General features: G+C 42.2%; 7 protein-coding genes across 18 annotated transcripts; 5 read left to right on the plus strand and 2 right to left on the minus strand.

Moving 5' to 3' along the window:
* Nucleotides 1-3,628: 3,628 nt before the first annotated feature.
* FRRS1L (ferric chelate reductase 1 like) lies at nucleotides 3,629-22,736 on the plus strand. Its single transcript, XM_036330089.1, has 5 exons — nucleotides 3,629-3,990; nucleotides 11,729-11,813; nucleotides 14,340-14,478; nucleotides 17,869-18,115; nucleotides 21,360-22,736. The coding sequence occupies exons 1-5, from the start codon at nucleotides 3,753-3,755 to the stop codon at nucleotides 21,530-21,532; spliced, it is 882 nt and encodes a 293-aa protein (XP_036185982.1). The 5' UTR covers nucleotides 3,629-3,752; the 3' UTR covers nucleotides 21,533-22,736.
* A 10,423-nt stretch (nucleotides 22,737-33,159) lies between these two features.
* TMEM245 (transmembrane protein 245) lies at nucleotides 33,160-102,671 on the plus strand. 5 transcript variants are annotated; one of them, XM_036330084.1, is made up of 19 exons: nucleotides 33,160-33,794; nucleotides 42,077-42,194; nucleotides 44,002-44,103; nucleotides 49,552-49,668; nucleotides 52,687-52,902; nucleotides 54,230-54,399; nucleotides 57,251-57,274; nucleotides 62,396-62,500; nucleotides 64,427-64,509; nucleotides 67,502-67,592; nucleotides 70,364-70,462; nucleotides 71,436-71,567; nucleotides 72,573-72,608; nucleotides 74,354-74,476; nucleotides 74,606-74,751; nucleotides 81,273-81,373; nucleotides 82,734-82,908; nucleotides 85,884-86,078; nucleotides 97,811-102,671. In XM_036330084.1, the coding sequence occupies exons 1-19, from the start codon at nucleotides 33,204-33,206 to the stop codon at nucleotides 97,854-97,856; spliced, it is 2,670 nt and encodes an 889-aa protein (XP_036185977.1). In that variant the 5' UTR covers nucleotides 33,160-33,203; the 3' UTR covers nucleotides 97,857-102,671. The 5 variants fall into 5 exon arrangements, with proteins under 5 accessions (XP_036185977.1, XP_036185979.1, XP_036185978.1 ...); XM_036330086.1 differs by lacking the exon at nucleotides 72,573-72,608; XM_036330085.1 differs by lacking the exon at nucleotides 57,251-57,274.
* Nucleotides 102,672-104,243: 1,572 nt separating this feature from the next.
* On the plus strand, nucleotides 104,244-158,745 carry CTNNAL1 (catenin alpha like 1). 3 transcript variants are annotated; one of them, XM_036330097.1, is made up of 20 exons: nucleotides 104,245-104,480; nucleotides 105,548-105,778; nucleotides 116,555-116,744; nucleotides 121,134-121,321; nucleotides 123,066-123,185; nucleotides 125,305-125,394; nucleotides 126,445-126,615; nucleotides 130,566-130,766; nucleotides 132,887-132,973; nucleotides 135,538-135,696; nucleotides 137,909-138,001; nucleotides 140,893-141,043; nucleotides 147,331-147,368; nucleotides 150,111-150,161; nucleotides 150,261-150,415; nucleotides 153,799-153,847; nucleotides 156,632-156,688; nucleotides 156,829-156,942; nucleotides 157,574-157,657; nucleotides 157,793-158,745. In XM_036330097.1, the coding sequence occupies exons 2-20, from the start codon at nucleotides 105,731-105,733 to the stop codon at nucleotides 157,856-157,858; spliced, it is 2,112 nt and encodes a 703-aa protein (XP_036185990.1). In that variant the 5' UTR covers nucleotides 104,245-104,480; nucleotides 105,548-105,730; the 3' UTR covers nucleotides 157,859-158,745. The 3 variants fall into 3 exon arrangements, with proteins under 3 accessions (XP_036185991.1, XP_036185990.1, XP_036185989.1); XM_036330096.1 differs by lacking the exon at nucleotides 105,548-105,778; XM_036330098.1 differs by lacking the exons at nucleotides 105,548-105,778; nucleotides 156,632-156,688; nucleotides 156,829-156,942; nucleotides 157,574-157,657; nucleotides 157,793-158,745 and adding an exon at nucleotides 154,190-154,470 and having other exon boundaries at nucleotides 104,244-104,480.
* Nucleotides 158,746-159,548: 803 nt separating this feature from the next.
* On the minus strand, nucleotides 159,549-166,221 carry ABITRAM (actin binding transcription modulator). Its single transcript, XM_036330100.1, has 6 exons — nucleotides 165,890-166,221; nucleotides 164,166-164,217; nucleotides 163,468-163,597; nucleotides 160,830-160,906; nucleotides 160,680-160,749; nucleotides 159,549-160,585 (listed from the first exon to the last, which is right to left on the minus strand). Exons 1-6 carry the CDS (start codon nucleotides 166,071-166,073, stop codon nucleotides 160,448-160,450), a joined length of 651 nt encoding a protein of 216 aa, XP_036185993.1. The 5' UTR covers nucleotides 166,074-166,221; the 3' UTR covers nucleotides 159,549-160,447.
* A 3-nt stretch (nucleotides 166,222-166,224) lies between these two features.
* ELP1 (elongator acetyltransferase complex subunit 1) lies at nucleotides 166,225-225,461 on the plus strand. 6 transcript variants are annotated; one of them, XM_036330090.1, is made up of 37 exons: nucleotides 166,232-166,483; nucleotides 169,780-169,942; nucleotides 176,701-176,853; nucleotides 178,421-178,502; nucleotides 179,204-179,284; nucleotides 181,615-181,700; nucleotides 182,952-183,048; nucleotides 183,888-183,978; nucleotides 185,227-185,350; nucleotides 186,540-186,633; nucleotides 189,407-189,637; nucleotides 190,508-190,678; nucleotides 193,970-194,069; nucleotides 195,698-195,880; nucleotides 198,283-198,389; nucleotides 198,941-199,044; nucleotides 200,168-200,221; nucleotides 200,311-200,416; nucleotides 201,234-201,349; nucleotides 201,709-201,782; nucleotides 202,510-202,588; nucleotides 202,681-202,760; nucleotides 203,902-204,039; nucleotides 204,145-204,230; nucleotides 204,516-204,664; nucleotides 207,657-207,780; nucleotides 208,693-208,790; nucleotides 209,916-210,117; nucleotides 212,257-212,318; nucleotides 213,539-213,601; nucleotides 213,981-214,041; nucleotides 215,394-215,507; nucleotides 216,084-216,195; nucleotides 217,783-217,910; nucleotides 218,328-218,479; nucleotides 220,374-220,449; nucleotides 223,914-225,461. In XM_036330090.1, exons 2-37 carry the CDS (start codon nucleotides 169,793-169,795, stop codon nucleotides 223,979-223,981), a joined length of 3,996 nt encoding a protein of 1,331 aa, XP_036185983.1. In that variant the 5' UTR covers nucleotides 166,232-166,483; nucleotides 169,780-169,792; the 3' UTR covers nucleotides 223,982-225,461. The 6 variants fall into 6 exon arrangements, 5 of the variants coding, with proteins under 5 accessions (XP_036185983.1, XP_036185986.1, XP_036185984.1 ...); XM_036330091.1 differs by lacking the exons at nucleotides 166,232-166,483; nucleotides 169,780-169,942; nucleotides 178,421-178,502 and having other exon boundaries at nucleotides 176,726-176,853; XM_036330093.1 differs by lacking the exons at nucleotides 166,232-166,483; nucleotides 169,780-169,942; nucleotides 178,421-178,502; nucleotides 181,615-181,700 and having other exon boundaries at nucleotides 176,720-176,853.
* A 2,345-nt stretch (nucleotides 225,462-227,806) lies between these two features.
* Nucleotides 227,807-229,129, minus strand: ACTL7A (actin like 7A). The gene has a single exon (XM_036330099.1). The coding sequence runs from the start codon at nucleotides 229,127-229,129 to the stop codon at nucleotides 227,807-227,809; it is 1,323 nt and encodes a 440-aa protein (XP_036185992.1).
* A 1,982-nt stretch (nucleotides 229,130-231,111) lies between these two features.
* On the plus strand, nucleotides 231,112-235,378 carry ACTL7B (actin like 7B). The gene has a single exon (XM_036330101.1). The coding sequence runs from the start codon at nucleotides 233,059-233,061 to the stop codon at nucleotides 234,298-234,300; it is 1,242 nt and encodes a 413-aa protein (XP_036185994.1). The 5' UTR covers nucleotides 231,112-233,058; the 3' UTR covers nucleotides 234,301-235,378.
* Nucleotides 235,379-288,358: the final 52,980 nt, after the last annotated feature.

The following is a 288,358-nucleotide window of genomic DNA, read 5'->3' on the forward strand; positions in this document are numbered from 1 at the left end:
TTCTACTGTGTATGAAAACCCAGTACCTTTGGCAGCTCAACTCTAATCAGTAAAATCAAGAGGATTCCATTGTTTCAGCAGTTGTCCTGGTTATTTGCCTACGTAAATGTACGACGGGTGCTTGGCATTGGGAGCTGAGCAGAAGACATTGGCTTGAGTGGATTTACAGGGGTAAAAGTGAATTGGTACAGTCACTTCATCTGTTTTAAATACTTAAAACCAAAACAATGGTATCATATGGTCATACAACACACATGTTATGTCCAGGGTGGGCAATCAGCACACACATGTTATGTCCAGGGTGGGCAATCAGCAACACACACATTATATCCAGGGTGGGGAAGTCAGCTTGCTGACATAATCACTCCCGGCCTCCAGAGTGTTGGCCACTGACTCCTGATGGGCATGGGGGTGAGTGCCAGGGGCCTGGGAAGCTGGCGACCCACAGGGTATGTGGACTGTAGACTGTGTAGGAGCATCTTTCTTAGGTTTGAAGAATTTTAAAACTAGGTCTTGGAGCATTCAAAAGATCCCACCTGAATGCACCCCAAATTTCATATTCCCCAAATAGCACAGGAATATTCTAATATCTTTACCTTTCTTTCACCATCTCAAAGATCACTATTTTTTTTAAAAAAATTCGACATTCCATTACCATTTTAAAGTGTACAAATTCAGTGGTTTTTAGTATATTTGCAACGTTGTGCCAACATCACCACTAAATCCAGAACATTTCCATCATTCCAAAAAAGAAACTCCATGTCTAGAGTCACAACCTGTCTCCCATCCCCTAGCAACCACTGATTTACTCTCAGTTCCTAATTTCTGCCTAAGGATTTGCCTATTCTGTACACTTCGTATACATGGAATCACACAATATGTGGTCCCTTGTGTCTGGCTTCTTTCACTGACCACAATGTTTTCAAGGTTTATCTGTGTAGTAGCATGCATCAGTACTTCATTCCTTTTCATGGCTGAGTAATATTCCATTGTATGAATATTACACCTTTGTTTATCCATTTATCAGTTGACAGACATTTGGGTTGCCACCACTTTTTGGCTATTATGAATAATACAAACATTTGTGTACAAGTTTTTGGGTGAACATATGTTTTCCATTCTCTTGGGTGTATAGCTGAGATTGGAAAAGTTTGGTCACGTGGCAACTTTTGTTTAACTTTGGAGAAGCTGCCGGGATCACAGTTTTTACTCCTTAAGCCATCAAAAATGGAAAAATCACATTTATTACTAGACAGAGCATGGGCACATCCATTACAGGTCAGATACTGAGATGCAGCACTGATTTGGGGAATTTTTATAACGGGGAAAAAAAGTTGTTTTAGTGAAGTGGCTTTGACGAGAAGAGAAAATAAAAATAAAGGTGGTTTCTTCTAAAAGTGAAATTAAGCTCAGGTTCATCTCTAGGTCCTTGTGTGAGTAGCTGGCTCTTGCTCAGCCAGTGGTCTCAGAATATTCAGGGAAAGTTTCCTCCCAGAAAATGTGAACAAAAGAGAATAAAAGGGGAATAAAACAGCAATAGATAGCAAGCTCAGGTTCCCAAACCAGAGAATCAACACTGAAATCAGAAATGTGTTTGTTTTTGGTTTGTTGTGGGTCTTTTTCTAAATGTTGATCAATTTAAAACTGATTATACCTTCCCTGGTGAACAGGAGAAGAAAAGAAAGGAATTTCAATTTTTAAGAAGTAGGGTTTTGGTGTTCTGTGTTTTGTTTTTTTGTTTTGTTTTTTTAGCATTACATGTTTATAGATTTTTCAATTGATTGCCTTTTTTGTAGTTTAGAATTTTATACATTACAAAGCTGTTTTTTGGGACGAAGTCTCTTTGTTTTGATTGTTAAATAGTTGTAGTTCATCTTACCTTTTTCAAGCAATAAATCTGACTTCTTGCAACAGCTGGTCTATTGGGAGACCTCGAGAAGCCGAAGGGTTTCATGAATTATACCTGATTCACCCGTCAGGATAAGCAGGTTTAAGCTCTAACTGAACATCCCCCGACAATGTCAGCTGATACCCAAGAGCAAACACTTGACCTCTGAGTCTCACAGCACTTTTCACTATTTCCACACCAGCACTATCTCCCATCTCCCCTGCAGTCACTAGTTTCTTTTTGAATGTTTGTATTTTGCAATCTTATGTGTTCATTCATGCCACTGGTAGCCTGGAACCCTGTTCATTCTTACCTATTTTATCTGATTTAAACCCCCTCGTCATCATGGAGGTCACTATCACCACTCCACACAAGCGGACATCTGGGCCTGCATTTGGAACCTCTCTGTGCTTTTCTGTCTCCATCATTATTTTATTTGTTTATGCAAGAAAATATAACAGAAAAAAAAAGAAAAAGCAGGCAAAAATGCTGACTCTGCAGTACCATCATAAAAAGAACTGTGTCAGTGTTTTCTAACGGAAGACAGCTTGGTTTGAATATGTTATCACTCCAAAACCACCATTAGAGGTGAACTCCGGGAACTGGCACGCAGTTAAGTGCTTGGTGTGAATACAGGGATGGCTGAGTAAACAACCAAAGGGAATTGCAAGCGGCAGGAACGGATTTGAGAGAGCTGAGCATTCAGCGTGGCCATCAGGCCTGGTACAAAGCTTGCTGCGGGGGAACCAGAGTACACCGGCTGCCTCGCTTTGAAGGGGTCGGGTTATGCAAAGTCCCCAGCAGCCTCTGAGGGTTACACACTCCAAATGTCTGGAGGGGAAGCAGGTGCATCCAGCCCAAGGAGCTGGCTCTGGTGTCCCCTGGCTCTGAGCACCTAACTCAGTTCACCTAGAGTGGGGATCTTGCTATTTCAACTTCCTCCTGTGATGATGCCAAGACATCATGGGTACAGGCAGTGCTTTATAAAGGGTGTCCCAAAATGCACGCAAGATTTGAATTTTGTGGGAGCATTAACAACAACAACAAAAAACAAAAGCCTAATTTTACTTGGTTTATTGCATCAGATTCTAATATCTGTTGCCCTTTGATTTCAATCCCTTCAATTTGATAAGCATTACCAAGTACCAATTATGGCCCAGGAGCAGGGACAATGAAGACCAATGAAGACCACGGCTTTGCATATGTGCCAGCATACCCGATGTGCTATTCCATACATAACCCTATACTGTATACTTTATGGATCAATAAAAAATTGACAATTTTTAATTATAAACCTGTGTTTTCTATCAAAATCACTTCTTGCGTGAATTTTTGGGACACCCTTCATAAACCAAAAGGTGTCTGAACAAGGTGGGGGAGGCAGCAGTTCTGCCCAGGTGTGTCCCAGGTAAACCTTCTTAAACCTGGGCGAGCACTCGGGGTCTCTGGGGGACGCCGGTGAAATGCAGACCCTGACTCCCGAGCCTGCAGCGCGGCGCGGTTAGTGACGCTCACAAACTGGGGATGCTGAGCTGCTGAGCTGAGGACTGCGGTCTAAAGAGCAGGTGCAGAGGGGCCACCTCTGCGTCCGCGGGAGACACGCGCAGGGCGGGGAGGAGCAGCGGGGAGGCCGGGAGGAAGGACGGGGGAGCGAGAGGAGAGGCTGGGAGGGAAACGGGGGGCGGCGGCCCCGGCGAGGATGCGCAGACCGAGGCGGCTCCGCGGCTGCGCGGGCTGCGGGCGGGGGACGGGCCGGCGCGGGCTGGCGGCGGCGGAGGCGGCGGAGGCGGCGAGGTCCCGGCCCCGCGCCCGCGGCGCCCCCGCAGCGGCCAGGGCGGCCCGGCTGAGGGCTCGGTGCGCAGCGATGGCGCGGCCGCCGGGGCCGAGCCGGGGGGTCTGGGCGCCGCTGTTCTGGCTGCTGCTGGCGGGGCCCGCCGCCTGTGCCGCCAGCCCCGGGGACGACGGCGCGGGGCCGGGCGGCCGGGGACCCCGAGGCCGCGTGCGGGGCGACGCGGGCGCCGACGAAGCGGTGCGGCGCCACGACTCCTCCTACGGCACCTTCGCCGGGGAGTTCTACGACCTGCGCTACCTGTCGGAGGAAGGTGAGGCTGGGAGGTGCGGGGTGGCGGAGGGGAGACCCGGCTGGGGGACGGGGGCGGGGGCGGGAGCGAGGGTGGGGAGTTGGAAAGGACGCGAATGGAGGCAGCTTTGGCGCAGCCGAGGCGAGGCCGGGCAGAGAGCGCAGGGCTCAGACCCCATCCGCCTGGTGAAGGGGCCCGCAGAGCTGTCCGCTTTCCAGGTGGGGAGACTGAGGCCGGGCGAGGGAGGGTGCCAGCCGAGTCCTGCGAAGCTGCGGACAGGTGGGCTGCCCCGGTGTTCAGCACCTGGCCTCCACCCTCTCGGTCAGGGGTCGGGAGTGTGTGGGGGGGGGGGGGGGAAGGGAGGAAGTTGGGGGGAGGGGGCTGCCATCTGGCCTGGGCTGTGTGAGATTGGAGCAGCCGGTGGAAAGCAGAAATCCAGACTTAAAAGAGATGCTGCCTTATTTCCTCCCCGCGAGTATTGACCTAGATTTGCAAAGGCAAGCGCCCTGACCTCTCAGTGTTCTGTACCCAGCGCACCCCCACCCCCCATCACCACTCCCCGTCAGCGCTGGGTCACTGCCCCTTCCCCGCCTCCATCCCACTCCTTTTCTACCCGGCCTGCTAGGGTCCCCTGGTGTGAGCCACCATTGTGGGGCCTGCTGGGCCCAGAGACTGTGGTTTGTCAGCCATAGACCTCCCCGCGGGGATGCTTCAGTGAGCACAAAGCCACTGATTCTGCTCAGAAGGAAGGGAAGCTGGCCTCTTTTTCCCTGCCATTTGGAAAGTAGTCATTTTCATTTTCTTCTGCTAAAAGGAATAGTAAAATTTTATATATATATATGTGTATGTGTGTGTATATATATATATATATATATATATATATATATATATATATATATGCTATATCTGTTGCTGAGGATTAGGTTTAGCTGCCTACACCAAATAGAGATGAGTAGCTTAAATAAGATAGAAGTTTCTCTGTCATATACAGAAATCTGGAAGTAGGCAGTCCAGAACCGGTCATCAGAGACCCTGGGTCCTGGTGGTCTGCTTCTTCACAATTCCTAGCGTGTGACTTCATGGGCCGAAATGGCTGCATGATCTCCAGCCATTACATTCACTCTCCAGGCGGTAGGAAAGAGGAAGTGGGAAGAAGATCACTGACTGTAAGGAGATGATGCCGAAGTCCCATATAACAATCCTGCTTAGCCACAACTTAGTCATGTGGTCACTCATAGTTGCAAAGGAGGCTGGGATGTGTAGCCTTCTAGCTGGGAAGTAATAAGTCCAATTAACAAATTGGAATTATTGTATTAAGGAAGATGGAGAGAATGGATTTGGGAAAATGTATTAGTTGGGCAGAGGCTTAACTGCTGAAACAGAGTCCTCAATATACAGTGGCTTAAGTAAGATGGTTTGTCTCACATGAGTCAGGCTGGTCTGAGCTGGTGGGACAGCTCTGATCTACAAGGTCATTCACGGACTCAGGTTCCTTCCATCTGATTGCTCCATCATCTCCTAAGACTTTGTCCTCCTCTGTGTGGAAGTTGAGTTGCTTGCATGTCCTGTTCAAGCTTGAGGAAAGGAGAAGAAAGGAAGTTCAGGGCAAGCAGTTTCCTCTTAGGCTGGTTGTACAGATCACTACTGCTCACATTCCTTTGGTCAAGAACGTAATTATATGACCTAGCTGCAAAGGAGGCTGGGAAGTGTAGTGTTCTAGCTGGGTAGCCATGTGGCTAGGGAGGAGAGAATAGGGGGAAGGGAGGCCGGGGGAGCACAACAAGCAGATGCAGAATCTGTTACTCTGGAAAAGAATAAATATCCCAAAGTCCATCTGCTTCTGAATGCATCTAAAACATATTTATTCTGTTCCTAGTCAGCCTATCACACTGCCGGGTAACTCAGATGTGGCACATGAAAGCTTATATTCTCATGGGGCACATGGACCTAACAAATGAAGAACAAGGTCAGATGCTCTATGTCAGTTTGTATCTACAGAGAGAATAAGGTTAGTTGTGCAACCCAGACAGTTTTATGAACATGGACATCAGGTGGGCTGCAGCCATGTGAAGGCTTTATAGAGTGAGCTGGGAAGTATGAAAGGCTTTGGTGAGACAGAAGAGGGAGGACATTTAGGTGAGGTGACTGCACAGGGGCAGCAGGGCATGCAGTGTGTATACAGATCCCCAGTGTGCTTGCCCCTCTCACCCATTCTGCATGTGCAGCCAGAAGTTTGAATAGAGTCTTAGGACTTGAATCTTACCAAGCATCCCTCTTTATCTTGAGGTTCTTAGCCAGAATCTATATAGTATTAGAACAACAGTAGAATGTAAAACAAATTACCACGATTATGGCTAAATAGCCCATTCTGGTTGTTCTCTCAAAAAACAAAACAAAACAAAAAAAAACACAACAACACACACACACAAAAAACTGAGCTGGGTGTTGGCTTAGGGTTAAGTCCCAAGTAAAGCTAGCCTCCTGCTCTCTTCTCCCAGCTGCTGAGATCCACAGGCCAGGGCTGAGGAACAGACCCTGAGTCTTTCCACAGCCACATGGGTGATGGTAGCTGGCCTGCCCTTGGGGCCATGGCCTGTATAGGAAGGAAAAGGGGACAACACCATACTTGGTTGCTATCTTCCAGGCACAGTAACTTGTAAGACATGGCCCAGTCAATGAGCTCCTGTCCACGTAGTTCAGACCACAGTTTTTCCTATCTTGGGAAAGAGCTGGTGAGGCAGTAGAGAGAAGAGCAGGGCCTGGAAGGGCAGAGTTCCCTTCATCTGCTTATATTCTTCCTACATCGACTGCATATTGTATGCAGCAACATAATTCATCACCCTACACATAAACATTTGGGATGCAAATGTTACCGCCATGCTTTGCCCCTTTGAGATGCATAGACAGTTACTATCTGAGACTAAAAAGACCACACACACACACACACACACACACACACACTTTTTCATTTATAGTATCTCTTCATTTGTTCTTTGGTTTGAACAAATATAGTATCATCTTGCTTGGTGAAAAAAGAAAAAGTAGAAACACTGTATGTATACTTTTTATGGGCAGGAGATAGCTTATGATCCCTGAATCTTTTACTGATAGAAAAATAAAACAAAGCCCCAAAAAAGGTAAGTAATTTATAAAAATAATCTGTATCTTTAAAGATAATCTATATCTAATTTATCTTTGTATCCACCATGAATCTTCTAGCCCAATAATGACACTAATTGGAGCTAATTGTTAGTAAGTGCTTCCTACTGTGCCAGGCACTATTTTAAGTACCTTTTACATATTAGCTTTACTCTTTACAGCAATACTCTGGCTTTGATACTACAATTTTCTCCACTTTCGAGCGAAGAAAACTGACCCACAGAAAATTTAGATATCTTAGCTAAAGTCACACAGCCAGGAAGCCGCAGAGAGCTGTATGGGATTGTTGACCGACTTTATGAAAAAGGTGTGCAAGCTGTCTGGCCTGCCTGGAATGGAGGGTCCCTGTTGACGTGCTAGGAAATGCAGAGGGACAGGCGGGATGGGGTACTTTTATGAGTGGACTGGAGAAGAGGGGTTTGGCATTGGTAGGGAGGCAGTGGAGAACCGCAGGCTGCTGAGTGGAGGAATGCCTTGACGAACGCTTTGCTAAACAGGCTCCACGTGTGTGTGTGGAGCTTTCCATTTTCCAAAGTCCCAGGACAGCTTTCCTTCATGATGTGACTCTGCTGAGCGGAAACGATGACTCACGCAGTCCAGAAAGAGACAGATGCTGATGCAGTGGCTCTCAGAGATTTGGACGGATAATTTCTGGTTAAAATATCAAGGACTCAAGGACTAAATTAATACCTGAGAGCTGTGATCCAAGCAGTTCATTAGAGGCGATAAGTAGCAAACCAGAAGCCATTAACCACTCAGTGGAGGATGGCAAAACAGGCTCAAGGGATTACAGGAAAGGGATAGATAGTATCTGTGAATAACACAGGGATGGAAACCACAAAACCATATTGAGAACCTGAAAAAAAAAAAAAAACCACGAAAATAAGTACCTCTTGTATTACAGGAATATCCGAAGGGAGAAAAAGTGGCTTAATTGTTCTCCACAACAGAGCAGTTATTGGAAGGTTTTACAGGGCACATGTGAGAAGGAAAGTGGGGAGGTGCCCTAAACCAATATTATTTGGTCTCAATCCAAGTTTTTATTTTAGTGAAAAAGAAAAAAAATAGCACGAAGCCCAGCCGGTGTGGCTAAGTGGTTGAGCATTGACCCATGAACCAAGGGGGGGTTCGATTCCCAGTCAGGGCACATGCTTGGGTTTCGGATTTGATCCCCAGTCGGAGGAGGAGGGGCATGCAGGAGGCAGCCAATTGATGATGTTTCTCATCTATGTTTCTATGTCTCTGTCCTTCTCCCTTCCTCTCTCTCCAAAAATCAGTAAAAACATTTAAAAAAGCTACCAAAATGGAGGGAAAGGAACAAGCAAAAACAAACAAAACCCCAAAACCAGTAGTGAAAAATGGGGGATGGACAATGTAAAGGGAGAAGGAAGAACTGGCCGTGTCTGGGGGTTCTAACCTATGTATCTCAAGACCAAGGCAGACAAGTAAGTGTAGGAAAGAAAGAATGGTGGGGACCGGGGGGCGGGGGGGGGGGGGCGTAACCAATAAAGGTCTTTAAACAGTATTGTGACAAGATCAGTTTCCCATTTTAGAAAGATGGGAGGTGGGGGGAGAAGTGGGAGGGAGGTGGGGGGATCAGATAGGCGATGGTACAGCATGAAAGGGCAGGCTCTGGTTTCTAGGGTGGGAATAGAAGAATGGTGGGTGAGTATAGATAGCAGGTGGAGAAACCCAGGACTACAGTTTCAGGGTTGGAAGACTGTGGTGGGTGGTGGCATTCTTCACGGAGACAGGAAACGTAGGAGGAAGAGCATTTGGGAGGTGGGGGAGCTCAGTTTTGGGCTATGGAATCGATGTGCTTATGGAATATCCAGGTAGAAACCCCGTGTCTGATGGTGGGGCAAAGGTGTAACAGCCACCCAAGCGAGAGGGTTCTTTAGACCGGCAGGCAACTTCATAGACTGTAACAGAATTTATTATATGGCAATTTCCTTCCGGGAAGATTGAGCCACAGGGGACAGACGGCCCAGAATGTAGCACAAATTATTCTCTGCTACCGGACACCTGTTGCAGTACTTTTTGCAATAGTATAACTCAGGGACTAATAATTGACGAGACAAAGGGATGAAGAATGCAGTAGCTCCCAGGGTCGTACCTCCTGGTGGTCTTGTGGTAGATGATTGCTTATAATCAATACTATTTCCAGTTGGCTATTTACCTCTGTTGTCATGCCATTCCAATTGTTACTAATAAAAATATTTATGGCTGCATTTTATGAAACACAGACAATCATCAACTAAAAGGCTTCGATATGCTTGCTAAGGACAGGGAGGTTGGTCAAAGGTCACAGCATGAAACTTAAAAACGAAATGAAATCCAGAACACACAAAGTACATACCCTTGACCAGAATCGAACCCAGGACCCTTCAGTCTGCAGGCCAATGCTCAACCACTGAGCCAAACCGGCTAGGGCTGGAACCTGAACTTTAGATCCAGGTTCTGCTTGTAGGCACTTTTGGTAATGATCTTACCAGTTAGTCATGCTAGAGTTTTAGGATAATGGTCTTGGGAACATAAAAAACTTTTTGCAACCTAGCAGGATCTTAGATACTGGCACATAGTCCCAACTTATTTTATGCAAAATAGATCATTTAATTCCAGCAAAATTTGTAATATTGTAAAATGTGCTTATATTCTGATGCCAACCCCAACGAGTATACTGAAGTTTATTTCTGGTATTAATGACCCAGAGTTATCACAAGGTAAAGGGTGGCCCACAGAAAGACTGTCCTCAATTCAGACCAACTGGCTACCAATTCAGGGGCACCCACTGGAATGTCTCATAGAACTCAGGACAGCACTGTACCTACAAATAGTATCGTTTTGTTATAAAGGAAACACCTCAGGAACAGCCAGCGTAGGCACATGTAGGGCGAGTCCAGGGGACTCCCGAATGCAGTTCCCGAGCCTTCCTCGTGGAATCAGGGCCTGTCACCCTCCTGGGACAGCACCGTAGTGAGAAATAGGAGGAAAAACATTCTATGAAGAGCTCAGCATAGTTTGTAGCACTCAGCAGTTCAATATAAAGAGAAAAACAAAAAATCTCATCTCAGGCAGGCCTTGCCAAGGTATTAGGGGTGAGTTAATTAAATGTTTGACCAAATAGAGCAGGCTAATCTTTTAAGTTTTGTATGGCCCGCAAATGATGTTATAAATATCCAAACGGCCCTAGGCAGAAAAAAGGTACCCCACCCCTGTCCAAAATGCACAGCTGTGTGCCAGGAAAATGCAGTCCAGTGGCTTTTTTTTCCCTTAAAGGATAATTAATAGAACCAAATAAACAGAATCTCACTTAAAAAAATTACAAATAAAAAAGAAAGGACATCAAAATAATGAGAAAAGAAAAACTAATAAACAGTAATTTTTTAAAATGTGTATTTACTTTCCTAATGTTATAGGGTGATTTTATTTATTCATTTGTCAATCATTTATTCAGTGGCCAGTGCTAGGCATGATGCTGGGCATAGAATACAAGATGAATCACACTTGGTTCCTTCGTACACCGAGGAAACAGTCTAGGATAGTGGTCGGCAAACTCATTAGTCAACAGAGCCAAATATCAACAGTACAACGATTGAAATTTCTTTTGAGAGCCAAATTTTTTAAACTTAAGCTATATAGTTAGGCGCATTGTTATTGACCTAATTAGGGTACTCCTAAGGCTTAGGAAGAGCCACACTCAAGGGGCCAAAGAGCCACATGTGACTCGAGAGCCGCAGTTTGCCGACCACGGGTCTAGGAGAAAATTATTTTTGTTACAAACTGGAAGCATAATGCAGGCTTGCCCTTCAATGTACGGTTTAATGCATTATGATGCCAAGTAATGTTACAAGAAAAATACACAGCTGTTAGAAATGATGTGTGTAAAGAATTTAGTGAAATATGAAAATGTTATATGCAGCTTAATGAAAAATGGAAGTTCACAGTGATGGAAAAATTCTATTATCACATATATAAATGGAAAACCTCTAGTACTGAATATATAAGTGGGTCATTGTTAACTTTTTAAGTATATTTTCATTGATTTTAGAGAGAGAGAAAGGGAGAGGGAGAGACAGAGAGAATCATCGATGTGAGAGAGAAACATCAGTGGGTTGCCACACCCTGACTAGAGATCAAACCTGCAACTTGGGCATGTTCCCTGACCAGAAATCAAACCGGTGACCTTTGGGTGCACAGGATAATGCCCAACCAACTGAGCCACACCGGCCAGGGCTATTTTTTTTTCCTCTTAGAGCATGTCTATTGAGTTAAAACTGTGGTTTTTAAGCTCCCGGGTCACAGTGGTGAGCCTGTGTTCATATGAAATTATGCCCCCTCTCAGGGCCTCAGTTTCCTTGCCTGTAAAATGAGGGAAAAGTCACTTATTCTCAGCTAACATGTAAGGCTCAGTTCAAAGATGTGTACCCTGTATTCTCCCCTCATGAAGAGGGTGATTAGGCTTACCCAGGGCCCTTTTCTGAGGCCTTATATCTATATTTAGATGGGTGTGATAGAAAATAGTAAATGTACTTTTTTAAATTCTCATTGAAAAAGTTGTTACTGGACTTTCTAACCATTATTTATTCTCACTGTCCAGGTTACCCTTTCCCTACTGCTCCTCCTGTGGATCCATTTGCCAAAATCAAAGTGGATGACTGTGGTAAAACTAAGGGATGCTTTAGGTTGGTAGACCTGTGCATTGGATAACTCTAAGACTGAGACGTCGCTTTACTTCTCAGGATAGAATTGAAATTGCATGCAGTCCATTCTAACCAGGGGCCTATACCCCTTCAGACCTTTGGCAGGGATATGGCTGCTCTGATGGCCACCCCAGTTTTCAGTCTTCAAGGCCTGGGACACTGGAACATTCTTCACTTTGACTGTGCTGCCATTGGCACCAGTGTCTGTTCCTAACCAATTGGCTGTCTGAAGAAGAATCACATGACACAGAATATGTCCACATTTATGGGGGGGGGGGCATGGCCAGGACAGACAATGATAAACATGTCTGATACCCAATTCCTTTTCAAATAAATAGTCATGGTATATTGATATCTGTATGATACCAACTAGTCATTAAGCACTTGTTGTCTCGTGTGTTGAGGCCTCCCATGATTATTAATAGTATCCTATCATGACATGATGGGCTAGAGCTAGAAAACAGTAGTAGAGACAGTGGGCCTCCCACAAAGATAGCTCTGTTTTGTTGGAAAACTTCCTTTGAATTTTTTATTTTCTGAAACAAATTGTCCTTAAGTAAAGATTTTTTTGATCACTGTTCTAAAGTTCTGATTTATATTTTTTTGGTCCATTGCTCAAGATCTATGGGCGGTGCGGGGGGTGGGAGGGGTGGGGTGGATGGGACTGAATTATAGGGGTTTTGAGCTTTCTTTGGATTACCAGAACATTCTAAGGAATAAAAATAATCCAATAATACTAATATTAAGGAAAATGGCCTTTAATGTATAATTCTGGTGACTAAGGGATATTTTTGAGAAGTGAAGGAAGTACCCCGCTGGCTTCAGGGTGACCTCCTTTCGGGCCCATTCACTCCTCCTTTAGCTGTTCTTAACCTTTTCCACCCAAGTTCCTTGCTGTCTGGAGCTTATATCTCACCCTGGCTGCTCAGAGTCCCTGCTGAGTCCTTGCCTCCCTCCTCCGTCAGCACTTAGTAGGTTTGTGTCTTGTTCCTCCAGATACCTTCCATCTGAATTTAGATGGTCACACCCATTGCTACAACGCTCTGTCATCCTAAAAAGAAAGTTCCTCAAACTAGGGCTTGTCAGTTCTGAAAGGACCACAAGTCCTCTATAAGAAAATTTAAATTTCTGTTTTCAAAAAAGAAACAGATCATATATACAAAGAACAGACATATGGCTGCCAGATGGGAAGGGAGTGGGTGAAAAGGTGAAGGGATTAAGGAGTACAAATTGGCAGTTACCAAATAGTCACCAGGATGTAAAGCGCAGCATAGGAAGTACAGTCAATAATATTGTAATGACTGTAAGGCGCAGGTGGGTACTAGATTTGTCAGGGACATCACTTTGGAAGTTACGTAACTGTCTAACCCTATGCTGTACACGGAAAACTAATATAATATCGAGTATCAATTGTAATTGAAAAATATTAATTTTTTAAAAACATTGCTCAGGCAAATTAAAAATAAATAAGTAAAATAAATTGGTGTCTTTATGTCAATGGTGCTTCTTTAAAAGATCAATGTATGCATAATCTGATTTTGTGGAGAAACACCTTATTCTGCTGTATGCTTTCATGTCTGAATTTGTGATTGTATGAGAACCTATACAGCAAAGGCAAATTTTATAAATAGACCATGCATCCATGCTCAGTGAATACCAGATGAGGTGTTCAGTGGGTGCATTGTTCATGCCAGGGTTTTGCAGCAATTCAGATAAAAGTGGAAGAGAGTGAGTCATGATTAATAGAACATGCTCAGTTAAAAGACGCTGCACAGTCTAGTCAGACATGCCATATGTATGTGAGCAGAATTTCACTTTAAGAGAAACCGTATCATCCATCACATGAACGCTGTCAGTTTAAATGTTCCTGGTTTTGTAGTTTATATATTTATATTTAATTTGCAACTTGGTGTTCATTTAATTGCAAAATTAAAGTAGAAAGAATTGGTATACATTTAATTAACAAAAATAATTTAAATTATTAACTCGGAGAATTTTCTCATTTAAAAGGGATTCAGAAATAATTCAGTAATAACTAATATTTGAGAGATACTACTATAGTGTAGAGAACACTGGCTGGGAGTTTGGAGGCGCAGGTTCAAGTCCTGTTGCAGCTACTGACTCACTATGCAACCTTCCCATCTCTGGGCCCCTTTAATATGCAGATAAAGTGAAGCAGGTCATCTATGAGGTCCCTCCCAACTGAGGGGAACTGTTTTTTGAAGCAAAGATCCAATTTATTCAGTAATGTTGCTTAGCATCCTGCCTGATCCATCAATGTCCTCTTAATTGTATTTTAAATAAGAATATGAAGGAGTCATGTCTGTTTTTTATTGTTTATTGGGGGTAACACTAATTAATAGCATTACATAAGTTTCAGGTGTGCATTTTATAATTACCATCATATTCCATTGTGTGCTCACCACTCAGAGTCTAACCTCTTTCCATCACCATATATTTGACCCCCTTTATCCTCTTGAGTAATGTCTGTTTTGATGTCTCTTATAGATATGGGAAACCAGGCTGCAATGCAGAGACCTGTGACTACTTCCTTAGCTACCGGATAATAGGGGCCGATGTGGAATTTGAGCTGAGTGCAGACACAGATGGCTGGGTAGCAGTTGGCTTCTCTTCAGACAGGAAAATGGTGAGACACATCATGATAGAAACTTATTTTTCTCTTTAGTTTGCTGTGTGACTTTAGAGTTTAGAGAATGGGCATGGTTAAGCTACCATTGCCACTTTTAAATGCAAGAAGCTAATTTCTGGCATTTGGTTGTCTTTTGCAAAGCATCACAAAGCAAAGAAACTCATCAAAGCAGTATAATGAGTATATTAGTGTCGCTCTCTGGTTGCAAGTTAAAATAAATTCAAGCTAGCTTAAACAACCAAGGAAGGGTTGGTTTTGAGAACACAAGATGTTTCATATCTATTGATCAGCTATTTCCACAGACATCCTGCAGGGGAAGTCTCCAAAGCTACATGGTTTTTAATAGTAAGCATTTATTTGTTGCTCATGTGTGTGCATTGGCTGGGGCTCAGCTGGGCTTGGCTCCTGTCCATGTGTTGGATTTAGTTTTTTTCCCCCCTAATCATTCTGCAACCAGCAACTACCAAGGCATGTTATTTTTGTGGCAGAGACTGGAGTGCAAGGGCAATCCAAACTTATTTCAACCTCTGCTCGTGTTACAGCTGCTAACACTCCATTGCCCAAAGCAGGTCACACAGCCAAGCCCAGAAGGAAGGGGCCGGGATATACACTCCCTCTACCAAGAGGCCCTGCAAAGGTCTGGGCGTATAATATAACGACAGGGGGCTGAAGAATTGGGTCTAACAATTCAGTCTTCCACAGTTCTCCTGGGCGAGAACACATCTGGACCTCAGGAAGGACTGTGACCAGGCACAGGCAGGGCACCAGGAACCCAGGCAGCTGCCCATCTCCTGCCTTTGCTCCTCTCTACACCTCTGCTGCCGTCTTCCCTCCTTTCTTTGTAGCCCCGTCATTTGCCACTTCACTGTGCCAGGACTTTTCTTAGGCCTCTGTACCCTGGCGCATGCACTTCTCTTTCCCTGGCCTGTTTGAGATCCAGGCAGTGAGAGGAGGGCAGCTCAGACCAGGGTTACGGCAGGGGTGGTGGTGAGAGGTGCTCAGATTCTGGATACGTTTTGGAGGTCAGATAGGCTTCGCTAATGGATTAGACATGGGATGTAGATGGGTGGTAGGAGGAAACGGAGAGACGGTCCAGGCGGTCAGACCTCCCGGGGCTTTTTGTCCAGGAGAGGTGACCTCAATTCCCAGTCCAGGCAGTAAGACAACAGGGGGTCCCACTGGTAAGATTGTGCAAATAAGAATCTACATCACTTATCACCTACTGGGGTGTCAATAGGTGAAACAGCAGGTATGTGCCATACCGAGGGGCTGGCTCTGGTTGCAGCTGATTATTTCCTGTCCTGGGCTGCGTTTGCAGGCATGGTGCAGCTGTTAAGATGATGGGGCTCGGAGCTGGGAGGTTAAGTGAGGAGCATTCACATTTTATGTTTGACATTTTGCTGCCTAAAGGCTTTTACATTACCAGTTTCTCTTTTCTTCTATTATTTCAATAAGAAGCACAGGTTAAATTTTTTTCAAACCTTGATACACAGGAAAAGCAAAATGGAAACCCTTTTAATAGCCTTTAACTTATTTTGAAATGGTGCATTATTTTTATTAGACTTTATTATTTTTTAATCTTCACCCAACTGAAGATCTTTTTCTCACTTTTATCCTCACCTGAGGATATGTTTATTGATGAAAAAGAGAGAGAGAGAGAGAGAGAGAGAGAGAGAGAGAGAGAGAGAGAGAGAGAAAGAGAGAGAGAGAAACATTGATGTGAAAGAGAAATATCAATTGGTCGCCTCCTGTACACTCCCTGAGTAGGGAATGAGCACGTACCCTGGGTATGTGCTCTGACCAGGAATCAGACCTGCAACCTTTATGGTGTACAGGACAGGGCTCCAACCAAATAAGCCATTGGCCAGGGTTAGGGTTTATTTTTACAGCAGTTTTAGATTCACAATAAAATTGAATAGCGGGTACAGAAAATTTTCATTGACATGCTCAGCCTCACCCATTATCAACATCCTGCACAAAGTAGAACGTTTCTTAGAATTGATAAACACCTTAACATTTTTTTACTTATTTTGAAAAAATTTTAAACCTACAGACAAGCTGCAAGGATAGTACAATAGAAGAATCACCAATTGATAACTTTTTTATTGTGGTAAAATGTACATTACACAAAATCTACCATTTTAACCATTTTAAAGTATACAATTCAGTGGCATCAGTTATATTCACAGGGTGTAACCATTGCCACTGTCTAGTTCCAGAACTTCTTTACAAATGATAACATTTGCCACACATGCTTTATCTCTCTACTGCTTCTACTGCTACTACTATTATTGTTACTATTCACTGGAAACTTTGGAGATTAAATCCATTTACTTATTAAATTCGGGAAGTTTAACATTGATCTGATGGTATTATCCAATACACTGTCCATTTTTAAATGCTGCCAATTGTCCCAATAATGTTCTTTATGGAAATTTTTTTTTTCAAATACATTCTATTGATTTTTCACAGAGAGGAAGGGAGAGAGACAGAGAGCCAGAAACATCGATGAGAGAGAAACATCGATCAGCTGCCTCCCGCACATCTCCCACTGGGGATGTGCCCGCAACCCAGGCACATGCCCTTGACCGGAATCGAACCCGGGACCCCCCAGTCCGCAGGCCGATGCTCCATCCACTGAGCCAAACCGGTTTTGGCGGAAATTTTTATTTTATGACCCAGGATTCTGTCCAGGAACACACACCATTGGTTGTCATGTATATTTCATCTTCTTTAATATTAAATAGTTCCTTAGCCTTTTAAAAAAAAACTTGGTCTTTTATGACTTTTTTGATTATTATAGGCCAATTTTTTCTTTTTTAGAATGACCCTCAATTTGAATTTGTCTGATTGTATTTTTAATGATTAGTTTCTGTGTTTTTGGCAAGAATATGGTATAGCTGGTGACATATTCCTTTCTCAATATCATATCAGGAGGCATTTGATGTCAGCCATTGTGATGTTAACTTTGGTCAGTTAGTGAAAGCTTTTTAATGGCATTTAAAATAATTTTGGGGGTGGGATTTCAAATGACAAAGGTAATGGAATATCCATTTCTCAGTGAAATTTCTGTATTATTTTTTGTTAATCCTCATCCGAGGACATTTTTCCATTGATTTTTAGAGAATGGAAGGGAGCGGGAGAGAGAGAGAGAAACGTCAATGTGAGAGAGACACATCCATTGGTTGCCTCCCACAAGAGCCCTGACCAGGGCTGGGGATCAAGCCTGCAACTGAGGTATGTGCCCTTGACCGGATTCGAACCCAGGACCTTTCAGTCCACAGGCCAACGCTCTATTCACTAAGGCAAACGGCTGGGGCTGAAATTTTTTTTTAGTAGAGAAATTTGCAAAAGGCTGACTTTTTTCTTCATTATTTTCCATGTCAGGGTGGTGACGATGTCATGGCCTGCGTCCATGATGACAATGGCAGGGTCCGCATACAGCACTTCTATAACGTAGGCCAGTGGGCAAAGGAGATCCAGAGGAATCCTGCCAGAGATGAAGAAGGAGTGTATGAGAACAATCGAGTCACCTGCAGATTTAAACGCCCTGTGAATGTTCCCAGAGATGAAACGATTGTTGACCTGCATTTGAGTTGGTATTATCTGTTTGCTTGGGGTCCAGCCATTCAGGGTAAGCTTGCATTTTGGCATCTGGATTAAACATTAGACACCGCTGTCCTGGTGTTCGTTATTTATTGGGCAAGAGAGTGATAAGCACTTGTGATAATATTGTAAAAAAGGAGATATGATCCTACCTTCAGGTTATAATGGATTTATCATTCACACGGACATGCAAATGGGTAAGGTATACACATGCGTAGCTTGAATAATACAAGATAACATATGATGAGTTAAGTGCTGAATGAAACAGATCACCTGACTACTATTTGTGGGGTGTGGCTGTGTTTAATTCTCACCTGCTCCCATTTATTCCTCACCACATCCTTGAGAAGTAAAGGTATTATATTCTGATTCTCTAGAAACTAAGAAACTTGCTCAGGGCACTACCACTAACTAATGGAGAACTAATATTCAATCCTAGGTCTGCCTGGCTCCAAAGTCAGTGATGACTCTTAGCCCTTATGCTCTAAATATAAACAATCAAACACTGAGCAGGAAAGGGTTTCTGGAGACTTCGCTAGAGATTGACAGGCATTTCAGTGTGCTCACTTTATGACTATTCTGATGGTCATAAATCCACCAAATGGTCACAAATCCACCAAATTATCCTATAATTTTGCCCATTACGCCTCACATTTTAACTTGCGTAGACATCACCTGCCTTTATCGTTAAAATGCAATTCAGTGGCCTGGGATTCTGCATTTCTAACAAGCTCCTCATGGATTTGGTCCATTGCTGACCTTCCTTTGGGGGGCAAGGCTCTTCCAGCATCTCCCCAACAAAGACCCGAGGATGTCATGAGACCTTTTAGCAGCTGCTAAAACCAAGTCACGCTGTGTCTTCAGCATTTCCTGGCTGATCAGCCTAATGGCCTGAGAAGCCTGGGCGCGACTTGTCTGCAGTGTTTGTGTGAGAATTCTTCTGGCTCCTGGGAGTTGGGTCTTCCTTAACTGTGTGCCTATCAACTCTATATTGTCCAGTCTGATCTGCCTCCCCCTGTCCCCTTTCAAATTTTTTCCATTGATTGGTCTGGGGCGTTCATAAACTTGTTTTTCTGTTTCTAATTGAAAAAAACATTGGGATGCCTTCAGATAGATTTTGGGACAATTCTCCCATTTGCGTATGTCCAGATTACCAACAGTGATCTGCAATTATGTCTTCCAGTACTTTCAGTAACCTGGGAAATTACTGATATCTTAGCCTAGAGAAAGGAACTCATTTCAAATGATGGCATTTGGCGTCTAAAATGTTGTGTTTGTGCATTGGTTTTGCCCCTTGGTGGCTGTATCTAGCCTTTATCTAAATTCTGAACTCCAATTTCTTTATATCTAAAATGGGGATAATAATAATTTCGACTTTATAGAATTATTGTAAGGATTAGATGAAAACAAACTGGAAAGTGCTGTACTTCAGCAGTTCATCTTCTTACACATTTGGCATAATAGCCAGCAGGGCAGGCCTTCCTGCCTTGCTTGGTAAGATCACTCAGGACTTCTGTTCTTCTCACTGTCTCCAAACAAAACAGGCCCATTCCTACCCCACAGCCAGGCGTGTGCTTTTCCTGTCTCTTGGACGCCCTCTTAACACCTCTCTATCTTCTTTAAAAAAAATTTTAATTTATTGATTTCAGAGAGGAAGAGAGAGGGAGAGACAGATAGAAACATCAATGATGAGAGAGAATCATTCATCAGCTGTCTCCTGCACACCCTCTACCAGGGATCGAGCCAGCAACCTGGGCATGTGCCCTTGGCCGGAATCGAACCTGGGATCCTTTAGTCCGCAGGCTGACGCTCTATCCACTGAGCCAAACCAGCTAGGGCCTAACACCTTTCTATTGATGAAAACTTTTCATGCTCTTAAGGTCTCTCAGTGGTGATAAACTCTGAGCTAAGGTTTGAAGAGGGGCATGGGTTAGAGTTCTCTAAGGAAGGCATGAGGTAGAACTGCTTGGTTAAGCCTAGGAGTCTGCAGGGGACCCCCAAGTGACGTCAGGTAGGGGAGGTGAGGGATCTGCTGAGAGAAAAATCTCGTGCCAACCTGAGGAGTTTGATTTGTGCTAACAGGAGCCAGCATGGACACTGGAGCAGGGAAGTGACATGTCAAGTTCAGTTCAGCTTCCCTGGCAGATAGGACCTTTAAGACACTCACTCTGAGCCCTGTTTCCAAGGAGACCTTTGCTCTGAACTCATCTGCCTTCGTCTCCCTAACCCAGGTTTCATAGGGATTATCCATAGGGTTTACATCCACATGGATTTCATATGGGTTAGGAGGTCAGGCACTTCTAATCAGCTTATGAAGTAGCCTTTAACACAGCCTTTTCCTCTTTCCACTTCTAACCAGGTCAAAAACAAGCTTTCTGTTCAAATATTTATTTGGGCCCTGGCCAGTGTTGTTCTATGGTTAGAGTGCTGGCCTACTCACCAAAGGGTCGTGAGTTTGATTTCCAGTCAAGGGCATGCACCTGGGTTGCAGGTTCAATTCCCCGGCCCCAGTCAGAGCACATGTAGGAGGCAGCCAAATGATGTGTCTTTCTCACATTGATCTCTCTCTCTCTCTCTCTCTCTCTCTCTCTCTCTCTCTCTCTCTCTCTCTCTCTCTCTCTCTCTCCCCTGCCCCCTTCCATCCACCCTCCCTAAAAATCAATGGGAAAAGTATCCTCCAATGACGATTAACAAAAAAACCATTTATTTGGCATTTTAATCCTCCTATGTCCTGTACCATTCCATCCAACTTGGGCAAGCTACCACTTTATGTCCCACAGACAAAGTGAGAGAGGCTTCGTCTATAAGGGAGTCCAGTGTATTCAGGGGTTGTTAATAATTCATATATAAAATACATATTTGAGGAAAACAATTAGTAGCTCTTGCTCTTTGAAAGCATAGTATGGTTTTCCATTTGGTATTAATAAGATAAAACTCATTAGAGACCTTAAAAGTAAGCATTCATACAATACTAAGTAGCAGACTTAAAACTGGGGTGCCGTGGAGAGACCCATAGCATTATTCTGGTGGTGGGTGTGCAGATTCACGAGAACTTGTCTTTTTGGATAAATTTAACTAATTCCTATGTTCTTCATTATATGTACAATTGTAGGGAATGCTGAGAGTTCTGATACCTGATTCCAGATCTTTATAATCACTGCTTACGTATTCAACAAAAAGGTTTTTGTTTTGTTTTTCTGTTGTTTGAATATATCAGTTTAAATATGTGCTTTTCTTTAATTGCCCCTTCCTTTTCATTTCTTTCTTTAAAGGCTCTATCACCCGACACGATATAGACTCACCACCTACTTCCGAGCGTGTTGTCAGTATTTACAAGTATGAAGACATTTTTATGCCATCAGCTGCCTACCAGACCTTCTCCTCTCCGTTCTGTTTGCTTCTCATTGTTGCCCTGACTTTCTACTTATTGATGGGAACCCCTTAATCGCAGCTGCAAAGCCAACACAGTCAATGGATTAGAAAGTCTTCAGTATATATATATTTTTAAAGGATATGTAGTATGATTTTAGCTTCTATTATTTAAAAAAAAAAGACTCATGCTTTCAGCTTTTTGGAAGAAAAAAACAAACTTCTTTTCTAATCAAAGAGGATTGTTTAATAATGACCCCATACTTTTGGAAAATACTTAAAACTTTTCTAAGTTTTCATATTTGAGCTTCACAATATCTCTGAGTTGGTTTGATGAATATTATTATTGCCTTCTTACTGAATGGGGTTTGAGACCCAGAAGGCTGCCTTTTTGTGACTTGGTCAGATAACAGGTAGCAAGGTAGATAAAGAGCGAGGCATGGGATCATGTCCCTAAAGCACCTCTCCTCTTCCAGCTACAGCTCAGGAGACTTACTTGGAATATTACTAAAGAGAACTTCACTGGATAGACATAGTTCACAGTCAGCCTTTTAGGCAGAAGAACTTTCAAATTTCCATAAAGCTTAAGTGCGTTTGGATAATTACACCGCTGATGGGAAGAATGGGGGAGATTACAATGATATGAAAATGGTTCATATTTCTTTGAAATTTCTTCTCAATTAGTGAGTAGCTATGAGAAACAATTTTTTTATTGCTGTTGGAAAGCTTAGAAACAGAGTTGATTGATCCTGAAGATGAAAATTATGTTAATGATAGAAAATATGGGCATTGTTAGCAGTTAGAATTTGACCACTGTTTTATAAATTAAGGTACTCATCTGTGGTTACAGCCTATTCTGTTGCCAGAGTAACATACACTGAGAATGATTACCAGTAAACAGTAATATAACAGACAAATCATCTTAATAAAAATTTAAAGCATTTGGACAATAACGCAACATTTTGCAGATTGTGGAATTTGGCATAGAAACTTTTTTAAGATGAGATTTTTTTATTAGAAAACTAGAGGCCCAGTGCATGAAATTTGTGCAAGGGGATTGGCCCTCGCAGCCCCGGCTTCGTCCGGAAGGTCTTCCAGAAGGACGTCTGGTCTAATTAGCATATTATGCTTTTTTATTATAGATGACAAATGACCCGTAAAGTGAATTCACCTAGATCAGTGTTTGGCAAACTGTGGCTCGCGAGCCACGTGCGGCTCTTTGGCCCCTTGAGTGTGGCTCTTCCACAAAATACCGACTTCTGCGCATGAGCCATGAAGTTTCAATCGCACTGTACATGCGCGCCCGCACGTGGTATTTTGTGGAAGAGCCACACTCAAGGGGCCAAAGAGCCGCAGTTTGCTGACCACTGACCTAAATTATTCATTCAGAATTGTGGATTGGATTGGCAGTCAGCATAATTTATAATAATGCTTTGACTTAATGGAATTCCTTTTTTCAAAGGAACACGAAGTTTCCTTTGTTCCAAATGTCTGTGTTAGCAGCACATTTAGAAGAAAAGAATCTGTGAATGTGGTTCTGCGGCTGAGGCATTTCCATTGTAGAGCTCTGGAGTCCTCTGGCTTGCCTCGTTGCTTTAAAGCTGGTTCCAACTTTGTGGGTTTTTTGATTAAACAACACTGGAGACTGTGGTTTCTAGTGCCATCCTTGGAATTCATGTCAGAGGCGAGAGTCCACCTTTGGAGAGAGCTTTCAAATTCTGAGCTGAACAGAAAGAAGAAAAACATCGAGATTTCTGTGACATTGCACAGTTCACCAAGCTCATCTGAGAGATGTAGGGGAAATAATCCTCGTTGTAGGTGGGGAGTGGTTAAACGACATCAAGTGAGCAAAGGAACTGCGTAGGATTTATGTGGCTTAAGTCCCTGGTTCCACCTGACTACCACTGCCTAACTAAGCCCTCTGGTCGTGGCCAAGGCTGGGTTGTACGCCACCTTCTCAGCTATACTGGTTGTTGAGCAGTGAAGATACTGAGTATGCAGGCACCCACCTTGTAAATAAGAGCCAATATTTTTCTGTTTCATTCGCTTATGTGTATTATATCTAAGCTATAAATAGGTTAAACCTAAAGAGATACTTTAGCTAGTCTCTGTAGCTGGCAGGGAAGCAATCAATTAATGGATTTCCCTTCTGCTTACATTTCAAGTCAAGCTAATTTCACAAATTGGTTCTACCAGTTTTCACCAATTGATTACCAGTTTTGCACATTTGTGCTTAGAACCTTCCATGATTTCTCACTGCCGTTAGTGTAAAATGCAAGCCACTTTGATCACCTCCAGTATCTTCTTTTGTCACCACTCCTCACTTGCTATGACCCAGCTCTCAGTTCTTCAGACCTGCTTTCTTACTTCTCGTGTTCCCTGTGACCACACATTCTCCATCCACTTCCCGTGCTTGCTGAACACCTGCCCATCTTTCAGTCCACAGATTAAGTATTTCTTCTTCCAACCCCCTGGACCAGGTAGATTTAGGTCCCGGCCAAGTGCTCCTATAGCACACGGGGCTTCCTCACCACACTTCACTGTAATTGCTGACTCCTCCTCCCTGTGCAGGGGTAAGCATTTCTTGTTACTCATCATTGTAATACACACTACTACATGGTAGATACTCAACAAACATTTGTTGAAGGAATAAATAAACTTCTATGGCAAGTTTCTTTGGATCAGAAGACTTGTATTTCATATACATTGTCAAACTGGCTAACATTTTTATATTCTTCCACCTGTGATCAAACCATAAGCCATCTCATTAGCAAACACTGAACTCTGTCTTTTGAAACATAGATAGAAAGATGGTTAGTAATAGTGCTGTTTGGCCCTGCAAACATAGTTGACATTCTTACCAATGATCATTGTTTAGAAATAAGAATTTACAGAGCTGGGTTGGAGAACAGCATTTAACATCGTCTCAGAGTCATCAATTTATAGACACACGGGAGTTAAACTCTGTGGACTCCAAGTCCATTCATTCTTACCTAATGTAAGAGAATCAACTTCTGTTTTACCTCCGCATTCAACTTTCTAACATAGTACTTGGTACAGAGGAGATGCCCACCTGTGTTTTTGTAGAATAATCTAGCTATTCGTATTCAGTGCTGTTCTAAGCACTCTGTGTGGATTAACACATTTAATCCTCACAACAACCATAGGAAATAGATTCTATTAATCCAATTATACAGATGAAAAAACTGAGGCTAGTCATTTGGCACAAATTACCTGTGCTGGCAAGGACTTTAGAGACCATTTAATCCAATGCACTTATTTTACAAAGGGGCAGCTAAGGCCTAGGGAGGTGGTAGTATTTCCTACCCATTCATGCCTTCATGCACATACATTAAAACTTTTATTAAGTGGAACCCACTATCCACACTCAAATTAGCTAGGTACTTTGCCCCCCCCTTTTAGTAATTTACAATTACTAATAAAGGACTTTTTATACTTATATTTGGGGGGAAAGGTACATTTTACTTTCTACCAGCTTTTATTTTTAAATTTATCTTTATTGTTGAAAGTATTACAAATGCCCCCTTTGTTTGTTTTCTACCAGCTTTTGTTCTTCTTAAAAATATTTTGATTATTTTACCAGTCATTTTTAGAGCCCTTAATAGTGTTTTTTAAATGAATGCACAGATTGGACAAGACTAGAATGTATTTGTCTTGGTTAATTTTGAAAAGTGGCTTGCCTAAAACCCAGGTCTTCTAACTTGGAGTCTAATGCCCTTTCGTTGCTCCCCAGTCATCTCAAAGGTGGATTGGTAAACATGATTTCAGACAAAATGCAGGAGCCATGTTTAACTGTCTTAAGTTGGCTTTCGTCATGAAGGAAATCAGGAAGTTTGAACAACTCAGGGGTGGATTTCCATCCCGAGGGGTTTTTACTACTATTTCTGTAATTACTGTCTACATAAAGGATCTGTGTTTGAGAGAGATGACCACAGAGGTTATGTATCGTTCTTAGCTCTAGCATAGGGCTCAGCAAGCTTCTTCTATAAAGGGCCAGATGGAAAAGATTTTAGGCTTTGCACTCTGTTTCAACTGTTCAACTCTGTCATAGACCGTGCATCAACCAATGAGCACGGATGGCTGTGTTTCCATAAACCTTTGTTGACACTGAAATTGGAATTTCACCTAATTTTTACATGTCACAAATATTCTTCTTTAGATTACAAAAACATCTAACCCTAGCTGGTTTGGCTCAGTGGATAGAGTATTGGCCCGCAAACTGAGGGGTCACGGATTTGATTCCAGTCAAAGGCATGTACCTCAGTTGCAGGCTCCATCCCAAGCCTTGGTCGGGGTGCATGCGGGAGGCAACCAATCAATGTGTCTCTCTCACATCAATGTTTCTCTTTCTCCATCTCCCCCCTCCCTTCCACGCTCTCTAAAAATCCATGGAAAAATGTCCTCGGGTGCGGATAAACAACAAAAACATCTAAAAATGTAAACACCATTCTTAGCTTGCAAAAATAGGTGGCAGGTTTGTTTGGCCTGTGAACTCTAGGCGTCCCTTGCTCTCAGCCAGGAGACACGCCTATGTGTCAGGATCAGTTGTCAAGTACACTGCTGGTAATGCATTACTGGTTAATTGCAAAAATATTGAAGTTAGTAATTTGTTTATAAAATATAGCTGATGAATTGTTATCCTGATCATGACATTCCCAGGCACTTACATTCTGATAGATTTCCCAGAGTTGATGCGAAAGTGGTGGCAGTTAAGTCAGTGCTAGGTAAGCAGCCGTTTTATTTTACCTAAACTGTGGCGGCCATGAATAACTTTCACTGATGAATGGCTCTTCATGGTGGGGATTACTATGTTTCAGAGTAATTTATTTCCCTGAGACATTTTTTTTTTTAAGTCTTATCAAAATCTGCTGCAGTTGCCGGAATATTTTACACATGTGACAATGTCATCTATCTTATGTATCATGATGGAAAAATGTTTGAGAGCCACCACAATAGGCCCAAGGCTGAGATGTGTATACTTTGTTGTATATAAATGTATGTCTTTTTGTTCTCTAAACAGAATTGGTTATGTTCAGTGAACAGGTTGATTATTCTCGGTGTTTGTATATAGATCTGTACATACAAGATGAGGTCTGTGTGTTTATACATAAATGCCTATATGTACATACCATGACCATCTGAAGGTCTTTGCCAAGGTGGTTCCTGTTTCTGAACTCTTGGATACTTTAAAACCCAAGAGGTAAAACATTGTATGTATTACAGGCAAAATGACCCTGGAGTTTATAGAAACTTAGTTTGTAGAAAGGATTCCTGGATCCTTTATTAAGCCTTGCCTCCTCCAATCAACCTTGTACGAATTGTTAAGAACGTATAAAGTATCATTGTTGAGTCTGACGTTTCTATACTGTAAGCTAAGAAACTGAGACGAGTGTTAACTGAGTACATGGCATGTTGATGCAACCCATACCCGTTTTGTATATAATTCGGTTCTTTCTCTAATTATTCAATTACTTAGTTTCAAGGTGGACTTCTTTGTTTCTATGTTTAATAGATAACTTGAGTGTAAGTTCCTTTTCATAAAAATAGTGGCTATGCTAATGTGATTTCAAGTAGGGCTGCAAATTTAAGTGAATCATTCATCTCTGGAATTTTTCACTTAAAATATACTGATTTTTTTACTAATATTTTCAGCCCACTCCCCGCCCCCCACCCCCACCCCAGATATTTGCTATTGGGCAAGCAGCTGTTCAGTTCCATTTTTCTGGAGAGTCAGCGATTCTCTCGGGTCTCGGGGTGCTGAAGGGGTTGTGGCCTTCGCCCAGGTCACTAGAGCAGTTACCATTCCATCACATAGCAAGTCCTGGCCACCTGGAGGAGTGAATGCAGCTTCTCCACATGCCTTATTCCCACAGCTGCGCCAACATCTGGAACAGTCTGGCTCCAGGAGTATTCACATACTTTTTTGAGATTGTCTATAAAATACTATTTTGTAAAAATGATGCTTTTCAATAGACATTGCTGGGTTATATTTGTTTTATAATAATTATGTACCTAATGTTTGATTGTGATTGATTTTGAGATTTATGTATATTTATAAGCCTGTCCATATGAATTTTTACTCTTAAGATGTGAGGTACCTTACTAATAAAGACATGGATTTCTATTTATGTCAAATAACTGTAGCAGTATTCCTAAATGCTACCTAAATGATTGTACTGTCCATTTGCCATCACAAATACTTTTATCCTTAGAGGATTATGTCACAGTTACAATATATTAACTAGATTTAAACTTTAAAATATAAATTCTCAACATGGTTTGACACTTGTCCTGTTGATATCATTAAAGGTGGTTTATGATTCCTTATTGCTTTGCTCTTTTGGTTTTCTGTTTGTTTGCATTTTTGGTTTTCTGTTTGTTTGCTTTACATCCTTTCATCAGTAAAGTCTCCCCAAAGTTTAGACGTTAAGAAGACGATAGCCCAGTGGTTCTCAACCTTGGCTGCACATTAGAATCACCTGGGAATCTTTTTAAAATCCTGATTTCTGGGCCTCCAGGATGAGAAAAGATTCCCAGGTGATTCTAATGTGCAGCTAAGGTTGAGAACCACTGCAATAGCCCATCTTGTCTGACAAAGGGGAAGATCATGTTGCAGTAATCAGGTGAAAATCACTGTAGAGAAACAATTTGCAAAATAAGTCTGTATATTCAGCTTCAGCTTAATACCTTCCTCAAATTGTAAGTGGATAATAATCCCACTTAAAGTGTTTCGTAGTTAATAGTGCATAACTAGTTGTAAGAATTTCAGTGATCAGCCATATTGGTAACTAAATCATAGTAAGTTTGGTTGTAGAGCCTTATGAATCATCAAAGAGGTACTGAGATTGCAGAATGTAATAGCTGAGCTGCTGGTACTACCAGGGCTAGGTTGGCAAACTCAAGGAACGTTAAAGAATTAGACATGACCACATTCTGCATTATGGGCTCTAATCCTTACCACCCCCCACAAAATATATTTTGTTGGTTTTTGTGTTTTGTGATGTATATTAACTGTTCCCTGTGATATTTATTTTGCAGTATTCTCAGTGGGTAGCCCAGATATCTGTTTTGACCCTAGTTGATGTTTGACTTGGAAATTTCTTAGGGCTCAGTCCCAGGTGTAAGGGCCGGGAGATAGGCGATAAGAAGAGACAGCTGAGATGGAATGAATAAAAAAGTCACCTGTATCCAGGAACTCAAGAAGCTATAATCCCTTGTTATTCATTCATTCAATACACATTTACTGAGAACTCTTATGTGGCAGTCCCTCTGGAGGACTCCAGGAAGAACAGCTCTGGATTTCTGCTTCTAAGAGGTTCACAGCCTCATTAGGGAATCAGACACATTCACACCACGATGATACCTTTTGATGACTGCAGCCATAAGCAAATGCTCAGGTGTGGTGCTGACCTGGACTAGGGACCCTCACCCAGCCTGGGGCAGCCTGGAAAGCAGGAGGTGGTGGTGATGCTGAATCTGAAGGAAGGGCCAGGAAAGCAGATGAAGGGTGTGAAGAAGCATTGCCAAGAAAGGGGAGAGCAACCCCAGAAGAAAGGCCAGCAGGATGTGTTTGGGGACCACTGTCATTTGACAAGGTTTGTCTTCATGTCCTGTTGCTGCTATGAAAACAACAGATCTATCTCTTGCAGGTCTGGGGGCCAGAAGTCAGAATTGAATCTTATGGAGCTAAAATCAAGGTGTTGGCAGGGCTGCTTTCTTCTGGGAACTGCAGGGAAGACGGTCCTTCCTCGCCCCTTCCAGCTTCTGGCAGCTGAGGGCATTGCTTCACACCCATGTCCACCTCTGTGGTCAGATCACTTCTCTTCTGTAGTCTATTCTCCCTCCCACCCCATCAAGATTCTTGCTATTACACTTATGCCCCATCTGTATAATCTAGGATAATCTCACCACCTCAAAATCTTTATTTTATCTGCAAAGGGCCTGTTATCAGGTCAAGTGACACACCTCACAGGTTCTGGGGATTATACCCTGGATATATTTGGGGGCCACCACATTGCTGGGGGATAAAGGACAGGGAGGGAGCAGGGAGAAGGGAAAAGGGAGGCAGGTCCCTCATCTTGGACTTTGGATGTTGTAGTCAAGGGTTTGGACACCGCCCCACAGGGTAAGGAAGCTTTGAAGGGATCAGATGACTAGTATATTTTAGAAAGATCACGCTGGTTGCAATGTAGAGAATTGATTGGAGTGACCGAAAGGGCAATGACATCAGAGTGGCGTCAAGAGGGTACAAATAAGAGACTCTTAGGATTGAAAGCCAGCAGGACTTGGTTCTCAAATGAACATAGTTCATTTATAAATAAAGAGGGGTTGGTCTGGCCAATTTGAAATGTACCCACCATGCTCTGGTTTCCAGTCTTGCTCTGATTTGCAGCAGGAGGCTGGCTGTTTATAGATGACCTCAGCTTTGGTTGGAGTATATTGTTGTGAGTAGAGCTGAGGAAGGGGCGGGCTAAGAATTCCAAATCCTCATTCCTAACTCTTAAATTTCAAACATTCCAGATAAAATGTTCCAGTAAAATCAACCCCTGTGAAGATGAGGAGCCACCAGTAAAGGACACGTAAGGCCAGCCACTTTCCGGGCCAGCAACTCTGGCTTTTAGCAATGATCGTTAATCACAAAATTTACCTTGCAAGTGCCCTTCTCCCTGCTAACTTCCTCCCCCTCTAGAAGAGGAAGGGGGAGTCACTTTGATTGCAGACTTTAAAAAAAGGATTCCCTCCCCCTCCCTCCCCCTGAAGAACTTCCCAAGCTTCTTTTTATTCATCTGGCCCTTTTCTGGATACATGGGTCTCAATTGGGTTGGCTGAATTTGAAAATATTTTCATTGACCCTTTTACACACTGATAACATTGTCCTTGTTGACATAGCTTGGAAGGTTAGCTGCAGCTGGATGGCGCAGACCAGAAGGACAGGAATCTGGAGGCAGGAACTATTTCCAATGTTGTGTCAGTTGCTGGGACACAGAAATGCAGCAAAGCCATGTAAACCACCGACTTTGGCTGCAGTGTGGTAAGTGCAATCAGAGGGTGAGCAAAATCCTGTGGGAACACAGCCTCCTTGTGTTCGGCCATATAAACGTCAGTCCACTTTCTAATGCTTCCATCTTCATTTCTGTTAGAGTTCGATGCTCGACTAGAAATTCTGTTGGAGATGTGTCAGTTCTATTAGAACAGTTAAAATGTTCAGAAATGTTGCCTTTCATTGGGACTTGGAAGCAAAGCACCAAGACAGGGCATTTTTGATTTGCTGAGCTGGGTCCCCAACACAATTTAGGCAACATCCCCCCTCCTGTCCAATGCATATGTCAGTTTCTGTTTGCATGCACCCATAAATGCTTTTATGTAATACTAGTGGCCCGGTGCACAAATTCGTGCATGGGTGGGGTCCCTCGGGATGGCCTGCAGGGATCAGGCCCCAGCTTGCACCCCCAGGCTCGCAGCCCCAGCTGCAGCCCCCAGCCTTGCAGCCTTGCAGCCCCGCCTACCACCCTGCCATGTCACCCTCTCACCTGCTCCACCATCCCACCTGTGGGTGATCAATAGGGGCACTGCCCCCCCCACCCCGCCTCCCTCAGCGTCTGGGAGCCAGGAGGCAGCCCTGCCCCCCGCTGCCGCCGCTGGTCACAGTCTGCGGGGTGATCAGTGGTGTGATCTGGCCCCACTCGCACCCACCTTGGCCTGGCACCGCCCTCTCACCTGCTCCACGGTCCCGCTCTGGTTGGGGCCATCGGGGCCTGTTGCCGATGCCCACCACCCCCTGGTTGAGCTCCCAGTCGAGTGACCGCCTGAGGGGACAATTTGCATATTAGGCTTTTATTATATAGGTTGGGATCTTTTTGTAATTAGAGGAAGACAGCAGAGTCTTTGGTTGGAGGAGGACAGAGGTGGGTGGTTTAGTCTTTGTTCCTTCATTAACCCCTTGGATGGGTTTTGAGACTCTGTGGTTAGAGGACTGAAAGTTAAACATGGAAGGAACTCTTCATGACAGGAGATATATAACATTGGGCACAAGTGACCTGGCTTAGGGCTTGGGTAACAAAAGAGCAAAGAGTATGCAAGTCGGGGAGAAGGACTTCCTCCCCATCTGTGAGTGGAACCCAGCTCTGCTTTGGAATCCTGAGGATTAGAAGTTTGGAAGTATCTAAGATCTGGGAATAATGACACAGGCTCTGACAATCTTATGACAGGCACTGAACCCAGTGAGCTGTGTGGGCAGCAGGGTGGACACAGGATGGCTGGTGGTTGACTCATGTTTCTGGGTATATGTGAGGCATCCCTTTGAGACTCCCTAGAAATTACTGAGGATTTTTTGAGAGGGAGACTGAGGCATTATTGTTATATAAATGGGAGTTTGAATCAGTGTAAAATGGATACTGAAAGCAAATGTGACCATAATTTGTAATCATAATCTCAGCAGTGCTATACAAAGTAGTTAAGAAGCAAAGCAAAATGTAGGACAACTGAAGCAAAATATTTACAGAGTAAGTCAGAGTCCAAAGACCACTTGAAAAGCAAGGATTGTGGCCTGAAACCCAAAAATAAAATGAAAGGAATTACTTTTTCTTTTACTTTAAGACTTATTGAAAACAGGAAAGGGTAAACTTGCAGGGTTTTGAAGCACACACATATTGGGTACTCAGTAAAGGCTTCCTTATTTGCTCTTCCTTCCTTCCCTTCTTCTTCTTTTTAAATAAAAGTGCTGTATGAAATAGGGCCAGTAGACTTGGATTGTAAGACATTCCCGACAGAACAGAAGCACCTTGCCCTGCCCCAGAGCTTCCTTTTTCTCTTCTGAGACAAGAGCTTCTATTATCACTATACCCATGTGACTTGGGGGGCATGAGGGGGGGCAGGGAGGAGAGAATGAGGTTGGGGGCTTACTTGACCCCACTTCAGGTCTCAAAAAGAAATAGTGGCAGTATGAGACTCTGATCTAGAGCTCTTTCAGGAGTTTAGATTGCTCCCGCACTGACACCTGCACCAATAGTTGTCAACAGTAGTTGCACAGTACAGTTCTCTGAGGAGCTTTAAAAAATATGCCAAAGGATCCCTGTCAGACCAATGAGCAAAGTAGTTAAGATAATAGACGTAGGAGCCAGATTCTGAGTTCGAATCCTTCCTCTGTCACCTCCCAGCTGTATGACCTCGGCAAGGTACTCAACTTCTCTGTGCTTCAGTGTTCCCCTTTGTAAAGTGTCAATAAGAACACCACCTTTTTTGTGGGGTTGTCCTAAGGATTGAGTTAATAGGAATGAGGCGATTAAAACAGGGCCTGCCATCTGGTAATCGCTATGTAAAATCCTGCCAAATAGAACCTGGGGATCAGTTTTTTGTAAGTACTCCCCCTCGGGATTCTAATCTGCAACCTGGGTTTTCAATCTGCGAATGTAGTGCCACTTTTGGGATTCCGCTTCCCGAAAAATTGACATTAACCAATCGGCGAAGGGAGCTTTTTTTTTTTTTTCTTTCTTTCCTCTTCCTCCAGTAAGATTTTGAGCTCAGAAACCTGTTACCTGGATCCAGCGGAGCGAAGCGGTTTTCCCTATGCTCTCTGGGAGTTGTAGTTTTCCAAAGGTCCTGTAAGCGCTCGGTGGCCAGAGCCGAACTACAACTCCCACAACGCCGCGCGCCCCCCGCCCTGCTTCTCGTTGGTGGCTCTCGCCGGCTTCCCAGTACCGCCTCTCGGCGGCCGCAGCAGAGGCACCATGGCCGACGGCAGCGGCGGTCCCGGCGAGGCGTCGGGTCCGCGAGACTCCCCGGGCCGGACGCCAGCCGCACGCGCGGTCGAGCCGGGTGGCGGCGGTGGCGGCAGCTGCGGGGAGACCCCGCGGACGGCGGTGCTGGCGCTCCGCTTCGACAAGCCCATCAAGCAGGCCTTCTACAACACCGGGGCCGTGCTGTTCGTGTGCCTGTGCTGCGGCGCCGCCGTGCTCGTCTACTTCATCCTGGAGGCCTTCCTGCGGCCGCTGCTGTGGGCCGTGCTGTGCGGCACCTTCCTGCACCCCTTCAAGAGCTCGCTGACGCGCCTGGGCCGCCACTGGCTGCAGCGCCTGCACCGCGCGCACACGCCCATCCTGCTGGCCGCGCTGCTGCTGCCGCTCTGCTTCGCCGACTACGGCGTCGAGGCGCTGGGCGAGCAGGCGCTGCGCCGCCGCCGCCTGCTGCTGCTGCTGGGCGCGGGCGGCCCGCTCCTCTACGGCCTCTACAGCCTCGGCAGCTACCTGGGCGTGCAGGTGCTGCTGGCGCACGCCGGCGTGCTGATCTGCCGCGGGCTGGACTACTTCAGCAGCCTGTGGGTGAGTGAGCCCCGGCCCCGGCCCCGGCCCGCCTGGGTCCCGGCGGGCACACTGCACCCTTCTCTGCAGCCCCAGCGCCCTGGGGTGCGACTCTGCAACTCCTCCTCAAGGTGCAAGGGCGGCCAGAGTTCCACACCTGTGCGGCAGCGGCAGCCTCCGCTTTCCTTCCCACGCATCTGCGGAACTGGGCACACTTCCTTCCGACGGGAGGGCGGGTGTGGTTTGAAACGGCCTCCCTGCCTTCCCTCCCCCGCGCCCATCCCGGCAGATTCTCGACTTAGGGGGACGCGCCCCCAGTTGGGAATCACTGTTCCGCTTTGCAGGTGGGGGTTCCAGAGCATCAGCAGGTGGACTTGAATTTACTCCTGGTCATGGGGCTGGGGGCAGGTGAACTTTTCTGGATGTCAGAGCTGGAAGGGACCTTAGAGTTCCTCGTTTAACATGTCGTGATAGGAGAGGTGACTTCTGGCCCGGCTATGGCTAGTTAGGGACAAGCTGGGGACTAGTTGATTCTAGTTTCTCAAGTCCTGAAAACAAAGGTTTCTTCCTAGTCCGGGGCTGCCTCTCAGTTCAGGTGATTACTCTATACTTCGTGCCAGGCCCTGGGTGCTGAGCCACCTCAGCCTCTTCCTGACCACACTCTACTTCTTGGGAACTACTTACATTGTGCAAGCACAGCTGTACCGCAGCACATCTCCTCCTGCTGGAGTACTTAAGCAGACTGGGTGGAAGAGAGGTAGATTCCTGATCCTTGGATCACCCTGGGCTTATTCTTAGAAAATTGGGGAGCTTTAGAATTGGAAGGGACTTCAAAGAGAATCGAGTGACACAATTCCCAACTCAGATCAGATTGTAGACCAGTTAATTCAAATATTTCACTGGGGACTGTTAAAAAACAAGTGGATATTTAATGCATAAGGATGCCAATTTATCAATAAAGAGTACCATTAAAAATTTTGTATTCACTTTTGTCAGTGTTCATCAAGGTGCAAAACAATTCTCCTTATCTGTCCAGCAGGGTTTTGACTTGCTCGAAGTTATTGGTAGAGTAATGATTGATCCCAGAACTGCTGTCTTCTCTTGCTCTATCAATACCACTTCTCAGGTCAAGTTAAAAGTCAATTATGTTGGCTGGTGGGCTTTGTGAAGGGTTTAAAAGCAGTAAGATGAAGGCTCTGACTTCAAGGTGCATATAATCATATGTGTACATAATCTAATGGAGATGATTGACTCACAGGTATACATATGTTCATTACCCACCAATTATGGGCCAGCAAAGTATTGGGGAGCATCTTATCCATAATTTTGCGATGCTGCCTGTGCGTGCAACAGCTAAGTGATTAGACAGAAGCTTTGGCCTCTAAGAGGCCTGGACTGTTTCAGTTGCAGGAGGGAGGGATGTGCAACAACCCCCTCTAACTCTGGGGTCTTGTGGTTGTCAGGCAGAATGATCCCACAGTTAAGTTACTCTTTCCTGCCCGGTGCCTGCTTCTCCAGGAGAGGTTTCTGAGGTCCAGAGAATGTGATTGTCCCAACGTCACTCATATTGTGAACAAATCCATGGTTCACATTTATGGAGCCCAGTTCAGTATTTTTTCTTCTTGTTGCACAGTTAAGTAAAAGTCCATTGAATGCCTCTTATATAGAAAGCAGAATACTATATGCTGTTAAGAAATATAAAGATTATTTTGGCCTGATTTCTATATCCTCAGGAAATTCAATCCTGTCAACAGTCAGACACGTTTATAGATTCTGCCAACAGTTTTTGACTGATGCTATTACAACTTACTGTAAGTTACTGTAGCCAAGGCCAAATATCTTATCCACTGTACTGAAGGAAATTAGAAAAGAAAGGCCTAACTAACATGTGGTGTGCTTTCATAGAGTAAGAAGTTAAATACATGGGTAAATTGGCATGATTAGTGGAAAATGAAGCATTTCTGTCAGTCACTCTCAGATAGTAGAAAGAGATGAGGAATTAGATACTTGTAAAAAGGTGTTCTCAACTCAGTGTAGTATATAGTTTTGAGTATCGTTTTACTGAACATAAACCCTCATCTTTGTATTGTACTTAAATGCCCTTGTGTGGTTTGTGGGTGAGCAGAAGAGAAGTAAGGGCCAAGGTTGATTAGGCTAGAGGGAGGGAGGAAGGTCAAGCCAATTAATGATATACAAAAAGGCTTGAAACTCAGCTGTTTGGCTATAGTAGTAGGGGCAAGGGAGGAGAGGAGGGTGTAAAAAGACCCCGCCATTATAAAAGACAATATGAGATCATTAGACGGGAGTAGGGCCCTAACCAGTTTGGCACAGCGGATAGAGTGTCGGCCTGCAGACTGAAGGGTCGCAGGTTCTTCTGGTCAAGGGCATGTACCTGGGTTGCGGGCACATCCCCAGTGGGGGGCATGCAAGAGGCAGCTGAATCGATGTTTCTCTCTCATCGATGTTTCTAACTCTGTATCCCTCTCCCTCTCCCTTCCTCTCTGTGGAAAATCAATAAAATATATATTTTTAAAAAGACGTGAGTAGGGAGTGGTAGAGGGACTAAATTGAAAGTGAAGCCAGAGGTTGATCTGAGTTTGAGAGAAACGGGCTTGCAGTTGTGTTTCAGCACTGGGGTGGGGGGTTGCGTGGGGGTGAGGTGTACCTGGGAAGCAGAGACAAGGAATTTTCAGCTCTCAGGCAAAAGTGCTGATTAAGGCCTGACATGACCTGAAAATAGGTCATGTGACTGGGCAGGGGTCCCACGCTGTAACTTTTCTGTCACATAGTTCACAGTCAGTTTGCGTTTGTAATCCCAAGCAGGGCTGCCTGGTAGAGAAAAAGAGTCTTTATGCTTTTTGGACAACTTGTAAATTTGAGCCTGCTGTAGGTATAGATGGGAAAGGTTACATTTAAGCTTATCTACATTTGGTGAGTTGACAATGCACACAGTTGAGATGCAGTTTTTGAGCCATGAGCCAGGCATTGGATTAGGTGCTTTTGTGTGTGTTATTTCATTCTCACAACAATCCTGTGCAGTAGGAGGGGATTTCACAGGTGAGAAGACTGACTAGAGATTAACTTGTTCTTTTTAAAAATATATATTTTTTATTGATTTCAGAGAGGAAGGGAGAGGGGGAGAGAGATAGAAACATCAATGATGAGAGAGAATCATTGATGGGTTGCCTCCTGCATGCCCTCTGCCCGGGATCAAGCCCACAACCTGGGCAGTGCCCTGACCGAGAATTGAACCATGACCGTCTGGTTCATAGGTTGATACTCAACCACTGAGCCACACCGGCTGGGCTATTTGTTCTGCTAGTAAATGGTATTCAACAGACCTGTCAGCAATTGAAGTCCCTTTGTCATCAAGACCTTCATGAGGATTTTTAAAAGTTTTCCTCCAATACGTTGTGTTAGCTTTTTAGTTTAATTTTTTAGTATGATTTGATTTTAGTTATTAGAGAAAAAACGGAAGAATATCAGGGATTGGACTAACCACATGTGTTCCTTGAAAGACCCCTGGATTCTAGTCATCTAGAAATCTTAGCCATCTCTCTGTTCTTTGCTTTTATCCTTGTTCAGTTATTTTCCATTCCTGTTCAGTTTTCCTTTGCAGTGTCTTCAGTGCCTTTATTTTCCTTTGTTCCCAGTTTATCTTTCTAGTTCCATTCCTCTTCCCCTCACTTATCGGCTCTTAGCTCTTTTCCTATGTCTCCTAACATTTCACCCTGCTTACAGGCGAAGTCTAATCATTTATGGTCTGAGTCGTTCTTTTTGAACAGTTTCAAATATATTAGACTATTGCACTGACTTAGTAAGTGATTTCTAAACACTTGGAAAAAATCATTTGTTGCACCATGCTCACATGTGACTCAGACCTTCAGCTACTTGGCATCTCTCCTAGTGGTGGTGTGGGTTTGTCAAGACAAATCTGAAAAGCTAATGGCCTCCCCTGCTCCACCATGTTTCTTTGCTGGGAGTGTCTTGCTTTTCTTCTCTCCATTAATTCAGACTTGTTGGAAAATTTGAAGACCGTTTACAGTGTTTCAGTAGTAATAGGTTTGTTTTCTCAGTGGTCTCGAATCGCATTATTCTCATTTTACTTCATAAAGAAGCATGAGGTGGAAAGAATAGTGGCTGAAAGATGAGAAGAGTGTAAATTCTAAACTGAGCTCTGTCAATAACTTGCTTCGTGACCTTGAACAGACCAGGGCTCTTCTCTGGTACTTGGAGGATTTCTAAGGTTCCTTGATGTTTAGTTTTACAGCTCCCAAGAGTTTGGCAGCATTGCAGGGGTGAGGCTCTTAGGAAGTGTACATTAGCCATCCAGGCCTACTCCATTCCACTTCTGAGCCACCGGTGCGTTTCTGCTTGTCTGGCAACAGCAAGATTTCCAGTGCTTAGATTCTTTCAGTGAAAGATTTCGATTTTATAAGATTCTTGACTCTTTAAGTTCCCAGACCACAAAGAGAACAGTTTTCAAGTTAGCATTAAGCTGTCTTAAAAGAGAATGAAGTACTTGAAGTAATAGTGGAATGGGGCTGTGATTTAGGACTGTGGCTCATAACTTGGGAAGAAGTCTGTTGGTTTAGTCTCTCTTGTTCAAGACCTAGAAAAGTAAGAAGAAGAAGAAGAAAAAAGACTTAGGAGAGTGCTTTGCAGAAACATGCAACAGAAGCAAGCCAACTTGCTTTTCTAGTTAATGCCCAGATGAAAATAAAGAAAACAATGACTTAGTTTAAAAGGTAAAATCTACTTACGGCTTATGCATTTACTATTTTTTTAATCAGAAAAGTACATATGGCCGAAACCGGTTTGGCTCAGTGGATAGAGCATCGGCCTGGAGACTGAAAGGTCCCAGGTTCGATTCCGATCAAGGGCATGTACCTGGGTTGCGGGCACATCCCCAGTGGGAGATGTGCAGGAGGCAGCTGATCGATGTTTCTCTCTCATCGATGTTTCTGACTCTCTATCTCTCTCCTTTCCTCTCTGTAAAAAATCAATAAAATATATTTAAAAAAAGAAAAAGAAAAGTACATATGGATAATAAGTCAAGTGAAAGGCAAATGTGACTTTTTAGTTTGCTTTACTTGTAGTGCATTGCCAGTTTTTATGCAGTCTTAGTTTAATACCTAGCACACATTATGCAGAGCCTTATATAGTGATTCAAAACAAACACTGAATGTATATTTTGAAAAGGACACATTGTTTTAAAGAAAATACACTTGGGAAGTTATGACCTCTTGTGTATACACTTTGCTTATTGATTTATGCTGGGAAGAAAATTCATAGTTGAACAGGTTTGCTCCGAAGCTAAGCTTATCTCTCTGGGAGACAGAGAAATAAAAAACTCTCCTAACGGCACACTTAGGAATCCATACTAGAAATTATGTATGGAATTTGAATGTCCAAACCTTTATTTTCAGTTTCAGTTATTTTAAAAAATATTTAGCAACTTAAAAAGTTGACTCAAGTAAAACATGCTTATTATATTTAAAAAAAATTAAGTAGCATGAAGTTTTATGGTAAAAGTGAATTGTTGTCTCTCTTTTCTGCTACCATTTCCACTACAAATGTTACTGTTTTACTGACAAATAGTCTTCTAAATTTATTTCTATGCCCATGTGGATATATAAAGTTTAGGATTTTTGTTTTTTAAAGCAAAAATGGGATAACATATGTATAAAACTCTTTAATTTATCCTTGGTCTTTAATTTATCCTTGGTCTTTAATTTATCCTTGTATTGTGGATATCTTTCCTTGTTAGCACTTACAGATCATACTTCTTTTTTTAAATAGTATTATTGTGAAGGCCAACCCCTATTCTGTAAAACTACTGTTTGGAATTCTCTGCTATTCTTTGGACGGCCTCTATCTAATTCTGAAAAAGTAACTTTGCTTTCTAGCCTGCTTGAGTAATGGGGGAGATAAACTTAGCTGTCTGACCTTGTAGGCCAGAGACTAGATACACCCAGTGCCATGCCAGGTGCATTTTTTAATTGGATAGAACTGTGTAGTTTTCAAGGCTGCCTCCAGCAAGCGCACAAAGGGAAGTTCTGCTTGTAGCTTTGCTTAGAATTTGGATTCATTTCCCTAAGCCCACCGTGGTGAATAAAGTGTAACTCCAAACTCTCAGAGCGTTGCTTGGTTCTTGTCCCGTTTTTCTGTAACACTATAGTATGCAGACTTTTTTTTTTTTCTAGATGCCTTTTAGAAAGTGTTCCTACCAGGTTATATTAACTCTGAATCTGTATTAGGATAACCTGATAAACATTTTTAAACATCGGTCATTGTAAAAGAATGGTTTAATAGGAACTCTAAAGTGTTTTTTATAAATGGCCATACTTTTTGCGCTAATAATATTCTGTGACTCTTTTCTGAGGAAACACTTCAAAATATTGAAGGGAAAGAATCCAAAATAAGGCCAATGTGGTTTTTTTTTTGTTGTTGTTTTTTAACATTTTTTTTAAAAAAATTTTTCTTGTTGTTCTTTTTTTTTTTTTTTAATATATTTTTTATTGATTTTTTACAGAGAGGAAGAGAGAGGGATAGAGAGTTAGAAACATCTATGAGAGAGAAACATTGACCAGCTGCCTCCTGCACACCCCCTACTGGGGATGTGCCCGAAACCAAGGTACATGCCCTTGACCGGAATTGAACCTGGGATCCTTCAGTCCGCAGGCCGACGCTCTATCCACTGAGCCAAACCGGTTAGGACTAACATTTACTAGCTATAAAAGTAGTAATCCTCTTAGGAGAAGATTCAATATTTGAAGAAAAGCATAAAGAAGCAAATTAACCCCTGAAATCCAACCAGCCAGAGAGAACATATTTTTAGCATTTTGAGAGTATATTTCACCATCATAAATTTGCACTTGCACAAATTTATAGTGTATCATTGAATATAGATATTCATCATGTTTTTGAAAGTCTGAATAATTGTTCCATTTTTGGAGATACCATTATTTAAATAGGCCTCTATAAAATGACATTTAGCTTGTTATCAATTTTTTAATATTTTAAACTGCCACAGCATTTTTATATCTGTCTGCACAGTGTATAGTGCTTCTGTAAACAAAATTCCTAGAAGTGCAACAGAGGTGTCTGTTTCAGTGGTTATTTTAAACTGGAATGAGATGATCTGTGAGTTTCAGGTTTACTAGGTGAAAACACATGCTTCACTTTGCACCATGAATTTCCCTTAAAAAATCTGAAATATGTAGTCTGTTATTTTTTTCTCTCCCTAATAGTGATACTGATTCCTAAGTACAGATAAGGAACAAAAACTTCTTAGAGATTGGTTTTAAAGTATCCTAGACTTAAAATCTGAAAGTTTGTACCTTTTGCGATCCTCTAGTTCAGCTTCTCACTGAGGGGCAGATGTTCCTACTTCGTCATCCCTGACTGATGGTCAGCTCTTGCTCAAACACTTTAGTGGTGGTAGCCTTATTCCAATTTAGATTGCTGTAGTTTGTTAGAAAGACTTATCCTCAGATTGAGCTGATATGTGTTGCTTCCTAATCCCACCTAAATTTTCAGAAAATTGTCTGATGCTTTCCCCAGATGAATTTCCTCAGCTATTTAAAGATAGCTATCAAATCTTGACGTTTCCTTTTCTAAGATAAAAGTCTCCCTCCCCCGAACTACATCCATATTTCCAGTGTTGTAGTTTCCATGTCCTTCCCCTCTTTATTTATTTATTTTTTTTTTAGCACCACTCTTCTTTCTCCTGGTTAAGAAAGCAGACTCTGGAGCTAGATTTCTGGGTTCTGATCCCTGCTTTGTCACTTTTTAGCTGTGTGACCTTGGGCAAGTCACTTCCCTGAAGTCGTAGTTTCTTTAATCTGTAAAATGGGAATCATAGTACTTATTATTTTAACCTTTTCTTGTTTTCTTTTTTAAACATACATTAATCTATAGAGAAAACTTGAAGAATTCTGTAAGAATTCCATAAACTCTTACTTCCGTGGCTTAAAAATGAAATATTTTATCTTAAGGATCTTTATGCATATAATAGTTTTTGAACTTTAATATATCTTAAATTAAAACTATATGTATTTTTGTTTAAAAATATCTAAATAACATCACTACATGGGATTTTAAATGCCTGTTTACTTCAAAACTTGACTTACCTGAACAGGGGAGGAAAGCCTGCACCTGCTCCTTTTAGCAGCGTCTGCCTTCACCTCATCTGTTTTGCGACCACAGCTCTCATGCGGTACAGATGCTTGCACATTTTGTACAATTGTATGTATTTTCATGTGTATATATTTTACAACTGTGTCTATATTTCATTTAAGATCTGGACGTTGGTAGTTGGCTACGTGTTGGCTGTTTCATTCAAGTGGAATGCAAGCACTGAGCGCTACTTGAGAGCAGTTTCAATTCCTGTCTGGATTATATTGCTTTTTCATTTAGGTGGGTCACTTTTTCCTAAGAAAGTTTAGCTTAAGGTCAGCAACGGCAGACCACACAAATCAAAGTGATTTTTTTTTGTAGTGTTACATTTAAAATTCTTTAAAGTAATCTTTAGAAATAATGTTCTGCTTTAATATTTTATTAATATTTAATGAAAATGTTATGCATTAAAATGTCTATCTTTTAATTATATTGAATGCTGATTTACAAAAAGGCCCTTTAAAACTAACTACATCTTAAAAAGTAGAGCACACTTGGGCTATCATGGCTATTTCTGAGTGTCATACTGAAGAAGGATATAGATAAGCAGTCAAGTATGATAAGAGGTGCTTAGAATCATATGTGAGAAACAATGAAAGGAGCCAGAGATGTTTACTCTGGATAAAAGAGGGGACTTGGGCTGCCGGGGTGGGGAGAAGTGGAGGTAAGAAGGATATCATGGAGGCCTGTCCTGTGAAAGTGGTTTAAACATGTTGGAGAGAGTTAGAGCAGTGAGTAGCTTCAGAGGGAAAACTCTCTGTTCAACAGAACAGAGATCAGTGTCAGAGCTGCACAAAATAGTTCTGTTATTTGGGACTGCACTGTTAGCTGAGTGACTACTAGGTTATTATAAAGTGAGTTTTCAGGGACTCTTATTTCCAAGTCTGAGTCTATGGAAATATTTAGTTCTAATTTAAAAACAAAATTAGTAACCAAGAGCAGTAGGCAGCCTATTTAAAGTAGTTTTTAGAGCTACTTATTGTTAAAAGTTGGAAAAAAAAAAGTTGATTGAGAAAATAGGTCCCTGCTTAGAGTCCAGAGTTGAGGGGAGCGTTACTCTCTAACTTTGCTGACTAGGAATGCTGGAGGAGTTTATCAGCAAGACCGCCTAGTACATGACTTGACTCATTTTGATTTGGAGGAAGGCAGAGGAGGGAGGCAGGCAGGTGTAGGTCCATAAGGCTCTAGACCAGCGGCTCTCAACCTGTGGGTCGCGACCCCTTTGGGGATCGAATGACCCTTTCACAGGGGTCGCCTAAGACCATCGGAAAACACATATATAATTACATATTGTTTTTGTAATTAATCACTATGCTTTAATTATGTTCAATTTGTAACAATGAAAATACATCCTGCATATCAGATATTTACATTACAATTCATAACAGTAGCAAAATTACAGTTATGAAGTAGCAACGAAAATAATTTTATGGTTGGGGGTCACCACAACATGAGGAACTGTATTAAAAGGTCGCGGCATTAGGAAGGTTGAGAACCACTGGTCTAGACAAACTCAAGGAACTACACATGGCTAATGGGTAGACACTTGTTAGCAGTTTTGCATTATGCACTAGGGGAGGATACGTTGAAGGTTTTTGCAGTGCTCTTTTGGGTCGTTACCCCCTTTCCTGAGACAGTTCACATCTAGTAGTATTGTTAGGAAAACAAGTTGGGCCGCATGACTTTAGGATCCATGCTTTATGCAGATACCTGATGCAGGTCATTCTGGGATTACTTGGGGGTTTTGAGTTCGGAATAGTCTTAAAAGCTGGATGTGCTTCAGAGAGGACTTGGTTCCTCAGGTGATACAAGCCTATTAAAGGTAGCTGGTGCATACCCAATCCTTTGGGCCAAGGGCCTCTGACAGCAGAACTAGACTTAAAGAAGTCCTGTATTTAGGTTTCATCTGTCTGATGGCCTTTTTTTCTTTTTGTAATTTTCCCTGTGAAACAATTTTGTTAGCATAAATGCCAAATTGTTCTTTTCAAGTGTTGGGTTCTTTTTTTTTTTTTTTTAACTAAAAATGTTAACTCTTAATAATTTGCAGCATCTCTGGCTGGCTCATGGAGAATTCCAGTATTCCTGGTTATTGTTTTCCTGATGTCTGTGGGCACCCTCTATGAAAAACAGAATGGAAAAGAATCTTCTGGTAAGAAATGAGGCATTCTATTAATATTACTCTTAAGAAATATTGGGGAGAGTAGCTTTGTTTAAAAACATGCTATGATGAAACAGCTTTAAATATACTTAAAATCCTATGGTGTTTTCTGAACAGTAAATTTATTTAAAATATTTTAGGTTATTAGACTATACCTCATGCCCCCCCCCTTATTTGCATTTTTTATTGAGGTATAATTCATAAAAGTAACCATTTTAAAGTAACATTTAGTACATTCACAGTGTGTGCAACCATTACTGCTGCCTGATTCCAAGATATTGTCATCACCCCAAAAGGAAACACTGTACCCATTAAGCAACTAACTCTGTAGTTAGGTTATTTGAGATCTTTGTGTTTTCTCAATGTAGGCTTTTATAGATATAAATTGCCCTCTTAGAATTCCTTTTGCATCCCATTCATTTTGATATGTTGTGTTTCTATTTTCCCTGCGTAAAAATACTATTTGATTTCCTCTTTGACACATTGATTCAAGTGTGTTGTTAAATTTCCACCTATTTGTGAATTTTCCAATTTTGTTGCTGGCACTAATTGCCAAATCCAAGGTCATGAATATTTACCTGTGTTGATCGTGTATCCTGCAACTCTGCTAAATTGGTTTATTAGCTTTAATAGTTTTTTGGTGCTGATTCACTAGGGTTTTGTATATGTAAGAGCATGTCATCTGCAAATAGTTTTATTTCTTCCGTGTTAATTTGGATGCCTTTTGTTTGCTTTTCTTGCTTGATTTCTCTGGTTAAAACTTCTACTACAATGTTGAATACACCAGGTTCTTTTAAAGATTATTTTTGGCTGTAAATGGTTTTTATTCAAAAACAGTTTGTTGAAGATATGAATTTCTAATGAGTTGTAAGGGGACAGCTGAGGGTGGGGGAGCAATAGTGCTCAGGTCATCAGACTGGACTTCCTAGTTGACCAGCCATGTGGAGGCAGCTGTGCCTGGAGAGGTAAATCTGAAGAGCACACAGTCATTACAGTGACTGACATTTGTTCCTTGCTTCTTTCTGATGGTTATACTTTCTGATGGTTATTCATAAACTAAAAGAGCAAATAACTCTCATTCCAGTCTGCTTCGGAATAGGTTATTCTTGATCTAGATCTTTTTTATGGACTACTAGTCTAGACAGTCCTTATCATAAAATAAATCTTTCAAACATTTTTTTTCCTAAATTTCTCTCTTGTCCCTAGAACCTATTTCTTTTATGCATCAGAACTCAAACCATCTAGTCCGTACTGGGACAGCCTTTTCCTTTTATTATGGTCAGTTCCCTCCGGTAGATGTCACTGTGATGTAGTTAGGTACAGGACTGCTTCAGTGTACTGCCATGGCAGTACATGCATTTATTCCTCCCCGGTCATTTCCACTGTCCCACTCGTTGCAGGACCTGCTCTTGTATCCCAGTCACCTGTACAGGCATCTCTCTCCGTGTCTTCTGAGCTTTGAATCTTTTGCTGCTGTGGACGCTTTTATGATCTGTGGTTCACTGGATTCACGGAATGAATCCTTTGGATTTCATCAGAATTCATTACCTCCAGGAAACTGTTCTTGTGAATCATTGCTGAGTTAGTTTTAGAGGCTCCTTCTGAATCCAGGGGTCTTACTCAGTATTTTCTCTTAGGCCTTGAGAGCTCTTTGTATTTCCTGGAACCCCCAAGATAATGTAGAGAAAAAATGTTAAGTATGTACCATGCTTTTAAATGTAGTGTCTTTTTTTAAGAATGGTTATCTCCATTCTGCAGGTGAAGACACTTCATTCCAGGGATTAACTGGTGACTGGTGGAGCTAAGAGATAAACCCAGGGCTTGGACCCTAAGCCTAGTGTTCTTTCCCTTCGCCAGACTCTTTGCACAAGCATCAGTCATCCTGGAAAGGTACTGACTGCTGATCCTCTTGAACTCAGTTGTGATTGCCGGCTGCTTCAGTCTTTTATGTTGGCTCTGCTGGCTTACCACAGCGGCAGGACCCAGTGCTCTGTCTCCTGGATCCCAAAGTCTCACTTGGTAGAAACTTGGATGTGTTCCCTTAGCCTGTGAGAAAAGGGGAGCACTGGCATTATTAGCAATGACAGTATGGGCAAGGCCCTGGTAGACGCTTTAAACATGTCTCGTGTAATTTTACTCATGTAAACTTACTCTGAATATGAGAAGTACTTCTTCAAAAGCCAGGCAAACACATCAGGTGTATCTTTAATAGCCTGGACACCCAGCTTGAGAAGTATGGGCAAGTGAAGCTGGATCCGTTCCTCCTAACATTGGTAATTGTTTATAAATGACATTCTAGAACTCTCTTCGCAGGAAGACTTGGTGGTTGCCTTAATTGTTTTAGGACAGCATGCAATACGAGTGAAAACGTTTGGTCCAGTTAAGCCCAAATTGGAAAAAGAAAAGGAACAAACTAGATTTTTTTACTGCTTATCTTCCACTCCCTATTTCTGACACTGTCAGTTAAATAGACATAGAGAACCTCCTACTGGTACATCTACGCATCCTTATTACTGACTAGTAGTACAATGAGATGACACTGGAAGCCATTGAGAAGGAAATGTATTTTCCACATTAGTAATGGAAACACAAGAATAAACTCTCGTTTAGATTGGTTTCAAAGTATATTTTCCCCTGATTTAAAAACATGCTATTCTGCCCTAACTGGTTTGGCTCAGTGGATAGAGCGTCAGCCTGGGGACTGAAGGGTCCCAGGTTCGATTCTGGTTAAGGGCATGTACCTTAGTTGCAGGCACCTCCCCAGTAGGGGATGTGCAGGAGAAAGCTGATCGATGTTTCTAACTCTCTATCCCTCTCCCTTCCTCACTGTAAAAAATCAATAAAATATATTTTTAAAAAATGCTATTCTGCCCATTGCTTATTAACAGATAATATTTGAACATGTGATCTGTTATTCTTTTACGATTTGCTGGATTATGAGTTCCTGTTCCCTGGAGCTAGGCTGCTAATGTCAGTGGCCTGCTTCTTTGGACTTGCGTAGATCCCTGTTATTTGGACCTCTGAATGCTCACCCTATCCCTGGGTAGATGGACACTTGAAACCTTGGATGCTCTTTCCTTTCTTGATTATAGTTCTTGGGCCCCAAGATTATGTTCCTTTGTCTATATGTCTATTTTTAGCTGGGACTTTTTGCCAATACCATGACTTTGTCTAGATTCTCAGTCCTGGAGTTTTTCTGTCTAGTTTGTCATCCTTCTGCCCCAAACCCTTGGGGTTTTTGCCGTGTAGGAGGATATCACTAAGACAGAAGTCGTCAGAATGCCTGTTTGAATAAGATCAGTTTCCTAATCTTACCTCGATAGTTTTCAGGTACTCTGTGTTGATTTTCTGTGTACTCTTCTTTTTATTTCTTTCTATTATTTACATTCTTTATTATTTAAAGTATTACGTAAGTCTCCTTTCCCCCCATTGACCTCTCCCCAGCTGCTCCCACCCCCCAGCATGTGTGCCCTTCTTTTCATTCCTTTATGAAGTTCAGGCACTCTAAAAACTTACTAACTAGGATGAGATTGCATAGTTTTCTTTGATTTAGCTATGACTCACTGAATATTTACTGTGTGTTTTAGTGACATCAGCAAGTTGGAGAAAGAGTATTTGTAAAGGTTAAATTTATTGGATATGTGTAGTCCATTTGGACCTGAAATTCATTCGCTTGGCCGAATTCTATGTTAATCACATTGAGTATTGGCCTAAAAGTAAGGCCCCAGCTATATGAGTGTGGGTGTATGATTTGTTAACTAGGAATGGTCAGTGTTCTTAATTGTGGACAATGGAATCTATGCTAGCTAGTCTAAATAGAAATAAGTTCTGATTGGCATATAGAATATTTGCATATAGAATTTTTGGAAAGACCAGACGATTAAGCTTACCATAGATGCAACACAGGCAGAAATAACGCAACCAGGAGAAATGCTCATTGACACCCAAGGACTGTTTGAGTAGAAGTGCCATCCTGCTGCTGCCTGCCACAAAGTTAAAGGTCAGATAGCAGAACCTCTGGAACTTCTGTTAAGTCCCTGTGGATAAGCCATGTATGCCTCTGTGGCTGTGTTTGACATGTATGTGGCTTCCAAATTAAAGTGAGTTGCTTTGGTCTTCAAAGTCTTACACAAGTGTGCCTGCATGGTAGAAACTGCATCACATATGGGACCTTAGCTGCAAGGGAGTCCAAGAAATATAGTCTTTAGTTTTCTAGTCTCTACAGTGCAGGAAAGTATGCTAGAATCTGGTATTGTGTAAACTAATCTGTGTTGTCTGCCATAACAGATTAAAGGCTGACAATTACAGACAGACCTCATTGGCCAGTAAACCTTTTTAGTCTATTGCAAATTTAATCTTGATGTACTACCTGTTAGGAACTTAACATGGGCATATATAACATGAGACAGAGTAATGATATTCTTTTAGATTTTTAAGTGGTGGATTTTGACTACTGAATTATGTGCTATATATATATATATATATATATATACACACATACACACACATATATACATATATATGTATATATATATATAGTTTTGCATAATGCCCATACATTTGCATATTCATTTGTGGAATGTTATAATTGAGAGCATCAAGTATGGACTGTGCCATATTGTACTCCGGGCTAGTAATATAAAAGAGAGTGAGACAGTCTGTGTTCAGGAAGCTCACAGACTTGGCAGTATTTTTCAACAGAGATGTGCATTAAAATTTACCTGTGAAGTTAAAAAAACTACCTGCCGCCCTGTCCGGTTGGGCTCAGTGGATAGAGCGTTGGCCTGGGGACTCAAGGGTCCCAGGTTCGATTCCGGTCAAGGGCATGTACCTTGGTTGCGGGCACATCCCCAGTGGGGGGCGTGCAGGAGGCAGCTGATCGATGTTTCTCTCTCATCGATGTTTCTGACTCTCTATCCCTCTCCCTTCCTCTCTGTAAAAAATCAATAAAAAATATTTAAAAAAAAAAAAAAAACTACCTGCCACAGGTATCAATCATCAGCATGAAGTTCCCCAATGAGAAAGATAGAGTCCAGGAACCTGCATTTTTAGCAGACTTCCCTGTTGATTATTAAGTATTCTCCCTTGGCAAATAACCACTGGTCTGGTGGGTCATTAATAACCATTTTGTTTTGCCTGGCCTGCGTGGCTCAGTGATTGAGCGTTGACCTATGAACTAGGAGTCACGGTTCAATTCCTGGTCAGGGCACATGTGTGGGGCATGCAGAAGGCAGTAGATGAATGATTCTCTCTCATCATGGTTATTTCTTTGTCTCTCTCCCTCCCCCTTCCTCTCTGAAATCAATAAAAATATATATTAAAAATATTCTTTTTTATTGCTAGTGAAAATTTTTAGGACTACTGTGTTTCAATTTGCAAGTTATTTCTCACTTTGTTCATTTGCTTTAAAAAGTTTTAAAAATGCATCTTGTTTTACAGGGGCAGAGTTGCCAGGGCAAGTTATCTCCATGGCTGCTTCTACTCTGGCAACCTTGGCCATCTCTATCACAGGGTACGAATCGAGCACTGAAGACCAGCCCTCTACTCAGCCTGCAGGTGACTGACCTTATGAAGGAACTAGTGGCCTGGTGCATGAATTAGTGCACATTAAGAGGAAATTAATAGAGGAAATATTTTCATATTGCTATTCGCCCTTTCTCTATAATAGAAGTGTCAACCAAGTTCATGATCAACAATGACAGATGGAAACACATGCATGTGATTGGCACCAGCGAGAGCTTTGTATATATAAGGCATGGGCAAGTCAACTTAGCCTTTTAAGGATATAGAACAAACTTGCTTAATTAGACCTGTTTTCTGATTTAGCTAAACCCTTTTCAGCCCAGTGAAGCACCTCAACTTCTCTTTCTGGTAATTGTCAGCAGCACATCAGTAAATATCAACGGAAGCAGATTATTATTGTAGACCACGAAGGGAGAACAAAGGGTAAAATATTTAACTGCAGCAGTGTTTGACTATATTCTGCACAGTGAGAAAACCTGAAGTCATTTTCAAGGTCCACCATTTCTTCTTTTCAGTCGGGTCAAGTTCCTAAACTTTCTAAATCTCTGTTTCTGGCTAATGAAAAGAAAATAGGATTCCACCAAGTTTCCTATCTACCTACTTCAGGACTTCTGTGAGGATCAAATGAGATGAGGCACGGGAAAACACTTCACAGATGTTTCGTTAAAGTGTAAAATGTTCCCCCCTGGCTAAAGTGTTCCTGGGCTGAAGAAACTGCAAGGAGGCTAGTTGTCGCTAGGGAGAGGACGCTGGGCGTTGCTACGTGACGTCATTACCCAGATGGAGGGAAGGACACTTAGCATAATATCCTTTTATATAGATAGATGCCTTCAAAATTATTCTGGAAAATGAAATATACATAGAATATAAAATTAAGGAAGACACTAGCATTACAAAATGCTACCTACTGGTCCTTCATTTTTCTCTCTGATTCCTATTTTTACATCTGCGCCCCCACCCCCATCTTTGTTCTCACATGTCACTTTTTAAATATATTTAATTATTTACTTTCTTAGGTTTCTTGATTCTTCATTTTGTACCGTTTCTCCGGCATTTCTTTCTTCTCAACGTTTGCTTTGAATGCCTCATGCTCTTAATATATTGGCCATTTCCCTTAAAACAGACCCCTGTGGTTGTTCTGAGTTCAGTACTCCCGAGAGACCCAGCTGGGAGGTTTATGTGAGCTTTAAAGTCACCATGCTCACGTGGAGGTCAGGAATGTGAAAGGCCACCCTGCCTGTGCCAAGGGCCCATGAGAGTCAGAGGTTTGGGAGTTGAGGGATATTCTTAGCTTTTCTTGAAGAATTGACTTTAGAAAAGCCTGGAATGAAGGGGTCAGCTAAGAAAAAGGCATCTGGGATAGTAAGACAACTTATTTTTCTTGCACATTGAATCATGTTTTCAAAGAGAAGATGGTGTTTTGATTACGGACTTATTATTCTGTCTGCCACATCCACCAACATGAAGTTTCCAAATTAGAAAGATACTCAGAGAGCACAAACAGAAGCATATGATAACTAGCTTTGGCGTTAGCCCCAAACCTCAGGGTAGAATGTTAGTTCTGTGAGGTGGGCTGGCTTACGATGGTGCTGTTTCTGTCAGTGGTAAAAATTTTCTCACAACTAAACATTTAATGTTAAAAGGAACACTAAGGAAATTATGATAGAGCACTGAGAAGGTTACTGTGTAGTTGCCTATGAAAATTTTGAAATAATAGGCAAGGCATTCTTTCAGTAAATATTTAGTGAATACCTACTATATGTCAGGTACTATTCTATGTGCTAGGATTTCAGTGGAAGGAGAACAAGACAGACAAGGTGTTAGCTCTCTTGGAGCAGACATTCAGCTGAGGGGAGAATGTGGACAAGGCTAAGTGGAACATGGTACAACTATGCAACACTGGGAAGACCATGGGGCAGATAGGGCGCTGGGACTATGGGTGTTCTTGTTTCTTTTCTTTTGCTAGACTTTCTGAAATATGACATACTTTTGTCATTAAATTTTATTTATGGCAGGCAAAATACAAGTTTTAGGATCTTAACGCATTTCCATCATCATGGTACATACCTGTGGTTAGCAAACTGCAGCTCGCGAGCCACATGTGGCTCTTTGGCCCCTTGAGTGTGGCTCTTCCTAAGCCTCAGGAGTACCCTAATTAAGTTAATAACAGTGTACCTACCTATATAGTTTAAGTTTAAAAAATTTGGCTCTCAAAAGAAATTTCAATCGTTATACTGTTGATATTTGGCTCTGTTGACTAATGAATTTGCCGACCACTGGTATATACTAAGTAATACTGTTTTAAGAGTTGTATGATTTCAGATACATATGGTATGTGGTGGTAAAACTAGGAAACAGAAATAATATAACCTTATATTAAAACATAGTAGTTGCCTTATTAGAAAATAGTGCATAATGTGAAATAATTTAGTATGATTTCCTTTATTTGAAAATTCCTTAACCCCCAGAAATCTTGTTCTGTGTCTCATTCTAAGAGGAACACATGTTTCAAAGTCCTGGGTTCTTTTTGTAAGAGAGGTTGGCTCCATTTTAGTTGAAATGACAATGAAAAGCCACATTGTGTCAGAAATATCTATATAAGTGCATCTAATATCAAGTTATATTAAAAGAGGACATTTTAAATGTAGGGTTTATATACGTTAATGTTTGCTGCTTCATATGGTTTGAATAATTTTCATGGATTAATAATAATTCTCAGCTATTTTGCTATATTTTTCTTTAGTTTTTTAAATGGTATCTATATTAATAAAGATATATCATAAAAAGCTTAAACAGTATAAAGTACCCCCCCAAAAAAATTTTTTTAATTAATTTCCCTAGCTGTAAACACTGTTGGTATTGTTAATTCATCACATATTTTTCAGTGCTTATGCAAACATACATCGAAATCTTTTTTTTTTCACCCAATGTAATCATACTGTTAGTCCATTTTGAAGGCTTAAAATAGAGTAGCTTAGCCAGTTACTCTGTATTACTGTTCACTGATGTGGACTATGATGGTGGGTAATTCTTTTTTCTTTCTCTCTTCAGAAACCATGGACAGAGGCGAACCCCCTCCAACATTGTCCTCATCTTCGCCCTCTTCCCCTTCGCCCACGCTGCGCAGGCAAAGGCCTGAGATCGGAGCGTTCCCCAGAAAGAAGAAAACTAGCGATTTCTACTTCGTGACCCTCGTCTGGGCCATCATTGCCGTCCAGCTCTGGTTGAACCTGTGGATCGTGCAGCTGCTGCCAGTGCCCATTGCAGGTGACCGTTAATTAACATTTTGTTTAAATGGTTTCCTTTTAGATTTTAATACTTGGGATCATTTTACTCTCTTTTTAAATTAAATGATCATATGTCTGCATTTAAATAAGCATTATTTTGGAAATTTGTTACTTGATTCCTCTCTAATATTTCTTTTTTCTGTAGAGGAGAATGTTAGCAATCTAGGTTTCGGGGTTTATGATTGAATTTTGAGAGCTGCTCTTAGTGAAGTGCATTTTACATTGCATTTTTAATTCAGTGGAAATGTGGGTTTTGAAAACTATAATGTATGCAAAATCATGATTTGTTTTTATTTGAAAATTAAGTTATATGTACATGTCATATGTTTTGTATCAAAATGGAATCCTACGGCTTTTCATAAATCATTAAAGCTGGATCTTTGTACCTGAATACCATGATTAAAAGACACCTTTAGAGAGGACAACACAATAGAGGTGGGCCTTAAATTACCATGGTATTCAGGTACAAAGACCTAGATTAATGATTTATGAAAAGCCATAGGATTCCATTTTGATATGATCCATGTCCTATATGTGTACATAGAATTTAATTTTTTCTCAAACAAAAATAAAGCCTTCTAGTCCCACTACCTTCTTAGTTGGCCTTTACGGGAAGCTTGTCCCCTGCGCGAAGGGCCACTGCATTGCCTAACTGCAGAGGGCACATTCATATTGTGGTCTGTGAATGGTCCCCAGCCTCGGGCCGTTTGTAACAGCTCTGCTTGTACCTAAACTGCTTCTCTTCTGAATCCTGGTAAAAGATTCAGATGTGTAGCACAACATCACTTAAAGAAATAGGAACATAAACGAAAACGTTACCTGAAGTGGTATAAAATCATGATGCGGGTGGAATACCTTTACTTTTCTGGTCACTAAACAAAAAATCTAAGGAAAAGAACAAAATTTGGCAACAGCAAGTATAATAGCCAAGGAGATTAGAACATGTCAGGGGTTAGTATTCTTTACCCCAGAAGGGGTATGGTATGAGGGGCCTGGGTCGTAGTCGCTGAAATCTTCATGATCAAAATAGGCTGTAAAATAATCCCTGACTCCTCGGGGATTCAGACTCCACAAAGAAGGTGGTATGTATGGGAGCAAGTGGGGATTGTGTGAAAAGTTGCTTGTCCCAATACCATCATTTTGGAATACCTTGAACTTTCTTCCCTCCTCTCCTTTTTTAAATTGATCTTGACTTAAATACTAGCTCTACTGTTTTAAAAAGGTCACATGGAACTAAGGGACCTTTTTCTGTGATAACCTTGTAATCTGCATTTTGTTCATACATGTATTTCTTATCCTCTTCATAGTCTGGATACTCAAAAAGCTCGTCATTCACTTTGGAGTTGTGGACTTCCTGGAGAAGCGCTGCTCCGTGTGGTGGCGGGTCATGGAGCGCTTCCTGAAGGACCGGCAGGAAGCGCTGGCACCATGGCCAATTGTCGGACTTGGGAAATTCTTGTTAAAAGTTGATAGCAAGGTAATGTATTTTGAGAACTTGGGGTGTTTTAGTGGAATTTATCCATTTCATTGTCTGAAATATTCCATTTTATGGTGTTTATACTGGAATTTAAATATCATTCTGTGGTGGAATTTAAAGTTTAGAATTATGGTTTATATAAGGATAGGATATAAAAGACCAAATTGAAATCCAGAGGGTTAAGTGACTTGCCTAAAAAATTATAGCCAGGTAGTGGCTCAGTTTAGTGAATATTTTTACAGTAATTCCCGTGTGTCAGATATTGTGCTAAGTCCTCAGGAAAAAACAGATGAATCAACAGAAAACTAGATGCAGAATTTCTGTGTAGGGAGAGACAGCGGTCCATTAAAATGTAGAGACAGTGGTTAGAGTCAGAGGTTTAGTGGTTCACAGCATGGACTCTGAGTCCAAATTCTGGTTTCAGATCCCAGTTCAGCTACTTATTAGCTGTGTGACCTTGGATGAGGTTCTTAACCTTCCTGTGCGTTTGTTTCCTTATCAATACAATGAGTGTACGAGCATGTACCGCATAGAGTAGTTTGTACTAAATGAGTTAATACATGTACAGTTCCTCTGTCAGAGCCTGGTACACAGTAACCTCTATGCGTTAGTCGTTCTGATTTGTGGAGGAAAATGTGTACAAGATATAGTGATAGTACTCAGCAAAAAAGTGACTCAGTGTTGGTGAGGTAATGGGAGAGGGGCGGTTTTGTAGAGGAGGTGATGCCAGGGCAAATTCTGACGCACACATAGGAGTAGACGTGGCAAGAACAGCAAATGGATGGACAGTGCAAAAGCACAGAGACTTCCACAGCATGAATTCTCAGAGAATGCCAAGGAACTGGTTATGGCTGGACTTTGTGAAACGGTGCTTAGTGGGAGGGAAGCCTGGAGGTCAGGTGGGACTGGATCGGGAAGGTCTTTTTGTGTGCTCTGTTGTGCGAGCTCGACTCTATCACAGAAGCTAGTAACTGCTTCCTTTAACAGGTGTATTCATGACTTAGGTTGAGAAATGCTGTTAAGTGAAACCAGCATAGGTATTGGTGAGAATAATAACTGGAGTGTGTCAAGGGGGAGGAAGTGAATCTTTTAAATGCTTATTGAAATATCCAGGGTCAAAGGAGAAGCAGGGGATATATTTGCTTGCATAGTGCCTGGCTGTCTTCCAGAAAGTTTGTCAGTTTTAATTCCCACCAGTGCACCATGTGAAAATACGTATTTCCTTGAGCCCTTGCCACGGAATATTATAGTGCAACAAAAAGGACTTTTTATTTTTATAAAAAGAAGTATCTCACTGTTGTTTTAATTTGAAATTTTAAAAATTAAAAATGAGGCTGACCATCCTTTTCCATACTTACTGGATATTTATATTTTTCTTTTGTAATTTGCCTATTTGTGTTGTTACTAATTTTTTTTCAACTTTTTAAGAACGAATCTAAGACTTTGCATAAATTTCAGCATATTTATCACATCTCCCTTGTGTTAGGGTGAAGCTTTATCTTATGAGAACAGATTCAGCACGTCCAACTGTGTAAAGAGGGTATCTTATTTTCAGTTAATGCTTTGTCTTTCCACTGTCAGGATAGAGACTAAATACTATTTTCAGTGTTCTAATGTACTTGTATTTGAACCCTTTATTTAGGAAAACTGTACAGTTGTGTCAGTTGAAGTTCCAGGCATCTAAAAGTATTTGTTATGGGTAGCTTTGTAAAAATTTGTCATTTTTATTCTAACTTGTTTGCTGATCTGTTTTTCTTAGGGAACAGAGACAGTAAAATGAATAAAACTGGCTTTTTCTGCTGTACAACAATCAGAATAAATGGCTATTGCAAACTGAATATTTGTTTAATTATAATTGATGCCAAATTCATGTTCTGTCTAGTATAATAATATGTATGGGCTGTTGCTTTGGGGAGTAAATCTATTTTTCATGTTTCTATTAATTTTAATTGATTGGACCAGTGTTTCTGAAATGATTCATCTACAGAGGATTGTTTGGAGAATACCTAAACGTGCTTTGGGTATACTTCAGGGAAAACGCTGCAAAGAGCATTTACAGTCACTGATGAAATTACACTTTTTATTAGCCTTTATACTTCTTATAGCACTAATAATGCTCTAAATTCTGTCTTTACCGATTTTTAGGTTATGTGTCCACTAACTAGCATTAGTTACTATAGTGCTAAATATTGTGAGGTTTGGATGAAGTAACATTTATGTGAAAAAAAAAAAGCAAGGTAATACTTTTGCTTTTTTTGTAGAAAAATGTGTGCCTAAGAAATTGGGGTGGAAGGAAATATACCATATAGTAACAGAATCTTAGTATGGCCTGCTGTTAGCCAAGTGTCCTCTATTCCAAATGAGCACTAGAATGTTTTTTCTCTTTAAAACATGTGAAATAACTAATACTATAAAACTGCAACTACAGAGTTCAATGAAAATGTACTATGGGAACATAAATTGGTTTATACAGGGACTGAAAATCCTTTTGGGGCGTGATATGTGAAAGGATCTTAATTATTACTCTCATCTTTGGAATTTGGTGTGGCTATTTAGGGCTACAAGCTTTCAGCTTATTTTATGTATTTTTAATTGTTGAGTTGCCAGCAAAGCTTGTGCTTATCATCATCATTATAATCATTGTATATCTTAAAGGAATACTACATTCACTCGATTTATATCTTTGTAATGCAATGCAGTTTTTTTTTCCTTTCTAGTTTTTCTTTTGTTTGGGATAATTTCCTCCCCATGTTCTCAGTGACTTTCTTTTCTTCTCATACTGTTATTGCATTCTCTAATGATATTCCACTGTTCTTCTCTTCTCTTTCTCACCTTCCTCCCCATCCCCAAGCTCTGGCACTGGCTAAATAAGAAGGTAAATGAACACACGGATGTTGGTTTTTGCTGTTCAGTTCTGTAACTTCTCTCTCTCTGTATCTCTGTTCTCACTTTTTCTGTCCGTATGTCAAACTAAGTTTTTGTTATTAAAGTTCTAATGATAAGCTATGGAAGGTCATGAAGCATTGAGACTGTCCCAGTACAATTTGCTAAAAACCCAAAGCTATTTTATTGAGGATATTGGTAGTGTCTCCTTGCTCAAGTGTGTGTAAAAAGTTCTGTCTTGTAGTCCTTTTGTCCACTGTGATTTCCATTCCTTTTTCAGCCCTATAACGTGGCTTAGCCTGATACTCTAGTCTCCTTTGATGTGTGAGGGCACATAGGCAATAAGTTACTAAAAAGGAAAGAGAATTCTTTGTTGCTAATTTTTCAATAAGTGACACAGGAAGATTTCAGAAGATAAATCTGTGAAGTATTTGTGTAATTTCCTAGATTGGTAATTTTAGGTTTTGACTAGTATTCCAAAATTTTATATTTAACTTAAAAAAGATGGTAGTCATGTTCTGTGAAGTCTAATTTCATGTTTCCCAAGATATAGTTTGTGTCTGTGGTAAATGGTTTCCATGACTGGCTTGGGATTCTAAAGGTACATTTTTTAAAGACTTTAATAACTTTAATAACTCCAGATATATTAGGAGAGCTATACCTCTAACAAAGTCTGCATAAGTAGTTCTAGATGTAGTTTCATTCAATACTTAGGACAGATAGCAAAAGGTGACATCATTTACATGTATTATGTTTAAACACAATAAGACTAAAAGTTTTTAGTGGAAATATTGTTACAGTCTTTAAGAAAGATGTGGTACTTGGAAATAGGTCCGAATGACACTTTTATATGTAGAGATTAGGGTTTCAATTTGTTGAAACGGGAAAGGGGAGACTTTTGACCTAAACTTTGGATTGAGAATAAACATTGTGTGGAGTATAAATAGATACACACCACAACTGCACGTATATCTACACAAATAAACACACACACACACACACACACGTATGGATGCATATACCTGTTTCCTACAAAACTAGTGTAAGTAAATGAGTATAATCCTTGGCAGATGATAGTGCTTCAGACATATGTCACATTTTCTTATTTTGATCAAAGCAGTGGTTTAAATGTATTTTCCTAATTTGTATATGTACAGGGTGTCCCCCCAAAATGTGTATATACTTTAACATCTGATAGCTCAACTTTGAAAATGAAATGTATTTTACTAGACATTGCCTTTATAATTATTCAAAGTGTGTGTATACATTTGTTGGGGACAACCTATATATTGAAATGAAATTTTCCTCAAAAGACGAAAGGAGACCTAAAGTCATTAGGTTTGATTTAAAGTTAAAGTTAGATTACATAATTCATGAGCCAAATTCCAGCTGATGAGTGAGTTTTAAAAGATTCCTAAGAGATTAAGTAGCTTTTGTCTTTTCCTTGCTGATGCCATGTAGCATAGATAAAGCATTGGTGTGGAGCTGGAGTAACTGCTTGCAGTTCTGAGAGTGTGTGCTCTAGGAAAGGACTCAAATAAGTTGAAGATCATTTCATTACATTACATCCAAGGTCAGAAATTGCAGCATTAGGTATTTAGTATTCCAAGCTCAAGTGGAGTGAATTAGGAAAATGAGAAGTGAGGGTGAAAGAGGACAAATCTTACGGTTAACTAAAATTGCAACCGATTTCTCAAGGCTTAATTTAGTTAAAGAAAGCATCATAAAAACCTACATTCATGATAGAATAGAAACGTAAGTAGTGGCAGGACACTTCTTAGTAGCTTGATAAATGAGGCCAGTGAGTTTAGAAATTTGAGTGTCTTTGATATAACTATAAATTCACCAACATCTCTAAAGTTTTACACTTGAAACACCCAGAATGTCACTTAAAGTTTTTTTCTCTTCCCCTTTTAGAAAATAAAGTTTAACCACTAAAATGATTTCTCAAAGCCTAGAAGACTGGGGAAAGTTCTAGGGACTGCGATTTCCGTGGGCAAGGCAGTGGTGACCGGGTGTGGTTCCCTTTGCCCCACGTCGAGCAAGGGCAGGTCAGCCTCATGGGACAGCGCCCCCGGCATTCCTTCAGGCTTCTCCTCCACCTGCCCCTTCTCCGTGGCTTCCTCTGCGTGCTTCTCCTCCTGTGTCTGAGTTTCTGTTTCCTCGTGAGTCTTGCTCCACGCGTTCGCTCTTTCAGGGAACTCTTTTCCTCCATGTGAGTTTTGTGTCCGTTTTGTTTTTCTCTTGGGGCCTCTGTTCTCGGTACCAGCCCCTCTCCACGTGTGTTTCTTCTTTTTCTTGACTTTTCTTTCTTTCTTTCTTCTTGTTTATTTTTCTAGGCCTATCCCGAGGATATGTTTCTTTAATTGATTTGAGAGAGAGAGAGAGAGAGAGAGAGAGAGAGAGAGAGAGAGAGAGAGAGAGAGAGAGAGAAAGATGAGAGAGAAACATCACTTGGTTGCCTCTTGTATGCGCCCTGACTGGAATCAAACCCGAAATCTTGTGGTGTATCGGATAACACTCCAACCAGCTGAGCCACCTGGCCAGGGCTTCTCTCTCTCTTTTGCTGTCTCTTTTTGTCCTGTGTTTTGTTTTGTTTTTAAATCTAATCTTAACCACCCATAATGTGAATAGAAGCTCCTCCAACTTCTTTTAGCTTATGAATTGAGGTTCCTAAACGGTTTTATTTTAAATTTTGAATGAAACAGATAACCCTTACTGTTATTCCTTGAATATAACTTTTTATTTAGGTAACCCTTAGTATGGATTTTTTCCCACCCTTAGTTATACAGCTTGTGATAGGAAAATTCTACCCTGGTTGAAAAATATAACATTTAATTTTGTAATGTTGATGTACATAATGTGTTTGTGAATATTCCATGGTTTATATGTTAAAAATACCCAGACATAAATTCATTTATTTATTTATGTATTTATTTATTTTAATATATTTTTATTGATTTCAGAGAGCAAGAGAGAGGGAGAGAGAGAGAGAAACATCAGTGATGAGAGAGAATCATTGATGGACTGCTTCCTGCACACCCCCTACTGGGGATCGAGCCCACAATCCAGGCATGTGCCCTTGACCGAATCGAACCTGGGACCCTCCAGTCCATAGGCTGATGCTCTATCCACTGAGCCAAACCATCTAGGGTTAAATTTAGATATTTATACTTTGTAAATAGAACATCATTTATGTTTAAAAATACATTTTAGGATATGACTTTTCTAAAAAAAAATGGAGGCTCTCAAGTTATTTTCAGAAATTATAATTTGTGAATACAAATCTGGTCTTATTTCTGAAATTATTTATGCTTGCCTTTTTAGGTATATATTAACTGAGCACTGTTAGGTTTTGGGGAACAAAGAGGAGTATACAACACTAGCCCTTTATTCAGGAAGTTGTCTCAAGAACTATGTGTAGAGTTGGTTTCTGATTGTGAAACTCTTCAGTTTCATTGATTTTAGAACTTATATTCAAAATATGACATTGACCTTCCATATCTTAGAAACCTGTTACTATTTTTTTTTTAATCTCTGCATTGTCTTCCATGCTTTGGTGGCATGCACTGAAAATTAACTCTTCTGTTTGAAACTGTAACAGTCAAGATAGAAGATGAACTTTTTATCTTTGAGTTTACTGTAGCATTGATCTCTTCGTGACAGGATTCTTCATGAAAGATAAAGGGAATGCAAGCTTGTGAGCCTTGAATGGAAATTAATTTTTTAGAATCATGTTATTTTGTGTTGTTTTTAATAACCATTCTTTGCTTTTGGATGTTTAACTTACTGTTTGGAGAGCATATTTCAGATTTAAGTGAAGAATAACAATCACAACATTGTAGTTCATGTTAGAGTTGAGGGTTGCAATGTGGTGTTTCAGCAGTCACCAGCCTAATTGTTTGTATTTTTGAAATGTTAAATACTAGCTTTGCATGGCAAGAATTCTACATATTTATCGGAATGATATATTCTGAAAATAAAAATTTTTATATGTGGGATTATTTGTGATTGTGGAAAATGAGAAAAGTTAAACTCAAAATAGAATGTCAAATAGCATTGAGGGAGAGCATAATTTTAATTATTGATTTAGGAATAACCACTACATTAATGATTATTTTTTATTTGCAGTCAGTTATAACTTGTCACAAAGCTTGTATTATAAAAAAAGTATAGAAATTTCCAGCAGAATACCAGATTTTTATGAGTATTTTATTATGAATTATTTTAAATAGTAAAAGATGTGAAGAATACCCATGAGACTACCCTCCAACTTCATAAAACATTACTTATATAATTTTAGCCCATTTTGTATCCCTCCCTGACCCTTTCCCCACCCAGAGTAACTATTATTCTGAGATGGGTATTTATCATTACTGTAACATTGGGCTTTTATTATTGGTTTTGTAATCCTACTGATATCAAAAGGAAAACATGTATTGAAAGTAATTCCTATTTTAATTTGCTTCTATTTTATCTATATATAATTTAGGACCTATTTTTATAAAAGTCACACTTTTTCTAAAGTCATCTATATTTGCTAATTGACAGTAAAATTTCAAAAGATTTGAGGTCAGCTAATTGATTATCATTATTTTGTTTAGAAATATATACCAGATTGTCCTATATAATAAAAGGCTAATATGCAAATTGTCCCCTCAACCAGGAGTTCAACTGGGACTTCGATCAGGAGGCAGCGAGGGTTGGCCAACTGCCCACGGCCCCTTCCCCCAGCCAGCCCAGCCCAATAGGCCCTGATCGGGGCAGGCTGGCCAGACCCCACCTGTGCACAAATTCATGCACCAGGCCTCTAGTAAATTATAATTTGAAATGTAAATTACCATAATATGACAGTTCAGTCATAATGATTATGTTCACTTTGACTGCTTTTTCTTAGATGTGACAATAAAAAGCTCTTTATATACTAGTAACAGCAATAATTAATACCTAATTTTATAAAGTTGCTTACAGTTTTCACTGCTTTAGTTATTATTCCATAGTTTGCTTTGCAGTGTTGAATATCCTATTTTGTCTTCATTATATTTGAATACATATGTGTTTTTATTAAGTTGTACTTTACAGCTAAGTAATCCTCTCTTTTATTTCTGTGCAGATTATCATCTGGTTGGAGAAGATGTTAGACAAAATAATTAGCATTTTCATCATATTTTTGTTAGTAATAGGAACCCTTCTTTTAGCCCTACTCCTGACTGCAAAGGTAGAGTACAATAATTACTATTACCACTAGTAAACTCTTAATTGTTAGAAGTGTAGTATGGATAAGAAGCTGATAGACAGTATGGAAAATGTCATTTTGCTTGTAAATATGTATAACTGCTATAACATAATTTGTATTACTGGTTTTGCCATGAATTTTTTTACCTAGTATATTTTTACATGCATTATTATTTTATTATCATCAAATCCTCAGATGTAAATACAGATACAAAAATTGAGATACAGAGGGACAAGTGGCTTCTTCTGTCAATAGGAAAACTATAGTCTTATGGCTCCTAATCTAGTTAGTACCTTGTTCACTAGATCAGAATTTTTTGACTAGCTCCTTCCTTCTTGCCTCATTGGTCTGTCTGCTGATATACCATAGGTCTTTATTTCTCACTCTGCAGGTCCTTCCAGTTTACATTTCCTCTCCCCTTCTTTGTTCAGACTGCTATAACGGAATGCCATAGGCTAAGTGGCTCGAACAACAAGGATTTATTACAGTTGTAGAGGCAGAAGCCCAGATCAGGTGCCAACGTGGTTGAGTTCTTGGTGAAGGCCTTCTTCCTGGTTTGCAGATGGCTGTTCTTTTCTTTGTATCGTTATATGGCAGAGAGAACTGTCATCTGTCTCCTGTACTGTATAAGGGCCATTCATGAAGGGTCCACCCTCATGATCTAATTACTTCCCAGTGGCCCCACCTCTTAACCATCACAATGGAGGTTAGGATTTCAGCAAATGAATTTGGGGGAATGCAGGCATTCAGTTCTAACACTCCTCGTTCATCTCATCAATGAATATCATTGTCCCAACTAAATGGTATCTATAAAGAGATACATTTTAAATTCAAAGGCATTAAAAGATTTGATAGTAAAGGGATGTTTAAAAAGATACACCATGAGAACTATAAACATAATAAATCTGGTGTGGTTATATTAATATCAAGCAATTAAAACAAGAAATCTCACTACACACAAATAATGATAAAACAGTACTGCAGTAAGATACAACAATTATGAATGTGTATATTCTAACAATAGCTCTAAAATACATGAAGCAAAATATTCAGAATTAGAAGGAGAAATAGACAAATCAAAGATTATAGGTAGGAATTGACTAATACTCCTCTTGCAACAATTGGGAGAATAAATAGGTAGAAAATTAGTAAGAATAAACAAGCCTTGAAAAACAGTATGACCTGACAGTAGCAGAATCGTGTTCTTTTCAAGTAAATATGGAATACTCACTAGGATAAATCATATGCTCAGCATGCTAATTTAAACAAAGTGAAATCATATACAGCCTGTTTCCTGACATTGGCTTGTTCCTTTTTTTAATCCCTCATTTTGCTGATTATTGGGCAAGGTAAATTTGGAGTAGTTTCTGTTGTTTTGTTTTTTTTATTACTCAGAAACCTTACTCAATTGCTTATATTTGCCTGTGTATCTTGCATTGTATTATAATTCTTTAATCTCTTGTAGTGTTGATACTGCATATATATATATGTGTGTGTGTGTGTATATATATGTACATACAGACACATATGCATTATATGGATTACACATATACTTACACTATACACACGTGAACTATATTTATTTATTATTGTATATATGTGTATTTGTATGTATCTATTTACATATTTTTTGCTTAAGTAAATTGTTGAGCTTCTTGAAGGCAGGGACCTATTTTGTACATTTTATTTTCCATAGTGTGTGTGATAGAATATTATGTAGCAGCTGTTCAATGCATATTTCTAAATTAACTGCAACTAAGATGTATAATTATCTGACTCAAAAATATTGCTCCAGTAATAATTGGGAGAATAAATAGATAGAAAATTAGAAAAATAAATGTAGAAGGATAAATGTTTAGTTGGGTTTATTTTTTATTGAGATTCTTTTTTATCTCATTTGTGATGCAGGTACATCAAGAAAGTGTGCACATGATTGAAGTCACAAGTAGTTTGATTAATGAAACTCTAGCAAATCACCCTGAGTGGGCAAAGTAAGAATATTGTTTTACAACGACAAAAATAGAGTTGGATGACCTCGGTTCAGTATCTGTTTGCATGAAATAGTCTTCACTGATGCATTGCCTTGGAAGAGAAAAGATAGGGTTTGCCAAAGCTTTGATGAACGCTGTTATTTTTGCAAAAGAATTGCCTGTAATCTGGGAGAGGGGTTGGTGGGGAAGTGCTTAAGATTTTGGAAACAATTTATAGTAAATGATACCTTATATCTGAATTGAGAGTTACACTTCATAGCATGTTTATAATTTACAAAGTCCTTTCACCTGCTTTGGGACCTGTCTTCCTCCCAGTGACTGTGCAGTAGGTTGAAGAGATTATATCCATTTTACAGATGAGGAAATAGGATTGAAGGTTAAGGAACTTGAAATTATAATCTACCAGCAGAGTCAGCCCTCACATCCAGTGTTTCTGATCAGGTACCATTCCATGTAGGAGAGTTTTAAAAAGCTGTTTCATGAAAGGTCTGATTCTTTTGCAGCTAATTAGTGAGGACGAATATGCATTAATAGTAAAGGCTTCTTGCACATCTCAGTATTTGGTAGATTCCTGTCCTGATGAAGGCGATTGACCTTGTGAGAAATTCTGTGGATATTCCTAGAGGAGATACAGTTAAGAGTCCATTCGATATATTTTCTTCCAATATGGAGCACATTTTATAAGTCCTGTGTAGGTGCCCTGACTTCCTGTGGCTGTGCTTGGTGAGCTGGTGGATAAATTATAAGACTTAGGGTAGGGTCACCCTAGCAGAGCTTCAAAGAAAATGCAGTCAGATCACATCTTCATTCTTGTCTTGGACAATTCTATTAATCTGGAACCCACTTTCTACTTTCTACTGACTAGAAAGTATATCAAAACTTGAGGGGCCACATGGTATGTTAGAAAGTTCCCTTTACTTCTGTATACTTGTTGGGGCTGTTCTCTTGGAAGTTCATATTGTGAAATAGATTAACTTTTACCCAGAAAGGTGAGGGCAGGCCAGTCCAAAATGTAAGAAGTTGGTTTCCACTCAGAGTAGAATTAATGATTGACTGAGGTAGTGACTATCCTAATGAAGGAGTTCAACATAGAGGCTGTGGTTTAGCGGTTCTCAACCTGTGGGTCGCGACCCCTTTGGCAGTCGAACGACCCTTTCACAGGGGTCACCTAAGACCATCCTGCATATCAGATATTTACATTACGATTCATAACAGTAGCAACATTACAGTTATGAAGCAGCAACGAAAATAATTTTATGGTTGGGTCACAACATGAGGAACTGTATTTAAAGGGCCAGAAGGTTGAGAACCACTGCTGTGGTTGGTGTACGATCAGTTGGTCCCAAGATTGCTCAGGTGTTTGTGGCCCATGTAGTGTTGATACTGCATACACACACACACACACACACACACACACACACACACACACACACACACGTCTTTGACTTGGCCTCAGGATAGCTCCACTTATCTGTTGCTGTGATGATACCTGTGTGAGTACATTGGTCAAGTGTTTCCACTGAAACCAGCAAGACTTGTTATCAGGCCTAATACATGTTTGTTAGTTATTAAGGACCTATCTGGATGCCTCTACAGATCCTCACACTTTCGAGTACCTCTACAGGATAAAATCTATAATAATAAAGGCATAATATGCTAATTCAGTGGTTCTCAACCTTCCTAATGCTGCGACCCTTTAATACAGTTCCTCATGTTGTGGTGACCCCCAACCATAAAGTTATTTTCGTTGCTACTTCATAACTGTAATTTTGCTACTGTTATGAATCATAATGTAAATATCTGATATGCAGGATGTATTTTCATTGTTACAAATTGAACATAATTAAAGCATAGTGATTAATCACAAAAAGAATATGTAATTATATATGTGTTTTCCGATGGTCTTAGGCGACCCCTGTGAAAGGGTCATTCGACCCCCAAAGGGGTCGAGACCCACAGGTTGGCAACCCACAGGTTGAGAACCGCTGTGCTAATTGGATTGGACGTCCTTCGGACGACCTTCTGGACGAAGCCAGGGCTTCGAGGGAAGCCTGGTTCCCGGGTACCAGAGGGAAGCCAGTGCTGGCAGCCAGGGGAAGGAAGGCCTACTCTTGCATGAATTTCGTGCATCTGGCCTCTAGTTTTCCCATAAAAATGTAGTACCATATAATTTAAAGTGTTCAACAGACCCTTCAAAACACTTTAAGTCTGTAAATCCTAGAGTAATTTAAAAGCTACTTAAATTAATTTCTCCCAAATCACATCTCTTTAGAGATTCAAATTTCCTGTTCAGATCCTTATACTGTAAGATTATTACATTTATAAGTATCTCTAAAGTTTTACTTGCTGAGAAGTACTTGAACTGACTGAGAATTTGCAAAAAGCTTCACAAATATTTTGTTTCTGTGGAGTGTATGATGAACTCGTTAATATTAAAGATTCAGACAAATTTGTGGATGTCAGCATCTCTAGTACATAACATTGTGAGGAGCAGTTAAGAGAATTGTTTAGATACAGATTGCTGGGCTCTAGCCCCAGAGTTTCTTTTTCAGTGGGTCTGAGTTTAGGCTGGGTTTCTAAGCAGTTGTGATGCTGCAGGTCCGTGGACCACAGTTTGAAAACCACCATTGTGCATTCCAGATGCTGACCATCATTGTCCCAGAACTACTTCCTCTGGTGCTATGTGAATAAGGCAGGTGACCCAGGACTGGAGGGACAGAGAAACCCGGCAGAGCAGAATGAGGGAGAGGTTGTGGGGGAAGTGGGTACAAAAGATAAGGAAGGCTTGACAATAAATCCCGAATATTAGAATTAGGCCAATTAGGCCTGTAAGTCAAGGATTCCTGTGTGTGATTCATTTGTATTTCTGTGTTAATGGCTGTTCATGAGTTTGTCAGTTCCTGATTGTTCAAGTACATCAGGTTCAAAAAGTTATGGGTGCAGTACACTGAAAGTGTGCTAATTGTTCATTTTCTTTCTTTATTTAAATTAGTTGGCTTCCTGAGGCTCAGGTAGTCCAAAGAGCCCTCAATTCTGCAGCTAACAATGTGTATCAGTATGGACGAGAATGGATAACCCACAAGGTAAGGGAAGAGCCTCTCTTTGTGGATTTCTCTTTGCAAGTTCTTCATTGGCAATGATTTCTTGCTTCGATAAAGCATAATTTCCGTTTGCAAACAGGTTTATATCTACAAGTCGACAAGCAACATACAGTGAAATTAGCCTTCTCCATGATCATACTGAATAGTGCTAGTAGCCTGAACAAGCTCAGAAGTTGGCCATTGCTTCTTGTTCGAGGTGGATCTGACTCATTATTTGTGCACTAGGAAGGAATGTCACTAAGCTTGGTAGTCAAATAAGGTTCTCAGGGGCAAAGAAGACAGAAGGAGTAGCCTGTGAGGTAGGAGGAAACCCAAACTGTGTGTCACAGGGGCCTAGAGAAGAAAATGTTTCAAGGAAGACTTAGCCAGCTAAGGCTTCACACAAGATGAGTACTGACTTGTCATCCCCATTTCATAGGTGAGGCTATTCGCCTTCAGTCAGTCAGTTCTCAAATGGCATTGTGACTGCCCTTAATGCTTTACTGTTCTTCTTGGGCAAAGAGCATGTCACAACCCACCCACAGTATGTGTGCTTCCGTGATCCTGTTAGTAGGATCCTTTGGCCCCGTCTTCCCAGTTTTATAACATGCTATAAAATTGTGCTGAACTCTCCTTTACTGTTATAGTTGTGTTTTCGTTATTCTCTGTCGTGCTTGGAGTGAGCCTGCTGAAGGAGATGCCAGTTAGAAATGGTTCTTTATTGCAGTAAAGGCCACTGTGCCGACAATCTAGAAAAGGGGCTGTCAGTAACCTAAATTGTAGAACTCTTCTGGTTCCAGGGAGACTTCACGGCCTGATAGGAAAGTGACAGAAAGAATTGGGAATAGAAAGTCTGTGAGTCCTTGACAGTCATACTATGCAAAAGACACATTTAAAGAAATGAAAGGAAGTTAGCCTAGGGTAATTGTGGTTTTTAATTATTTCGGGTAATTTGCTCTATTAGGTGTTCTTTGTTCGTAGGTTATATAGGCTTGAGTTGAAAGACTATGAGAGAACTTTTCATCCTGAATCTGCCACTTGTCTGTGTAACTCCAAGCCTGTTATAGATCCTTTTTAAATCTGTTTTCTCAAGTGAATAAAGGTGATGCCAAAACTATTTTCTGTCTAACTCATGGAGTTGTTGTAAAGATCACATAACGTAGGTGAAAGCCATTTATAAATTGTACAATGTGATGAACAGATGAAGGCTTTGATATTCACAGAGTTGTGTTTGAATAAATCAATTAAATATAAAGAACAACATTGGGCAGATGTATTTGCATCAAATATGTCTAAGAACTGGTTTAAGCATCTATAAGGCCAGCATCAAGTGGGCAAAAGGTATGAATAGGCCACACTAAAGGAAATACACATTGAAAACCAAAATGGAAAATGGTCATTCTTGTTGCTAAAGAAGAAAAGTATAAATAATCAGTTATCACTTCACACCTTTTAAATTATCTAAAAATCAGTTATCCATAAGGCTTTGGGAAAATTGGTTCACTTAGACCAGTGGTTCTCAACCTTGGCTGCACATTAGAATCACCTGGAAATCTTTTTAAAATCCCGATTTCTGGGCCTCATCCTCTGGAAATTCTGTTTCTTTGTTACTAATGTTGTGGCCCCACCCCATAACAAAGAAACAGAATTTCCGGAGGATGAGGCCCAGAAATCAGGATTTTAAAAAGATTCCCAGGTGATTCTAATGTGTAGCCAAGGTTGAGAACCACTGACTTAGACAATGTTGGAAAGTGTTAATTGGTATGATCCCTATATTTAACAATGCAAGAACCATTAAAAATGCTCATTTCCTTTGACTCTTGCACATTTGTCTTACTATTAGAAATAAGGAAAATATTGTGTATTGCCGGGGTTCTTGTCCCAGCATCAAGAAGGGTTCAGCAATCTGGAGAAGGCTGTGCGTAGATTACATAGGAGTTCAGAGACGAATAAAGAGTCCGGAGGCGAAATATAATTTTGTAAGGCATTGGGGGTCAGAGGAGCTTAGCTAAAGGAGCTAACATCCAAGATCTTAAGTCTAAGGTCTTAGGTTCTCCTTGTCCCCAGAACCCCATGCTTTTTATTTAACACAACTTGTCCTGAGGCAAGGCTGAGATATACACTTCAAAGGGTCAGGGTTTGGTACAGAGTCCATTGTCAGAATGGGGGAATTAGCCTACGGCTGTTCAGGTGTTTGGCCAGTAGGAGGCAATAACATGTAGATTAAGATGCCCTTTAACTGTCTGGCAGCCAAGAATCAATTTAATGTATCCTATTAAGGTTTGGCGAAATGCCTTACTGTGAGATCCGACATCTCTCAGCAAACTAACGGGCATATTTGCGTTTATAGCTAGGGTTCTAAAATGTCACTTAAAGTTCTGTGGCAATTCTTAGTAATATGATAAATGTAACATGAGACTTCAATATAATGGGTGGGCACTGGGGTCACATGGAAAGATTTTCCTCTGTGCAGATATGATCAGAGATGCCCGTAGTCATGGCTTTATTTGTACCCTTCTTTTACAGTTTGAAGTAACTCTCCTTGAGACCTAAGGATAGAGGAAAGAAAAAAGAAGCAAAAGATGAGAGGGAGGAAATTTACTGGGAATATTGAGGAGCAAAGTTTATGAAAAGAACATTGTGTGGCTAGAGGCAATTAAATAGTCTGGAGCATTTCAGTTTGATTTGGAACAAATGTAAAGATCCAGCATGTATTCATTTTACTGGGTTATTGCCTGGAATATTAAATCAGATTATATCTGTATTTCTTCCAGCTTCATAAAATTCTTGGAGATAAGGTGAACAATACTGCTGTGATTGAAAAGCAGGTACTAGAACTTTGGGACAGACTGTATCATTCTTGGTTTGTAAAGGTAAGTTATTTTAGCTAAGGATTTCAATGGTAAACTAATAAAGTCCTTTTATTTTATAGACCCAATGACTAAGTAGGACTTTAGTAATACTGGAATTTCACTTATTGACATTTTTAAGCTACAGGGTCTTAAACCTTAGGCCACAAAAAGTCAAAGTGATTGATGGTTAATCTCCATGGCAGAGTCCACCAGTCCCTCTGCTGTATCAGTATTCTGTCATCTGTTCGTTATCATCTACAGCCTCTCATCATCTAAACTAGCTCTGGGCAGGAGAAATGTAATGCAAGCCGCCTAATGTTAGTTTTTCTAGTGGCCGTGTTAAAAAAACAAAAATAAACAGGTGAAATTCTTTATTCATAGCTCTTTCAAACCTAGTTATTCCTGCATTCCTGCCAATGCAGTTCTCTTCTAGACAGATAACTTAGACTTCCCTCTTGTTTCTTTTTCATATTCTTACCCCCCCTCCCCCCACTGCTTTATTGATAGATAATTGATACATAACATTGTATTAGTTTTAGGTGATCTTTTTTTCATATTCTTTCTGTTCCCTCTGCCCTCTTTATCTTGTACAGAAGATTAATAAGGGAGAGGAGGGAAGGAGGAAGAAAGCAAAAATGAGAGAGCAAAAAAATAAATAAGTAAAAAGGCAGAGGGATTAAAAAGGGGGGAAATAATAAAAGTAAATGCTCTGTTTGTGTACAGTTGAATATACACTGAGGAGTAAAGTGTGTCCACAAATGTACTAAGGAGAAAAGCACTCAAGCTAGACTCAGTAACTAGCATATTAACAGAAAAATACTATCTTTTATGTCTTTAGGTGGAATTCTTAATTGATTTCTTAAATAATGCAAAGTTTTTCACTTTTGTGTATTTACTAAAGTGCTCAGGTGGACCTAAAACAGAAGAGGTTATTTATACTTTCTGTTCTTGAGCTTAAGATGGAGGTTTCACGTCTGAACTGTTTTTTCCATAGAACGTAACGCACTCTGGGAGGCACAAAGGACACAAGATGCATATAAACCGTCAGAACAGCTGGCTGGGAGACATTCTGGACTGGCAGGATATCGCGTCCTTCGTCCACGAGAACATCGAGACATTTCTTTCTGTAAGAAATAGTATTTATAGTTAAACTGGACTTAGAAGTAAAAACAGAAACACTAATTTTCAGTCTTCTTTACCCACTTAAAGGTCTTTATTTACCCTGTTTTTAATGCCACAACATTTGACGTTTTGAAAATTCTAAATGCTCTAGAAAGATGTCCAAAACCTGTAAATCTCAGGTGTAGCTGCCCTGATCCTGATGCCTGGAGAGTAACCAAGAGATGCTGACCAGGGAGCATATGCATGATGCTGTGGCTCTCAGACTCTGAGCTAGGTATCCTTCTCCCCATAGGATGCCCAGAATGGCCCCAGCTGGACCACTATAGGGGGAGCTGCCTTTTTGGTGGGTGAAGCCCTTTTGGCAGCTGGATATATGGTTTTCTCCCCCATGCACCATCCACCTCTGCCTTTGTTTTTTTTTGTTTGTTTTTTTACAAAAGGTTAGAAGGTGGCAAGGAACAGTTAGCAGTGCTGCGAAGTTTTAATGACTGCTCTTCATTCCGTAGTGTACTTTTTGGGGAGTCAGCCTGTGGCTTTTCACAGAGATGAGAAAAATGTTACTGTGAAATAACTTGCACCAAATGAAAAAAAATCGATATTTGCAATGCTAGATTTTTTCAATTTAATTTTTATCCAAATAATAGATGAGTATAGTTGAAAAGCCAAAAATGCTTTAAGACTTATTTTAAATGCTTTAAGTTTTTAAGTGAAAAAAAATAGCAATTTTTTTGTGCTTCTCTACTTCAGCCTCATTCTCCAGAAGCAGTTGTCAAGTCTTTTATTCTGTTTTATTTTATCATTTTATTTTTAAAATATATTTATTGAATTTATTGGGGTGACATTGGTTGATAAAATTATATAGGACTCAGGTGTATAATTCTATAATACATCATCTATAGATTGTACAGTGTGTTGTGTTCACCACCCCAAGTTTAGCTTTTTCTGGGTGTTTACCTCTGAATTTCTAAAATCCTGTTTACGCTGCTCTTTCTTGGTTTTGCACTTTTAGATATTATCTTTTGGCTTTCCAATATGGAAGATGAAGGTAAAGATGTGACTTCCTTTCGAGTCCCTCGGTGCTCTTCTACTCCTCCTTTGGGGTTTTCGTACAACTCCTTTGGTTCCTCCCCCCATTCCTGCACTCACACTTTCCCTTCCTCTCATTCACCTAATAGAGCTATAACAGTTTGAAATTGAATGTATCTATTTCTGCCATCATACTTTGCCCAACAGCTCTTTCTTATATTCTAAACCTTCCTTCCCAATCCTCTTGAGTACACAGAGAGGTTACTGTTTGATCTTGGCAACTATCAGTCTACAATTAATGAATTCAGTTAATATCTTAAGAATTACCACAGGGCATTTCCTATCAGTGTAACCTAGAAACTATTCAAAACTTAAAAAAAAAAAAATTCCAGAATGACTGAGGCCCCCAAAAGAATGCCTGTCAAAATCACAAGTAAGGGCATTGTTGGTTTGTCTCTGGAATCAGTGCCATTATTCATTCATTCCTTTACCCCGCAGGGTCAAACAGTCAATCATGCATATTTTTGTAGGCATTGTGAAACATTTTCAAGATTTTATGTAAGGAGTTTTTGTAAATGAGACCAGCCTGCCAAAGTTCTCTTATGAAGACAGAGCTGAGGTTTGCAAGAAATGCAGAGGACAACAAAATGTGCTTTAATAAATGGTACATTTGAGGTAGGAAAGGAATGGGTAGGCCTTTCATAGCACAGATGGTGTAACTTGAACATATGACAAAAAACAGCTGCTGTTTTGGAAAGGGTAGGCACCAAAATAAAATCAGACGTTATGAGTTCTGGTCTCAGCTCTGGTTCCACATATTAGCTCCCTGCCCTTGGGCAAGTGTTTTTTTAAAACTCTGGGCTTCAGTTTGCATATCTATAAAATAAAGATGGTTTCATCTGCATTTCTTCCCAGTGTTGTGAGGTTTATGGGATGAAAACTAAGGATATTTTTTTAAAATTTTAAGTTTTTCTGGTCATTTTGCTTCCATGTTTTATATTACTCAGGGAGAACAGAATACACATTATCATAAAGGAATTAAGTTTATGAAGAAATAGGGAATAGAAAACATAGAGGTGTGCTATTGGTAATATACATCTCCCTTTAGTAATATTTAACATATATTAGTAAACTTTATTTTAATATCTGGTTCTAATAAAGTTGCAAGTGATGAATCAACTGAACTCAGTAGTTCTTAATAGAAGGGTCATCGTTTATGTGAGGAACGGTTTTCAGCTGCAGAGCTCTGCCCCTGACCCTGTCTGTTCATTTCTTTTATTGTGATTTTAGTGAAGATGCTCTGGTAGTTGTACATGAAGTTAAGTTGAAGGTGGAAAGAGGGAAGGAAGCCAATAAAACAAACGCTAGATTTTCATGACCCGCACTTGTGAGCCTACAGCTAAGGTTGCACTTTAACATATTCTCCTATCGGTATTATTCCTATGCATACCATTTTCACAGTTATAATCATGCTATCTATAAAATTTTCCTATCCTGCTTTTTAAACTTAGCATTATATCATAAAATATGTTCCAATTGTCATAATAGAGGTGATTTTAATGGCTGCCTAATATTATTTGGAGTAGATTCATCATAATTTGCATAATCATTTTCTTTCCTAATCAATATTCAAATGTTTTCAGATGATTTTTTTTTCCAGTTCTTGCCCTTTCAGTTTATGGTACTGTATTAAAAGCACACAGATACCTGGAGAAACTCCTTTCCCGAGGATTAGTTCTGATACTCAGCTTTTCCTCCTCGCAGATCTTGGAGTCTCTGTGGATTGTTATGAGCCGAAACGTGAGCCTGCTTTTCACCACTGTCACCACGCTCCTGACCATCCTCTTCTACAGCGGCACGGCCCTTCTCAATTTCGTGCTCTCTCTGGTATGTACCTATAGATAAGAACACATCACAGTTCCTTCCACAGTAATGCATATTCTTGGCGCCATTGGTGTTTCCTTCCTGTAGTCTCCAAATGTGATTTTTTAGGAGATACTGTCCTTTGTTTTGCAGATCATTTTCCTGACCACACTGTTTTATCTGTTAAGTTCCAGTGATGAGTACTACAAGCCCGTGAAGTGGGTGATAAGCCTGACACCACTGTCTCAGCCAGGCCCTTCTTCTAATATTATTGGCCAGTCTGTGGAAGAAGCTATCAGGTAGGGATAAGATTCACGCTATTCTTCTTTTCATGAGAAGCCCGTTCGGTTTCTGTCTTGAGCCTTCCTGGTAACGTTCAGTGCTAACCTAATGAGGGAACTGCTGATGTTTAAAACAAAAAAAATGTATCTCCTTTTGAGAGGATAATATAAGCAGTGAAAATGTTGATAAGAAAAAAATTCCAAACAATTCCAATATCCTACTCTCAAGCCCATGGTTTACAAAGATTCATGGCCTGTCCCCCTCGGCTTTTCCTTCGAAGGCTCTTGCTCTAGGTGCCAATCATCACATTACTTGCTCACTCATATACCTCACCTTCTCTCAGAACCCTCCTTCTGTTCTCAGGAATTCCAGCTCTGTTCTGGGAGGGCGTCGATGGCTTCCCGGTGTCTTCCTCTCCCTCCGCAGCCAGGCCGTGCATGGCTAGTTTGGATACTGGCAGTGCAGCGTTTTGGGTTATCTTTAAGTCATAGTCTCTGTGTACATTGTAGGTTCTGGCCAGAAACTTCCATCGTGTTTTCTGGGATCCATGTATTGCAGGCTTGGTTTCTGAATGAGATGCTTCTTCAGCCTTTGTTTTTCACATGCTCTTTCCAGGTCACAGGCACCTGCCCCCCCCCCCCCCCCCGGCCCCTTTTCTTTTTTACCATTTCCAGTAGGGAGAGGCCTTTTGAAGCCTCGGCCTTGTCCCTCATTGCTCTGAATTTATCATTAATACTTTATCACATTTTTACTTTTTTTAAAAAAATCTTTATTGTTGACAGTATTACAGATGCCTCTCATTTTCTCCCTCTCTGCCCCCTTCCACCCAACTCCCACTCCGCCCCAGGCCTTCCCCGACATGTTTACTTCCTATGACTAGCTGCCCATGTTAACTCCTCATGGTGTCCTTTTGAGCTCCTTTTTCTAGTAAGTTATTGGCCAGGTGTTGTAAGCTTCTCTTGAACAGTGAACCTTTGGCTGGCATTTCTCATACTTGTAAAATATACCATTGCTTGGAACCAGTCTTCTGCAGAAATCTTGATTTGACTGATAATCCTGTGTGGCTGAGCTTGGCTTCTTTTTTTAATGTATTCATGTACCAGCTAGTGAAGATACCCCTCGGATCTTCAGAAAACCCTCCTCATTTAAATAGGATGGGTGCTCCTCAAATATCTTCTCTCTGGAAACTTTGGTAGATTTTCTCCCTTTTCCTACTTAGCAAGGCCTGAGTAAGGTCTTCACCAGTTATCTTGAATCCTTGATTAGAAATCCAAGTGTTTTTTTTTTCATTTTGGATAAAAACAAAAACAGTTCTTATCTACTGTGGTGCCCTTGGGTATCCGGGGGGTGGGGGAAGGATTCATGTAAAGGCTCTAAGTTTGGGAGCTTTCATGGTGAAGCTGTTTCTTGGGAAGAACCTCCTGGCCTTAGCAGCCTCCTCGGCCAGTGCGACTCTTGGTTATCATCTTTACTGAGTAAACGAATGATGAAAACTCCAGCAATAGATTAACTTTAGTTTATCTAAATGCCATCTATCTGCCAAAAAAATTTTTTTTTTTTTTTTTTTTTTTTTGCCAAAGAAGAAAATAACATTCTATCTTCCCAGTAGAATAAAGCTATTGAATCCACCATCTCAAAGAGTGGCAGAATCCTCTAGTCAGTTGACTTAAGCCAAGATTTACCAAAAAATATCTACCTTGTCCATAGAGAACTTAAAGAAATATGGTAGTTTATTTTCCTAAAGTGATCTTTATTAGCACTGACTCTTTTTCTCACAAAAGCTTTTCTATCTTCAAATCTCAGTTTTTGAATTTTCCCTTGTTCTGCTTTCTTAGTGAACCACTTGCTGACCGTCCTCTGAATGTTGGTCATTGAGTCACCTTTTTTTTCTCTCTCTCTCATGAAAACCAAGTTGCCCTTTGCTTTAAACTCCATTCTCTAATGTCATGGTTGCTTAGAATTGATAAGCAGAGCTATGTTTTGCTCCAGGATAATGAAAGCCCATTTTTCTTCTGGTATTCCAGGAGGAGCCGGTTCGGGGAGAAGTTCATGAGTTAACTTTGTGGTTCTGTTGAGACTATTCAGATGGACACATGAAGCTGATGGCTGAAAATTCAGGTCTTTGGCTCAGAAGGGAATTTGAGATTAGAAGAGTAGGGTCATCTACAGAGATATGAGGAAATCAGTTTCTTTCTACAAATGAGATTTGCCTCATCAACTTGAGTTTGCACACATTAATCATGCACTCTAATAGTAGCCCATGTCTTGGTTCCAGAGTATACTTGGACAAAACCCGTTCATTTTATCATCTTATTTTTAATACAGAAAATATTTTTTTAACAATCCTTAGTACCATCCTAATGGTCTCAAAACTGACAGGTTTTTGTGAGTCTGAAAATAATGGTATAAGACTAGAGAGCTTATTACAGCCTGGGCCATTTTCCTGTCCACAGCTATATCAGGTTACATAAATTAAAGGTGGTAATTCAGGATGATTTTTAGCAATCTTAAGTGCTTTCGGTCTATTTTTTTTTTTCTGGGTCAAATTCAAGACTTAAAGAAAAATGTATGGGTTTTACATCGATGCGATGCCTCTGAAGATCCTTCTCATGTGTATGAGGGCAGTGGGTTCTAGTTCTAAGGGCTCCTGTCGAACTTTTCATTCTGAATGATTGTCTTCAAGCTGGAACATAGCTCTTCATGGAGAAAAATGTTAAGAGGAAAAATATTGTACAGATGATTATGAAAATGCTATTAGAATGTGCGGAGAGTGTAGTTTAGTCTTCAAATTATCAGTGATTAACAGACTTCATAAGCATCAATCATTATTCATCATCGATGCTGCAGTTAAGCCGCTCATTACACTCATTTTATGTGGTCCATTAATAACTTAAAGGTGGAATTGAAATTGGGAGTTAATTGCATGACCAGACAGTGAACATGTCTTTGTTCTTCAGGCTTTGCCTTTCAAAATATGTGGTTACTGTATAATCACCGTCTCATTGAATTTTTGAACCTTAATTGTTATTCGCAATTCTGAATAAGCAGTCTAAATTAAATGCATTTGTGGTTGGGTTTTCATTTCATGGATTTTTGAGTCAGTGGCATGCATCCTTCATTCCCAAACCATTTTCCTCCCCTTAGAGCATGTTGTGTCCTGAATGTTTGCATCATACCCTTCTTCCCTGATGCTCCCATTCTGCTTGCTCTGGTGGAGATATTGCACATTACTAAGTTGCATGTTCCACGGCCTCAGTGCAATTTAGTGTGTGTGATATTTTCACATGAGTGCATGCACACGGGTATGGCTCTTGCTTGTGGAATTGCAGCTTTTCAGTGCCAGTGGGTAGGATGTACATATTGTGAGATTTTCATTTGGAAAGTGAACATGCTTCCCATGTCTATCCCCCAATTTTGGAGGACTAACAGTATTTGGGGATTTTTAAAAAAATCAGTGTTGATCATTTAGTAAATCAGCACTTTCATTTTTTACTTGGAGCAAAGTGAATTTTCATTGGAAAGAAATTCTCATGATTTAAGGTTATAAACATGTATTTGAAATGTGTAAGGGAGAATTTAAAGCTGTTAGAAAATGTATTTTCATTTATTTGAAGAGATATCTCTCCTAATACTGGAATAGAGAGACAGACTTTCTTATGCATAATTGGGAAATTAAATTAGCTAGTTCTTAAATAATAACCAAATCAGTAAATGTAATGCCTATTTAACCTACTTGGTTAAAGATTGGTCTAATAAACCTAACCATTTACTTCTTTAAGTTTCCAAGGAAAATGACCTTAAAAAACTTTGTCTTGTATTTAGTTTCTCATTGTGTTGCTTTAAAAATTGCTAAATTTATTTTAATAGGCTTACAATAGAACTGGTGTTGAGATTCAAATGTTTGCTATTTGCCTATATAATTGAAGCAACCCCTTGTTAATTTTTTAGTTAGCATCTTCCTATCTCTTTTTCTCTCCTATTTCACTTCTGTCCTCATGTCTCCTTCCCTGACTCTCCTGTAGAGAAGGCAAAACTGTAGTGACAGAAAGCATATCCAGTGGCTTTCAGAGACCCAGGTTTAGGGAGGGATTGACTATAAAAGGGGATGAGGGAGCTGTTGGGGGTGATAGAAATGTTTTATGTCTTGATTGCAGCAGTGGTTATGAAACTGTATAAATTTATCAAAATTTACTGAATTATGTACTTAAAGTTGGTGAGTTTTACTGTTTATAAATTATAGTTCAATAAAGCTGAGACAGAAAAAAGAGAGAAGAAAAATGGCTAGGCATTTCAGGGAGTTAAAAATGCTCTTAGTAAATGGTTTTATAAAGCTTGTGTATCAGATCAGAAGTAATACTTCCGATAATTCCCCCAATAGGGGGGAATATATTGTCTTTTCCTCCCTCATTGAGTTGCATAAATATGTTTAGTAACTGCAAGCAATATATAATGCATTTAGGGTCCACAAAACTACTTAAACAGTGCTTTAGTGAGAAAATTACGAACAGTCAATATTTAAAGACAGAAGAAAGAGGGCTGTTCTGTTTCCTGCAAGTGGTCCTTTTTGGGTTGAGTGTTGCCTCCTTGCCATCCCGGCAGATGATTCAGTTGTGATATTCTGTTGCACCTTTGTGTCAACTTATTTTTGGCTTAACATTTCGTAAATAATATAAGGTTGATGAAAGCACTACAACTATATCTTTTCTCATTGACTCCCCCAGTTCTAGTCAAATTCTGTACTTTTTTTCTTAGACGTTATTCTCATTAATTCTCTGTGGTGGTTGATCTATTATTATTCCCTTCTTGTCAAAAGCTTCTTTCTCCCTGCATCTCTGGGAATACCGCCCTGTAGTGATTTTCTTCCTACTCCAGAAGTGATTGCGTTATCTCTGGCTGGTGTAGTGTTTGTCTGTGGGTCCTTTGAGAACGCAGTCCATTGGCCCATTTTCTCCAGGCTTTCCCCTTGGGGTAGCGTATCCTTTTCTGTGAGTAATCCCGTCTGGCGTATCTCTCTTAGGCCTCGTCTCTTATTTCCAGCTACCTCATCTTCCTTTTTTTCCTAACCATTGCCCAAACTAAATGTATTCCCTTTTCTTCCATGTTCCCTCCGTTCTGGGCTTCTCCATGTCTTTGAGACACTGCCATGCTTTCCCCCTTTGCTGTTTTCCTTTCCCTCTGTCTCCTCTATTCGGTTACTATTTACATTTTTTATATTTCCTGTGGGCCATCTCCATTCCTTTCAGTCTTTTTGATACCACTTTAATCTGTGTCCTTATTGTCAGAGGTCTCATGGCACTTTTAAGACATTCTTGAGGGAAAGCTGCTGGTCAGGGTGCCAAAGAAGGTTTCACATTTGGGGAGCCACTTGTCCCCAAATCCGTGTCTCCAAACCCTATGAAATGACTGAATCAGTAGGTTTCAGAGCTTGACTGTGCTCTGACAGGAAATCTCTTGGGCTACTTTGAAAAAGCTTGGTGTTTCTTTTTGTGGGTTCAGTGCCACCTTTGCTGCGACAGACTCTGCTTTTTCCATTGCAAAGAGCTTTTCCTTCTCATGAGCATGTGAGCGTGCCTCTCCTGTGCCCTCCACAATCCCGATGTTTGTAATTTTGTGATGCCTTGTGATAGCTTAAAATTTGCTGCTTCTGACACAGTACTGTCTTAATAATTTCCACTTGAAAAGCACAAATGAAGTGCCTGAGACTGCACTTTTTTTTGTATTTCATTCCTATTAATCACCGAATATGAGTATCTGTTTTTACCCCTCTGTGTGTGTATGTATGTATGTGTATATAATGTTTTTAGGGAATATGACTTAGGGAGGTTTTATTTTTCTTTTTTTTTTTCTTTATTGATTAAGGTATTACATATGTGTCCTTATCTCCATTGCCCCCCACCTCTTGTATTTTTGTCTCTGATTTTACTTTGGAGTTAATATGTTTGGTTTTCTTTTTCTTTTTTCTCTCTTTTTTTTCATAAATTCTCTCCCAATGACATGCATTCTTTGATAGTTGGCATTTGCAGAAGTTACTTTGTAGGCTTGGTTGAATAGTTGAAGAAATGTGGGAAATTTTGTCAACAGAAGTGAGGCTGCCGAGCACAAGTTCTGTTATCCCTCCCTTGCTCTTCCCAAAGGGGAGGGCTGGCCACAGCCTAGAGATCTTAGAGTTTAAATGTATCCTCAGAAATATGATATTCACACTTGATTTTCCTTTCACCTATTTTGGCAGTAAAAGATCTGCTTTAGAAGTGAAAAGTTGATTAATTATCTCAGTGACTAGGGTATTTAAAGGTGTTCTATTCCACTTATCTTTTCATCAGAAAGAAATGTAAAGAATAGTTTAGAAAACATTTCTGGGTTTTAAAAGAAGTCTTTATGTTTCTATAGAACAAAATGAAAACTGCATTCTCAGGCAATGGAAAAATTGAAGCTGTTATCAGATTTGTAAGAAAGTAGCCAGAAGCCCAGAAAGAGGGATTTTTCTGAATCACAATATACTATGTTCATTTACTTTCCCTTTTATCTTTGGGTCCTCTAGAGGGGTGTTTGATGCTTCCCTCAAAATGGCTGGCTTCTATGGATTGTACACCTGGCTGACTCATACTATATTTGGCATTAATATTGTCTTCATACCATCAGGTAATAACTATGTCATAACTTTCACTGTCCTCTATTTAAGGAAAGTTAAGCCATTTTACATACATTGGGAAATGTCCTATTCCCCAAATTAAAAATATTAAAAGTTTGAGATCAAATCTAGTTCAAATGAGGAACAGAAATACAATTTTTTCATGTTAATTTATTGCTGTATCCCCAGTAGCTAGAATAATACCCAGCATATAGAAAGCACTGTGTACTGTTTGTTGAATGAATGAATGTCCTATTACTAAGCACAACACCTAGCCCATAATAGGCACTCAATAAGTGTTTGAACTGAACTGACTGGCAGGAAGCAGTGAGTTGATCAAATAGCTTTGCCCCATGAAGGAGGTTGTCCCATAGGCAAGATGAATGCTTCTGAGGGCCCATAAACCGTCCCCACACCTCTTGAGGTCTATTCTGGTAATACCCACATTCCATACGCACCAGGACGGTTTAATGACCATCTTTTACTTTCCTCTGTGTCATCTCTGCTCCTCTCCTTCCACTTTTTCTACCTTTATTTCCGTGGCTGCTTGTCTTCCTAATATATCTGCCTTCCACATGTGCCTCTACCACCAGTTTTTTCCACTGTGGTCTGTGCTCCCATCCTCCTTTACATTCCCAAGTTCATTCAGGTTCTTCCCTACGTTGTTTTCCACAAAGCCATCCTCCGACATGCAAGTACCCTGAGTGCAGGGACGTTGATCACGACAGCCCTACGAGGCAGGCAGGGCAGCTGATGTCCCATCATAGAGATGAGAAACCTAAGTGTTCCAAAGTCACAGGCCTGGTTCATGGTTAGGACCATACTGGGATCCACGTCTGCTTGACTTTAATCAGGAGAGCCCAACTCTCTGTAGAGTGCTTTCATGTAATGTTCTGGCAGGAGACAAGCTTGAGTAAGATCCTCAATAAGCTGGGTGTTTTGTTATTTTTAAATTACATTTCATTTTTTTATTAGAAAGAATCAAGGTAAAGACTCATCTCTGAGCTATTGAAACTGATTTGGCTTTGGACTCAATACAAATTTTGACCAATGTTCTATAGTTACGTTATAGGAGTGTATATTAATTAACTACCATTGATTCAAAATAACCACAAGACACAAAAATTTAGTTGCTAAAGAATAGAGTCATGAAGTAGACACACATTTTAGAAAGATTTTCAAGATCAAGTTTTAAGATCTCAGACCTTCATTTAACTAGCAAAGTTAGTTAAACAAGGACATAACATTCCCTGAAAACTTGAGTTGCTATTTAACTTGTTTTGGTGGAAATTTTCAAATGGGAGGAGCTGCTTAGATTCTGCTGTTTTGCTGATGATGTTCAGTTGCATTTCTTAATTAATCTTTTACTAGCTTTAGCAGCAATCCTTGGAGCAGTGCCATTTCTGGGGACATACTGGGCAGCAATACCTGCAGTTCTAGACCTGTGGCTTACACAAGGCTTAGGATGCAAAGCCGTCTTACTGCTGGTTTTTCATCTCTTGCCAACATACTTTGTAGATACTGCCATCTATTCTGATATTTCAGGGTAAGTATACTATAGAGCTTCCAGGACTCATGTCCAGGGATTTCTGTGGCATTTTTAAAGGAGAGTTTTTATATTCCTTTTGGAGATGGGAGAAAGGACAAGGGGTGGGAGTTTTTAGTGAAGTAGCCTTCTGTGATACCACTATATAATCAAAGTTTAATTTAACATAATTAATATTGTTTTCAAGGTATTTTGGTATCATGTAAGTATACTTTATCATAAATAAGACCGAGTTAAAACAAAAATATGAATAACATAAGAAAGAAATGTTACTAGATGTACATAAAATATTCAAAGTAACAAGTTTGTGATTATTTTCAGAAAGTCTTTGCTTTTGGAGAAAAGACATTATTAAGTTGTATGTCTGGTGATTTCCATGTAAAACCAAATCTAATCAAGCTAAATATTTGACAAACAGCTCTCTTATTTAAGATGTTAGATAGTATGGTTCTTTGATGGGTACAGGTTAAATTTAAGACAGAAGCCAAACTTGAGCTACATGATATCAAAATATATATATACTAGGAGCCCAGCTCGCGATTGGAAATCGCACAATGCTGCCCACCCACCTGCAGCCCTGCCTTGACACCCGAACCTATCCATGCAGAGCTCCAGCGAGCCTGGCCCAGCCCCCAAACCCTCTGGCCTTCTCTGGCCACTTCAAGCCCGGCCCTCAGTCCCTCGAGTCGCCTCGGGCTGGTCCCGCCTTCTCTGGGCGCCTCCCCACTTCCGCCCCGTCTCCGGAGCAATGTGGCGGCTCCGTCTGCCCCGTCATGGCGCCGGAGGAGAGCGTGGAAGCCTCCTGCCTGCTGCGCTGTCCTCCTTCCCCTGGCAGGTGGGCTGCAGGGCACTCAGAGTGTGAGCAGTGGGTGGCGAAGGACTGTTGAGGGGGGCGCTATGGGCTCTCACCCCTGCCCTCCCCGGCACAGGATGGTCCCACTTCCTCCGGGTGCCTCCCCGCTTCCACCCCGTCTCCGGAGCAACACCCCAGCTAATATGCTAATGAGCTGGTCGTTACCCGTTACGGCATGTTGACCATTAGCATATTAGCTCCTTATTAGTATAGATACATTTTGTAGATTTTGATATTTATTTTAGAACTGGCTTGATTTACTTAATAAATCAAGCCAAGTCTCATTTAGTTACATATTCAAATTCACACTGTTTATTCGAATCTGGGATGTCACCAGATGTTGAATTTTAATCAACTTCTTAAATTCAGGATACAGCCTACTGAAGCTATCATACTAGTTGTAAGTTTTCTTTCAGTAAAACTCATCATCACAATAAGGTTAGATGTGGTCTGAGTTTATAGAAAGAGTACACCCTTCAGCTAATTTGAAATTATATAAGGACAAATTCTATGTCCTTTGTTTTCTCTCTAGTAAGTTAAAGTAGAAAACAAATGAAGTAGAACTACTCTGAAGCTCCAGAGGTCCAGAGCAAAAAGCAACAAGCAACTCTATACACAAGCCTCCTAGGAGCTTTAATGCCTAAAACTTGAGAGAGAAGATTAAAGATAAGAGAAATCAGAGTGTGGTAACTAGTGCTTAACAATTGATATGTAAATAGTAGGAATAGGTACACAGTTTATATCAAAGAGCTTTCATTTCTTTAAACTTTACTGCATGGTTTTTTTGTGTGTTTTTTTTAAATATATTTTATTGATTTTTTACAGAGAGGAAGGGAGAGAGACAGAGAGTTAGAAACATCAATGAGAGAGAAACATCGATCAGCTGCCTCCTGCACATCTCCTACTGGGGATATGCCTGCAACCTAGGTACATGCCCTTGACCGGAATCGAACCTGGGACCTTTTAGTCCGCAGGCCGATGCTCTATCCACTGAGCCAAACTGGTTTCGGCTGCATGTTTTATATTAGGTAAAATTTAACATTTATATGTAAATTTTTTCTTAATAATAAAATAATACCTTATTTAATCAGCAGTATTAGGACATGAAAGGTTTTGCATAAATTAAGCTTTTTCTTAAAAGCTCTCAGGACATTTTTTTTAAGCAGTAAGCATTTTTGATAGAACTTTACTTAAATGTATCATTTATTGACATAACATACATGGAATACTGCCCTGTATCCTTTTTTTGGAAAAAGGAAGACAAATTGTGAATATAATGTATTGGGTTTCTGAAGACTGGCTTATTTCACATGTTACTTATTGAACTATAATATAATATAAAACATCCTTCGAGGGTATATAGTTATTTGCCCCTTACTGAATTGTTGTAGTCATGTGTGTTTAAAAACTAGAAACAAACAACATACCTTTTTCCTGGTTCCCCTCATGTCAGTGGTCCTTGTTATCATATCATTGTGCTGTGCTGCTGTAATCTACCTTATTTTGTTCCAGTTATGTAAGTGATACTGTGATATGCTGGAGGGCAATTATGACTCTCCTGTGAAATACAAATCTTGGATTTTCTGACAGGTCTTTTCCTCATGAGGCCTTTTAGCACTACCTACACTAAAAACTACTAGTATTCTTTTGGGGGTTGTCAGAAGTCTAACCTATGAGGAACAGGGATGCTATTGTATTGTCATCATCTTATAAAAGCATAATTAGTTAATTACATGCTAAATTGGGCTCACTTAATTGTCTTAATGGAGGTAAACCTAATAGGTGACTGATATAACCAATCCTAAGCCGACATTAACCCACTTCAGTTAGCCATGTAATGGGTGCTAGGTACCTGTTAACAGCACTGACTTCACTCCTCCAGTTGCTGGACCTATATGAAAGGCAAAGGTCAGACATGATATGTAGGCAAGAAAATGCTTCCATCTCAATGTTATTACAATATTCAGTTATCCACATTGAGATAATCTGAAGAGAGCGATAATATAGTCAAAAGCCTGGTGTATTGGAGAATGACCATTGTGTTAGAGAATGTATTTCAAATTTACTCCAGGGTTTATGTTTGTTAAAAGTCATGAGCTAATCTGTGTGCTCTTTATTCCAGAGGTGGCCATCCTTACTTGACAGGCCTGGCCGTGGCTGGCGGAGCATACTACCTGGGCCTGGAAGGAGCAATCATCGGGCCCATACTTCTCTGCATACTTGTGGTCGCTTCCAACATCTATAGTGCCATGCTAGTGAGTCCCACGAACTCAGTGCCCATGGCAAACCAGACTCCGTGGCCTGCTCAGAGTCAGCGGTGAGTTAAAGCGGAATGATCTCTGCCTTCTTGACCCGAGTGGTCTGGCAGGATAGAGGTGTTTCAGCGCCTACACTCTGCTAAAGGTGGTAGTAGACACTGAGTAGAGAGAAATCACTGGGTTTTGTGTACCAGGAACATTTGAAAACTCAGTTGGGTCAGAATTTAGTTAATGTCATGAATGACCAAAAATAAGTGGAAAATATAAAAGACTATTTTGGGACATGGTATGCCAGATTAAAGATGCAAGGTAGAAGATCATCGAATGCAATACATGGATCTGTGATAGGCAAGCATGCATGGCAGGTCAACTTGGGGACCATGCATGTCTGAAGAGGCTTTTCCTGAAGTCGTAATTGATAGCTTGCCTGTTTAAAAATGTTTCTCTTTAGATTGTTATTTCTTCACTGCCTTCTACCTCCCACAGTTGTTAAAACTGTAACGCAATTCTGATTCCCAATTCTTTGTAATTCAACTGTTTGAAGGCCTGTAGGATCTTCCTTTTTTTTTTTTTTAATCTATTTTTTCTGTTGTTCTGATTGGCACTTTTATTCAGTGCTTTTGTGACCATTAAAACTAGAAATTGCCACTCCCTTCTGGCCTGCATGGCTCCTGTTGAAAGGTCAGCTGACGGTCATATGGGTACTCCCTTGTAGCTCAAAACTGATTTGAAGGATTAAAATAAGAAATCAGGGGAGAAACCAAGATGGCGGCATAGGTTTACGCCGGAGATTGCTGCCTCGAACAACCACTTCAAAAAACAACTAAGGTTAGCCTGGAGGTCAAATCACCCCCGGTATTGCCGACAACAATCAAGGCTTAACTACAACAAGACTGCGCACAAAGACCACTAGGGGGTGCACCAAGAAAGCATAAAAAATGCAGAGACAAAGAAACAGGACAAAACTGTCAATGGAGGATATTGAGTTCAGAACCACACTTTTAAGGTCTCTTAAGAACTGTCTAGAAGCCGTCGATAAATGTAGTGAGATCCTCAAGAAATCTAATGAGACCCTCGATGTTATGATAAAGAACCAACTAGAAATTAAGCATACACGGACTGAAATAACGAATACTATACAGACTCCCAACAGCAGACCAGAGGACCGCAAGAATCAAGGCAAAGATTTGAAATGCGAAGAAGCAAAAAACACCCAACCAGAAAAGCAAAATGAAAAAAGAATCCGAAAATACGAAGATCGTGTAAGGAGCCTCTGGGACAGCTTCAAGCGTACCAACATCCGAATTATAGGGGTGCCAGAAGATGAGAGAGAGCAAGATATTGAAAACCTATTTGAAGAAATAATGACAGAAAACTTCCCCTACCTGGTGAAAGAAATAGACTTACAGGTCCAGGAAGCTCAGAGAACCCCAAACAAAAGGAATCCAAAGAGGACCACACCAAGACACATCATAATTAAAATGCCAAGAGCAAAAGACAAAGAGAGAATCTTAAAAGCAGCAAGAGAAAGAAACTCAGTTACCTACGAGGGAGTACCCATACAACTGTCAGCTGATTTCTCAGCAGAGACTTTGCAGGCCAGAAGGGAATGGCAAGAAATATTCAAAGTGATGAATACCAAGAACCTACAACCAAGATTACTTTATCCAGCAAAGCTATCATTCAGAACTGAAGGTCAGATAAAGAGCTTCACAGATAAGGAAAAGCTAAAGGAGTTCATCACCACCAAACCAGTATTATATGAAATGCTGAAAGGTATCCTTTAAGAAGAGGAGGAAGAAGAAAAAGGTAAAGATACAAATTATGAACAACAAACATGCATCTATCAACAAGTGAATCTAAGAACAAGTGAATAAATAATCTGATGATCATAATAGAATCAGGGACATAGAAAGGGAATGGACTGACTATTCTTGGGGGGGAAAGGGGTGTGGGAGATGCGGGAAGAGACTGGACAAAAATTGTGCACCTATGGATGAGGACAGTGGGTGGGGAGTGAGGGCGGAGGGTGGGGCGGGAACTGGGAGGAGGGGATTTATGGGGGGGGGAAAAAGAGGAACAAATGTAATAATCTGAACAATAAAGATTTAATTAAAAAAAAAAACTAGAAATTTATGTTCTGCAGTTCTGAAATTGTTCCTGAAACATTTTGTTAATGATTTCCTTCTCTCCCTATCAGAAACTTACTTTTATTTAATGCTGATCCTCATACACTGGACATGTCATTTTGTCATCTTTTATTTGCTCTTCTATTTTCTGTCTCTTTGGCCCTATTTTCTGGCTGATTACTTTATCTTCTAAAACTGCCATAGAGATTTCCATGTCTGCTATTGTATTTTTTTTTTCAGTCTGGTTTATTGAGGTACTATTTTTGTAAATAAAATTGTATCTTTTTTAGTATACAAGTCTATATCAGTTTTCTATAATCCATAACAAATTACCACTAATTTAGTGATTTAAAGCCACATACGTTTATTATAGTCATCCCCAGGGGTCAGGAGTCCAGGCACAACTCAGCTGGTCTTCTGCTTGGAATCTGACAAGGCCACAGTCAAGGGGTCGGCTGCAGCTGGGGTTTTTATGTGTGGATTGGGGTCTTCTTCCAAGCTTGTTTATTATTGGCAGAACTGAGGCGTGCAGCTCCTGTAGGCCACTTCTCCAGGCTGTTCATACATGGACGTTTGCTTCCTCAAGGCCAGCTGGCCGGTATTTTTCTGACTTCTGTCTCTGCTAAAACCCTTTATTAAAGGGCTCACCTTATTAAGCCTGCCCCACCCAGCATACTTTTCTTTTGATTAAAGCCAATTGATTAGAGACTTAATTATATCTGTAAAATCTCTTCATTTTTATAGTATTAACACAACATAATCATGATATCAGAGACCAGATATTTTTGGCTCTTGGCTCATATTAAGAGTGTGACACTCACTCAGGAGCTGTGAGTGGGTTTTGTATGTTACTGTGATATAATCTGGTCGGGCCATTGTCTTGTGCAACCTTCGATGACAGTGCTTTGGCGTTCCCTTTTTGGGCTAGTAAATGCCTCAGAGAAAGATCTTCTAACCTCCTGCCTAGAGGTTGATGGCATGTTCAAGGTGTAAGCATTCACTAAATGACTCTTGACTGCATATTTGTCTTTTCTTTTCCCGCTAGACTGGTTGCTGTGACTGCAGGGGCCATGTCAGTTTTAGTTACTGGTGTATCCACAGCACCTGTTAACTAGTGTTTTTGTACTTGGAATGTGCTCAATTCCTAGTTGAAGGAACGAATGGGCTGTGAAGGAATAGTCTCTACTGAGGCATGAGCTGTGGAACATTTGGCTTCTCCTGGAATTCTGACCTTATACTGTGAATAGCGGTGGATGGTTGCATTTCATTAGGCACTTGAGGAGAGATGTAGGAGGGAGAACTCCCTGCCCATAGTGGTGAATGCAGTATGAGCTGGTGGTGAATGTCGCAAAGCATTGGGCTTCCCACAACGTTGGGCTGATTCAGTCAGCAATCAGAACCTCTTTCTCTTCTCTGTTAACACTGGGGCTGTTTGAAAGGACAAAAACGCTCCTGCAATCATATGGCTTGGAGTACTTTCTTGATATTTGGACAGGATAATCAGACTTGATTTGATGTACATATTTCACTCCTACCAAAGGCTGAGCAGCCTCTGAATATCAAAGCTCAGAAAAACCTGTAAGGCGGAAGCAGGACTGTCCCAGGAACTCTTCCAGGAATGCCATTCTCGGCATCGTTTTCCATTGCCCTCTGTCACACCTTTATACCCCCAAAGGCGACAATTGAATGTGGTCCTTTAGGAGCTCAGGTGTATCTTTCTCTAGGGAAGAGTTATTACAAACTCCTTGCTGTTTTGAATAGTTATTTTTTTTTCCTGTTTCTGCAAAATGAGATACAAAGATGTTCTCCAAAAACATTACCGCTCCGGCAGACCTTTACATTAAACCTCAGAATTTCAGTTGGGGTGTACTTCCCATCATCCTAGTTTGGTATAATGAGGGGGAAAGAGAGAAACCTGGTTACTAGAGAGCTACTAGACCAGGGGTGGGCAAACTTTTTGACTCGAGGGCCACAATGGGTTCTTAAACTGGACCCGAGGGCCGGAACAAAAGCATGGATGGAGTGTTTGTGTGAACTAATATAAATTCAAAGTAAGCATCATTACATAAAAGGGTACGGTCTTTTTTTTTTTTTTAGTTTTATTCATTTCAAATGGGCTGGATCCGGCCCGCAGGCCGTCGTTTGCCCACGACTGTACTAGACTCACCCTCTGCTGACTGTTGCCTCTCCTTTGACTCTGTTGCTGGCACATTTCTTGAATCTGTTCACCCCTCTGTGTTCCCTGTGGGGTGACCCAGTGCTGGGGTTACCCTCAGGGGTCTTTTCTCTAGCCCCTGCCCCTCTAGTCTGGCTCTCTCCAGTCTGCTTTCCATAGTGCGGCTAAGAGAGACCAAGTTTTACCACCCAAAATATACCTTTTGGGATATTGATTTTAAGCTGGTTATTAAGAAACGGAAGACTCAGAAAGAACTTTTGACTTTTCCTCCTTACCTATCTAAAGGAATTTGGATAAAAAAATACCTGCTTAAAGGAAAGGAGCATCACCTTAGCATCTTATTATAAACTAAACGTGGCAGACAGGTAGCAGTCCAGCAAAGCCTGTGTGTTGAGTTTCCTTCTGTGCCCCATTGTCTCCGGGTGGCCCAGCAGGAATTGGTTTACAAGGGGTTTGCCCCCTCTCAGCTGCCTATGAATTGCCTACATTTCCTTTGAAATCCCAAACCCCTGCCTCCCCTCTCCTTTGTCCAAAGTGGCATATAATCCTCAGGTATCTTTGTCCAATGTATCTTTGGGTCTCATATCTTATGACACCCCAAGTGTACACCTATAATAAATTGTAGACATGTTTCCTGCTGATCTTTCTTATGTTAATTTGATTGTTAGTGCAGCTAGAGGAATTTAGAGGCGGGAGTGTTGCCAGTGGAAATGGGGTCCTCTCATGGACTCACAAGGAAAGCATTCCGGGTGCCCACATATGGGAGGGTCAGGTGTAGTGGTAGGATTTATCGTAGAAGCAAAATCGTTGTGAAAGAAGGCCAGCCTTGTCTTCATCAGGCTCAGAGCAAAGGCCAGCATCCAGAGGGAGATGCTTCCTCTGTGCTACTTGTTCCGTCCAGTTCAGTCCCTGTCCCCATCCCCCTAGGTTAGCTTCTGTTCCCAGCTGTGCCCTGGCTGGTGCTTGTTGTCCAGTGGCTGTGGGGCCACAGGTGGCTGCTAGGGCTGCACAGCTGCTATGGAGAGAGGACCCTGTTATGGAGAGAGAACGTGCAAATAGGGCGAGTGTATGTTGGGGGCGGGGGTGAGAAAGAGAGAGAGAGAAGGAGAGAGAGAGATCCCACATGCCCTTGTTAGGCTGATTATATTATCTCCGGCTTGGGAAGGACCAGGCACCCTTTCAAAATAACCAATCCACTTCCCAGTCTTTCTTGGGCTGGCACTGGGCCCTCCCCTTAACCAGTCCATCTCCTTAGGTCTTCTGGGGTGCTGTGTCCCTCATCCAGTCCAATCGTTTTCCCAGGCCAGGCTCTGCGGCTTTGTGATCACCATCTTAGTTCCTGCTGTGCATGCCTCAAAGTGGAAGCACCTCCCCCGTGCCACCTGGCTTCTGCGCTTGTACCCAGCAGAGCCTGTACCTAGCAGAGGAATTTCTCCTGCTCTTTTTATTCCTCCCCCTTCCCTGGTAACTGTAGGGATTAGGTCCCCAGGGTGTAGGATGCAGAGGTTTCCTGCGGAGCCTATGAATGCCGCAATTTCCTAGTGAAGCAGGCTTATTATCTCACTCAGCTCCTCAGTACATGATGCCCAATAATGTCTGATTCCCTTTGCTCCTTCTCTTTATTAATATCTAGCTGCCTATGCTAACATGAGGAAAATTATTTTTGCACCCCCACAAAGCCTCTCTGGTTTTCCTGAAGCATAAACGTTATGCTCCTCTGTACTGAAAATTCCCACAGTGGCTTTACATGGCCTTCAAGATAAAATAGAAACTTTTCATGGCTTCTTTCCGTCTACCTCTTCAGACTCCTCTCTCTGCTGCCCGCCTTACGTTTTACTTTCTAGCCATCTTGAACTTGTTTTAGTTCCCTGAAGTCAGTGTCATCTATGCACTTGTTTTTCCCTCTGTAAAGAATTCCACCCCCTTTCTAGACAAATGCAGTATCATGGTCTACTCTATACCAGTGGTCAGCAAGCCGCGGCTGGCGAGCCACATGCGGCTCTTTGGCCCCTTGAGTGTGGCTCTTCCACAAAATGCGGGCGTGCACGTACAGTGCGATTGAAACTTCGTGGCCCATGTGCAGAGGTCGGTTTTCGGCCTGGGCGAGTCTATTTTGAAGAAGTGGCGTTAGAAGAAGGGGGGGGTGTCGCTCTGTTGTATGACGGGAGACTGGGCGCAGGCAGGCCACGGGATACGCAGCGCAGGGAGGTGCGCGCGACTCGTGCACGAGTTGAGTGAGACTGGCTACAAGACGAGTGTGGAGGGAGAGTTGGAAGGGTTGACCTCAGCGAACGTACCTCAATCACATTGAGGACGTTTTTAGCAAAGGCCAGCTTAGGAGTACCCTAATGAAGTTAATAACAATGTACCTACCTGTATAGTTTAAGTTTAAAAAATTTGGCTCTCAAAAGAAATTTCAATCATTATACAGTTGATATTTGGCTCTGTTGACTAATGAGTTTGCCGACCACTGGTCTATACTTAAAGTGACTTTTTAATGGAAAGCATTGCTGGCACTCACTAGACTAGGTAAGATGCCCCTGCTGTGTGTCCCCATAGCATGTTGTACTTGTCCTATTGGAACTTAATACACAGTGTATAAATGTGTGCTTCATTAGTTGTCTTTCTCGCTAGTTGGTAAGCTTTCTGAAAGTAGGAGCTGGGTCTGACTTCTTTGCCACCGTTTTACCATTGCTAGCATGGTGTTTGGCACATAGAAAGTGCTTAGTGAAAATTTGGTGAGTTAATAGGTTAGGGAAACCAAGAGAAGATTTGATAAAAAGGGTATTGCAATATAACCTTGAGGTTGAAAAAGACAGACGGAACATAGTAAACCTCCACCTTAGAAGTTTGTTCCATATCTGTTGGAAGAGAAGGGATGTGTATAATAGTGATGAGATGATAGTGATCACAGGTTTTGTACCTATGTGCTGGGGAGGGTTCAGGAAATACACACTCAGCTATGGCCAGCCAATGGAAGTTAAATTAGTCACTTAATGCTTTTTATTGGTTTTTTATTTTCAGATGTTCAAAGTTTATTCCGTATCTCTGGGAGGCCAAGAGTCAACAGCTCTTGAGTTGTTAAATCAGAAAAGATTTAAAGGTTTACATAAAACGGAATCTTCATAAAAATCGCATTGAAACTTTAAAGGGAAGCAGATCCCCAAACATTTTCCAAGGAGCTAAGGCTTGTGCCTGGGAAACCACACTGCACAGTGCCCGTTGCCCTTAAAGGGGCTCTAAATGCTCACAGCTGTCCTCTGTCCCCAGCTCATCCTGCATTTTGCTTGTTCCGCCACCTGGTTCTGAGGAGCATAATCACCCTTATAGCTCGGGAAAGAAGACTGTAATTTGGTAGTTTAAATAAGACATTCACCATTTTTAGAAATACTGTCAATGAAGTCTTTATTTCTTTTTTTCTTCCTAATCTAGAGAGTTGCAGTTTTATGAGCCCTCGCAATTACTCAGCTCTGTGCCTCTTGATGAGGCCAGAAAGAAACCAGGGAAAGACAAGTCCCTTGTGACTTCACTCACATGCAGAGTCTGAAAAAGAAAGAAACCGCCCGACTGGAGTGGCTCAGTGGGCTGAGCGCTGTCCTGTGCACCGAAGGGTTGCCGGTTTGATTCCCTGTCAGGGCCCATACCTGGTTGTTGGTTTGATCACCAGTTGGGGCACATATGGAAGGCAGCCGATAGATACCGGTTTCTCTCTCCCTTTCCTTCTCTCTCCCTTTTTCTCCACCTCCCCCCTTCCGCTAATAAGCATGTCCTAAGGTGAGGATTAAAAAATAAGTCCTCTTAAAAAATAAATAAACCAAACTTACAGATACAGAGAACAGATTGGTAGTTGCAGGGGGTGGGACAGATGCAGGGCAAGTGGACTGATTTTGTTTTGTAATTTTAGTTTAAATAAATTCAATTAAAATTTTTTTAAAGAAATTATTTCTGCTTCTCTAGGTTATGTAGTTTGTTTTCCAGGAGAAAATTGGAAGTTGGTTTAATATCAATGTTATGTCTATAAGGTTTTACACACACGTACCATCTTCACCAACCTAAACATCTAAAGAAGATACAGTGTTGAGAAGAAAACTCTCAGTAACTGTTTTCTCAGCTTGCTTAATTTTATTTCCTTTCTTCTGAGTGCATTTGGAGGCTTGCTTGGCCTGGAGGGAGCATTGAACAGTAGGTATGAATTTCAACATGAAAGCTAAGCTTACTTGTCAACAGAAGGCAGTCACCAGGCCAACCACAGTCTTAATCTTATTTCATGCCTCTTTGCCTGAGGCAGGACTTTTCATTCATAGTCTAGAGAAGTGGTTCTCAACCTTCCTAATGCTGCGATCCTTTAATACAGTTCCTCATGTTGTGGTGACCCCCAATTTCATTGTTACAAATTGAACATAATTAAAGCATAGTGATTAATCACAAAAACAATATGTAATTATATATGTGTTTTCCGATGGTCTTAGGCGACCCCTGTGAAAGGATCGTTCGACCTCCAAAGGGGTTGCGACCCACAGGTTGAGAACCGCTGGTCTAGAGGAATTGTCTCATTAGAGATTCAGACTTGCAGGTAACTTAGAAATTTGAAAAGATGTCAGAGGATGAATTTAGAAACTTGTTGGGTGTTGGAAATGCTTTGTAGTATTGGTCAGTTTTTGATTATTGGTTGTAAAGCCTTTCCAGGGGTTCCCAGAATTGAGTACTGCCTGGGATTGTCATCTGAGACATTTGGTAGTCATCTTAGCCTCTCTACAGGTGTTAAAACACTAATTTTGGTGGCACTATGAAAAGTAGGTGTATAAATAAATAGCTATCTAGAGCAATGGTTGTGGAGGGGGGTAATTTTGCTCCCCTTAAGGGACATTGGGCAATGTCTAGAGCAGGGGTGGGCAAACTTTTTGACTCGAGGGCCACAATGGGTTCTTAAACTGGACCGGAGGGCCGGAACAAAAGCATGGATGGAGTGTTTGTGTGAACTAATATAAATTCAAAGTAAACATCATTACATAAAAGGGTACGGTCTTTTATTTCAATAGTTTTATTCATTTCAAACGGGCCAGCCTGCGGGCCGTAGTTTGCCCACAGCTGGTCTAGAGACATTTCGATTATCACAACTACTAGGTAAAGACAGGAATGTGGCTAAACATCTTATAATGCACAACAATGTCAATAATGATGCTATTGAGAAACCCTGATTTGATTAATAGACAGATTGATCGATAGTAATATGTATAAAGCATCTATAATAATAAAAGCGTAATAAGCAAGGGAAGCCCGGGTCCTGGGTGCCGGAGGGAAGCCGGTGCCAGCAGCCCGGGGAAGGAAGGCTTCTAGTGCAGCCGTGGGCAAACTACGGCCCGCGGGGCCGGATCCAGCCCGTTTGAAATGAATAAAACTAGAAAAAAAAAGACCGTACCCTTTTATGTAATGATGTTTACTTTGAATTTATATTAGTTCACACAAACACTCCATGCTTTTGTTCCGGCCCTCCGGTCCAGTTTAAGAACCCATTGTGGCCCTCGAGTCAAAAAGTTTGCCCACCCCTGCTCTAGTGTATATATATAAACCTTAGTTTGGGGGAATTTTTCTCAGAGTTTAAAGTTATTTAAGGAAACAATTCATTTAGATTCCTAGGCCCATCAGCATATATTCAATATGGTGGCTTTGGCCACGTCACACATAAACCCTTTCAAAACCGCCAGAGCCCAAGCCAGGAAGCTCACCCATCCCCCAAAGCTGTTCCTTTGGGCGCAGGGCTGTGCCGGTTAGAGGCACGCTGGTTCAGAGGCATAGGGCACCATGCACTGAAAGAGCCTTGAGACAAGTGGGCATCCCTGATGCAATCTCCACTGTACCATTCTCCCTGTGCCCCCTTGATTTTGAGGTACCCCCGGCATTGCACAAAAGGGTTAGTCTTTAATTGACCTCTGCCCTCTCTAGCTCACCCTCCTAAGTATTTATATGAACTGAATATTGGGAAAACAAAAAATGTAAGAGGTGGCATGGATGTGAATTGCACCTAAAGTTCAAAATTATTTGCAATTTTTAAGTGATTTGTACCTAATGACAACTTTTTGTTCTCTTTTGTTTCCATAACTATGAGTGATTCCCTAAAGTTTTGTAACACTTTTCTTATATTCTATTTTAGGTCTATTTCTAATGAAAAAGTTAATCTTTTTCATTATAAGGTATGAAAATAAAATGGGCTTTATTTGATAAATAATATAAGAAGGAACAACGTGGTGTAGTGATGTGGCTACAATTAATAAAGTATAGCTTGAAGACTTTAAAATTGTTTTGAAAACTAGCTTTTGATCTCAGATGTTTTTCTGTTGGTCCTAATTGGTGATACTGCTGTAAAGGAGCAAGGTAACTTCTAGCTAAAAGGATGGCAATGAACTTCTGCTTCATACTTGTACCCTTTAAGATAGATTTAGCTTCATGTAACCCAAAACAAACAAACTCACAAAAACCACTGTCAGTAGAACTCAAATGACTTAAATGAGCTAGAAGTTGATTTCTCTCTTCTCTCTCGGGTGAAAGCAGTCCAGAGCAGGCATTCCAGGGCTGGTATAACTGTTCCACAAACATCCAGCCGAGCCTCCCTCCTTGCTGTTCTGCTAGCCTTGGTGTGAGGTCTTTTCCTCTGAGATGGGTGATTGAGCTCATGTTCATTGATAAACTCTGACCTTGGCAGTTGGCTGCCAGCACAGATGCAGGTCTGACTGGGTGACATAATCCTAGCTTGGGCATATAAATTATGTAGCAAAGGCAAACTAGCTACTACAGTCCTGCGGCAGGCGCCTCATAGGTGCAGCACACCACTTCTATCCAGCCTGGATGTTACCTGCAGTTAGTGATCTGCACTTAGCTTGCCTATGTGGGTCAGACAGTTCAGTACCAGGCAATTTGGTGAAAAGACATAACCTCATTTCTCCTGCCCTGAACCATATCCCTCAGAGCTTGGGCTCTGCTAGGTCAGGTTTCCTCTTTTGTAATAAAATGTATTCACTTGGCTTTTGATCTTTGATCTTCTAGTGTTTTTCTCTAATATCCTTGTGTACACTTTGCAGCCGGTGTGAAGGGGGAAGGGAAGATCACCCTTCTCTTTTAAGGACACTGCTGAGAAGTCACACTGCTCTTCCAGTTATATCTCATTGGCTAGAACATAGTCACATGGTTGTTAATTTCAAGGGAAATAGTTTTTTGGATGGGAGATAATGGACTCAGCAAAAAAAACCTCTGGAGTTCTTGTTACTAGCACACTTTGAAATAATACTCAAAATGCTAACTCATGATAATATTAAGAAAAACAACTATATAACCTCATCAAGGCTCTCAAATTGTAAAAATAAGTTATTATTTATGGCATTTAATTACTGGTTAGGTGCTGTTTTTCCTTTCTTTTTTTAGTATCTCTGTGATTTCATTCCTCCCACCTCCTCATTTCCAAAAGCAAAACGAATTTTATTTTTTCTTGTAGGACTTTCCATGACATTTCTGAAGATCTGAAATCTTCAGTAGACTGACGTGGCTTCTGCTTCAGTGATTTCTCTAGGAAGTTCAACCTTGACTGTGAGTTCAGCTCAGCTGTGTCTCCTGTCCTTTCGGCTGCGCCTAGCACGCAAAGGCGGGGGAAGAAGCAGAGTCTCCTGGCCTTCCTACAGAACGCGTGGACAAGAGCCAACTTGCTGTGAGCTGCTTTGCATTCTAAAGCACAGCTTTAGAGCTCCGAGATGTGGTTTGCTCACCTAACTGTTGCTCAGATGGCTTAGTTAAGAGTTTCAGTGTATACACTGGTACCATGGCTTGAAATTTACCCCCTTTGCTTATCTGTATTATTATAATATGTATTTATAAAGTTATTTTTAAGAGCCCTAAACTACCTACTGTTAAAAGGACATACATGTAATTTTTCTCCTGTTTTAAGAAATCTGTTCATAAACTTTTCTACAACAGTCACTTTTCAATGAAAAGGGCTTTCACTTTTGAGTAGGTAGTTGCTTGAGCAGGAAAAATGTGTCTTCTACCCTTTTCCCACAATGTGTGGTCCTCTCTAAGGAAGAACCAATCTTCCGTGTAAGGGCAGGTGGCTCAGTTCAAGTTCAGTTAGTTGTGTGTTGCAACCAAAGGAGAGACAGACTGACTGAGGATCTCTCTCCCCTTTCTTCTGCTCCATCCCCCCATTACACTGTTGCCAAATTTCTAAAACTTGGCAGACCAGTGGCATTGAAGTGAAATACATGTCAGCTGCTATTAGTGGTAACAATATGATAGAATTCATGTTGGGGTTTTTTTCTTTCCAAAAGTTGCAAGTGAAAAATCTCAGGTGCACCAGGACTCTGATTTGTTAAATGTATCCCTGTTTCACCATTTGGAATTCTGCCACTTGGTTACTTACAGACCAGAGTTTTATATTTACGTAGTATTTTCCCATCACTTAGCGCAGTGCCTTGCACATGAGACTGAGATGAATGCCTGTTGAATTACATTGTAACTTCTTAAATTTATCGGATATCACAATAACCAGCATAATGCTTTACATTTTATAAAGTCTCTTTGCCTGTAATTATTTCACAACTTCACATAACCTTTCATACAGCATTATGCTGTTTTATAACAGTTTCACACATAATGAAGCTAAGGTTTAGAAAACTGACCAACTGAAAGTCATAAAGTTTAGTAAGATTTGACCTCAATCTTCTGACTCCATAAGTCTGCAAACTCTGCTTATGCTGTAGTGTTTCTTCTACTACCTTACAGTTTTCTGTGCTGTGAGAATAGGTGTCCTTGGACTTGTCCTCTGTTCATGAGGGCTGGGACTAGAACCCAGCTCTTAGCTCTGTGCCCTTGCCACCGGATAAAACAATCCTCAGGCTCTGTCTCTGCCCCCAGGGGAATGTGGAGGAGAAAGGCTTCGTAAGAATCAGAGATCACCGGTTTGGAAAACACTTAAAAGTAGAAATTACTTTATCTCAAACACTTTTTCACTAAAGCACAGTTAGTATGACTAGCTTAAATTTATTCCGATATTAAGAAAAACTCCATTTAGAAGAGAGGCTACCATGAAGTCTTTGTTTATACAGTAGACTGTGCACATCTCTAATTTTTCTTATGAACCCTTCAACATTATAATTTGATATAACACCAATGTTACATTTGGCCACTAATTACTTTCTTTAGTTAGTTGTTTAATCATTTATTCAGTAAAACATTTGCTAAGAGTTTGCCAAGCTCTAGGCCCAAGCCAGGCACTGTACAGGTTGCTGTAGGGGATAACTCATAAGCAGGCCTTTTTCGGTAAATCTTAGCCAGATCATGTGTATTGCTAAGATAAAAAGATTTGCATTAAAGGGGTTAAAAAAGAATTCGGGTTTGTATTTGTTAATTGTATACTGGTAAGTTTATAACTGTAATTTGCACGTATTCACAAGAGGTAAATGTTGTACACAATGAGTTGGGTGCCTATACAGATTATGTTCTTTCAAAGTGCTGGTCATAATTATCCAGGCTGTTAGAGGGAGGACTCTGAGCTCTGAGAGACGAGGTTAGAGCTGCCAGAATGAGCAGTGACGTAATATCACCCCGGAACAGCAGGAATAGAGGTGCCCTAGTGCTACCCAGGCCTGATCAGGAATGGAAGTGCCCCAGCACTCCAGCCGCTGCATAAGGACGGGGAAGGCAGGCTGGCTAGGAGAGGTCTTCCTGGAACCCTCACAAACATGCCCCCCAGGTAGAGTGAGGGTGTGCAGAATCTCCACAGAGCATAGGGAGCAGGTGGTATGAAAAGGTAGGAGTCTCACGCTCAAGTTTTAAAGATGACCAGCCCTCAGATTCTCAGGTCGGATCTGACCCAGGAAGAGGGAGAAAATGCATTGAAAACTGAGTTCAGAAATCCTACCACAATGCCTTGCCTTCTACAGCTCGGTTAAAGGTTAGTTTTACGTTTGCGGTCACTATTCGGTTACAAACTAAATGGAGGAGATAAAAACTCCCCACACAAACGCGCTCCTCCCTTCCTCAGAGAACAGGCGCGTGGCATTCAGCATAAACCCGTATGTCAGTCCTGCTTCAGTTCCAAACTTCTCACCATGCTCTCTGTTCCTGGGAGTGGCCTCTGTCAGACTGCTTTAGATACCAGTCTTATTTATTTTTTTCCATTTGCAAGGAATCCTAGCACGCTCTTCCATAAGAGGTGGTGAGCTGGCAGAGTGTTCGCTTGACCTCCGAGACTGGTGTAGAGCGACCCTGGGCAGTGGGAGGATATCCAAGAACTGTTATGGAGATGCTGTATTTAAACAAACTCAGTAGCTCTTGGAAATGGCAGCTGTTTATTCCAGTTAAAAAGGGCTGCTCCAGGGCTTACAGATAAAATCCTCTGGCCGACCTTGGTCTTAGCAGGAACCCATCAGTGACCCTTCAGGACTTCCTAGTACCACTAGTTCTCACTTTCATTGTATTTAGCGTTTCAGGAAGTGTCCCTGCTGGGCAAGAAGTACTCAGAAATTCAGGCCATGAGGGTTACGTTAGCGCAAAGTAATTTTAGGTGAGCTATCTGTGGCTTTCCACCGCAGGTTTATAGGAAAAACCCCTTCGGAACTTCCCATAGTCTGGTCCTGACCTGAGGGTCTTACAAGAATTTTACAGTAGGCACTTCACAGTGGAAATAGCCTCTGAGAATAAACTTACACATGCTAGTTCCAGCTAAAAAGAAGTACTTTTGTTTTTATTGTTGCCTTTACATAGTTTCCAATCAAAATATATTCATTTTATTAATTTACTGAGGACCTGCAAAAAAATGTGCATACTCCCTGAAACACTGAGCAGTTATTTTTTGATAGACCCGATTTATAGTTCTTTTATTTTTAAACTGTCTGTCTATTGGCATCACAGACATTCTGTGCTGGAATGGGCCTTATATAATTAGGTGGTTCTGTCATTTTCTAGAGAAGGGAACAAATCCACAGGTCCAAGCGGCTTTTCTAACACACACAGCCAGTTAGGAACAATTCAGAGTAGAGTACAGTTCTCTTTCTCTCCCAGTCCATTGTTCTACTTCTCTTTCCCTTTTCCTCATAGTCGAGTAGCTCTTGGAAAAACATGTTTCTTGTAGCAGTTGTTCAAATGGATGTTATGAGATGGTATCAGAGAATAAAGTGTGCATGGGGGAGGGGACGCCAAGGTCAATTAAAATTGAGAAATGCTGGGTTTGTTTTCTTCCGGTAGGACTTCTCAGAGTTTTTGACGTGCTAGTCTATATTGTGAATTTATGAGAGGGGACAAAGACTGTGTTCACTTAGACTTATTTGACCTTAAACTGCGGCCCCATCCTTCTTTTTCTCAGAGCATCTCAAAGTACTACTGGTCCTTTGGGAAACATAGCTCTACAGTAAGTTTACAGCTTTTGTAGAAGACATCCTTAGTGGAATTTCTGAAAGGTAAATCTGTTACCGTGGTACCCTGCAATCGTAACAAATCTCAAAGTTTACTGAGAATACTAGAAAGAAAACATATTTGCCCTTCGGAGCTGTATGTAAAGTATAAGGAGTCTTACCACCTATGGTGCATAAAATCAGTATTTGTGTTCAGTTTTGCAAGTTTTTCAAGGATCAATTAATGTGCAGATACAGTGGTGATATATTGATACTACATTTTAATAATGCTTTTGTGTGGCACTTTATCGTTTTCAGGTTGCTTTCATAACAACCCTGTGAGAAAGGCAGGTGTTAAGTATTATCAGATGAGGCACTGGAGGCTCAGAAAGGTTTTTGTGATCCCCCCCCCCCCCCCCCCCCGATATTATAACACAAAGTAATGGAGCCAGAATTCAGTTTCAGAATTTCTGACTCCAAGTCCAGAGTTATTCACACCTGGTTTCTTGTTTTCCTTCTAGCTTTATATTTTACAGTGAAAGGTGTGGAAGCAATTCTTAAAGTAACATCATTTTGGCTATTATCAAACACTGTTTCTTCTTTATTGCAGTGACTCAGAATTTAACGAGCATTACAGCTGTCCCAAAGAAAACCCTCCTTTTGTCCCTTGCACTGCCAATTTGTTTAGGTGACTGGAGTGTATAACGGGCACCATTTGATTTTGAAACCAAGATTGGATATGTAATTGTGATTGCTTATGTAATTTTGGAAAATGTACCATCTCTGCATTCTCCGGCAAAGTGGAGATGAGATGGTGTGAAAGTAAAAAAAGAATATTCAAATACAATACACCTTTGTTCTCTCACAAATGCTGTTTCTTAGCTTTAACTTGCTTTGACAACCTACTGATGTAAGTACTTTGTAAATGTAAAATATTTATATTTTGAAATAAAATAACTGGTGTTGAATGAATCAGGTGGTAAACTTAGTCTCGTTTATGTTGAGAAATTTTATCTTTAGTGAAGTCACAAATACACTGTCACTTGGGTCTTAAACTTCTCCTTTGGCACCAGTGCTTACACTGAAGTTTTATGAAATAAGGGTGACTTATATGAAATAAGGGTGACTTACAAAAGGAAGGTGTATGTGAGGAGTGGATGCTCAGCACCTTAAAGAGGTAAAAGGATCCAAGCTGAGGTTGGAGCCCTCAGTACCCAGGATAAGGTGGCCTTAAGCTGGGTGGATAAGGAAATGATGAGGTGGATGGCTGAGGAGTAAGAAATCAGAGGAGGGAAAGTTGTATAAAGGAACTGTACCTTTTGAATGAACAAAATAAGCCTAAGTTATGGCTTTATTCAATACCAGAGACACAGGTGCAGCCCTGGCACCTATGCCCAGCAGCTCCAGCCGGCAGACAGCTGAACCCACTGTGGGAGTCCTGTGAAACACGTTTCAGTGATGCTTGTGAAAGAGCTTGCTGACACCTCGAGTTGGCGGTGTTCAGCTCATCAACCTGACATTATGGATGGAGAAAGGATCCTGGCTGAGCTGTAAGGGTGGACTAGCCAGGCACACAGTTTTTCTACTCTCACGGTTTCTTGTTGGCAGAGGATGCCTGTTCCCAAAGCATTTCTTCGTGCATCTCAGTCCGTTGCATGAGGCTAGACCCCTGCAGAGGGAGTGTGCTCCCGACAACCTCCTTCGGCTTTGCCCTGCAATCCGCAGGCAAGGGGTATTCAGCTCCCCCATGCCAATCCCGCAGGGGCTGTGCTTCTCAGCCTCACCCTTACCGAGTTTAGTCAGAAGTGAACACTAATGATCTGTTCCGGCAATGAACAGCCTCTAAGAAACTGTTCTGTGCTGGGCACCAGGGGAAAAATAATTTTGAAAAGTGGTTTTAAAAAGTAAATAGTATTGAACTGTAGGTGAAGCTTTTCCATATGCTCTATTTAATTTCCTTTTCAAGAGTAATTCTGAACAATAGCCTGAAAGCTACCCAATACTCCTTAATTGCATAATCAAATATTTCATCTTCAATCCAGCTCCAAGTATTGTGAGAAAGGTACAGTCGCAAAAGGAGCCGCGTGGCGGGGAAATGGGACCTCAGAAGCGCCATCACCAGTGGAATTCCCGCCGCAGGGCAAACGCCCTCCCTTGAGACTTGACTCTGGTTCTGCCCTCCCAGTTAGTTTCAACCCCAGCGCAGCTTCTGCAAATCGTCGCTGAATGGGAGTTAGAACGAGTCATCGATCCCAGGACCCCAGGACGGGCAGCTTTGCTGGGGACGTTTGTCCTTGTCGTGGTCAGAGGCCACGGGAGGCCCTCGGGTGACCTATTGATTCCAGTGGGGCGAGACGTGCGTGGGAACCACTGAAGAGTGGTCTCAGGAGACAGACGAGGCGGGGCCAGGGCTAGGGGCGGGGCTGCGGGGCGAACCCCAGACAAAAGCGTGTCGGTGCGGTGGGGGCGGGGCTCGGCGGCGGTGAAGCGGGACGGGATGGGGCGGGGCCGTGCCGGGGGCGGGCCGGGCGGGGGCGGGGCCTCCGGCCGCGCGGGTGCATTGCCGCCGCGGGCGGGCTGGCTGGCAGGCGGCGGGCCCGCAGTGGCTCGGCGTCCAGGCTGTGCGACCGGGGAATGGCCATGGCCGCCTCTCCGGGCCCCGCCGGCGTTGGCGGCGCCGGGGCAATGCCAGGCTCCGGCCCGTCCAGCTTCGGCTTCGACTCGGGGCTCGAGATCAAAACTCGCTCGGTGGAGCAGACGCTGCTCCCGCTGGTCTCCCAGGTAAAGTGGCTCCCGGCGCGGCCCCTCGTCTCCTGTGTCCGCGGCCCGCGATGGCGGCGCTCGCGCTGCGGGGCCGGCCGGCCGGAGGCAGCCGCTGCCCACCTTCCGCGCCCGGTCCACGGCGTGCGTGTCCGACCTCCCGTCTGGGTTGGGGACCCGCTTCGGCGGAGGCGGCGGGAGCCGGGACCCTCCGGCATCAGGAGGCGAGGCCGAGGGGCGCGGATCCCGGTGCGGACCGAGCGCCGGCCAGCAGGTGCGCCGCCGGCCTGTCCCACGCGACCCGCTTCGGGGCTGCGGCTCGGGCGTCCGGGCCCCGTGAGCCCCCCGCGGAGGGAGGGCAGCCGAACCCTGCGCCCCGGAGGCGAGAGGAACCTGGCCGTGGCCCCCTGGCATATAGGGACCCTCCTCGTCGCCCCTTTCTGACCCGCTGCCGGCTCACGTTGCATTCCCAGCTCACACCTGGGCTGTTGGCCGCTCTGGCTGGGGGTTCCTGCCCGCCCCCCACTCCAGCGCGCTCCCCGCCGCCTTTGTCCCTTCCCCCCGCCGGGGTGCGTGCGGCTCGCCCGGCTCCCATCCACCGCGGCCGCCCTGCCCCTTCCCCTAACCTGCCTGCTCACCCACTGGGAAGACTGAAGTGAAGGACTGTCTGATAGTTAACCCGGACACACACCTTTTTTTTCTTTCCAAATTCCACTTGGGATTTATGGTTTATTGTATTTGCTGGTCCTAACAGAAGTCTGGAATCAGCTCATGGATGCGCTTAGTTTTAGAGAAGTTTTCGTTACCGTGAGCCGAGCTGTACGCCGCCCGAGGGCTCGAATTCCTCACCTGGATCAGTTGTGCGCCAAGTCCTGGGGGTGTGTGTGTGTGTGTGTGTGTGTGTGTGTGTGTGTGAGTGTGTGAAGAATTCTGTGCCTGGGGGAGCGCGTTGGCGTTGTGTGACTCACAACTAGGTTGCAACGTCCTGATGACTCACTAGTATTGCCGAAATTTTCGAGGTAGAGGGATTCTTCAAGAATCAAGACTATACCTGACTCTAATTTTTTTTTTTTTTTTTTTTTTTTTAGAAAAATCCTTTCTTACAGCATCCTTGACACCTGGTCGCCAGTCCCTTCTTTAAACGTGCTCAGTGATGGGAAGACGGGAGCTGGTCCTTAGAATTTTAAATGCCATCTCTTCTCCCTCCCACTCCTGCAAACACTGGAAATGAGCAGTCACACGTGTCCCTAGATTCCCGTTACGCTGATTAAATGAACAGCTCCATTTTCTCCCTCATTTTAGCCTGGCTAACAAAACAGGTAATGAATACACCTGACCAGCTCCCCTCCCCCCACCCTTTCCATATCTGAGAGAGGCACTGACCAGTGGAAGGATTGCTAGGATCACTTAGTTATGTCTGCACTGCCCCTCCCCCCAAAAGAATACCACCACCACCACCAATACAACCACAGCCCCAGGAGACACAGAAATAAGAGAGTGGTGGAGTTCAAGCTGACAGGGTTTTCTTCGTTTATTTAACATTGACTCTACGACAGGCCATGTTCTGAGCACTCTATAAATATTAACTCATTGTCTTAACAATCCTGTGAGGTAGATAGATGTTTATTCTCGTTATATGGCCGAGGGAACGGAGAAAGAGTGAAGTGAAGTAACTTGTCATGGGACTGAACTATAAACGTCAAACTGGGATCTGAACCCAGGCAGCCTGGCTCCGGGGTCTAGAGCGGCTCTCAGCAACTGCCTGTGCTGCGTCCTTTCTAGAAATTGGAAGCAGTGACGAGGTCAGCTAGTAGTAGGTCCTGAGAAGAGAGTCTACAGTGGAAAAACAAGCTCAGGAAGGTTGTAATCTGAAGAAATGGTAACTTTTTCACAGTATCAGTGCTAAAAACGGACCAGTCCTACAGCTGTGCCTTGTGTAATTCTGGGGTAAAAGAGGGTGGAGGGAGGAGGAGAGCGGAGGAGGAATGTATAAATCGCTGCTGAGAGTTAACTAGAGGTCAGTGCCAAAGAGGGAAATGCCAGTTTTTTTCCTTCCCTATTAAAGACTCATTCAGGCCCATAGCTGAGGTTCTGCATCCCACACGTTCTATAGCCACGGCAGTATCTTTAGCACAATACCGTGACTGATGGTCCTAATGATAGACTGTACTCAACAAGAAAAAACTTAAATTATGCTTAAAATGAACAAACAAAAAATATAAAAGCATGGCCAGAACGCTGTTAACAAAACAGGAACGTGTGGAGTACAATTAAACATGATTTTTGCTGGCCTGTGTGGCTCAGTGGTTGAGCATCCACCCTCGAACCAAGAGGTCACCACCAGTTTGGTTCCTGGTCAGGGCAGAAGCTCAGGTTGCGGCCTTGGTCCCCAAGAGAGGGTGTGCAAGAGGCAGCAGATGGATGTTTCTCTCTCACTGATCTTTCTACCCTTCTCCCTCCCTCTCTGAAAATCAATAAAAACATTTTTTTAATAAAATGATTTTTAAGTTTCAGTAAATGTTAGCAGTTTAAAGCTGCAGCTCTCTAGAAAACTCATGTCCAAGAATCTCCTTTTCTAAGGATGCTGCATTATTATGCAACTCATGCTTCATCATCTTATCCAAAAAAATATTTCAAGCATTTTAAGGAAGCATTTGTTGTGTGCTTGCTAGTTGCTGCTTTTTGAGGGTCTTGGGAGACAGAGGTGTACAGAATAGCACATCAAATGTCAAATGAACATTATCAATAGTAAATGCTCTAGCCCTAACTGGTTTGCTCAGTGGATAGGCTGTCACCCTGCGGACTTAAGGGTCCCGGGTTCGATTCCAGTTAAGGGCACATGCCTGGGTTGCGGGCTTGATCCCCAGTAGGGGACATGCAGGAGGCAGCCGATCAATGATTCTCTTTCATCATTGATGTTTCTCTCTCTCCCTCTCCCTTCCTCTCTGAAATCAATAAAAATACATTTTTTAAAAATAGTAAATGCTCTAAGAGCTCAGAGGAGATGTGGATGAGTCAGGAACAATGCCATAGAGGAGCCAGTCTTGAGGTGAACAAGTTGGGCTGGCATTGTACAGTTTAGTGAGTTTCTACTCTGATACCTTCTAACCTCTCTGACTCTCTAAGTGAAAAGTTCTGGATTACTGGCCTTATTCTAGGAATGCAAGGTTGAGTCAATATTAGACAACTACATACAATTTTCTGCATTAACATATTAGAAAAGATGTATTTTCTTATCATTAGATGCAGAAAAAGCATTCAGTTAAATTCAACTTCTAATCATGATCAAAAGCACTTAAGAAACCAATAACAGAAGAAAACTTCCTTATTCTGATAAAGTGTATTTGCAGAAAACTTACAATTAACATCATAGCAATAAGTAAAAAAAAAAAAAATTTGTAGTCCTCACCAAGGATATTTTTTATTGACTTGAGAGAGAGAGAAGAGAGAGAGAGAGAGAGAGAGAGAGAGAGAGAGAAAGAAGAGGTGAGAGAAATATTGGTCAGTTACCTCTCCCTGACTGGGGATCGAACCCGAAACCTAGGTATGTGCCCTGAAGGGGAATTGAACCTGCAGTCCTTTTGGTGTACAGGACAATGCTCCACCCGACTGAGCCACCTGGCCAGGGCTCATCAGGATTTTTAAAGGTAGAATTTGGTAAAGGTAATCCTAAAATTTATATGAAAGAGTAAAGAGCCAAGAATAGCCAGAAGAGAAGCAGTGTGGGTGGGCTTACTCTACCAGATTTCAACAGTTATTACAAAGCTATAGCAAATTAAGGCAATGTGGGTATAAGGATAGAGATGGACAGATAGAGTAGTGAAACAGAATTCGAACCTAGAAACAGATCCACACATATGTGGAAACTTGGTAAATCACAGAATTAGCTCTGCTGGTCAGTGGGAAAAGGAAGAAATTTTATAAAAAACAGGTCTGGACCCTGGCCAGTGCTCTCAGTGATTAGAGCATCAGCCCTAGCACCGAAGGGTTGCAAGGTTGCTTCCCTGTCAAGGGCATGTTCCTGGGTTGCAGGTTTGCTCCTGCCCCAAGTCAGGCTGAGTGGGGGAGGCAACCAGTTGATGTGTGTCTCTCACATTGATGTTTCTCTCTCTCTCTCTCTGAAAAAGCAATGGAAAAAATATCCTCAGATGATGATTAACAACAACAACAACAAAAATAAAAAATAATAGGTGAGGGGCAATAGGTTATCTAAATAGAAGCACATGGAACTGGATCCATAGAGAAACTCCTGTGTGTGTATTAGAGACATGGAGTAGAATTTTGGTTTTTCTTCTTCTTTTTCTTCTTCTTCTTCTTCTTCTTCTGCTTCTTCTTCTTCTTCTTCTTTTTTTTTTTACTTCTATTGGCCCCAAACAGGAAACAATCCAAATGTAGGATGTTTAAATAAATTGTGCTATGTTCATACAATGAGATCCTCTACAGCAGTGAAATGAATGAAGCATGGGTATAATTATCTATATGGATGGATCTCAAAAAATGTAGTGTTGAATGAAAAAAAATTAAAGGTTCAAAACCTAGCAAAACAAAACCATATATCATTTAGGGATATAACACTTGTACAGCAGTTATAATAAGGGAAGGATGAGCACCAGATTGGGACACTGTTCTTTTCCGGGGGAGGGAATGATTTAGAAAGGGAAGGGCCCACGGGCACTTGGGTTGTCCGAGGTCCTGACTGTTCTCTTCAGCTCATCGTGGCTGCATATGTCTTCCTTTCATTTCTTTAAACTGTACGTGTGTATGTGATACGCACTCATTTGTTACATATTTCCTAACTCAGACCATTTTTTAAAAAGCTCTGGGCTAAGTCCCAAACATATTTCCTGCAGAACAACTCCCCACCTCCTTTAATAATCACTTTATTCTTCCTGTCAAAGCTCCCACTCCCAGTCTTAAACTGTTTTTATGCAAGGAAGGGCAGGGGGGACCTGCCACGGAGCTCCACCCTGGTGTGGAATGTTAGCCTACCACCCACTAGACTTTTCCTGTCCGTGACAGATTTACTTCCCTCTCCATTGTGCAGACCCCTCACAGTTCTGAGGAGCTCGCCCTGTCTTCCCATTTCTCTCTGCAGTGTCCTGGAAGCTTTTCAGGATCCTTGTCTCACTAAGCTAGAGATAAACGGGGTACATAGGGGGCCCCCTTTGCTGATTTGTGTATGTGAATATATGTGTGTGTGTTGTTTTTTTAAAAAATATATTTCATTGATTTTTTACAGAGAGGAAGGGAGAGGGATAGAGAGTTAGAATCATCGATGAGAGAGAAACATCGATCAGCTGCCTCCTGCACATCTCCTACTGGGGCTGTGCCTGCAACCAACGTACATGCCCTTGACCGGAATCGAACCTGGGACCCTTCAGTCCGCAGGCCGACGCTCTATCCACTGAGCCAAACCGGTTAGGGCTATGTGGGTTTTTAATTGCAAAGATAAAACACACAAAATCCAAACGCTACAGTGGTGGATAAAGTAAGCATAATTGCTCCTTTTTCTTACTCTTAAAGCATCTCCCGTGGTTTGATGTACTTTCTCCCATATTGGTTTCTGTAGTCGATTAGCTGATGTTTATGTCTAATGATTTGAAGCATTTACTGATTGAGAGTCGAGGGAAGAATGTCCAGCCTGAAGAAAGGTCTCGTAGGAGTTTATTTGAGTCAAAGTGACGACAACTGCCAGGAAGCCAAACCTCAACAGATTGAGGAAATGCTCTGGAGGGTGGCAGTTTTGCAGCTTATTTTATATACAAAGAACCAAAGGAGACACAAGCGGGTGTGGGGGTTACATGAAACCCACGGGTTGTAGATTAGGGAGGTGGGAGAAAGCAAAGTAGGGAATCTGAGATTAGATAAAAAAGCAAGACAGAGACACGTACTTCTTTTCCAGCGGCGGGTACAGGACCGTTAACACAGCACAGAAGGTTATGTGGGCAACGAGATAACAATGTGGTCTGTGCTTGTGCCTGTGCTTGTGCCTTCGGGCGTCCGGAAAAGATTTTCTCACATTCCAGAGGTCTGTTATCTTAGATGCGCAAAGACAAGAGACGAAGAAACTGTCTCTTGTCTCTTGTCTTTGCGCACCTGAGATAACAGACCTTAGGAATGCTACACGTGACTACCCACCGTGACCGCTATGAGTGAGGAATTTTTACGTTCAGACCACCCTGCCTGGGTGTGTAAGGCCCGCCATGCAGCCTTCCCCTGAGCTTGTCAGGTTTAGTATGAGGCCCAGGAGTTAAACCCAGAGACAAACTTCTCTGTCCTGGGCTGGCTTTTTTATTCTTCAGGTCTCAGGGAATTAAGTCTTTGTTCTTTTATATGGGCTACGGCCATTTTTTTTTTTTCTTCCTGGTCTTTGCTTTCTTGCCTCCCCACAAAATCAGTAAGCAAACGAAGAAAATCGATTTCAATCAAGAGATGACTGTTAGTTACTCTAGGAAATAAAATAACATCACAAGCCCGAGGGAAAAACAGAGATTCTAGAAGTGTGGACAGTGTCATACCTAACCATTATGAGGTGTTGCACTGTTTTTACATTTACTAGTGTATCCCCCACGGTGCCCTGGTGGGATGGGTGCTCATCCTATTCCTGTTTTCACAGGTGAGAACACTGAGTCATAGAAAGGTTAGATGGCTTGCCACATGGCCGAGCCAGAATTCAAACCCAGGCAAGGGGACACCAGAGATCGGGCTCTTGTGCAAGTTTATGCTTTGTTAGAGATTGGTACTTCTTGACACTGTTGGTTAGAAGGTATCAAGTAAGCCCTAGTTCTTACTCTTTTATTCCACAGCAGAGTTCTTCATTGTATCAGATTCTCTTTCTCCCCCAGGGAGGCCTTCTCTGCCCTTTTCTCCCCCCCACCCCCCATGTGTTCTCCAGGTTAGTGTCAGGGCAGCTCCAGGTTGTGATGCCCAGTATAAGATGCCTCCTATTTTGCAGAACAATAGCTAAAATATTTTTTGGCACATTATATAATTTACAAGGCACTCTCATCAGCTGTCTTTCCCTTGATCCTTAAGACAATCCTGGAGGAAAGAGCAAGTGTAGTGATTAGGAGTGGAGGCAACTTATTGTGACCTTGGGCAAATACTTATCCTCTTCAAATTTTAGGTTCTTTATCTGCAAAATGCGGGTGGTAAGAATATCTACCTCATAGAGATATAACCACTCAATGCATCAACACATGTAAAGCACATAAAATAGTGCCTGCTACTGTTGTGCTTAATGTTACAGGTTACCTATTTTTATTTTTTTGCACGATGAGGAAATTGAAGTTTGATCTGAATTTTGTAAAACTGTGTTTAAATGTGTATATAAACAAGACTGAAAGAATTATGCCAAAATGCTCACGGGATAGTGGAATTATGGGGGATTTTTATTTATTTAGGCTTTTCTAATTTTCCCATTTTTTTTAAAACAACATGAATAATTTTTGAACCTGCCTTTTCAAAAGTTTGGTCATGATTCTAGGATATACTAGTAAGTAGACCTCGTAGTAAGGAATTTTATAAATTGACTTGGCTCCTCTGTCAATTTTAAGGGCATACCTCTATTTGGACTGTAACATTTTCTAGACTGCTTAGAGTAAGAGGAAGTCAGCCAGCCACACCTAATTATGCACCTGGGAGGATGCTTGTAGTGAAAGCAAAGTGTGTGTTTCAGAACTGAACAATAGTTGATATTTTAGCCTAATTGCAGGATCTTTTCTTTATGATTGAAAGTTTAAAGCTTTATGTAAATGAAGGGTTTGACAAACTGAGTCTGTTCCCAGGTGGTTGTTTGGAATAATCAGTGGTGATCAAGCCCTGGGTTCTCCAGGTGGCCTGAAGAGTTCCCCAGTCTATCCGATTTGGAGGAAAACTAAGCTGATGCTAAAGGATTCATATTGTTCTCCCTGCTTCCCAGCAGCATGGCCCACAGTCACCCACAAAATTCACCCACAGCAACTCCTCTTTGACATGATAACCTAATGGCTTTAGGTAATATTTTATTTTGAAGACAGTGTTCTGCCACCCTCAAAAACAAAAAAACAAAAAAATCAGGAAGGACAGCACTGGGTGGGCTTTGGTGTCAGACAAACTTGGCCATTCTAAACTAGGCCACTTTTTAGCTGTGTGAGCCAATACTTCCCTTCACTCAGCCTCAGTTTTCTTATCTTTAATAATACCTGAGAATTAAATAAGAGCTAATTAGAATATATACCTTGAGTGCTTGCCATAAACTCGGTACTTTGTTAAACACAGTATGTGGATCTTTTCATTTAATCCTCTTATCAGCATCATAAGGCAGATAAGGCAGCATGGCTAACTGGTTAAGAGGCTAGGCTCTGGAGTCAGAATGTCTGGGGTCAGAATGTCTCCTTGATGTCCAATTTCTTTACTCTTCATGATGTCCAATTTCTTCGTTTGTAAATACCTGCTTCATTGGGATTTTTTTTGAAGCATTATGGGGTAGTAGTACCCTGATATCAACACCAGATAAGGACACTACAAAGAAAGAAAACTATAGGCCAGTATCCCTGAAGAATTGAGGCAAAAAATTATCAACAGAATACTAACCAACCAAATCCAATAGCACATTAAAAGGAGCACACACCTGATTAAGTGGGATTCCTCTCTGCAATGCAAGGATGGTTTAACACATGCAAATCCAGAAATGTAATGCACCACATTAACAGAACGAAATGAAAAAAAATCATACGACCATCTCAATATATGCATAGAAAGCATTTGACACAATTTAACATTTTTTCATGATGAAAATGCTCAACAAATTGGGTATAACAGGACCATATCTCAATATAATAAGCCCATAGCTAACATCATCTTTAATAGTGAAAAGTTGAAAGATTTTCCTCTAAGATCAGGAACAAGACAAAGATGCCCATTCTCACTCACCTATTCAGAATAGTATTGGAAGTCTTAGCTAGAACCATCAGGCAATAAAAATGAATAAAAGGCCCTACCTGGTTTGGTTCAGTGGATAGAGCGTCAGCCCATGGATTGAAGGGTCTGGGGCTTGATTCTAGTCAAGGGAGTGGACCTCGGTTGCAGGCTAGATCCCTGGCCCTGGTTGGGGCATGTGCAGGAGGCAATCAATCTTTGTTATGTGTCTCTCTCACATTGATGTTTCTGTCTGTCCCCCTCCCTTCCAGTCTCTCTAAAAATCAATGGGGAAATATCCTCAGGTGAGGATTAACAACAACAAAAAGAATAAAAGGCATTCTAATAGGAAAGGAAGAAGTAAAATTGTCTCTATTTACAGATGGCGTGAGCTTATATATAGAAAATCCTAAAGGCTCCACCAAAATACTGTTAGAACTAATAAACAAATTCAACAAAATTGCAGGATTAAAAAAAATCAACATACAATCAACTATTAATAAAAATAAAAATTTGAAAATAGAAAATAAAGGTAGCCTGTCATCCCTTGCTTGAAGATTCTTCTTGGTTTCTATAGTAATAGAAACTAGACTTTTGATAGTGACCATGCAATAGAGTATACAGATATCAAATTATAATGTTGTATACCTGAAGTTTATATAATGTGATTAACCAATGTTACCTCAATAAATTTAATTTTTAAAAATCAATATACAGAAATCAGTTTTTTAATTTATCTTTTCCTTTTATTTTTATTTAAAAATATTCATTGTTGAAAGAAACCAGTTGTTTTTATATGCTAACAATAAAATCTCTGAAAAATAAAGAAAACCATTCTATTTACAATAGCATCAAAGCAATAAAATAGTTAAGAATGTACTTAACCAAAGAGGTGAAAGATCTGTACACTGAAAACTCTAAAACTTTGATGTCTTCACAACAGGGCAACTGGCTCCCTAAAGTGAATCATCTCAGAGTGGGAGTGAGACGGGAACTGGAGTATCATTTTGACCTGTCCTCAAAAGTAGCATGTTGTCGCTTCTGCTTTAATCTAAGTGCTTAGGGAGAGAGGAATGAGGCTCCAGATCTTGAAAGGCGAAATAGCAAAGACTCTGTGGACACTAGAGAGTCTGTCACTTTCCTGCTTCTGTCGCACTTACAAGAAAACACAAACTCTACTCCAACTCGTAGTCTTCATGGCTGGTCTGTGCCTACCAGTTGGATATCAGTCTTACACTTGCCCTCTGGCCCACCCTTCTTTAACCACTTCTGGTCTTACCTCATTCCTTAGGGACCCCCCTCTTTTTGAAAACAATGATTTCTTTTCCCTAGAATACTTTTTCCCTGATGTTGGCCAGCCTGGCTACTTGATGTCATTTACATTTCAGCTTAAATATCATTTTCTCATGAAGGAAGATAAATGACTTTCAGGTACACATACTTTCTATCCCATTTTCCTATTTTAATATTTGCATAGCATTTATATATATATATTTTTTAATATATTTTATTGATTTTTTACAGAGAGGAAGGGAGAGAGATAGAGAGTTAGAAACATCGATGAGAGAGAAACATCGATCAGCTGCCTCCTGCACATCTCCTACTGGGGATGTGCCCGCAACCCAGGTACATGCCCTTGACCGGAATCGAACCTGGGACCTTTCAGTCCGCAAGCCGACGCTCTATCCACTGAGCCAAACCGGTTTCGGCAGCATTTATATTTAAATTCTTTTGTTTACCTAGTTGTGTGATTATTGTGTTGTGTCCCCCGACATTAGAATGTAAGTTCCATGAAAGCATGGGCCTTTCTTGTTCATTGCTGTTTCATCATTGCTTGGAATTTTATTTGGCGTATGATAGGTGTGCAACAAATATAGTTTATTTAATTCAATTATTGTTAGTTCTACTAAACAGTTAACCAGACGGAGGCCGGATTGTAATGGTCTTGTTTACTGATGCATCCTCAGGGCCCAGCATCTAGGAAGTGTTTAAAATTTGAAAAACAATATTATAGATGAGGACATGTAAAGAGATTAAATAGATTTCCCTAGGTCCTGTAGCTAATCAGGACAGAGCCAAGGCCCACACCCAGGCCTTCCTGATTCTAAACTATTAATACCATAACATAGAACGTGCTTGGCACGTAATTATTGGCCAGGCAGTGATTCCCTTCCTGTTCCCTTAATTCTCTATCTGGTCTTTGCTACTACATTTATACAAAACACTTCTAAGTCATGTTCCATGGCCATCTACTATTTAGGATCTATATTTTATGTAACATTCTTTAAATATTTTTATATGTCAGCAAAGTTCACATGCTAATTTTATAAAACATTCTGAAGATTTATCTTTGTTTCAACCAGCTTAACTTGTTACCTTTTGTATTTTATTTCAGGGCCCAGAACCAAGTGTTCAGACTCTTGGTTATTTCATTTACTTTGAGCTACAACAAAACTCAGGGAAGCATAAAACATAGATTATAAGGGTCATTCTCAGTATCTATTGAATTCAGTAAACATGTATGACACCATTTTGTACAAGCTATGAACTTGTGCTAGGCAGTGGAGTGGAATGCAAGGTGAAGATGCTGTCTCTAGCCCTGGCTGGGTGGCTCAGTTGGTTAGAGTGTCGTCCTGATACAATCAAGGTTGTAGGTTTGATCCCTGGTCAAGGCACTTACAAGTTTCAGCCAATGAATGCATGAATGGGTGGAGCAACAAATAGTTCTTTCTCTCTCTCTCTCTTTCCCTCTCTCTCCTTCCTCTCCCTTCCCTCTCTCTTGAAAATCAGTAAATAATAATAAAAATGCTTTCTACTCATAGTAGCTCAAGTCATAGCAAAAGAAACTAGACCTGAAGCGCTTTGATTTTCTGTGGATTCTCTGAATGTAATGATCTAGCCTTCCCTATTTTTCTCCTGTCTTGAAGATCTGTTGAAACACCTGGAGGGCTTCTGGAACTGCATGCCCCAGCTACCTGCCCTCTCATAAACTTGGAATTGTTATCAATGGGAGCATTGTCCTGAGGAGAGATGCAGGATGCTTCCTGGTTGCCTCTGGGTTGAAGCATTAAACTATGAATTTGGTCTGTTAGGTTATCCAGGATGCCAGGATTAATGTACTTGGCCTTTGTGATATAGCTTCAAAAAAAGTTATTGCAATAAAACTTAAACAAGTTGCTTTTGTCTTTTATTCTTAGATTACCACACTTATTAATCACAAAGATAATACCAAAAAGTCTGATAAAACTCTGCAAGCAATTCAGCGTGTAGGACAAGCCGTCAACTTGGCAGTTGGAAGATTTGTTAAAGTAGGGGAAGCTATAGCCAATGAAAACTGGGATTTGAAAGAAGAAATAACCATTGCCTGTATCGAAGCTAAACAAGCAGGTATGTGGATGTTGATATCGAAGTGTGTTGATACCGATTGTATTGCTTTGGATACGATGACAAATTATTGTCTCATTTTGAGTAAAGATGTGCACTGTGATTTAGCCCAATGAGTACAGGTGCCTGGGACATTAAAGGACAGGATTGGCTTCTAGGTCTACTGAACTTCTCTTGGCTCAAGTCCTAAGTCTGAAAGTATCATTTATTCTTTTAATAAATATTTTTTATTGTTATTTTTTATCTTTTAGAGAGAGAGGTAGAGGGAGAGAAACATTGATATGAGAGTGAAACATTGCCCAGCTGCCTCCTGCATGCCCCCCACTGGGGATCGAGCCCACAACCCATGCATGTGCCCTGGCCTGGAAGTGAATCAGCAACCTTTTGGTGCATGGGACAAGGGCCAACCAAGAGCCACACCAGCCAGAGCTCTTTTAGTAAGTGTCTACTGAATGCTGGCTATATGCCAGGTGCTTTTCTAGGCCATGTGTATCTAGCCATGTATAGATTAGTCAAAAGTCTGCCTTCATGGAACTCAGATTCTGGTACAGTAAGGGAGACATACCTCTGTCCAGACCATAAACAAACGAGTCAATAGGTAATAATGTCGGTTAGTGATAGTTATCATGAAGAAAGTGACAAAGTGACAAAGCACAGGAAGGGTTAGGAAACCTATGGAATTGTATGTTAGAGAGGGTAGATGCCATTGACATTTTGGGCTGGATAATTGTTTGTTGATAATCCTTTGTTGGGGGTAGTAACCCTCCATTGTCGACTGTTTAGCAGAATCCCTAGCTTCTATCTATCAGCTGCCCGTAGGTCCTCTCTGTCCCCATTGTGACAACCCAAAATGTCTCCGGACACCCCCAATTGTCCCCAGTTGAGAACTACTGAGTTGGGGGGTCAGGAAATCCCTCTAAGGAAGTAACATTGGAGCAGAGACTGTGGATTGGAGCAGAGCTATGTGGATACCTGGGAAAAAGAAGGATAAAACCAGGTCTGGCCTTCTAGGCAAAGGTAGGAACCTTGGGTTGTGTTGTAAGTGTAATAGGGGAGCTAGTAGGTTTTGTGTAGGGTGGTGATCTGATCTCATTTATATTTTAAAAGGATGACTGCTGGCTTCTGTTTGGAGAATGGGTTTTAGGAGGTAAGAGGGTGAAATCACAGAGACCAATTGAGTGGCTGTTGCAGCAGTTAGGTGATAGATGGTGGTGACTTAGACCCGGTGATAGCCTTTGGGGTGGCGAGAAGAGGTTGCATTTGGTTATATCGTCAAGGTGACGCTGACAGGATTTTCTGACAGTTTAGTTGTGGGATGTGACGGGAAGAGTGTAGGTGTGGAGTGTGAACAGCTGGGTAAATGATGGTGCTGTTTACTTCCACGGGCAACCCTGAGCGGGGAGCAGGTGATTTGGAGAGTCACCATGGGGGAGAGGAAATGGGGGAGATAAGGCCAAGTAAACACAGAGAGGCCAACCAGATCAGCCATGATTCTGTATGTTACATGACTGACTGCGGGTATTATTCCGCAAATGATCATTTGAGGAATTTTGAGCCAGACGAAAGACACGTCGTTTTGTGTTAGGAATCTTCCTGGTAGTATGGAGGGAATGAACAAATGAGGGCTTATTGAGAGAGAGTGGAGACTAAAGGCAGGGAAGGTTTTATAATAAACCAGGCTAAAGCAAGGCAGGGTCCCGGTGATGTACAGAGCAGGAAGAACGCACAAAACACCCACCAGCGTGGTGAATAGCCAGAAGTCGGCCGTGGATTAAAGGAAAGGGGGCTTCTGGGTCACTCTTGGATTTCTAGCCATTCATGGAGAATAGATGCAACATTAGCTAGTTACACATAAGTTAAAGATGACAGCCATGAAGCTATAAGAAAGCTTTGTGGCTTTTTCAGGGAACTGGTTTCTGAACAGTCTACACTTGGAACGACTTTAAAATGTTAAGGGAGCACCGAACCTTGGTGGTGGAGCAGACCAAATGCTACCAACGCACGTACTTTGAGTTCAATGCCAGGGGTTTAGTCAGAGAGGTTGAATAATGCCATATGTGCAGGCTCATGTGTGATATTTTCGGTGATTGAGAGCCACAGGAAAAAGTAACATTTTCCAGAGGGTCCAGAGGGAACGTTTTCATCCTTCAGCTCTTGCTGTTAGAATGCAAACTTAGACTTTTCCTCCTGCCCCTTTCTGTGTGTATGAGGTTTAATTCTAAATGTTTTTCTCTGTATATTTTGCGACATAAAACTTTGTAATAGTTCCCTATGGCTGTGTAACTAATTACCCCAAACTTAGCAACTTAAACTGCAAACGTTGGTTACCTCACATGGTTTCTGAGGGCCAGGCATCAGGGAGCGGCTTACTGGCTGGCTCGGGGTCTGTGTCTCAGGAGGCTGCAGTCGCGGGATGGGCTGAGCCTGCAGTTATCTGAGGGTGGACGCTGCAGGACCTGCTTTCGAGCTCCTTCTCAAGGCCGTTGGCAGGCGTCACGTCTTTGTTGACCATGGACCAGAGGCCTCAGTTTCATCTCATGAATGCCTCTCTGTAGTAACAACTGCCTACAGCATGGTAGCTGCCTTCCCTCCGAGAGAGAGAGAGAGAGAGAGAGAGAGAGAGAGACCAAAAGGGCTAGAGAGAGAGGTGGGGTGGGGGTGGGGGGTGATGCCTAATAACCCCACTTGGAAATGACATACCATCATCCTGCCATACCACACCTCGTATGATGTGGCGGGACAGACGCAAGGATGTAGATCCCAGGAGGTGGGCGTCCCTGGGGGCTTGGCGATCACAGGCTTCACCTATTAGTAGAGCTTCAGTGGTTGCCATGGCATTTCAGCATCCATATGAAGTGGCTTATCATTTGGGCTTTCCTGTGTCATTTCAAATTCCTGTTGTCTGACACTAAATTTATCATCTCCCTTCCCACGCCCTTCTGATTTTAAGTAATTTAGGTTCACAACCTTGAAGCTATTTTTATTTTTCACTTTCCTTTCCTTCATATCAACTGTTCAGGTACTAATTTTATATTTTATTTTCTCAGTATCTCCCAAATAATCTTTTTTAAAAAAAATCCTCACCTGAGGATTTGATTATTGATTTTAGAGAGAAGAAGTGGGTGGGGGAAAAAGAGAGAGAGAGAGAGAGAGAGAAACATTGATCAGTTGCCTCCTGTACATGCCCTGACCAGGGATCAAACCAAAAATCTAGGTATGTGCCCTGATCTGGAATCAAACCCGCAACCCTTTTGGTATGAGGGCCAACACTCCAACCAACTGAGCCACCTGGCCAGGGCCAAATCATCCTTCCTTTTATATTCCTATGGCTTCCATCCCAGTAACATCCTTACTGCTTCACACCCACAGTTGAAAAAGCAGCTAGTTTAGTAGCCTGACTTTAAGTCTTTCCTTTCCGGTGTATTTTATATGTTTCCACGAGGCCTAACTTGACTTTCATTATGTCACACTTTTACTCAGGATCCTGAGCACATAGGCTGGTACATTGTGGGTGTATGTAATGTTATTGACAGAGTGGATTTGTGAGAAAATCAATCTGTTATGGACTCAGGTTTATTTAGGATTTAAAAGATTACCTAGAACATTACAAGATAATTAAGTTTTGTGTTTTTTTAATACTCACCCAAGGATATGTTTTTATTGATTTTTAGACAGAGAGGAAGGGAGAAAGAAAGAGAAACACTGATTGGTTGCCTCCCGTACGTGTCCCAGCCAGGGATGGAACCCACAACCTTTTGGTGTATGAGATGACACTCCAACCAACTGAACCACCTGGCCATGGCAAAAGTTAATTTTTCTAATCTTGTTAAAATAAGGTTTAGAAACAATTACACACTGCTTTCATTTTTGAGTAGAACACATATTTGTATTGTTTTATAGATTGATCATTGCTATTAAAGGTCAAAAGGTTTTTAAAAAAGAAAACAAATACATATACAGTTTTTGGTAGCAACAGTGAAGAACGTTTTCCAGAGGGTGGGGAGTTCACGTGGTAGAATGGCTCATGCTGGGAATCATAGGCAATGTCAGTCAAACAGAAGCCTGAGGGCGGGTCGGCCGGGGGCTGAGTTCCAGGAGGGATTCTCTTTTAGTTTAGTTTTCCATCCAGAGCTCAGGCGGGCCAGCAGATGATCTCGCTTATTGTTTCCTTTTGCCTATGGATGATTCTTCTAGGCCCCCTTTTCACTGAGGGTGCCTCTCCCTGGGGCCCAAAGCCTTGTCTTCTCTGCCTGGGTGTCCATGAAAACTCAAGTGCCTTCAGGTTATGGAGATGGGCAGCGTGATACCTTCAAGAGACGAGAAAAATCTGGATTTTAATTTAAAGTGTGTCTAATTCCCAGTTTGACATTTCTTCCTTGCCTTTCTTGTTAGGAGAAACGATTGCAGCACTTACAGATGTAAGCACCCCGAATCGCCCCGAATCTGGGGGCCAGATCACCATTTTTACAGACAAAACAGGAGTTATAAAGGCTGCGAGATTACTCCTTTCTTCAGTGACAAAAGTGTTGCTGCTGGCAGACCGAGTGGTCATTAAGCAGATAATAACATCGAGAAATAAGGTACTTGCCTTTCGGTTGTTTCTATACTGGGTCTTTCAGGGTTGTTCACAAAGTTTGTTGTTGTTTTTAGGTTAATTGCAGGTAATTTAGCAATGCTTGTCCACTGAACACCATGACAATGTATATGGTAGAAACCTAGGTGATAAAAATACTGAATTTCTCAATGCCCTTTTTTCCAAATCAGAGAGTAACAATTTAGAAGCGTAAGAAAACACTCCATCACCAGAAACCACAATTATCCACACTATAGAATTTTCCTATGCAAAGTTCCTAAATATTACTGAAAAATTGCAAACCTTTGAGAATAGATTTAAACTCTTCCAGTGTCTCAGATAACAGTGCTCCTCAGTCATTCAGGAAGCCGGGGAGAGGGGGGTGGGCCACAATCACTTGTTTCCCTGGATCATGCACTAGGCAAGGAGGGCACTCAGCCAGGGACGGGATGGGCCCAATCGTGTTTAAGGGCCAAAGCCACCTGACCAGTGTGGAGTGATTCAGAAGGGTAACTTTAAAGAGAGAAAGAAATTGGAGAGGTGACTGGATCGGGCAGTGCTAGAGGAATGAAAACCACCTTCCCGTCTCTGAAAGACGGACGCTCTGCTCGGTGGCGGCAACCTGCCTTATCTGTGGAGTCGCCGGGACTTCCTGAGCTGCCCGGGCAGATTAACTGGCCGAGTATCCATCACATCCTCATTAGAGAGAAGGAAACACAGGATATCTGTGTTTTCGTTACCAGCTTGGTGGGACTAAAACTAACCCAGCAGTGTTGTTTTAGAGAGAAGTATTCGGAACACTGTTTCACATCTATTTACTTTCTTTTTTATTTTTATTATTTTTAATTTTTTAAAAATTATTTTTTTAATCCTCACCCGAGGATATTTTTTTTCATTAATTTTCAGAGAGTAGACGGAGGGAGAAGGGGGAAAGACACACACACACACGCACACGCACACGCACGCACACACAAGTACATCAACTGGTTGCCTCCAGAACTCACCCCATCAGGGACTGGGGCCGGGGATCAAACCTGCAACTGAGGCACGCGCCCCTGACCTGGAATCCAGCCCACGATCCTTTAGTCCGTGGCCTGACACTCTAACCACTGAGCCAAAGCAGCCAGGCTGTTTACTTTATTTCTAAGAATATGCATGACATTTTCTGTTGCCTCTCCTACAGGCTCATGCTCTCTACTCACCCCTGGCTACCCAAAGCTTCTTGGCAGTGAATTCATCTAACACAGCCAGTTCCTGACCAATCCACCCTGTTTCCTGCTCCTGAAGTCCCCACGCCTCCCTCTCCACTCCTCACTCTGCGGATTCCTTCCTTCCCCCGTCCTGAGAAAAAGGGCGTTCCCACGCCTGGTTGACTACACCTTAAAACATGTACTGTCTCTTATCTCATCCCTCCGGGTCCTCCGAAGATTAGATTACCATAGTCCTACCCATGCTCACCTTCTCCAGAATTCGCTACATACACGATTTCTTCGCTTGGATATTTTCTTGAATATTCTCTTGCATATTAGTCATTTCCTTTTTGCTTTTTCCTTTTGATTTTCAAGTGAGCCCAAGTCTCCCCATCCTAAAAACAACTTGTCCCCTTGATAATTCTCACCTTTGGATCTGCCTCTGCTTCTCTGAGCCCCGCGGTCCCCGCAAATGAAAATTTCTCTTTCCCTCTCCTCAGTCCTGACCTCTTAGTCTCTTCCATGTCTACACCTGAGAATAAAATATTCTTTGGTTTGCAGGTTCTTGCAACTATGGAAAGACTGGAGAAAGTGAATAGCTTTCAAGAGTTTGTCCAGATATTCAGTCAATTTGGAAATGAAATGGTGGAGTTTGCACATCTAACTGGAGATAGACAAAATGTACGTATTTACCGCAGGTTAAAGTTTCCAAGTACACGCATACTTTTCTGGTGCACAAGTCACAGTTATTTGTTCCGTCTCACACCCTGGGGAAGGTCAGACTCGCCTTCAAGGCCCAACTCAAGTGCTTCCTCTTTTGTGAAACATTCCATTTCATGTTTCGATCAGGGCTCGTTATTTATTTGCATTGGCTATGTGTTAAGTACTTAATATCCATGATCTCATTTAATTCTCAAAACATCCCTGTGAAGTAGGTATTGTTATTGTGAACGTGAGGAAACTGAATCTGAGAAAATAATAAGCTTTCCCACGGTCACTCTTCTAGCAGATTGGGCTCAGTTATGTCTGCTCCTAAAACCTGTAGTTTTCAAACGAAACCGTAATAGAAGTTCTTTATAGGCCTGTGCCCCAGTTCAGACTGCACGCTCTGAAGTTTAGGAAGGTGGGAGACCGTATTATATCCAGGACTGACGTTTCCTTGTGAGGGTATTTGTGCATGAGTGTACCTTGTAAACAGGCTGACTGTACAGTAATTGAGCTTTCCTTGGGGTGCTTTGGTGTAGCCCCACAGGTGGTGGTCTGGGGCGTGAACTCTCAGGCTGTAGCTGGAGTTGGGAGGTGGGTATTGGGCTGGGAAGTGCCAGACCAGATGGTGATGCTTCCCGTGGTGCTTCTTGGACCGCCTGGGATTTATGGAGGCCTCTGTTTCGTCCTGTGGACCAGCCCTCTGAGGTTGAGATGCCATCTTTGCCCATCACTGGCCATCACCACCCACTGTATGATAGCGTGTGTGGCTTACAAGTGTCTTGTGTGGCGCACATGCTTGATGCATTGCCAGCTAGACCCACAGGTTGTTCTGCAAGAAGTCCTGTTTGATATGTTAAAGACAAAGGGGAAATTTAGAAGTGACCTCAACTTTTACTTTTGATATTCGTAATGGAGGATATTCAGAGGTAGGGATCTGATCTTATGACGTAAATTAACGTTTGGTTCAAAGAAAGCTATATTGGGATGCAAGTGAATGAGTGATATTATAGGCATAACTTTGATTCTACTATAATAATTTACTAAAACAAATAAAAGGCAAACCATTCTCAAACTTTGAGTCTTTGTTTTTTGTAAGAAAGGGCTTGTCACTCAACTCAGAAATGAAGACAGACCGACTAATGTAGCAGGTGGAAATTTTATGTACTTTAAATGTCAGTGTCTACAAATAACAATTTATTGGAGCACAGCCATGCTAATTTGTTTAGGTATTATCTGGGACAGTGTTCACACTACAGTGACAGAATTAAGTAGTTGTGACAAAGACCACCATATGGTTCAGGAACCCTAAAAGCTTATTATCTGGCCTTTTATTGAAAATACATGCTGACCTCTGAATTAGATGGTCATAACCAAATCATTATGAGGAGTAGTTGGTTCCAGATGGGATAAGTAATATTCGATACTTCTGTGATAAGCACACATTCCATCAAGGGCTCTATGCAGAGAAACCAAAAGAAAAAAAAAATTCAAAATCCAGTTCTTGCTTCAGAGTTCATAGTCTAGTTGGGGAAGATTATATATCTACGAAACAGCCTAAGAACATTTCAGAGCAGCAGGTTGGTTACATGTAGGACAAACCAACCTCATATTATGGGAGATGAATTAGTACTTAGATGGATTAATCAGACATGGTCCCTGGAAAGAGCTGCCTTCTAAATATCTATTTTGAAGGAAATAATAGCCCACAGGTGCCCAGTAAATAAGCCACTTTTATTTAAGTAAAGCACGGGATGAGCGTTTCTGGTTAGGAGTGAGGTGTGTCCACGAGGACACGAGAACGCCAGGCGTGGCAGGCCACCAGAAAGTGAGCACGTGGCAGCCTCTCCCGGGGCTCAGCCCTGGCTCTGCCGTCCTTACTAAGGGCAGCTTCTTACTCCCCTCTGTTCTGTGCATCTCGTCAGATTGAAGAGGGGACACTTCGTAAAACTTCATTCTAGTTTTTTTCATGTTGTCACTTTTTTAACCTTGTCACTTCACTGTTGAGTATTGTCATTATTGAGTAAATGATTTTTCAAGAAATTGGATTGTCCGCATGATCCTAGCATGCTCGGCGATTTCATCCTCTTTTTAGGATCTGAAAGATGAAAAGAAAAAGGCAAAAATGGCAGCAGCGAGGGCAGTTCTGGAAAAGTGCACAATGATGCTTCTCACAGCTTCAAAGGTAAGAGCACTTTTTGTTTCACTGTATTGCAAATTAACTAGAGAACCTGATTAAGTGCATCTAACTTATATATTGTCCATTTTAAAAATGATCAAAATGATACATTGGAATATAGGCTCTCATAGTTGAATCTCAGTTGTTCTTTGGCAAGAATGCTAACTTTCTTCCCTGGTTCCAAACAGCAATTCATCTAGGAGTCAGCTTTGCTTGAGCAACTAAGCAGAAGGTGCTGTATTAGGTGCTGGGAATGGAGGCCTGTCCCACATGGCCACTGCCTGCGGGGTTTTGCCAGTCTCGTTGGGGAGCCAGCACACCTATCTCTAGCACAAGCTAGGCAAGTTAGAATCTGTTAAGTAACTGGAGAATTAAGTCAGCCCTTAGTTTGTTTATTCTGGAAAGTCATATCTCTAATTCCTTATCCTACTTTAAACACAATTGTCAATCAAGAGCTTGTAATTCCAAACTGCGCTTGGCCAGCAAATTGGTACAATTCAAGAACGAACTAGTCAGCATCTCGTTAGCAGTGTGTTTAGAATTGCCTTTTCTGCTCAGAATATTTATTGGGATCCATAAAGCCACAAAAACAGGTATCTCTGGAGCCCAGATGGAAGCCTCTGTTAGTATCTGGCCTTTGAGTAGTTTTGCATTTACATCGTTTTTTAAAAAGGCAAACATACATCCACAGTCATATCTCACCTGTTCATTTTTCCTCATTGTTTTTCAGTTCTTACACACACAAGACAACATTTAAAAATATTTTTAATCATGATAAAGGTATAGATAGGGTGGGTTTTTTTTCAAAAATTTCAAGTAATCTGATTATTGAAGTATAAAGATATAGTTTTGCACTCTGCCTTTTTCACTTAACCTTGCTATCGCTTTTTACTCATCCTGCTTCCACTTTTAGTGAGGAGAAGCAGCTGGGTGAGCCAGGGACCCGGGAGATTTTGGTAAAGAACCATTTTTATTAGCATGACATGTTCTCTGTAAGATTTTGTGTGTTAGGATTTGGATCAAATCTTAAAATAAAAAGCTTCACTTGTTTTGAAGACATGTCTCAGGCATCCCAACTGTGAATCGGCCCATAAAAACAAAGAAGGGGTATTTGACCGAATGAAAGTGGCACTGGATAAGGTCATTGAAATTGTGACTGACTGCAAGCCCAATGGAGAGACTGACGTTGCAGCCATCAGTATTTTTACTGGAATTAAAGAATTCAAGGTGAGAATAAAGAGAATATATGTCTTTTTTTTTTCCATTTTAAAGGAGCATTGCTTTATGTAATATCTTTATTTTTGTGTCATATTTTAGAATAGATGCTTCACAAAAGCAGATATTTCTCTTTTAAAAATGCCAGCAAGTACAAACTTAATAACCAGTAACACTTGGCTTAGTGTGGAATGTACAAAGAACACTGGTCTTGGGTTATCGCAGCTACTCTGGCCCTGGGTAGCTGTATGGTTTGGCAGTAGCCTCCTGTCATCTGTTTAGGAGCGTGTCCCTAACCAAGACTTTGGAGCAGTGCTTCACCATCCATTGATGGTGGCAGACAGCGAATCATTTTTGCTGGAATGTCTGCTCTTCCCTGGGATATAGGACTTACAATTTGAGATGGTAGTAGTTGTAATAGTAGTAATAGTAGTAATAGTATTTATGATAACTAAAATTTTAAAATGAACAATAATACATTGCTAACATTTATGGAGCACTTACTGTGTGCCAGCCCTGTTCCGAGTCCTTTAAATGTATGTGTAAGTATAATTCTCACAAGAACTACTGTTCTTATCCCATAGACCAGGGATGGGAATGTCTGGCTCGTGGGCCATATCAGGCCCATGAAATCATTGGTCTGGCCCTGCCAAGGCATTAGGGGTGAGTGCCTTAAATGTGTGACCAAATATAGCAGGCTAATTGTGAAGTTAATAATTTTGTATGGCCCGCGAATGATGTTATAAACACCCAAATGGCCCTTGGCAGAAAGAAGGTTCCCCACCCCGACACAGACTGTTGGGGAAACTGAGAATCGGATTAAGTATGCCTGCCAGCTGGGAAGTGCCAGAGTTGGGATCTGAAACTAGCAAGTCTGACTCCAGAATCCCACCATTTTAGGGCAGAACTTCTCATCAGAAGTCAGAGAGATGGTGAAGCTGCTCTTTGGCTCAGAGCTGTGTCTGAGTCAGGGAGTCCCTAGGAAATCATCTAGCACAACCCCTTCCTTATTCAGCAGATGGGAAAACTAGGGCCTAGGAAATTAGCTAATTTGCCTAAGGGTTGCCACCTCTCTGATCAGCAGGGCTGTGACAGGACAGGAATGGCATGGTTTTCATCTTACTGCACTTTCACTTTTCGGGTTGATTTTTCTATGATTTAGTTGTATTTCCACTTTGGTTCTGGGAGGAGGTGAGTGTAACTCCCACCTTCTCCACTGCCATCCTGGATCCTCCACTTTGAGTTTTAATTGTGTGAAGGCCTAAGTAGGAACATGGGGTGAAAGGGCCTTTATTTTTAGGGGCTGTGCTCTTAATAAATATTATTTAATCTCTAACATCCTTTTTAGGTGAATATTATTATACCCATACTTTTTATGTAATATTTTTTAAAAATTGATTTGAGAGAGAGAAAGAGAAACATTAATTTCTTGTTCCACTGACTTACTGTATACATTCATTGGTTGCTTCTTGTATGTGCCCTGACCGGTGTCAAACCCGCAACTTTGGCGTATCGGGACAGTGCTTTCACTAACTGAGCTACCCGGCCAGGGCCTATTATATCCACATTGTTTTAGGAGAAAAGCTAATAAGTGGTGGAGTCCTTTTTTTTTTTTTTTTTTTTTTTAATCCTTTATTGATTCCAGAGAGGAAGGGAGAAGGTGAGAGAGAGAGAAACATCAATGATGAGAGAGAATCATTGATCGGCTGCCTCCACATGTCCCCTACTGGGGATCCAGCCCGCAACCCAGGCATGTGCCCCCGGCCGGAACCGAACCCGTGACCCTTCAGTCCACAGGCTGAAGTTCCATCCACTAAGCCAAGCTGGCTAGGGCTGGAGTCCTTTTTTAAAAGCAGGACTCTCTATTCCCAATGTCTGTGACCTTCCAGCTTATACCTCTGGTTTGTTTATATGCTACCAGTCCTGCCCTAAATCCCTCCCCGAGGGGAAGGGAGCTACAAGGAAGGACCATTCTCTTAGAGTTTTTGAAAGGGACCTTAGAGATTATTATTCTAATCCCCTCTTTTTATACAGGCCAAGGGGGAGCTGTCTTGTCAAAGGTCAGAGGATAATTAGGGAAAAAAGTAGGGTGGAGCCTGGCCTTTTGCCCCTTGACACTGCATTTCTGCCGCGCTCACTCGGGGCAGTGCTGTACCTGTGGCCACGGAGACTGCGCCCGCTGCTGACCCTCTCACCGCAGGCATCGGAGGCAGAGCTGCTATGAATAGACTCAGTCTCGCTACCAGTGGTTATCTTTTTGGCATCTTACCTATTTTCAGATGGAGAGTATAATCTGTAGAGGGAATATGGACAAATCTTCTGAAATCATACAAATGAATGGCCTTCAACAAAATAATTTTACCAAGTTACTGTTTAAAAACGCATCGTAATAAAAAGAAAAGAAGGGGGCGGGGGAGGAGGGGGTTCTAATATGTGGTGACAGGAGAAGACTGACTTTGCGAGGTGGGCACACGGTGCAATATACAGATCTTGTAGCATAGAACCCACACCTGAAACTTATATGTTCATGCTGACCAATGTCACCTCAATAAATTTAATAAAAACAAACAACAAACAAAAAAACCACACCTATATTCTCTCTACGGGGAAAATAAAAAAACTTAACATAAATGCTGTGGTCAACATGGGTGATTTTTATGAAATTCTTAGATCCTCATTGTCAACTCCATACCTCACTTTTATCCATGTTCTTTCCTTAAAAAACATCCTGTCCCTGCCGATGTGGATCTGTGGTGGAGCACTGTCTCATGAACCAGGGGTCACAGGTCAATTCCTGGTCAAGGCATGTGCCCGGATTTCGGGTTCAATCCCCAGTAGGAGGTATGCAGGAGGCAGTCGATCAATGATTCTCTCATCATTGATGTTTCTCTCTCCCTCTCTTTCTCTCTCTCTAAAAAATATCAATCAAAACATTTTAAAAACAATCCTGTCCACATATGATGGAGAGATACTGGAGGAGAAGGGGCAGCAGGCAGTCCCCTATGGCTCTAGATCCTCCTAAGTCTTAATATTGTAAAGATTAACCTGAAATCGTATGAGTGAAAGGACTTTAACGTGCTAAACGTGCCATTTCCCTCAGCACCTTCACTGTGACACAGTCTGGATCATCAGCCCTTGCTGCCTGCTGGCCCCAGTTGTTTCTGTGATATGTTCATGAGCTACAGGTTGGGGTGGCATAGCGTATTTAGGAAACCGACAGGGAGGAAGGCTGTCCAGGGACATTGTCACAGTGAAGGAACTCGAAGCACCAGGTGGTGAAGTGAGCGTGGGGGTGAGATGACTATTAGAGAGGTATATGAAGGCAGGACCCCAGAGGGTTTTGTGTTTTACCGTAGAGGTTTGGGCTTGATTTTATAGGTGGTGAGGAGCCAATTAGCAAGGGGTGGCGATATCAGAAGCTTCACCCTTTCAGAGGGATCATCCAGGCCACCTGGCCGAGGATACTGGTCAGGGAGGTGCTGTTGGGGACATAAGACAAAATGGTCGAGTTTTGCTGAATTAATTAAGGAAAAATTGAATCCTTTCCCAGTCCTTCCCACACCCGCCACCCTCCACACCCTTCCCCTGGGCTCAGTACATTTCTCTTTTTTGGGTGTAGCATTTTCTAGTCTTTGCGTCAGCATTTTCTCAGACGCAGATCCTTTACGTGGAGGCGGGTTCATGTTTTCTGCCGGTTGCTACATGATCATGCGCTTCCTGCCTTCGCCTTCACTAACCTCACAGGAATGTTGCATTAACAGCGATGGGAGCGAGGCCCTGCATGGCCGTCGGGGGCTCCCGGGTTAGTGGAGAACGTAGTTGTCACTGGAGGTTGCATCCCCCCTCGGCCCCCAGACCAGGCAAGAAATTGCTCGTGACTCCCTGCGCACTGCTAGAAACCACAGCCCATTTCTGTTAAGTGAGAACATTGACGCGTGGATGTACGTTGCTTTTGTTCTCAGATGAATATCGAAGCTCTTCGGGAGAATCTGTACTTTCAGTCAAAGGAGAATCTCTCCGCGACGCTGGAAGCCGTCTTGGAGCGCACGGAGGACTTCACCGATTCCGCCTACACCAGCCACGAGCACAGGGAGCGCATCCTGGACCTGTCGGCCCACGCGAGGGCGGAGCTCCAGCAGCTGGCCTCCGTGTGGCTCCAAGCTGTAAGAACCTGCTTCCATGGAAGTACCCTTTGTCAGTAGCTCGCCCCTAAAGTTGTGAGAGATGGGGACGCTGACCCCATCAGCAGGAATGTGGATGTGGTCCAGAGGGAGACGAGGGCGTCTCATTCCTCGTCCCCCTCCTGCTTGGCCAAAGTACCCTTACCATCCACGTGGCACTCACAGGCTTGACATCCCAGCCTGTTTCCCATCCTGGCCAGTCTGGACTCTGTGCCATCCTCACCATCACAGTTCACCCTGTTGTCTCTGCTCTTCCACCAAACTCACCTCTGGAACATTCCTCCCCAAAATGCTTCTTCAGAGTGGGGAGCAGAGGAGACCCCACCTAGAAGGTCTCGGGACCTGAGTCTTACCAGAGGCACTCAGATGTGCACAGCTCCTCACTCTGAGGACAGCTGGTTTGCAGACACAACGATTTAGGAAGCTTATGGAGGTCTAGATGCAGTGAAGACGGTAGATCCAGCTGCCAGTGGAAGATTTCTCACCCTCACACAGATTCCTGGTCTGTGGGCAGACTCTTAAAGAGCCTTCATAGGCTAGTGGTCTACGTAAAACATGGGCAGCTCTCTGGGCAGGAGAGGTAAAGGCTGGCAGAGGCGGGACAGCACAGGAAGCAGGTGCCAAGTTTCTTATAGAGGGTGGGTTACAGCACTGAGAGACGGAAGCCTGAGGTGACACTGGCACCTTTATTTACTTCTTAGTCTTCAGCTGTGTCAAACGGTATTTAACGTGGATTTCAACATATAGCATGGAGTGAACAAATCTGGAACATATAGCATGGAGAGAACAACTCTGGACATCTTAAAGGGAACGCTTTGGCAGTAAAGATGAAGAGGAAGGGTGAATGTGGCTGGGAATGGACTGACCAGAGCAGAGCTTACTTCCTTTAAGACATTGATTTATGAATGAAGAGTAGATACGAATGACAGATTTTGCTCATATTTCCTTGGCATCACAGCATGGCAAATGCTCACATTAGCAGGAAAACGTCACCTAGGGTAGAGTAGTGTCAGGGATGGAAGCAATGTTTTCTGTCTGGTTTGAATGATCTGTGCGGTATCTAATCTGAGGTATAGATTGCTTTGTGTTAAATATGTAAGCCCACCACTCAGGGAAGAGCGTTTCTGTGAGGAAATGCTGTCTGTGTTGGGAGTCTGAGTCTATCAGTACTTAGATTTGCAAGTAGCACCTTTCACATATTTCATAAGCACCGGCATCTTGGATTCTGCATTCCAGGTGTATTATTCATGCATTCATTTATTTCCGTTGTTACCATGGGCTTTTTATATGCCAGGCACTTGAAATCTAAAGATGAAGAAGATAAAATCTTTGCCTGCAAGAATTTGCAATGTAGAAGAATGTGGGGAGGGGTGAGGCAGTACAGAAAGCTATGTAAGCGTCCAAAGAGAAGGGACAGACCATGTGCTGAGAGGATTTGAAGGGGGATGGATTTTTATTCAGGGAGAAAAATGAAGACGGCTTCTTGAGGATATTGACATTTAACTTTGATTTATTCATTCAAAGAACTGAACACTTCCTTCCTTCCATTTGCTGTGCCAGGGATTATGGATTCAGTGGTGAGCAAACTAAATATGATCGCAGCCTTCAAGGGGCTTACCAACGCCTAGTGGGGAAGACAGACATTAAACAAATAAAAAAGTAAACATGTAATGGCATACTGGGATGACGACTTAGACTGAGGGTTAACGTGGGTGAGAAGAGGGTCTCATTTAGGTTGTGTGATCTGAGAAGGTGTAAGGACTTGAAAAGGATTCGTGTCTTAATTTTTAAGTAGGTCAAGAATGATGATGAGCATCCTAGGCACAAGATAAAATAGTTTAGTCTTAGATATGATAAATTTATGTAAGAAAGTTAGATTTTAGAAATTAACCCATTTATAGTTAGAGTGGGAAAATATAACTAAATACTTAAAATTCTACTTTCAGTTCTAACCATAAACAGATAAATTTTAAAAATCTACTTTTCTTATAGTGCACAGAATGATATTAAAATTTATTATAATTTATAGTTCAAGTAAAATTGGAGTCATCAGATGAAAAAGATGAGGTAACCCTATGTATATACTTTTTTAAATTTGTTAGCAAAGCAAGAGAACAAAAAGCATCGCCGAAGAGCTGGAACTCAGTATACTGAAAATCAGTCATGGCCTCAATGAACTTAAGAAAGAAGTAAGTATAGTTTGAAATCAAGCCTCTTTCAACTCTTTGCAAATTTTCATGTTGTATATGGTACGTAGGAAATGCATTAGTATGTCGCTGTGCACAGAAAATAAGTTTTTAAAGTTTTCCTTGGACCTACTAATTTTGAAGCCACCAATTCATTGGTGCCATCAGTCTTAAAGCTTGTACATGAATGTCCACAGCAGCACTACTTATAATGGCCCCAGACTGGAAAAAACCTAAAATCTCATCAATGGGAATTGATAAACAAATTTTGGTATGACTAAACGAAATATTGTTCAGCAATAAAGATTATATACTTGGTGATCTGTTTCACATCTTACTTGGTTCCGGCCTCTTTTGAAACCTTCATTTTCACATCCTATTAAACATAGAAGGATACCATTTTCTATGGTTTAAACAAACCCTACCCATTCCCCCCATCCTATTCAATTTCAACTGAACTATTGTTAGAAATGTGACTATCAGAAGAGCACAAAATCCCTGAGGCGGAGTGGTTTTCCACATGCTTCATTTTTCTTACCTCTGAAATGGGTGTAACAGCAACCACCTAGGGTTTTGTAAGAATTAAGGGCGATGACGTCTATAAAGCCATTGTCAGTACATTGCACGGAGCAGGAATTGGTGTTATTCTCCCTTCCTCCCTTAGGGTTGGTCATAAGTTGTCTCTAGAACCATTTGTAAAATTTATGTGGCCTTGGACAAGTGACTCCACCTTTTCATAGTCTGTAAAATAAAGGGCTGGCATTAACTATTCTCTAAGGCCCTGGTGGCTAAACAAAGTCTTTTAAAATTCTCATGTGATATTTTGTTTCCAAAAAAAGGGCATTTTAATGTCTTTGTTTCTGACTAATTATTCTCACTTGATTGTGTGAATGTGGACTGCCTATTGTTAATTTCGTAGCAAGCCCTGTAATTTGAGTTGACATTGGATTACTTCCAAGGGGAAAAAAATCACTTCGTTCAAATAGGCTCCACTCCAGATCAGATTTTTTTCTGGGGACAGTGTTATTAAAAGTAATCTCTTTCTGGATAACCCCAAAAGAACCTTTCTTTTAAATTTATAATTTTATTGATTTCGGAGAGGGAGAGGGAGAGAGAGATAGAAACATCAATGATGAGAGAGAATCACTGATTGGCTGCCTCCTGCATGCTCTCTACTGGGGATCAAGCCTGCAACCTGGGCATGTTTCCTTGACCAGAACCGAACCTGGGAGCCTTCAGACCACAGGCCGACACTCCATCCACTGAGTCAAACTGGCTAGGGCCTATCACATTTCTTATTTTAAGGTCAGGATAAGAAGACTTTGGAGTTAATAGTACCCAAAGATATCCAGTGTGAGTGGGCCATGCTTAAAATGCACTCCAAAGTCAAATATAACCTTGGAGGTTTTGTTACTCTTTTATGTATCATTTCTCCTGCGACCCAGGTGTTAAGAATAAAGTTCTGGGTAACAACTATAGATGGACTGTAACCCCGCTGAGGGGAGGGTTGTGTCCTATTTGTCACGTGGGCCCAGACTCTAACCCAGTGCCTGCCATGATGTAGGTGTTCAATCAAATTGTGGCGACTACCTTATTGGCTAAATCCCACATTGATCCTTTTTCAAAAGTCTGGTAAAAAGCTGGCTCAATGGATGAACACGACCTATGAACCAGGAGGTCATAGTTCGATTCCTGTCAGGGCACATGCCTGGGGGCATGCAGGAGGCAGCCAATAAATGATCCTTTCATCATTGATGTTTCTCTTTCTCTCTCCCCCCCTCTTTCTCTCCCCCCCCCCTTCGTCCCTCTCTTCCTCTCTCTCTCCCCCTTCCTCCCTCTCTTTCTCTCTCTCTCTCCCCCTTCCTCCCTCTCTTTCTCTCTCTCTCTCCCCCTTCCTCCCTAAAATTAATAAAAATATATTTTTAAAAAATGCTCACTTGTGCCCTAACTGGGTTGGCTCAGTGGATAGAGCGTTGGCCTGCGGACTGAAGGGTCCCAAGTTTGATTCCAGTCAAGGGCATGTACCTTGGTTGCAGGCACATCCCCAGTGGGGAGTGTGCAGGAGGCAGCTGATCGATGTTTCTCTCTCATCGATGTTTCTAACTATCCCTCTCCCTTCCTCTCTGTAAAAAATCAATAAAATATTTTTTTTAAAAAAACACTCACTCGTGATGACAAACTACCAATTGATTTTTTTTCTTAATACTTTGGATACCATACTGTAATACTGTTCTATTCCTTGAAGAGTAGCAGAAGTATTTTTTAAGGTAAGAGAGGAGCTGTGTGGGAAAGAGCTGATTGATAATAGAATGAACAGGGGATCGAGTTCATTTTCTACCAACGGCATTACTGCCCACACAGGGGCCTCGAAGATGTTCCTATCACCCGCCCAGGTCTGCACAACTGCTACCGTTACCAAGGGGGACTGTGCACTTCCCCCGAAAGGTTCCACTGGGACTGTGTTGAGGTCACTGCTCTTTGGTCTTTAAAGTGATTCTGAGGTGCTTGGCCACAACATCTTATGGTTTGTTGTTTGTTTCATCACCCTTCACCCCCCACATCTGCAGCTTCACAGCACAGCAACTCAGCTGGCAGCAGACCTGTTAAAATACCATGCCGACCACGTGGTTCTAAAAGCATTAAAACTTACGGGAGTAGAAGGAAATTTAGAAGGTTTGGCTGAATGTGCCTGTAAATTCTCAGAACAGAAAGAGCAGCTTGTCGAGGTGAGTGATCGGCTTACTTGTTCAAGAAATGGTGGTTTAATGGTAGCTGTATATCAGCAGGGAATGTTAACGCAAACGCAGTTTCCGGGCACCTTACGTGAGCATTTTCTCTCTCGTTTGGAATTCTAAAGGTATTATGTTTATCTGTCTGACCTTACAGCAGTCTGGCTTCTAAAACAAAACAACCCAAACTGCTGGAATCCACAAATGCACTTCTTGTTAATCTTCTTTTCCTTATTCCCCTTGAGAGCTCAGTCTCAGTAGTGCTGTGGGTCTCAGCAGGAAAAGAATGGCACACTCAAATTTGGATCATCTAAAGATGGTTTAATAAAGGAGCTGTTTACAGTGACATACATGGGGGATGGGGGGGCGGGGGAGGAAACCATGGGAGTGCAGTAACTGGGGTGAGTGAGAGCGGAGCTGGTACCACCCCCATGCCCACACTGACAGGAGGGAGTGGTTTCTGGAGACTGGAAGGGCATGGAGTCTTCCAGAGAGACACCGTGAGAGGTGGTTTTAGGACTAGACATAGAGACAGTCCAAGGTGACCCTGCAGGGAAAGAACCTGGGAATAAAGGCCCTTACTCTCCTCATCCCTGCTGGTCTATTGCTGGGGGTTCCCATTGGCCAAACATAGCTGCAGACCATGTAGGTCAGTGTCCTGGGACAAAAGCAGATTTGAGAGAGAAGGAGGGTAAATATGGAGGGACAGGGAGAAGCCATCCAGTACAAAATGCCTTCTCTGAACCTCTCCTATTCTTCCCAAATCTCTGTTACATGTTACTGATGCTTACCTGCCACTTTTGCTATAATTCCAATTATTAATTGAGTAGAGGCCCAGTGCATGAAATTTGTACACTGGTAGGGTCCCTAGCAGCTGCCAGCTGCCAGTGGGGTCTCCCTCCCTTTCCCCGGCCGGCCCCGCCCCCTGGTTGAACTCCCAGACAACTCATGGTTGAGGGGACAATTTGCATACTATGCTTTTATTATATGGGATATTCTAAGTCTTCCACCTATTAAGAATGTCTGACATCTGATCTGCTAGTAAAAAATACATACTTAAACCATGTATACCTTCTATATAAAAGGTATGACTTAGTCCACATGCATATAAATGCACAAATATGAACCATCTAGCTGTCTTTAAATTATCTCATATACCCTGCTCATCACATCTCAAAGACTAAGGGCTGAAGAAACCTTTAGGCCAACTGGAATTGCTTCCTCTCCTTCATTTGATTATATCTTAAAACTGCTAAGGAGCATTCTTTTTCTTCTTCTTCTTTTTTTTTTTTTTTTGTCAATCCTTACCTGAAGATATTTTTCCCATTGATTTTTTAGAGAGAGTGGAAAGGAGGGAGGGAGAGAGAGAGACCTCAATGAGAGAGAGACACTGATTGGTTGCCTCCTACATGCACCCTGACTGGAGCCGGGGTTCGAACCTGCAACCCAGGTACACGCCCTTGTCTGGGAATAGGATCCGAGACCCTTTGGTCCAAGGGCCGGCGCTCTAACCACTGAGCCCCCGGCCAGGGCAGGGGCATTCTTAAAATGAGTGTAGCTTCATCTCCTTTTAAAACAGTTTTGATGCTGTTTTGTTTGTAAGCCAAATATTATGACTGTAAGCAAACTTGGTAATTATAAGATTCCTGAAGCAAATCTTTTTAAAAGATGAAAAAATATTTTTTTCTAATTTTTTGTTTCAAGCCTCAAGGTTTTCAATAATTTTTGCTGATATAGGTAAGTTCTCCACTCATTACATCGGTCTTGCCTAATCCGGTGTTATCTCCAATGAAAGGTGTGTTAATTAATTTCCCATGAAGGAAAGTGGTTTTTGTTGACAGGAAGAATGCTTAGTGTTGAGTAATTGACCTAGTTTAGCCTAGAGACCTTGGGCAAGTCACTTCTCTGAGCCAGGTGTCTTCACATATAAAATGTGTGGGCACTGCCAGATCCTTTCGAAGGCTCCCCCTGGTCCGAGAAGTCTGTGAGCACCTTGCCATGATCAGATAGGACACAAAACCGATGCTCTGTACCCTTATTTGTTCCTCGAGACTCTGTTAGTAACCAGTATACTATTATAGTTTCTCCTTGATGTAAAGACTTGTTTGTATGGGTTTTCATGTTTTGTTGTTGCTATAAATTATAAAATGAGCCTGTCTTGTGAAAAACGGGAACGTGGAAGTTGAACTGTGGAAATGCTCTCTTGCAGACCTGTCGATTGTTGCGACATGTATCTGGGACAGAACCTCTTGAAATAACCTGCATCCACGCAGAGGAGACATTTCAGGTGACCGGCCAACAGGTACGACCAACAGCAGGTTGTCCCTTCTATAGTAAGGCTGGTCTGAGTGTCATAACAGATCGTGTGCAAGCAAGAGAAAGTGCTTCTGCATAACTACAGGCCAAATCTCCCGAGAGAAACGCACACTCCGGAATTTTCCGGTACAGTGCCGGAACATAGCTGACATTCCACTGGGTTATCTGGTCATCTGCCAACCTGGAGATTGGCCCATTCAAGGGAAGCCTAGTTTATATCTACTTTAATGAAGCTGTTGACAATGTGGGTTGTTGTAACACGTTTGAAAAGCAAGCTATCTCTATGTAACAAGCCATAAACATATTCACATTTTGGCTGCGTAATTCTTAAGGACATAGGAGATAAACAACAACAACAAAAAACAAAGAAACTGAAAATTAATGTTTGTTACAACATTACTTATAATAAGATTCCATTGGAAACAAAATAGCTATCTTAAGTTAGGTAAATAATATAACTTAAAATAATAACTAGAATTAGCAACACTGAAAAATGTTTGGTTAAAATGTTGGGGCATAAAAGCATTATTCAGATTTGTATATGTACTATAATTGCTGTTATATAAAATGTATATCTATGGGAATATGCAGAAATGAAAGGTCTTGTGTTTATTTGAGAAAATTGTGTTATTTTTTCTTGAATTTTCTGTACTAATTTTCAAAGCCTTTTAAACATTTACAGCTCAATTAATACTGTCCCGTCAAATCAATCTAAAGGAAAAAGTGAGGGACAGAACTTCCTTTCTAACCCCAAATTCCAAATACCAGGTGTGCTTGTTTCCTTTACCACGGTCAGCCAAAAGGGCTTACCTCTTACCTGCAACAGTGAAGATAGATGCCAAGTCCCTGGATTTATGGTTGACAACAGTGAACGCGAGTTGGTGGTACACGCCCTCCAGCAGAACCACGTTGGCTGTTGGAGGGATGAGTATATGCCCTCCTGTAGGGAACAGTGGCAGAGGCTTATCATAGAAGCAGTAACTACATCATTATATGTGGATTTTTGAGTGTGCGGAGGTCAGCGCCCCTAACTTCTGCATGGTTCAAGGGACAGCTGTATATGAGTGGCTCTCAACAGTGGTCATCTGCTGACATTTTATTATAACCAGAGGGCCTCTGTTTATTGGGAGACACCAAGGCTTCATTATTTGCTGGTGCAGCTGGGAGTAATCCAACTAGCCCTGGCTGCAGTGTATTTCAGTAGAAGTAAAGCATGTGGCCCTCCTGTGCAATCAGCTGGTCGCAGTCCTCTGTTACTGTTTCTACTGCAGCAATGGTTAGGAAAAGCCAGATTTTCTTCCCCAGGATGATGACAGAGCCTCTTGTCAACTTCCAAACTTGAGAAGCTTTTTCTGTCCCCATCACCTTGGCCTTTACCTAGTCTTTGCCATCTGTCAAAGGGATCACTTTAGGAAATAGAGCATGCCTCTTGGATACTTGATATTTATTTCTGGAGCTCTCTGCTTTAGCAATGCCATTTTTATATTTCCTTTGAAGTGTTAGGTCACATCCTAGGCACAGTGAGCAGGTTGCACGCTGTTCAGTGGCTCCAGGGAGGAGGGCAGCAGTGTTGAAACCTGGCTGGCCAGCCAGGGGACCACCTTCCCTGCAGATGGGAACTCTGTTCTGCTCATAAGGCTGCCACCGGCTTGTCAGTCCTGTGCCCGTGGGACTGTGCCCTCACAGGGAAGCATCTAGTTCTAGTTTCCTGGAACGTAGCATAACTCCCATATGCCAGTCTCTGGAAGCTCTCCAGTGACTTTCTTCCTTGCTCAGAAAGTCCAGTCCTAGCTGTGTAGGTTTCGCCATCGCATGGCCACTGGTAACCTTCCTTTTCCTTAAATTTGATTTTTAAAATTTTTTATTGATTTCAGAGAGGAAGGGAGAGGGAGAGAGAGATAGAACATCAATGAAGAGAGAGAATCATCATTTGGCTGCCTCCTGCACGCCTCCTACTAGGGATTGATCCTGCAACCCAGGCATGTGCCCTTGACCGGAATTGAACCCGTGACCTCTCAGTGTGTGGGAGACGCTCAACCAACGGAGCCACACCAGCGAGGGCTGTTTGTGTGTTTTTGAGGATTAATATTAATGTATGTCAGACACCTAACACGATATCTCAAGAACATATCTATAATGTACTCATAGGTGTGTGCATATGTTACTACCTCTACCACTAATAATATCAATACCACTACTACCACCACCACCACTGCTATCTAGCTACAATTACTACTCGCACTACTATTGATACCGACACTCCTGTGCCACCACTGTTATTGCCAGCACCACCAATGCTACTGCTACTGCTACTACTACTCTTAAGGTCCCCACCAGACTGGCAACCCGCGGAGCAATGGGCAGTGGCAGCTCGCCCCAGGCTAACCCCCTAAATCTGCCCCCAAATTCTCCTTTTTTCTGACTCTACAGTGAGCTGACAGCAGCCCCGCCTTGGATCTTGGCTCACTTCTTTCCCGCAACCTGTCTAGAGAGCCACAGCAGCTCCATCCATTCTCTCTCCTGTGGCTTCTTCCATCCTAGGCCCTTCCTGGTTTCACTGTCCCCACTTTAATAATCGTACTCGCGAAATAAAAAACAAAACAACCTCCAGCCCCCCCCCCCAAAGATAACTGCTCCCGGAATCAAGGTTTGTATAGAATAACACGTACTGTTTGTCTGTAGACAGGGTTATAAGAAACAGTAGGTTTTGTTCCGCCATGTATCTCCACATTGGCCAACATGAGGCTTATCTGTAGAAATGACTCCATAGTTGTTTATTGAGTTGGTTTGGACAGTACAGACTTAAGTTTGTTCTTTCATGTGATTCTAAGAGCTAAGATTTTAAAAATCACACTTGTTTATATTGTATTTCTTTAGATAATTTCTGCTGCTGAAACATTGACATTGCATCCATCTAGTAAAATTGCTAAAGAAAACCTAGATGTATTTTGTGAAGCATGGGAATCCCAAATTAGTGACATGTCAACATTGCTAAGAGAAATCAATGATGTGTTTGAAGGAAGACGAGGTGAGAGACTGTCCACATATTGAAATATATTATTATCTTATTGTAACGCTATTAGCTTTTCAATTTCACACTTGAGATGCAAAATGAATTATCTTGTCATATCCTGAGTTATTTTTATAGTAAGATATCTTCCACAAAAAATTATGAAAATAATATTTGTCCTTTATTTAGTATCGAAGGAGTAAAGTTCGTTGTACAATAGCGTAGTAGATTTCTTTGAATTAATATTAGCATTCTAGTTTTCCTATTGACAGTAAGCCATTTTATGTTTCTTCTAAATTGCTTTTTAGTTTTAGTACAAATTTCTTCTGCAACACAGTGATTATCTGATTTATTTCTACTAATTTCATAATGAAATGAATGTAGTTGTTTGATTTTTGAATTGCTTTCCTTCCATTTGGATGGAATCGTTTTCCTTGATGACTCCTGACCTGGGAATATTTCCTATGGTGGGTAAGTTCATTATTTCTACAACATGTAGAATAACACCGTACAGTGTGCAGGAGGGCATCATTTTTACTTTTTATTTTAACATCAACTGGGGTTTTTGTTTATTTCCCATTGTACTGTGTGTCCTGTTATTTGTATTTTTATATATTTTCCCCTTCAAATGGCCTCTGTTCGTGTCAAGCATGCTTAGTTTTTAAAATAAAATGCATTTAAAGTCATAATAACATCAAATTAGATATTTTTCACTGACTAAGGACTTTTAAACATTTCATATTTTTGAAAATATTTCTTTAGAATAATTGCTGATATGCTTAAAAATCAGGGAATGGTATAGACTTCATAGATATATCATAATTTGTAAAGTGTAATAAAAGTTTACCATGCTTCTACATTTAAAGATTTCTGTGATGGCTAGCCTGAATGGCATATCATTTTGATGCTTTGATACAGTATTTATGGTTCCATGGGCTTTTATGTGAGGCAAGTTTCATGCATTAAAAGGTAAAGTGATGTAACTGATCCGCCTTTACAGGAGAGTGACCAGTTAGCCCTAGGACTTGGTTAGGAAAGGAAGAGAAGTGGCCTCCCAGCCTTTCCTGGCACTCGCACCCTCAGCGGATAGACCAGGCTTGAAACAGGAAAAGGCGTAGACCTGTTTTAGACGACATGGTCACTGCAGTTTCTTTGACTTTCAAGCTGGATATTATGTAAATGACCTCTTCTTTAGGTCTTCTTTAAGTTTGGGTATCCTATCCTAAAAAATTCACGCTTGCCCTGGCCGGTGTGGCTCAGTTGGTTGAGCGTCGTCCCATGCACTGAGAAGTGGCTGCTTCAGTTCTGGGTTCGGGCACATGTCCGGGTTGCAGGCTCGATCCCCAGGCAGGAGGCAGTGATCGATGTTTCTCTCTCTCATCGATGTTTCTCTCTCTCTCTCTCCCTTTCCCTTCCTCTCTGTCTAATATCAATAAAAACGTATTTTTGGGGAAAAATTCAGGATTACTTTCACCTCCTTATGGCGGAACAGGAATTTCTTTTTAGGAGGAAAAACTCTGCTGCATTCTATCAATGGGATGCCCACCGTTTAACTGGTAAAGACATGAGATGCCATCTTTATTTTTTTAATATATATTTTATTGATTTCTTACAGCGAGGAAGGGAGAGAGATAGAGAGTCAGAAACATCGATGAGAGAGTAACATCCATCAGCTGCCTCCCACACACCCCCTACTGGGGATGTGCCCACAACCAAGGTACATGCCCTTGGCCGGAATCGAACCTGGGACCTTTCAGTCTGCAGGCCGATGCTCTATCCACTGAGCCAAACCGGTTAGGGCGAGACGCCATCTCTATGTGGGGTTAATTGAGACAGAGCTGGTTGATTTCTTACAGTGCCTTTCTTTATCCTTGCTTTTTATCATGAAGCTCATAAGAAGAGCTTTTTCCACGAAGCCCAACTCTGAGTTCGCTGTTGTCGATTGGGCTGAGTCCATGTCACGGTGCTGCTCTCCCTGCTCTGTGTGGTTATGACAGCCCTGCCTGTCAACCTTGCACCTGCACTGCTTGCCACCCAGAGCACCGAGGGCATTCTTCCATCCCGCTTCTCTCTGCCACTGTCATAACTCATGTTATAACTGTCATTGGAAAGCCTTTGCTGTATTCTAGCCACCTTAGCTCTGTCCTGCATATGTTGGCTCTCACAACTGGGAAAATTATCAGATATATTTGCAACTATCTTGGAACCAACCAATTAAGTGGCAAACAACATGCTAAGCAATGAGAAAGTGTTCTCATATTTGAAGTCATCCTGGGAGTTTGGTCATTGTTCTGTTTACTCAAGACACTCACATTTCACAGTCGGGCCTCATGGGATTGTTTTAAGAACTCGAAAATCAGCCCGACCAGTGTGGCTCAGTGGTTGAGTGTTGACCTATGAACCAGGAGGTCATGGTTCGATTCCCGGTCAGGACACATGCCCGGGTTGTGGGCTCAATATCTAGTGGGGGGCATGCAGGAGGCAGCCAATCAATGATTCTCTCTCATCATTGTTTCTGTTTTCCTCTCTGAAATCAATAAAAAGATGCTTTTAAAAAAAGAACTCAAAAATCAATATTTGTCTTCTGGCCTTTTGTCTTTTCACCAAACCTCCAGCGAGGCCATAGCCTTCATATTAGAAGGGACCGGATAAAGAAGACTTCACTTTCCCTTAGTGATGAGTATGTAGCAGTATTGAGAACTTGAGATTATTTTAGACAGATGTCAGGAAGAAGCCTTCTCTCATAGTTTGCAGACTCTATCCCTCCTTTAAGGAAGCTGAATTTCCTTGCTTCTGTTTGACCCACTTTAGAGTTCACATGACCAAACTCGTGTTTAAGGATGTGTGGTAGCCCTGTTTCATAGCCCTGCATGTAATTCATCACCTGGCAGGTCGGATGCATGGGTGCTGGTCACTGACATGGGGAGTACAGGAAGAAGAACATGCTTGTGGATAAATACAAGTTTATTTGGGGAACACATGAGTCTGGAACATGGAAGTGATCCATCCAGACAAGAGATGATGGTGCGAGGGTAATAGAAATGGAAATAAGAGGACTGATATCAGAACAATCTTACAAATAATATTGGTAGGATTTGGTGATTGAATGTGAAAGTAAAGAAGAGTTTGAGGTTGACGATTGGGTTTGGATTTGAATCTGTCAATCCCACTCCTGAAGTTAGCCAATAATCTGCCTGTCCTTCAGTGGTTAGGGATTCATTTTAAGTGGGTCTGGGGACATGGTTTCTTTTCTGATCGAGCATGTCATATAGAGCCCCTCTGGAACCCAGAAAAGCTAACTGAACTTCTCATAGGGAATAATGTAGCACATCTTCAGTGAAATGAAATGATGAGGCTTCTATGTTCCTGGGGAATTTGTTTTATTTTGAGGAGATGCAGAAAAGCTCTGAATATTGAAAACGGGAACAGTACTTCTCAATTAGGTTTTCAGAAGAAATCATTTTTGGTACTCTCGTAAGATGAGAGGGCCTTTGGGACTTAATGGTGAGCTTAATTGATCTTGAAGTATAAACTCAGAAATAAAGATGGCACAATTGTGGTTTTGATGTAGGGGGTATTAAACAAAGGATTTAGTGCTTTGAAAATAATCCTGTAAAACAAATATCTGTACCAAGTATGTGCTCCCCAAATATTTGTTTTTCCAATTATTCCTAATGTTTATAACATGTTTTCATCAGAGACAGCCTCTTTAATTTGATATAATAGCTAAACATAATTGAGTCAATATATCCTTGCTCTGCTTCAAATTAATGGCAATAATTAGACTTGTGTGGAAAAAACTATAAAATTAGAAAATGATTCAGTTTCATCTTTTTTTTTTTTGTATTTTATCAACTTACTTGGCTAAGAATGATCGGTTTTGCAATGATCATCAAGCATTCTGAGTCTCACTGAGGGCTAGGAATGGGGAGCAAAGCCAAGTACAGTACCTGAAAGAGGTCCTCAGGGAGTGGACTGCTGGCGACTAGGGACTGGCGAATGGGAATGTAGCAGACCAGACGATATAGGCTCTCTTATGGATTTATTTCTCCCTACCTTCTGGTTTCTTTAACTCTTTGTACCTTGGAGAAATAAGAAATACTGAAACAGTTGGCTATTTTTTCCCTTTTGGAAAGTAAATGTGAACATTTCAGGGTCATGGGCACTACAGGGGATCACAAGGGTAGATAACACAGGATTGCTCACCTAAGCTAATTATCTTTAAGTAATGATTATGCCCTCTTCTCTGGCTTATTAAGATCACTTTTAAGAGGTACTATGGACAGGATTCACACTTTGAATTAAGATAGATGGTGAGTTTTGAGGTCTGAGTGACTTGAAGACAGTCTTCTGTTAATCTCACAGCCAAATCTGGCACTTTTTACATCAGGGTTAGGAGACAAGGCATGGAAATTACTACTTCCTCTTTAAAGTTTTATTTTTCTCTCACAAGTCTGAGACCAGAAAACCATTAATAAAATCCCCTTACAATTCTGACATTACAAAGAAATGGTTTGAATCATAAAGCTATTTCCAAGTATCATTAAGGCTGACCTGTAATGACAGGTCATCTTCTAGATCAGCTCCGTTCAATGGAAATACAGTGCAAGCCACATATGTAATTTAAAAGTTGTGGGAGGCAGCCCTAACTGATTTGGCTCAGTGGATAGAACATCAGCCCACGGACTGGAGGGTCCTGGGTTTGATTCTAGTCAAGGGCATGTACCTTGGTTGCAGGCTCGATCCCCATTTCGAGATGTGCAAAGGCAGTGATCGATGTTTCTTATCAATGTTTCTAACTCTCTATCTCTCTCCCTTCCTCTCTAAAAATCAGTAAAAAATATATTTTAAAAAATTGTAGGAGGCACAATAAAATTTTGAAAAGAAACAAGTGAAATTTATTTTAATACTATTTTTATTTAATCTGGCATACCCAAAATATTATTTCCATTTATAATCAATATTTAAAAATTATTGAGATCTTCATTTTTTTCTTTGTATTATTTTTTTTAATTTTATTGCTTAAAGTATTACAAAGGGTATTACATATGTGTCCATTTTTTCCCCCCCGCCCTAGACAGTCCCCTAGCCTTCCCCTATCCCCCAGTGTCTTATGTCCATTGGTTATGCTTATATGCATGCATACAAGTCCTTTGGTTGATCTCTTACCCCCCTACCTCCTGCCCCCCAACCTTCCCCGGCCTTCCCGCTGCAGTTTGACAATCTGTTTGAGGCAGCTCTGCCTCTGTATCTATTATTGTTCAAAAGTTTATAATGGTCTCTATTATCCATGAATGAGTGAGATCATGTGGTATTTTTCCTTCATTGTGTATTATTTCTTCAAAATCCAGTATGGATTTTACTTACAGCAACACATCTCAATACAGACTGGCCATATTTCAATTGATCAATAGTGTTATGTGGCTAGTGGAGTCCATATTGAACAGCACAGTTCTAAATGAAAATTTAAATACGTTATGAACAAGTTTGCCCTATTTGTGTAATAGTCATTCCATAAGGAAGGGTGTGATTTACTGTTTTTACATATTACAGTATTGCCTTTAATTATGTGGAACTATATGAAATTGCTGTTTTTTATTTCAAAGTTGTTGAGTATCAGCAATCTTATATGGTTTCACCTAATATATTATGGCTGAACACAATTTCCTTGAAACCAAGAAGAAATCACTGTTGAAATCTTACCTTGAATTTTTGTCCCAGATATAACAAACTAGCTTTAAAAAAAAAATCTGTCATTCATTGTAACCTGACTCTATACATGACCCAGAAGCCAGAAAAATGAAAGGGCAGGGATGAAGTGGGCGTTCCACATATCCTTTCCTTAGTAGTTGTGCTTCCTGCCACACGTCAGTTCCCAGCAAGTGTTGTTTGCGCTTTCTCATCTTCCTATCTGTGCCCGAGAGCTAGCTTCTTCCCTGACTGGGAGGACATGCGGTGGGGGTAGCTGTACATGGCTTGGTCTGGTGCTTGCGGAACAGGAGGCAAACACTGATAACTGGTCCTGCAGATCGGGGTCTCATTAAGGCCGGCTGCCGTGGAAGCGCTCACTGTGAGTGACATGGTGGCGGTGGAGGAGCTGGAGACGGCCACATAGGTACCTCACAGATACGACTGCTGACAGTCTCTGTGTTCACCATCAAGTTACATGTTTATTGCTCAATCTTATGTGATTAATAGACAAAATTTTAAAAATAATAGACTGACATTCCTGTTTATTTAATAATATTTTAAAATTAGATGTGAATAATGGAAAATTTGTTTTAAGTTATATATGTTGTTTGTAGGAGAGAAGTATGGCTACCTTTCACTTCCAAAGCCCATGGTAAGTAGTTTTGTGCATTTCAGAATGTTTTTTATTCAGAACTTAGTTACGCTCTTGCTACCTGTTGCTACCCAGCCCCCAATAATTGACATTAAAAAAAAGGGTATTAAATGTTGATTGTTCATAGTTGTTATTCTGAGTAAAATCTAGTTTCAGTTCATATTATGATTATTTGTGTTGGCTTTGGAGTTTGAGGGAATAGGTAACAGATTGCATGATTAATAAGAAGCTATAATCTGAAGTCAGAGGCCTATTTGTTCTTCATGTCTTTTATCTAATTCACATTGTCATGTTGGAATCATTTTCTACAGATGAGGGACTTTCTTAGTGTTTCCTACCTTGATGAGATTATGCCATGCTATTTATATTTAGAGACTTGAAATGTACAGCTTTACATAACTGAAGCTGATGTACCTGACTGCATTTCAAAGTAGTGTCCACTAGGTGGCAAGTTCGGTTGCATGATTAAAATGGTTTCTGTACCTTTTCAAGCAATTCGCTTCCTGTATCTTCATAAAATATTTTAATAATAATTTGTAAAAGTAAACCTAAAAATAATGAAAACAGGACTCATTTTAAAAGGAAACATGGAACATAAAATTCTAAATTAAATAAAACCTAAAAACCTGTAGGTATTCTTATCTTTTTAAAATGCTTTATTAATTGCTTTGTAGACTACTAGATTAAGAAGATACAGATGATGCAACTTTACAAGGAGGAGCCAAAGAGATCATTGGTCATCTCCGTTTATTTTCTAACGAACATAAGAGGCAGCTGGTGTGTGTGTGTGTGTGTGTGTGTGTGTGTGTGTGTGTGTGTGTGACCTTATAGTTTCCCTGTACTTAGTTTCTGTCCTTGAACTTCTCCCAATTCTTCTATAGCAAAGAGCATTAGAAAATCTCAAAAGGACTATATTAAATGGCAAATATAAACTATGGAGTAGAAAAAAGGGAAAAGTTGAGGAGGTTTGGCTCTACAGTAAAACTGGTGACACAGTAGCTGGCTAGAAGTAATAAGTCATGGTAATAATGAGGCTACAAAAAACGGAGAGGTACACCTATACCTCAGAGGTGTTGATGGTGACTGTTTCTTAAGTGGGCACATGAGTGTTTTGTTTTATTATAATTTATACTTTGTATACAGAGAGAGAGAGTCTATGTATATAAAAGGCTGATATGCAAAGTGTCCCCTTGGGAGGTCGACAGGGAGACCAGAGTTCGATTACTCGCTGTGACATGCGCTGATCACCAGGGTGCAGCGCAGAACAAAGGAAGGCCCTGTCTGGCAGCTAGAAGGCCCCGATTGGCCCTGATTGCTGGCTAGGCCTAGGGCCCTACCTATGCACGAATTTTGTGCACTGGGCCTCTAGTTCAGTGGTGCTCAACCTTCCTAATGCCACAACCCTTTAATACAGTTCCTCATGCTGTGGTGACCCCCAACCATAAAATTATTTTCATTGCTACTTCATAACTGTAATTTTGCTACTGTTATGAATCGTAATGTAAAAATCTGATATGCAGGATCTATTTTCATTGTTACAAATTGAACATAATTAAAGCATAGTGATTAATCACAAAAACAATATGTAATTATATATGTGTTTTCCGATGGTCTTAGGCGACCCCTGTGAAGGGGTCATTTGACCCCCCCCAAAGGGGTCACGACCCACAGGTTGAGAACCGCTGCTCTAGTTGTTTAAATAAATGTTTCCTTAAAAAAAAGTTTCCCTGCATTTCCTGGACCCTTTATGTCCATGAGTCTGGCTGTTCTGGAACTCCTGCCCCAACCATGGGAGCTCACAGCAGATCTCAGAGTGAGAGGGATGTCCAACCTGGGCTGCCATCGCTGAGAACTTCTGAACATATTTTTCAAAGGATCATTGGTATGGGTAATGCTTTCTATCCTTCTAGGCCAGTGGTCAGCAAACTGTGGCTGGCGAGCCACATGCGGCTCTGTGGCCCCTTGAGTGTGTGTGGCTCTTCCACAAAATACCACGTGCGGGCATGCATGTACAGTGCGATTGAAACTTCGTGGTCCATGCGCAGAAGTCGGTATTTTGTGGAAGAGCCACACTTAAGAGGCCAAAGAGCTGCATGTGGCTCTTGAGCCGCAGTTTGCCAACCACTGTTCTAGGCAATAGGCACCTGCAGGCAAGCCTGGTAACCTAACTAGTGGGGGAAATAGATTTTGAGTTCCAAATAGCTCACATAGAAACAGACTTGCTGTTTCAAATATAGGGGTGTGTCCAACATGTTGGTTCAAATATTAAACCCTAAATTCTGGATATAATCTTCCATACAAGCTGGGTGAAAGATTGGGAATCCGGATATCAGTGAAACAAAGGTGCTGAAATTTAGCCCTCAAAGGGCACATTGGGTAAAGGCGTTGAATTGCAGTCATAATATTAGGATCAGATGGACATCTACAGAGGGTGGCTAAATTTATTATATCATTTCAGAAGAATAATTATAATAACGACTCTGGGAAAATGCCAGAGTCCTTAGGTCCTTCTGAGACACTGCTACGTTTCTCTCGCCAGATTTCTACCTACCTACCTGTTCCAAGCTGAGCTCACATACTGGTAGAGTACTGGTAGAGTTCTTTGTTTTAACTTAACTTAATATACTTTAAGTATGTGCTGAAAATGTTTAGGTTACAACTTTATTACAGGTGTTTTATTATGCTTCCTAGTACTATTGTATTCCTTCACAGTGACCTTAATCTTTTATTTTAATGTCACAGAAGAATAATGCAAACCTGAAATCATTAAAGCCAGAGAAGTCTGACTCTGAGGTAAGACCTTTTTCTTTGTCATAATCTTACTTCTAATCTCCCTCTTATATCGGTAATAACAAAATTGTGTGATTAAAATATCTTCTCCATATTTTATAGGAGAAAGCCAAGATTGCAAAGCTTGGACTTAAGCTAGGATTACTCACCTCCGATGCCAACTGTGAGATCGAGAAGTGGGAGAATCAGGAGAATGAGATTGTTCGATATGGGCGGAACATGTCCAGGATGGCCTATTCTCTATATTTATTTACTAGGTAAACATATTTTGATCTTTTTAAATCAATTTAATATCTAGTGTAGAGAAAAAATGCCATGTGAAATCATTGGTAGGTCAAAGTCAGTTCAGTGTGCATGGTAAAAGCCTATATATGTCTTCTTGTTTTAAATAAGTGAATGCAACAAGAAGACATTCAATTAAGATTAGGTGTAGTAGAGACCCTCTTCTAGGTTTATATCCTATTCTTTTCATAATTTTGCATTTTACTTTTTTTATCCTATACATCAACCCAGCCAGCATCAGTAAGTTTAGAAAACATGCCTTTTAAATCGTTATACAAATGATTGAATGGACACGGATCAAAGAATAGAGCCATTAGGCCTACCACCTCAATAGAGTGCCAAATCTCTGTGAGTCACTGTTGGTTGTGTAGCACAGATTTTCAATAACTTTGCCATTATCTGACCTACATTCTTCATCTTGTTCACATCACAAGACTCTTGAGCAAATGCCTGTTGAAGTCAATGTTGATCACATTCCCAAATCTTCCATGATAATAATCTCCCTATATGGTAAAATAATGTATATGTATATATGATAGTAATACCATGTTGCTAAATATCAGTTATCTGCTCAATAATCTGTTCTAGAATTTTCTCATGGAATGACTTCAAACTTTTCACTGATTTTCTGAAATCTTATCTTTTTTATTTTTGAAAACCTGGAAAATACTTGATCTATCCAACATTATGGCCCCTCTTTTACTCATTTTGATTTTGAAAATATTGTCAGCAGTGGTTCACACCTGCACGTTGTTTCAGTATTCTGAAATGTAATCCATTTAGTCTGGAATCTTAAGCTCGATTAAAGTAGGTAGGATCTCTACTACTGTGCGGGCATTGGGGCTCAATAAATGGCACCCTTTCCCTACCCAGCTTCTGAACAAAACACAAAAATAAGCAAAAGACTAGGCAGATGGGGGGCAGTAACATTTATACCGGTAAAGCTGATATTGGACAATGTAATTTATATCCACAGGCAGGTAGGTTTTTAAAGATGATCGCTAGAATTAAGAAATCTTACTCCACAGAGACAGACTGTGTCTCTTAAGACCCCTGAAAGAACAGGAATCTCCCCAAGGTAGCTTTACTTTCAAGAGAAAAAGTAAAGAAAGAGCTACCATGTCCAATTTATTTCCAGAAAGTCTGAGAAGATAAATGGCCACCTCTTCAGTGGGATGGGGACGTGAGGGAGGGATGCGTACCAGTGGAAGGAATCTGAGGACTCAGCATTCATTAGGAAGAGCATTCATGTCCCTTTTGCGTGTGTCTTCTATTCCTTCAAGATAAACCATTCTCCTGGAGGGCGAAGGGAAAATGACAGTTGAGCTATTTTTTTCTGTGCTGAGCAGTCATTTGTTAACACCTTCCCATATTTTCCATTATTGGTGACCTTTCCTCTTTGGTGGTTTCCTTCCTTTGTTCTTAATTGTTTTAGCAAGCTTCTCCTGGGATTAAGTCTTTCCAGCACTATGACCTTCCTTAGTTCATATCTTTTAAAAATCTGATGAGTCAAGTCTACAAAAGAAAGTAAAATGGAACTCTTTTGTTTTCTCAACAAGAAAATGTGCCCAGATTAACTCTAATAACAAAGATCTTTACTTTTGGCTGGCATCATGCTAGTCATCTCATGGTGATAAAAATCAGGTCTTTTAAAAAAACTTTATTTTGACTGATAAAAACTGGAGAAATACATTACTAATGAATATAGTCTGACGTATAAAATCTGCCCTAATAAAAGTTTCATGAATAGATTTGTTCCTGTTTGTCATTCCCCTTTTATTTCTTGTTTCTTACTTCAGAATGTTTCAGGACGATATGGTCAGCATTTTTTTTTTGCTTCACAGTCAGAATAGTGGGTTTTGATAAAGGATGACACGCACCCCACAGAGATGGGAAGCATGGGGTACGGGGAGGGGGGGGGGGGCGGGCATTATGAGGGGTAGGGAAAACTCAAGTTCTGTGGAATGGGACTTGTTGCTAGAAGATGGTTATTGGACAGGAACACTGAATCTCAGGACAAGGAAATCCGTTTCTGTGATGGATAACTCCTCGTGCTGTTTGGGCAAGTCTTGGTAATAGAATTGTAAAACCTCGAGCTGGCTTAGTTTTCTACCAGCGTATTTAGAGGCCTGTTTTTTTCTCCAACAGTCTTTCCTGTTTTCCCTTAAGACTGTGGTTTACCAATCTCATCTAGTTGCTTCTTTCAGAGACTTATCTGTTGGACCTCACAGTATCCAGTTTTGTAGTTTTCCTGGGTAATTTTATAGCTCTTCCTCAGGCTATTGTTTAATGTTGTCCTAACAGTTTAAATAAATTTCTTAATAATTTATATATAATTAATATTTCTTAATAGTTTATATTTTTGCATTTTATAATTTTCAAAAATTTCAGCTTTACCAGTGCATTATACATTTTTTGTTGTTGTTGTTTTTAATCCTTACCGGAGGATATTTTTTCCATTGATTTTTTAGAGAGAATGGAAGGGGAAAATGAGGTGAAGGGAAATAAGGAAGGAAAGAGAGAGAGAGAAATATCAATGTGAGAGAGACACATCAATTGGTTGCCTCCTGCACTTCCCCCTACCGGAGCCTGGGATCAAACCTGCAACCCAGGTACATGCCCTTGACAGGGAATTGAGCCCGTGACCCTTTGTTGCCCGGGCTGACACTCTAACCACTTAGCACACTGACCATTGCAATGTGTTATAGTCTTTACAGTGGTTCCTGCTTCATAATTTCATTTGATTCTCACAACAGTTTGCCTGAGAACAGGAAAAATTTGCTCCTATGTCATAGTTGTTAGGAGGCAGAACTGGTTGCTACTAGACTTCAGATCTCCTGACTCATGCCTTTGAGTCCAGATTCATGCATTGTGTTGCTCTTTGTGGCGATTCACTGTTCATTTGTAGGGTCTAATTCTTCTTGGTGGTTTTCAATCTGATACTCCCTAACTTTCTGATGAGGGAGGTACACAAATATTATTATGATTATTTTACACACTCAGAACTGAAACTTAAATAACATACCTCATCAAAAACAACTGAACTCCTCCCTTAGTTGAAAGTGGAATGAGAAATGAGAAAAATAGTAAAAATAAAACTTTAATATAACTTGTGAGATTTAAATTTCTTTACATTGTAAAATTAAGATGTTTAATGTTTATTTAAAAATTTAAAAAGTGTCCAAGAAGTAATAATTAAAGTTGCTTTAAGAATAAAATCATAATATTATGAATCTATTCCACAGTCTTCAAAATTTGGGATCTCTCAATGTACAAAATGCTTTATAACTTTAATATTGCAAAACTAATTCCCAGGCAATAACTTTTTCTTACTTTCTTATTAATTCATTTCTTTCAGGGGAGAGGGGCCACTGAAAACTTCCCAGGATTTAATTCATCAATTAGAGGTAAGTTTTATTTCCATGTTTTGCTGCTACTTCAATTCTGGGCTAAATTCTCCTCTCTTAGGTAGATGCTTTAGACAAGCAGATGACAAGATTCATTCTTATCTTCCCGACTCTCCTGTCAGTCTGCTCGCCCCTCCAGAACCAAGAGCATTCTTGCATCTGTCACTTTAATCACCTGTATACCATTGTCTTTGGCATTCCCATGCTTCCACCCGGGCCTCTCAAGGGAAGGGAGGTGCAGCTTGAGAGGATGTTTGTCAGCTGAGTCAGAAGAATTGTAGAAATATTTCTCTGGATTTTTCTATACAGTTGACTATAAATGAGCTTTTTCTCTTGAAACAGTTGGAATAAATTCTAGATTCATTCCAAGTCATACCACAGCATAGTGGGTATTTCACTGCAGAAGATCCACTACTCGCCTTCTTCTTGTGTGAGCGCGTTCATGACACTGATGCCTGCTGAATTGCCTACAAACTGATGAACGTAAACTGTTCATCAAATATTTATGGAGTTTGTACCATGTGTCAGACCCTGGACACATGGGTTAGACCAGCCGTGGGCAAACTACGGCCCGCGGGCTGGATCCGGCCCGTTTGAAATGAATAAAACTAAAAAAAAAAAAAGACCGTACCCTTTATGTAATGATGTTTACTTTGAGTTTATATTAGTTCACACAAACACTCCATCCATGCTTTTGTTCTGGCCCTCCGGTCCAGTTTAAGAACCCATTGTGACCCTCGAGTCAAAAAGTTTGCCCACCCCTGGGTTAGACTCTATGGACAAAAGTGAACAAAACAAAGCCCCTGTTCCCATGGAGCTTACATTCTAATGGGAGGAGGTCGACAATAACGAGTATATAACGCCCATACGTAAGGACTTAGAGATGAAAGTGTGCAGGATAAGAACAGAGAGGGGATAGAGGGGCCATCAGAAAAGACCTCTCGAAGGAGATAACATCTTCATAGAGACATTGAGAAAGTGAGCTGGATGCTTACCTTGGGATTGACTATTTCAGGCAGACAGAATAAAGGCCCGGAGGTATGAAACTAGGCTGGGGAATCTGAGGAACAATAAGGAGGCAAGTGTAGATGCCATGGAGTAAGCCGGAAAGAAAGTGGTAACATCCGACATCTCTGTAGCCACTAAAGGACTTGTATGCATGCATATAAGCATAACCAATGGACATAAGACACTGGGGGATAGGGGAGGCTAGGGGACTGTCTAGGGTGGGGGGATAAAATGGACACATATGTAATACCCTTTGTAATACTTTAAGCAATAAATTAAATAAATAAATAAATAAAATAAAAAAAAAGAAAAGAAACTTTTTCCCCCCAAGTATGGAGGAAAACTCATTGGGGGTTTTGAGGAGAAGTAGCATGATCTGACTATATTTTAAAGCTTTTTTAGCTTGATCAAGAGGGAAAATGGTAGTGCTATTTGCTGAGATACGGGACACCAAGGGACTACACCAGATCTACAATGTGGAAATGGAGCATTATTTTGCTGAAGACTGATATCAGGGTAGTTCAGGAATGGAGAGAGGGGTTTGGAAGTCATCAGTTTTATGGTGGTTTTAAAACCATGACACACTATGAGACAGATGTGGATCTTGCCCTTAAGGGGTTTACAGGCTACAAGGGAAGAAGAGATATGTAAAATAGAAAGTATTCATGTAGAATGAGGAGGAATATATGAGTGAGTCAATCCATTGGGTTAGAAGCTCCGTATAAAACTCATTGGTTTTCCTTTTAAAGGGTAGGGAAGGATGCAAAGGATGATTTGACCTTGAGATCAGTTTATCTATGACAGCAAGGTGTTAAGGCTAATGGACAGGGGAGTGATGTTATCCCTAGAAGTATTGCCTCCTTCTTCATCTATGGTAATTTATGACCAAAACCTGTTTTTTAATTCACAAATCATTCTCAGATTGCCCTGTTCACTTCATTCTTACTGCTGTCACTTAAAGTTAAGTCTTCATTTTTTTACTCCCCTGGAATCTTTCACTTATACTGAATATTCTTATCAGTCCAAATCATTTGTCACTGTTTTTTTCCCATCATCCTGGGCCCCTACTGCAATGGTTCTCAACCTTCCTAATGCCGCGACCCTTTAATACAGTTCCTCATGTTGTGGTGACCCCCAATTTCATTGTTACAAATTGAACATAATTAAAGCATAATGATTAATCGCAAAAACAATATGTAATTATATATGTGTTTTCCGATGGTCTTATGCAACCCCTGTGAAAGGGTCGTTCGACCCCCCCACCCCGCCAAAGGGGTCGCGACCCACAGGTTGAGAACCGCTGCCCTACTGGGTTGTGAAATGTGTGGTGAATAGGCAAAACCAATCTGAATTGCTCCTCTCGAGTAGCTGGTTAAAGAACGTGTGTGGGTGACAAACAATCTTGCTTGGCTGGAAGTGGGGATGTTCTAAGCCTTTTTGGCTCATGTTCTAAAATCCGTCACCTTTTATAATTGGGGCTATTACAAGGTGAGCTTTGGATCCCTCCAGAAGCTCAGACACAGTTTGTATGGCTAAGCATCATAGGTCCATGGACCCTCAAGTACTTGGAGGCGTCCAGGTGTAGAGGAGCCTCCTTAGGGATGGATGCTGCCGCAGGTCGGGGAAGCCACCTTCTGAATACCATTAAAACCTTGCGTTTTCCTGGGCGCAACAGAAAATGTAGGTGCACCATGACAGGCCTTTTATGAGCATTTTTCCTTCCAACTATCCAGAAGACATACATCGAAAATAGTGATATTTCTTTCTTCCCACCAGGTTTTCGCTGAAGAGGGCTTAAAGGTTGCTTCAAGCGCACAAGCTTTCTCAAAACAGGTAACGCAGGCCCACCTGCCTGATGTTGGAGGTGATGTCATGAATGCCTACTTTGTGGTGTATTACTAAGGTGTAAAGGTATTTAAGACTGAAAGATAGAGTTTGCTGGAGTTGTTATAACTTCCCAAATTACATTTCAGCTGAAAGATGACGACAAGCTTATGCTTCTCCTGGAAATAAACAAGCTAATCCCTCTATGCCACCAGCTCCAGACAATAACGAAGACCCCTGTGCAGAATCAAGGGCTTCTAAAGGTAAAAGTGAGGGTGGGTTATCCGGGTAGGCACTTGAGACTTTGACACTTCTTTAGCAGATTAGCCTCCAGCCCCCTTTTCTTCAAATAAAGAGCTAATAACCACAGAAGAGCAATTTATTTCCATTTTTCTTGGCATGAATTCGAGTCACCTATTATCTGCAGTTATAAAAAACCCAGGAAGCAGTAGGTTCACCAAATAAATTGGCTTTTTGACAGGATTAATTCCATAGCATTAAGTCACTTCCCTTAAATCCTAATGTCAGCACATGCCTAAGGCACAGACTCCTGAGTAGGGACTCCATTCATAGGGAATTAATTGGAGTGCCACCAAGCAGGGTGCCGGAGGAATTGCAAAGTAGGGGGTTCACTGCCACTATTTTAAATGCTTAGAGGAGCCCCAAAACAGCCTAAAGTAGAACGGGTAGATTTTCCATCCATTCTTGGGGATTCATGAACTGGGCACGAGAACCAGCCACAATCCTTGCATCTGTGTCCTAGGGCCACAGGTTATCAAGAACCCTTAGAGTTCCATAATGGAGAAACGTTATCATTGAAAAGTAAATGGTGATGAAGTCTTCTGAAGTACCCCTTGCAAAGGAGTTTGATTTGCTCACCTTTTGTCACTATAGGTCGATAAATGTATTACAAAGACAAGATCCATGATGGCTATTTTGGTCCAGCTTCTCTCACTTTGCTTTAAACTACTGAAGAAGGTGAGATAGTTTTCTATCTTCCACTCACATTTTAAAAACAAGTTTAAAGGACGATGCAAAAGAAAATAGTTACTTAATTTTTATAAATTTTACTTTGAGAGTAAAGAAGAAATTAACTATGTTAACTCTTTGCAGCTTCAGATGGAAAACAACAGATGGGTCTCAGTCACGAATAAAGACTCTGTGGATGGTAAAACTTGAGAAGTTTTTGAGAGCAGATCTCGGGAACACCATATGGCAAAGCTGACATTTTTAAAAGCAAATGATCCTTTATATTTCTTGAAATTCAGTCATTTTATAAAGAAAGTAACATTGAAGTACTGCTTTATTTTCTGATCATGAAACCAATTGTGGCTTTTTGACAATTAAGTGCTGTGGTAGTTGCTAGAATTCTAATTGCAGTGTGATTTTAAAATGAGACATTGCCAGCAATATTCTTTAAAAGTCAAGCCAAATATCCCAGCTGTCTTAATGACGGTTTAATCCAAAGAAGCTACTTTGAATATGTGCTCACCTTTGGCATATTTTACCTTCCTGTTTTCCGGTTGTGATTTAAGCTTATCATCTAGAACACTAACTTAAGCAGGAAATACACAGTAGTCTGGTCGAAAGCAGTTTTTCTTAAGCCTGTGGACTCTCCTTTAATCCCTCTGTCCACCAAGTGTGAGTGGGCCTCTTGGCCACCCGCTGTCACAGATCATCCATGCGAGGAGCACACATTTGTTCTCTAACGAGCATTTCACAGGCCAAGGCCATCTGTTGTGATGCATATCCCTCCCCCACCCCCAAAGCTGGGTCATGGAGCTCACGCCATGGAATCCTGGAGGAACTCACCGGAGAAGGCTTTTAGTTCTAGTTGTAGCCGAACAGCCTGTCTGACCTGAACACTAGCTGGAATCCTAAACCTATTATGCTGGCTTAAAAAAAGTTTTTAAACTGTCTTCAGTAGTGACCGATGGAATGGAAGATGGAAGACAGAGAATGATAGAACTAAGAAGCTGTTTCAAATAAATTCTGAATCATACATTTTATATATGTGCCTTTGGAAAGTTCATTGTAAAACAAATAAACATCTTTATTCTTTTTAATTTCGGGGCTTAGAGCTTTTCTTGTTTTTGTGGGGTGGGATTTGATGGAAAGGTCTGGTTTATAGGCCCTGCCTACCTGATATAGTGCCATTAACTTTGGTTTGGACTTGTGATAGTGCTTGTATCCCAATGCTTTGAAACCTTAACAGGACATGTCAGTTGCCAATTGCCTATAGTTTTATAAGCTTATCTGATGACTCTTATCTGGGTTGGCCATCACAATAGTCACAAGATTCCAAAGACCCACAGTACCACCAATTAGGAAGTCAGTATTTTATTGAAGGAAACTTTAATTGTATGGGCCTCTTCTTTATAAAAATCATGAAGCGTGATTTTTATTCCCTGAAACCAAAATATTTTAAAATTACAATAGAAATAATGGTGAATGAGAGGTAGTTATATGTAAAATAGATATAATTTTTTTTTACTATCATTGTGCTGCCCAAACTGGGGGCCTGCTGGTTTGTGATACATTCTCAGTGCACAGCACTGTCAGCGTAGATGCTTGCAGAGTTACTACCTAGATCATGTCTGGTGGGTATACCTGGGGACAGTCATGCTGGCACTTAAGTTACAAGTTTTTCTTGTGAGTTGAAAATAATTTTTCAATTTTATTTACAAAATACTTTTACAGACCTGAAATGAGAATATTCTCTTATTTAAGTTCAAGTGGGGGTGGGGAAGGGATGATTTATGACTTCTACAGCATAAGATAGGGAACCAAAGGAATTTACATGTCAGTTGATTTCTTTTGTACTATTGTTTGGATTTAAAAACAAATATTTAAACATACATGTTTCAGTCCTTAAAAAAATAACAATTTTAAAGTCTTTTATTTAAAATTCAGTATGAATAAGTATACAATCTTAAAACATAAATTCAGTTTGTTTTCTAGTTCAAATGATGTGAAAGCTTTTGCTCTATTCAAAGGCCTCTGTCTTTGAATTACAGTAACTTCTTTCTTGTTACCCTGTAGGTAGTGTGAGACTGTTAGAGTGACTCTAATGTATGTACTGTATTATAGTGCTTCCATACATTAGGAAAGCCCTTTGCATTTTTCAAAGCCTTTTCATGTTGTCCCTCATAGAAGCCACAGCGTTAGAGTTCTGCTTTGTCTCAGAGAGGAAGGCCCTCCTGCGGCATAAGGACTAGAGAAGGTACATCTACACACAGCCTCTTCCTACAGCCTGCAGAGGACTTGGGGCAGAAGGGGTGGGACCAGACCTTTTGGTAGGGTCACACTGAAGCACACTGGGTAAGAGGTCAGCTGTTGTTTCCTTTACCGTCAAACTGATGGAAGTATGAGCAAAAACAATTAGCCATGCCATCACATTCAAAAAGAAGTATGTCAAAATGTAGTATTTACTAATGAGTTATAGGAAGGGTAGATTATTTTTACTTGCTACTTTAAAACTTGTGTCTTTTCCAAATTTTCGCCAAAATGCTCTGCTTGTTTTTAATTAGAAATGTTGTTTGCCAGTTTTTAGAAAGAGAAAAGCAAAAGAGGAGCAGGCTCGGTCCGTGGCAGGGCAGAGCTGAGAAGCTGAAGACAAACGGGAACCAAGGCTTGTCTTGCAAGAGAAAGGGGAAAAACCACAGGCTCCCTGCAGAAGGCTGGCTGCGGAGTATGCTTCTGCCATACGGTGGTACTTCCTCAGTGCACGGATCGAGTGCCGCACTGCTTTTTATGCCATCTTAGTCCTCACGATGTGGCTGTTGTGGCATTACTGCGTTTTACCACAACTTCTTCATATTGTTTTTGTGTCAGTAACCCTTCGGTTATGCTTTTACTTTCTTCAAATTTGGGCAACACGACTGCAATGTAACCTTCAGTGGCTGGCTAGAAAGGAAATAGAACATTTAGTACTGTCATATGACAAAAATCAGACGAAAAGTAAGTGGATGGAATCATACTTCTCCCCCACCCCCTTTACCTTCTCTTGAAGAATAGACGGCTTATGGAGAATATTTTCATTCACTTCCATCAGCCGTCCTCTAACACAGCTATTGAAAAAAAGAACTGTTTTGAAGAAAAATATTATCTCCTTTTTTATCTCCTAAATTGTGGTTAAAAAGTAACTCACCTAGATATAGTATATTCTTCCCCATCTGAGCAGTAAATCTTACACAGAGGTGCAAGTTCTGTTAGAAACTGTGCTCCCTGAAAATGAAAGGGAAGAAGTAATTAATTGATACACATTTTCACTTTCCTTTGAGAGGTAGCCCTCAGTGTCATAGGATATATTCATGGAATTAGTGTTTTAAAAACCATTTATTCAAACATATAAGTGCCTGCTATGGGCCAGGTACCAACCTAGGTTCTAGGGAAAAAGCAAACTAAGACACATGTGATAATAGGTAGTTTAAAGATTAAGAATATATTTTATGAACTTCAAATGAGAAAGCTGCATATAGCTAAGTATAAAGATTTCAACAGTATAGGAAAGTCCATCAATAAGCAATAATAGAAAATTCAACATGAGAGTGTGACACCAATATTGTACAAAGTTAACTTCATTAAGATTCCGACCTTCTCTAAGACGGTTTGAAAAAGGGATGTTTTTCCAGTTAACAAGTAATGAACTTGGAGGAAAATTTGGAAAACAGATAAGTTGTAAGTAGCAAATAAGAATCATTTACCCATTATCCTATAACCCAGAAGTAAATACCAAATTTTTTAAAAAATATATTTTTATTGATTTCAGAAAGGGAGAGGGAGAGAGAGAGAGAAATATCAATGATAAGAGAAACTCATTGATTGGCTGCTTACTGCACACCCCTACTGAGATTGAGCATGCAAAAGGGAATCGAACCTGCGACCCTTCAGTCCACAGGCCAATGCTCTATCCACTGAACCAAATTGGCTAGGGCAATACCACATTTTTTTTTTAAATATATTTTATTGATTTTTAGAGAGGAAGGGAGGAGGAGATAGAGATAGAAATATCAATGATGAGAATCATTGATGGGCTGCCTCCTGCACGCCCCCTACTGGGGATCGAGCCCACAACCCAGGTATGTGCCCTTGGCCGGAATTGAACCTGGAACCCCCCAGTCCGCAGACTGACGCTCTATCCACTGAGCCAAGCCAGCTAGGGCGCAATACCACATTTTGACATATCTGTTAGAATGCTAAGGCACGTTATTGTTTCATGTACTCCACACTCTATGGATATATCTGGGGAGTTTCTGTCAAAAATCTACAAGGAGGCTCATGGGAACTGAGGCAGGCATGTCTCGTGTTGCTCCCCCGCCCCCCCCAGGAATTTTTCCTGGAGTGGACATAGGCATTTGAAGTCAAGATGCTCTGCCTTATGATCTTACCCTCAACACATTATCATACAACATTCAGACGCACCACATTGGCTTCACTCCTCCGCATGTGGATACTGTACTTCATTTCAAAATACTAGTCCGTGGGACTCCCCGCCTTTAGGAGGAAGGTGTGGGTACTCATCTCAGAGGGTTTGTCTACCACTGGGACTATGTCAAAAGAGCAGAAGTGTTTTGACTCCTTTTTTCACCTCCCTTGGAAGACCAAATGACTGGCAGTGCTGAGATGGAATTAAAACTTATCTTAGTGGCTTCTATTTGCAGGTCTCTCTCTGTTCCTCAGTAGGAACAACAGTGTTACTATTTTGGATAAAGATTTATCACAGGACTTTCACAAGCACTAAGTGTTTTTACTTGTAATTTGCAGACTTTGTCTTTTAAGAATGGTCCATGCTTTTCTAAGTCCATGTTTCCTGAGTGAGGAAAAAAATCAATACTCATAAGCCACATTGTTAGGGGATTTCAGGCCAACAAAGGGCAGTATAGACAAGGGTCTTCTAGAACAGTGAGGATTGTTGGCAGAAATTGTTAGTATGCACTCAGCACATGAAAGACCTAAATCGTCCTCTGTGACAGATGCACTAAAAGTGATCCTCTCCTTTAATGTGTTCATCCTGCTAGGGTTGTAGAGGGTAGAGATAGCGCTGTGTACAACTGAGCATTCTGTGGAAGTAGAGGGTGTGGCTATATGGGTATGAAATCGGCAATGGAAAATGCTAAGGAGCAAATACTGTATATTTTTTAAGATTGCCTTTTTTTTAATATATTTTTATTGATTTTTTACAGAGAGGAGGGGAGAGGGATAGAGAGTTAGAAACATCGATGAGAGAGAAACACCGATCAGCTGTCTCCTGCACACTCCCTAGTGGGTATGTGCCCGCAACCAAGGTACATGCCCTTGACTGGAATCGAACCTGGGACCCTTGAGTCCGCAGGCTGACGCTCTATCCACTGAGCCAAACCGGTTTGGGCGAGATTGCTTTTTTTTCACACCTCAGGGAATGTTCTTCTTTTTTTATTTACTTGTGGAAATATATGGTAGAGTTGGTTACTTAAATTTCACAGAACTCAAAATACTGGTTTAATAAAACTGGAAGGGACAAAATATCTCATTATCGTGGTATTAAAGTTGTCCTTTCAAAGGCCCACCTTCCCCTTCATCCTGGGGATGACGGGTGGTGATACAGAACCTGAAATGACAGATCCTATACCTCCTGAAATACCTCATTTTTTTGGTCTGAGTATTTCTCTAGGGTCAATGTTTTCTTAAGATCAGCCTCTCAATCAGCCAGGGAAGGATGCTGAGCATACATCACTGGATTCTTAGACTGAGTGGACCTATCTTTACTATGATGTAGACGATTTAAGTAGATAATCATAGGAACATACCCGTTTAAATTTCCCAGAGACCTTGTTCTGAAGTCTGCTACAGTTGGTGCTGATTTGATAGGAAATGCTTTTAATTGTTTTTCCACTTTGAAGAACTGGATGAGATTCTGCCAATGTGATGACACATATTCTATAAGGAGCAAGAATTGGTCCTGTATTACTGCTTGGCATAATTTTTCTTCAAATAGCACAGTATTCCTCCTGACAAAAGAGTATCTGAACTGACATTTGTTTAATCAAACTATCATTTTCCTCTGGTTACTGTAGACGGGAATGCAATAATAAAATAGGAGAAAATGGGATTTTACATACTTCCCAAAGAGAAGAGTACCAGGTCTTCAGATAGCACTGACGTAGAAGAGAGTAGTCAGGCATGCCCATATGTAGTATACAGGATACCACCTAGACCTCCACCCTAGCCTTCTCCATGGGCTCTGGCAATTCACTGGTTAGGCAAAGGCTGGTTACTTCAGGCAGTAGTAGCTGACTGAGGGCATGGTGGTCCATTTGGATGTTTGGATAATCACATTTGTATAACGTGAGTAGGCACTGAAAGGCTCATTCTTGTCAACCTAACTCCTATCATAAATAATACTATTTCAACACAGTGAAAAATAATCATTTATTGAACATTAGTTCAATCCAACACCATACCAGAAAAAAATTTTTTTTTAATTTAAAATTCCCAATTTGCTTACCGGTTAGAGTGCTGTAGTATACAGTGGTCCTCACAGGGTTTTCCTTTGACATCTGGAAGAATGAACAGGTCAGGAGGTTGTGGAGCCAACATTTACTACTTACTGGATAGCACTTTCTTTGGTTCATAGAGATAGTAAATTATGAAGATTGTACACATTCCAATCACTTGTATCCTTTGATTACTCAAAAAGATATACCTAAAAGGCTTGCTATAAAGCAGTGATGGCGAACCTTTTGAGCTCGGCGTGCCAGCATTTTGAAAAGCCCTAACTTAACTCTGGTGCCGTGTCACATATAGAATTTTTTTGATATTTGCAACCATAGTAAAACAAAGATTTATATTTTTGATATTTATTTTATATATTTAAATGCCATTTAACAAAGAAAAATCAACCAAAAAAATGAGTTCGCGTGTCACCTCTGACACACGTGTCATAGGTTCGCCATCACTGCTATAAAGCAAAGAGATGTGGCCTGGATGGAATCATTCATTCATCATTACAGTGATTACCCTTTGCTCCATCTTGCTTTAAAATAAGTACACATTATTTCTATTAGAAAAATGCGACTAGCAATGCATTCTTTATATAATACAGTGTGTATGTTTTAGAGGGACCAACTCCTGGTTTGCCTAGGACTGTCCTGATGTTAACACTGAATGTCTCGGATTCCGGAAAAACCTTCAGTCATTGGTAAACAAGGACAGTTAGTCATCCAAAATGTGGCTAATAATACCTATGCTACAATATTTTTAAAAATGAGTACAACTGTTACCCCTGAATGCAATGGAGCAAGTATGGGGTGAGAAGAAGGTCCCCGGCAATGTTTCCACTACTGATACTCACTGCATACACAAACAACGGAACACCCAATTATTAAGTGGCAGATGTATACAATACCAGCGGCTTCTCTTTCAGTAACACTGTTGGATTCTGGCTTGCTATCCCTTCCCCCACAGGCCTGACCTAAACTCTAAGGGACCTCAGGAGACTTGCACCCAGGGAAGCAATGGGCAGTGGCAGCTCACCCCCAGCTAACCCCTGGACCTGCTCCCAAGGCCCCCGTTTCTCTGGTCCAGTGAGTGACAGCACCTGCCTAGGTTCACTTCTCTCCGGTAAGGTTTCTAGGGAGCCAAAGCAGCCCCGCCTATTCTCTCTCCCGCTGCTTTTATCCTAAGCCCTTCCTTGTTTCCCTGTCCCCAACTTTAATAAACCTACTCTAAAAAAAAATAAAAGAGCAATACACAAAAGCACGCACAAGATGTTAGATTCTGTTTTCTAAAGGCCTCTAGTCTAACCCACCTTCTCCCCATCTCCACAGTCTCTACCTCAGTTCCGACCAGATCATGTAAGTCATTTTCTGCATGGCCACTCTCTATAGGATTTGCAAGGCCCTTGGGCACTCCAGGAGACTGCCGTCCCGCCCCTGCCTCCCTTGGTGCCTCACCTTAAACCATCTTCCCGCCAGCAACCCACCCAGGAATTCGCGCAGCGCTCGCCAGCCCCAGAATGCGCTCTGCTGGCATTTTAGCCTTGGCAAATACCCATTCCCTCCTGTTTTTAAAAAAGCAATACACAAACACACACAAAATTGTTAGATTCCTTCCATCGTGGGGCTGGCTGAAGCGCCGGAGAGAGCGCGCGTGGCTTCTGATGTGTCACCGTCGTCCCTGCTGCATCAGGCCTATACGGCCCCGGAGAGACCGACATTATTCCCCACTTACCCGCTTTGTACCAGCGAGTGAAGTAACGATCCACAAGTGACGGCGCCGCGGACTCCACCGCCACCGGCTCGGTAGCCATGGCGACCTCGGGCGCCGCTCCCTCCGCCCTCGGAGACCCGAGCGCTTCCTCCATGTTGGCCCGGAGGAGGCGGTCCTTCCGGCGCGCGGCCTGCGGCGTACGCATGCGCACTGCAATACTGGCCCTGCAGGCCCCGCCCACCGACGCCAGTCATTGGGCTTGGGGTTGACGTCAACGTGGGGATCAACTACAATAGCATTTCTCTGTCTGTATGGGGCCGCCTGCGGAAAAAGCCGGTCACGCCCCTTCGGCCGAGTGACGTCTTTCCCGCGCCACTCTGCCCGTGTCGGGCCTGCTTCGCTTGCAAGTCGTTGTCCCATCCGCTGCCGCTGCGCCTGCTTCTGCCGCTAACTACCTCGGGGCTCCAGTGGCCCGGAGGCCCAGTGCGCCCGCGAGAGCTCGGAGCCGCGGACGGAGAGGCGCGTGCGCAGCCCCGGGCGGACTCCGGGAGGCCGGCTGCGCGTGGCCCGGGAGGCGAGGGACGCCCCGTTGTTTGGGAGCGAGCGCGGCGTCAGGTGAGCGTTCCGGTAACTCCTGGGGTGGGGGCGCGCAGCCCGGCCCTGACCCGCCAGGTCCTGATGCCGGGAGCCCCGCGCGCGCACCTCTGCCTGGTGCAGGCCCAGGCGTGGGCGCTGCGTGACCACCTCTGCCCTCGAGCCTTAAGTTCTCTTTCTGCAGGTTTGCCTCCGCCCGCGGCATTGGGCACGGGGAGGGCCCTGCTCCCCGGCTGCACGCGAACCACGCCTGCGGATGAGCCTGCGGATGCCTTGCAGGAGTGGGCAGGACCGCTGAAAGCGAATCAATTAATGCGCCACAGAAGGCGATGGTTATCACAAGTTCCCAGACGGTGGCGGGTCCCTTCCCGGGTCTGGGACTTTTTCGTGATGCCCCCTGTGCTTCTCCATCTAATGTGGGGTATTATGTGGCTCTCTATACCGTGGAGGCAGGGACTCGGAATCATTTCTTGTCTTATTGGAGCACTTACCCGGTTCTCATTCCATGTGTTGTTTTGTTTGTAATCCTCACCGGAAGATATTTTTTCCATTGATTTTTAGAGAGGGGGAGGGGGGAGAGAGAGAGAGAAACAAACATCTGTGAGAGAGACAACATTGATTGGTTGCCTCCAGCATGCGCCCCAGCCGCGTCCAGGAGTGAACCTGCGCCCAGGTACAAGCCCTTGACCGGGAAAGGAACCGCGATCCTTCCTTGCGCAGGCCCATGCTCTACCACTGAGCCACACGGCCAGGACTCCTCCCGTGTTTGACGTAGGCCGCACACCAGTGATTGGGATCGACTGGGTACTTACTGTATAAAGGATTCAAGCTGTATACTGACTGACAGCCACGCAGGTAACCAGTGAATAGTTTAGAACGAAAAGTGTGAGCAAAAAGTAGGCCGTTTTCAAGTTGGAACAGAGAGAGTAGAAGTGCCACGTCCCCAAATAGGGAAAACGTGTGTTGGGGAAATAGCAAGTGCTTAACTTCATTTTCCAGGTTGCATTGATGTGTTCGTGAGGCATTCTTGCGGTAACATTAGGAGGTTGAAAACGTGGGTTTAGTATCCCATGTCGGGAGGGTCAGGGCTAGACGTTTCCATCTCGGCAGCATATTAATGATCTGCCTGGTACTTGTAGTCAGTCAGGGGTTTCACAATTAGCTAAGAGACAGATGTGAAAAGGAGCAAGGGAAGACAATGGAGTTGTCAGAAATTTGGGCGATCAGGATTGATCTCTAGAGTAGAGCGTTCTTTACTACATTTAAAGACAGAAAAGTCGAATCATCGAGGGCTAGGAGCTGGAGATTGCAGATGTAAAAGAAAGGGTACGAATAAGTTGGGGTCCTGGGGGAGTTTGGAGGATACTCCTTTGCTGTCCTTGCAAATTGTGGGGACACTTGAGAAGATAAGGGAGTCAGGATGATGGGCGTGGACATTTAGAGAAGTTCTTTTTGAGACTGGGAGAGTCGGGGAGGGGGGAGAGGAGTGATGAGCTCACCTGGGCAGGTGATTCTGGAAGCTCAGTGATTTGAGAACTCAGGTCGTTTGTTGCATTTGTCAGTCAGGGTCCAGTTGGAAAAGTTGAAATCACATTATTATTTGAACAGAATTTAATATGAAGAACTAGTTAAATAGCTGTTGGAGGAACAAAAAGCAAAAGATAAACTGATGGAAGTAGGTAGCTACAACACTTAGCTAGGGCTGGGGATCAAAACAAGGGAAGCCCTTGGGATTATCATGGCCTAAACTTGGAGCAGAGGCTTTATAAAGCAAGGACTCAGACCTCTGGAATTCAGAGGAGGAGCCCTCCTATTGCTGGATTTCAGACCCCTGGAGGGGGCCTGCCTGGTTATTGCTGGTACCTCCAGGGATCGGGGAGATGAGGCTGGTCATGGGAGTACTAAAGACTGGGACCAAGGGCCCCTGCAAGGATGAAAGCCCATTGCTGGGGCAGCAGTGATGGAAACAGTAAGATAACAGGAAATAGTGAGTTCCTCGCAGCTCTCACTGCCTTTACCCTCCAGATTCGTATCCTTCGGTACATGGACCTCAGGGCTCCACGGGTTATTGGTGAATATTCACAGGGAGGGGATATGAAGATATTTTGATGATCTGATCGTGGCAACAGTAACAATAATAATTATTATTAGGTGAACCAGAATGAAAGAACCTGGAAACTATTCATTTGATCCCCCTCTTGTCTGTCCTTACCTCTTTCTACTATATCTGTATCACCTCTTTACTCCCCTCTAGTCAGACATGCCAGGCAGTCTCTCATCTCAGATCTACCAGTCCTTTCAGATCTATACCAGTGGTCATCTCTATGTTTAAAGAAAGATCAAGGATGTAATTTTTATATGCTTTGGAAAGCCTAAACTTTCTGTGTGGAATTAAATTTAAAACCTTTATGGTATAATACAGGTTCAAATAATTCCTAGAAGTTCTTGAATATAAATATCACCTAAGCTTATAAACCATTGTTTACCTTGATTTTTTTTCTTGCTTCCACCATGCATGGTTTTGCCTTTCTCTTAAACCACATTTTATATGTTATCCTTCATATTACACTTAACGTTATCTGCTGTGTAGGAGGATTACCTCATCCTTTTCAATGTCATATGTATGAAATGCCAAGATGAGAGAATTCTTTTTAGAATATGGTGGCTTTAAGGGCACTGTGGTTTGTGTAATTGCCACTCCTAACATAACTTAGGGATTTCCAATTATAAACCTTAGAGGGATCAGAATATAAATACTCAGCACATTAATATTTGTTTTCCTCTTACTTAGATAATATTATACATTAAAGCAAGTCTGATTTTGCCAGATTGAAGTAGGTTTTCTATTTACCATTCTTTTCTCACCTTACTATTACACTGGTAAAAACCAGGCCAGGAAAGCTGAATTACATGAAGTAATTATATCAAGTCATTAAGCAACTCAAACATTGGTTATCATTTTGAAGTAAACTGTTGTAATTTTACAGGTCTTATTTTCCCCCTGAGAACAGTACATCCTTATATTCTACTTTTGATTTAAATTTTAACTTTTTTAATGGAAGTATATCCCAGTTTATATATAAATATACCTAGTGATATTAAAGTAATTTCATTCCAGATTTTCTTCAAATATTTATATGGATTTCACATGATTTTATAAATCTATTGGATTATAAAGTTATCCTTATATTCAAAAATAAAATGTTTTCCCATTCATTTTGTTTACTGAGGAATTTACTGAGGAATAACTGATGTTAAATCTTTTTTTGTCTTAGAAGTGAGTGTTTCATCAAGGGATATTTGTACTTTTCTTTCAGGAATAGCTTCACCATGAGAAATCTGAAGTTACTTCGGACCCTGGAGTTCAGGGATATTCAGGCTCCAGGGACACCTCAGTGCTTCTCTTTCCGAACTGAGCGGAGCACAGTGCTCATTGGCTCAGAACATGGACTGGTAGAAGTGGACCCTGTCACAAGAGAAGTGAGTTATTGATTGAGAATGCAAGCATTTGGCATGACCGCTGACTTGTTTTTTTCCAAACTTGCTTCCCCAGATAGTCTTTAAATCATACTGAATTTTTATATTCCTAAATGAGAACTTCCTTTGTTTTACAGTGATGTCATATTAGGTGTAATTTAAATTGTAACCTACCTTTAACTTTGCTACTGTTTTAAATATGAGTTGGCAAAACTCTGACCTCATATTTTATGTCGTACCCTACTTTTTACCCTTTCTACCTTGTACTTTTTGTAACAGTGGTTCTCAACTAGGGATGCAATTGAAAATTGCCATTTTAAAACTGTTTCAGCCTCCATCTCATACCAATTAAATCAGAATGTTCACTCCAGGATCTTGAACATGTGTGTGTGTGTGTGTGTGTGTGTGTGTACATATATGTATATATATACATATATATTTTATATATGGTGGGTCAAAAGTAGGTTAATGATTGTGTATATGGAAAATAATACAATTAATAAATAATAATACAAGAATAAACTCTGGACGGAAGAAAGACGGTGGAGGAATAGGAGGATCTTTCTCTTACCTCCCTACCTCCTCCCAGAATCTAACTAGAATTAGAACTACAGTGGGAAATATTCACCCTGAAATACCTGCTTTAGACAGAGGGAAGAGACTTTTAAAAAAGGAAGGCCAGAAACCACCTCTAGACTTGTAGGAAGGGCAGGGTCGAGAGAGGCCTTTGGCTGAGCTGTCAGGAGCCATGGGCCAGGGGTGAGGAGGGTTCCCTGGGAAACAGGCTAGGACAGCCAGAGAGTTGAGCCACTGGGCAGTAGCTGCCCACACAGCAACCGGAGGTGCATAGTGTTAGGTGCTTCTAACAGAGCGCTGAGCAGCTTGGCAGTAGCCACCCACGTAGCAACCAGCGCCTGGCTTCTATCAGCCAGGGAGCCAGAGCTCAGGAATTCCGAGCCCAGTCTCTCACCCAAGTTTTGTTGGAGTGGGAGGTGCATAGTGGAGTTGCCTGAGGAGAGACAGGGGTAGGAGCGGTTGGGGAGCGTGGCAGGGAGGACAGCTGCTGGGATACCTGTGCTGTCCCTCCCATTTTCCCATATTACAGCAGTATTTCTCCTGAGACGCACAAGCCCCTCCCTATACCAAAAGCCTGGGAAAGGGCAATTACCCCGCCTCTTGGGATACAGCTCAGGAGGCAGCAATCTCAGGGAGCATCGGTGGCTGACTATCTTGCATGAGTATTTCCCCCCTTTTTTTTCCCTTTTCTATTATTGCTTAATTTTTATTTTATTATTAGTAGTAGTATTATCTTTTTTGTTTATTCTTGTTGTGTTGTCTTTTCTCTTTCCTAATTCTCTTTTCTTTGGGGTTGTTTTTGCTGTTGTTGTAGGGTTCTTTTGTACGTTTTGTTTTGTTTTGTTCTGTTCTGTCAGCACCTGCACGGCATGGTCAGGCTTGAGCATCACAGTTATCCGACCTGAGAGGAATCTCACCCATGAATGGGAAAACAGTGGTCAAGACCCAATTACAACAGAAGAGCCCAAATCACAAAAGGGTCACTACTAGAGCATGCAGCTCAGTAGTTCAGGGAGTCTGCACCACTGGGTCCAACATGACATTTACTACAAAAGACCACCCCTGCTAAGACTAGAGTCATAGCAGGTATTTTAATACATAAAAACAAACTCAAAGATACAGCTTAAAGGGGAAGACAAAGAACCCCTAAATGAAAGAAAAGGAGGAATCTCCAGTAAAAGATCTAAAAGAGATGGAGGTAAGCAATTTACCAGACATAGAGTTCAGAGTAATAGTTATAAAGATGCCCAAGAAACTTAGTGAAAACTACAAGGAACTTAGTGAAAACTACAAGGAACTTAGTGGAAACTACGTCAGCATGAAAAAGACTATAGAAACAATGTATAAGAACCAATTGGAAATGAAGCATATTGTATTTAATATCAATAATACACTGGGAGGAATTAAAAGCAGGATTGATGAAGCAGAGGATTGAATCAGCAATTTGGAAGACGAAGTGGAAAGACACTCAGAGAAACAAAAGGCAAAAAACATTTAAAAAGCATGAGGAGAGGTTAAGGGAACTTTGGGACAACCTGAAACAGAACAACATCTGCATTGTTGGGGTACCTGAGGGATAAGAAAGTGAGCAAGGGATAGAGAACCTGCTTGAAGAAATAATGACAGAAAACTTTCCTAACCTGGTGAAGGGAAAAGTTACACAAGTTCAGGAAGCACAGAGAGTCCCAGTCAAGAGGAACCCAAAGAGACCCACACCAAGACACATCATAATTAAATGTTAAATGTTGCACTAGCCAGTTTGACTCAGTGGATAGAGTGTTGGCCTGTGGCTAAAGGGTCCCGGGTTCAATTCTGGTCAAGGGCACATGCCTGGCTTATGGGCTCAATCCCCAGTGGGGTGTGTGCAAGAGGCAGCCAATCAGTGACTCTCATTGATGTTTCTATCCCTCTCTCCCTTTCTCTGAAATCAATAAAAAATAATTGTTTTTAAAACAAAGGCCATAAGAGACAAAGAAGGTCACTATATAAGGCTAGATGGATCATTCCAACAAAAGGATATAACCCTGTTAAACATAGGCACCCAATATAGGAGCACCTAAATATATTTTTAAAACTACTGGAGACTGTAAAGGAGAGATAGACAACAATACAGTCATAGTAGGGGACTTTAACACCCCATTGACATCACTGGATAGATCTTCCAGACGAAAAAATCAACCTGGAAACAATGACCCCAAGTAATGCACTAGATCAGATTGAGTTAATTGGTATTTACAGAACATTTCACCCCAGAGCTGCAGAATATACATTCATCTCAAGTGTACATGGAACATTGTCAGAGATAGGCCACATGTTAGGACACAAAACAAGTCTGGACACATTCAAGAAAATTGAAATCTTGTCAAGCATCTTCTCAGATCATGATTGCATGAGGCTAGACATCAACTACAATAAAAACACCCCAAAACATTCAAATACATGAAGGCTAAGGAGTATGTTATTAAATAATAAATGGGTTACCAATGTGATCAAGGAAGAATTAAAAAACATCCTGGAAACAAATGAAAATGAACAAAATCTAGGGACACAGTGGAAGCATTCCTGAGAGGGAAGTTCATAGCATTACTGGCTCACCTCAAGAAGCAAGAAAAAGCTCAAATAAACAATCTAACCCTACAACTTAGAACAATAAGAAAAGCCCAGAGGAAGGAGAGGGAAAGGAATAATAAAGATCAGAGTGGAAATAAGTTACATGGAGGATAAATATACAATATAAAAGATCAATGAAACCAAGAGCTGGTTCTTCAAAAAGATAAGATTATCAAAAAGATAAAAAAGATAAACACCTTAGCCAGATTCATCAAAAAACAAAGAAGTGATGACCCAAATAAAATCAGCAATGAAAGAGATGAAGTAACAACTGACACCACAGAAATACAAAGGGTTGAAAGAAAATACTATGAACACCTATATTCCAACAGATAGCCTCGGTGAAATTTACAAATTCCTGGAAACATACAGTATTCTAAAACTCAATCAGGAGGAATCAGAAAACCCTGAATAGGCTGGTAACAATTAATGAAATTGAAGCAGCAATGAAAAAAAACAACCTCTCAGCAAACAAAAGACCTGGCCTGGATGGCTTCATAGGGAGTTTTACCAAACATTCAAAAAAGAACTAACACCTATCATCCTCAAACTAGTCTAAAAAATTCAAGTGGAAGAAGGCTTCTAAGCTCCTTTTATAAGGCCAGCATTATCCTAATTCCAAAACCAGATAGAGACACTACAAAGAAAGAAAATTAGAGTCCCATATCTCTAATGAACATAGATGCTAAAATCCTAAACAAAATATTAGCAAACCAGATTTAGCAATACATTGAAAAGATTGTACACCATGAGCAAGTGGGATTCATTCTGGGTATGCGAGGCATGTACATTATTCACATCTCAAATGTGTTATGTCACATAAACACGATGAAGGATAAAAATCACATGGTCATATCGATAGACTCAGAGAATGGATTCGACAAGATCCAGCACCCATTTTTTATTAAACACTCTGCAAAATGAGAATAGAAGGAGCATACCTCAAAATATCAACATAATAAAGGCCATATCTGACAAACGTACAGCCAACATCATATGCAATGGGCAAAAACTAAAATACGTTTCCCCTAAAAATAGGAACAAGACAGGGTTGTCTGTCCACTTTCAGCGCTCTTTTTCAACATAGTACTGGAAGTCTTAGTTATAGCAATAAGACAATAAGAAAAAATAAAAAGCATCCAGATTGAAAGAGGTTAAGTAAAACTTATTATTCACAAATGACATGATATTGTACATAGAAAACCCTAAAGATTTTTACCAAAAACTACATTTATTTCTGCAAAGTAACAAAATTAACATCCAAAAATCCATAGCATTTTTATACACCAATAAAGAACTCTCCAGAAGAGAAACTAAAAAAAAAAAAAAAAAAAAAAAAATCCCATTTACTATTGCAATGAAAAAAATAAGAAACCTAGGAAAAAATTTAACCAAAAAGGTAAAAATCCTGTACCTCAGTAAGCTATAGATAATTGAAAAACAAAAACAGGAAAATACAAATGGTAGAAACATATACCTTGTTCATAGATTGGAAGAATTGATCATTAAAATGCCCATACTACCCAAAGCAATCTGTAGATTCAATGTAATCCCCATTAAAATACCTTCTGCTTATTTCACAGATCTAGGACAAATATTCCAGAAATTTATACAGAACCAAAAAAGACCTCCAATAGCCACAACAATCTTAAGAAAGAAGAACAAAGTTGGAGGGATCACAATACCAGATATCAAACTATACTACAAAGCCAATGCAATAAAAGCAGCCTGGTACTGGCACAAGAATAGACATATAGAGCAGTGGAACAGAGCAAAGACCCCAGAAATTAGCCCAAGCCAATATGGTTAATTAATACTTGATAAAGTAGGCAAGAGCATACAATGGAGTAAAGACAATCTATTCAATAAATGGTATTGGGAAAATTTGACGGGTACATGCAAAAAAAATGAAACTAGATTATCAACTTACACCATACACAAGAATGAATCCAAAAAGGATAACAGACTTAAATGTAAGTTGCAAAAACCATAAAAATCCCAGAAGAAACCATAGGCATCAAACTCAGACATCTCAAGTAGCAGAACTTTTGCCGATACATCTTGTAGAGCAAGAGAAACGGGAAAAAAATAAGCAAATTGGACCATATCAAACCAAAAGGTTTCTGAACAGCAAAGATATCACGAAATGAAAAGGGAGAACATATTTACCAGTGATACATCTGGTACGGGGTTAATTTCCCAAATACATAAAGAACTTACACAAAAAAAGGAAGACAGTACATTTTAAAAATGGGTAAAAGACCTGAATAGACACTTCTGCAAAAGGGACATACAGTTGACCCAGAGACATGGAAAAATGCTCAACGTCACTAATCATCAGAGAGATGAAAATGACAGTGAGGTACCATCTCATACCTGGCAGAATGGCTACCATAAAAAAAAAATCAACCAATGCTGGTGAGGATGTAGGGAAAAGGGAACTGTAGTGGAAATGCAAACTTGCGCAGGCACTATGGAAAACAGTATGGAGAATCCTCAAAAAATTAAAAGTGTAACTGCTGTTTGACCCAGCGATCTCACTTCTGGGAATACATTCTAAGAATCCCAAACACCAATCAGAAACAATATATGTACCTCTATGTTCATAGCAGCGTTATTTATAATAGCTAAGCTCTGGAAACAGCCCAAGTGCCCATAAGTAGATGAATGGATAAAAAAGCCATTGTACATTTACACAATAGAATACTATGCAGCTGTACAAAAAGAAGGATCTTTTACCCTTTGTGACAGAATGGAGGGACCTGGAGATTATTATGCAAAGTGAAAGCCAGTCAGAGAGAGACAAATGTCATATGATTTTACTTACATAAGGAATCTAATGAACAAAATAAGCTGATCAAAAATAGGTCCAGAGACATGGAAGCATGGAACAGACTGGCAGATCTCAGAGAGGAGTGGGGGGAGAAGTGGGAAGAGATTAACCAAAGAACTTGTTATGTATAGCTAATGGATACAGACAATAGTATGGTGAAGGCCTGGGGTAGGGTGGGAGCCAGGCGGATGTGGAAAATGGTGGGACATCTGTAATACCCTCAACAATAAAAATTTTAAAATAAAATAAAAAAGAATAAGCTGTTTCATGTACTCAACTATAAACCTACTTTTGCCCACCCCTGTATATATTTAAAAGCTATTTGGATTGATTCTCATATCTTAATTATATTTTGCTACTAATGTATTTTAGGTGATTACATTCTTAGTCCCCTTCCTCCATTGATAGAAATCTTAGAAAACTATAGTCAGAAAAAGAAAGAAAAAGAAAGCCATAGTTATTAGCTTTATGTTTTATTGGATATTTTTTAAGAGACCAGGCTTTTTGCTTATATTTTGTGTTTGCTTATCAAAAAGGTTGCATTAACTATTTTTCTTGTTAAAGATAGTAGGGTTATGAGAGTCCTTAAGTGAAAGTTTGGATTTTTATCTAGAAAAAATATTTTTTGAAAGCTTTTATATTATAAAAGAAGCATTAAAAAGCATTTTATTTCTGGAAATGTTGTGAATTGTTCTTATAAGTAGATTGGCTTAATTTGCTTATGTGTTTGTTTTGATGGAAGGTGAGAAATGAAATTTCTTTAGTGGCAGAAGGCTTTCTCCCAGAGGATGGAAGTGGCCGCATTGTTGGTATTCAGGACTTGCTGGATCAGGAGTCTGTGTGCATAGCCACGGCTTCTGGAGATGTCATACTGTGCAATCTCAGCACTCTCCAGGTAAGTGCAATATTCCTTGTGGAGGAAGTCTCAAGCATCCTGCAACAGGACTTTCTTTGCGTAGAAGTTTAAAAATTCAGGCGATGTACTATTTAAGCATTTTACAAATTACAGTCGTTGCAATATATATTTCTTTACAAAAAAATTGTTGGTTTGGCTTCAGCTATCTTTCAGGATTCTTCTAAAACTCAGTTTTGTCTACTGCATTTGTTAATCAGAACAATTACAACCTGGCCATTCTTGTGTGGTGTAGTTCACCTCTTATCAAAATCTGATCCTGAGTTGTAACCTATATTTCTCAATTAGAAAGTCTTTGAAATATTTATGATTGCCAAAGGAGATAGATTTCAACCATTAGCCTCTTTCTCTATTCTAGCAAAAGACTGATTTTTGGATTTCTATCCTTACCTTTTTAACAGCAAGAGTTTCACACTAAAATAGTCTAAGTCTTTTTAAAGTTCTTTGATTACTACATGAGTTGTGATCTTTTTAACATTGATTGTGCAATGAGACTTATAGTATTACTAATAATATAATGATAGTAGTAGCAGACATTTAGTCAATGTTTACAATGTGCCAGGCACTTTGTCAAGTGCTTTTCAAGCAGAATTTTATTTAATATTCACTACAATCTTATGAGATAGAGTGTTTTCCGATTCTTTAGAACTAGAGGAAATTGGGGCACAGAGAGCTTAAGTAACTAGGCCAAAGTCATACAGTTTTCAGAGGGGATATGAACCCTGGCAATCTAAATCTGATACCTTTGCTTTTAACCATTGCATTTAGTGCAGTAATAAATCTTACTTTCAGTTTATGGTAAGAAATATCAAAGACATCAAGTACAACTTAAATAGTGTTTCTCACATTTAAAAGGTATGCTTTTATTTTCAAAACTTTCTGTAGCAATTTTTCCTGATTGCTGAGCTCCTCCTGTCCATTCATTTAATTAAATGGTGCTAATCCTCCCTATTTGTGGCTTTTCAATGTATGCAAGACAGAATCCATGTTCTTATTGTACCTTATAGAACCTTTCATATGTGTTCCCCAAATTCTTTTTAGCCTCTTCCCTCCCCCATCATCGTGTGTGTGTGTGTGTGTGTGTGTGTATGTATGCCTTATGCTCTACTTGCAGCTGTTATTTAACTGCTCTTTTTTTAATTTTGTGCCTCAATATTGCATTTCCCCCTGATGTCTTTTTCCTGGCCCTATTATCACCCTTCAAGGCACCTTTCCAGAAAAGCTTTCCTGAACTCCTGGGCCACTAGTGCTTTCTTGCTCTGAGCCTTCACTTAATTCCCAGAAACCTCAATGATAGCTCTAATCCCACTGTAGAGCCATCTTTTCATCTCCTTTGTGAGATAACTCTGGGAGGAATGGCGTGTCCATAGTCACGCCCACTTCCTGTGCCCTGTGCCATGCCTAGTCTCTCAATACCTGATACTGAATAAATGTTTATTGAATATATTCACAGTTGTGTGTTTTGTTTTTAATTATTTTGATTATGGTTATAGTAAATTTTCACTGAGACAGTGGGGTTTTAATCTCTCTTACTTTTTTTCTGTCTCAGCTGGAATGTGTAGGGAGTGTAGCCAGTGGTATTGCAGTCATGAGTTGGAGTCCTGATCAAGAGCTGGTGCTTCTTGCTACAGGTAAACTTGTTATTGATCTCATCTGACTTTTATAAAACACTAGAGGCCTAGTGCATGAAATTCATGCACTTCAGGGGGTCCCTCAGCCCAGTCTGCACCCCTTGCAGTCTGGGAGCCCTTGGAAGCTGTTAGTCTGACATCCTTAGAGCTGCCACAGACCCGCCACCGCCACTGAGCTCACCAGCCGTGAGCCTGGCTTCTGGCCGAGCAGTGCTCCCCCTGTGGGAGCTCAGTGACCACCGGGGGCAGCTCCTGCATTGAGTGTCTGCCCCGTGGTGGGCAGTGCACATCAGAGTGAGCGGTTGAGCGACCTTAGCATATCATTAACGTATTACACTTTGATTTGTTGAATGGACAACCGGACCCTTAGCGTATTAAGCTTTTATTATATAGGATGGCTCCTAATGTCTCACAGGGTTAAGCTGTGTAGGTTTCAAATATTTTCTTTGAACAATTATACCAGTGTTACAATTTAGAGAGGACTTTTATGTTAGCTTTACAACATAAATAGCTGAGAATAAGCATCACGTCAAAAGCTCTTTGCTTTTATGAGAGTCAAACATTTAGAATGAATTCTGTCTGTCTTGTTCTGACTATAAACTCCTTCACACCAGCTCTGTAGCTTACGGTGCCATTGTTACTTATGGAATGGCAAATTTGTTGTATGCAAATGAAATCATTCTTGTTTGTGCCCCTTCAAGGTCAACAGACTCTGATTATGATGACAAAAGACTTTGAACCAATCATGGAGCATCAGATCCACCAGGATGATTTTGGTGAAAGTGAGTTTAGCTTTGTTTGAAATGTCTTATGATCTGAGTTCCACTCAAGTTTGATCATTGTCTTGCGCACTAATCTCCATGTCATAACCCAAAGGACTGTAATGTTTGAACTTCCATTCATTAAGTGTCTGATTGCCCAGTTCCTTTGACCCACTTCTGATCTTGAAAGGCATACTTCAGTGCCTCTCCCGGTCTGAGAGTTAGCTTTGTCAATAATCTGGGGAATAGAAATCTATGCTTAGGGTCATCTTGATAGTTGTTGCTCAGGAAAGGGACTACACTAGCTAGACCAGTGATGGCGAACCTTTTGAGCTCAGTGTGCCAGCATGTTGAAAAACCCTAACTTAACTCTGGTGCCGTGTCACATATAGAAATTTTTTGATATTTGCAACCATAGTAAAACAAAGACTTATATTTTTGATATTTATTGTATATATTTAAATGCCATTTAACAAAAATCAACCAAAAAAATGAATTCGCGTGTCACAGGTTCGCCATCACTGAGCTAGACAAGAGGCGGGGAATGTCCAGCTATAGGCTGTATATAAGGCTACAAAATCATTTGGCCTGGCCCTGCCAAGACATTAGGGATGAGTTAATGTTTGACCAAATATAGCAGGCTAATTGTGAAGTTGATAATTTTGTATGGCCCTTGAATGATGTCATAAATATCCAAATGGCCCTTGGCAGAAAAAACGTTTCCTCACTTCTGAGCTAGAATGAAGAGGGCATTTCTGGGGTACAACTTTGGGGAGAAAACAGGAAAGATTTTTAATTTTTGCTGAGGTCTAATTTCATGCCTTCTTATTCCACCAACTCTGAGAAGTCATTTAGAAAATGGCTACTCATTTATTCATTCAAAAGTAATTTATTTGTTCAGTAATAATTTTGGGGTTGGTATGAACCCAGCAGTGTTAGGTGCTGTAGAGAATTTGGCTTTTCTCTTAAGGAGTTCCGTTAGTTCACTGACAACTAGAGTAGCATAAGGGGAGGAAGGGAGTAATGGAGAGGGAAGACTTCACAGACATGGCTACTGCAGTTGGTCTTGGGTAAATGAGGGGGGCGGGAAGGGAAGTGGACCAAACAAGTGAGTAAACCCATTCCAGGGCAAGGTGTTTCCCGGAAGCCTTTGACACATCGTAACTTTTTCAGACAACTGTGAATACTTAAGCATAGATGGTTGGCAGGACATGAATGTGGAATGAAATAAACAGGATGGATTTTGATTACGTTTGGTAGGAAGGGAATTTGAACATTGAGTTATAGGTGATCAGCCATTAAAGGTTTTGATGATGCAAGATTGAGTGATTGGTGCAGAGGGAAGAGGAAGGGTGACCTGGCAAGAGGTTGCCATAGGAATGTAGGTGAGGGATAAAGAAGGTAGGTAGTGGGGCCAAAAGAGGGAATAAATTCAGGAAAAGTTTGATTCTCAACGAGGATGGGAGTACATTGTTTGGAATTATCTGAGCAACTCTTTTGGAATATGTGTGCATGGTTCCTCTCCTGCCCTAGCTGGTTTGAAAAATACCAGTTTAGAAAGTACAGTTGTAGGCTTTGGGTATGTAGGTGAAGAAGAAAGTTTAATGTAGTGGTTCTCAACCTTCCTAATGCCGCGACCCTTTAATACAGTTCCTCATGTTGTGGTGACCCCAATTTCATTGTTACAAATTGAACATAATTAAAGCATAGTGATTAATCACAAAAATGATAAGTAATTATATATGTGTTTTCCGATGGTCTTAGGCGACCCCTGTGAAAGGGTCGTTTGACCCCCAAAGGGGTCGCGACCCACAGGTTGAGAACGCTGGTTTAATGGGACTCCCGCCTGAAGCTCAGGTGGTGGGAATAAAGGTGCCAGGATTGGAGAGGGAAGGTGGGAAGTGCTGGACTGTAAGGTGTAGGTGGTGAGTTATGTTTTTGGTTTGTTTCAGGGGTACATGGTATCACTATGTGAAGTAGGCAAATATAAGGGGCCAAATCATTGGCATGCAGGAATCTTTACAATCTTGGGAGTAGGTGAACTTGCTCAGGGAGCAGGTATGGTCCTGGAAGAGTGAAGGATCCGGGATGGGTCTCTGGGGCGTTCAGCTTTGAGGACAATCGTAGAGATAGATAGTAACCAGCACACCTTTGCATGGGAAAGTGCCCTGGGCCTAGCTAATCCCACCTACTTTTTCATAATGTTGACTGCTGGTCAATTTATTGAGAGGTCTCAGAACACCCAAGTAATTACAGTCCCCAACTTCTTGAAACTAGCAATGAAACTGCTTTTATTTAATTTCATTTAGCTCACTGGTTGTCTTGCATGTTCTCAATCATTTGTTCTCTAGACAAGTTTATCACAGTTGGATGGGGCAGGAAGGAGACCCAGTTCCACGGATCAGAAGGCAGGCAAGCGGCCTTTCAGGTGCAAATGGTAAGGTTGATCTGATGGATAAAGACGCTTAGAGGCTAATACGGGACAGATGTCTTGTGCTTTAGTAAAGCTGATGATGTTCAGAAAACCTCAGGGAATGAGTCGTCCTAGGAAGATCCTTCTTTTTTAATGCCAGTTGCTTCACCTTTTATTTTTTCAGTGTATGGAATAATTATAATCAATACTCAGTGTAAAAAATAAACCACAGATAGAAATAAAACACTTCGTGTATCTCTTCTTGATATGCAGAAGAACTGTTTTTATACTTTCCTACATATGTAGATATTAGATATTTTTTCCTGATTTTTCCTTTCGGATGAAACTTATTTTCCTTCATTCTGGATACATTTTGAAGGTAGAGCTACAAGATTTATTAATAATGGATCAGGTGTGGGGTGTGAGAGAGTGGAATTAAGGATGATTTGGGGCCTGAGCAAATGAAAGCATTGTGTGTATATTATATGTAGAAATTTCCATGAACTGCCCTTATAGGATAAATGAGTCATGTACTGCCTGCCAGGCACATTTTTCATCTTTCATTATTTCTAGCTGCATTTTGTGAATCGTATTTCATCTCTTAACCCTGCACCTGAGGAAGTTTGTGTTCTCTGCCATGGTTTCGTTTCGCCTAGAATGAACCTGGTTAGGCTGCCAGTGTATTCCCTGGGGTGCAGACGGTGGCACCATTCTGACTTAACCTGTCACAGGAGTGGATGATGGCTGCTCAGGCGGAGTGTTCCCCAACCCCGCAAAGTTGGTTTCTGTCTTGAAGGCCATCAGGATTGAGATGCAGGTGGCACTGGACTGTGTTCATCATCGCTGCTGCCTTTGTTACCTCTGGCTCCGCTCTTCTGTGCACTGTTGTGAAGCTTACACAACAAATAGAACTCTCTCTCTGTTCTGTTTATATTTAGACAAACAACATTTATTTTCTTGTTGAAGTTACCTGGTAGATTCCTCAACTCATTGGTGTTAATATCTCGATCAGTAGCTTTCTTCCTGTTGCTTGAAGGCCTTTTTTTTTTTTTTTAATGCCCAAAGAAGGATTTTGTTTTGTTTGAAGTTCTTTTCTATTAGTGATTTCTGCATCTGAGGATCCTTTCATTAGAAGAGTTCCTGAGGTTTCTGTGAAGCTGGCTTTTTCTAGGTAGCTTAATATCATATGAAAGATTGACATTTAACAGCCTGAGGCTTGTTTGATTCGGGGCATTTAAGGCACCCACTGACATTTGTCTTTCCTCATCTCTTTAGATGGAGTCTGCTTTGCCCTGGGATGACCAAAGACCACAAATCACCTGGCGTGGTGATGGACAGTTTTTTGCCGTGAGTGTTGTTTGCCCAGAGACAGGTATGGAAATAAATTGCGTTAAACAAACAAACAGTTTATCTTATTAAATTCAGGAAAGTTTATTCTCTTTTTTCTTAGGTGATACTCAGCATTTTAAAGATTTTTTAAAAATTGATTCTTAGAGATAGAGGAAAGGAGAGGAAGAGAGAGAGAGAAACATCAATGTGAGAGTGAAACATCAATCTGCTGCCTGCTACACAATCTCCACTGGGGATTGAGCCCACAACACAGGCAGCCTTTTGGTGTATGAAAATCCACCTGGCAACATTTTGTTGCATGGGATGTCGCCCAACCAACTAAGCCACACTGGCCAGGGCAATTTTTTCTTTCTCAGTGAGAGTTTTCTTTTATTACATAACTAGAGGCCCAGTGCACAAATTTGTGCACGGGTGGGGTCCCTCTGCCTGGCCAGTGATCAGAGCCATTGTGGGGAGGGACCGTGGGAGGTTGGCCGGCCACAGGAGGGTGGCTGTGGGAGCACACTGACCACCAGGGGGCAGCTCCTGCATTGAGTGTCTGCCCCCCTGGTGGTCAGTGCGCATCATAGCAACTGGTTGTTCAATCATAACCATCTCTTAGGCTTTTATATATATTGAAGATATACTTTAGATGTTAATGAATTTAGAACTAAGAATTAGAAGAGTTCTTTGAGGCTATTTTATCCAGCCTCCTCTGTGTTGGACACAAATTTTTACCAAGATTAATCTAATTTGTTTGTAAAACTATGGCAGTTTTTGTTAATAAGGGGGGTGTTTGAAAAGTTTCAACTTGACAATACTTATCATAATGCTTTAAGTTTGTTTGTTTGTTGTTTTGTTTCCTCTGTACCTACTGCATAGGGGCTCGGAAGGTCCGAGTGTGGAACCGTGAGTTTGCTTTACAGTCAACCAGTGAGCCTGTGGCAGGACTGGGCCCAGCTCTGGCCTGGAAGTGAGTGGGAGAAGAAATCTTTTAACTCCTTCCTCAGAATTCTTGGAACTGAGGGTGGGGGTAAGGGGAAGAGATCAACCAAAGGACTTGTATGCAAACATATAAGCCTAACCAATGGACACAGACACCAGGGGGGTGAGAGCCTGAGTGGGGGGATGGGGAAGCAATGGGGGCGGGGGGGAGATAAGGACACATATGTAATACCTTAATCAATAAAGAAAAAAGAATACAAAAAAAAAAGATTCTTGGAACTGGGGTAGAGGTGGTATCTATTGAATGTGGGTGTTTATATAACACAAAAAGAGAATTACTTTTTTTCATTTGGCTGTAAGCCTTTGTTTTTTTCTTTTTTAGTTCCCTGAAGTCTGACTTCAGTTTGAATAGTAGATTCTGAGTTTCTTCACAGATCTCGCAATTCCGAGGCTCATACGTTTTGTAGGTTATAGGCAGGGTCTCCATGAAGCCATTGTATAAAACAGAAAATGGTGCTTAGCAGGGAAGTCGCTGTATGCACAGCTCTGTGGGCAGTGGAGCTCTGGTGAGGACTAGGGAGAGGGCTTCCTTTCTGTGCACAATCTCCCACACCACGGGAATCTGTTTGCCGAGGAACGTGCAGGGTGGATCCAGCCTGATTCTCTTGGCCCTGCACCCTTGTGTGGTCACAGCCTGCTTGTGATTGTGGCTGCCCTTAATATAGATAGAGGATGTGTCTCATCCACTGTCTCAGTAGCATCTGTTATATGCAAAGCCACGAGGTCTGTGGGTATTAGATAGCTCATTTCCCACCAGTATTTGAGTAGCAGTTGGATGATAGAGCAAAGAGAAAAATGTATTTGAATTAAAACCTAGAGATGAGGTGATTGAGAAGTCTTTAAAAATCCTGCCTGAGCATGGAATACTTGCTGAAGTTATCTACTTGAAGGAGAAATAGGTTATGGTGTTATGGACATTATACATGCAATGATTTAAATAAAGTATTGGCTTTTTAAAAAGTCACCCAAGTGCCTTCTAAATCTGAGGCTTTGGGGGCAAGTGGAGGCTTTGTGCAAATTAGGAAAAGGCACTCTTTCCTCTGGGCAGGCATAGTCTCTCACTAGGGTGACTGCTTACCTAGTGACATGGAATTTGAAACTTCCTTGGATGCTTCTTTTTGTTTTTGCTGAAAAAAATAATTTCTCCTGATTTTATCTCGTTTAAAGCCAGCTGCATGTACTTTGGGGCCTTCTAACACCCTCTGTTTGCTTTAAGGCCCTCGGGCAGTTTGATTGCATCCACACAAGATAAACCCAACCAGCAGGACGTGGTGTTTTTTGAGAAAAATGGACTTCTCCATGGACAGTTTATGCTTCCTTTCCTCAAAGATGAGGTGAAGGTAGGTGCCTGAGTTGTTTCAGAATCAAATTTAGGGACTTTCCACAGCTATAGAGAAGGTTTATATTGGGTATGGGCGTGTGTGTAAATAGAAGCTCCCGTGTACGTAGTAATAGAAATAGTGGCTTCTTATAACTAAGTTTTTTTGTGGGGTTTTTTCTTCTTAAAAAACGAGAAATTCTTTTTCTTAGAGATTTTTAAAGAAGAAATGGTATTTCTTTCCCACCCTACATAAAACATAGACAGGAAATAGAAATGCTAGTTTTTATTGTTTATTTTGACAAAAGTACAATTCTTCCAGCAATAAAGATGCCGTTGATTCATAACATTGAAACCTTAAGCAGCGTGTGCACCATTAGGATCTTTGTTGGAGCAGATACACATCCAATGGTAATTTTAATTAAAGACACTAAAAGTGGAGAGAAGAGGTGGATGACCTCCCTTGTACCTATTATTTGTAAGATACCAACATTTTGCAAAATTATTTTATCCACCTCTCTCTGGCCCTCACACACAAACACACATTCACACACATTTTTATTTTATTTCCTAGGGTTGTTTTTTTTTAATTGTAGGAAATGTACTTTTAATATTTTTTTCTAACAGTTAAGAACATTTTTCTTTAAATAACCATAAGTAACCACAATTACATTATCATAGATTACAAAATTAGTAATCATCCCTTAGTATTATCTAATCCAGCCGTGGGCAAACTACAGCCTGTTTGGCTGTTCTATCCAGCCCGCGGAGCCGAAAGAGCGGAGGGTTCTCTTGCTCTCCCCTCCGCTCCTTCACCAGCAGCAGTGTTAACATGGCAACGTCGGGAAACACGGCCGCAGCTCCTTCTTCTGAGTCCAGTTTAAGAACCCATTGTGGCCCTCGAGTCAAAAAGTTTGCCCACCCCTGATCCCTAGTCCATAGTCAGATGTCTCTGATTGACTAAATGTCACTTGCATTTGGTTGTTAAATCTCTTTTAATCTTTAGGCATAATGCATTTTCTAGAGTCCTCTGCATATGAGGACAGACTACACAGATTTGTTTAATGACTCTGTAGGTTAATGATTTATAGCTAGGGCTCTGCTCCAGGAGAGGATTGTTTGGTTTGTGAGAGCAGAGAATTCTGGTATCATAAAGATTTTGAAGTAAATACATAGTTAAAGGACAATGACAGGTCTGTTTTCCCTACTAGGTCAATGACCTGCTCTGGAATGCAGATTCCACTGTTCTTGCAGTTTGGTCAGAAGACCTTCAGAGGGAAGAAAATTCCACTCTAAAAACCTATGGTAAGACAGCACTGTTTCAGCCTTTTGCCCCATAAAATATAGTTGTAAGTAGATGTGGAGTTGCCTTTATCCCTTCTACTTAGTCCTGCAGTGGAATAAAAGTTGGTGGAGAGGGGTCGGTGGAGATGGGCCAGTGGTTAGGTTTAGATTATTTATAGTTTCAGTCATGCATCAGTCACGGGTCTTTAGAGAAACAGAATCAGGGCAGGCCAGCAGGCTGGCAATTCAGGTAGGGCTTGATGTTTGAGTCTTATCTGAAATTTATAGGACAGGCCCGCAGTATGCAGACGGGCAGGATCCTACTTTACATTTTTGAGGTAGAATTCCTTTTTCTCCAGGAAACCCTTGCTCTTTAAGGCCTTTAATTCATTGGATGAAACCTGCTCATTGTGGAGGATAATATGCTTTATTTAAAGTCAACTGATTGTAGTAGGGCGAAATGGGTAAGGGAGATCAAATCTGTGGTGACAGGTGGAAACTAGAATTTGGGTGGAAGCACTCTACAGTATATATAGATATCAAATTATAACGTACACCTGAAAAATATATATTACTAACCAATGTTTACTCAGTAATTAATAAATAAATAATTTCTTTAGAAAATTGAAAGATAAAAAGTCACCTGATTGTGTATGTTAACCACATCTACAGAATACCTTCCCAGCAATATCTAGACTAGTGTTCAGCCTGGCACCATGGCCTAGCCAAGTTGACATATAAAATTGACCATTACAGGTCACCAGTAATTTCTTAGATGGTTTTGCTACAGGAAGTCACAACGCTGACCAAAGGAATACTACACTGTGAAAGTGAAAGGGAAATTGGATTAGATACAAGAATTGTCTCTATACCTTTTAAGTTGTGTAAATAGGTATTTTTTAGTGTATACGTAATAGGTGAAAACATTACACAATAAAGATGAGAAGGAAAATAGTTAATCCATAATTCTGTCTCTTTAATAATCACTGTTGAAATTTTCTCATCTTCCAGATTTTATGGATATGTTTCAGTATAGCCATGATCTCATTTTTGTTATGCATATAGATAGGTATGATGCATCAGTAACTTACTTTTCTACTGCCACATACGTATTTCCACTTTAGATAGCCATCTATATTATTTTAAATTACTGGATAATATTCATTTGTGCTGCAGTTTATTAAATCCCATATTGTTAGACTTTTAAAGTTTTGTAATTCTTCATTATCAATAATAATGCACTGAATATTTTTTCATTCACTCATTCATTCATTTGATGCAGTGGTTTTTAACACTGGCTGCACCTTTATTTTTTTTTATTTTTATTTTTTAAATATATTTTTATTGATTTCAGAGAGAAAGGGAGAGGGAGAGATAGAAACATCAATGAGAGAATCATTGATTGGCTGCCTCCTGCATGCACCCTACTGGGGATCGAGCCTGCAACCCGGACATGTCCCCTGACTGGGAATTGAACCATGTTCTCCTGGTTCATAGGTTGAGCTCAACCACTGAGCCACACCCGGCTGGGCAACCCTGGCTGCACCTTTAGAAAACAAAACAAAACACTTTCCAGGCCTCATCTTATTGGATTCATTGTATCGGAATGAAAACTATCCATATTTAATTTAAAAGCAAAATGCTTCCAGATAACTTTTAACATGCAGCCAGGGCTGAGAACCACGGTGTCAAGGGCAGGCAAGGCACTGATATGCTCAGGATATGTGTTACATAAGAATAGCCATGATTCCTGTTATCACAGCATGAGCAGAAAGTTTAGCTTACCAACTCACTGCTAGGGAAATGTATTGCGAGAGCCAGGTGAGAGAACTAGGTTAGATTTGCTGTAATCACTGAATTAAGAATTAGTGAGCTGGGAGATAAAGGAAATAAATTTCTTAATATAATCAAGACCTTCATTTATTTGTGTCATCTGTTTAATAAAAGTTGTTTTGACTTGACATGATTAGGTCTTTTTTTTAGCTTTATTGAGATATAATTGATGTATAACTGTGTAAGTTTAAAATGTACAATGTATGATTTGATACATGTATATATTGTGAAAAGTTTACCACAATGAGATTCACCTCACATAATTACCATTTTTATTGTTGTTATTGTGAGAACATTTAAGATCAACTCTCTTAGCAACTTTCAAGTATACGTTACTATATTGTTAGCTGTAGTCACCATGCTGTACATTAGGTCCCTGGAGCTTACTTATCTTGTAACTGAAAGTTTGTACCCTTTTACCAACATCTCCCCATTTTCCCCACCCTCCAGGATTAGGTCTCTGCTTTTAATAGATGTTGGAAAAGATAATTGCTTGCTAATCTCCCTCAGACAGCTGAATCCTAGTTAATACCAGAGAGCCTTGCACCCAGTTGCATGCAAAGCACTTGGGAGAAAGTAATAAGCAACTTAAGCTTAATAGAACATAGTGGTGCTAGTCCAGAACTTCTGGATTGAGTGTTTTAATACTTTTAATCTTCTTTCTAATTCTTTATGAAAAAAACAACTGACTAAAACACTGTCTTGTCTTAGCCTTCCATCCTCACGATTGAAAAGTTTGAAGGTAGAGGCAAAAATAAACATGTGTTTCTGACTTTATTGAGCTTGACATTTTGTCTTCATGGAAAATTGCCTTTTGCCAATTATTGTTAATCTTATTTTAATGGAGAGGCTGAGCAGGAAGGATCATTTGAAAAAGAAAAGTTTGTCCCATCCTCCTCTAGCAAATGGGATGAGGTCTTGTCCTCCAGCCCCTGAGGCCTCCTTTCATTTTCCCTTGCAGTTCAGCTCTGGACTGTGGGGAACTACCACTGGTATCTCAAGCAAAGTCTGATCTTCAGCGCCTGTGGGAAGAGCAAGGTTGTGTCTCTGGTGTGGGACCCGGTGACCCCGTACCGGCTGCACGTTCTCTGTCAGGGCTGGCACTACCTCTGCTATGACTGGTGCTGGACGACCGACCGGAGCTCGGGGGATTATTCAAGTGACCTGGCAAACGTGGCTGTCATCGATGGAAGTAAGCAGCTAGAAAAGGTGTCTGTGAGCCTGGAAGGGGCCCCTGAGCCGGTGCCTGCAGATGTGGTGGTTTGGCTAAAACAATGGGGAATATTTATTTGGTTGGTTGGTTGGTTTATCTTTATTTATTTGTTGTTTTGTTTGGATGAGAATGCCCATAGATGGGGCATGTACTTTCCTGAGGACCATAGTCCCTCCTCCCCACATCCACCTCCCACCCCAATTCCTCATTGTGCTGCATCCATGGTCTTCACATACTTACTGGTCTGGCCTTTGAAGACATTGAAAATTCTGACCCTGGCCAGAGGAGACAGTCGTGTTAGGGTTTTAGATGTGTTTGCCTTGTCTTTTGCCCTGACTCAGATTTTCATTGACCCTTGCTTCTAAGATTGTAATGGGAGCTGCTGTACTAATTCATGTTCTGTGTAGTGGTCATAATACTGATTTAATAATCATATGATCTGAGTAGAGGACTTAATCATATATGCCTTATTACCACATCCATGCGGAGGGAAGTGCTTCAAGGATTTTAAAGACATTGATTTCCTTGCGTTAGCCTGGCTTGGTTGCAGCCAAAGCTAGAACTCTGATCTCTTGACCTTGTCATAGCTCCTGGCTCCTAAAACCTCCAAGACCAGAGACGGACTTCTCCAGGTCTGGAGGGGACAATAGCCTGATATAGACATAGTCCATGATATTTCCTCCCCCTACACGATGTTTATTGATGATTAAAACACCAAAAATTATTTTAAAGAATTGCTGTATATCTCCTACCACCATCATTAGTTAGTGGTACTGTGCTGTTCTGATGCCTTATTTCACAATTGAACATCCATGTGTCTGATCCTCCTTCTCCTTCTGTCACATGCAGACAGGGTATTGGTGACAGTCTTCCGGCAGAGTGTAGTCCCACCTCCCATGTACACCCATCGAATGCTGCTCCCAGAGCCTGTGAATCAAGTCATGTTCTCTGCGTGCCCTGAAAGGAGTAACGACCTCGCTATCCTTGATGCCAGCAACCAGATTTCTGTCTATAAATATGGTATGTTCAGAACTGTTACAAGATGTTCTGAGTCAGGTTTCCCCTCTAAAAAGCAAGTTATAGTTTGATGTTGCCTTCGCTCTAGTGCTTCTAAAAATTTTAAAATTTATAATTAATACCTTTATCATCTTATTTAATTGGCTTGTGGGGGGGTCTTTTTGAGGGAATTTCAGTCTTATAAGAGCTATTCCTTTGCTTTGTTGAACTTGAAGAGTCAGTTATTTAAAGAATAACATTCAACCCTGGAAATAGGATGGTATCTTATTACACCTGTAACGTGTTTTACAGTTTTCATTGCCTTTGCACATATTTTCAGTTGATCTCACAGCACTCCTAGGAGCTGTGTCACAGATGGACTTTTTTGTTTTTGTTTTTTTACGTTTTTGTTGATTTTAGAGAGAGAGGAAGGGAGAAGGATAGAGAGATAGAAACATTGATGAGAGAGAAACACATCCATTGGCTGCCTCCTGCATGCCCCCTACTGGGGATTGATCCTGCAACCCGGGCATGTGCCGTGACCAGGAATGTAACCAGTGACCTCTTAGTTCATGGGTCAACGTCACTCCACCACTGAGCCATACTGGTTGGGCTGGCTTTTTTCTTTTTTATAATGAAGGATAGAATGCCAGCGGGTTTGCAATTTGCTTCAGGAAGCATGGACAGGGAGTCCAACTGAGGTGTCATAGCTTCTAATCCAGTTGTTTTCCACAGCCCCATTGCTCTCAGTTCCTAGTTGCTTTCCTGATGGGCTGGGGAAACCCGACACTTGTTTTTAGTTGTGAGTTCTATGTTCATGTCATGAATTATACAGGCAAATGGCGCTGGTGGCCTTGTTTTCAAATAACTTACGCATTCTCAGAGAACAATTTAGCTGCTAGGATAGAATAATCAAAATTAATTTATATTGGAATTCCCTGCTAATCAGTGTTTCTGTTGAATCAGCAGGCTTCTGTTTATACTAACAATACAGTAGGCCCTCCTTTTGTTCAGTGTCATTTTGTTGGAATGTTGATGAGATGCTGTGTAGGAACTCTTGTTTATACCAGTTACCTTATGATAAAATAGATTTTGTTACATATCATTTTGTTTAAAGTCACAGAACCCATTGACGGTATTAAGTAAGGACTTACTGTACTTGGATATGTCTCCAGCTACTCTGATTTTAGTTTCAATCTGTAAAATGCTATAACAGTTCTCCTTAAACTTTTTTATTCTTAATAACTTTTAAAGAAGTAATTTGTTCATTGTTAAGGAAAATCAGAAAAAGCAGAAATTAACTTCTTTTCAAAGTAGACTTTATTATCAACCTGTAATATCAAAAGTAAATAAGTGATTGTCTTTATACTTGACTACTGTTACTGCTGGTTTTCTTAGCTTAAAAGAATCAGATGTAGAGTAAGCTTTTGTGGTGCTTACTAGATGATACTAATTTAAGATTGTATAATTGTTTATTGTTTTACTATGTACAGAATATTTTATCCTACATTCACTTAAAAAATAACGTTATTCACATCACTCATCCACTTAGGGTATACAGCTCTATGGTTTTTAGTATATTTGCAGTTTTGCAACCATCAACACAGTCAATTTTAGAACACCTCTCTCCCCAGAATGAAACTCTGTAGCACCCTACATTCATGATCAGATAGGGCAGGTTAGACCTCCGCTCCCTGGTGGTGTGTCAGGTGGCTGTGTGCGGGCAGGCCGTGGTGTGGGCACGGGGAGGCAGACATACCAGTGGGGCTGCTCAGAGTGACTAGGCAGGAGATGGTGAGAGTTTGAGCCAGGGAAATGTCTGTAGAAAAATACAAAGTGGGGAGCTGGAAGCCTTTGAGAGTGGGGAGCATGTTGTAGCGTATTTGGGTATAAAAGAGTCTGGGAAAAGGTTGTAGGAGTTGTTACTAAAATGTAGGATGTATAGATTAGGCTTTTTTTAAAAATTGTTTTATTGCTTAAAGTATTACAAAGAGTATTACATATGTCTCCTTTTTTTCCCCGCCCTTGACAATCCCCTGGGAGATTAGGCTTTTTAAACACGGCGCAATTTCAGACGATGGCCCTGGTGTGAACAGCTCACCTGCGCAGGGAGCATAGCAGGAGGCAGGGGGAGTCAGGATTGCTGTGTAGAGCAGCGAATGTCAGCTGTTGTGCAGGTGACAGTGAATGTTGAGGAATAATGCATTTTATTAGGATTAAAAGGAAAGAGGAGAGGAAAGATTGGAAGTTGATGTTAAAGTCAGGATATTCCAGTTTGAGGTCTCAGAGTGGACAAGTCAGAATACTGATAAGGGCTACTGAGCCGACGAGAAAGAGATTGTGATACAAACGAACAACTTGGAGGCGAGTAGTGCACCTTTGCGTCCAGTGGAGACAAATTAGATGCCAGAACTTGCATAGGAGACATTTGCTGTGTCCCGAGTGTTGCTCCATGTTTATTGATTGTCTCTTATATGACACCTTTTATTCTAGTCCATATGATTGTGGAATTTATCTTCTAGTTGGGGAGAAGTATAGTAAATAAAAGTTGAAGTCTATGAGATGGTAAATGCTGTGGAGAAAAATAAGCAAAGTCAGGGTATGGGAGAGCATGAGGTGGTCAGGAAGCCTCTATGTGAAGGTGACATTCAAGCAGAGACCCAGTGGCAATTGGAGAGGGAGCCATGTGAATCCTGGGGTAAGAGCATTCTAGGCAGAGTAGAGAGCAATGGCAAAGGTGTTTGTCTGTGTAGGAAAGAGCCAGGAGTTCAGGGAGGCTGCAGAGGGGGGAAGGGGGGAGGGTGGTGGGTGGAGTCAGAGAGGTGACAGGAAACAGTTCTCGTTGGCCTCAAAGGCTCTGGTAAGACCTCAGTGTTTATTCTGTGGGAGACAGGAAGCCTCCGGAGGGTGTAGAGCAGAAGAGCGTGGTGTTCTGACTCAGTTTTTTAAAGGGTTGTATTGGCTGCTGTGCAGTGAATAAACTGGATCAAGAATGGAAAGAGAATATCTTTTGATGAAGGATGCCAGGTTGGTGAGAGTGGTGGTGGAGCAGTGGAGGAAGTAGCACTGGCGTGAGAGGGCAGCCCTCCCTGGTCTTGCTGAGGTACAGCGAGGATTGTGACTGGTAGTATGAAGGGGAAAAAAGATTTGGTTAAGCCTGAAAGGTAGGCAGAGATTTTAAAAAGAGATTGAGATGTGACTGCTTTCTAGATTGCTTTGTTTGTAAAGTAGTTTGACTTCCAGAACCCCATAAACTTAGTATGAGGAGAAGTGTTCATAGTTTGATATAATTGGACTTGCAATTTTGTTTTCTAGGTGATAGTTCAAGTGTGGATCCTACGGTGAAACTGGGAGCTGTGGGTGGAAGTGGATTTAAAGTTTCCTTTGAGACACCTCATCTGGAAAAGAGATACAAGTAGGTGGTTCTTAGTTATCGGAACGTCTGGGAACAGAAGGAGCCAGCATTTACTCCTAAATTACCCAGTTGGTATCCTGTGCTTGTTGCTGAGTGGAACAAGTAGATACCACACCTGGGTGCTGGTTTTTCAGCCCCGTTGGGGAAGCCACTTACCTGGATTTTGATCCATGAAGGATGATGGGTGCAGGAGAGCCCAAGTAATAAACCAGCCTAAAACCCATTCTTCTCAACAGTCCTTGGTTCTCCAGGGAAACATTGCATGGGAAGATGGAGATGAATTGACAGGGCAAATTGCATTCATGTACCTAAATGGGGATGTCTAGGTTATTAACATATGGCTGACCTATAGCAGCCTCTGTCTTTGCCTCCACCTACACTCCAAAACCTCTGGGTGCTATGTTTTGAGGCTTTCAGTTTGGAAATCAGAATACATTTTCCCATGGAAATAATACTAGAAATGACTGGGTGTAATTGAAAATCTCAGGTATACTATAGGCATTATAAAATGACCCAGAAGCCAATTTATAAATTATAATGCCATTCCTGTGAGAATCCAGGATTTGAGTCTATTCTTGATGAGTCTATGCTCTTAATTCCTGCTCTATTCTGTCTCCTGGGAGCATTTATTCCTAAATTAATAGTAATAATAAACTGACTAGAGCAAATAACTGAAAGTTTCTTAAATATATGCAATATATTTCATAAATGTATATATGTATCTAACCTGTGTATGATTTGGGGGCTGCCTATATATAATGCTTAGAAGTTTTCAAAGAACATTTGTATGGATGATTTTATTTCACAGACTTGAAACCACTAGAGGAAGAAAGTGTAAGGCAATGTAGAATATAGTTTCATTTAGAGAAGTCTTCATGAGGGACGCGAATACTTATCTCAATCCTTGAAGCAGGAGTAGGACTAGGTGAGGATTGCAGAGGAGGATTGGGAACATTAGGTGTGGCGGGCAGAGGAATGTCAGCAAGAACCAGGTGGGGGTGCTCCTGCATGGGGCTGCGTGCAGTGGAGAGGCTGAGTCCTGGGAGCTGGTTGAGGAGGAAGATTGGGCTAGATACCCGCTCCTTCAGTGCACGCCGAGGGTTTGCTGCTCGAACTCAAAGTCAAGAAGTGGCCATTATGAGTCCTGTATGAGGCAGCAAAAAGTGCTGTCCTCTGCTGCATAAATGCCACAGAAGAAGATGTTAGAGGCAGGGAGACTCTCAAGTTAATGTATTCATTTTGGTATGAGATGCTTGGGAAAGGACCCATTCTATTGAAGTCCAGCTAGCTGCTGCAGTTTGGTTTGAATGCTCGTAAGTGGGACAGTGGAAAACCTCTGGGTTTATTAGTGTAGGGTCAACCCAGGGCAGGTAATTTTCTTGTGTGGTCAGATTCATAAATCTAAAGCTCTCAGAGAATAAGAAACAATATTAAATAAACAGAAACCACATTTTAGAACCAGACAAACAGTATTTTGAGGGTTTTTAGTATTTGACATCATTTCAGGTTTTGCCTCTACATATAACCAGGTGTTGCCTGTATACAGGGTGCTTCATTCTTCCTTCATTCAGGGAAATCTCAGTGGTATTAAAGTTTCATTCTTGGATATTCTTCAATATTTAAAACAGAATTCAGTTTGAGAATAGTGAGGATCAAGAAGTAAATCCACTGAAGCTCAGCTTTCTCACCTGGATCCAAGAAGACGTCTTCCTGGCCGTACGCCACAGTCAGTCCAGCCCACAGTCCATCATTCACCATCTCACCGTGGCCTCTTCCGAGACAGATGACCAGCAAGGACAGCTCACTATTAGGTATCACAGCCCTTCTGTGTTCCATGTGGTAATAGAGTTATGCTTTTCTGTTTTGTCGTTATGAGCATAGGACTTTTTTCGGCTTCTAGTGAGGTAGTTTAAGAGGCAGTAGCTTCCTTGTTAGACACACTTGGGATGAGGTTAGGTCTAATTTTGAGTCATGTCAAAATACAGGCCGAAAATGTGTCAAGAAGTGGTGAAAAAGAGGACAAATACCAACAGATGAGGCAAAACATTTTGAATTGTGTTAAAATTTTTAATTGAGCATATGCTTATCTTCCAGCAAGGCAATTGCTAGCCCATGAGAATCAGTCACTCTGATTACCCTTGTTAGTTATTAAAATCAGTTATGTTATAAGATCTATTTATATGTGCTACATTTTGATGTCTGGCCTCTCTTTACGTTCTGTTTGGCACATGATGCATTTACTACTGAAAAGTCTCTATTTTTCTTTTATAAATCATCTTTTTGTTTTTATTTTTTAACTTTATAGTTTCATTGAGGTATAATCAACACACAACAAATTACACAAATTTGTGTATACAATTTGATAACTTTTGATATCTGTATGCATCCATGAAGCCATACAATCAGGAAATAGAACATATACTTTCCCCATAAACGTTTCCTTATGCCTCTTTGTGACATACCCCTCTGTGTCCGCTACCATTCCCAATCAGCCAGAGATCTGTTTTCTGTCATGGTAGATTGCATTTTATAGGATTCCTCTATTTTTCTTTGCTAAATTTCACTGCCCCCTAGCCTTGAGTTTCATTTTGATCCCTGACTGCGTCTTTGTCATGTAACAAGTTCTGGTTCATGAATGCGGTTTTCTGTAAGGCAAGCCCTGTTGTGCAGTAGATAGATAGCATTGTCTGGGCAGCTCTGGAAAATCCTCATGTTTCCAGTGTCACATTTGGCTCCTTGGGCATACACTGATATTACTCTCTAGCTTCATTTGTGATGAAAGATCTGCTTAGATTTAAACTCTGAAAACCCTTATTGCAAAATTAGGATCCTTTCCTCATTGTATACATCAAACATTCTGATGCAGTCATTAACTCCTTATCTTTGATTCATAACTCTTTATATTTTTAAAAGCTTTTTGTGAATATGTCTCGATGCAGAAAATGTTGTAGCTACATGTAGCACTTCAAGATAACCAGGAATTTACTTTTGAAAAGCAAAGCAGTTTTCATTAGACATGTCTAAATTATGAAATTTCTACTTTTCAAAGTTTAAAATTCTTTTTTTTAAGAATTTTTTTTATTTTTAATTACACTTAAACTATATTTCTGGTGTACAACATAGTGATGAGACATAAAATTTAAAATTATTTATAGAAAAAAAAGCTAGAGGCAGTCATTTCATTTACTGAAAAGGGAATGAGAAAGTCATTTTAAAAATATTTCTGTTGCTTTGACCTTTGTTTCTCAAAACAAGACTGTTTGTTCATATAAAATATCAGTGTTTTTGAGGAATATAAAGTCCCTTGATTAGCTTGCAGCTCTTACTAGCTTACATATTACAGTTCGTCTTTACAAAAGGTACTCTTCTTAGTACTTTACCAATATTACGGATGTCTCACAGGACCTCTTTGGAGTATGTACTGTTAGCGTTTTACAGCTGCGACAGCCAAGGCACAGGGCATGGTAACAGCTTGCCTGAGATCCCAGTCCCAGCAAGACTAGCTCCAGAGTCTGTTCTCTTAACTTACAGATAATTTATCCTCACAGAACTTGGGACATTTTGGTATTTCATAGATTGGTTTAAAAAATCTTAGACTAAATGTTAGCATTGGAATCATTTTTTTTAATCACTATCTCTTTAAATTCCTTTAAGACATATCTAGTCTCTTTAAGATGTATACGTTCATTGACTCAGGAAAAAATACAATGGCAACAGCACATTTCCCCTCTCCCCATGAATGAAGACCCACAGATTTCCATGAACGAATATGATAGTGATAGAGAGTGTTCTATGTTCCTACTGACTCACTGCTTCATTAATGTAGTTTATATTTTAAGAAGACAAAAATATTATTCATACCAAGTATGTCTAATGAAGGTGGTAAGTTGCAATAAGTTATAATGAGTTGCTGGCCAGAATAGGAATGATAACTTCACAATGTAGACTCCAGCTTATTTGTATTGTGGAAAATAGTGTGATGTGACAGGTAATCGCTTAATCTGGGCTTGTGATTGCAATAGTTTATCGTGTGTGTGTGTGTGTGTGTGTGTGTGTGTGTGTGTTGTGTATATTGTATTGAAATAAGCAGAGTAGCACCGAAAGGAAATTGCTTGTTTCTTTTTCTGTTTTGCAAAATCTGTGAAATGTCACTGCTTTTGAGAAAAACTAGATCTATTCACATCCCCTCCCTCCCTTTTTTTAATTTTGTCAGTTCATCTGTGACAGTGGATGGGGTCATAATCAGCCTATGTTGCAATTCCAAGACCAAGACAGTAGCATTGCAGCTAGCTGGTGGCCAGATACTGAAGTACCTTTGGGGTGAGTATCACAGTGAGGAAAGCATGTTTATGACTTATATGATGTTTCATTGTTAAAAACATGACTTGTATCTTGCCTGTGCCACATTGACTGTTAGGTCTTTTAACTACTCTGGAAAACCCTAAGCTATAGCAAGGATTTGCAGGTGTTTTCTTTTTTTAAAAGAATTTTTATTGATTTGTAGACAGACAGGAAGGGAGAGGGAGAGAGAAAAACATCATGTGAGAGCAAAACATTGATCAGTTGCTTCCTTCACACCCCCTACCAGGGATCGAGCCTACAACCTGGGCATGTGCCCTAATGGGGAATTGAACCAGCAACCTTTCAGTGCATGGGATGATGCTCCAACCAACTGAGCCACACCGGCCAGGGTGGCAGGTGTTTACTACCTGTTTTCTCTTGTAATGAATTGGAATACCCTAATGAGTTTGCAGAATACATTTGGAAAATAATCCAAATTGCATGTTAAGTGTTTTAGTAAGTATTAATGGGACAGTTTTTGTACAAAGAGCAGACCAGCTCTTGGTAAACCTCCTCTGCTAATCCTGCAGAATCCCCTTCTCCAGTTGTTGAACCCTGGAAGAACCCGGGTGGATTTCCTGTTCAAATTCCTTATGAATGCACACAGACTGAATTGGCCGTGATTGGAGGGAAGGTAAGTAATCACAGGGCAGAAAAATTTACCACTTAAAAGTAGGGACCCAAGATCTGATAGCATTAGGTACAAAGAGTATGGGCTTTGGAGGTGAGCCTGGATCCACTAAATCGTAAGGCAACATTGAGAAGGCCCAGTTCCCAGAGCCCCAGCTTCCTCTGTGAGATGGAATTAAGAGGTTGCCTGGCAAACAGGCTTTAGTTAATCCCTTCCTCGGAGTTATAAATTTAAAAATAGAATGCAGTTAGCAAACTTTCATCCCCAGTTGTACAGAACAGACACAGTTAGTTTTATTAAATTCCTTTTGGGAACAACAGAAATGTAATCTTGAAAGTAGTATTCTGTAGTTGTCATTCATCAAATATTAAAATGCCTATAATTGTGGTGGGTGGTAGGATACAGTTGTTATAAAGCAAAACAGCTATTCAATCCCTTGTTCTTGGGACTTTATACTCTATCAACAGATTATATGATTAGCCCCTCCAACGGGAGAATGAAGGAAACAAGCAGGGTGTAATGACAGAGAATGGTGAGGTGCTGGGGACTAAGTGGAGGAGGGTAGTTGTGAGGACAGGGGACCTACTTTGGTGGAAAGCTCTATGGTGTGGTGTGTGTACTGAAGAGAAGTCTCCCCGAGGAAGGGAGAGTGTTCCAGGGACAAGGAACTACACATCTTGAGCTTGGAAAGAGATCAGCTTATTCAAGGAACTGAATGGAAGCAGTGTGGCTGGGACTCAATGAAAGGCCATAGGAAGGAGTGTGGATTAAGATTATTAGTAATTTTAAATCAGCAGAATAATGTGATTTGCTTCATGGTTTGGAATGTTTTCTGGCTGCCGGGTGGGGAGTAGGTTGGAAAGGAACGAGTGTGGAAGTGACTGTTGGAGTAGGGGCAGTGAGGGCAGAAAGGTGGCATATTTGAGATGCAGGTAGGAGATAGAAATGTCAGGGCCTGCAGATGGATTGGATGGCTTCTGGACCAACCACATCTAACATATCTATTCAGTCCTGATTACAGAGACTTAGATGTGAAATCACAGGTCAGTAGAACTGTGTGATTGAAAGGTTAGGTTAAACTAGTTTGGTTAGAATTGTTTATAATTTCAGTTTTATTTCTTTGCAGGAATATGTCCTTGGTCTGACTAACAGATGTCGCTTTTTCATCAATGACAATGAGGTATAAAGGCGTGGTTTGGTGACGGATCTTCTTCAGTGTTGTCTCCAAGTAATAAAGCTAAATTTCCCCTTGTCTCCATTACCTTGTAGGTTGCTTCCAATATCACGTCATTTGCAGTATATGATGAGTTTTTGTTGTTAACAACTCATTCTCACACCTGCCAGTGTTTTTGTCTGAGTGATGCTTCATTAAAAAGTAAGTTCTCAGTGTATAAAATAGAAAATGGTCCCTCTTCTGCTATCTTCTGTCCTTTGAGGTCTTGATGACTTCCAAGTTCTTCACCTACTTTGGCTTTTGACTGTGGAGTCCTGGACAGGAGAATACCATTAGAGTTTAGTTCCTTCGTCCCTAATCTCAGCACAGCATCGCAGTTCAATCATCCTGCACCAGTTAGCAAAGACTTCCAGAAAAGGAAGTCCTTCCTTAAGCAGAATATTCTGAAGTTAAACAAAAATTGTTCAGGGAATTTCATTAGTTAACTACTTTAGTATTTTACTTTGAGTTACCAGTAAATACCAAACGAGCAATATGCAGTGACTTCTTTGTAATCTTTTCTCACTGTGCCACCCTCCGCTGTACCCTCTGAAGGACTTCATCTGGAGTTTGTAGGAAATTGGCTGTTTTTTCTTCTATTCCATGCCCACCCAGCCGCTCACCTTCAACCCCACCCCCCTGTGTATGTGTATTTTCCTTATTCTGAAAATCCCCATTGGAAATGGAATCATTCCCTGGTATGATTATAGTGCTAAGAAAGAGAGAAGCTGCCCATTCTCCCTGTGCCTTCCAAGTCAGTTGATGAGCTGTGTGTGAGAATATGCATGAAGGCTCTGAGAGAGGGCAAGTTCGAGGGATGAGACTTTATCAGAAAGGCTGATGGTCTTGAGGTTGAGTGGGAGAGCAAAGGAGCCTGGTTAGTAACTGCTCTCCTGTATTTCAGGTAATGTGCGGTTTCAGCTGCAGGTAATGGAGAGTGCCTGGTCATGACAGTGATTAAGGCCCATGTTGTCTCTAGCATTACAGGCAGGTCTGAGCAGCAGTCACGCGTCTAACGGGGAAACGCTGCGGATGGTGGAGCGGGGTTCACGCATTGTCACTGTTGTGCCCCAGGACACAAAGCTGATACTGCAGGTAAGCTGATTTTCCAGGCTGTTTCTGATTGCCATTGGACAGTCAATACCAAACAGTTCTTGCAGATTGTATTTTAGGCTCTCTTTTCATTTGAGTAATTTATTTAAGTCTTTCCTTGCCAGGTTCTGTTAGCTTTATTACAAAGCAGTGTTCATACAGGCTCTGCCCAGTAAGGCTAAAAGGGAAGCTTTTCTGGAAAGTCAATATAAATATTGAGCACAACTAGATTCTGCTAAAAGTGTGCTCATTTTACCTCGCGTGGTAGTTCACTGTGAAGTTAGGTAAAGTTGTGTAGCCTGGGTATTTAAATGTTTTCTATTTAATTTAAAACATTATTATTTTGATTTATATATTTTAAGATGCCAAGGGGAAACTTAGAAGTTGTTCATCATCGAGCCCTGGTTTTAGCTCAGATTCGGAAGTGGTTGGACAAGTAAGTACCACGTACAGGACTAGTTAGCTTGTTATGACTTACATGTGAAGATCATAAGTATCCTTTTAAGGTTTAAAACCTAAAAGTGGAAAACCTTCATTACAGATGTCAATCAGATTCTCAGAGGCTTTTTTTTTTTACACTTTGATTTTTCTTTTTAATCTTTATTAAATTGATTGTGGTGACATGGTCTACACTGATTTTAATGCCATATAGTATAGTGACATTTCCAGCAGAAGGGATCATGAAGCTCATCGTGTAAGTCAGGGCTTCCTAGCCTAAGGGGACCCTCATGGCTTCAGATGGGACACTGCACCAACTGACTCTGCATGTCTTTCTAGGCAGGAGGCCCGAGGCTTTCTGGTTCGCAGGGGGCCTGTGACCCAAAGTGCCTGAGCCACTGTTAGGAGGGAAATGATCCATTGTCTGACTCGGTACAGGAGAAGCTTTGCATTATTTTGTTAAGAAAGACCTAAGTCCCATGATGAGTGTGTCTGTGAGGATGTAGTCCTCATCCTGCCATGATGATTAAATCATTCCTTTTCAGAAGGTAAATGAATTTGGTAGCCGATTTTTTATTCTGTGATTTCAGACTGAAAATCCATTAGCAGTTGTTTGGCACTTGGGCTGTAATCTCATTAGAACTGGTTTGTATCATAATGAAAACGTGCTGGGTCCACGGAGCTTAGTTTTTGTGAAATGCCTTCTTTATCCATTCTCTTCACAGGCTTATGTTTAAAGAAGCATTTGAATGCATGAGAAAACTGAGAATTAATCTCAATCTGATTTATGATCATAACCCTAAGGTAACTTTCTCACGCTGCTGTGTACCCTAGCTTACTTTAGACTTGAACTAACGTGATCTGAACTAAAATGTTTTGTCCTTTTTTTTGGGTAGGTGTTTCTTGAAAATGTGGAGTCCTTCATAAAACAGATAGATTCTGTAAATCATATTAATTTGTTTTTCACAGAATTGAAGTAAGTATTTTGAATAATTCATGAGTATCATAGTCATGATTTTCTCTCTTCTAGTTAAGGAAATCAAATAGGTAGAGGAGAAAAATTAATGTCTAGTATTTTTTTTTTTATCACTATAACTTAACCATATGTACTGGATCTTTCCTTTTTTAAAACAATCTATTTAAAATTAAGACTTTAAGTATGTAGGTCAGAATTATTATTTGACTTTATTTTTAGGTAGTCATATAAAGCTGTTTTTATGAGTTTAAAAGAAAATGGTGTCTTCTTATGTCTGCATTGACCATTTCTCCAACTTTTTAATGAGAAATTTGAAACATAGAAAATTGAGAGAATTGTCACATGAGCATCCTGTACCTCCACCTAGATTCTAGAATACATATTTTTCTATATTTGCTTTATCACTATTTGCCACCTGTTCATGCATCATCTATTTTTAGACTAATTTCAAGGTAATTACATCAGTGTACCTGTACCTCAGTATTTCATTTTGCATAGCACTATCTAGAGTGTATCTTATCGTTTGCATATAGGGTCCTGCTGTATTTATAGTGAAATGCCATGATCAGTGTACCTTTCAGTGAGTTTTGACAAATGTATGCTTCCATGTAACCTGAACCTCTACCAGGTTCCCCCCAGTCCCTTCTCAGTCAGTCCCTGACCCCTAGGCAGCCACTGTTTTGAGTTTTACACCATGGATCAGTTTCACATGTTCAGGAACTTTATAAATGGACTCAGAATATTTATTTTTCTGTGTAAATAAAGCTTCTTTCCCATAGTGTATATTATCTTGAGATTCATCCATTTTACATGTATTCAAGATCCATCTTATTTATCACTCAATAGAATGCCACTGTATAAATATACTAGTTTGTTCATCATTCCCCAGTGATGGACATCTGGTCTGTGCCTTGTTTGGGCTCTCAGGTCTTTTGTAGACATGTTTTCATTTCTCAATAAATTTCTCCATTTTTTATCCTATATGAGTATTTTTATAATTAAACTTTTCCAATAGCTTTTTTTTTTTTTAATAGCTAGCTATTTTTATTTATTGTCTTATCAGCACACCTGGGTTTATGTGAATGGTTTGAGAGGGGACACAGGTTCAGTTAATGACCTTTTAATACACACTTGTTCTTAGGGAAGAAGATGTCACAACTACCATGTACCCTCCACCAGTTTCTGACACTGCCCCACAGTCCAGGGGTCTCGAGGGGAGTAAAGTAGACCTTATCTGCGATGCCATGCGAGCTGCCATGGAGAGCATAGACCCTGACAAGTACGTGTGCCGCGTTAGGGGCATCTTGTGAATGACACAAGCACATAGCTGTCCTTACTCTGTTCACCCTTCTCATCCTGTGTTGCTCTTCGCGTCTGACCTCAGGTACTGCCTGTCCATCCTCACCTCTCATGTGAAGAAAACAACCCCAGAACTGGAAGTTGTGCTGCAGAAGGTACACGAGCTTCAAGGTAGAGACCCGTTCACAGGAAGAGTGTTTTCGGGGCCTGCTTGTCTCAGCCTTCCCAGCTCGGGAGAGCACGCTGACCAGGACCAGGGTCACAGCACGGATTTAATGTGTGGCCTTTGAGGGGCCATGTTAAGATCTGTGTCATTCTTTTCAGTGCTGCATGTGCAAAAGGATCAGAGATATCTGTCTATTGGAAAATGTGTTTCTTTGTCTTCTGGTTATGATGCCAGGTGTGTGGGTTTTTGCCCAGATGGTTTTGTTCTGTTTTGTTTTCTGACGCTGACAGGAAGCACTACCCCTGTTCCTGATGGTGTGAGTGCTGAAGAGGCCCTGAAGTATTTGCTGCTGCTGGTAGATGTGAATGAATTATATGATCATTCCCTTGGGACCTATGACTTTGATTTGGTCCTCATGGTAGCTGAGAAGTCACAGAAGGTACGTGGAGTTGCTACTTTGCCATCTTTTTGGTTCTCGTTTATGTAATCATGGCAGCATGAATCCCTCTCCTAATGGAGCAGTGTTCTGCCCGATACTGTCCTGGGAGCACAGGGCTGGAGGCAGATCTGAGTCTCCGGGCCCACGCTTCTAAGTGCCATTCTCTATCATAGTTCTATGCTTATCAAAGTGTTTTGATTGCTAGGTTGAGCAAGTGAAATAAAATTATGTGGTTATTTTTAAGATTATAGGCATCTGTGTGAACAAATTCTCCTCTTATCAAGGAAATAGAACAAACGAATCCTATTCCAATTCAGGTCTCTATTTTGTAGCTCATTTTTCTAGTGGAAAGTAGGAACATGGAAAATAGAAAGGTTTGGTGCCTCTGCCCCCTTAGCATGCGACAGTCAAAATGTTTGAGCGCCCCTGGCCTGCACCTTGTTCATCTATTGTACAGCCTTGGTTTCATCCCCTACCATCCCTGTCTTTGCTCTTGTCCGGTGACCTTTCCAAAAAGGAAAACTTGATCCTTTATTCCTCTGTTTTAAATACTTTATAGTCCCCATGGCCCCAGCATGAAATTCAAAGGCCGTAATATTACTTAAACATCCTCTGTGATCTGTTCCCTGTGTATCTCTGTCCTCGTCTCTTCACGTTGTCCCCTTTTCTCTGCCCGTGGAGGAAAGGCAGTGCTTTTGTTGCCTTAGCCACCACACACCTTTGTGGATAACATGACTTCTGCCTCCCCCCTCAACCTCCCCATTCACCTGACTAATTCTCACTCATCTTGGTCAAAGGATGCCAAGGTGGCATCTGCCCAGTAGACCGTTCTTTTTCTTTTTTGGTGCCCTGATGGGATCGAACCCACAATCGGGATGACGCTCCAACCAACTGAGCCACCTCAGCCAGGGATCCCAGTAAGCCATTTTTGCCTCCCTGCCCACCGCCCAGGGATTGGAGGAGCTGGCCCCCATGTAATCCACTGCACCGTGTCTACCCCTGCAGCCCAGTCTGTCCTCTTCTAGACTATCTTTCCTGAGGTTCAGGGTTATGTTGCATCCCTTATACATGACTGAATGTTTTGGCCTGTAGTTATCTCCTACATCACATGCATGAACACTGATTATTTACTCTCGATTTTTTTCCTGTATTGTTCTTATGTGTCTGCCAGTGAAATTGAATTAAGAACAGGAAGCATCTCTTCTTCAGGAAGAAAATAATTTTTTTACGGGGCATGGCACAGAGCTGGAGAGTATCAGTGCCAACAAAAACTTGGTTGACAGGTCCTCAGAGTTTTGTGTCCAACTCAGTATAACTATGCCTTTGCAAATGGAGGGCTTGACATGTCGTGGAAACAGCTCTAAACACAGTGCCTTGCACTTTTAGGAGAAACTTGGATGCATTTGTTGAATATCTTACAGATTGGAACCTTGTTTTCCTTTTTAGCCTATGAAATAAGTATCTATTGTGAGACTTAGGTAAGAAGTAGTCATTATTCCTAATGAAAGCTAATAACACCCATATGTTAAGCATTTTCATCAAAAGTATTATGGTCCTAGCTGGTTTGGCTCAATGGATAGTGTTGGCCCTCAGACTTCGATTCCAATCACGGGCATGTACCTTGGTTGCAGGCTCGATCTCTCCCCCCCCCCCCCCCAGGTCAGAGTGCATAAAAGAGACAACATTGGTGTGTATCTCTCACATCAATATTTCTCTCTGTCTCTCCCCATCCCTTTCACTCTCTCTAAAAATTAATGGAAAAAATATCCTTAGGATTAGCAAAACAAAAAAAAAGTTGTATTATGTAGTTTAGCTTTTTCTATCTATATATTTGTAAAAGGCTAAGTGTCCATCTGACCGGTAGCTATGACATGTACTGACCACCAAAGGGCAGATGCTCAACACAGGAGCTGCCATGATGCACACTGACCATTTAAAAATAAATGGCACCACGGACCTGACGCCACCAAACCAACACTCAGCTTCCCCCAAGTGGGATACAGGCCCTGCCGCCACCCTGGAGTGACACCCCACCAAATGGCAGCCAGTGCTGCTAAGACCCCATGGCACAAAATGCAGTCCACAGCACAGCTTGGAAATGGTCACTGTGGGCACTGGGTAATGACGTCACATAGCAACGCCTGGCTTCCTCTCCCTAGTAACTAGTCTCCTTGGAGTTTCTGCAGCCCAGGAACTCGACTTGCTTTATAGCCAGGTGCAAACATTTTACAGTTTAACCAAATGTCTGTGAAGCTTTTTCATGTGCCTCATCTCATTTGATCCTCACAGAAGTCCTGGAGTAGGTAGATAGGAGACTCGGTAGAATCCTATTTTCTTTTCACTAGCTGTAAAATGGAGATTTAGAAAGTTTAGAAACTTGACCCTACTGAAAAGAAGAAATGGTGGACCTTGAAAATGACTTCAGGTTATCTCACTGCACAGAATATAGTCAAACACTGCTGCAGTTAAATACTTTACCCTTTGTTCTCCCTGCGTTATCTACAATAATAATCTGTTTCTTGTTAATATTTACTGCTGTGTTGCTGACAATTACCTGAAAGAGAAGTTGGGGTGCTTCACTGGCTGGAAAAAGTTTAGCTAAATCAGAAAGCAGGTCTAATTAAGCAAGTTTATTCTATATCTATAAAAGGCTCAGTTGACTCGTGCACACACAATACATATAAAGCTCTCACTGGTGCCAATCACACACGTGTATTTTGATCTGTCATTGTCAATCATTAATTTGGTTGACACTTCTATTACAGAGAAAGGGCAAATAGCGATATTAAAATATTTCTTCTAATTAATTTCCTTTCAATGTGCACGAATCCATGCACTGGGACACTAGTATTACATAAAAAGTAATCAATGTATTAATATGATACCTATTCTTAAAATTATGTAGCTTTGGATTTACTGCTATAATTATTATATGTTTATTTTTATAAGTAAATATCATAAGCAATAAAGTTCTATTTATAATTTTTTTTAGGATCCAAAAGAATATCTCCCATTTCTTAATACTCTTAAGAAAATGGAAACTAATTATCAGCGGTTCACTATAGACAAATACCTGAAACGGTATGAAAAAGCCATTGGCCACCTCAGCAAATGTGGTGAGTATGAGGATTATTATGCTCATTTCCACTTCAGATTTTCTTTGTAAGTAGGCAGGGTATAAATTTAAAAAAATGTTAGTTTAAACACACACTGCTTTCAATTTCCACTCCTGAAATCTTTAACAATTACATAAGTACACCTGATTTTATATGTTCTGAGAACTGAGGATAAAGCAAGTGTCTTTTAAAGAGCTGAGGGGCTCTGCAGCTAGGGAAATAGAGGTCCTTTTTGGGTTAAGAATGATTACCTCCTAAATTCACTTCAGTGTCTCAGAATCAAAATTAGTAGATAATTCGCTGTTCTCATGGTGTTTGCAAACACCTGAAGGAAGCCTGGCTTGTCTAGAGCGAGGTGCCCACTGCAGTGCCCTGGAAGCCAGGCTTACTCATCAGTGATGGGCTGGGCCAAGCACTGTGGCGGGTGCTCTGCTCCCAAACCCCTCCTCCCACCCAGCCCTGGCCTGGGCTGCAGCCTCTGGCTTCAGCAGTTGCGATTCCTTCCTGAGGGCTGGGAGGGAGCTGGAAAGAGTCACTAGGGCGCTTGTTAAGCATTCGGCTGATGGCTTCCGTGGAGAACTGATTCAGTTGGGCTGGGCAGTACTCGGGTGTGTGTATGTTTAATACACATCCCAGGAGATTCTTATTAAGGAGGTTGACCCAGTTGGGCTGGATGGTCATTGATCAGGGGTAGTGTGAAAAAGTTTTGTAAAGTAGAACTCTGACCCCAGGCATTGCTTCTAATACCTCAGAATCTTAAAATTCAGATTCCCGGATTCTCTTCTCCAGATTTTCTGATTGTGCAGGTCTTGGAATCGCCCCTGTTGATTTTGTTGAGAGATCTTTGGTAAAAATGAATCCTTTCTCCTTCCAAGTCTTAAGCTTGTGTGTGTATGAATCTTATTCCTGCAGGACCCGAGCATTTCCCAGAATGCTTAAACTTAATAAAGGATAAGAACCTGTATAATGAAGCTCTGAAGTTATATCCACCAGACTCGCAGCAGCACAAGGTGCGTGGTGTATGAAATGTGGCACTCCTGGTTTTGCTTTGTGCCTTAGTTGGAAAGGGTGAGGGTCCCGAGTCCATAACACTCCTTGGTTTCAAGGTTCATCTTCAGACAAATTAGCCTCACCTTGAACTTCTTATCTGAGACAGTGGTTCTGACCTGTTCCTACTCTGAAGAACTTGCGAAGGCCAGAAACCTAGGCATTGTCCCAGATTCCTTGTGGGGAATACCCACACAGCTTCCACGTGGACCCCTGCTTCCACCGCCCTCTGCAGCCTGGCCTCTCTGCCCCATGACTGATCATCCTGCAAAGTGCAGATCTTTCTCATTGATGAGCTAAATATATACGTCCCATGAAAACGTGATAGCGGTGTGCACAGTTTATAGATGAGGAAACAACTTACCTAAGGACCTGGGGCTGGGGCTGTGAAGCGGCTGACCTAGGCTACGGATCCCATGCTGTTAACCACTGCTCCCTGTGCCATCATCCATCGCCATCATTTCCAGTTCATCTGCAAATTGCTCACATCTTTCTATGATCGGGTTCCTGACCACCTCTTCAGCGCCCACTGCATCTGCCAACCCTCTGCCTTCCCCTTCCTTTAGGCCCACTTGTTCTTCAAAATGTTCAGGTCTCCTCTGCCAGGAAGCCCGTGCTCTCTCTGCTTGTCACACCAGCCTTGTGTATTCCTCTTGTGTATTCCATACATGTTCCTGCCCGGTGGCCATGGTGCCTTCCATGCTCTCAGCCTGGAACACTCCCTCACTCTTCATGTGGCTTATTGTCACTGCGCCCTGGGCCTTTACCGCTGCAAGTCCTTACTCTATTCCTAGAGCAGGAACTTGGTGGTGGTTCTTGTTCCTGTTTGGTTTTTTGCTGGTTTGGTTTTATTTTTGCACTGCAGTATCATTGTCACTGTCCTGAATAGTACCCAGTAATTATTTGTTAAGTGAATAAATGGCACATCATCAGTAAAGTTTTGAATGGAAGAATGATTGAATTCACTGATCAACCGTAGGACTTTCCTAAATTCAAGAGTTTCAAGCATAGCAACTAAGGCAGCATATAATGGAGACTTAAACATCGATTGTCACCTTTCCTCACCAACCCTACATCTCTTGTCACAGGATATCAGCATTGCTTACGGGGAACACCTGACGCAGGAGCACCTCTATGAGCCAGGGGGGCTGGTGTTTGCCCGCTGTGGTGCCCACCAAAAAGCTCTTGATGCCTTTGTGGCTGCTGGCAGCTGGCAGCAGGCTCTCTGTGTGGCGGCCCAGCTTCAGCTGAGCAAAGAGCAGCTGGCTGGCCTCGGCAGAGCTCTGGCAGGTAAACACGCATGTAGGTTCCCCAAAATGAGAACTTCTCCAGAGGTTTTTTGTTTCTTTTTTTGATTGTTTTATTTGGCAATTTTGCAAAGGAATTTAGGGCAGCATACTTTAAGGTAGTCTCATACTCAATAAAAATTAATTTGGAATGCTTTACTAAGTAGAGTAAAGGTTAAACTGCTACAACGGGAATCCTAAGATGCAATGGTGTAATAAAGCAATTTCTCTCTCATCTGACTAGTCCTTCCACTGTGTGGCTCTGCCATCTCTTGGGCAGAAAGCTGTAGCTGGGTTGATCTCATCTCCACTCCATTCCTTGGGGTGCACACTTACCTTTAAGTTGGAAATGACCTACAAGTTACACTGTCACTTCTCCATCTTGTTCACCAACACTAACATTATGTGGCCACACTTAGTGGAGTGTAACTGGATGGCCATGTGCTCTGTATAAAGCTAAAGATGATTTTTGAGGTGAGGCTATTCGGTATAGACAGTAGATTGTTGGAAACCATAATAGCAGTTTTCAGAAATGAGGTAAAAGAAGAGGCCAAATGCATAAGCATTTGCAGTTTAGAAACGAAGGCAGTTTAGGTGTTTCAGGGTCTAAGAACTGATCGGACCAGAGGCGAGGCTATACCAAGTCTGACTTCTTAGAGCGGAGGAAAGGTTAAGGTCTGCCTGTGAGAAGGTGAGGAGAGGGTCTGGTCCTCTGGCCTGTGCTTAAAGAGATTGATTAGTATGTTATCCCCTTACCCTTTCAGGAGTCTTGTACATACTACTTCTTTATTAATTATTATCTCTAAGGGGAAAAACAAGCATTCCTGAAAAACCAAATTATATCCTGTTAAATGTATGTACATATTCTCATTTGAATTATTCTTTTCCTTGGGATTATAAAAATGTGTAAGATTATCACTTTTCTTTTTCTGGCATTTTCTGGTTATTAGATAAACTGCTTTATTATGCCATTGCGTCTTAGGACTCCTGTATGTAGGCTCTTCATTAAGCCCTCTCAATTTCCAAGCTGAACTCTTTTTACAAGTGTGAGAATTTTTTATTTTAGCCCTTTTAGTTATTCATTCTGGCTCCATTGTTACTTCTGCTGTAGAAACTGGTGTTATTGGTAGTTTACTAGTATATCTTCTAGCTCTATGATCTATGATCTGTGATCATTTTTTTTATTCTTTACAACTCTTAGTTTGCATTTGCCTTATGGTGGAAAACACCTAGTCCTCCAGATGTTTAGCAGAAAATGGTGGGGAAGGCAGTGGCCAGAAATATTTGAGAAATATTATATAGTGATATTTGAGAAATGTTATATGGTAGAGTCATTTCATGTGCACATGAACTTGATTAATTTACATGAGCCAGCAAAAGAAAGAAAAGATAGGTGACTCTGTTTTTGTCAGTGACAATGTGGCCTGGAGTTAGCCTGAGATGGAGGCATGAATCTGCCAGCCCCTTAGTCAGCCTCGGGTCCTATGTGCCTCTTGTAGTGTGATTATCTCAACTGGGCTGACTATGATTCTAGGATCTAATAAAAACACCGCATGACCCCAAATATAAGCCAACTAGCTCCACCTAGTGCTCAACCAAGCAAATAGTTTCTCACAATACAAGACAAAATGAATTAGAGCTATTAGGTCAGTTTCCCTTATCCATGCCTTTGTAAGCATTTTTCATGGCTAATTTTGATTATACATGATTTTCACATCTCATGCTAAATTTAGATTGTAAATTCCATTCAAGATAAACTCCATGGTATTCCTGCCTCTTTCCTTCAAAGAAATTCACAAAGTACATAGTTTGATACATAATGAAGACATAGTAATGAAACACTGCAGCAGAAAAATCTGTTGCACTGTGTTTTACCCAAAGCTTTCTAAATTTATTTGATCTGCGAATGATTTTTTGGTACCTCTTTCATTAACGTCTGCAACAGTCTTAGCACTTATGAAATGCTGTTTTAAAGCAGTCAGATCTGAATGTATACTTGTACTCTGTAGAGCTCAATCTCCAATTTGTATGAGACCATTTTTATTTAAATAGTGCTACCCCAAACCATTTCAACTTGGGTTGTGGTGGAACTGTTGTTCTTAGCAAGCCAGCTATGGTCAAATGCTTCTTGTTGCCTTTGCAGGAAAGCTAGTTGAACAGAGTAAGCACAGTGAGGCGGCCACGGTTTTGGAACAGTACGCCCAGGTAAGCTCAGTTCCTCCTTTCTAAAACTGCCCCATTATCCAGCAAGGACTTTCTAGTTGTTCCTTATAGATCATGGAAATTTAAAGAACTGTGGGTAGGCCCTGGCCAGGTAGCCCATCGGTTAGAGCATCGCCCCGATATGCCAAGGTTTCAGGTTTAATCCCCAGTCAGAGCACATGTAAGAATCAACCAGTGAATACATAAATAAGTGGAACAACAAATTGATGGTCTTCTCTCTCCCTCTCCCTCTCCCTCCCTCCCTCCCTCCCTCCCTCCCTCTCCTCTCTCCTCTCTCCCCTCTCCTCTCTCCTCTCTCCTCTCTCTCTAAAACCAATCAGTAAATTTTTTTAATGTGATAAAAAAAGAACAACTGTGGATAATTAGGACGTTCAGAGACACTTTGCCCTAATGTCTTCCATCTTGCTGACTTGACTTGGAAATCTAAATTCAATATATCTCTATATAAGTGCTGGGAGGTAGAACACTAACGAGCTCTACTATAATATGTTCTAGTGGTTGACCTTGGTAGAAAGTACTAAATTTCAAGGGAGTCGTACTTTTTATGTTAATTTGGCAAAACAGAGTGAGAAAGAACCATTCTCAAACAAGGTGATTGACTTTAAATACCTTTTTGGCTTTTACACTCATTCTCTGTACGGGAAATATCTCTTTTACCTCAGCATATTTTTATCTCAATACAACACACACACACACACACACACACAGGTCAAACAAAACACATCCTACTATGTCCCTTTGTGAACCTGTTAGTGTGGCACATGCCAGATGATCCATTGGGGTCTGTCTGGGAAGAAGATTTTTATTTTATCTTTTTAATTAAAAGTAATTTATTTTATGCACCCTGATGAGGGATCAAACCTGCAACCTAGGTATATGTCCTGACCCAGAATTGAATCCGAAACCATTTTAGTGCACAGGACAACGCTCCAACCACCTGAGCCCCTGGCCAGGGCGAAATGGGCTTTTTTAGCAGATCTGTTTGGTGGTTTTAATGCTTAGGGAAACAGGGAGATGATACTTACCTTGTGCTCTTTGCAGAATGCATGCCCTCCTTTGTGTTTCGGATCAGTATGTATTAAGCATGTGCTCTAGGCCAGGCAAGGGATAGAACTGGGACCAGAGGATAGCTGGGAAGGCAGAGGGGCTTCTGACATGCTTGCTCCCTTAACCTGCTGTTTGCCTTGATGTTCCTTTGTCAGGATTATGAAGAAGCTGTGCTCTTGCTGTTAGAAGGAGCCGCCTGGGAAGATGCTCTGAGACTGGTAGGGGAATGTTTACAACCCTCCCCGCGTTAGGTGCTGAGCAGAGCAGAGCAGGAGTGTAGGGGGGACGGTCAGCTGGAGTGCCTTCCCTCTGAGCTCGTGAAGTGAAGTGGTAGTTCAGTTCCCACTCTAAGGACAAGCAATGATTTTTAAACCATTTAAAAATGTATTCTTGATGTTGGGAATAGTTGTTCCTCTAAGTGTGAAATATTGTTGTATTCTACTGAAATGAGTTGCATTTCCAATGGTTGTCTTATAGGAGGCTCGCTCCTCTGAAAAACACCCGGGTCACCTGTGAAGTAATCCACTTCTTTCTGAGTGTCTGAACTCTGGCAACTTGAATGTTTCCTGCCTAAAATTACCGACTTTTTCCTCTTAGGTTTACAAATATAACAGGCTGGATATTATAGAAACCAACGTAAAGCCTTCCATTTTAGAAGGTGAGGGTTCCATTTAAATAGAATTTCTCATTTGGAAGTGGAGGGGTGAGGTGGGAGAGGGTTCCTGGTGTTATTACATCCTTGGCTCGTGTGTTAAATGGAGTCCGTCAGAATTCTTCACTGGTGTAGCACTTAATTCTGACCAGGGCTTTTCACAGGCTAACCATTTAGATGGTAGTACATGAAATACTTGAAGGTTAAAAGTCTGTGATAAGATAGGAATGAGAACCTTTGCATTTGGGAATAGTTGATTAACTTGAAAGGAATAGTATTGTATCAATACACAATTTCCACATTTAATCATTATATTGTGTTTATATTAGGTAATATTAGATAATGTCTTTATTCTTAAGAAAGAGCTGCTGAAATACTAAGAAGGGGTCATATCTGCAACTTATTCTCAAAAGTTTCTACAAAAAAATAATGGTGAGAGAGAGTGTGTAGAAACTAGAAGCCCAAAATATGGCAAAATGTTAAGAAATGGTAAATTGAGGTTATGTGTAGGATTTATGTATGTATATTGAACTATTGCAACTTTTCTGTAGGTTTGAATTTTTTTCGAAATGAAAATAAGAACCTTCGCAAATGAGGTTGCTGGTTCCTAGCGTAGATATGTGTTTCCAGGTTTAGAGTACTCTGGTGGTCACAGCGACCCTCCCAAGCTCAGCTGAAAAGAAGGACATCAGCTTGACTTGTGGAAATCTTTGGGAGTGGGGGGTTGGCTTCCACGCTGCCATTTTTAGGGCAGTCTAGGTGTAAGTAAGGTCTAGTCTTCCCGACATTGACATGTGCTCACGTTCCTACCCTGCCTGCTCCCTTTTCCCATTCTAATTAAAACGAGGAAGGCTCTTCCTGTACCTTCACTTTGGGTACCCGGGTCTGGGTACTGAAAGCATCCTTCCTGGCCCCACAGCATCCATTACAGCTCTTGCTTCAACTTTCTCCACCGTTGAGGATGTAGGAAAACGCTGACAGTTCATCTGCATAGGCCGCACACCTGTGTTTGGGAAGCATGTCAGTGACTTTCCTCCTGTTTGTGTTAACAGCGGCCTGTGCTCTCCTTTTGTTTGCCAGTCCTGTTTGGGTTAGGCATCAAGTCTGTTCAGGTGATTTTGTATGTTTAGTGGTAAGAGTATTCTAGGATGATGTCGATGAGTCCTAAGATCTGGAATCTCAGTTTAGTTCATTCTCCTAAAACGGTGTAGGGTAATACTCATTCGGAAAAAAATCTTCCTTGGAAAACCTAGTAACCTATTTCTTTTTGGTAAATTCCAGCTCTCACCTTTCCCCTCTAGCTTTCTCTCTGTGCTTAAACATCATGCTGACATTATTTTCTATCTTTACACCCCCAGCCCAGAAAAACTATATGGCATTTCTAGACTCTCAGACAACCACTTTCAGTCACCATAAAAAACGTTTACTGGTGGTTCGAGAGCTCAAGGAGCAAGCTCAGCGTGTCTATCTGGGTGAGTGTTACATGGAAACCATCGGTGCTGGGATGGGTGGTGGTGGGTGGGGGTCGACAACATATCACACTTTGTCTTGACTGCTTATTGTACCTCCTGCGGTGTGGGAACTGTGTCGTGGGGAGTCTAAGCCTCTGTGAAAGTCCTTGGGGTATGTGTGTATGTGTGTGAGAGAGAGAAAAAGAGAGAGAGAGAGAGAGAGAGAGAGGGAGGGAGGGAGGAGGGGTTGGGAGCAGCACCGAGCACGAATGGGAAGAACTCTGGCAAACCTCCCCCTCGCCCCACCCAGCCAGAGTGTTTGACCACTGTGTTTTATAAAATGAGTCTCCTCATTTCTAAAAGTTCTTTTGCTGTAATAAAAAGGAAGAAAAGACTAAAGTGGTTTGGTACTGATGTACTGGTATACCAGTATAGTAATAAATGTATTTAATATTATCTCATTTCATTTTGAGATCAACTTTGTAATAATATTCATCCATCCTTAGCTATGCCCTGGTTAACTATAACCCACCTACCCCGCTGAAGGTAAACCCACATTAGCAGAAAGTTTTCATTTCGCATCTCGTTCTTTTCTAGATGATGAGGCGTCCCGCGGTCAACAGTCTGACCTCTTCTCTGAAACTAGCAGTGTCATGAACGGCAGTGACATGAGTGGCAGATATTCCCATAGCAACTCCAGGATATCAGCGTATGTATCATGTTTATCCATCACACCCACCGTACCCTGGGCAATGGAGAAAGTCCAAGTAAATGGGTCAGTTTTCTAGCAGGATGTTGCTGCAGGAGCTGGAGGACATTCAAGGCCACGTGGAAGTTGTGCAAGGCCTGTCCCAGCACATCCAGTAGGTTAGACTCGTGTTCACATGTTTCCGCTGCAGCTTCATGGCCTGTGTGCTTACCCAGTGCCCACACAGACCTCACACTGCGTACTCAGTTCATAAAACATCTGATTTTATTCACTTAATAAATATTATATGACTATAAGGGGTGGGCACTGAAAAAATAAAAATATTATAAAGAAAAAAGATTTTAGGCTTCTTCAATTCAAACAGGATTGGAAGAGGAAATAAATATGTCATCACACTTTTACTCAGTGTAGCAATTTGTTGAAGTGTTACTGAACGCCTATATGCTAGTTGTAGTGAAGGTGGCAGGAAACTTTTAAGGAGATCTGAGTTGTAAGAGCTAGAGCCTTACTGGGGAGACCGAACAATGCAAGATTATATAATTTAACTGAATTGATCTTGAGGATGTGGGGAGTGATCAGAAACTGTAAGAAAGGCGACTAGAACTGGGCTTTTCAGAGTTGGGGTGAGCCCAGCCGGTGTGACTCAGTGGTTAAGCGTCAGCCTATGAGCCAGGAGGCAGGTCATGGTTCCTTTCCTGGTCAGGGCACATGCCTGGTTGCAGGCTCAATACCAGTAGGATGTGAACAGGAGGCAGCTGATCAATTATGCTTTCAGGCTGGCGGGTGACTGAAGCTCCCAACCGCTCCTTTATTTATTTATTTTTTTTATTCTGGGCCAGCTTTAGCTCTGGCTCCAGCTCTTAGGCCTCCGCTGCTGAAAGCAGGTATCTGGTTTGTTTGGGTTCTATAATCGAAACACTGTTTCAACTCCAGGTCTGAGATCCCGGCTGGCTGAAAGCAGGTTTCCGGGGTTTTGTTTAGCTTCTATATTTGTAACAATGTGTGTGACAGGGTACAGAGGACATTCAAGGCCTTTTACTGACCAGCTCTCTCTTCCTCCCCTTTCCTCTCTGAAATCAATAAAAATATTTGGAAAAAAAGTTGGACTGGGAGAGCCCCAGACAAAAGGAATGGCATATTAGTGACCTAAGGCAGGAAAGACTATTGGATTCATATAGATTTCATTATGTTCAAATTCCAATCTAGTATGTCTTTATCTTCTAATTTAAGTTTTATTTTGTTGCCTTTGAATTTGTTTTTTATTATAAAATTCAAGTTCATTGTTGTTCTGTTTATTGTTTAGCTCTTATTATCAGATGTGACCTCATTTTAGTCTGTACTTCAATGAAAGCATCAAGGCCAGATAATACTTTTTAGGGTTTTCCTTATCCCTGCCTGCAAGACTTGCCTCTCCAAGTTTTGGGGCGGGCTTAAATCACATTTAACACCTCATCACCATTTCTCCCAAGTACAGATACCATCTGTAGATGCCTGGTTTCTCAGAAAGTTAGTGGCAACAGGTACATTCATTTTAATATATTCAGCACAAGGAGAGCCCTTTATAAATCTCTCTCTAATTTCTAACAGGCGATCATCTAAGAATCGCCGTAAGGCAGAGCGGAAGAAGCACAGCCTCAAAGAAGGGAACCCCCTGGAGGAGCTGGCCCTTTTGGAGGCTTTGAATGAAGTGGTGCAGGGCGCTGAAAAATTGAAAGGTATCGGCTCAATACTGACTGACGGGTCCTGCCCTCAGACAGATAGTAAATGGACAGCACAGACAGACAGAATTTCTCCAACTAGAGGAAAGACTAGAACCGTCAACAGGAAGTGTCATTTTAGGGCGCATTCCTGAAACAGCCTTGCCAGCCTGTCACCAGAAGCCTCCTTCTATTGGCATCCCAGTACCTGAGCTGGGAGAGCTGAGCCCTGAGGCAAGATGAAGGGCTGTGGGACACTGCTTCCTGCCGGGGCCCTTGGTGTGTATTCCTGTTGTAGAGGATGTGTCGGATTACTCCAGCATTGGGGAAGGGAGAAGAAAGTGTGGGAGATGACAGCTGTAGTGTGATAGTAAATGTTTTTATATGAGCGAGAAACTGGACACAACTGAACGCTCCCTCACGTTTCTGTCCTAGATGAAATACACTGCATTTTAAAGGTGCTCTTTCTCTTCGAGTTTGATGAGCAAGGAAGAGAATTGCAGAAGGCCTTCGAAGATACCCTGAAGCTAATGGAGAAGTCCCTTCCAGAAATTTGGACTCTCAGCCACCAGCACTCAGTTACGCCTGTAAGTTTTCCTCAAAGACAGAAAGTGCATTTTATCATCATTTCACAGGTTATGTCACTCACACAATCTCTTACAAGTCAAAGCAAAAGACTTTCCTGTCCTTAAAACATACTTTGCCAGTTATCTGAGACTTGTGTTGACAAAGTGGTCGCTAAGATTTTCTTTGACTGTCCAGTGACTGTTACACCATGGCTGAGGTTGCGTTCCCTTTTATTTCTCCTCTCTGCATGGAACACTGCCCTGCAGAATATGGGACGGTCAGACAGTTGCCCCTGGCCTTCGATGAGCTTGGAGTAGGGGTGGGAGTGTTCAGACTTAGGGGTGGTATCAGAGTTCTCTAAAGGAAGCCCAGACAACTGCTCTTCCTTTTGTTTGATGTTAAATCTGACTTGTTACTTCTGTGTAGTTATGATGAGCCTTGCTGATTGTGCTGAAGGGTGTTTGTGTCCCATCAAGAATGACAGTAACCGTGGGAAACTGCTGAAAGAGCAAGAGGGAGAGTTTGTGGTTGTTAGGATTTAGAGGTTCGCAAGCTGGGCCCTGCCGAGCTGGTTCCTGACCCTCTGTGAAGAGGGTGCCAGCCAGCTGGGGCTGGTATTTCTGAGGAGACATGATGATGCCAGTTCTCTGTATTGGAACGAACTAACACGAATGAGCAGCTGCTGATGGTGTAAAGAGCTACTGTGGAGTGAAAGGAAGCGGACACAAGGAGCAGATTCCTCCTCCCTCCAGCCCTGCTCTCTCCCTCTGGTGGGGAGCAGCTGACAAGGGAGTTTTCTCAGGCTCCCAGCCCCAGCAGTGTATGGGTGGGTGGGCTTGGGGCTCTGGGAGAGGTTGGTAGAAACACAAGTGTACTGGGCCTCGACTCCTCACAAAGGGATCCCTGTGCACCTTAGGGTATGTTTTGAATGTTAAATAAGAGGAGAGGTGTAAAGGCATCTTACAAACCATACAAATAAAAGCAACTACAAATCATTACCCTCACAAATATTTGGCTTTACTATAATAGGTATTTCCTAGAAGAAATGTGATCACCTTTAAAACTCTAGTGATTTCAAAGCTAGCAGTTTATAATGCTTCTCTTCCCCTCTCCTCCCCTCCCCTATTCAGATCATACTAACTTCTAAGTCACCAAAATGACCAGGAATATTGTGGTTTGGTTTTGGTTGCTAAAGTATGACAATGGCATAAGTGCAGGATACTGTGAGTCACGTAGGAGTGCTTGGAGCACGTCATTGCTACTCAGGGTGCCACTTGGGGGTGCTGCCTGCACTGCACCCTGCAGAACTCGTGGAGGCAAAGCAGGGGGCCTGGCATGCACACCCTCAGGCTTGTGCAGCTCTGGAAGTCCCTCGTTTACCTTGAACACACGCAGAATTTTCACTCTGTCCCATGGTGCGCACCTTCTTATCTTAGTGCAAGAATTCCCACAAATCTCTGAGTACAATTTGATACCCTGTGTATTCTATAGCCTCTTGTACTATTCCCTCTCCCTCGGGGTCTGGCTTGCTCATGTGAAAGGATCAGGCGCATATGTTGTAGGTTTTCTTTCCTTTCTCTTTAGCAAGAGAAAACAACCAAACTTAATACAGACATATGTATGGGAACCCTGCACACATGAGAGAGTCAGACTCCACATGCAGGAGAGGTACCTAGATTTTCTTTTCTTTAACCCCCATCATTACCTTGTTCTTCTGGTAGAAAGGAGATTTAGAGGTCTGAGTTGAAAATGGAGAAACGGGGATTAAATTCTCATAGGAAAAGAGAATTACTGTGTTTGCTACCACCCAATGAAAATGACGGGCTATTTCCTGCTGGCAGAGGTCTGGCCTTGGTACCACAGTTGTCAGAAGTATAAGGTCATCTTTGCTGATACAGTCTACTTTCTGCTTAGGTTCTGGGTCCCAATTCTACTTCCAACAGTATCATGGCTTCTTATCAACAACAGAAGACTTCAGCTCCTGTTCTTGGTTAGTATTTTTCCCTCTGAATTACCACAGTACTAAGCAGGAGTATCTTTCTGTATGTGTGTTGAGAATTCAGCAGTTTAAAGTGAGAATCTAAGACTGCATCTTTAGTAAAATAAGTTTAATGCATCTAATGGTGGGAAGCTGGAGGGTGGGGAATCCAACATGACTTTAAACGTATAGTGTGTTTTTTTCAGTTGTTCTATTGTACACTTAATACAGTGGCATATTGTCTGCATGAGCACACCACAGTTGAAATTTGAGTCTAAACGGTTGAATTTACACATACAGTTTAAAGATTCTTCTGAATCATAATTTTTGGCGATTGGAGTTTCACAGTTGCAACTTTGGGATGTTTTCATAATCCTTAAGAGCTGGACCTTCTTGATCATCTTTAGGGTTGACAGTGTAATTTGAAAGCAAATCCGAAGACCATTAACTAGAGGCCCAGTGCACGAATTCATGCACCAGTGGGGTCCCTCGGCCTGGCCTGTGGGATCTGGCCGAAAGCAGCTTTCAGACATGCCTTGAGGGGTCCCGGATTGCAAGATGGTGCAGGCCATGCCGAGGGACCCATCGGTGCACAATCAAGGCCGGGGAGGGATGCAGGAGGTTGGCCAGCCAGAGAGGGACTGCAGACGGGATCCAGGACGTGTCCAGCCTATCTCGCTCAGTCCCGATCAGCCAGACCCCTGAAGCAAGCTAACCTACCAGTCAGAGCGTCTGCCCCCTGGTGGTCAGTGCACATCATAGCGAGTGGTTAAGCGGCCTTAGCATATCATTAGCATATTGTGCTTCAATTGGTTGAATGGACAACCAGACGACTGGACACTTAGCATATTAGGCTTTTATTATATAGGACTAGAGGCCCAGGGCACGAAATTCGTGCACTCGGGTCCCTAAGCCCGGCCTGCACCCTCTTGCAGTCTGGGAGCCCTCGGGGGATGTCCGACTGATGGCCACTCCCCACAAGGAGCAGGCCTAAGCCATCAGTCGGGCATCCTTAACACTGTCACAGAGGAGGGAGAGGCTCCTGCCACTGCTGCTGTGCTCACCAGCAGTGAGCCCAACTCAGGGCTTCTGGCTGAGCAGTGCTCTCCCTGTAGGAGCACACTGACCACCAAGGGTCAGCTCCTGCATCTGCCCCTGGTGGTCAGTGTGCGTCATAGCGACCGGTCATTCCGCCATTCAGTCGATTTGCATATTACCCTTTTATTATATAGGATGTTTTGTTTGATGTGGGGGAGGTGATTCTCAGTTAGATTACATATCCATCAAAGTTAAAAGTCCTAAAGGCTTTCTTTTGAAAGTTGAATGGAAACTTTTGACATATCGATTTGGTACCTGAATATTTGCCTTTCAGGTGGATTAATCAAGGATACCAGTCTCTTAGCTTTGAAAGGTTAGAGATACGTTTAGAATGGCAGTTTTTATTATATTTTCTAGCATGTGACAGGCAGCAGTCCGAAAATTTTTCAATTAAATGCCGAACTATAATAGCATTTTGATGACATTTGAAGTAGCCTGTGAGGGTTCAAATTAAGTTTAACTTTAATGGCGTATGTTGCTACCGTTCATCCCAGCTAATAAGCACGTGTATATGGATAGTACCACTGCATTCCTGGCAAGCTGCTTTTGGTATTGATCCCAAAGCATACTTATTTCTGAGCTACAAATTCATCTTAGACCTGAGGCAGTTTAGTAATTACTTAGTTTATACTGTGACTAATCCAGTTGTAATTTCTGTCACATTTTCCTTCTTGCCGTCCTGATGCTGACCTGCAGGTCACGTCAGTCACCCCTTTCCCTGGAGTAGTCTAGGTGGTGCTCCTTGCAGAGCACTTCCCTTTCCAGCTGAGCAGTTTGAGGCTCCTCATTATATGAGTATTGTCTATGTCCTTGTGGCTACAAGATTATGTAGGAAAAGAGAAGATGAACTACTCACAAAAGTAGTTCCACTCAAATATTTGTCAACGAGTCCTCTCCAGTACATTCATACATCCCAGTGGGACCAGTGGGGCATTTTCTCTAATTGTTTCATGTTTGCAACACAGTGTAACATCATGCAGATCGATTGCAAGTGTTGCAAAAGTTCACGATTTTATAAAATGGATTCAAGTGTTATTGGAGGAGTGCTTAAGTCATAATTTAGTTGAACTTGTTAAAATTGATAACAAAATAAGTGCTTCAAATGAGAGTGATTTGACTTTCAAATAATTTAGAGAAGTCCTTGGAAAAACTGATAAAGCCTTCAGTGTATTTTTGTAAAAGTTTCTGTGAAATTCAAACGTGAAAGTCATCATATCCTGCTGTCATACACTTTGTCAGTGTAATTATTTTCCTCCAGATTCAGTACTTGGTATTTATTCTCAGTTAAGTCTAGGAATCAAATATTATTGTAATGCCTAAGTTTTTAATAAGATAGAATATATTTTCATAACTTTTTTCTTCTTTAAAAAAATAGGTAAAATCTAGTTCAAAGTTTATTAATCACTATTTAACATGAAATTATGGGCCTTGTTGACAATGAACTTATTTAAGTAGCCTTTTCCAATACCTATTCTTAAATGAGTAAAACCTTTTATGGTCTTTGTATCTATATAGTTTTTGTTTGGGGGAGTAGAGAGCAGTAATTCTGTGTGAAATTATAAAAGTGATATGATTAGTAGAGCAAGTCTGGGTTGTACAGAAAAATATATTAAAGAAAATTAAAATTTGATGATTTCTAGTCATGTGTATACATACATATATTTTGTATAATATGAAACCATGTTTTTAAAAACTTTCTTGAGCATTTTTCTCACATTGTTAAACATTTTTGAAAATAAGTTTTAATGTCTGAATGGCTTATATGTGCAGATGTACTGTTGGAAGTTTATCACGAATCCTATATCTCTGCTTCCTGTATATGATACTTACTTAATAGATTCCACAAATCTAACTGGAAAAGGGTCTGGGAGTTTCATCTAACAGTGACAATGCTCCCTCACCTACCCCCCCCCCCCCCACGTACACACTTTTTTTAAGTAGGGACATTTTTATCAGTCAGTGTGCTTGTAGAATTTTTTTTATCATAAAGTATTTTCTGTGCAGTATCTTTACTCATTGAATACATGCCCCATGTTTCTTGACTCTTACAGTTGAGGTAAATTTTACGTAGAGTAAAATGTACAGATTTTAGGTGGACGTAGTTTGATGGCCTTGTGACCACCACCCATTTGAAATATACGACCTTCTTTCACTTGGAATCACTTGGTGAGCATTTACCTGCTACTCCCCCATGTGCATGGAGTTGTAATGAAATCCCCCCACTGCATTTGCTCTGATCGAGGTTGGAAGATTACAGAAACATGAACTCGCTTCTGATGGTCGTCTTGTAGTGGCCCAGTTTTAGATTAGAGTTACTGCCTCAGCTCCCACCACCAAGAAAGAATGTGCCCTGTCACCGTCTCTCTCTTTTGTATTAGATGCTGAGTTTTTGATACCACCGATGATCAACAAAAGAACCCAGTGGAAACTGAGCCTGTTGGAGTGACAGCTCCTCGTTGGGAGGGCTCGGCAGAGAAGACGTTTTCTTTCCACCTTCAGTCCTCCAGGCCTGGCTGCCGAGAACCGGGAAAGGGAAGACTATGATCTACCTTCGCATTGCCGAGAGCTGCTCCATGCAGCAGACCTCTGCACACACCACGCAATTCTATTTTCTTTTATTTTGCATAGAGTTTTAATTCACTAAACTTTAATCTTTAGTCAATATAGCATCATTTTGTCAGGTTTAGTGTTCTTTTATTTAGTGTTTTTTGAGAGCATATTTCTGGTATTTATGATAAACAGGAGCTGGGGTTTCATGCCCAGTTGCAGGTCTAAGTCATATTGGGACCTTAGACAAGTCACATAATTAATTTGTGCCTCAGTTCATTGAGAATAATGTTTCATGGTTTCTACCTCAAACATGTGAAGAAATGTTTTTAAATTGCTTTATGTTCCTGGAAGAGAGCATTGTATATCAACAACATGGCTGTTAGTGCTACCAACAGTTAGTCACATTTCGTCACTTCAATGGCTTTTTCACCTTGAACTAAAGCAGAATGAAAAGCTAGCTGTATCCTTTGAAATACAAAGCTTTTCCCTGCTAACAGCTGTTATTTTGCAGTATCTTACCTGATTATGTGCTCCCAGTTATAACTGGGATAAGCCTTCCATCACTACAGTGTCCACAAGGACTGTTTTCACTGCCTGTGAGTTTTCTGCTAGAGACTTAGCAGAACAGAGTAGAATTTCTGAAACACATCATGCAGTTTGTTATGGTGAGCTGTGTTCATCAGATGGCATGCACGGTTGTGAGTTACTCCTTTTTCTCCAAATACTGCATCTTTTAACAAAATGTTTTTGTCAGTGTCTAGACCATTTCATTTCTTTTTTCTGTATGGTACCTAACTGACCTCTGTCTTTTAGTTATTTTCTTTGAAAGAACTGAGAATATTTTCTCTTTTTGGTCAGTCTAGAAAAAGCTCATGTCATGTTGATGCTAGTTTTGGGGCTCTTAGGTAAGATTAAAAATTTCTTCCATGCCTTTAGTGCCAGACCCAGATCTTCATCACTATACATAAACTAACTGGAAATGCTGCTTTTGATTCTGAGTATAGGTATATCCAGAATTATAATTTCAGACTTTTCTTAATATAGCAAAATGTAGAATCTAGGTGTGTTCCTGTGTAATTCAACTTTTCTGTGTGTCTGAATATTTTCACAAAATAAAACAAAAAAGAAGAGATAAAGATATGTATATCCTGCTTAGGAGAAATTGGCTTTTTGGTGCATACCCATATGGATTTGCTGTAATTAAGTTCTCAACACTGAAAGGCTAAAAGTGCTTTGTGTCTCCCCTTTGGCATGGATAAATGAGCATGATAACTGCTATGACATTTCAATAAGTTTCAGTGCTCTTGATATGGGTAATAGTATAAAGGGACTTGCTGATGGATTGGAAATACAAGTAAATGTGTTTTGATAATGGTGATTTTGTGGATGGTCAGTTTTCTTAAAATAATGTAATGAAGCAACAAGAAAGAATTTGTGTGAATTCTTTCAATTCAGGTTACTATCAATTACTATCTCTCTCATCGGAGCAAGATGGAATTTTGTTCACTTTGAGAAGTAGCAGGCGGGAGCAGACCTTCCAAATTCAAGGTAAAGTTGAGGAATGCAGTATGGGACCAGGAGGAACTCCTGGGAGTGGTGAATGCCTCCTTCTGGGGAAAGATTCCGTGAAGTTTTAAAAAGAGTATATAGCTCTTCCCCCCCAATTTGGACTGTGTCCCAAAGCAAGTTCATGCCACAACCTGGGTTTGTGCTCTGACTAGAAATTGAACCCACAACTTTTTTTATGTGGTTTACAGAATGACACCCCAACCAACTGAGCCACCTGGCCTGGCCAGCCTTGGCACTTTTGACACTTTGGGGCATATCATTCTTTGTAGGGAGCTGTCCTGCACATTATAAGTTATTTAAACAAATCCCTGGCCTCTACTCTCTAGACGCCAGTATTTCATACTCCCCACTCCTGTTATGACAACCGAAAACATCTCAGACATTGCCAATGTCCCATGGGGGTCAAAATTGCCCCCCGTTTGAGAACCACTAGTCTAAGATGATTTCCAAATACTTAGTAAAAGTATTCACCTCTTTCTTTTTTTAAAAAAAATGTACTTTTATTGATTTCAGAAAGGAAGGAAGAGGGAGAGGAGATAGAAACATCAATGATGAGAGAGAATCATTGATCAGCTGCCTCCTGCAAGCCCCCCACTGGGATCTAGCCCTCAGCCCGGGCATGTGCCCTTGACCGGAATCGAACCTGGGACCTTTCAGTTCGCAAGCCGACGCTCTATCCGGTTAGGGCAAGTACTCACCTCTTTATGAGGAGGATTCTTTTTTTCTACAAGGCTGATTGTGTAAGGATTCATAAAAGTGCTTTGGAAAAGACTCTGCAGTTGTTTAGCCTTACATTTTTTCATTTTAAAATACAGCATAATGTTTAGGCCTAGGGAGGCCTGGAGAGTCCCATCCTCCAGAGCTACCTCCCCTGCCTCCCCTTCATCAAGACCCTCAGTCTCTGGGGATCTTGACTTTTGTTCCTCGACCCTTACAGGATTTGAAGATAGTGTATTTCTATATGATTGCTTTCCTCTGTGATCCTATTTTATTTTATGCATTTAAAAATATTACTTAGAGAAGGGTACATAGGCGTTATCGCCCTGCCAAAGAGGTCCAAAGGTTGGTTAAGAATTAACCAAACTTCAACCCGCCCATCAGTGAACGTTCATGCAGTGTTGACACGTGAGTGGTTTGGGCAGAAACTGACATGAGCAGGACATAGCTCTTTCTCATGTCAGTGTGCCCAACTCCTAGCTGATTCCCAGTACTGCAGGGTAAGGCTGTCATCCTTGCTGAACTGTAGGCACTCTAGGTGCCCCTCAGGGGCTACCTGCTGCTCTTACTCCAGCTTGCTGGTGCCAGCCAGCAGTGCTTCCTCACCAGGCCGGGACCCAGGGTCTGCCCTGCGGGTCTTTCAGGGGTACCTAGGCTTGGAAGGTGGTTCTGGAGAGCTTCTCCCTGGGGGTGGTAGAGATACCATAGCTCTGCTGTGAGTGCTTGAATGTGTGCCTTTGTGGGATGGGGGTGTGGGGACGGTGGGGGTTACAGGACACTCAAGACCATAGTAAGACTTTGGGGCTTTTGTGTAAGAGAGAAAAGTTTATAAGATAATGCTAGCAACTCTTGTGATCCCCTCCTGGAGGCCGGACACTGGTGTTTAGATGCTTTGTGGGAGGCTGAACCTTGACAGCATCCTTCCTATTAGTGTTCATCAGAAGGGATCTTTGTGAACTTAAATGCATATATGCATAGCCCACGGACACAGTAGTGCAATGAAGGCCTGAGATGGGGCAGGGACTGGGTGGAGGGAGGCAAAAGAGGAAATGGGGGACATCTGTAATGCTGTCAATAAAAACGGGGGATCTTATATGTCACAACAGCATATAATCTACCATCATACTTCCCCTTCCAAGCAGATCTTAACAATACAGTAGTTCCTAAAGTGGGAAATACACAAAATAAGAGACAGCACCATTTTAGAGCTAGTCCCTCCACCCCCCACCTCCCTCTTTGTGTTGGCAAATGTATATTTTAAGACAGAGCTGCATGTATGGAGTTCTCCTTAAGTCAGGAAATCGAGAGACACACTGTGGAGGGGAATGGAGTGTTTAATGCTGTCGGAGTGAACGTGCTGGGCCTATGTGTGGGGTGGGTGCTCACCCAGCAAAGCCGATACCTGGCAGCCAGAGCGACCATGCTTCATCCGCGTTCAGAAGCACCTTCTGTAGATGAAGAAAGGCCCATGTTCCTCATACTCGAAGCGGTGGACCCACAGTGGCTGGAAGCCATGGAGCGACGCCAGGATGGAGCCACCCGTCCACACTGCAGTCTCTCTCTCGGGCAACACGTTTACCTGGGGGGTGTCATTGGGACACAAGCTGCTCAGCTCCCTCTGCAGACGGTTAGGGAAACCCCTGAGCATAGTGCTCCCCCCGCAGAGCAGGATATTCCCCATGAGGTCCCGTTTGAGGGCGATGTCGCACTTGTTCAGGCAGGACACCGTCTGGGTGTGGAGGCCCAGCTGCATGGACCTGATCAGGGAAGGCTTGAAGAACATCTCGGAGCAGAGGAACCTTTCCTGGCCCAGGTATATCTGCTGCCCATCCGGCAGGGTGTACGGGATCATATGCTTCGCCTCTGGGACTCTCTTCTCTTCGATGGGGTCCAGGGCCACAAAGCAGCATTTCTTCTTGATGTCCTCCACGATGCCCTTCTGGGCCTCGGTGAAGTGTTTTCCCGAACTGTTCATCAGGCCCATCAAGTAGTTTGTCAGATCAGAGCCCGAATAGTCCAGCCGCCCCGTGATGCTGGGCAGAGGATAACCTTCGTAGATGGGGACCACGTAGGACACGCCATGGCCCACCTCCACGACCAGGCCGGAGGTCCTTCCATAGGAGTACATGGACAGGCGGGACTGGTAGGCGATGTGCATCGCAGGAGTGCTGAAGGTCTCAAACAGCATCTCGGCATACTTCTCTCGGTTGGTGTGTGGGCTCAGCGGTGGGTCTGAAACCAGGACCGCGTGCTCCTCTGGGGCGATCTTCATCTCTTTCTGGAAGATGTATTCCCAGATGCCCTGCACCGAGTCCCAGTCCACGATAACGCCGTGCCGCAGGGGATTCACCAGCTTGAGACGAACCTCCGGGTTGATGAGCTCCTGCCCCACGAAGGTCTCCTTGCGTTTGTCCCCAGTCTTGGTGGTCTCCATGTAGGGCTTGCCCACTGTCGAGGAGATCTTGTGGGTGGGCCTTTGCAGCCCGGCGAAGCCGCACTTACAGTAGCCAGTGCCGAGGTCCACAACCACCGCTTTGGTCACCTTTACCTGGGGCTTCTCCCTGGCTTCTGCTGATTTCGTAGGCTCGCCTGGCTCCAAGCGGTTCCGGTGGACCCACACCGCACGCTTCGCTGGACCACATTTTAGGGAGGCCGTCTGGAGGGCCTCTGTGTTCAGGGAGGCCTGTTCGCCCTTCCCCTTGCCAGGCCCATCCCCTATGATCCCTGCCTGCGGAGCCCACAGGCGAGCAAGAGCCATCTCGCTCTCAGAAAGTTCCTTGATCCCACAGGCTTCAAGGTCAGAAAGGCTGAAATCAGAGGGCAACTTGAGAATGTCCCCAATGATGACATCACCGATTATGACATAACTAGTGACCTGGGGCTTTCTAGATACTGGAAAACTTTATCCCAAAGCAGGGTTGATTTGGGTAGTGTTTTATGGAGATTTACCCTTTTCTCGATTTTGTACTACACCGGAGTCATCCAGTCAGTATTTATTGAATGCTTGCTGTGTTCAGGCAGCTGAAAATACAAGGCAGAGTAAGAAAAAGAAAATTCTCTGCCCTTTTAGAGCTTATATGCTAATCAGTGGGAGTTGTGGAGACACAGACAATAAGCAAATTATATATATAAAATAAAGGTCCTGTTTATTAACATACATTTCATTTTCAAAATTGAACTACCAACCGTTAAAGTGTGTCTACATTTTGGGGGGACACTATATATGTAAGTATATGTATATGAAGATGTTAAGGGCAAAAGAGAAAAACAAAGCAGGGAAAGGGGGTGGGGAGGGTGGCTGTGTTGTGTCTGGGCAGGGCTCCCTGAAAATGACTGAGCCCTGAAGACCTGCAGGAAGTGAGGGAGAATGCTGTGTGCATATCCGAGTGGCAGATGTAGAGGACTGGAAGCAGACGTGTGTCTGATGCGTTAGAGCAGGGGTCAGCAAACGGGCCTGCAGCCTTTCTTTGTAAATTTTTATTGGAGCACAGCCACTTGTCTATGGCTGTGTTTGTTGAGTCATGGCAACAAAGACTGCAATGGCTTGAAAAGTAGAAAGTAAATATTGACCACCTGGCCCTTTACAGAAAAAGCTTGTCAGCCCCCAAGTTAGAAGATCCCAAAAAGATGTGTGGCTGGAGTGGAAAGAGTGAGGAACTGTACATGAGATGGAGGAACTAGGGCGGTAGGGAGGGCCAGCAGCTCACATTGGGCCTCATGGGCCAGTGCTAGGACTTTGGCTCTGGTTCTGCATGAGGTCAGAAAACACTAGAGAATTTTGAGCAGGGAGTTGACACCATCTGACTTAGATTTTAGCAGAAATAATTGCTGTTGTGGTGATTGTACCAAGAGCTTATGTCTCATATGTTCCATGGGACAATCTGCAGAGGAATAATTTTTGTACACATATTTGTACACATATTTATCCTTCATGAGGGTCTTTGGTTCAGCAATGAAATTTGACCCTACAGAGTCCCACTGATGACAACATTGAGGCTCTTAGGTGTGTAATTCACCCAAGGATGGTCCAGCCAGCCGTGGCCAAGCTCCTAACTACGACTTCTTCCCAGGAGTGTGCTGTGGACACATCTTGATGGGACCCGACATAGGTCTCCCATGCCATCTCTGAAGCTGGGCATGTTGGTGCTGCCACCTGCCACCCTCAAGGTACCCAGAATCTAACCTTATGTTGTGCAGCCACATGCTTTTCATAAAAATAGAGGCTGTCTTTACAGTGGTGGGCTTTCTCCTTTAAGATGGTTACTGGGGTGTTCTTGGCTCTTTGTGGGCTGTGTGTGAAGAAAAGGACCAAGTCCAGTCTTATGAGCTTATGACTACCTGATGGAGGTGACTAAACTGTCATCTCAGAAACAAAATCTCGGCTTCTTAGTTCATTGAGTAGAGGGTGTAAGCATAGAATTTTGAAAGGATAGGAAAGTGCTTTTCTGAATGCCTGGCTACCTGAAAAATAGTTTACTTGCTTCTGCTATTCAGGGATTTCCATGGCCAACTTGGATTGTTTGACTTTATTTCAGAAGAACTTGCATGATAAAGCATGTTTAACCTAGAACAGCCGTGGGCAAACTACGGCCTGCGGCCCGATCCGGCCGTTTGAAATGAATAAAACTAAAAAAAAAACAAAAACCGTGCCCTTTTGTGTAATGATGTTTACTTTGAATTTATATTAGTTCACACAAACACTCCATCCATGCTTTTGTTCCGGCCCTCTGGTCCAGTTTAAGAACCCATTGTGGCCCTCGAGTCAAAAAGTTTGCCCACCCCTGACCTAGAATGATCTGTTTTCCTTCTCCTCAATCCCCCTTTTGAATTTTGAGAAATCTGTAGCTGCTTAGCACATTTCACTGTCCTGGGTTTCTGGTGGGGCCTCTATTGCTGCTGTAATGAATGATCACAAATTTAATGGCTTGAAACACAAATTTATTATCTTATAATTCTGAGATAAAGGTCACAAGTCCACAGTTAGTCTTAGTGGGATAAAACCAAGGTGTGGGCAAAGCCCTGTTCCTCTGGAGGCTCTAGGGGCTCATTTATTTCCTTGTGACCCCTTCATCTTCAAAGACTTCTCTGACTTCTGCTTCTTTGTCACATCTTCTCCGACCTGACCTGACCCTCCTGTCTTTATCTTATTAAGATCTTTGTGATTCCTTTGAGCCCACCTGGGTACTCCAGGGTAGTTAACCTCCCCATCTCAAATCCCTTAACTCACATCTTCAAAGTCCTCTTTGCCGTGAAAGGTAACATACATAGTCACAGGTTCCAGGGATTAAGGATGTGGACATTTGGGGAGGGGGGGGAGCCATTATTCTTTCTTCCTCACTCTTCACATCTGATCTGATAATCTAATGTAATGCAGTTGTGAGGCTAGAGATGGCACAGGAGCCGACCAGAAACTAGGCCTCAAATGATAGAGTAAGAGCTTGGATTGAATTGAGGATAGTTGGGGAACCAACCAGTTAGATTCTACCTTCTAAATGTTTCTAGAACCTGTCCCTTGTTCTCTTCCACGTTATCACAGCCCTAGTTTAGGCCACCTTCGAGTCTTACGAGAATTTCTTCAATTCTCTTTTCAGGTCTCAGAGTTTTGCACCTTTATTTTATCGCTGAACACAGATCTTTCTAAAATTATCTAGAAGTTAAATCTGACCACTCCTCTGCTTGGAGTCTTTCTAGTTTCCAGCTGTCTTCAATGCAATCCAAGCTCCTATTCCTAGCATTTGGCCCTCCCTGGTTGGCTCCATGACCCCGCTAGCTTCATCCATTTTTCCAAACACCTGAACTACAGGCAGTTCCCCACCATGACCCCCTCTGAGCCTTTGCTCAGTCTGTCCTCTCTGCTGGGGATGCCTTTCCCTCCTCTTAACTACCTGACAGATACCCACGTATCTTCCAGAACTCGACCTAAGCATCACCTCTAGGGAACCTTCTGACTGCCCCCCTCCCATGAGTGCTCCCCTCTGTGCACCTCTGCTCTCCCAATGGACTTTCACCTGCAAACTCCTCTGCATCCATTCCATCTTCCCACCTTGACTGGGCTCTGGTTGTGGCTGAATTCCTCTGTCACCAGCAGACTGTATGGGCTGGACCCACCACAACCCCTTTAAATGTTGGAGGAATGAAAGTGCTGTCGGGGCCCTCACACTCTAGGAGACTTGGTGCATTGAAGTTGCATGAACTTGGGTTAAAGTACAAACACTCCAAGAGCTGTCTGTTCATGGGCAAGTCATTGGAGTTCTGAGCCTCGATTTCCTCAGCTCTGCCTACCTCGTGGGATTCTGTGAAATAACGTGTGTCTGGTGCAGTGCCTGGCTTACTGTAAGGGCTCAAATATGCATCACCCTTGCAGCCAAGAAGCAGAGGAAGCAAAGGTGTCCAGTCAGTGAGTAGGAGAATAGGAACAGGGAAGTAAGGGAGTAGGAGCAGAAACCTCTGAGACCCCAGTGTGCTAGTGGCCACTTAGTGTGTCCTGAGCAAAGTCAAGTTAGGCAGATGGGGTGGGATGGCAGATCATGGGTGCCAAGGCCAAGCCTCCCCTGACAGCTGGAATGGACCGGCCTCCAGTGACATCACAATCCTGAGTGGCCGCTGAGGCACTGCTGGAGGTGGACCCTCATTTCTCTCCACTGAGCTCTAGGATGTGGAAGTGAGAAAGGTGAGCAAGGAAGGCAGATGGCAACGAGGAACAGCTCAAGCCCCATGCCCACGGGCACGGCTCAGGGTGACCCTGGAGAGGCAGGAACACTGTCAGCTCCAGATACTGGCATTCGGGACAGTTCAGCCACTCAGCTGAAGACGAAGCCCAAGTATGTGCGCAGGGTCAAGGCGCTCATCATCGACCTGGGCTCGCAGTACTGTAAGTGTGGCTACGCAGGAGAGCCGAGGCCCACCTACTTCATCTCCTCCACAGTGGGCAAGTGCTGCTCCCAGATGGGCGACACCCGCAAGAATACCTATGTGGGCCACGAGCTGCTCAACATGGAGGCACTGCTGAAGCTGGTTAACCCTCTAAAGTACGGCGTTGTGGTGGACTGGGACTGCGTCCAGAGCATCTGGGAGTACATCTTCTACACGGCCATGAGGATCCTCCCCGAGGAGCATGCCGTGCTGGTCTCCGACCCCCCGCTCAGCCCCAGCAGCAACCGGGAGAAGTATGCGGAGCTCTTGTTCGAGACCTTTGGCATCCCCGCCATGCATGTGACATCCCAGTCGCTGCTGTCCATCTACTCCTATGGCAGGACCACAGGAATGGTGGTGGAGAGCGGGCACGGCGTCTCACACGTGGTCCCCATCTCAGAGGGCAACGTGCTGCCGGGCCTGGTAGGCCGCGCAGACTACGCCGGGGGTGACCTCACCAACTACCTGCTGCAGCTGCTCAACGAGGTGGGCCACAAGTTCACGGACGACCACCTGCACATCGTAGAGCACATCAAAAAGACGTGCTGCTACTCGGCCTTGCAGCCCGAGAAGGAGGTCTGCCTGGCCCTGGAGGAGCTGCGCGTGGACTACGAGCTCCCCGATGGCAAGGTCATCACCATTGGCCATGAGCGCTTCCAGTGTGCTGAGATGCTCTTCAAGCCCACGCTGGTGGGCAGCAGCCTGCCCGGCCTCCCCGCGCTCACAGCCACTTGCCTGGGCCACTGCCAGGAGGCGGGCTTGAAGGAGGAGATGGCCGCCAACGTGCTGCTGTGTGGCGGCTGCACCATGCTGGACGGCTTCCCCGAGCGCTTCCAGAGGGAGCTGAGCCTCCTGTGCCCCGGGGACAGCCCCACCGTGGCTGCGGCTCCTGAGAGGAAGAGCTCTGTGTGGACGGGTGGCTCCATCCTGGCCTCCCTGCAGGCCTTCCAGCAGCTCTGGGTCAGCAAGGAAGAGTTTGAGGAGCGGGGCAGTGCAGCCATCTACACCAAGTGCTGAGCGCGGCCCGCCAGGCCAGGCCTCGTGGGCAGGCGACCTGAGGCCACTCCATACATTTACAGAGTTTCACATAAACATTTAACACAACGGCTCTTGTCCAGTCTGGGTTTCTTGCTTTAGTCTGATAACAGGAGGTGATGGGGAGTTGGGTTTAGAGGTAGCAGCACCTTTTGCTCTGCTGGGTGGGGAGCAGCAGGGATGGGAGGCCCCTCTCCTCATGAGGGTGACATCATCTCAGAGCCCCAACTATGGCTTCCTGTTCCATTAGCTCCTCAGGGTTCAAAACCCAATTCAGCAGACACATGGCTTGCTCATCTGTCCAGGGACCACGTGGGACATGAAGGCTTGGATTAAGGGACTAGTTTGGGTTATGTAAAGTGGTGGGGGGACACTCATAAGCAGGTGTTGGCTTCATCTCCTGTCACCTGCCCATAGCTGCATCATTGCTTGATTGCCCCAGGCCCCCTCCCTGCCCTCCCCTCACTGCCTGCCCTCTTCAGAGGTGCAGCCCATAGGTGTGCATCTCCTGAGTGGGAGGGGCCATTTCTACCCGTCCGCCTTCCAACTTCAGCCAGAATTGCAGCTGTTTCTGCAGTGACTGAATCCAGATGTCAGAGGAACCAGAGAGTCCTTTGGAAATCACGTGGTTCTCTCCCTCCAGTAGAGGTGAGGAAACAGGACCGGGAGGATGGGGGCCGTGGCAGTGGATGAGTCCAGGTCTCCTGACCCAGGGCGTAATTATTTCCAGAAGGGCAAACACAGTTACTTTAGTTTGGGCTGCTATAAAAAAAAAAAATAGCACAGACCAGGTGGCTTATAAACAGTAGAAATTTATTTCTTATAATTTTGGAGACTGGAAGTCTAAGATTAGGGTGCCAGAATGGCAGGGTTTTGGTGAAGGCCCTCTTCTGGGTTGCAGACTGCTGACATCTTGCTGTGTTCTCACATGGTGGAAGGGATGAGGGATATCTCTGGGGCCTCTTCAGCACTAATCCCATTCCTGAGGGCTCCACTCTCATGACCTAATCACCCCCCCCCCCCCAAAGGCCTCACCTAATACCATCACCTGGGCATTGGGTTTTCAACATATGAATTTGGGGGGAGGAAGTGGGAGACACACATTCAACCTATAGCAATGATTTCTTTTTAAAAATATATTTTTATTGATTTCAGAGAAGAAGGGAGAGGAAGAGATAGAAACATCAATGATGGGAAAGAATCATTGATCGGCTGCTTCCTGTATGTCCCCTACTGAGGATCGAGCACACAACCTGGGCATGTGCCCCGACTGGGAATCAAACCGTGACCTCCTGGTTCATAGGTCTACGCTCAACCACTGGACCACACCAGTCAAGCTAGCAATGATTCTTAATGATTAGTCATCATTAAGCACTTACCAAGCATCTACTATGGCTGAGGCTCAGAGCTGGAGACCAAGAAATGACCAGAATGTGGCCCTCCCCTTGGGATCACTCAGACCCAGCCAGTAGGGATTCGGTGGACAGCACATTGGTAAGGAGACGAGGCCTGAGCTCAGTGTTCTTGGGGTGGGAAGGTGGAGGTGGTGTGTTGGAAAGCTGTAAATGGAGAAGTGCTAGACGTGGTGGCCAGTTAGTGACTTTGGGGCAGAGGGAAAAGTTTCCGAGTCTTGTGAGATTTCAGCTGATGATTGACTATCTACCACCCTCACCTCCTGATGGAGCCTGTGACCAGGGGCCCATCACCAGATGTCCATGGGAATCACACATTGGTGAGCTGTGTGACCTGATGGGCTACCAAATGTCTCTGAGCCACCTCTGACCTTAGACCTGCTTGGGGGCACTCTGAGGTGCCCTGTACTGGGGGCTGCAGGCTTGGGAAAGAACCAGACACAGTCTTAAACGCCTAGCCCAGTGGTCGGCAAACTGCGGCTCGTGAGCCACATGCGGCTCTTTGGCCCCTTGAGTGTGGCTCTTCCACAAAATACCACGTGCGGGCGTGCATGTACAGTGTGATTGAAACTTTGTGGTCCATGCACAGAAGTCGGTATTTTGTGGAAGAGCCACACTCAAGGGGCCAAAGAGCCGCATGTGGCTCACGAGCTGCTGTTTGCTGACCACTGACCTAGCCCATTGCCCAGAATTGGGCTTCTAAACTGGAGTCTGAGATCCCCTGGGCTGGCAGGAACTTGGGCTCTTTCCAGTAGAGAGGGGTGCAGACTGGAGGCCTTCAGGCTGATGGTGCCAGTAGACATCTTGTTTGGCCAGCATAGCATATAAGTTTTTTTCTTGAATGCAATTTTTTTTCAGGGGGGCCTACTCCTTCAGGTTGCCAAAGTCTCTACTACCCCAATGTCTTCATATATACTTGGGGCTTCAGCCTCATTTGCTTAATTAGGCAGCATTCATTCTATTGGTTGCAACCTAAGAACCGCTGAGCAGTACTAATCCTAAAAACCTGATGAGGTACAGACAGGGAAACAGAGGTTTATTGAGGGGAAAGGGATGTGCCCCAAATCACACAGGCAGAAAGAGCTGCAGGTAAACCCTCTTCCACACGCTGGGCTTGAAGAGGCGGTGCTGGCACAGGGTAGTGTAGGGAGCCTATGAAGACCAGGTATGAACCTTGCCTGCGACCCTCTGTCCCGCCCCTAAACCTCGAGACATGCTCAGGCCCAGCTAACATTCCCCAGGTGGAACCTACCGTTCCTGCCTCCATTTCCCCTCATTCCTTCCCGGCAACTCCCAGTGTCTTTATGGGCATCAGATGTGGTCCAGGGCTGACTGCCACGTGAGGAGCATGTGACTTAAGCTAAGCCAATCAGAGCAGCCCATCTGTTGGCCACATGATTGGCTGGGGGTGAACATGTGACTTCAGTGCGCCGGTGCAGAGGAAATCCCAGGCTTTTTACTTGGAAGGTGGACGTAAGATTGGGGCGTGTGGCCTCTCACTGTTGCAACCACATTTGGTACCAGGACGGGAGCCAGCTGGAAGCTGACCCACCAAGGGGTGTAAAACTCAGCCGGTACCCTGACGACAGTGACGACAGGGACCTCGGAGTGAAACCGCGCTAGGGCGCCCTCTCCTGTCAGACCTTGTGTTTCCGCCAGTCCTCGCCTTCACCCTCATGGCTCACCACGTAAGTGTGAGTCCGCCGCTTGCAGCTGAGCACTTTGTAACTGCGTCTGTTTCTTTCTCAACAATGGTATTCCACCCGAGCAGTTTCCGATGCAGAGGGACCAGGCTTGGAGAGGCCTCTTAATTGAAATATTAAGGCCAACATTTCATTTATTTCTCAACAAGAAAGCTACTACACATGACGAATTTTTATCAAGGTATTAGAGAGTGTCAGATATCACACTAACGCTCAAGTACAGAAACCTAGCTAAGAGGTGGTCCTGTTCTCTTGTTTAGATATTTGTTCCGGAGGTTGGACTTGGAGCCTCTTAAGGGCAGGAGCTTTGATTTCCTTGTCTTAGCCTTCTTCGTTTCCAGTGCAGACCCTGGCACAGGGTTGGATGCTTAGTGCCCAGTGCAGACCCTGGCACAGGGTTGGATGCTTAGTGCATGCCAACTGAAACCACCTACTCCCAATCTGTGAGGCGGAAGTCACAGTGTTTTCTCCCATCTATATGTACAAAAGCCTAATATGCAAAGTGTCCCCTCAGGAGTTTGATCGCTCGCTATGACGTGTGCTGACCACCAGGGGGCCTCTAGTATTACAGATGAGGAAACCGAGGTCTGCAGAGGTTAAGAATCTTGTCCATGTTCACCCACCTGGGAAACCAGTCTTGTGCTAAATCAGAGTTTTGTGATTCCAAAATGCCTCTTTGCCCTTGTTGCCTCTCTTTCTGAAAATTAGCGATCTCTTTTACAAGAAAAAAAAAAAGACGTAAAAAATGCTTTCAAGTCATGAATAACAAGTATGATGTAACTTCATAATCAGCCCGAGGTATGAAAGTTAAGAATGCCAGTGTTTTAGCAAAGGAGAGACTTATCTTGCGCCAGATTTCCAGACACATAAGTAAGCAAGTATTAGGGTGACCTTTTGGTGACGTTCTACCATTTGGATATGGCAGGAGGCCCGTTGTCCTCACTGCCTCTTTGGACAGCCTGATTTCTCTCCCCCAAGTGTTTATTTACCAAGTTTTCTCTAAGAGTTATCTGCATAAAGTGGGCTTAAGCAACTAATGAATTAGTTTAATCACAATACCAACTAGTAATGGTGTTCTATTTGATGAAAGGTGCTGCTTTTTTTTTTTTTTTTTTTTTTTTTTTAATATTCTACATTTTCTTGGAATGTAATGGTTCCTAACCAGTGGGAAGAGGGGAGTGTGGGGTATTGGTTATGCTGTGGCTAGTTCTTAATAGCTCGTGAGAGCCTGCTTTTAATATTCAGGAATCTTGCAAGCCAATTGTTAAACCATGTTATAGCTTGACATTGGCCATGGTGGGAGTATTTACCCCCACAGAAACCAGCAAGAATTACAAATCATGTCCCCCTAACCCTGAGAATTTGTTTAAAGGGGGAACAGGGGAGATGGAGAAAAATGATGGGCAACAGAATCATCCAGGAGCTATTTCAAAACCCAACCCAACCCATGTGTACCTTCTCCCCAGAGGGAATCAGTAGACTGGGAAGCACCGAGGACTGCGATTGGTGAGTTCCCCAGGTGGTTCTTATAGACGCTGTAGTGAAGAAGCGGCTCAGAAGAGTGCTGGCGCGTACTGAGCTCTGTGTGTGTGTTCAGAGTGAGCCAGAAGCCGCGGCATCGTGTGGGACAAGCCGTGGCATCGTGTGGGACAAGCCGCGGCACTGAGGCTAAGCGGCTGCTCCTTTGGGTCAGAATGTCTGTCACTGCCTATCTCAGCTCCACTCATCCTTCAAGGCGCCGTTGCACAGCTGCGGCTTTGCACGGCTTTGCCTTGGCTGTCATTGCCCACCCCCCTTGGTGGGAAGGACGGAGACTGTGTCTTTCCCTCTTCCTGTTCCTGGGCAAGCTTGGACGCGGCACTGAGCAGGTGCCCGAGGCAGGGATGCTGCGTTTGTTGTTCCTAGGCTTCTTGCTTTTATGTCCTAGTTCTTGCCTTTTTGTTGTTCTTTCTTCCCAGAATTCGGCAGGATCCCTGGTTCTTAACCCTTCAACCCTGGCTGCCAGTCAGACTCACCTGGGAGCTTTAAAAAAATCCTGATGCCCAAGCTCACTCCCAATCAAATCAGAATGTCTGGGGGGGGGGGGGGCGCGAGATGGGAGCACCAGTGATTCTGATATGCCCCTCAGGTGAGACCCGCTGCTGGGGGAAGCCTCAGGGCCCTTCATCATGTTTCATTTTCACGGTCAGGAATGCCAAACAGCCACTAGGCAGTGCTCAGTGTAGAACAGTGTTCTTTTCCCGAGGTAGAGCTCTAGAATCTGCCCATGTTCTGAGCCTTTAGTGTTCCAGAGGCCATGACACTGCATCTGAAAGAAGTTCTAGCCCTCTGGGCTGCTTCTGCATGTGCACAAGTATGTAAAATAACAATTAGGAACCAAGTGAGTCACAGAAGAAGCAATAGAACTCTGCTTCATGAGTTCTGGGAAAGTTAGGCAAGAAAACGGTGCTTTAAGGATGCCTCTTGGGTAATTGCATAGAGACTGAGCGTTACCTCCCTGGTTTCAGACAGGAAGTGTCCACAGAGAAAACCATGAGAACCAGAAATGGATCAACAAGATCTTGACTCCAGACCCAAGGCTTGAGAACACCCCTCCCACTTTTTTCTGGCCAAATAAGTGGATATAGAGTTGAATTCAACCAAGTCCCCTTTGTTTGTTCACTAAAACAAAGGCAGCTTGGGACATTTCTGTGGCTCTAAGCACTTTCTATCTTCTTGAGGGGACCAGGCCTCTACCCTCACCGGGGGGGGGGGGGGTGTGTGCATACAGACATACATACATGTACACACACCACAGAGCCAGCAGTCTGTTTAGAGCAGTGGTCGGCAAACTGCGGCTCGCGAGCCACATGCGGTCTTTGGCCCCTTGAGTGTGGCTCTTCCACAAAATACCGACTTCTGCGCATGGGCCACGGAGTTTCAATCGCACTGTACATGCGTGCCTGCACGTGGTATTTTGTGGAAGAGCCACACTCAAGGGGCCAAAGAGCCGCAGTTTGCCGACCACTGGCTTAGAGGAATGCCTTTCTTTGTTAAGGGCATTCAAACAGTGGAGGGCAAGGTTCTCTTCTTGGCCTTGTGGTTCTCAAATTTTGTTTTATGTTTGAATCACCTGGGGAGCTTTGAAAAATCCTAATAGCAAGGACTTCTGGTTCTGCCAAGATGGAGAAGCCTTATTCTGTCAAGTCCTCCCTCTTACAACTAAAAACCCCTGGACGTTGGCAAAAATGCTCTCCTTGACCAAACTCTAGCCAGGCTCCTCTGAGCCCCTTCTCAGGTAGGCCTCAACCTTGACCCATAAAGACTTGAACAAACACTAACATAGTGTCTAACAGCTCAAGGATACATCCCTAGGATGACTCTATCACTCCTTAAAGTGACTGCCTGAGAAACGCAAAGATGCCAAAGGAACTTACTGTTTGTTCCAGCCAACACCTGAAGGAAGATGGGGTCCCTGTCGTAGTCTCCCCCGGCATCTGTGGGAGGGGAGGAGCCTACCTGAGTCCTGCTGTTTGTAATTTTTCACTTCCCTGACTCTACTGAGCCTCTGCTCACGCCACCCCCAGGCCTCGTTCTCCCTTTAAAATGCTCAGTCATCTCTGTATAAAGTGAAGTGGAACTCCCTTCCCTTCTGTAGTGGTATTTTACTGGTTAAAACCTATCCTTACCACTTTAACTAGTATCCAGCTTTATCTTTGATAACACAACAGGTAAGCATGAGAAAACTCCAAAAAGTGAAAGATGTGCTCAGAGCAAGTTGTCATAACCTTTAGAAATTAATTATATTAACTGTATTTTTAAATTTTTTAAAATTTTTTTTGTAAGATTCCCAAGTGCCAGAGCATCAAGAGCACAAAAAATAAGAAAATATAGTTAATATAATTGGCCCTGCAATGAATGGATTGGCCCTGCCAAAACAAACACAGAATCTAAGGACACACAGAATAGGTTTTCATGGGGCTGAGGGAGGAGTTGCTCTCCCATCCCGCCCTCCCACTCCATGGAAGTAAGTCCATGCTCAGAGTCCCCCAGTGGGTAGTGTTGGGTGTCAGAGTCAAGCTGTGCCTCCATCCCCACCCAGCAGCAACGGGGCAGAGTAAGGGGACGAGAGATGGGGCTAATTGGCACTTTCCTCCCTCTTCCTCACCTCTGGGGACAGTGGGGCTCAGTGGGGAGCTGATCTTCTACCCAATTGGAGGCAAGTAATTTTTGGATATCAACAATCTGATTTAAAGTTTATATGGAAAATTAAAAGACCCAGAATAGCCAACACACACTAAAGAAGTTGGAAGACTGACACTAAATGACTCAAAGACTTACTAGGAAACTATAATAAACAAGACAGTATGATGTTGGGGAAAGACTATTCAGTAGAGAGAGCTCCAAGATAGACTCACACAAATGTAATCAATTGATGGTTGACAAAGAGTAAAGGCAATTCAACAGAGAAAGGATAATCTTTTTAATAAGTGGAGTTTGAACAATTGGCAATCCTTTTGCAAAAAATTAAACCCAGACACAGACTTTATCTTTCACTCATTAACTCAAAATGGATCATTGACCTAAATTTAGAATGCAAAACTATAAGACTTCTAGAACATAACATGGGAGAAAAATGAATCGATAACTTGGACTGAATTAAAATGACAAACTTCTGCTCCGTGAAAGACACTATTAGGAGAATGTAAAGACAAACCACAGAATGGGAAAAAATACTTGCAAAACACATCTGATAAAGGGTTTGTATCCAAAGAACTCTTAAACTCAACAATGATAAAACAAACACCAGTTTAAAAACAGGCAAAAGATCTGGACAGACATTTCATCCAAGAAGAATACAGATGGCAAATAAGCATGTAAAAAATGCTCCTCCTGCCCTAACCGGTTTGGCTCAGTGGATAGAACGTCAGCCCCTGGATTGAAGGGCCCTGGCTTTGATTCTGGTCAAGAGCATGCACCTTGGTTGTGGGCTTGTCCCCAGTGGGAGCATGCGGGAGGCAGCCGATCGATGTTTCTCTCACTGATGTTTCTAACTCTCTATCCCTCTCTCTTCCTCTCTGTAAAATCAATAAAATATGTTTTAAAAAATGCTCATCCTGCATAAAAGATGAAAAATGGTACATCCATCCTGAAAGGAAATTTGGAAGGTTATTTTAATTTTACCAAGTTAAAATATTCTTACCATGTGATCCAATAATCACACGCCTATGTATTTACACATTTGAATCGAAACTTAAAAACCTACACACGAATGTTTATAGCAATTCTGTTCATAAAACTGGAAGCAACTGAGATATTCTTAAAAAGGTAAATGGATAAATGGTGGTACGTCTGTACAATGGAACATTATTGACAAATAAAAACTATGGACTTGAGTTAATGTGTCCACACCTGTTTATTAATAATAACAAAAGCGCCAAGCTAATGCAAGATGTCAGTATTAGGGGAAACATAATGGGCACAGGAGAAACGAATGAGAAGGACAGAGCTGTCTTTTCCCTGCAATGACTGCTGAAGTGTTCCAAACAAGAGCAGACAAGCAAAGGTCATGGGCAGCTGGGGAACTGGAACAGGGAGTCTGGAAAATGATCTGGTCAAAATGTTTTGAAATGAGAAAACAGAGGCCTAGGGTCGGGAAGTGACCTGCCCATGTACATAGCTGGTGATTGGAGGAGCTGAGACCATTGGGAGATTTCCCAACATCTGGTCCTGCACCCTCGCCATACCATTGGAACTGCTAGTTCAGCTACGTGCAGTGGGGCACATCCAAAGCCCTTGCACTGTGTGCTCTTTAATCCTTTAAGACTCATTTAAAGAGGAACAGACTAGCCTGCAGATGCCAGTGACCTGGCAGGAGCACACTCCTTGCAGGAACAATGTTACTGTGCTCCCTCTGCAAAGATCAGGGATGCATCATCTCCCGTAACAGCCAAGCCATATGGACATAGCTCTCTCTCCTGATACTTGGGGGGAAAGTCCCCCCACATCAAACCCAGATCTTCAGAAGAGATGGCTGGTAATCTGGGAAGAGCTCCCTTTTGAGGCCCAGCTTTTCCATTAGCATTAGGAAGCCCAAGTGGCCATTTATATCTCACCAGCAGGTCTGACGGCACTGATGAGCCTTCCCCCAACCAAGGCCCAATTTAGTAAAAGGCAAAGGCTTACAGCTAGATGAAGAACAAGCCAAGCTTCTTGTTGAAGATGAGCAAAGCGGAAGGAAGGCTGTGGCAGAGAATGATAGTTGTCCAGCAAAACATTTCTCTTCCTTGATAGGATTTGTATGTGGACAGGTGGCGACTATACTTACCAGCCTCCCTTGTAGCTAAGTGTGGCCAACGATATGTGAATGGAAGTGCTGTGTGCAACTTCTGGATCACTTGCAATTTAAAGGAAGATATCTTTAAAGGGAGCAGCTCTGCCTTTCCTGTTCCCTTGAGCCGGAACATGGATGTTCCTATGACCCAGCCTTGACTGTGCAGACAAGGAGAATGCCCTGGGTGATGGCAATACAGTCAATGGAAGGCACCCGGGTTCCTGAATGGCTGCACCAACCTGGACCTCGAGCCATGAGTGACAGAAACAAATCTCCATGGTCTTTAAATATTTTGGGGGGTCTTTTGGGTGTAGAAGCTTTCCTCTGACATAATGAGGAGAGCACAATAGGAAGTGGATGGTATTTTGAGCAAAACTGGAAGGACTATAGGGCAGAGCAGGTAAAGAGTCCCATTCTTTGGGAGAATGAGCTGTTCTCTATCCCTTTTCCTTTTCTGGCAGTTTCCTAAGAGGGCAAGTCAGCTTTCTCATACAACCCTTATAATAATCCTCTGAACAGGGTTTTCTCCCATTTTACAGTTGAGAAAACAGACTGAGAATGGGGAAGTCATTTGCCCAAGTTCGCACAGTTAATAAGTGATGAGACTCTGATCAGATCTCAGGTCTCTGAGACTCAGAGCCTGGATGCTTTGCTCTTTGGCACGCTGCCGCTCCCAATAGGCCATATGTTTCTGAGAATAAGTGTTTTCTATGCCCTGGTTGTTTTAATGTCTTAGGATCATAAACAGAAAGGCCGTGATGGTTTCCTACAAGTAGAGGCTGGCAGGAGGCTATAATTTCAGGTTGTACCCAATTTATAAATGACCAGTGATCTGACAATTCATTTACACTCCTATTGTTTGGAACTCAGATCATGTTTTTCATAGAATCAATATGATTCATGGTGACACATGCCCAGGCTAACTCCCAGTCACCTCTGTAACTCTTAGCCTGAGGTCTGGGTCTATGGAGGAAGGCAAGAGTCAGGGTAGAGACTGTGATTCTTGATCACCAGATACCCCTATGCTTCTAACCTGCCTTGCCTCCCAAGTGTCACTTTCCCTACTTTTCAACCAAATCCCCCAACTCCTCAGTCTAGCTCATTTCACATAGGAATAAATAAATCAGTGTGATCGAGCTAATTTACACTAACATGATTGTTATCTAAGAAAAGCTATGCCATTCACTATGGTGGACTTAGAAAAATGTGCTTTCTATTTAGCACATTTTATTACAGTGCAATTGTAGTCTACAAGCATGGCCAGGAATATTTTATTGACCACATTCAACTATTTTTTTAATATATATATTTTTTATTGATTTCAGAGAGAAGGAAGAGGAAGAGAGAGCTAGAAACATCAATGATAAAAGAGAATAATTGATTGGCTGCCTCCTTCACGCCCCGCTCCTGGGAATTGAGCCCCCAACCTGGGCTTATGCCCTAATGGGAAATCAAACCATGACCTCCTGGTTCATAGGTCAGCGCTCAACTACTGGGCCATGCCGGTCAGGTTTGAGGAGCTAAATTTTAAATTTATTTAATTTGAATTACTTAAATTCAATTTTGCATAGCCACATGTGACTAGCAGCTAGTGTTTTAAATAATGCAGCTCTAGAAGGAGGGTGGAATGGAGGTTGAATGAGCCCATCCACAGTAGCCAGAACACTGATTGAAATCCTTTCAAATAGCCGTGGAGGATAACGATCATGCCTCTGATTCCTCACCTGTAAAATGAGGATAACCACGTCAAAGGATAATGTTACAATAAAGTGCTCGGAAACAGCTTATGGTTAGCAATAAACTCAGGTCTGTGAATACCAGGGGGGGCTTGGATGGATAAATATACTAGAAACTAGGGTCTGTTACAGTAAGTACTCTTGACAACTCACAGACTTTACAAAGTGTACCTTTCCAAGGAGAAAGCTACTGATATGTGCTTGGCAGAACTTGGCTTCTCTAGTCCAAACTTCTCTACTGAATTCCGTATCCACATATCTATCTACTGCAGCGGTTCTCAACCTGTGGGTTGTAACCCCTTGGGCGGTCAAACGACCCTTTCACAGGGGTCGCCTAAGACCATCCTGCATATCAGATATTTACATTACAATTCATAACAGTAGCAACATTACAGTTATGAAGTAGCAACGAAAATGATTTTATGGTTGGGTCACAACATGAGGAACTGTATTTAAAGGGCCAGAAGGTTGAGAATCACTGATCTACTGAATGGCTTCACCTGGATGCCCAACAGTCACCTCAGGTGCAACACATTTATCCATCCACCCATCGGTCCACCCATCAGTCCATCCATCAGTCCTAGTCTGTCCTTTCATCCATCCATCCATCCCTCCACCCATTCATCCAACATCCACCTATATTTATTATATACTACCATATGCAAGGTAATGAGCTAGACACTTGGGGTATAGTGTTGAACAAAACAGATAATACCTCTCTATTAGAGCTTGAAGTTTAATAGGTAAGAGAGAAGTAACAGTGGAGTAAGTGGAAATACAGGTAGCAGTAGGACTTCCTTGGAGAAATACCAGACCTATGCCTGGAGGGCCTATACCATGTCAGAGAAGGCTTCTTGCTAGTCTGCCTCACAGATGCCATCCAAACAAATCTGGTATTTTTGGTTCTAATAGTTAAAGTAGTTGCTTTTCTATCTCTTCAGATAGGGATTTGTTTAGATCTTCTGAGCTCTGTAAATTATCATACATTATTTCTACAGTATGTAAAAGGATTTCTAAAAGGACACCAAAAATGCATGTTGGTCAAAAATTTAGACAAGTAGGTCTAAAATTTCAAAGTCTCATTAATCTCTTAAGATATTCTGAATAGCTCTCATATTTTGACTATTTACCATGAACCAGGCATTTAGCATGTTATCTCATGTAATCCCTAGAACATTTCTGGGAAATGGGCATTATTATTCTCATTTTTATGTGAAGAAATCTATCTCAAAAAGTCTAGGAAATGCCCAAGTTCAAACACTAAGTGGGTTCAAACCATAATCTTTTTCTACAATGTTTCTGCCCTTTGCTCACATTCCTTCTACATCTTTTTTGTTGTTAATCCTCATCCAAGGATATTTTTTCTATTGATTTTTAGAGAGAGTAGAAGGGAAGAAGGAAGGAGGAGGGAGAGAGAAAGAGGAACATTGATGTGAGAGAGACACATCAATTGGTGGCCTTCCACACACTCCCCTACGAGAAATTGAACCTGTGGTCCTTCTAACCACTTAGAAACATTGGCCAGGGCCTTTCTATATCTTAAGAGAAGAAATGTCATCATTATCCCCAAAAGTGTTGGAAGTGAGACTTAAGAATAATTTATTTTTTTTTAATTTTTTAAAAATATATTTTATTGATTTTTTACAGAGAGGAAGGGAGAGAGAGATAGAGAGTTAGAAACATTGATGAGAGAGAAACATCGATCAGCTGCCTCCTGCACATCTCCCACTGGGATATGCCCGCAACCCAGGTATATGCCCTTGACCGGAATCGAACCTGGGACCTTTCAGTCCGCAAGCCGACGCTCTATCCACTGAGCCAAACCGGTTTCAGCAAGAATAATTTATTTACTTTTGAATTTTGAACTGTATAAGTGTTTTATATTTTTTGAAAAATAAAATCAACAGGGAAAATAAAGCTAACCCTAAAATTGAAACTAATAATCTTAGCTCTATCAAATTGGTTACATAGCCACACAGAAAATAATTATTTCGGCTTTGAACAACTACTTCAAAAGTGAAACCAAAAAACGGAAGGGACATCACCCAGAACCACAGGAACGCCGGCTGAGTGGAAGTCCTACAACTAGGAGGAAAGAGAAACGCATACGGACAATCAGAGGAGGCGCAGTGCTGAAGTCAACTTCTGAGGTGCGGAGTGCGCGGAGTGGGCTGGCGGCGGAGGGCGCGGTTGGCGTTTTCAATCGGGAGGGAGTCGCAGACTCTGAGCTCCAGATCCGGGCGAGTCTTTAGGGACCCAGACTCAAACGGGAGAAGCGGGACTGTCTGGCTTCGGTCAGAGCGAGTGCAGCTTTCTCTCTGAGCTTTGCAGCGGGTGCTGGGACTCAGAGAGGCAGAGCCCCTGGGGACAGGACTGAGAGCCGCCATAACTGCTCTCTCCGGCCCACCCTGTTGATCCTGTGCGACCCGCCCCGCCCAAGCCCTGCACTGAGGCATTTGCCGGATAGCCTCAGGCAAACGCCAGATTAGCACCTCCCTAGAGGACAGAAGTTCTCTCACTGCTGACACAGCTGATTCTCATAGCCACTTGGCCTGGAGGTCAAACCCTCCCTGGAATTAGCTACAACAATCAAGATTTAACTATAAGACTGCGAACAAAGACCACTAGGGGGTGCACCAAGGAAGCATAACAAAATGCGGAGACAAAGAAACAGGACAAAATTGTCAATGGAAGATATAGAGTTCAGAACCACACTTTTAAGGTCTCTCAAGAACTGTTTAGAAGCCGCCGATAAACTTAATGAGATCTACAAGAAAACTAATGAGACCCTCGATCTTATATTGGGGAACCAACTAGAAATTAAGCATACACGGACTGAAATAACGAATACTATACAGACTCCCGACAGCAGACCAGAGGAGCGCAAGAATCAAGTCAAAGATTTGAAATGCGAGGAAGCAAAAAACACCCAACCGGAAAAGCAAAATGAAAAAAGAATCCGAAAATGCGAGGATAGTGTAAGGAGCCTCTGGGACAGCTTCAAGCGTACCAACATCAGAATTATAGGGGTGCCAGAAGATGAGAGAGAGCAAGATATTGAAAACCTATTTGAAGAAATAATGACAGAAAACTTCCCCCACCTGGTGAAAGAAATGGACTTACAGGTCCAAGAAGCGCGGAGAACCCCAAACAAAAGGAATCCAAAGAGGACCACACCAAGACACATCATAATTAAAATGCCAAGAGCAAAAGACAAAGAGAGAATCTTAAAAGCAGCAAGAGAAAGAAACTCAGTTACCTACAAGGGAATACCCATACGACTGTCAGCTGATTTCTCAACAGAAACTTTGCAGGCCAAAAGGGAGTGGCAAGAAATATTCAAAGTGATGAATACCAAGAACCTACAACCAAGATTACTTTATCCAGCAAAGCTATCATTCAGAATTGAAGGTCAGATAAAGAGCTTCACAGATAAGGAAAAGCTAAAGGAGTTCATCACCACCAAACCAGGATTATATGAAATGCTGAAAGGTATCCTTTAAGAAGAGGAAGAGGAAGAAAAAGGTAAAGATACAAATTATGAACAACAAATATGCATCTATCAACAAGTGAATCTAAGAATCAAGTGAATAAATAATCTGATGAACAGAATGAACTGTTGATTATAATAGAATCAGGGACATAGAAAGGGAATGGACTGACTATTCTTGGGGGGAAAGGGGTGTGGGAGATGCGGGAAGAGACTGGACAAAAATCGTGCACCTATGGATGAGGACAGTGGGTGGGGAGTGAGGGCGGAGGGTGGGGCGGGAACTGGGAGGAGGGGAGTTATGGGGGGGGAAAAAAAAGAGGAACAAATGTAATAATCTGAACAATAAAGATTTAATTTAAAAAAAAAAAAAAAAAGAAAATAATTATTTCAAGTGATTTTAGAACATGTTCTTCTGGTATACATTGTTGGTGGGGTATATTCCAAGGGAAAAAAGAATTGCAAATAATTTCAGTCTTCACTCAGTAGTTTTATTATTAGGAGTAATAATTGCATTATAATTTTAAAAATACTTTATATATTAAGATAGATTAAGAACATTAATGTTATTAAGATCCAAAATTTGCATTGTGAGAAAAATAGGATACACACACAAGTCAAAATTAACACTGTGTTAAGTTTGAATTATACATATTAATATGAACTCATGGTTTACTTTTCTTTCAAATATAAGAGAACATTTATTTAGAAAGTTACATAATCTATCTATATATAAAAGGCTAACATGCAGAATGTCCCCTGGGGAGTTCGACCGGGAGACTGGGAGTTCAGTTGCTCGCTATGATGTGCCCTGACCACCAGGGGTGGTGCGGGATGAAGGAAGTCCCTGGCTGGCAGCCAGAAGGAAGGCCCAGATTGGCCCTGATTGCTGGCCAGGCCTAGGGACCCTACTCGTTCATGAATTTCATGCACCAGGCCTCTAGTGTTAACATAAAAACATTCAAACCTGTAAAGAATTTTTGTGAGTTTGAGCCAATCTGTCAACAATTGCCTGGGAAGCAGAACCTCAACGAATTGAGATAATGCTTCAGAGAATGGTGGGTTACATCTGTATTTATACATTGCAATCAAAGGAAGGGACGTAAGTGGGTTATATGAAATCCATTGGTGATAGACTAAAGAGGCAGGAGCAAGCAAAGTGGGGGTAGGGGGAACCCCTGGGATTGGATAAAAAGTAAAATGATAGACACATACTTAGGTGGGTGCAGGAACAATTAACATTATAACAATGAAGGAATTGGGGTATCTGTCCTGGCGCCCAGGCACATTAGGTTGTGCCCCAAGGGGTCCAGAAAAGGGGAAGTTACAAGTTACCCAGACATTTCAAGGGTATGTTATTATAGATGCAAAAAGACAGATAGGCTCAGTTAAGGTAAAGGTTGACCTTATCAGTGAAGAAACCAGCCTAGGATGTAACTACCCACCATAACTGCTTTTAGTTAAAGTTTCATTTCAGACCATCCTTTGTGGTCACTTTAGGTCTCTGAGTTTGCAAGACCGCCATGCAGGCCTCCCCTGAGCTTGTCAAGTTAGCATGTGGCCCCTTTCGTCCACAAAAGTTAGTAGAAGTGAGTCAGCTGGGCTGGTAGGCTCAGGAAACAAGTTACAGAGGCAAAAAGAGCCCTTGGAGCTTAGCAGAGAGAAAGGCAAAGGTAATGCCCTGGGGGGGAGGGGAGTGGGGAGAGGCGTGGCATGTTCCTGAGAGGGAGAGCGCTAATTTATTATTTTTACTTTCTCTGTTTACTGAAAGGACTTAAAACCAACAATAATATTCCAGTAGCAGTGTTAACTGAGAATCTATCCCTTTGATAGTTTTGCTGCCATTTCTGACAAAGTCTGGTTGTAGGGGTGGGAGGGGATTGGGTGCCCTGGGCCAAGACTGTTTTGGGGAAGGAAATAGTTCAGTGCTTAATTCAGCAGTCACAAACTTTTAAGTTGTCAGGGGTGAGGCCTTCACCCTCCTCACAACATCTTTTGTAAAGGCTACATTGCTCACAAATGCTTTTATGTGCAAGTGGACTCTTTTGAGTGAACGCGCAGGTGGGGTGGTGTCCTGTGTCTGGGTTGACGCAAGGCAGAAACCTGGACTTGAGAACAGAGGAAATCCTGAGAATGTAAATCCCTGGGAATTAGCAAAAATTCCTGGAAGAACTTCACTTTCAAAGGCGATATGATTGGTAGGATCACAGCTGAAGTGACCAAGTGGGCAATGAGCAACTCAGTATCTGGGCTGTGGGAGGAATGACTAGCAAACAGCACTATTATTTAGGATAATAGTGTAGAAAGGATAGAATTAGAAAATACTAAGGCCCAGATGGAAGGACCTGGAAGGCTCAGGGAGGCATGCAGGGCTCTGCTTAGCTGGAGGCTGTGAGGAGGGATTGTGGGTTCAGCCTCCTCTTTCAGGGCCTTCTCCGTGAGGGGGTCCTGGTACCCTGATGGGCAGGGCAGCTTCTCAGTTCTCAGCTGTCAGAGGCTGATACCCACATGCCCTGCAGATAACTCTGCTCTCAGGTGCATCTCAGTGAGTTGGGGATGCTAGTTCCATTTGATACTTTCTGTGTCATATGGGGTTCCTGTTTCTGACCCTCTGTTTACCAGTAGTTGAGAAAAATGGGTACATGAAATAGGTGAATTCCCTGTAGACATTAACCGATCTTCTTCTTCCTACTTTTCTAAATCAATTATGTTGACACACAGAGCCACCTGAGATGGGAACTCTCAGGAAAGATTAGAATGCCATCAAGGAGAACAAGGCAAGCGTGGGAGTGGGAAATGGGACTAACTACTATTTGAAGTTCACAGACCCTCTCTCTGGGTTTGGTAGAGGGCTCCATGAGAAAATCCTGATCACAGTGAGCCACAGACCATGGGTTGTGTTATTAAGAGAGTTCAGGATACTCGTAGGAGGACAGAATCCCTCAACTCTAATTCATCAGCCACAGTCTCAGCTCACATGGCTCTGGGCCAAGGTGTCTCATATCCCCGTGTTAGGGCTGATATGGTGAACAATGCTCTGAGCCTTTGAAAGCCTGGACTCAGGTGCTGGAGCCGAGCTCTGTCAATGAGCATGACATACAGAGAACCCTCCTTCAAGTTCTCAAAGAAGGAAAAATAGGCAACATCTGTATCCACTTTAAAGTGAATAACAGGGATGGATCACAGAGCCCCATTAATTCAATATAGAAAATCAGATTATTTATGAATAAAGAATGTCCACTGGTGCCTGTAGAAAAGACAGAGAAAATACAGTCCTGGCCACTCACTCTAGTCTCTTAAGTACAGAGCCCAATACAGGAACAAAAGTGCAGTATTAAAAGGTAAGATTTGGGCCTGGTCAGTGTGGCTCAGTGGTTGAGTGTCGACAAATGAACCAGGAGGTCATGTTTCGATCCTGATCAGGGCACATGCCTGGGTTTCAGGCTCGATCCCCAGTAGGGAGTGTGCAGGAGGCAGCCAATCAATGATTCTCATCAATGATGTTTCTCTCTCTCTCTCTCTCCCTCTTCCTCCCTCCTTGAAATCAATAAAAATATATTTAAGCATTTTTTTTTAAAAGGTAAGAGTTTGTCTGCTCAGCCCTGGGCTACCCAAGATTTGACCTTAATCTGACCTTTCCATGAGGGCCAAGGTCCAGTCTCTGAGAATGTCGGTCCTAGAACAAGTCCTTTAGAAAACAGCTCTCAGAGGGCTGGCTCACAGGAAGGATTCAGATGCCCTCTTGTGCCCAGTGCCCATCCAAATAAAAGAACGATGAAGCTGTGGCAGTGTGGAATGTATTGGAACCACTCTTGGTTTTGGAGGCACAACTCCCGGGTTGTGATTTGGGACTAGCTGTTGAACTTGGGTCAGAGAGAGATAGGATATAAGAAGAAAGAGAAGGGTTCAACCCTCCATTGCTGGCTTTGAAGGTGAAGGATAGGGGCCACAGGCCAATGAATGTGGAAACCTCTAGAAGCTGGGAATGGTTCTTCCTTGGTGGAAAGCAAGGAAATGGAGTTTCAGTGCTACAACCACAAGGAATTGAATTCTGCCAACAACCCAATGAACAGGAAACAGATTCTTGCCTAAAGCTTCCAGAAAGTCATGCAGCCTGCCAACACTGTGATTAGTGAGACCTACACTGGACTCCTGACCCACAGATTTGTAAGGTAACACATTGGGGTTTTAAGTCACTGCGTCAGAACCCCATGCTCAGGTTCCCCCTCAGTGGCACACCTGGCCTCCATACCTCACAGGATTGTTGTGAGGATCAAATGAGATGATGTCTGTGAAAGGCCGTACTACTCCCGTCATGGACTATTTTGTATGCTAATTTGGGTGCTTTCAGAGTCTTAGAATCCTAAGTCTCCCCAAAGGACATTCCACACAGGCTCCTAAGACACCCTTGGCTCCTGTCTCACCAGGAGTGGCCCAGGCTCTTGGGTTCCTGGTTGGAGAGGTTGACTAAAAGACCCCATGTAGCACAGGACAAGCTCTCCCATCCACCAGGAGACATGTCTCTCTCCCCTCGTTCCCAGGCCCCTCGTCCTAGGATGGCTCTTCTGGGGCCAGTGCAGCCTGGGCTTGACCCTGGGGAGGAAGCCTATGGGACAGGGATGTGAAAGAAGCCTATGGGACAGGGATGTGAAAGGAGGAATTAGGGAATCGTGAGGTCTGGGATGAAGGGGACATTGTGTTTCCGGCTCTGCCAGGCCCCCAGCTCTGCCTTCTTGTCTTTAGCTTATCCCCTGTCCTCTGCAGCCTGCTACAGGCAGTCGGTAGCAACCGTTCTGTCAAGGTCCCCTCTGTGCACTGCGTGACACCTGGCTGTGGAAGCTGACCTCCTCCTGGGTGGAGTGCCCGTGGGAGATGCCGAGTGTCATGGCTCCCGCCTTCCTCTGAGGGGCCAGCCTCTCTCTGACCCTCAGAAGACCCATAACCATCCCCTCTCTCAGCCCCTGTACCTGTGGTTTCCACCTTCTCACTAGATTTTGTGGACTCTCCGAAACACTGGCTTCCGCCTTCCCCGGGGACTCTCCAGGGATGTGTTTACCTCCGGGGCCTCTCGGCCCGAGTACCCCCTGGGCCCATCTGCCTTCCCTGAACTCCGCATCCTTTCCTGTTGTGTCCTGTTTTCTCAAAGCACCTCCTTTCACCCCCATCCCTGGCTTCCCTTCTGTGATGACTTGGTTGGAAGTGCTAAATGTCACAAAAGGTTTCTGAGCGTGGTTACTGTTTAGGACCGAAACCTTTCTTTCTGTGCGTGACATGATGGGGTTTTGGAATTCTGATATCTGGCCAATTACACTGTACCCCAGATCACTTCTTGGTTGAGCCTCATCACCTAGGAAATCAGCTGATTAATTCCATGAACTTGCTAGCAAAGGAGGTTGGGTGGCACCCACAGGGAAAGGAAGTGCAGACCCAACACTGTGATTGCATCCTGAAGCCAAATGGTGAGCAAACTGCAGCCCAGCGTTGGACTCAGGGAGGAATGACTCAATGAGTAATAAGGATTACTCAAAGAGGTCGTGTTAATCGATAAGAAATGTCAGCAATTTAAACCTTAACCCTGCAGAGAGTAAAGAACAAAGAAAAAGAACAAAAGCACATGCAGATTGAAGCCCCGCGAGCTGGCTCTGGTGGTCTTGTCTGGTGGGTCCTGGGAGAGGGGGATGCGTCCTGGGGCCACCAGCTTGGTCCTGGTGGTCCTGGGTGGAAGGTGCCCTTTCCGGCAGTCACCTGTTTTGGAGGTCTCAGCACAGCCTTGCAGTGATTTTGAGTTACTTATGTAGGTCCTTTGACTGGAGGCAAGAGTTTCATTGTTGTGTTAGTTGTTAACAGTACCTGGGGCAAGGTTTTTCTCCGAAGTATGACCTAGCAACTTAGAAAAAATAAGGAAATGTGTTAGGATTCAAGAGACTGACAGAAGAAAAGAGTTAGCAGAATATTTTGGTGATTCAAAAGAAAACTCTATTATCTAGGTACAAAATAACTGGTCATTTTATGGAAGGAAAACCCTAATTTTACTCTTTTTGTGTATCACCTATACACATTACAATCTGCAGTAAAAGATTTGTAAGCCTTTTCTGTGAATAAATCCATTAACATGGAATACAACTGTGAATTTATTTTTCTGTCATTTATAGAATTAAAATAATATACTTTTATCTTTTATGTCTTTGTAAATAAATACATAACACACCTATAATAAACTTTTAGTTTCAAAATATAATTTATATTAGCATACTGAAATAAATGAATATATTACATTTAATAAACAAATCATTAACAGACAAGCCATATTCATTATCTTGCATATACATTCACATTCTTCTGTAATTATTATACAAAGTATTATCCTAATCATTTTTATTAATTATCACATTTAGCTAAGGTACCAATTTTTGTTTTCTCCAGACAGGGAAAACTATAAGGCAAGACACCAAGAACTGCCTAACTTAAATTTTTAGTAGTATGTGTTTTAGATTACCTTTTACTTTTTTAGGAGGCAGGATAAATACATTATCCAAAGGCATTTACACTTTCTGTTCATCTATAGTCCTTTGTATAATGTGTATGAATAAGGTTATATTAAAACTACATATATATAATTTTTTTTTACTTAGAAACTGTTCAGGTATCCAAGTAATATATATCAAGTAACTCAACATTTTCTAAAGTCTTAGCATTTTTTTTTAAAGTCTTAGCATTTTAATTAACTGTTTGGAAATTATAATTTTAGCTAGAACATTAAATCCTCATGATTTGTAGTATTATAAGAGTTTTACAAGATCAAAACTCTTTAAAAAACATCTGTCTTATGATTTCATTTAAACACAATTTTATATTTTGTTCCAACAATGATCTTTTTATTGTCCCATAAAACCAATGTACAAAATTTAGAAAGTTTAGGTCTTTAAAAGTTTTAATCTTGGTCTTATATTAACTAGAATATTGTCTTAGCATTCATTTTATATTAAAAAACTAGGCAATGTAGACATACAGTTGTCTTTAATAAACATGATTAATTCATTCCAATTTGTCCAAAATTTATCATAAATATTACAGGATACTTTAAAAATATACTTCATAAATTTTGTATTCGTAAAGCAAAATTTAAATAATCGTAAATGATAGTAAAGCTATTTTCTTCTTTCATAGCTATAGCATTAAGTCTATTTAAATACATTTGTCTACATTTTATATTGTAAAATACAGTTTATTGACACTTTTTAAAAAATATATTTTATTGATTTTTTACAGAGAGGAAGGGAGAGAGATAGAGAGTTAGAAACATCGATGAGAGAGAAACATTGATCAACTGCCTCCTGCACATCTCCTACTGGGGATGTGCCCGCAACCCAGGTACATGCCCTTGACCGGAATCGAACCTGGGACCTTTCAGTCTGCAGGCCGACGCTCTATCCACTGAGCCAAACCGGTTTTGGCTATTGACACTTTTAAAAGACATTTTCAACTATTTAGTATGCAAAATAATGACAATGATTTTTTTTCTGAGTAATTAATGTTTAAAATTTTCCAAGTGAGGGAAAAAGAGACAGATAGAATAGCAAATCAACAGAAATGTATAAGAGATACAGTTTTAGACAAATATGAAATGACCACTGTAAAAGGTTATCATCACTGTTAGGAGAAGGGAGATGGTGTAGATGCAGGAAAATCTTTTTCATATAGACAGATATACAAAAGAGAAAGCCATTATAGCTGGTTTCAACAGTAACTCAAGGCCTGTCCTGGAATTTTATCAAGCCATGCAATTAAAAGCCAATGCTTATTAATCCCTAAAGCAAGGAAATGGAGGGGGACTCTCTGGCACAACCACAGGGATCTCTCTCTTTTAGACAGACCAGTTATACAACCTCCTCTTGAGAGTTCCTTTTCCTTTTTTGCCCCAGGCATTTCTCAAATGAATATTCTTGTTCGTGTCAAAGTTCCCCAGGTGGCCACTAGAATTCTGATTTATCCTCAGTGAAGTTAGGTCGGGAGGGAGCACAAGCTTATTAGCAAAGCCCATGAAAGAGTGCTTGACTGTTGATCAAAGGTAAAATTTCACTTGTGTTTTGAGTTCTCAACCCTAAAGTTAAACCGCCTCTACTTGCTGACCTGAGAAATCAGCAGCCACCCGACTCAGGGACTCAGGGAACGTGTGGAGAGCTCTTTCCCAAAGCCAAGTTCTCATACCCCGAGAAGGTGGGGGAAGTTCAGAGACAAAGGATAGTGGACGCATGGAAGACAGGAGATGGTGTTAAGAGCCGGATTTCACCAGGGGACACCAAAGACTGATTGGAAAACAAAACTTCCAGGAGACAAGTAATCAATTGATGTCAAAGGACCGGAATCTAAATTCAGTACCAAACCACACACTGAGAAAGGGACCTTGAGTGTCTTGAGACTCAAGAAGTCTCAGGTATGCACATTATTACTGAGTCAAAAAGGCCAGTCCTTGGTAGGGAGAGTCTTGACCGAAAAGCAAGAGAACCTCTAAATGTCCCAATCAGGACACCAGGAGCAAAACGTTAGTGTGACAAAGTCATTTATTGGTGACAAGGGACATTACACACCAGAGGAACCATGGGGTATGGCACCAAGAAAGGAACAGTTGTAATATGATTTTGGGGAAGGGTGGCAATAGGTGAAACTGATAGGAAACAGTATTTCGATAAGTTAAAGCAAACAGGGCTGCATGTAAAGGGGTAACATCAGGTCTCGATGCCAAAGTAGACTTTTCTTAGAAACTGTAAGGTAGGATACATGTGGAATATTATATCCCAAACCCTCTTACCTGATCTGCAGCTGGCTTGGCCACCAAGGCAGCTGCTCTGTGACAAACTGAATTAGATCCTGCAGGCAAGAGCGAAAGGTTTTGTTCTCACTGAAATGATTTCAAAAGCAACATTTCTGATAAACTGTGATTTTAGGAAACAAAATTTCTCAGAAGCAAAGCAATAAATAGTCTTGCTACTGGGTATCATTAGGAAGGACACTTTGCGGATGGAGTGTTTCCTTGGGAGAAATGTAATTTTCTGCTAACTTCGCAGCTGGCTTTCTGTGTGTTCTGTGGTCTGGTTGCCCAGTTTGATGAATGAATGCCGTGGTGGATTTTTATTTTCTCAGGCCAAACTAATTTTCACTTTTTCAGCATGTTACCCAGTCTCATTTTACCAGCTTGTGGAAGTTGCTAGGAAGAAGCTGTGGTGGCCTGGGACCTTTTCTGGAAGTGATTAATGTCTTCCCTTCTTTCCTATCCTCTACTTTCTAGCACAGGCTTTGCAATTTTAGGGCCCCAGTGCAGACTCGATTGCTCCTGAAGGAGGAACCCACAAGGAGCAGAATGAAAGAGCAAGCCTTGGGATGAGGGACAAAAAAACATGTGTTATGAAGTCTAAGACGTGGGGGAACGGCAAGGGGAGGCGTGCTTCAGGTGCCCTTACTCTTGCCAGGCCCTCTTGTTCCTGTCCTGTTCCTGGCTGCACCTTGCAGCCCCTTGCAGTTTTGGTAACTGCTGGGTCAAGGTCTGTGCAGGGAGCGTTGGGAAAGCATGTGGAGGCCGACCTTCTGCTTTTGGGAAGCCGGTGAAAGGTGCTGCTTCCTCTGTGTCCCCTTTGGTTCCCACTGCTCTTCTGCCTGAGCCCTCTTGAACTCTGGCCTCCATCCTCTTACCAGACCTTCTGTCTTAGCTCTTTCACTTCTGGCCTACTTACCAGCCTCTCTTCTCAGGACCCTACAGTGTCTCGTCTTTCCCTGCTGTGCCCCATCTTGTGTCTGACACTTGCATAGTCTGTGGTGTTCTTCTTATTGTGCCCTGCCCTTCACAGTGGGTCCCACTCTCTCACCACTCTTTTCACCCCCATTACTGGCCTGCTCTCTGCCACCAGAGGCTCTGCCATTGTTCCCCACATCTTCACTCATTGCTTTTTCTCCTCCTACAATGGCTTTGTCTCCCCTGCCCGGGAGTCCTCCTTGCCTTGGCCTCTTCGAATCTTTCATTTTTTCTTATTTCACCCCCACCACCAGCTTTCTCATTTTTTCCACCAAGGTCCTCTCTGCCAGCGCCTCCCCCTATCGTCCCCCGCCCCCATCCCTTTATTAAGTCTAAACACTGGGAACCAGACCCCTTTTTGCCTCTGAGCTACAATCTTTTTAAAAAAATATATTTTATTGATTTTTTACAGAGAAGAAGGGAGAGGGATAGTTAGAAACATCGATGAGAGAGAAACACCGATCAGCTGCCTCCTGCACACCTCCCACTAGGGATGTGCCCACAGCCAAGGTACATGCCCTTGATTGGAATCGAACCCAGGACCTTTCAGTCCGCACGCCAACGCTCCATCCACTGAGCCAAACCGGTTAGGGCTCTGAGCTACAATCTTAATGGGCCATCTTGGACCCCCATCATTTATCCTTCTTCTTGTTCCCTAGAACACACACTCAGACGCTAGACCCTCTTTTCTAGCCAGATTCCACCTCTTCACATGATCCTGCTCTTTTTGCCAGGACCTCAATGTCTGATCTCTCTCAACAGCTCATTCACTCCATGAAGCCTACTGATTCATTTGCCTGTCATCTCACCACCAACTATACCCCACCATTGCCAGACCCTACTTTAACAATGACTCCATTTAGCTCGATTTCAATCCTACTCAACGCTGTCCCATAAGACGGCGTTCGTCCTCAGAAAACCCCTTTTGCCTGGCCTCTTCTATAGCAACAGAAGGCAGCAAGTGCTCCAAAAACCTGCCCATTTCTACCTTCTCCCGGTGGCAGGTGTGTGCTGAGGACTTGTTTCTCCCTCCTTCTTCCTACTGGGATTTCCAGCAGGAGCTTTATTCTTTTCGTCCACTGAGTTCTGTCTCTGGGGAGATCCTGCAACCAGACCTGTGGAAGCAGGTAGACTCTCTTTCCTCCGCCCAGAAGCGCCTGGAGAGACAAATCGCAGAGAGTTTGGATGTCTAGGTTTGGGAGGAGAAAGTGAAGGGGTCATTTCTAAAATAGTGGGGGGCATACTACCAATGCGATTCCCTTAGCATCATCTGCTATTGAGCACTGCTCCGCAGCCCTCCGAGCCTTCTGGAGATAGGAAGGCCAACCAGAGTAATGGCATAGCCCTTACGAGCTCCCAAATCCCCAAACCCGGGGAAACCAGCAGAAATGTAGCTGGCTCTTCAGAGGGTTCCCTTCTCTGCTGGCTCTCCTATTTTTTGATAGCCTTCCTCCACCAGCCTCCCTTTTTCTTATTCAGTTTCTAATGGCCTCCGCCCCCAATCCAAATGCAGATAGTAAATAAATCCCTGACTGCTTCCCAAGGTCTCAGACCTTGCCGGCACCTTCACGCCTAACGCCAGCCCTTGGGGGAAGGAGCTCACCAAAGAAGAGCAGTATCTTCCCTGCTTTCCACTTTAGGAATTTGATGATGGAGATGAATTTAGGAATTCTTTCCAGTGTTAAACAGTCCAGGGAGATCATCAAGGTTAAGGAATCCCCAGCCTGGAGCAGCCTGGGTCAGCAGAAGCTCTGTGTTGCTAAACTTCAGGCCCCAAGGAAAAGCCAGAAAAAGAATATCGCCCCCAAAGGATGAGAGAACCTTGGGAGATCCAAAGCAGAAATGCATCAGCGAGGGATGAGGGACCTTCCAAGTCAGTCAGTCACCCTCACAGACCAGGATCTTAGATGATACCTGAGTGAGCAAGACCCCCCCCCCCCTCCCCCGGAATAGACTTCTACAAAAAGTCACTGGGGGAAAAAGGATGCGATGCTTGCTTGTTTCATTGGCTTTGTCCCGGGAAACAAGACAAAAGGTAAAAAGGTCACTTGTAATCAAAGTCTGTATCAACTCTGCATTGTCCACATCCTGTTGAAACCGGAGGGCTCTTTGGTGAAGTATCATAGTCATTGTTCCAAGCATCTGAGACGCATTAGAAAGAGAAACAAAGCCGCCTGCCCTGTGGAGCTTCCATTCGCTCCCGAGTCAGCTCCCTCTCCTGCTATTCAACACTATCAAACCTTCATTGTTCCGAAGTGCTCCTCCCACCCTCTGCTGAAAGGAACCACAAGCCTCCAGATGAGAGGTTCTCATCATCAAATCTTCAAAAGCCACGGTATCCCACCCTCCTGTCCCCTCTACCTACAGCTGCGTGAGAGAAGGTCCTTGTGGGAGGCCTGCAGCAACCCTTCCGAGGAAGAGATCGGTGCCCATCACAACTCTCGGTACACTGTGCTGTACTTTTGGGCTATTATCTAGCGTCTCTGAGGGCTGGGCGCTTCCCCATCTTCCTCACGCCTGGCCCGGTGTGTTGCACCTAATTAACGGTCATAACCGTAGGCCCTAAACTTTAAGGGAATGAACATGCAGCGCTGGACAGAATCTTTGGGGGCGAGGCCCCGCCCATCCCGTTTGGGGGCGGGGCTGCGACTTGGGGGCGGGGCTGCGACTTGGGGGCGGGGCCACACCCGGGCCTGGACCTACATTGGGCCAGAGGTTGGGTCTGCGTCCTGTGTTTAGGTGGCGTCGTGCTCCCCCCCCTTCCAAGGAACCTGCCTCCGGAAGCATGTGCTGGGGTTCACCCCTGAGGTTGCGGCGGGACTTTCTGGCAGCCTTTGGGGCCTTTCCATCTCCCTTGCCTACGGGAGGGCCAGCTCCCTTCGCCTCAGTCTACCCGGCGTTGCACTGGGGCTGCGAGGACCAGGGCTGCGGAGAAGCCGGGAGGCCCCGAGCGCGGGGCTGGCCCAGGGACGGTGCTGCAGTCGCTACTTGGACTGGGCCAGGTCGGCATCTCACGCCCCTGCAGGACCAGTAGCCACACCATGGAGGGTGCCCACTGCCCGCTGGGAACTGTTTTCAAAGGAGCTTCCAGGAAGGCCCTGGTGCCTTCAGCAAGGCCTGGGAGATGGTGCGTGAGAGCCCCCGGGCAGGGCCCCGCAGGACAGCGTGACCCTGGAGGAGATGCCATTCCGGAGGGGCAGGGGCAGAGCCCCGTGCGGATTCCAGGGCCGCACCTCCTCGGGCCATGCCGAGGCCTCCAGCAGGCGCGGAGCTGCAGGCGCTGTCTCAGGTATGGACACCACCCTGCGTTCATTGCGAGCCCCCTGCTCAGGTCCTGTGTCAGGCCCTCTGGCGATGGTGGGACTGTGGCCGTCACTAGAGATGGAAGGAAATACCCTGTTTCTTTAGCTTTATTTTGTGTGTGTGTGTGTGTGTGTGTGTGTGTGTGTGGTGGTGGTGGTGGTGGTGGTGGTGGTGGTGGTGGTGGTGGTGGTGGTGGGGGGGAGGGGGCAGGTTTTCTTGCCTAAGTATTATATCGCAAATTTGCAAGATGTAGAATAGTAGATGGCAGTACCCATAGGGTCCTAACCTCAAAACAATATTAACATTTTGATGTTCAGGATTTCTTTCCAGACGTTGCTATGCATATTTTACAGTGTTTAAATAATATGTATGTTTAAAAGGTAACCGCATTAAACATTTTATCATAAGCACTTTCTGCGTTATTGTGCACTCTTCCTAAACAATCTAAAGGTCTTCCAGATTAATTTAATCATTCTATTTTACTTTGATATCTAGGTTCTAAGTTTCGGACAATTTAACACATTACTTAACATGTTTGTGCATAATTGTACTTGCTTATGAACTGCCTGTGACAAAATCAGAAAGCTCTTCCTGAACTTCAGTTTATTTTTCTAATCCAGGGTTTTGCCCAAGCCAGTTCTCTCTCTCTCTTCTCCTCCCCCCCCCCCATAATCTCTTTAGGTGAGATAGCTACCCATGCAATAGATTATCTTAGTGCTGACTTCTTCCCTTTGCTTCAAATTTTTGCAAGCATCAAATTTTTGCAAGCATCAAATTTTTGCAAGCATCAAATTTTTGCTAAGCATTTCCCACCCTTGATTTCCCACAGGTGCCCCAAACCTAAAGTCTGTATATTTAGCCCATCTTTCTTTGCTACCAACCACTCTTGCTCTTTACTTCCAGTCTCAATTAGTAACATCTGGTCTCTAAGCCAGACACTTAAGAGCCTTTCTGTGCTCCTCCTCCTTCGTGCAGATTAATTAGCCAATAATCAAGTTCTGCTGATTCTTTGTGCTATCTATTTCTCAAATTTTATTCCCTCAATTCTTACTACCACCCTAGAAGTTCAGGCCCTCATCATCTCTCACCATACTCTGCAGTAGCCTGTTAACTAATCTCTTTGTGCGCCCACCTTTGTCCTTCTTCAGTTCTTTCCCCTCATGACTGTCAGAGCAATCTACCTAAAACAGATGTGACCACAGCTTTAAATCCTTCACTGACTCTGCTCCCTACCACTCGAATCCTGTGCTTCCCAACGTGGTGAATAGAGGCCTCTCCTTACTCAGCTGTCCTTTAGCTGTTTCTGCTACTCCCTGCTATGCGTTTTCTACTCTAATAATATGCCTGTTTTGTTCAGTGCTTCCATGTCTTTGCTCATGATTTACCTAGAATTCCTTAGATAGGTCAGCGCTGAAGTTCTCACAGTCTACTACAGTAGGGCAGGGGCTGTATTGTTTGTGAAGGAATTTGTCCAAGTTGTTGAATTTATTACATAATTGTTTATAATGTTTTTTTATTAGTCTTTTAATGTTACTACATCTGGTGATGTCCTCCCTTTCATTCTTGACATTGGTAATTTGTTGATCAGTCTGACTAGAGTTTTGTTAATTGTCTTTCAAAAAAAACACCAGCTTTTGGTTTCATTGATTTTATTTTCTGGCTTTTATTTCATAGATTTCTGCTCAGATTTTTATTTTCTTCCTTCTGTTTGCTTTAGGTTTATATTGCCTTTTTTTTTTTTAGTTTCTTAAGGTGAGTACTTATTAGGTCATTGATCTGAGACCATTCTTCTCTTTTCAATATAAACCTTTGTTTTTGATGTGAACATAACCTCAAGATTTTATTGCCTTCATATTAAAACAAAAGATGAAACTCAGAACTGGATCATTTGGCCCTTTCTCTTGTATCCCTGCCCAGTTCAAAATGCATGCATCTCTTAATAGCCAGCATTCTTTTAGATATATAGTTGGACTCAATGCGGTCAAGCCGCAGCACAATCTTCTTTGTAGTTGTAGCCTTTTTCTGGAAAATTGGCTTAATCTGCTCACCATGCCCACTCTTCTTCTAGTAGTAAGATTGCTTTCCATGGACACACACGAATCCTTGCTCTTCTTGGACTGTCCCATTTTGTGGGATTGTGCTTGCCACATTTACTATACAAAGTCTAATGGGTTTTAGGAATATATAGCATGTTTGCGGGGGCACTATTGCTATAAACTCTTAATGCTATGAATTTTCCTGTAAATGATGATTTATCTGTAACCCAACAAATTTTGATATGCTGTGTTTTCATTTTCAATTCAGATTATTTTATAATTTCTCATGTGACTTTTTTCTTTGCGTTATTTAGAGGTATGTTTTTAAATTCCCAATATTGAGGAGTGTTCCAAATACATATCTATTCTTGATTTTTAATTTAATTCCATTGTGGTGAGAGAACATACTTTGTACAATTTCAATGTTTAAACGGCTGAGATTTGTTTTATGACCTAGTATATATTTTATCTTGGTGACTGTGTCATGTGTACCTGAAAAAAATGTGTGCCCTGCTGTTTGCTGGTTCTTCTCCAGCGTGCATACCTAGAAGGGGAATTAGAACACGCCAATAAGAAACCAAGTGGAGAGCAGAGTTGGAAGTTAAACCTAGAAGGTTTTAGGGTTGCACTAGGGTTAGTGGGTGGGGTAGTGGCTGTGGTAGGGATGTGACAGATGACTTAAAGCCTTGGACCATCCTTGGTAAAGTTTTATAGTAATGACATCACATTTGGAACTCAGGGATGTCTATGGGTTGGTCACTATTTCCATGCCTTGGGTATAAAGAAGTAACTATTTCTTCATCAGAGATAGAAAAGAGAAGACTGTGACTCATCTGGATGGTCTTTCAGAGGAGTTAAATGTCTTGCCCAAAGTCATATGGCTAGTAAAGGGCTCCCAGCGAAATGAGTGACAGCCCAGTGACCTTAGGAAAGTAATTGAATGTAGAGATCACCTGGTTATACACCTTCACTGTTCGAATGGGAAACGGTCTGCAGAGGGAAAGGCTTGCTCAGGATCCTCAGTGCTGCGGCTGTAGGGGGCAGAAAGCAGAAACAGGATGGAGTTAGCTTGGCGCAGCAGGGGAAGTGGTGTGGGGTCCAAGGAGACAGAGACGCAGACAATATTGCCACCTACTCCCCCTGCAGCCCACTCTCTTCCTTTCTCCAGATTCCTGCGGACTTCTTTCTTTAGGGGCATCAAAGAAGTCCAAAAAGGAAAACTAAACAATCCAAATTACAGGGTAGAGAAAAAGCCCATTTCCATGTAAATGTTACCATTCTGCAGCAAAACAAACATAATAGAAATAACGAGACTTTGGTTTGGATCTGCTATGTGGAAGATGGGCATAAATAGTCTCTAAACCAACAAGTGGAACCGCAGTAATTCTCTCCTTGACGGTAGAGGGCTGGGGGCTGGACACACCACCCAAACACAGCGATTCAAAAAGTGGTCTTGATCCTCTTGCAGTAAGCATTAATTCAGGCAGCAAAACAAAATAAACAAAAACCCAACCAAGTGTACAGTGGATGGATCATTAAAACAAAAAAAACTGGACACACAAAGGACAGCAGGAAAGTTGTGGAGGTTGGATTTGAAACTGCCACCCGGCTCTTGCCCACTTTTACAGCACAGGGTCTCAAATGGGCCCGTCCACAAGTCAACTTAGGATGCCCATGGAGAAGGGCGGCATCTTGGGGTGCTGTTGTCTGAGTATTCTGGGCACAGAATATGCAAGAGGGGAGTTTCCCCTAGAGCAGTCTCCCTGCCTTGGGATTCCTGGGATATTTTTAAAAAAGGCAAATTCCTAAAATACCCTACCCCAACTCCCCCGTAAGGACTAGTATGGGGATGGAACAGGAATGTGCATATTAATTGATCACCCAGATCCATGGTCGGCAAAGTGCGGCTCGCGAGCCACATTCGGCTCTTTGGCCCCTTGAGTGTGGCTCTTCCTAAGCCAGCCGTGGGCAAACTACGGCCTACAGGCCGGATCCGGCCCGTTTGAAATGAATAAAACTAAAAAAAAAAAAAGACCGTACCCTTTTATGTAATGATGTTTACTTTGAATTTATATTAGTTCACACAAACACTCCATCCATGCTTTTGTTCTGGCCCTCCGGTCCAGTTTAAGAACCCATTGTGGCCCTCGAGTCAGAAAGTTTGCCCACCCCTGTCCTAAGCCTTAGGAGTACCCTAATTAAGTTAATAACAATGTACCTACCTATATAGTTTAAGTTTAAAACATTTGGCTCTCAAAAGAAATTTCAGTCGTTGTACTGTTGATATTTGGCTCTGTTGATTAATGAGTTTGCCGACCACTGACCCAAATGATTCTTGTGCTGATGTTTATCCCTGAATGGGCTTGTCCAGTCATTCTGCAGTTAGAAAGGAACTGTCTTTTTGAAGATCTGCATCAGTTGTGTTGAATCCCTTTGGTAATTTCACATGATTCAACCTAGTATCTTTGTTTTCATTATATTCAACTGTGTTCCAGAAAAATGAGTTTTCTAGATCTTTGATTTGACACACTCATGATGAGGAGAATTTCCAGAATGCGAACATTAACAAACAAGTGACCCGAGGGCAGAGGTTTCTAATTTAGGGGCCATTTTAGAATTCTTGTTTGTATTTGGAGCCATGAAGTTCAAGGACATATCTTATGATCTAGCAGTCTCTCTGGTTTTAAAGTTACATTTTTAAATATATATATTTTTATTGATTTCAGAGAGGAAGGGAGAGGGAAAGAGAGATGGAAACATCAGTGATGAAAGAGAATCATTGATCGGCTACCTCCTGCATGCTCTCTAGTGGGGATTGAGGCTGCAACCCAGGTATGTGCCTTGACAGGGAATCGAACCATGACTTTCTGGTTCATAGGGCAGCGCTCAACTACTGCGCCACACCAGCCGGGCTAAAGTTACATTGTTATTTATGTTTCAGACCGAATCCCTTTTTAGGATGTCTACAAACACTTTGGGAGAGTTTCTCAAAATAGAGATAAGGATGTAAGGCTGCCTCTTCTGGAATAAGGCAAGTGTGTCAACCCAATAGTCAATCAAAGCTAAACTGCCAGTGGTGCATTGACTAGGCCGGCATCACAGACATAGGGGTTGGGAGAATTAGGCTTTGAACTTAAGTCTTTTGGAAGCAACCAAGTGCTTTAAAAAGAGTCTGAATTAAATTAAATTTGACCTTAATTAGGGTTGTCACTTACTAGTCAGTTATGTGATCTTAATCAGATCAAGTAACCTCCTTGAGCTACCTGCATCTCTAAAACAGGGAGGATGACGTTGCGGAGCTGGTGGGGTGGGGTGCTGTTGTTGGGGAAGGTGTGTGAGTCCCTCAGCACAATGCATGCCCATAGGAAGTGCTTAGTAATGGTTATGGTTAGGGAATTCTAGGCTGACGTTTTTTCCACAGATGCACAACAGCCTCTCAGGTGAGAAAAGCAAGTCGCAGTGCCTTTTAGACCAGTTGCAACTCTTCCTCTCCTCCTCCACCATCCCCTTCACACATACAACTGCCCTGGGCATTTACCCTCCTGGGAGAAAATTTCCTCATGAAGGTGGCACATCTACCATTGGCACCAGCAGGTGCCAGCACAGGCTAAGCTTTGAAAAGGGCAGCTTCATTTGATTTTATCATTCTGCATCCTTCAGTGTGACTCATGAAAGCCCAGACTTCCTTTCCTTTCATTTAGAGTGATTCCTATCTCTCCTAGGCTTTCTGCGTGCTACTCTGAGCCTGGGAGAAAAGGCCCAGTCTTGCATGATCAGCTGTCAGCGAAGAAGAAAGACCTCCTGTTTGGAGGATCCTTGTAACAAAACTAATAGCACCAGTGGCTGCATTTGGGCCGCACTTTACAGTTTGCAGAGGGGATATAAAATGGTTTTCAGAGCCTAACCATTCATTGGTCAACCTAACAGGTCAAGGCTCACTTTCTTCATTTTCACACCCAAATCCTTTCCTTCCAATCCCCTGCCTCCATACCCTCCTCTGTCTCACTCCCCCTCACACAGCCTACACTGAACTTTCCTTTTCCTGCCCTGTACAGGTCGTCTCAGGCCTTTGCATATGTTATCCGATCTTCCTGAGTCCTGGTGGATATCTACTCATCCTCCCAGTAGCCTGACTTCCTCTTATCTCTGTGCTCCCAGTCTGCTTTCTGTGCACCTTGGTTACAATGGTTGTGTGGACTGGGATTGTCCCTTTCCCTGTCTGCTCATCAGACTGTGTACTCCCTGGGTCAGGGACCATATCTTACCGTAACCCTGTGCCTGATGTCTAGGAGGTACCAAGTAAATGCTGGTTTGAATGAACAATTGTTGTAGAATTCATCATTCCAGGTAAAAGGATCTTAGGTAAGCATCCAAGTCATCGAGTCCAGATGCTGTGGGCCAGTGAGGGAGCCCAGACTCCAGTTCTCAGTTCCATGTTCTCTGGGTGCTGCTCACAGTGCCTCACAGAGTGGCCTCCTGACATTGCTGTATATACTGTTCTGATCAAGTTGGGCACAGAAAGACAGAAATGAATGATATGAAAGCATGGGACTTCAGACTGACAGTCCCAGAAGAGATTTCCAAATGACACCAAGCAGCCAGTGTGCAGAGGCATGCTTTTAATGTATCAGAAAAGACAATATTACAGTATGCCTGCCTTTGATGTGCTGTCTGTTTCGTGTTTCTGAATAAAAGGGAAACTCTGGCTCCAGGCTGATTTTCAATTGCAAAAATAGACTAAATTCCAACCCTTAAATTATCAAAAGTGCCACATACTTGACAAGCAGCTTAGCAGAGAGCAGAAACTACCAACTTAGTAATTAAGGAGCTTAAGTGAAATTAACAGAGACAGACATTCTTGTCTGGCGGTCAGAACAGAGGCCTGGAGAGCCCTGGATCTGGCCCTGTTCCTGCGTGTGCCAGAGTCAAGTACTAATGTGTAGTCACAGCTGCAAAGGAGAGACCTGTGGGCCCCCCATCTCCAGCTGTCTTCCTGTAAAGGCTCCCAGAGTGGGAGGGGGGGTGTGTTCCCGTTGAGAGATGGGATGGGGAGGGTAGGCCTAGAAGGAGTCTGGAGGAGGCTGAGGGGGTCGTTCCTCTCCATTTCAGAATTTGTTTGCAAATATTATGAGGCTGTAGAAGATTTAAAAAAAAAATTTTAATCCTCACAGAGGATATGTTTTCATTGATATATATTTTTTTTTAGAGAGAGAAGGGAGAGAGAAACATTGATGTAAGAGAGAAACATCAATTGGCTGCCTCCTGTATGCATATCAACTGGGGATCAAACTTGCAACCAAGGTATTGTGCCCTGACCAGGAATTGAACCTGCAACCTTTTGGCGTATGGGACAATGCCCCAACCAACGGAGCAACCCAGCAGGGGCTGGAAGATTAAAAAATAAATAAATAAAGTGATTATGTCTTAGGAGCTCTTATAAGTATTTTAATATAAATTATTCTTTCCCTCAGAATATTCTTTCTCTTTGTCCCTACAGCAATGGATAAAGCGAAGTCCTAGCCTTGGATCACTGACATGGTAGGGGAAGGCCAGTAATGAACAAGCAAATAAATGTCTAGTATTGCAGGTGGCTGTAAGGGCCATGAACATTATAGTGAAAGGAGGAAGATAGGGAGTTCAGGAATAGGGGAGAACAGAGTATGGGAGAAGGGGAAGATGGAGTTGCTCCTTATATTAGGCACTTAGGGAAGACTTTTCTGATAAGGTGATATTTGAACAGAAACCTAAAAGGGAAGAGAATTTCCAGGCAGAAGGAACAACAGTAAGTACAAATGTCCTGAGTTGGGAGAGTGCTTAGCATATTTAAGGACAAGCAAGGAGCCCAGTGTGGCTGGATCAGGGCAAGCCAGCGACTGGAAGTGATGTTTAAAAGAGATTAGGGGCTATCAGCCGTGGGCAAACTACGGCCCGCGGGCTGGATCCCGCCCATTTGAAATGAATAAAACTATTGAAAAAGAAGACCGTACCCTTTTATGTAATGATGTTTACTTTGAATTTATATTAGTTCACACAAACACTCCATCCATGCTTTTGTTCCGGCCCTCCGGTCAAATTTAAGAACCCATTGTGGCCCTCAAGTCAAAAAGTTTGCCCACCCCTGGGCTAGATCATGTAGGCATTCTAGGGACAGTGACCTTTCTGTTAAGTTAAAAGTGGGCTCATTGAAGGATTCTGAGAAGATCTTACATGATTGGTAGACTATAGAGAGACAAGAGCAGAAGGTCTGTTATGAGGCCAGTACAATAATTCATGGGAGATGCAATTATAGCTGAGATCAGATGGTGGTAAAAAGTGGTTAGATTCAGAATAACTTGTCACAGTAGAGCTTGCAGGATTTACTGATTGTTTGATCTGGGAGGTAAAAGGAAGAAAGGGTTCAAAGATGACTAAAGATTTTGGCCCAAGTAGAATGATGGAGTTGCTATTTAATGAGATTGGGAAGACTGGGAAGAATAGGTCTGGGGGATGGAAATCAATAACTTATCTCTGGGCATGATGATTCTGAGATGCTAGTTATGCCATTATACCAGGTATAGTGTAGAAGCACAGTCCTGGGGATCAATCAGGAGGCAGTTTTATTTTTGCCTTCTAATGACCCTTTAACATTTATTTGGTGGAGGAATAGTTTTCCGTTATTGGGTGAAAACTCTGTCAGACACCATGATCAATCACTCTTAGGTATCAGAAAGCACCACTATTCTCTTTAAGTAGGAAACCATATTCTAGATTCAGAAATAAGAATGTCCAACACAGCCCATTATTAAAAGTTATGTGTCTTTTGCTTCCACCTTCCTTCACCGTCAAACCTCTCAAGCTACGGCCCGCAGCAGGTAGGCCATCCCCATTGGGGAGGAGGTTATGGTTGGCTTTTTTCTCTTTCATGCTGGTCTTCTCATTTGCTGTGATTTCGACAGTTGGAGACCTTAAGGGTAGAAAGAAAAGAGATCAGGAAGTTCTTACCAGGCTGGGACTGTCCCAGCATTTCACTTTCTCCCCTTGGTTCTTTTGTGGATTCTGTGGCTGCTTCCATGCTGTGGCTCCTCTCTCTGCGACATCCTATTCCTCCAGCTGCCACTGGTTTCCCTGCAGCTCACTCCACACAGGATTTCTCACAGTCCCATCACCCCACCTGGCAGAACACTTGAGCAAGAGTGATAAGGCTCTTGCTGGCTCTCCTCTTGTCCATGGGGAGCACACCCTGTGCCTTAGCTGATCCCCAAGGGAATCATCTATTCTCTGTGGGATACCACCCCACCCCCTGCTTTAGCAAGTCTCTCACCTTCAGGTTCCCTATGGGAGTCAGACTTCAGTGAATTTAAGCAGCTTCCCCCATCCCTTTTCTCCAAACTGCAGGGGTCACAATATCAGCTCTCCATTCTATTCTCCAGGGAGAGGAGCTATTCACAGCATAGCTTCCTTCAAAGAAAACCTTCCACAAATCCTCCCTCCCTTCAATTTCTAGTAACCTGACCATTTTATGACCTTGATTACAGTGAGTGGTCCAAGATAAACTGTTGTCAGATATCCCACCTTGAAAATACTGATTTGTATTGGCCCCATACACTAGTATTTGATATCTATTGTGTTGGAGCCTTGGCCTAAATGCTCATTTAAACATCTTGCTACACTCTGAAAATCTGAGAGGCAACTGCATATGAATCATACTCCAAAAGCCATGAGATTAGAGGAAATCGCCTGTGGTATGAACTGCAAAAAGGTCTAAGGACTGAGTCCTGAGACTTTCATAAATTGAAGAAATGACACAGAAGGAGCAGTCAGAATTTGCCCAGTTTTTAGATTAGTCAAAAAACACACAACCCCTCCCCCCCAAAAAACAAACAAAAACAAAACACAAACAAATAATTAACACTTCAGACCCTTAGAACTCATCCTCTATTCTGAATTATAATCAACTAATGGCCTGGTGCATGGAATTGTTCCCTGTGGGGTCCCTTGGCCTGGCCTGCGGGGATTGGGCTGAAACCAGTTCTCTGACATCCCCCGAAGGGTCCCATATTGCGAGAGGGTGCAGGCCAGGCCGAGGGACCCCACTGGTGCATGATGGGGCTGGGGAGGGACCGTGGGATAGCTCTACGGTGTGTCTGGCCCATCTCACCCAGTCCCGATCAGCTGGACCCCAGTAGCAAGCTAACGTATTGGTTGGAGCGTCTGCCCCCTGATGGTCAGTGCATGTTATAGCGACTGGTGGAATGGTTGAACACCTCGGACACTTAGCATATTAGGCTTTTATTATATAGGGTACTGTACCAGTTGTCTTTCCCAAGAGTGACTTTCCCTTCTTCATGATGCCATCGTCATATGTGTCTTTGACATTCACACAGTGTCCCTTATCTCATTTCAACAACCCTGTACTCCTGTGAGGAAGGTTCATTACAGATGAGGAAACTGAGGGCCAAAGAACTTTAAGAGGCTTTCCCTGGGTCCAAGAAGTAAGAGGTAGAGGGTGGATTTGAATTCAGGTGTTTGGTTCTAGGTTCTGAGCTCTTTTTTTCAGTCACATCAGAGATGCTCATAATAATCATAGTTTTTTTAGGCTTTTGCTAGACTATTTAATAAAATGAAAGCAAAGGTTGCATTGTACATGCCAGCAGCCATGCATTAGTCAGGGTTACCTGGAGAGTTGTGTTGAGGTATAGTGATGTTCAGCAGGAAAAGAGTACCTTGATTTATGAGTGATGATTGCCATTTGTGTGGGAGGGTTCTGGTGGTCTATATGCCATGCATTTGATATCACTGATTTAATTATTTCTGCTGTGTGTGTGTATGTGTATGTTGTTCCCTGGAACAGTTGTAGCTTCTCAGAACATATTTAAAAAATGGGAAAAGGAAGAAAGAGCAGCCTAAACCCACATGGGGTTACTGGATATGACAACATTGTGTACATACATTCTGAGAGCACACAGTTTTAAGATGTGGCATGAGCAAAGGAGACATACTAAACTCAGAGCACTCTTGCAGATAAATAAAACAAGCCACTGTTCTCCAGCATTTTTCTCCCACATTTTTATTCAGAGAGACTTCAAGCCAAGAGAAAAGTTAAAAGACCAGTAGAATAAATGCCCTTATATCATTTTCCTAGTTTCATCCATTGTTGACATTCTCTCACTCTGCTTTTATCCTCAATTATTTAAAAGTAAATAAATAATTCATGACACCAAAGCATTCATCTCTTAAGAACAAAGATATTCTGCATAATCCTAATATCATTATCATACCTGCAAAAATAATATATAAGCCATATTTAAATTTCCCTAGTTGCCCCTTACAGCAGGACCAGATTAAATGTACTGCTTTTGACCCTTTTATTTTGGTAAATTATATATGTATCATAAGACTTTTCATCGATAAAAAGCCCTTCAAAAACGAGCATGTCATTTTATTACCTGGATATAGTAGACTGTGTTTTACCAGCCCTTTACTTTTGGGTATTTACTAGTAAGTTTGTTTTCTCCTTTTTGATTGCTCTTTGTAAATGCGGCTGCAGTGAACGTTGTGGGGACATGGTGGATTGGCCTTAATACATACTCTGACCTCTTTCGAGGAGGTTTCCTGTACTGAGAGACTGTTTTTCCCAGCCTGCCTTACAGTTTGAGTTCTAGATGTAATTTGGGTTTCACCAGTCGCTTGCACTTAACCTAAGATTTGGAAGGCAAAAGCTCTTGCTGCTCCTGTCTTTCTCTTGGGAAGCATGGTCCATTGTTATTATTTTTCCTGCACCGTTAGGAGAGGCTATAGAAAGCCATTGGAGAGTTGAGGGGGGAGGCTTGGCAGGATCTGATTTAGTTTTTGACATTTCTGGCTTTTGTGTGGAGTTGGTTGTAAAGGGGTGGAATTGGAATTGAGCCAGTTAGGAGTGAGTCTCTTGTTGTCTGGTTGAAGATGATGGTGGCTAGAATAGGATCGTATCTATTAGTAGAGGTGGTGAGAGAGAGCTGGATGAAGAACATATTTTGATTCATCAGAATTTGCTGCTGGATTGTATATGGAATGTGAGAAAAATGATCATCGACTCCCTTGTAGCTAGAGTTCTGGATGTAATTCAGCTTCCACCTATCAGATGACCTCACAAGATTTGGACGGCAAAAATGAGGTAGAGATCTTGCCTTTGCTATTTCTGACTTAATCCATTGCAACTGGCGGGAAGGCTGTGTCCAGTTGTAGGGAAGATGGTAGGTTTGGTGATGGGAGCATTGGCAGGTTGTCTCTTGTTTTCAGTTTTCTCATGAACTAAGAAGCAAGGACATCAACTGAGATTGGGGGGTTCTGAGAGGAGGGGCTGGGATTTATTGTTGATCATGTGTTACTGCCTCCTTGCCAGGACTCCCCACAGTGCCTGGCCCCGAGAAGAGAGCCAGCTCACTGTTCACTAAACAATTCTCCACTTTCACAGAAAGACTTACCAATAAGCATCAGCTTTGACTTCAAGATAAATCAGTGCAGTAAACAAAAGCAAGGAGAATCTCACATCGTTCAAAGAAGAATCTTTTTTAATATTTAAACCTCGGGTTTCAAACAGTCATTGTCTTTGAAAGGCTGCAGGTTTAGAAATGTTTTCTGATTCTGACTTACCCCAAAGGTCTGTACCTTTTCAAGAAATGCCTGTCTCCTCAGGAGCTGAAGATGTTTTTCTTGAAGGGACAGTAGCACCTATATTTTAAAACACTTAAGAAATCTCTGGTATTTTTCCCACAGTCTTGAGAAATACTTTGGTAAACCTGCCTTTAAAACTTTGTGTGATAAAATTGGTCACTTCTCTTGTGGTCAGTATTTCTCTTTAGAGTATGTTGGGGCTTTAATTTTTTTCTATCATCTTTGTTATATTAAATCCTCATTTATTGATTCAAATTTCTTTTCTTATTTTTTTAAAAAATATATTTTATTGATTTTTTTACAGAGAGGAAGGGAGAGGGATAGAAACATCGATGAGCGAGAAACATCAATCAGCTGCCTCCTGCACGCCCCCTACTGGGGATGTGCCCGCAGCCAAGGTACATGCCCTTGACCGGAATTGAACCTGGGACCCTTGAGTTCACAGGCTGACGCTCTATCCACTGAGCCAGACCGGTTAGGGCCAAATTTCTTTTCTTTACTTAACTTCTGAGTGTTCTCATATTGGAGTTGAGTGTTTAGATTTTATATAAGGTAACAATGGTGGAAAAAGTATTTAATTTGGAGTTGGAAGATACAGTTTTGGGTCCTTCCTCTACAGTGGCCTGGCTGTGTGGCTTTGAGTTATTAAATTCTTGAGACTGAATTTTCTTATTAGAAAACAAGGATCTATCCACGTCATATAGTTGCAACATTTCTGTAACTTTCAATCATTTTTCCATATATTGTCTTATTTGATCCTCAGGCCAATCCCATGAGCTCAGTAGGGCATAGACTACCAATCTTTGACATACCAAAAAACAAAACAAAACAAAAACAAGAACAGAGGCTGGACAAGGCTAATGTGAAAGGTCAAGTAGAAGATGTCAGAGCTGGGATTTGAGCTGAAATCTTTTTCCTATCAAAGACTGTATGCCATCTACTATATTTCATTGGGTTTATCTAGCATTTTATAACTCTCAAAGCATTCTGCAAAAGAATGTATTATTATTTCTGTTATGCTGCTCTCTATTCCTGAGTGGGCGTTCAGTAGAGGTTCTGTTGTGAAACTAGTCGGACATGCAGTCTGATGAGCTAAAACTGCGCTGTGCATTGTGGGAGCCGATAGGCACATGTAGCTTTGGGTACTTGAAGTGTGGCTGATATCACTGACGAACTGAATTTTAGAATTGTGCTTAATTTTTATAAATTTAAATTTAGAAACTGATAGTCATTTCAGTTACTGGAAAACTTTATATATGTGAAACAGTTTGGGTATGTGAATCTGTTTCTTTTTTTCAGCTATGAATGTTATGCTCTAAATACTGGTAAGTATTTCCATTGAAAATTTAGCCTTGATATTGAGATGTGCTATAAATGTAAAAATACACTGGGTTTTGAAGACTTTGTGTGACAAATGTGAACATTTCACAAATAATTTTTATATGGATTACATTTGGAAATGATAATACTTTGGATATATTGGGTTACATAAAATATGTTATTAAAATTAATTTTATCTGTTTTTCTTTATTTTTAAATGTGGCTACTGGACCATTTAAAATTAGATATGTGGCTCCCATCATATTTCTCTTGGACAGCCCTGCTCTAGAATTAGCCATGAATGAACATTTGTGTTTTTCTAACTGGGGATTTCCAGATTAGACCAGTGCAAATCATAGTTCAAATTCACATTTTCTCGCCAATAAAGAATTTCTGGAGCAACCTGTTCTGTATATTAGACACTGGTTAATTGCTTCTCCTTTAAAACCTGTTGAGACTCTGTGGGTGCTCACTGAGGTGGGTTTAGACCTTCTGTGAAGAGGCTTCCTAGTTCCACATCTGTGCTTAGTTCCAGCAGCCAGATGGGGGGGGGGGGAGGGGTAGGTGGGAGCGGCCTCCCAACTCTCCCTCCCTCCCTCCAGGCTTCCTGGGTTTGTGGACTTAGGTCCCACTTTGACCTTACTTCCTGCTGGTTCTGCCGGTTCTGTCTGACTTTATCCAAGCTTGGCTTTGTGCTTCTGGGTCAGTGCTGGTTTGGATTTCCTTGCAGTGCCCACTGTGCAGGACACGACTGGACACAGCTATGGGAAAAGCTGGATTGCAGGTGACTCCTTACTTTGATACATGCCCACATTCCTGAAAGCTTATGTGAAAGTTCAACACACCCCAAAATAGACATTTCAGCTGTAAGATGAAGACTGTAAGCCCAACAGCTGACATAAGTCTTAAATAATGCCTTGTCTTTTAGCCACAATCTTTGCTGCTATCTTTCCAACATAATCATAATGCTCTATAATTTTGTGATGGTATTCACAGTTGAAAACACAATTATAAGCTAACTGTACCACTAAGTCTAAAGATGCACCACTTTTAACACCCCTAACAAGTGCACTCATTTTTTTACAAATATATTAAACTAGTGGCCTGTTGCACGAAGAGATTCGTGCAATAGGCTTTCCCTTCCCCTGGCTGCCAGCACCGGTTTTCCTCCGGCACCTGGGACCCAGGCCTTTGCTCCGGCCAGAGCCGCCTTTGGTCTTCGCGGCTTCGCGCCTACATATGCAAATTAACCACCATCTTTGTTGGGTTAATTTGCATACTCTCCTGATTGGCTGGTTAGTGTAGCAAAGGTATGGTTGTTTTGCATGTTTGTCTATTAGGTAAGATTATAAATCCCACACTTCTTAGTATTGTTAATATTTTCATTTTTTTCCACTGCACATTTAAAAAAAATATTAAGGGTAAAGAAAACTATGCTTTTCGAAGAATTTTTGTCTTGGAATTTTTGCCTTTATCCAAATGAAACTTATGTGCCAGCCCAGTAAGGAAGGCAGAGCATTGTAACATGCTGTGGTTGGAAAAGGGGAGACATGTGCATAGAAGGGAGAGAGGGGTCCAGGGTTTTTAGGGGCATGGACAGATTGCTGCAACTCGACATGTAAAAAATCACAAAATCACTGAAATAAACTCTTTGCACAAGGCAAAGACCCTTTTTTGGGGCAAAGATGCTGCTGAAACTTGTCTACTAGATGGTCCCACCGGGATGTTTTTGAGCTGATGTGTAAGAGCCTGAAATTGGTGGTTGAAAGGTGGTTTAGGGTTGTGACAGTGTAATGTACAAAAGTGGGGGTTGTTTACTTGAGGCCTGATTGGTCCCCACTAGATTCTTGAATCCCATACTGGGCGGTGCTGGAGGGAGGCCATGTGTGTTTTTTCCTACGAGAACATGTCTATAATTTGAGGGCGGCGGCGGCGGCAGCGAGCTACAGATAAAGGCATTTTACTCCATGCTCAACAGTCTGGTTTTATTCCCGCAACATGCAATTCTCTGAAGATCATGGATGATTTTCCTGGCCGAGTGTGCCTCATAAACCAAGACAGTGAGGTGTATGGGACACTTGCCAAGCATGTGAAAACAGTCTGTAAGTTCGTGAATGCCCTCCTTTCCTGCTCCCTCCTCCCTGTTCCCACTTGGTGACTGGCCTGGTGGTGGGGAGGGAACAGCTCCTGCACCTCAGAGTGACACATGTTAATAAATGCGTATTCTGTTAGTGGTAAAGAAATTCCTGCTTTTCCAAACAAGACCTGGTCTCAGTGGCAGAGCAGAAACGAAGATTCCTGTGCAAGTGAGTGCTTTCAGAAGTTGCCTTGTAGATGAGAGCAGGTACGCAGTTGATCAGACCCCATCCTTCTCAGCATTCAGCCTCGCTGGTCTGCGCAATGGCCTTCAGTTCTCAAAGAACCCGAGAAGAAGATGGGAAGGGAGATGCCGGGTTGAGGTTATTTATTGTATGATTAGCTCCCTGCTTATGTTTTAAACAGTTAAGTTCACTGAATTTCCACAGTAGTTCTCTGAGGTGGGATCTATTTTTCCATTCAAATATGAAAAACCCAGGTCCAGGAGGTGTAGAGTATTTGCTGAAAGTCACACAGCTGGTAACTAGGCATTGCTCTAAAACCCATTTACTTATGTAACATGAGGAAAACACCTCCAACATTAGAATTAACAATTCCCACAATGCCCTTAACCCTGTACACACTGGAATACAGTATCACCATGATTCTTGTTAATGCGCCCATCCTTCTCCCTCACTGTATACTATGTGGGTTCCCTGAAGTTAGGGCCTGGGAAGATAATTTTCTTTCTCCTCCCGTCAGCCATTCCTTTCCTTTTTTTTTTTTGCAGGTAAGACTTATGTCATTGACCAGAATATAGTCACATGACCACACTTACTAGTAGCTTTAAGGGGAGCTGGGAAATGTAGTCTTTTAAGTGGGCTATTTCTGCCTAACTAAAAATTGTATTCTCTTGGTAGGAAAGGAAGGATGTTTGGATATGGGGTACTACGCTAGCAGTTTCTCCTTACAGTACTTTTAAAAATGTATATTTTAAAGTACCTTTAGGAAGAGCTCATTTTTCAGAATGCTTTCTTCTTTGCCCTTTTAACTTGGCTCAAATCATACATTTGTGTTGCCCATGGGCACTGAATTTGGAAGAAACCTCCATTCTGGTGATTTCCAAAGACTTCTTTAGTTGTTTTCCACAGGAAATGTAAAAGCACATGTTTAATTTTATTCATTTTGAAATATTTCAGGAAAACGGATCTAATGTGTAAATAGGGAAGAATGTATAAATAAGTAGATGGATAAACTTTTTTTGATTCAGGAAATGAGTCATTTGATGTTGCTTTACTGAAACCCAGTTGATACTAATCATGCCTACCATTATTTGAAGTTTAACTGTCTTTTGGAGAGGTCAGGATGACTGAGTAGTGTGGCCCTGTAGGGCAGGGCTACGGCATTTGATTCATTTTAGTCCTTTTAGTAACCAGCACAGAGATTAGCTTAGCCAGGGGCCTGGGACATATGTGTTGAATTGATTGGGCAACAGTAGAGTTTCATCGGACCTAATTGATTCATGTGTTAAAATTTTGAGAACATTATAGATTTCTGGCTGCTTGCAAGTTAGTTAATTAGCTTCACATGTATTATTGTTCTCAATTCTAATTGTTTATGAGCTTTACACAGATGGTTTTGCTCTGAATGAGAGAATTAGTGCCCATAAATAAATGAAAATGTTAGACTTTTCTGTACTCTTTATGTCTCTGTAATGTATATTATAGCAGGATCCAAGGCTGATAAATTATTTTGACACAGAGAATTGTGATCAGGAACTTTCTACCTAAGTAAGGATATACGTGGTCTTCCACAGTGGTAGTAGAAATCGAATTTTGAATTTGTTAATTGGCAAAATGGGTCATTTCCATCAGGTCAGTCTTATAGCCAACAGGGCAACCTTTTTACTATTCAGTTAAAAACATCAGCAATTAGGAACACCTAATGTGAAATAATGGAAAAAATATATATTGGTTTCTGCCTCCGGTTCTTGGCACAGAGCTTCTCAACCATTGTAATTTCCTAAATGCTAAGAGCACCAGGACCATCTTGGTTCTAATATTTGGTCTTTGACGCTGATTCCTGACACAGAGCTCCCAAATCCCTTGGAATTTCCTGCGTGATAGCAGTGTCTTTTGTTTTAGTGAGGTGACTCCTGGATGGGGGCTGGTCACCAAAAATACTAGGTCATGATTAGAAGCTTGGAATTTTCAGCTCTCCCCCTCTCATTCTCTGGAGAGGGGAGAGGCTATATCTCCGTAGGCTACTTCTGAACTAGGGTTGGGGGGCGGACTTATAGGACTGAGTCCTTAACCTGTGGGATCTGATGCTAGCTCCAGGTAGATAGTGTCAGAACTGAGTTAAATTGTAGGACACCTTGCTGGTGTCGTGGAATTACTTGGTGTGGGAAAAACTCCCACATATTTGATGTCAGAAATGTTGTGAGTGTGATATATATAGCGTGAGAGGAAAGGAGAAACACAGGAGTAGGGTAAGTTTTCTTTATAGGTGCCTATGAGAGATAGCTGAATTTGCCACATATTTGAAACACTTCTTTATTAAAGTATAATTAAATATAGAAAAACATAAAAATCGTAAGCGTAGGGCAGCGGTTCTCAACCTGTGGGTCGCGACCCCTTTGGGGGTCGAACGACCCTTTCACAGGAGTCGCCTAAGACCATCGGAAAACACATATATAATTACATATTGTTTTTGTGATTAATCACTATGCTTTAATTATGTTCAATTTGTAACAATGAAATTGGGGGTCACCACAACATGAGGAACTGTATTAAAAGGTCGTGGCATTAGGAAGGTTGAGAACCACTGGTGTAGGGTTTGAATTTACAAACAGAACCCACTCATGTAATTGGCACTCAGATTAAGAGACAGAACATGAGTGGTGCCAAGGAAATTCCCGGAAATTCCCTCATGCCCCCTCGCAGTCTGCCACAGTTTTTTCGAAGTGCACCCTTTTTTTGGGCACAGAAGGAAGGAAATCTCTCTTTGTTTCCATCTATTGTTAATACTATCCAAAAGCAAATGAATTCTACTAAAGATAAGCCATTTCTTGAATTATTCCTAAAATAATAATATTAGGCTGTTTAATGGTAGTTTTATATTTCCATTTGTATTACTTTAAAAGCAGGTTTACATTGATTTTCTCATTTAATTTTTACAACTGCCACCGAGGTGTAGAGATGATTGTCACCCTTTCTACCTGAAGAAGGGAGGCTATGGAGGTCACACAGAGTTCAGGGGATCCCAGGACTGAGAGACTCCAGGGTAGGGTCATTGATGTTCCATCAAGAGTAGACGAAATGTATGATCCTTCACTGACCAGAGTGTATTGTGGATTCAAAGAACTTGAGAACCTCTGTTTTATGTGACTCACGAAAGGAGACGCCTTCATCCATCATTCAGAGACATTCTAAGTATGCAGATAATTCAGAACAGGGCTGGGGAGAGTTGCTGTCCATTAATCCAGTAATTCATTCTTTCCTGATTACTCTGCCGGTCGCTGCTACAGGATACAGCACGCAGCAAGACAGAGACTGTCCTTGTTCTCTCTTGGTGCTTTTATTCTAGAGAAGGATACAGAAAATACATAAGTAAACACCAACACAGACAAGCTAGTTGGAAATAGTAATAGTGCCATGAAGACAATAAATAGAACTAACGGGAGATTGAGAACCTGGAGAGCATGGGGTGGCCAGGGAAGGCTTTTCTGAGGAGGTAACTTATTTTGTCAAGACACGTTTTTGTTGAAGTATAGCATTGCATACAACAAATGTGCAAATCGTAAGTGTGCAGCTTGATGAATTCTGAACACAACCCTATAACCACCACCCAGGCCAAAAAGCAGAAGATTGCCAGCACCCCAGAGGTACCCTCCTGCCCTGAGGAGGTGACATTGGAGTTGAGACCTGCGTGCGAAGTACATGGCTGTAGGTTCAGAGTGTTCCAGAAAACAGGACTACAGTCAAGAGGGCCAGGGGAGGAACAGACGGAAGGCCAGTTTGTCCCAGGCTGTTGATTTGGCATTGCGATGTCTGAATTATGTGCTTGTAATGTGACTCTGAGCGGGGACCTGGAAGGGAAGCAGCACTTTGACTGTAACTGCGCTTCCAGCCCATCAATCAGTAAGCTGGGCTCTTAGGATTCCAAAGTAAATTGGAGCAGAGTCTCAGCAGGGAAGTGGAGATTTTGTTGATGCTGGTGTCCACCACATCCAAGGAGGGCAGTATCCTGGCCCATGCCCAGCTCAGAAATAGAGGCTTTCTCACCTTACAAGAATTCTCCTGGATTCCTTTCCATTTCATCAGCCTCCCTTCACCATGGGAACCCATTAAACGTAAGAGTTCCTCCTTGTATCTTGTCCAGGGCCCTGTTCTTGACATTTGATATCCCACCATTTCATCATGACCATGGCTTGAAAATCCGAAGTTGTGTAAACATTTGAATGTAGGTCGGGTTGATTCCTAAGAAAGGCTCTAGGGAATTAACAGAGGTATTGGGAGGCACTAACATGACTGGGGATTACAGGACCACTGGGGAAGGCATTCCACAAAGATCTGCTACTGAGAGCTCTATGTTCGGAGAGCATGTCAAATTGTGGCAGTGAGGGCAGTTTAACAGTTTCCTGCCTGCCCTAGTGAAATTCGAATCCTACTGTAGCAGGAGACAGTTCCATCGTTTTTAACATTTCTTTGTATGAACAACATTCATTTAGAATTTGACAAATGAGAGCTTTGGTGAGGAAGCAGCCCTGCCTTCGCACAGGGACACAAATTAACCTACTTTGGCCCCCGACTGCCTGTGCAGAGGCTCCGTCTGGGCCCCCAGCAACACTTCAGGGGGTTTCCCATGAGCTTGGAGCGTGTCCTCTGCTCTCATGTCCACACCATGGCCATTCCTGTGGTGGGCATCACTGGTGTACAGTAGGCAGGGCTGGGCACACCGCTCTGCGTCAGTCTGTAACTGGCTGTGCTGTTGCCTGCAGTTCTTCCCTGGCTGCCACCGAGCCCTCAGGTGCCAGGGGTGTGTGGAGGAGGACTTTCTCCTCCACCTCTGCTACACAGTTCCAGGTGTTTCCACCTGGAACCTCTGACGTGAACCTCATGGGGGTGGGGTCAAGAGGCACATTGGAGGGGCAGACCCTTGGTCGAACTCAGATTCTCCATCCTTAGGCCTTCATACAGCCTGTCAGGGTCTTTTTGCCTTTAGGGCAAGTTCCTTCTCAGTGGAGTCCTTGGCAACTCTCCATGACAGACATGTGCCAGGTGTGCCGGCTCCTGACTCCCCAGCCTGGACAGAGCACCAGATCCTTCTCAAGGTGACCCTGTAGCCCATCGATGGGTCACCGGAAGCCTGAATCGTGCAGCCTTGAGCTGGGAGCCTCCACCCTTTTTTAAGCTGCTCAATGCTGTTTTCTTTTCTCAGCAAAAGCCTGATTCTGGTTTTGATGAGTCATATCGCAACATGAGAAAGCGGCACTTGGACTTGAACTACCTGTATATGTGAAGCTCCTGGGTGTTTGGTTCTTTTCTTTTATTTTTTTTCTCTTAGTGAAGAAGAAGGCATTGGGCTCCTAACAGATGTCTCTGACCAGACTCACCCCTGTACTTTATCTGCTTGCGTGGGGCCACTTGAGTGATCTTGTTAAAATGCTGAGTCACACCCCTGCTCTCAAAACTGTTAATGCTTGCTCATCACTTAAGGCCAAGTTCTTCACCATGGCAGACCGGGCCCTTCCTGATCCCTTGGCCACCTTACTTTTGCCCTGTTTCCCCACTTCCCTCTGCATGTGGCACCCCCAGTCACAAAGGTGTACTCCAGGCCTGTATCCTTCCTCATGCTGGTTCCTTTTCTGGGTACCTCTCCCCACTCTCCTTTTCTACCCAGGACATTACTCATCCTTTAGGCCCAGCTCACAGGTTCCCCTCCACAAAGCCCTTCCCTCCTGACACACAGGCTGTCCTCACTGCAGAGCAGGACGAGCAGGGTGTGGCTGGCAGCTGTGAAGCAGACCAGTTCTGCCTGGGGTTGGTCGTTCCTGAGGCCTGGCGTGCCTCTCTACACGGCATGGATTTGCTCCTGGTGAAATGCACTCTCCTTATTTGGCTTCTGGGGCCCCGTGTGCCATCCAGGAGCACATCAGGGAGTTGCCTGTTCGTGCGAGATCATCAGCCCCCTTAATCCTCCTTTGTAAGTGGATTATGTCAGACTTCAACATGGGCCTGGAGGCTTCCTATGGGTCTAATTTCAAAATAACAGAAGTATCATACTAACTACCTCCAACTCCCGTAACCGTGTATTTGTTTTAGAAACAATTTAATAGAATAATATCCAGGAAGAAACAGGAGCAAGAGGAAAAAAGAAAAAACGGCTCCCAAATGCACAAGGCAGCCAGTGCACTAAGTATGTCAAAGGGCTCTGAGCTCCTGCCGGAGTCACAGCGCAGAGAACCCAGTGCTCTTCTCCACGGGACAGGTGACACTGCAGTGGGCTGTTAAGAGTTTGTTAAAATGTTAGCGCTTTTTCTATTCTCTTCCTCCACAGAGGGTCTGACAAAGGTGCACAATTCTTGTTTCCTCCCTGTGGCAGGGCTTGCCACTTTTTGGAATTCACTTCTCCTGGTTGCCTTGTGACCTCAGCCCTCTGAAAGGCTCAAGGGAAGTTATGATTCTTCAGATTGTCTGTGTTTCTTTCTCTCATTGTTGGGGTGGGAGTTATGCTTTCCTGTGGCTTTCTACCTCTCACTGTGGTTTTTAATTTAAATTTCTTCCATCCCTAATGAGTTTGAGCACCTTTAATTATAATGACCTTATTTTGCTTTTTTGTGCTGCACTGCCTCCATCTGAAATGCCCTTTCCTTTATTTTCTGCCTGTTCCTTCAAGGGTCAATTCAAGGGTTTCTATACAGCAGGCTTTAACCACCTCTTAGTGAAGGTGGTTTGCAACCCCTACCCCCAAACCTTGCTCTTTTGCTCTCTGCTTCCCCAGTATTTTGTACTATTTGGACTAGGCAGCTGGGAGTTGGAAAATATATACCTTTATTTCTGGTTTCCATCAGGTTTTTCTTACAGTGATGGGGAGAAGTGGAGCAGGCGGCAGAGCAGGCAGTGAGAGGGTGGTACAGATGTCCAGGGCCTGGAGGGAGGAATAGAGAGGATTTCTTCCAAAACGGTTAAGGCTGCACCTCATTCCCCCAAGGTGGTGGGCACAGTCTGGGAATTTGGGGCAGGGTCACCTTACAGCTGCCCTGGAAGCCTACTTCTGGCTTTGGTTGTCTCTTTATTCCTTGCCAGGCACTATTCCTGCCTAATTGAGACCAAATTGCTGAAAACAAACTTTCTTGGGGGTTATCCTCATCCTGTTGGGTATCAGCTTTCCCTAAAACCAAAATTGCTGCTTCGTCTAGACCTGCACGTTTATTGTTCTATTTTAAGAGAGGCCCAAATCCACCGCAGAACAGCAGAGGTGGCTGCTCATGAAACAGTGCCTTTCCCTTCAGCCTCTGCTCGTCCCCTTGACAGAGGGTATCTGTCCCTGGTGGCTTCTGGGTGACTTAACTGCTTTGGTCCTGTCCAGGGCAGCAGTAAGGATGGAAATAGCACATCCAAAGTGAGAGGGGAGGAAAATAGGATAAGTGCTTTTCTCAGGCACAGAAAACAAGCCTGAACCCTGACGGTTAACCAACCACCTGTTGATTAAGCCGTGTCCAGGCGTGCAAGGCTGGGTACCCTCCGTCTTCCTTTTCCTCTGACTTCATGCACTGCATTTTCCCTTTTCATTCTGCTTCTATGCCTATATTTCCTGGAGGAGCTGGTGAAGCACTTTAGTTTTCTGTGATTCTCTCCCACTGAGACCTCTGGGCAGTGGTGTGCTGGAAAATGTTTAGCAACCAGCTCTCTAGGAGGAAAAGCCCTGGTTTGCAGTGTTTGTCCATTTCCATAATGTAAACTAGTGGCCTGGTGCATGGATTCGTGCACATTGAAAGGAAATTAATTAGAAGAAATATTTTAATATTGCTATTCGCCCTTTCTTTATAATAGAAGTGTCAACCAAATTCATGATTGACAATGACAGATCGAAACACATGCATGCGATTGGCGCCAGCAAGAGCTTTATATGTATCGTGCATACGCAAGTCAATGCTTATTTTTAAATTGCCAGTGCACGTCTAATGTACCAGCTGGTCGGTCAGTCGAATGGTTGGATGGATGTACGGTCAGTCACTTAGCCTTTTATATATATAGAATACTCCCACCATAGCTGATTTTAAGTTGCCAGAGTGATATCACTGACATGGAATTGGAGAGAGATACTCAGTAGTACATAACTATATAAGTGAAATAGATGTGAATAATGCAAGGGCTTAGGTCAGTGGTTAGCAAAGCATGGCCAGTAGGCCCAATCTGACACATGGCCTGCTATTATGCAGCCCATGAGCTAAGATGGGTTTTTACATTTTTAATGGTAGTATTTGTCCCATTATAGAAAAAATTTGCTGACTCCTGGCATAGATAATATTATAATGTAGTAAAATAATTAGGAAGTGATGAATTTTGAGTATTTTTACTCTTGGGTTTTAATACAATTTATTTAACTGTAAACGTGGGTAATATAATTTTTATAACAGCTGTGTTTAGCATCAAGCTCACAAATCTCCCTGAATTTAACAGTCAGTTCTCATGATGCAGAAAGAACTGACTTCAGCACACCACTGCCTCCAGGGTCATGGCTGCAGGGACCACAGGTGTTTGGTTCAGTCCCTTCACATTATAGATGGGGAAGCTGAGGCCCAAAGGTGAGAATGATGCACTTCAAGGTCACTTGGTAAATTAGTGGCAGAGCCAAGTTTTCTACCCCCAGTTCTATTGTCTTTGCTCATTTGATGCCACCCAGTAAATAGCCATGGTTCCCTTTGTGTTGCTTTTACCTGTTGCTCCCTGATCTCTCCTGAAGTCTGAGCTGGCAGAGTTGGCCCCAGGTTGGTGCCCCCAGCATTGTGCAGCCTCAGACCAGCACAGTGAGAACGCTCCCCATGAGTTACCTGTGAACCTGTTCAGTTTACTGGCATTTGTTTTTCTGTGCACTTTGAGAATGAATTTTCCTTTTCTCTCTCCTGCACTGTTGTCCTGGGTATTTTCACCCGACTTGTTACCCAGTCTCTGGGGATGGCTGTACTGGTACCAGTCTCCTGGACCACCAACCTCCACTTTAGGGTTTGCACTGAGCACTCCTCATGTTAAATCTGTGCTCCTTTACACTGGGACTTGGACTATTTTGAAAGAGCCTGATGCTTTCTGAGGGGGCAGGGGTGAGAGAGGGGGCAGAGGAAGCTAGGCCCGAACAAGTAAGGAAAATGCTGGTGTCAGGATCTTGGGAAGGGGTGGCTGGCTGGGGCTGTATCTCCTTTGAGTTTCTGAGCGAAGAGCAAGGTCCAGGAGAGAGACAGAGAGAGAGAGACAGGTGCTCTGGGTTCTGTGGCTTTTTTAGTCCCACAAGGCTGCCCTAACTTCCTGTAGTTTGGGGGGTATCTTGGATATATCTCCAGTAATCTCATTAAACTCCCACATAATCTGAGCTAGTCTAAGTGGACTCCTGCTCCTTGTGACCAAACAGTCTCTGGTTAAAATACTGGAAATCTCAAAATCTCTACAGACTGGGAGCAGCTGAGGCACTGAGAGAAAGTGACCCCGTGAATGAGGAGGTGCCTTTCCTCCATCTACCTGCGAAGCTATGGCAAGGGGCCCCTTGCTTTCTGCTGTTTTCTCTTCCTCTTTTCGCAGAGTGGTTGAATACCCCACAGTTGTTATAGCACCATTAATAGGATCAAAACCAGGGGCAATTATAGATCTTGGACTGATTTTGATATAAGGTCCCCAGAGAGAAAGTGATAAATTATAAAAGATCTCATATTAAATATGGAAATAAAAAACTTAGAAGAAAGTTTTCATTTTTATGTTTATTTCTGTAAAGTGAAACTGAATTTGTTTGAATCAGCACATTGATACTTTGGGATAAGACAACAGATTATTGGGAAAGAACGTGCACCTGGCATTAAAAAATCAGCAGGGAGCTCTCGCTGGTATGGCTTGGTTGGGTGTCACCTGTGCACTGAAAAGTTGCTGGTTCAATTCCTGGTCAGAGCACATATTTGGGTTTTGGGCTCAATCCAAAGGAGGCATATGATCACATTGATATTTCTCTCTCTCTTTCCCCCT

This window comes from Myotis myotis, unplaced genomic scaffold (assembly GCF_014108235.1).
Source record: "Myotis myotis isolate mMyoMyo1 unplaced genomic scaffold, mMyoMyo1.p scaffold_m19_p_12, whole genome shotgun sequence".
In the NCBI taxonomy this organism is placed as follows: domain Eukaryota; kingdom Metazoa; phylum Chordata; class Mammalia; order Chiroptera; family Vespertilionidae; genus Myotis; species Myotis myotis.

Excerpts from the sequence above, each read along its gene's own strand:
- TMEM245 (XM_036330084.1), top strand. The coding sequence starts at position 33,204 with ATGGCCGACGGCAGCGGCGGTCCCGGCGAGGCGTCGGGTCCGCGAGAC. Across the intron at positions 49,669-52,686 it reads GCCCTCTACTCAGCCTGCAG|AAACCATGGACAGAGGCGAA; the intron begins GTGACTGACCTT and ends TTCTCTCTTCAG. Across the intron at positions 81,374-82,733 it reads TATTGTCTTCATACCATCAG|CTTTAGCAGCAATCCTTGGA; the intron begins GTAATAACTATG and ends ATCTTTTACTAG.
- ELP1 (XM_036330090.1), top strand. The coding sequence starts at position 169,793 with ATGAGAAATCTGAAGTTACTTCGGACCCTGGAGTTCAGGGATATTCAG. Across the intron at positions 183,979-185,226 it reads GGCCCAGCTCTGGCCTGGAA|GCCCTCGGGCAGTTTGATTG; the intron begins GTGAGTGGGAGA and ends GTTTGCTTTAAG. Across the intron at positions 200,222-200,310 it reads TTTTCATCAATGACAATGAG|GTTGCTTCCAATATCACGTC; the intron begins GTATAAAGGCGT and ends ATTACCTTGTAG.
- ABITRAM (XM_036330100.1), bottom strand. The coding sequence starts at position 166,073 with ATGCGTACGCCGCAGGCCGCGCGCCGGAAGGACCGCCTCCTCCGGGCC. Across the intron at positions 164,218-165,889 it reads CACTCGCTGGTACAAAGCGG|ATGTCAAAGGAAAACCCTGT; the intron begins GTAAGTGGGGAA and ends TCATTCTTCCAG. Across the intron at positions 160,586-160,679 it reads CGTCTATTCTTCAAGAGAAG|CCAGCCACTGAAGGTTACAT; the intron begins GTAAAGGGGGTG and ends TTTCCTTTCTAG.
- FRRS1L (XM_036330089.1), top strand. The coding sequence starts at position 3,753 with ATGGCGCGGCCGCCGGGGCCGAGCCGGGGGGTCTGGGCGCCGCTGTTC. Across the intron at positions 3,991-11,728 it reads GCGCTACCTGTCGGAGGAAG|GTTACCCTTTCCCTACTGCT; the intron begins GTGAGGCTGGGA and ends CTCACTGTCCAG. Across the intron at positions 18,116-21,359 it reads TTGGGGTCCAGCCATTCAGG|GCTCTATCACCCGACACGAT; the intron begins GTAAGCTTGCAT and ends CTTTCTTTAAAG.
- ACTL7B (XM_036330101.1), top strand. The coding sequence starts at position 233,059 with ATGGCAACGAGGAACAGCTCAAGCCCCATGCCCACGGGCACGGCTCAG.
- CTNNAL1 (XM_036330096.1), top strand. The coding sequence starts at position 104,334 with ATGGCCATGGCCGCCTCTCCGGGCCCCGCCGGCGTTGGCGGCGCCGGG. Across the intron at positions 126,616-130,565 it reads CTGGAATTAAAGAATTCAAG|ATGAATATCGAAGCTCTTCG; the intron begins GTGAGAATAAAG and ends TTTTGTTCTCAG. Across the intron at positions 130,767-132,886 it reads CCTCCGTGTGGCTCCAAGCT|CAAAGCAAGAGAACAAAAAG; the intron begins GTAAGAACCTGC and ends TAAATTTGTTAG.
- ACTL7A (XM_036330099.1), bottom strand. The coding sequence starts at position 229,129 with ATGGCTCTTGCTCGCCTGTGGGCTCCGCAGGCAGGGATCATAGGGGAT.